General features: G+C 35.7%; 6 protein-coding genes across 11 annotated transcripts in view; 2 read left to right on the top strand and 4 right to left on the bottom strand.

The window, feature by feature from the left end:
• The window catches only part of LOC136033009 (JNK-interacting protein-like), a 32330-nt gene extending 191 nt beyond the window's left edge, over positions 1–32139 (bottom strand). Inside the window, exons 1-5 of one of the 2 annotated variants that reach the window (XM_065713540.1) lie at positions 31984–32139; positions 26621–26746; positions 16115–17372; positions 5382–5510; positions 1–2439 (exon numbers count right to left, since the gene is read on the bottom strand). The exon at positions 1–2439 is cut by the window's left edge and continues 191 nt beyond it. In XM_065713540.1, the coding sequence (XP_065569612.1) occupies positions 580–2439; positions 5382–5510; positions 16115–17356 (3231 nt within the window). In that variant the 5' untranslated portion in view covers positions 17357–17372; positions 26621–26746; positions 31984–32139 and the 3' untranslated portion in view covers positions 1–579. The remainder of the gene's footprint in view (positions 2440–5381; positions 5511–16114; positions 17373–26620; positions 26747–31983) is intronic. The other variant, XM_065713541.1, reaches the window with a different exon arrangement.
• Positions 32140–46660: 14521 nt separating this feature from the next.
• Positions 46661–89207, bottom strand: LOC136033008 (pre-rRNA-processing protein TSR1 homolog). Its single transcript, XM_065713539.1, has 5 exons — positions 89061–89207; positions 79300–79440; positions 58334–59318; positions 49694–50622; positions 46661–46951 (listed from the first exon to the last, which is right to left on the bottom strand). The coding sequence occupies exons 2-5, from the start codon at positions 79429–79431 to the stop codon at positions 46679–46681; spliced, it is 2319 nt and encodes a 772-aa protein (XP_065569611.1). The 5' UTR covers positions 79432–79440; positions 89061–89207; the 3' UTR covers positions 46661–46678.
• A 3959-nt stretch (positions 89208–93166) lies between these two features.
• Positions 93167–111728, top strand: LOC136033007 (glucoside xylosyltransferase 1-like). 2 transcript variants are annotated; one of them, XM_065713537.1, is made up of 7 exons: positions 93167–93370; positions 97984–98146; positions 100895–101026; positions 102224–102416; positions 104797–104946; positions 108641–108813; positions 111363–111728. In XM_065713537.1, the coding sequence occupies exons 1-7, from the start codon at positions 93207–93209 to the stop codon at positions 111480–111482; spliced, it is 1095 nt and encodes a 364-aa protein (XP_065569609.1). In that variant the 5' UTR covers positions 93167–93206; the 3' UTR covers positions 111483–111728. The 2 variants fall into 2 exon arrangements, with proteins under 2 accessions (XP_065569609.1, XP_065569610.1); XM_065713538.1 differs by lacking the exon at positions 100895–101026.
• Positions 111729–114926: 3198 nt separating this feature from the next.
• LOC136032580 (craniofacial development protein 2-like) lies at positions 114927–115775 on the top strand. Its single transcript, XM_065712850.1, has one exon. The coding sequence runs from the start codon at positions 114927–114929 to the stop codon at positions 115773–115775; it is 849 nt and encodes a 282-aa protein (XP_065568922.1).
• A 6195-nt stretch (positions 115776–121970) lies between these two features.
• LOC136033006 (nuclear inhibitor of protein phosphatase 1-like) lies at positions 121971–154495 on the bottom strand. Of its 2 annotated transcripts, XM_065713536.1 has the most exons (8): positions 154477–154495; positions 154297–154387; positions 137759–137819; positions 135954–136107; positions 133545–133768; positions 132073–132288; positions 130099–130309; positions 121971–122233 (listed from the first exon to the last, which is right to left on the bottom strand). In XM_065713536.1, the coding sequence occupies exons 2-8, from the start codon at positions 154323–154325 to the stop codon at positions 122088–122090; spliced, it is 1041 nt and encodes a 346-aa protein (XP_065569608.1). In that variant the 5' UTR covers positions 154326–154387; positions 154477–154495; the 3' UTR covers positions 121971–122087. The 2 variants fall into 2 exon arrangements, with proteins under 2 accessions (XP_065569608.1, XP_065569607.1); XM_065713535.1 differs by lacking the exon at positions 154477–154495 and having other exon boundaries at positions 154297–154476.
• A 5269-nt stretch (positions 154496–159764) lies between these two features.
• LOC136033005 (DNA polymerase subunit gamma-1-like) lies at positions 159765–278423 on the bottom strand. Of its 3 annotated transcripts, none has more exons than XM_065713534.1 (11): positions 278331–278423; positions 239967–241211; positions 233447–234243; positions 225201–225595; positions 223072–223308; positions 207098–207301; positions 185899–186030; positions 181987–182184; positions 171276–171410; positions 166462–166578; positions 159765–160026 (listed from the first exon to the last, which is right to left on the bottom strand). In XM_065713534.1, exons 2-11 carry the CDS (start codon positions 241193–241195, stop codon positions 159835–159837), a joined length of 3636 nt encoding a protein of 1211 aa, XP_065569606.1. In that variant the 5' UTR covers positions 241196–241211; positions 278331–278423; the 3' UTR covers positions 159765–159834. The 3 variants fall into 3 exon arrangements, with proteins under 3 accessions (XP_065569606.1, XP_065569604.1, XP_065569605.1); XM_065713532.1 differs by lacking the exon at positions 278331–278423 and adding an exon at positions 255770–255852; XM_065713533.1 differs by lacking the exon at positions 278331–278423 and adding an exon at positions 255718–255794.
• Between the last annotated feature and the right edge of the window lie 6540 nt (positions 278424–284963).

Raw genomic sequence — 284963 nt, 5'->3', positions numbered from 1 at the left:
AGTCTTTAATTTCAGTAGTTCTATTCAAAAATTTAAAGTAACTTGGGTTGGGTAATATTTCAAATTAGAAAATTGCAGTGACAACGAGAAGATAGTTGTACTTGTGGGTTGTGAAAACCCTAGGGAGCTAACCATACGTCAAGGCCAGGAAACAAAATTAATAGCATAAAAAGCAACATTATAGCAATAGCAATATCAAATTTATTACCCCTTTACATTATATGCGCCATTCACAAGCAAAATTGATTAGCTCCTGTTTTTATTTTGGTGTTAAGGTACTTCATTGACTCGTAACTTGAGTATATTTCCGCAATAAAAGAGTTTTACAAAATCAAGAAACAAAATTGGGTCTTGAATAACCTATAAATTTCCCTAGAAGTGATTTAAGAAAACCGCCCACGCATTTTCCATTAGATAATCGGTAAGACAAAATCAAGCCCTGTAGTATATATTCTCTGTAATTTGGATACTGTCTCTTCTACAGAATTGGAATTTGGCATGTGAACAGCCCACGTGGGGTCTCTATTAGCCGAGAAGCCTATAAACTAATAAAATACAAAATTAGTGACTAGCAATGGCTCAAGAATGAACCTGCCACACAATCAAATGGCTTAACTGATCAGAAGAGTATGGCTTAACTTTACCCTCAGTTATATCACATTCTTCACCTGAGCGGAAATCTATATAACCTTCTCCTCCAGAAATGACCAGGTTGGTTTGCGACGGCTGTGTTTCTTCTCCTTTAAGACTAGGAACCGAAACAAAAAATTTTACTGCGTTTCTATGTCCATGGAAGGACAATTGCGCATGTGCCATTGAACAGAAGGGAATGAAAGTTCCGGACAACCTCATTGGACCACCAGGAGGACGAGGAACAGCTGGAAGATGTACCCCTCTTTGGACAGAAGTAGATGGGAGGCCTTCTGAAATCGGAACCGATATAATTACACCATTTCCGGTTCCCATCCAAAGTCGATTAGCGGCAATAAGCAAGGATGTTATACGCACAAAACTGAAGCCTAATTTGCCTGCACCCCCTGGAACCACCTCTAACATTTTGCTGACATACGGCTCTATATCAATATCCTGTAAATGCTGATGTGTAATCGCATGAAAGAGTCTCAAAGATGAGTCTAGACGAATACTAATCCAGACACCATCTCCTAAACATGCCATCTGCCTTATCTGACTTTCTTTTCGTGGATGGGCCTCGAAAGATGTCTCTATATGCAAAGTGCAAGGATCAAGAACAAATATACGATTGCCAAAACTGCACCAAGCCTTACCATTAACAGCACACATAGCTCTAACTGAAACATTCAGGTTTTCTAAATCAACTATTTGATGTTCACTCAAGTCCCACTGACCATCAAACCCTCTTGAAAACACAGCAATAGTTCCGTTTGCTAAAGCTGCTAAAACTCTACCTCTTAAATGGAGTATAGCTAACACTGAGTCTTTTAACTGAATAGCATGACAAACTTTTTCCCACTGGGCAACTGCAGAATGCACAAATATTGCACCGGATTGAGTACCAAGCCACATTGTAGGCAGAGCACTGGTTAATGACATTGCACTCTCAACTGTGCTATGAAACTGGGCTTCTGGAAAATCTACTGTAGGAGCTTGGGCATCTTTTACATGAGTAATGGTACAAACAAGCTTATCATCAGTGCCCAGATGCGAGACACCAGAGTCACTTGAGCTGGAGGGACGTCGACTCGGCTCTTTTGGTTTGTCTTCTTGGATAGGATAATCAAGCTCACTAGCACCAGGAACACTGGCTATACTAAAAATTTGAGACAAACTCACTTGAAAAGAAGTCATTACTTCGGCAGGGCTGCAACCATTTACTATAGTAACCTTACTCACGGTTTCTGTGCTACTACATATCCATACAAGAGAATTTTGTTGCCACTTACTTTGGTCCACTTCACTGTCATAAAATATACTCCCACCAATAAGAGCACCCCCATCAGCAGTTTTACCACCACTTAGGTCAACACCAGCAGCACACCATACTTGAGTACCAGGTTCACTGTCTGCAAGAGGTCTACAGTAAATGGGCACTGGCACAGGCAAGTGGCTTGACTTTTCTGGATGCGAGGCAGGTTGGTTGTCAGCTGGTAGACTCCAGCCATAGGCTTGAACTCGGCCACCTTCTTGACGAGAAAGCCGAGTTTTCTCGATCTTGTCTATCTTTCGTGTTGGCGAATCTTTCGTTGCATCAGATGTAAGTTTACGCTTTGGTTCAAATCGAATAAGCTGATTCGAATTCACTCGGCTATTTATATGTCGCTCGTTTGTGGGATTAAACAAATTACTGAAAAACTTCCAAATCGAGATCTGCTTTCCTTTCTTATCTAGTTCAGCGTCTACTCTTGATGCTCGTACCATCTCGGACCACCGTACTGCTTCCTGGAGCTCCATAAATCGCTCCTATAAAACAAATCTGCATTAATACACATGTAAAGACATAGAGAGAAATAGAGTTTAATTTACATTGATCGAATTTACTCAATTTCCAGCAACAAAATCCTTTTTGCTTTTTTCAAAGACAAAATTGCAGTTTACACTCAGGAAATTGGCTCATCCAAACCATCTCCAAAAAGCAAAGCCAAAAGTAAAAACTGCCCAGGAAAAATCTTTTGTACACAAGAAATATGGCTGAACAATTTTGAACCCTCAACACCCAAATACTTAAATACTCTTTCTCCAAAAAATGTCGTTGTCGATTCCTCAGTTATTTTGTTCTTTTATTAGGGGGGGGGGTATTATTCGCTCTAAGAGTCGTAAACGTTCTACAAGATGGTAGACATTCAGAAAAGAAATGGGTATAGTTTTGGCAGGGATTTGTCCACCTGACAAACTTTTTGCTCTTAGCCTCCTGAAAAGTCTTAAGCTTTATGGACCCCCCCCCACCCCTATAAAACTATTCTAAGATCCTGACAGCCTTAATATACATTCCAAGATCAGTAATGTTAATTGCTTTTTAATATTATACTGTTCTGAGCGTTCTTGCATGTGACAGTTATGGCAAAATTCAGTAAAATGGTTCTCCATGCAGTCTATTAAAGCAGCATGGATTACTGTTACCCTGAAAATTACAGAATTTTATGCAAAAGCTACCACAGAGGCATCACATAGGAACACAGAGGTCCAAATCTTACAGGAGAAGGGCATTAGCTAATATTTTATAAAAAGACGGAAAAAACGCATTTATAAACCACAATTTATGGATTTTTTCCAGACAGCTCTTTGAACAAATTCCCCCTTGGGGAGGGGGGAGGGGTCCGAGCCCTGTCTGCAGGCATGACCAAAGCGCATATCGCATTTGTTGTCTATTTGAAAAATTTCTGAATGTGTTTTGTAAAATTTAAGTGATCCGAATAGTTCTATAATGACATTGCAATACTGTATTGTTGTCATATGAACACATTACGCTCGAGCTCATAGGACTAAAAATGTATCATTATTGGGCACTTAGGAAAAAAAAATTAAACAACTGATGATTCTGCATAATAATTATCTTTTAGAAGATAACCTGCATCTTTACCTCAGACGCTGCTAACATATACTCCCATCCAAAGAGTATGGGCAGCTTACAAAAGTGGAAATTGGCACTAGTGCAAAAAAAAAAAATCTCCAATGCCATCTAGCAGGTGGCATTTCCTGGCATTTTTCCAGCTTCACAATTGTTTTTTTTTAAGAAACTGAGATCAGCCACCTAGTGCGACAGTAATTTTGTCAATTTCTCTAATTTTACCTTATTATTACATTAAAAAACGCCTAGAAACGTCAAATGCTAGATGGCATTGTTTATTTTTTTGGCACAAGTGCCAGTTTCCCTCTTGTAAGTTGCCTACATTCTTTGCTCCTATCCTCAAAAGAAAAACAGGCAGTTAAACAGACTACACATAATTGAGTACAATCAAATAAGCAATTCTACTTGCAAAATTTCGCTTACATTGCTTAATAGCCTACAGACTAAGGTTTTCAACTCTACTTTGTTTCTGTCTGATTGATACGCACAATCAAGCACAAACACAGGAGGTGGTTCTTGACGGCCTTTTCCCAAAATATCACAATCACCTCATGATTCTCTGGATAGTAACAAAATAAAATCATGATTTAACTCTTCTTCATAAGTAAAAGAAAACTGACACAATAAAAAAGAATTTGAAACAAAAACTGATAAATTTTCCCATCAATACTGGTAACTAATAATGATTTAACTTCTTCCATTGCTATCAATAGGAGTTTCATTAAAAAAAAAAAAAAAAAAAAAAAAAAATCAGGCATATCACCCCAATACATAGGAAGCACAACGGTACCTTAATTTCAAATTAAGACCATAAAGTCGTGAAAAAGGTTATTCAGCAAGGAATGAGGTAATTTGCTCCTTAGTAGCCACAGTGACTCTTTCTTGAGAAGGTGAGAAGGCTTATAATGCTAGAACCAGAAGAAACATAGTGGCACACAGATAACAGAAAGTCGACAAGGAAGTTCGTGATATTTTTGTTCGGATACCCACTTTTCCAAGTATCCCATAGTCTTTGTATGATTCAATATAGAAGACTTGTGACAGGCATCTTTTTATATCATAGTCGATGTAATAGCGTTGAATTAGTAAAGATCAATGTGTGTCTTAGGCACAATTTTCCCTAGAGTCAACACATAATCAGATGACCGCTCTCTATGGATTTTAGTTTCGTTTAGTGATTCCTAATTAGATGACCGCACTCTATGGATTTTAATTCCTTTTAGTGATTCCTAATCATATACATAATCAGATGACCGCACTCTGTGGGGTTTTAATTTCGTTTAGTGGTTCCTAATCAGATACAGAATCAGATGACCGCACTCTGTGGGGTTTTAATTTCGTTTAGTGAATCCTAATCAGATGACCGCGCTCTGTGGGGTTTTGATTTCGTTTAGTGAATCCTTATCAAATACATAATCAGATGACCGCACTCTGTGGGGTTTTAATTTCGTTTAGTTATTCCCCAGTCTTATCATACAGAATAGAAAATGTAGGACCTCAGGGAAGGGTTGATTCGCTGACAAATTATGCGTTCAAGCGCAGATATAAGGGCTAAAACAGATTGGTGAGCTGTCAACCGCCTCTACTGTAGCTTTTAAACTTGCAGGACGGCGACACCATTCTAAACTGAGATAATTAATGTTCATTTTAAGCTCAGCCTCATTGTTCATTTTAATTCTGTTTGTTTTTAGTTTTATTCCTTCGCCCTAGTAATTTCTGTCCGTCTTAGGTTTTAAATCTTACATAAGTTAATATCTGCTCCGTTTGAGTTTTAAACTCACTCCATATTATTCACGGAAGAACTTTTCTTTATATTTAATTTCAAGCGTAAGCAAACCTTGTACTGATTTCTCTCCATTAGAACTCTTGCCATTTCAATTCGGGTGAATTTCTTACGCTGTGACATTGGTACATCTTCTTCATCATCTGACTTATTCCCTTTGTTTTTTTCCAGTTCTTCTTTGAGCTGAAATAAAAACAGATGACTATACTAGGGCAAATTGAAGATGCTTAGGCAGGATCATATGTCAATCGGAGCAATCTTATACAAATATCACGAGAGTAAATTGAAGGATATTTAAAGTGAAAGGATACATTAATACATTCGATTAGAACGATTCTTTAGGCGGAGAAAAGATTCAGTTATTTGTGTTTGTATTTGCTCATCACAAATATATTTAACGGCTTTTACTACGGGTATGAAGTTAGTCATATCGGCTTTGAAAGGAATTAAACAAAAAAAAACAAGTTTTTTTAAATGAAAGTAAGGAGCGACATTAAAACTTAAAACGAACAAAAATTACTCCGTATATGAAAGGGGCTTTTCCTCCTCAACGCCCCGCTTTTTACGCTAAAGTTTGACTCTTTTTCTTAACACTACATTTTAAAACAGTAAAAAACTTTAGCGTAAAGAGCGCGGCGTTGAGGAGGAAAAGCCCCTTTCATATACGGAGTAATTTTTGTTCGTTTTAAGTTTTAATGTCACTCCTTACTTTCATTTAAAAAAACTTGTTTTTTTTTGTTTAATTTCTGGATGTTTTTCAATTAATGCATTTCTTTATCTTGGCAGTCCACGCATAAATAATTATAACGAAATTTGCATATTAATTTTTTTTTGGCTAAATGGCATTTTCATAGTTTTGATCGGCAGATTTTGAAAAAAAAGGAGCGAGAGAGGAGGCCTAGTTGCCCTCCAATTTTTTGATTACTTAAAAAGGCAACTATAACTTTTAATTTTTTACGAACGTTTTCATAAGTAAAAAATATACGTAGCTTACGAATTAACTTACGTAGCGAACTTCTATATTCGTATGCTTTTATTGCGTATATGAGGGGGCTCAACCCTCGTCGATACCTCGCTCTTTACACTAAAGCTTAAATTTTGTCCCAATTCCTTAAGAATGACCCCTGAATCACAAAGGCCGTAGAATAAATAGTTGAAATTACTAAAAATACTTTAGCGTAAAGAGCGAGGTATTACGAGGAGGTAAACACCTCATATGCGTAATAATTTCTGTTCGTTTTAAGTTTTATTGCTGCTCCTCACTTTCAGTAGAAAAAAAACTTTTCATATTTATTTTTTCATTGTTTCTTTAAATAATGCTAGAAAATCCTGCGCCCCCTCAATTGAAAGTCTCTTCCCCAATGAAAAGTTCCTCCATTGAAAGATCCTCCCACGTAACCCCTCCCCTTCAACTCTCCTCCCAAACCAAAAAAATCCCCCTTAAAACCTCTGTACACTTCCCAGTAACCATTACTATATGTAAACACAGGTCAAAGTTTGTAACTTGCAGCCCCTCCCATGGCGACTGCGGGGGAGTAAGTCGTCCCCAAAGACATAGTTATTAAGCTATTCGACTATGGTGAATAAAATGGCTATCTCAGAATTTTGATCCGGTGACTTTTGGGAAAAAATGAGCGTGGGAGGGGGCCTAGGTGCCCTCCAATTTTTTTGGTCACTTAAAAAGGGCACTATAACTTTTAATTTCCGTTAAAATGAGCCCTTTCGTGACATTCTAGGACCACTGAGTCGATACGATCACCCCTGAGAAAAAAAAACAAACAAAAAAACAAATAAACACGCATCCGTGATTTGTCTTCTGGCAAAAAATGCTAAATTCCACATTTTTGTAGATAGGGGCTTGAAACTTCTAAACTAAGGTTCTCTGATACGCTGAATCTGATGGTGAGATTTTCGTTAAGATCGCATGACTTTTAGGGGGTATTTCCCCCTATTTTCTAAAATGAGGCAAATTTTCTCAGGCTCGTAACCTTTGACGGGTAAGACTAATCTTGATGAAACTTATATATTTAAAATCAGCATTAAAATGCAATTCTTTTGATCTAACTATTGGCATCAAAATTCCATTTTGATGCCTATTGAGGCATCAATCATTTTTTGTTACTATTGAGCCGGGTCACTCATTACTCATTACTCACTCATTACACTACATTACTCAAAATTCCATTTTGATGCCTATTGAGGCATCATCATTTTTTGTTACTATTGAGCCGGGTCACTCATTACTACAGTTCGTTACCACGAACTGTTTGTTATTATTTTTTTTAATATATCAGCGGTCAAACTCGTCTTGGTGATTCGGAATTTCTCTCTTTATTTTTATTTTTTTTAGGAGTTTCTTTAAAATTTAACAAAGTTAAGATTCAAACAAAGTTAGATCCAATAGCAAAAACAATTAAATTAAGTTGACTATTGAATGGCTTTAGTGTATAGTCAGATATATTTTTGATATAAAGAGACCTGAAATTTGGAAAGTTTAAGTGCTTACGCTAATTCATTAGAGAAGAATTTAATTAGGACGTCAATCAAGACTAAAGGCTGTACAGTTATCTGAAGGATATGCAAAATTTTGAAATGAGAGCAGGATAAAGATCCAGCAACGGGATTTTTCGACCAAAATTAATTAATGAACATTAAAAGCAGGTAAACTTGTTTTAATCTATGCAAAGGCTCAAATATTATTATTGGTTCTAGGACCCCCCCCGAAAAAAAAAACTCGCCCCCGCGTAAAACTTGCCCTTACATAACTAACCCACAGAAATCTTGACTGGAAATACCCTCATATACATACATCCTCTGAATGAGGAGACCCTTATATAGTCCTACATTAATGTATTTTTTTGCAAAAAAAAAAAATATATATAATAATTATCAACTACTATAACCGCCTCGTATTCAAACAGAACATGTTCGATATTTGTCCGCCGAAGGAGAGGCACAAGTTCAAAAGAACACCATTTAGCAGTTTAAGTCCCTGATTTTAAACATTAAGACATTGCACAGATTTTCATCTCTGCAAGACATTGCAATGAGGGATGTCATATAAAGGAGGGATAACCATATCTGATATTTTCATCTCTGCAAGACATTGCAATGAGGGATGTCATATAACGGAGGGATACCCATATTCTTTAACTGACCTCCCCTCTCCTAAAGAATGACAGTAACAAGCAAATCATATAAAATTCATGAAAATATATGTATGTCCGACATAAATCATATCATAAGTAGTTATGCATCTCTAGCAACACAATATGAATCTATATAAGTAGTCTAAAGACGTTAAGTTGGGCATGATTAAAAGAGCATATTTTCACATGATAAGCTTAGCTAAGTTTCTTTTAGTGTGATATCTGTTACAGAAGACCAAACATAGAACTTGTATGGATTCATCAGAGGCAATGCTATAACGTTACCTATAGTAAAGGCTACAAGGCTTAAACGTTTTATTAATTTTTTTTTCAGAGGCACTTCATATGGAAGGGGTGGACGTATAAACTTTGGACGGGATCAATCGATTGAAAGTCAGGAGTTCTAGTGCCCTTTTTAAGAGTCAAAAGTGATCGGAGGGCAGCTAGGCCCCCTCGCACGGCCCCTTTTCTCCAAATGGATCTGACCAAAATTTTTAAATAGCCATTTTGTTCAAAATAGTCCAAAGATCATATAAAATGCCTGCGGAGTTGACACAATTCCCGGAGCCCGGGGGTAAGGATTGTGAGTTATGCCCTGGGGGAATATAGAGTTCTCATGGAAGGAGTGGTCGCATAAACTTTGGAGGTGGCTCATTTGATTGGGAATTGAAAGTTCTAGTTCTTGTTTCAAGGGCCAAAAATGATCGACAGGCCCTCTTTTCCCCAAACGCATCCGATCGAAATTTTAACAATGCTCCCGGGGTTGACATGACCCCCCAGAGTCCTAAGGCAAGGGCTGTAAGTTAAGTCCCGAGGACATAGAGTGGAAAGTGTTCAAAGAGCAACTATTCCCATGTCCTCTTTTCCCAATACATCCGATCGAAATTTTGAACTAGCCATTTTGCTCAAAATAATCCAAGTATCACATAACAATCCCCCCAGGGTTGACACAGCCCCCCCCAGAGCCCAGGGAAAGGGTTGTAAGTTATGCCCGGGAAAATATTACGATTTTATGGAAGGGGTAGTCTTTGGAAAGAGGGAACTTTGGAAGAGGCTCATTTGATTGGACATTGGAAGTTCTAGTTCCCCTTTTAAGAGTCAAAAGTGACCAGGGGGAAAGTAGCCCCCACGCTCTTTTTTCCTCAAATGCATCCGATGAAAATTTTGAGATAGCCATTTTGTTCAAAATTGCCCAAAAACCATATAACAATGCCGTTGGGGTTGACATAGCCCCATAGAGTCTGGGGTTACGGGATGTAAGCTATAACCCGGGGTATATAAGGTTTTAACGGAAGAAGTGGTCGTTTAAACTTTGAAAGAGGCTCATTCGAATGGAAATTAAAAATTCTAGTTCCTTTTAATCCTTTCGGCCACGGCATCCTCCCCTAAGGACATGCTCCAGATGCCCAATTTTCGAAAACCCAAAAGATGGTGCGACTTTGTAGATTTCGCTCCCTACTCTCTGATGTTGAAGACATAAGCGGTACAGTTTTCATCAAAACTGGGTCAAACTTCAATTTGTTGTGGTTTTTTTTTTTTAAGTTGAATTCCAATTGTGTGCCAGGTATGTTTATTCCAGTTCTGAGAATTATTCTGTAAACAAGCACTGATTTTTGTTCTTTACGTCCAGAGCCATCATCTGGCACTTATTTTCGGCAACAAAATCTACTAACAGATGTCACTGATTTTTTCCAAGTCTGATGTTCTTGTGTGAAGACAGTGTGACTCGCGCTCCACTTTCAAGTTTTTGCAGTTTTTGGTCATGTTTTTTTATGGATTTTTCTTTGTGTACTGCTGGTTTCTTTGTTTGTTTTTTTTTTTTTAGCATTTTTTTTTCTTCTCTTAGTACATACTTCTTGTGACTATTTTTTCCAAGTTCATCTGGCAAATAGCCAACAAGGAGAGTCCGGTAAGCGGATAATGTCAGCGTGTTGGGCGAGATAGAAACCGTTTTGTCCGAGCTTTCTGACTTGCCAAATTCGGATGATGAAAAGAAAGATTGGACACCGTCAAACATGCAAAACCAGAGGGATGACGCAGAAACCTTATAAAAAAAACGTTTAGGAAGAAGATACTGCACTCAATGCCACGGCAGCATCATATCCAAAGATGCGTCGAATGTTTTGAAAAACCAAAACCATATGAAGAACCTGTGGGATATTTTAATTAGTATTTTGATTCGAACTTTTATGAACTTGTGGCAGAACAAGCTAACTTGTACTCTGTCCATGAAACAGGAACAAGTATTGGTACTACTGCTACGAAAATAAAGGAATTCACACTGCTTTGAGTTCCTTAAAGTGTCCCCAATTTTGTATGAACCTGAGCAGCTGGACACGCGTGCCGCTTATAGCCGACGCCTTAAATTTCAACCGATTTTGCTGACATCGGAACCTCTTTCATTTGGTCGACAAAGATGCCAAGGATCCTCAGAATCCAGATGAGTTGTAGAAGGTGCGACTTGTCAATGACCAAGTCCTGCAAAATACTGAGAGTACAACTTCTTCAGATTACATTTCAGTTGATGAGCAAATGTGTCCTTCCACGGGAGCTTTGGTCGTATTGTAGTATATACGTGGCAAACCGACCCCATGGGTATGAATATATTCATGCTCTGCAAAAGCAACCGTGTAATACTGACTTTCAATGTCTATTAGAGGAAGAAGAGCATCCTTACTGACGAAGAGAAGGAGTTTGAATTAGGCCCAGGCATGGTTCTAACCTTGACAAGTCGTGTTCACTTCTTTCCTTATACAAGACTTTTCTCTGATAATTTTTTACAAGCATACTTCTGCTACAAGAACTGGGAAAAAAAAGGGATTTTACAGTACAGGTACCATAAGAGCGAACAGGGTACATGGTGCAAAGCTCGACTCTGATACAGTCCTCAAGAAAAGAGGCAGGGGACCTTACTATGAAATGGGAAGTAGCAGCTTGTGTCTGGTGAAGTGGATGAACTGCGGGTCAATCATTATTGTCTCAAATATGATAAGACGTGGAGAAGTGAAAGAACTGAAGAAATGGTGCAAAAACAAGGTCGAAGTACCAGTAAGGCAACCGGAAGCTATTGCAGTATATAACCGGTTTATGGGCGGCGTCGATAAACTCAACCGAATGGTTTTGTATTATCGAGTCTTCATTCGGTCCAGGAAGTATCCACTGCGGTTCGTGTTCCACCTGATCGCCTTGGTGGTATTGAAAAGCTGGCTTGAATACACCGAATTTCAAAAGGCACAGAAGTCCAAAAACTCTGGATTCCCTGGCGTTCCGTCTAAAGGTGGGCGAGTCTCGGATTATTAGCAAAGAGGGAGGGATGCCACACGCTCGGTCCCCTTGACTAACAACGAGGAAGCGAAAATCAATGAAATCAATATCCCCCCCTGTTGCTACCTCCGCCACTCCAAAAAACGAGGAAGGCACAATTCAGAAGACCATACTCTGCCATATAAGGTGACTCTTTTGCCCATTGGTCTGAAAAAATAAACTTCAAAACAGGCGCAAAAATGCCCCATGCGTAGAGAAAACCCGCTTCAGCTACACCAAATGCAAGGTCCTGTTATGCCTGGAGGAAGTCAGAAACCGCTTTATAAAATTGCAGACTCCTAAATAAGAACGTAAAATGATATAAGAATGTGTTTAAATGAGATAAGAACGTAATAAGAATGCATTTGGTAATCATGGTTTCTAATTGTTTTTTTTTTTTTTTTTTTTTGTTGATATAGTATTTGAATACATAAACGTTGTCATTTGTCCTCAGCCAAGTACATTGAAGATCAGGCACAACAAAAAAAATGTAAAAATCTTGAAAAATACTGTATGACCCTGGTGTGTCAAAAGCCCTAAAAACGGTAGTTGCATAATTTTCATCCTCCCCAATAGAATTCGTGACTGAAAGGGTTGAGAGTCAAAAGTGATCAGAAGGCAACAAGTCCCCCACGTCCTCTTACTCCTTAAATGCATCTCATCGAAATTTTGAAATAGCCATTTTGTTCAAAATTGACCCAAAGACCATTTAACAAAGCCTTTGGGGTTGACACAACCCCGCAGAGCCAGGGGGCATGGGATGTAAGTTATAGCCCAGAGGTACATAAGGTGTTAAGGGAAGAGGTGGTCGTATAAACTTTGAAGGAGGTTCATTTGATTGGAAATTGTAAGTTCTATTTTCTTTTAAGAGTCAAAAGTGATCAGAGGGCGACTAATCCCCCAACGCCCTCTTTTCCCTAAATGCATCTGATCGAGATTTTGACAGTAATTTTGTTCAGAATAGTCCAAATGACCTACAACAATGCCTCTGGGGTTGATAAATCCCCCCAAAGCCCGGAGGCAAGAGTTATAAGTTATGCAAGCTGTCGATTGTTAACATATAAGGGTTTTATGGAAGGTGAGGTCGTATAGAATTTGGAGAAGACTCATTCAATTTCAAATAGAAAGTTCTTGTTCCATTTGTAAGAGTCAAGAGTGATCGGAGGGTAGCCAGCCTCCCCCCACACCCTTATATATATATATATATATATATATATATATATATATATATATATATATATATATATAACACATTAAAATGTGACAAAATGCGAAACATTTTAATGTCTTACATTAAAATGAGAAAATTAAAACTAAAAATGTTATTTTTAAAAAAGTCCTTTAGTAAGGATTTCCTGGAGTCCAGGACTAGAGTCCTGGTTGAACTTCCTTGAAGTAAGGACGAAGCAAGGATATATTTTTCTGGTGTTGTGCTGAAGACGACCCTTAGACATAGGGCCAAAATATTTACTGAATTGAATTCCACTATCTTGGAAAAATTTCCCTATTGTTTCAAGTTGTGTTTGTTTGATATGGAAAGGTAGTGTTGTCTTTGTCGCTATGAAATGAAAGAAAAAGCAAGGTTATTGAGAAGTCATTACCAGATGATGACAAAGTTATTATTTTTGAAAAAATTACGAAAAGCGAAGGATAAAAGGAAAAGAAATGTAAAAACAGGCAGAAAGGAAAATGTGATCTGTAATCATTTCACTACTGGTTTCTGCAAGTTTTGCAAGCAATGCAAGTCTTTACATATTTGTTGTCATTTTGTTTTGGGAATCTGTGTGTCTGATAAGTGTATTTTTGATCATGCTGACCTGTGTTCTTTTTATCTTATATTGATAAGTCGTGTAATTTTGCTCATGTATCATCAGGGGTGGATGGTAGGTTTAAAATCCAACCTTTTGTAGGTAGACACCGAAAGTATTCACGACCTCCTCATCCTCTAAATCGTGTTCAATCCGGCTGACAACCTTATCCGCCTGCATACCTGATGCAGAGCAGTATACCCTAGGAATCCATTCCTAGAAAAAAATCCTCCGCCCCTAGTACTTACGCGTGTCCAGTCAACCCAACCACCCAAAATCTCTTTATTCAATTTGGACCATTCTCCCCTCACTCACTTTCCTCCTATAAATATAAATATAAATCTACTTCCTTTCGACTCCGTTCCTCTCTATGCGTCCAAGAAGCTACGGACTGGTTCCGGATTCCACCCATTATTTGCCGAAATAAACCCAACCCCACCTCTCTCAGACACCCTCCACTGTACTTCCCTCTCCCAGTATCATCTTGCCGTCCCAACCCCCCACTTACAGAACAATCCCAATTTGACTTATTCCCGTATCACCAGGAAACCTTTCCCCCATCCCTTGCAGTTTATCCCCCCTGGCTACCCTACCAGTGTGACTGGTTTGAGAGTGCCTACACGAGAACATTATCTTGTAATAAATTGCCCTGTTAAAGCAATACTCTTAAAGTTCAACCATAGACCAGTTAATGCTTCACTGATTACCCGTGAATATTCAGATAAAAGATATGGTTTCCGTTCTTTAATAGAAGAAAATTTTACAAAAGAGGAAAATTTTACCCGCGGCTTTCTCAATTTACCCCCAACTTTTAAAAGTGAACCTCTTCCCCTCCCACGTCAAAACCGGTTTAACAGTCTTTCGGTATAGGGTGGTGAGTTTGAGCTTTACGACAAACCTTCCTACAATACCCCAAATGATAATATTTCACTTTTAATCCAAGCATTAATTTTAATACTTACACCTGCCAAAGTTGCCTCAGAATAAAGTTGTTTTTGAATAAATCTGCTGTTAAAGAGTTTGATAGAAAACGGTATCATTTCCTTGTTTTTCTTCTCATGAACGACGAAACTTTGAATTTTGAAAAGTTAGTTGAGTTAGAAGCACCAGCAAAATTGAACCATATTGATATAATTGCAGTTACTGAAGTCCAGGCACAAAATTCTGATCTCCTTATAATGACTGGTTTTCGGGAGTTTATAAAGCTACGCCCGGTTGACCGCCCACTGGGGAAAAAGGAGAAGTAGTAATGATTTCCACAAAGGATTGCCGATCTCCTACCCTTATCCATCTGCCAGGTCTAGGTGATCTCGGTGAAATCATTTGGATTTCCACTTAGCCCAAATGCCTACCTCGGCCTTACATTGATTTAATCACTTGCTCATTTAATCATTCACCCAAACAGAATACTTGTTCTCCCCGTAACTTTCATGACAGGCTACAAGCAAGTCTTGACTTAAACATGACAGGCCACAAGCAAGTCATACATGGTGAAGGGAAGGTTCCATATCATTGTCTACTAGGTAAGTTCAAGCTCACAAAGTTTGCCGAGAGAAGAAGCCTCTTGTGCCTTCGCTTTGGTACCAAGATCATGTCTGTTGCCAAATTACGTTCTATCGTCCTCGAACCCTGCCATCCCACCCGCAACAGATCGGACCATATAAAATCCCAAAAAGTCCCCAAACTGACTCCAATCCCCGCTAAACATGAAAGATATCGCAAAAGTTTTGTTCAGTTGTATTATAACATATATATATATGACATGATATATATTCTAGTGCTAATTTGTGACGTAAAATTTAATTTCGGCAACCATGCTGTGATAGAAATATTTAAAATAAAATTCTATTCTATTCTATTCATAAACTTTTCTTATCATTTCTGATTTCACAGTGATCCAAGGGCAGGTACTTAGTTGTGATGAGTGAGACCCCCCCCCCCCCACCCCCAGTTTGGCCAAAGAGTCTTTTGACCGCCTTTTATCATAGTTATATAAATATATCTCCCCTTCACTTGCATTCATGTGTACCAGTGGTTGTTCCTAAAACCTAAAAAAACCTCCAGGTTGTCAATAGATAAAATCACTTTTAGGATTTTAAATTTTTAACTTATGACCTTCTTATATTCGTAGAATCACAAGTATCTAAAGTGTTCTGACAATTATTTTCTTTCTCTCTGTTCATTTCTTTTTTTATTCAAAAGAACTACACCAAAGCCATATTGCCTGATATGGTTTAATTTTTGTTTAATTTACTTGCGGCAAATATAAATACGGATGAAATAGGAGGCCATTTCTTTTAAATGATTGTTCACTTGTGATGAACTCCAAAAGGTTTAGTTGTAAACTTTACTAGCTCTAACAAATCGAGAAAGACTGTCTCTTTAATGCCTTGAATGATAAAATGATAAAATAGCTCCAAATCTATCATGTACTTGTAAAAATGGAAGCAATGAGAGCCTTATGAGAAAGATGCAGGAACTTAAGTGTTTTTGTTTTAAATGTTTCGGCAACAATGAATCTACTGACCTTCTTTATCTCATCTTCTAATTCTTCAACTCGTGCTCTCATACGAGATTTAACCACCGTTAGAGATCGAATTTCATCCCGAAGAATTTCATGTTCACCATTCAACTCATCCAATTTGGCAATAAGGTCATCTTTGACTATGTTTAGTGCATTCTTTGTAGCCAAAAGCTCATTATTCTCCATTATCAAATTCTCTACTTCTTTACCCATGCCAAAGAACGTATCACTTGTAGAACTGGCATATTCACCAGGATGGACCCAATTTCCTGTGATTTCGCCATCATCATTATCCGCCATACTTTCATCATGAAAACTGATTTCTTGGTATAAAGTATTATTACTCCTCTTTTCATTCTTGGGAGCAGGTTTTTTATTTTTCTTGGGAGAATCTTCCACGGGGATCTCTTCAGAAAATTCAGGATCATCAACACTTGGAGTTCGAACCCAAATTTTCTTATCCTGCGCAAGTCTATCTTCACTGTCACATCCACTCGTGTTGTTCGTTTGAACTGACTTGAACTCTGTTTCGAGGGTAGAACCAGGGAAGCCAAGGCTTGGTGTTGTCATGCTTCCAAAATCTACCATTGGACTTGTCAAATTCTTTTGTGAAGAGTCCATAGAAGAAAAACCAAAGGATAATGGTCCCGATGACCTAATGAGACTGCTTGGCTTAGGACGCGGGACGCCAAAACTCAGCTGCTCAATTCTATCACTACCCATTAATATTCGGGTGCGTTCTAAGTGGTCCATATGTGTCTTGAAAAGCTCCGTATAACGATCGTGCAGTTTTGAATATTCTCTTTTGGTTTCATTATCTTTCTCTTCAAGACGTGTCACATGATCACTTAAATTTTTCACTTTCAACTCGAACATCCTCACAATCGATTCTAATGATTCAATTTTACCTGTGAGAACCTTTCTTTCTTCTTCAACAGCATCTTCAATAGCAAGCAGTTTGATTTCAGCCGCTTTTCTAAACTGTTTTTCCCTTTCGTACTGATTCATAAGTTGTTCATTATCTTCGCGAAGGAGCTCAAGCTCCACTTCGTGCTCTTGATTTTCAGTGTGTAAATATTCAAGGTTTTCTAAAAGGTTAACAACTAACGGCATCAAATTTTTGACAACACCTTCGTCATATTGATTGATAATCCTTTGGAATTCTTGGTATATGCTTCCAGCTATGACCTGGACCTTTTCCGACATCATTGTGTCCGACTCCTCACTAGAATATATTTTTTCCATCTTGATGGTGTTTTACCTGCAAGTAAGATAATCATGGTGAAATTAAATAACATTTTTGAGGAAAAACTTATTTAAGTTACAAATGCAAATGAAACTAGTATGCACAGTAGAATTTTTCTGAAGTAAATAACTTTGTATAAAGGCGAAAAAATAGAGTAAAAGTAGACCAAAGCAACATCCCTCACTGCCCAGTTTTCAATACAAAATTGGGCATATCGTACTTTATTTGAACCATATTCAAAAAAGATTTTCCAATCAATGTCACCAAAAGTTGACTTGTGACCTCTCTTACACATCTAACCTCCAGTTTCTAAAAGGTAGGCAATATGACAACTTGTTTGAACCAGATCCAAGTAAGAATTTCCATTGATATTACCTGACGCAAAAAATGGGCTCACGATCCCACCAACACCCCCCTCCAAAAAATTGTGTTTCAATAAAATAACGTTAAAATTGAAAAGTGAATCACAGGCCTATTGGGATCTAAAATTCAGCAAGAATAAAATAAACTAAAAATAGTTCATAACAAGAAAAATCTCTTGGCAAAAAGGCCACTCTAACTTGAAGCAAAAAAAAAACATGACAAAAAACAAATGATACTAAAAAAAAAAAAAAAAAGAATGAAAAGGACACATAGCGACCATATTTATTTCAAGACCAATATCCAAGACTCGTAAAGGTGCTCCGTAATAAAGGGGATGAAAATCCTTCAAAACCAATAAGTACTAGAAAGGGTCGGTGAATAAATTAGGATAATCGAGCATCATAAGCAGAGGAGACTGGGTCTACCGGGAGAAAATCAGGGAAAATATCCATTGAGCAGATACTTGTTTGACAATATTAGAAACAATTGTACCCCAGTTAATGTTATAGGAATATGACACCAGTAGTTAAACTTGGATGATATATCTTAATAATAGACAACTTGAGTAGCTTACAGCCCATGACCCGGGGGCTAAAAGGGGGTGTGTGTCAAACTCAAACCAGGGGGCATGGTTATTTGGCATTTGGACTATCTTGAACAAATTGGCTATCTCAAAATTTTGATCTGATGTGCTTGGGGAAAACGGGGGGACTAATCTGCGGGGGGGATTTCTGGGGGAGATAATTTTACGGAGAGAATCTTCAGGGTGGTGGAGGATACGCCTAGGCCCAGAATGAAGATTGCTTGGATTTGAAAACAAGTGCCTGCAAATGATACTTGCAATTAGCTGGACTGATGGTCCTTAATACCAAGATCAGGTGTCTCACAAAGTAACAACAAATAACCATAAATTCAGACTAAGAAGGTGGCGGCATCACGGCGACAGGACTGGAGTGAAACAAAGAAGACTTTAATAAGACGTGTGGTGCTGGATCCATCCTGGCCCCCAGAAGAGTGGTAAACCACAAATGGTTGTTCCCTAGAGAGTGAGGCAAGAGGTCTACGTTTATCCATCAACAAGAAACGAACTTTGGAACAGGATCATCTGACATGGGGGTCAGCAGTCAACAAAACAAAAGTTTTGCCATAAGTAACATCCCCTCGACACTGTCTATGCACGTTTTAAGTTTAAGCAAATAAGAACAAACAAAATGTGTTACCCTCGTCTCACGTGTCACGCATCAATACAGCCAACCTTCAAAATACTTAGCCTTCATTGAGGTCTACCTGCCCTGGCTAGATATCCTTCGAGTTTCTATCCTATCAGAGATGGAATAAACTTTAGTCTCCTGTCGGGCGTCACGATTCAATGCAGCCAAAATTATTTTGAAAGTTTTGTCAAATTATTTGAAAAATTTTGTTTCCTTTAAACGAAATACTGGCTCAAGTACTTTCTGTATTCCTTTTTCTAGTAGTTGAGACATACAACAGGGAGTCAGGAATAGGGGTTATTAGATTCAGTTTTGTAGCGTTATTAAATTCAAATTGCTGTAGTTAGAACTTACGTTGTTGTTGCATCATTAGGTAATTCTATAGATTTCATTTGAGAAAATCCAACGTGAAGCATACTCAAAGAACAAGTCACGTTTGAACGCAAACACAGTTGCAGATTTAGCCAGAGGCCAAGGCTCCCTCCCCCCCAAAAAAATTATCTTGCTTCCTGCAGTTGCCTTTCGATTTTGATGTATGCTTTGGTAATTCTTTTTATGTGACCCACGGAAGCAAAATGTGTCTTCTTTACCAGTCTTGGTTTATACACTTTCAAGATGTATCTCACAGGATTAGCTAGAAGTTATCAATCCTCTGTTTTCTCCGTGCATGAAACTACCATCTCCCTTGCCAATACTTCCTACATTCCACAATTAATCCTGAAAATAAGAATGTTTTGTTCTTTCATATTTCACCCACCTTAAACAGTCAGAAGAGAATTGGTGCAATGGCAAAACCACAAAAAAGCAATATATATACCAATTTTGCATTGAAATAGATTAGATATCTGAGGATCAAACTTGAAGAAAGTTTGCAAAACAAGATACACAAACAGCGTTTGTGTTATTTTGTATCTGATCCTGTTTAGCGAGTCGTATCAATTATTAAAACTTATCTACATGGTTAATCATTTTTTTTGTTGTTGATGCAGCATAGTAATAGCCTCACATATCTACTCTCTTTAAACAAGCAACTGTGTATTGTATGCATAAATGTTTTCTTGAAAAGTGTAAAAAAATTCGAGTGATGTCACATTTATATACACTTCAAGAGTAAAAACTATATTATTTCCCCCAGGAGTGATCTGATCGTATCGTTTTAGTATCTATGACATACGGAAAATTACAAAAGATGACAAATGGCTCCTAACAGCTAAAGAAAAAGGCATGGAACAAGAAACAGCAACAATCACATTGCAATGCAAACGAAACTATTGCACAATGAAATTCGCGGCTAAAAGACACAGTAAAATTTCAATGGAATTAAGGAACGTGCTAGTTTAGCGTGTGTGAGTCTGTGAAGGATAAACAGGAAGGGGAATTGGATTAAAGCCATAATTTCTTAATTCAGCTGCAATTACTGATTTGTCAACCTATAACTTGAAACTAAGAGGAAAACGAATATTATGCTAATGCGTAATTTAGATATTTCATACGACATAGGCATTGGATTTTCCCTTGCTGTGATGTGAATTAAATAACAACGCAATTAAAGCTAACGACTGGGAAAAGGTTTGGAAAGAAGTTTTTTTTGTATCTATGACGTCATATGAAATTACACCTCATTTTGAACGAATCAAAATAGCTAAATCAAAAGGCATGGACAAATGTCTGAGGTAATGATGCACGAAAATGAAGCGCAACGAGATCTGCGGAATGTCAAATACGAATCCCCAACGAAAATAATGAACCAAGAAATCTTCGGTTAGAAGAAAAGCAACAGTGAGAACCGCAACGAGTCCCAGGAGAAAACAAATCCTATAAATAAATGATTCTTTGATACATTAACTTGAAGAAGGAATTGAACTCACGCCGGAACTTCTTCATTCAATCTCAATTGCTGATTTAACACCTCAAGACTTAAAACTAAGGAATAACACGATGATTATGCCAACGCGTAATTAGCGAATCAAATATGCAAGCCTGACGTGTGCCAACTGCCGTGGCCCGGGCTCTCGGTACTGATTATGAATAGAGAAGGAGACGATGACAATAGTAGACTGGGCAACAAGTAATTTTTGAGCTTTTAGTAGCTTCCGGCATATGCCTCCCTCAAACTGAACGCGTCTGTATATGCGCGACATACAGGGCCCGGTGGTAGACTATAGGAGAGACACAAAAAAATTACTGCTGCACAATTGATGCAACCTTGTTTTCTTTTTAAATATTCAGCTTCATTAAGTTATCTAGCCCTGTCTACACGCAACTTCAGGGCCAATTGTAAAATACCAATCTCTGGTTTCCATATATCTGTCTAGCAAATTTTTTTTTGTAAAAGGTTTTTTGTGCCCAATTTGTTTCAACATACTATTTTCAATAAGTTCCCCTTGGCTGAGGGCATAAGGCTGTATATTTCAAACTGATTAAGGCCAACAAGTTTTTCTGCTCATTTCTAGACGCCTAAAATTCCTCCCCTCCCAGCAAAAATGTGTGATCCCCTTAGGCCAGGCAACAATCCTTAAAATTTTCCAGTGAAATGAAAAAAAAAAAATCAAACCTCAATATCATAAATCGGACAATTTAGGAAAGTAGGATGACTGGTTTCTATGATATCAACATTAATTAAGAATCTATGACTCCTCCAGTAGTTAGCAGATTCTTTTGATGGTAAAAAAAGGAGATATTTTCAGAGAGGCTAGTGAGACTTTTTTCCAAGCTGGTTGGTCCCCCCCCCTCACCCAACAAATTAACCAGTTTTTCAAAAATAGCGAACCCTCTTCTAAATTAAACATCTAATGTTTGGATGTAGCCCTGAGCCGAAAAGAAATATTAGCTGATTTTGAAGCAATTCTAAAATCTGATTAATAGAAATTTCCTGAATTTAATAAGATAGGGTGGCTTAAAAATTAATCTGGACAGATGAATAACCGGACAGAATGCATTCCCTCACTATCTCGGGAGCTGCATAAGCTAGAAGCCTCTGCTTTTTTTCTTCTCAAAATGTTCGGTATTTTTTCTTCTTCTTTTTTGACCGGAATAGATGTTTCCAGGCATCCAATGTAGCTTTACTAGTTATATGAAACCACAGACTCTATCAGTACACCAAAGTGGTGAAGCACTTTAAAATTTTGTGAGTTCAGCATTGAACGCCTGCGGGTAAGAATCCAACAGAAATTTTCAGATGTATATTATTTTTTAAGCCATTCTAGGTTATTTCACAATCAATCCTATCATCTAATATTAGCAGAAGCTATCACAGATTAGGCATTCCCCCTTTCTTACACCATTTCATCTAACACATAGCCAGATTCACTCTCTCTCTCAACTAACTACAAATCAACACGTTCATTAGTGTGTAGTCTCAAGCTATTTAGTTCAATCTAACCTTTCTTTCTGTTTCAGTTCGATACGACTTTGTCATTGTAATTCTAGTCCTTACCATATGAAAAAGATATTTGTTTGTTGGGAGACATTTTCAAAGACTGTTAACTGCCCCCCCCCCCCAAAGAAAAACAATAGAAAGAATACACGGAAAGGCTGCGATCAAAGAGGGCAACAGTCTTAAACACTTGTGCTACTGCTGAAAGTATTATGTGCAAGTACTGGGGACCAAGCTTTGCTCAGTGAAGTGAATTTTAGACATAAGAACGGTACCCGGCGTGTCCCCACCCCTGCAGAAAATCCCCCATAGAACCAAGCCCAAAGTAAAAAAATATCCTCGTCTGTAGAACAACCTTAATCCAAAAAATCCAGATGAAAAATTTTTGTTATCCTGGAAAGTAGTTGAGTTATGAGATTGCAAAATTTGGGGATGAATTAAGGGCCAAAATTATGCTCTGAAAGGGTCTTTCCAAGCTGATATCTCTATTCCGTCTCTATCTCTAACACTTAGAAAATTGCACAGAAGAGAGGTCTTAACTTCGGAAAAAAATTTGTCTGTCCCTATTTCTGTCTTGAATCTACTTTTCTTTTATTACAGGTTTTGAAAACCCAATTCCATCAATTTGAGTAGCATTTCAAGCAACCTTAGGATTTTCTTTTTCAAACTAAAGTGCATTTTTTTAGATTATTAAAAAACTTGATAAATCAGAATTTCGCAAAGTTATGAGACTCAAAACCATTTTTTTAAGCCTCATCTTTGCTGTAGATATATCTCATTTAGATAGTTTCACTTTTGTGCTGTAATGCTTTTCCAAAATCATCAATGAGTAGTACACTTTCCAGACTAACACAACTACTTTCTAAGATAAAAAAGCTCCACATCTAGAAATTTAATGAAAGAGCACTAAAATGCACCTTGAGGGGTACATCCATGTTTTAGTTATCAAATAAATCAAAACACCCCTAAATTTACTGCAGATCTGTCATTTGAGCAGAGTTGCCTGTTGCAACACTGCCTTCATTTTCATCGAAGGTGCTATTCCAACAAAAGCCAAACTTCCAGATTGCATACAATATAGCATGCCTACTTCTAATGCTTTTACGATTGTGTTTTATATTTTATGACAAACTGTTTTATTGTCCCGTACTTAATTAACAAGAGCACCTCTAGGAATTTTGCTATTATAATTTTTAACTGAGTGAGGACATCACAACTATCAGAATAATTAATAAAGGACATCTATAAACCACTGATCAACTTTTACATACATACAACTTTAAATATCACTGTGTAAGAAGGGGATATCATGGATGAAAAGTCATGTTGCGATTGTGTTTTGAAATACACTGTGGTAGAACTATTGCTGGGTCGGCTATTTTATAATTACGCATCAATGCTGAATTTCTGGTCCATTGGGGTAAATGAAGTAAATATTTTGCAAATTTTAAATATACTTAACAGAGTTTACGTTTCTCTGTTTGTGAAAAAAACTTCCAAAATGGCGCTGTGTATAGAAAATGTGGCAGTGCTGTTGAATTATACAGTTTAGCAAGGATTGTTTGGTTGAAACATTTTTTATTTTGGACAACTGAAGCATAAGATGCACCACATTTTTTTTCAAGGTGGTTAATCAGCAGCAAACAGGTTTGCTGCAGGGATAAGCCAATTAACCAGGATAAATAAGTTTTTCAACTGGCTTTCCTAAAGAACATTCCAGTTGGACTGACGGTCTGGGACCCGAATTACCCCAAATAGATAAACGAATATCAGATTTCTCAGAATAAAATTCCAGCCCCAGCTCATAATATTCACTGTCGAGTATGATGAAATTTTCTTCAATACGATGTAATGACCTGCTAAGGTTGAGGACACCATCCGCATTACAGACAAGTTTCAAGTTTTTAGCTGCCTCAATGCACGAGGATATGCATTTTGATTGAGAATTTACGACAATTTTGTTAAAAAGAGTAGGCGAAGTAATAGCACCTTGACGTGTACCTTTGTAAACAGAGACAAAACTATTCAGATCATTTGGTGGGCTACTGGGATGAGAAAGGCTATCTCGTGGAGCATGTATTAGATTAGATGAATTGGAAACCAGCAAATTAAACGGATTTGTAATTTTAATGCGTACTTTAGGCCGCGAATATAAATTTCTCAAGGTATGAGTAATAGAGGGGTGAACACCCCTTTTTGCTGCATGAATGAGCATGGCTCCTTGTACCAATGAGTCAAATGCACGCCTAACATCGTCTGCTGCTGGAACAAGACCATCTTGGTCCGTTCGAGAAGTTTATAGGTACCTTATGATATTGCTGGCGGCAGGTCTACATCATTTTTATACATTAGTGTTCATGTATAGGTACAATGTGAACCAGCTGCTGGATTGTTTTAACGGTTGGTTTTACAGCCGATGGAATATATATATATATATATATATATATATATATATATATATATATATATATATATATATATATATATATATATATATATATATAACCAAAATAAATACTAGGGGTAATGCTCCATCTATAGTGTCTGCCAGGCCCAAGTTTTATTTTATTATAAAGGGTATAAATTTATGGAATTATTTGGATAATGATATGAAGAAGATAGAAAATTTTAGTGATTTTAAAGGAAAATTGATCTGATTCAAATTAAGTTCTGATTGTTTGTTGGTTTCTGAGTTTGACCCCACAGTATGGACATGGCATGTAGTTACTGCCCCTGTAGTATTATTATCTTTTATTTATTTTTTTCATTCTTTTCTTTTCCCTCTTTTTTCTTTCTTTCTTATTATAGTGAATTTAAATGATGTTATATGTATGTGTTTTTTTTACCTGATTCATCCCACGTCAGCCGTTTGGTTTTGGGTGAATCATATTGATTTTTGTATGTAAATTGTTGTTAAAATTAAATAAATATATCAATACATATCAGTTCAGCCTCTATTAGGACATTAGCTACAACGCAAAGAGAATAAACACACCCTATTTTATTCTGAAAACCAAACTGGTATGGCGGAACACTACATTTCTCCTTAAATTCATCAACAAAAAGCAGCTCAAACAGTTTACAGAATGTAGTAGAGATTGTAATAGGCCTAAAGCTCAAACACTAAATGTTGGATCTGCCTTTCTTGGGGATGAGAGTGAGATCACAAATGCAAAAAGACGACAGCAATGTAGAAGTATCAAAAATCATTTGCATGAGTAATCCTAGGTGTGACATGAGCAAAGGGGTTCCATGGATAACATGAAATGCACTAATATCATCTACACTAAACGGAGCTTTCCGTTTGAGCTTGGAGACTACCGTTATTATGGCTTGCATTATAACAACATAGTGAGACTCTGGGTAAACGGATAGAAATTTATCAAGTTCAGATCCATATTTAGACTCTAAAGCTGGATCTGATGTGGTGAATTCATTCGAAAAATGTATTTTCCATTCAGACTCGGGGATATCAGAAGCTTTGGGAGTATTCGAGGATGTGGTGTTTTGGGGGAGCAAGGTAATTCCAAAGGGAATTGTGCGAAGCAGAAACTCTAAGCGAATATGAATCAACAATACCTGCACAGAGATGAGCTAGCTCACTTGCAAAAATTTTTTTTGTATAGAACCAAATATCATGCACTACTTGAAAGTTCATCAAGTAGAATCCATCTACTTGAAAGTTCTAACCATTAAAATAATTTCTATTATTCTATTTTGAATAAAATCATGCATTTTCAGTTAAAAATCAATGCCAAAAGGTAATAATTTACAATCATCCATCAGAACTGGTGCTAAGAGGATGCAGAAAGTGGGCAAAATGAATTTTGTTGGGCTACTCATTTGTTTGATATTTTCATATTTACAGCCTAAGTTTTGAAATGACTTTTGCTATGCTTAAATTATTATATTAGAATAAAATTCGGTTGTTCCCCCACCCCTTTTTCTAAGGTCCAAGCTTACCCACATTTCCTAAAGTAAAAATCCCAAATGTAATCTTCTTCTTCAAAAGCAGCCACTTTGCATCTTTTTTTCTTTTATAAAGCTATGCACTGGTGGTTTTGTATTTCACTGTGCTTAAAATGTTCTAATTTAGTGCCTAAAATTTGGAATTTTACTCCTTGCTGTTCTTAAATTATTGTGTTAGAAAACGAAACAAAATCTTCTTTTAAAAAAGCAAACTTGTCCTTTTCTATATTTCTTAAACCACAAAAAGCTACATACCAAGTTGCTTTGTATGTTTCATGGTCAAACTTGGGCGACACAATTTCTTAAGTACAAAATTCTCACACAAAAACTAAGTCATTTGTTACCTTTTTGTCAGGTGCAAACTGCCTTCTCATTAATCTAATTTTCTTCTTCAAAAGAAGGATACTTGTGCCTTTTTGAGTTTGGACCATAAAAAGTTACATAATAGGTCACTTCACATATTTAATATTCTGTAAAAAAGAAGGAAGGAGTGAAAAAATATGTTATTTGCTGACTTTTTTTAGAAGTATGAAATTCTTTTTGAAAACCTGATCTTCCTTTTGAAAAATAAATGTAATTATGCAAAATAAACCCTTGTCACCCTAATGGATACACTGATCATCTGAATATTCATTCAATCCATAAGCAGAAGGAGAATTTTCACATTTTGCAGATAGTGGCTTCACGGCTCTCACACAAGTTTAGCTTCAATTCATAACTTCCATCAAGACTGCCCTCCTTTTTGGGGGAATTTCATTCTTTTTCTAAAATTATGTAACTTTTTCATTTACTAATAGCAACAAACAACTTTAAAGTTAATACATATTATATACTTAAATCACCCAGATTACTAAATTTTATTCTTCCATATACTGTAATTTAAACCGCATCTTTCTATTTCCATTGACAAGGGTTTCACCTTACTCAAAGTTTGGTCTTATGAGTTATTTGATTCTTGGCTTTCTCAAACGTGAGGGAGGCTGTTACTCCTTCCTTCAACCCTATTTTTTTTTTTTTTATTCAATTTTGATAATTTTATCAATACTTCAAGAATGGAAATCATCCATAAAACATTTCTGCCCTATAAATATTTATCAGGAGGGGGGCTAAAATATCAAAAGTTATAATAGGGTCATATTTTTCCAGGTTTTTCAAGGCAAGTTCTTCAAGCAATTTTTCTCTATAGGAGTGTTCCTCATGAACAGTGACATGGAGGACAGGGGACAATGTCCCAGGAAAAAAAAGACCACAGAACAATACATTCAAATGGTAACTTTGGAAATGTTCCCATTTAAAGTTTAATGAAAACAAAGCTCCAGGTAGCACTTATTCATCCCCCTCCTGGAAAATATTCTGACAACACCCATGGTGCCTCTCTCTTTGGTCTAATAGAATGTATGTATTAGAAGGTTAAAAGCAGAAAATACCCCCCCCCCTTGCGAAAAATGTCTGTATACTTCCCAGTAACAAATACTATTTGCAACTACAAGCAAAGTTCACAACTTACAGCCCTTTCCCATTGGCTGTGAAGGTCAGTTGATCTCCAAAGACATAGTTATTGGACTTTTCAACTATGTCGAATAAAATAAATATCTCGAAATTGGGTATCTGAAAATAAATCAGTGTATTTGGGGATAAACTAGGGAATTCAGATCCAATACAGGTCCTTTGGATGGGAACAACCATTTCTTCTGAACAACAAATTACATGAATCAGCTGACTTGTATAGATATTCAGCATAGCCTGCTTTTCTGACATAGTTATTGATGGTGTTTGATGTAGTTATTTGTTATTGACATAGATATTACGGTTCTAGGCGTTTAACCCCCCCCCCCCTTCATGGAAAATACCCCCTGCAGAAAACAAGGCTATCAAATTTGAGAATTATATTTGAGTTTTGTTTTTTTAATTTCCATAGGGGGGAAGAATTTTGGTATTTGTACATTATGTGCCATTCACTGATGTTTACACTGTGTAAAACTTGAGAAAAAAATGGTTTCTTAATTAGTTTTTTTTTTTTTTTGCTTAGTGCAAGACAAGGCAAGTGAAAGAACATAAGAGAAATATATAATTTGGGCTGTATATTTGCACATAAGGGGGGGGAGAGTAAAGTATTTGAACAGTTTGAAGTCAGAAAACAATTCTTTGTTCATAATTTCTTCATAATATGTACATAACACATCTTGCATGCAGACCTGCTATACTTTACCCCCCCCCCCCCTAATGTACAAATCTATAGCCCAAATCAGTTTCTAAAGTAACAAAGAAACAGGTTTGCTCTTGATTTTTACACAGCATAAACTTGAGTGAGTGGAGCATAATGCACAAATTCCATTCCCATACAGAAATAAAAAAAGAAACTCAAACAAAATTCTCAAATTTGGAAAGCCTATTTTCCATTGGGGGAGGGGTATGTTCTGCAGGGTATATTTTCTGGGGGGAGCCAGCCACCAGTTATTACACTAACCGAAATGATAATTTAAAATTGCTAAGCATATCATCGCAGACTGATCAAAACAAACTAACATCTGTATTATCCTACTCAATATTTTAGTCACTTTCATCATGGAAAGAACCACAAAATTTGAATTTGCTGATATTGAAAAATGATCAGATATGTTGTCATTTCAGTGATTGTTTGAAAAGTGGTTTGTGTAGAAATCAGGAAAAGTCTAGACAAGAGGTTGACCCCAAGTTGTGAGCCTGCATAAAGTTGGTATCATTTTTTATATACTCTAGATTCTTACACAAAGACAGAAGTAGGTGAGCTTGAGGGGCTGGATTTATTTAAGATTCCCACCTAAAATTATGCTGCATCCAGAGCATGTTTGCAAATTGCCATGCCAAATTTTCAGTTAGACTTTTAATCTTATTGATTTGAAAAACTTCTTTCTGCAAAACAAATTTTTCAAAGAAAAGTAAAGAGTCAAACCAAAAATGGGAAATAAAGTCAAAAAAAGTATCTTCTAAGCATAAAACTACCAAAAATTAACATGAGTTGCGCTGAGAATCCCAAGCCCTCTCAAAACCAGAACATAATTTGGACTTTACTGAAAACAAAATGAATTTTAAATGTTTTCACTTTTTTGAGTCTAATAAATAAGAAAATTCTTGCTATGAACATAGCCTGACAATACATAGCCATTTGTTTTTTGTTTTGTTTTTCAGTAAAGTGTAAATTATGTTCTGTTCTTGAGAAGGCACAGGGACTGCCAGGCCTACTCATTAATATTTTTGGCTTATTTTAATTTCAACTCAGTTATTTTTTGTAATTTCTGTTCATTTTGGGTTTCATTTATTTATTGTTGGTGGTTTGTGGTAGTTTTACACTTGGAAGATAATTTGACTTTATTTCTGCTCATTTTTGGTTGAATAGAACTCTTTACTGTCCTCCAAAAGACTTGTTTTGTGGAAAAAGTTTTTTTTTAATTAATTTATGTTTGTTTTTTATTGACAAAGTCTTTTTTGTGGAAATTTGTTTCATATCTTTATACAGTTTTTCCTATATGAATGAATAGTTTGTCTTGCTATTTGTATGTTGGAGAAACTTTTCATCAATGTTTAATCCTGACATAATAGTATGGTTTAATTTAATTCTATACCTCCTCAAGTTGACCTGAAAAACAAAACATCATATTATTCCCAAAAACTTCTTTCTATACTCTTTGACAACTTGGATACACTTAAACTCTTTTGATTTATTTGAATTACAATAGCAGAAGTAGTAATAGTAGTAGTCCCAAAAGTTTCAACTTAATAAACCCAGTCATTCTTGATATATTGCTAAGGTGTCTTATTAGCAACCATAGACACAACACTGTTTGATTTAGTTTTATGGTATAATGGGTTGATTACATAATTGTGGGGGGTTGACACATCCAACATCCCTAGAGACATAGTTATTGGACTGCTCTACTATGCTGAACAAAATGTCTGTCTAGACAGTTTCACTGGATGTGCTTTTAAAATGAATGGGCTTCAGAAGAAAGCTGCTTGCCTTAGAAGCTCTTTTGACTCTTAGAAATGTCACTGTGAAATCTTCACAGTAACAAAACGTTTGTGGAGGCATAAACTATAGGCATGAGATCAGCTCTTACTAAAACTGCAATGCCACCAGATAGCTGTTCTCTTCCACTACTGATACAAAAAGTATATTTTAACCATTCAGTTTAAGCAAACCAAGTTCTTCTTTAGAAAGGAAATGCTCTTGTAAGCATATAATATCACAACTATGTGAGGATCCTTCTAGAAAAGGTTACTTCATTAGAACATTACCATTATTGTTCTAGGAAAGGATTTGTATAATAGAATCAGTCATTTATTAAGTAAAGCCTGACCCCATAGGATTCTTGCAGAGAGGGTTTTTAGCTTTTGGATGATTATTGGAACATTTTCAGATTTGGGAGGATTCTTATGCAGCTTTATGGCATGACTGAATAACTGGCAATGATAACATTGCATCAGCAGAAACTTAAACTTGCTAATAGGTAGGCACTCATAACAAAAAGATAAACTTTCACAAGATGCTTGATTGAGATGGACCTTTTTGACAAATTTGAGCTGAAAGCAGCACATTCTACATAGCTGCTTAGCTTCAGAGTAGTTTTGCAATAGCTGAATAATATTATCAGCTATAAGATTTTCAGGGGTTCCAGTAAACATTTCTAAAATATGATGGGCTTTTTATTTCCATTTGTCATTTTTATATCTTTAAAACCTTATAAATTGGGATTGAGCAAAGTTGTGAAGCTGAAAATAATTTTGTTGTACTTTATTCAAGCAGATGATCTATTTTGCAAGGTTTCACTTTTATAACACATATAGGCCTATTTTTAAAGGTCATCAAAGGTCAGGACCTTCTAAAGGGAGAGGGAGTAGAGGTAGGTACTTCAAAATACCTTCCCATGCCATACTTTAGCCTTTAGTCCCATCTCTGAAAGTTTCATTTTCCTAACCTAACCCCTTTCCATGATAGGCAAAAGTCACTAAACTAGAATTTTACCAAAACTTAGATTGGGTACTATTCAATTACAAGAGGGTTTACACTGGTATAAGCCATGGATCCTAGCTATAGGCTACATAATGAAACATGTTAAGAAAGCAATTCTTGCTTCATAATATGCACAATGGTCCTACTTAACATATTTGTAGGGGTAGAACCTTTTTCTTTACTTCTTTGACTGTTGTACAATTTTTTTAATTCTGAAAAATACACACTGATCTGATACCCTCTCTCAAAGAGTGACTACTCTGGCATAAATAAACATTGATTTGACTGCATTTTTCTGTTTTCAAATACTCTATATATATGATCAAATACCATCACTGCCAACTTAATCATTTCACACAAAAACCTGTCAATAAACAAATAGGCTAGTGATAAATTAGGTTAAAAGTGTTTGTTTATAAAAACTTCAAGACTTAGAGAATAGGCACAAATATTCAGAAATGTAGGAGAAAAACTGGAAATACAAGGAAAGGAGTGAAGGTAAGGGTTCTCCCCCTGCAAAATGTGTTAACTTGGATTATTCTGCATATTGTGAAGAAAATTATTTTCTTAACATGTTTCCTTATGTATGGCTGGGGTCCTAGGATTATACCCTAACTATAGCCTTGGCTATCTACAGTTTTAGGGCTGGGCATAGACTAGCCTTCATTATTATGACTGGGCTATTCAATTATGCTTTCATTAAAGAAAAATTTGTACCTGACTACCACTGTTTTCAATTAATTTTCGTTAGAGACCCGTCGTATTTTCAATGTTCTGCGCATCCAAGTTCGATCATTAGCCTCCATCCAAGAATTTTAGTGTAGGATAGTTTAATGTGCTTTGCCCTCTAATGCCAGCTGATTTTGGGCATTTTACGAAAACGGATCTTATATAACAGGGTTGCCGTCAGCCGTTCTACCTGAAAAAAAGATTGTTTATAACGTATACAACGAAATTGTTTCCACACCAGATATGTTTTCGGTTCACTCTTTACTAAGTTGCAACTTACTAAGTTTTTATGGGCTATTGTCCAACATTCTTCAGATCCCGCAAAATTTGACGGTCATTCGCTTCCTGGAGTTGTATCGGGATAAACAGGCAAACAATCTCTCAGTGAAGATTTTTTTGCAACAAAGATTGGTCAAGACAGATTGAGGATTCCACAGTGGTATGTTCAACTTTGATACCAACAATTTCCACACGTGAATCCAGACCACGCTCTACCAAAACGTTTCTAACACTTGTTTCCATGCATTCACATATCGGAGCTCAATCTTCAGTGGTCGAAGTATGTAGTATTAATGACCTCTGATCTTTTTGCTCTTTTCTTTTCTTCTTTTCTTGCCACCACACGTAAAGTGTAAAAAAAAATTCTGTATAATGCCAGACATTCTGTCCGTGTCGTCTTCCCCAAAACTACTGTACACATTCTCTCCGAAATTGTAACATTGAATTCACCAAGGGTTCACCCACTTTCCGCCACCTGGTGTGCATCTTGGAGTGCCTCGTGTGTCGCACAATTCCACCACGTGTGGCAAACTTCTGTCACCCCCTGGAACACTTTCGCCGCGCTAAACATATGTAACCTGGTGTACTTGATTTATAAAAGTCGGAGACCCCTCGAAATTTTTTACTATGGAATTGGTAATATTGGTAATGCTAGAGAAAGTCCGCTTATAGAGACTCGTTTGTTTGTGTACATTAATGCAGCAAAAGTGCAAAACTTATCGTTAAAAGCAAATATTTAGCGTGGCTGGCTCAGATGGTAGAATAATAGACTGTTTATGCGGAGATCAAGGGATCAAAACCGGCATTTGGCATTTCATTTTTGAATGTATTCTTGTTTGTTAAGTTTCTTTTTAGTTTAAAACAAGAGCTAAGAGCTCATATGGCACTTGTGACGAGGCGAGAAGAGCTAAGAGCCAAGAGATCATATGGTATGAGCTCTAACAAAATTCTATGAATCAATAGATTGATTTAAAAAGGAAAATAAGAGGCTTAATGCCGGTCAGGATTTAAAATAAGAGCTCTGAGTCACGATGTCCTTCTAAATATCAAAATTAATTAAGATCCGATCTCCCACTCGTAAGTTATAAATACCTAATTTTTTCTAATTTTTCCTCTCCCTTTAGCCCCCCAGATGGTCGAATCTGGGAAAATGACTTCATCAAGTCAAATTGTGCGGCTCCCTGACACGCCTATCAATTTTCATCGTCTTAGCACGTCCAGAAGCACCAAACTCACCAAATCACTGAACCCCTCCCCCCAACTCCCCTAAAGACAGCGAATCTAGTACGATTTTGTCAATCACGTATCAAGGGCATTTGTTTATTCTATCCACCAAGCTCCATCCCGATTCCTACACTCCATTTCCAAGGTTTCCCCCTCCAACTCCCCCCAATGTCAAACGATCTGGTCAGGATTTGAAATAAGAGCTCTGAGACATAAATTCTTTCTAAAAATCAAATTTCATTAAGATCCGATCATCTATTCGTAAGATAAAAATACCCCAATTTTCACGTTTACCAAGAATTCCGGTTTCCCCTTCCAACTCCCCCCAACGTCATAGGATCTGGTCGGGATTAAAATAAGAGCTCTGAGACACAATATCATTCCAAACATCAAATTTCATTAAGATCCCATCACCGACTCATAAGTTAAAAATACTTCATTTTTTCTATTTTTTCCTTAAATTTTATTTTTTAATTTAATCTGGTCCAGTCCCTGATACGCTTGCCAAATTTCATCGTCCTAGCTTACCTGGAATTGCCTAAAGTAGCAAAACCGGGACCGACAGACAGACAGACAGAGAGTCCGACAGACAGACCGACAGAATTTGCGATTGCTATATGTCACTTGGTTAATACCAAGTGCCATAAAAATCTGTATTGGGATATTTTTACGCGTTCAGATGGAGGCAGAATTTGATTGAAGGAGGTCTTTTTAAATGAGTTTTTTTCAAAGCTGCAGTTGAGATTTGTCTCAGGGCTAGGGGTGGAGTTGGATCTTTCGGGGACTTTCTTTTAGTATAGGATTACTGTGAATATTATGAACTCGCATCACACCATCTCTTTTTATTACTATGAGCAACTCGGCACAGGGAATTCTAAAGCAAATGTTACACTATATATATTTTACTAGAGGAAAAAACTAGAAAAATGTTTGGTATTTTTCGATTGCGTTTCTTTTTTTTGCACAAGGAAGATTTTTATCCTGGCCTCAAGACGAAAACAATTCATATTTGAAGGGTTCAAAGTCTCCGTATTTCTGAATTTTAAAATAGGAAGCATTGCGAATTTTGGAAAAAATAAGAATTTCCAATTATGAAAACTCTAATGGAATGTAGAAACGCAGATTAAACCAGTAAATCGTGGTTTAATCTGGTCGGTTTCATAAACTGAAAGTAGGGAGCAACATTGAAACTTAAAATGAACGGAAAGTGTTCTGTATTTGAGGGGACTGCGTCTTCCTCGTCCCTAGCTCTTTATTCTGAAGTTTGACTTTTTGTTACAATTTTTTGAGAAAGACTGCTCAAACACAAGGGCCGTCAAATTTGCATTAGAAGTATTCTTAAGGATTTTTAAAATTTTAGTATATAGGGCGGGGGTTGAGGAGGGGGCAGCCTCCCTCACATACCGAGTGAATTTCTGTTTGTTTGGGTTTTAGTGTTACTCCTTACTTTTACCAAGATTTCGTGCCATACAATATTTGCTTGTAAAATTATGATGCGAGAAAGCTATACTTCCTGCGAAAAGGCCATTGAATTATTGGAACTTGGGTCCCTCCACAACTGCCTTAAAAATATTTTTATTCAAATTTGGACAATACGTCCTAAGAAGGTTAAAACGCAGGTGTTTCCTCCCGCGAACGCACCCCTGAACGCACTCACCAGAACACAGAACAAGTTAGAACCAGTTAACTGCCACACAACGCAGTATCAACATTCTTTTATTCCCTTTTACACGGATATGTTTAATAGCATAAAGTAACTGTAGTTTGTGTTTGTGCAATTTCACGTAATATGTAAACACCTCAGTTGTAGTGCTTCTTGGTGCTATGTCAAGTGTGTTAATAAATATGTCTACGTCTATGTCTTTCAGTTGATTTTTTTTTTATTTAATACAAAGAAAACCGATATAAATTAAAAATAAAAAAAGAAAACGCATCTTCCTTACGATTCCATGCCTTAAGCACATGAACAAAAAGATACTACCCCCACATCCTGGCATATCGCGATTTAGACGATTCCAATTGACTAATCTATTTTTGTTATTTTGAAGAATTTGCAAACTCCTGGAATAAATATAGAACCACCTATATCGGTCATCTCTGTCAAGGAGTTTCTGCACTAATCAAATCCTCTAGGGCTTTTGCCAAACCTCAGAAAATAGGCAAAACAGGTTGAAAATATGGGACAATAATTTGGGACAAACTGAATGTTTTGTAAGGATCTGGGTCAGAAAGAGCCGTCTGTACAAATTTCTGTGTTAGAGTGTGTTTCCTGGGAGGAGAGGGGTATCCAAATCTAAATTGTATATTCTTTTAGGAACACAAGAGTCGGTAGTCTAACTGCAAAAAGTTGGGGGATTAGGGTGGGTATATTAAGCACTAACATTTTTTGGCGAGATAATAATTTTGTTTTCATGTAGAATGCTCTTTCTGACAGAAACAAGAACTTCAGCTTAGATACTCCTAGAATATATTTCATCTTATGTGTGTCATGACAAATTCCTTTCCATGATATACTTACCCTTCAGAATTAACGATGGATCTCCTTGTAACAGCTGGACAGTCAGAGTTATGAGCCGGATAAAAATTTCAGTTGGGGGGCTCAAAACCCGTAACCCTTTCTCCTGGATACGTCCTGTATGCAATGAATTTAGTTCATTCAGGTTTTTTGCAATGTGTTAATATTTGTGATTTGGTAAAATTTATAATATTTAGTTTACCTATTGTTGCTAAAGGGAGGGATATATTAACAGGATAAGCTTGTTTTGGTTTTACTTGGTTGTTTTACATTTGCTGTTTTTTTTTTCTTTCATAGGCATGTATTTTGGGGGTGATACCTGACGCGGGGATGCCATGGATATTCTGTGGTAGTCACAACACTGTGCTGGGTAGAGAATTTAGAGTGGCGAAACCCTATATAGGCCAGTGTATTCTCCTGATGAGCCCTTTTGTTGGGTGTTGCCTCTGAATTATTTGTCTATATTATTTTTTCTATTGTTTGGTAAATGACGACTTATACTTATTGACGACATGACTGCCTGTCCATGGATTATTCTTTATGGTTGATTTTGTGTGGCTATGCTGTTTGACCTATGTGATTGTATGGATGAGTAGGGTTAAGGCCTCATTCAAGTGCTGGTCTATATTAATCACTAATTTAGGAAAACAGTCTTCCTTTTCTCCTTCTGTCTCTCTTTTTTTTGTGTGTGTGTGTTTGTGCTGTTGCATTGGTGATTTCTCTTTTCATGATATACAACACGTCTCACCTGTTTCTCTCAATGTTTCAGATTCTGGAAAAAAAAATAAATAATTAACTACACCCTGTTTGACTGAAAGTTACTAATACCCAGCCAGTATACATACTCTTCAAAATAATTTGTTAAAGAGCCTCAAATCCCAAAAACTATAGTTTCACGCCATAAGTTGAAGGAGCTAATACAATTCATATAAACCTCAGTATGCTTTTAAACATCAACACTCCTCATTAAGACGGAGATACAGGAAGAGGACTTAATAGTCTCGACTGAAAAGCTAATAAATAAAAACTAAAGGAAAATTATAATTACGGTTAGCCAAGGATAGAATAACTGTCAATGTTGAACAATTAACAAGTAAGTTCATCATAAGCTCACCGCATTTGCTACATTGCAAGACTAAGAATCTAAAAAGAGTCAGGGAATTCCAATATCTGAGTAGCTGGATCGATTGTGATGGTGAAATAATAACCGAGATAAAACGCAGAATTGGTCAATCAACCGTAGTTATTATTAGAGTAAAACCCATTTGTGAAAGCGGAAAATATCCTCTGCGGCAAAGGCTGTGTCTCTAGTAGCAATGGGATATCCAGCCTCCTTTATAATAGTTAGTGCTGCAAATGAGCCAACAACTGGAAAAAAAAGAATCCTTGCTATCAAAAATATTAGCCTGAAAAAAAGTAGTAGAACTAGCCATCCTCTGATTACTGTTGTTCTAGGGAAAAGAAAGGGGGCATTTTTAAGATGTGTATTCCATATGAAAGAAGACCGCTTTCCTCGGATAGTCTACAGTTGGAAACCAGACGACAGAAGAAAACGAGGTGGTTCAAAGAACACTTTATGGCTAATTTTTTATCGAGAACTGAGGAAGACTGAGGCGTCATTAGTAATTGAATGCAAAGATTTCGTCACTGTAGCACCGCTTTGGGTAGATCCTGTGCGCCACTAATGGCTCTGAAAAAATAAGGATAAGGTTATTTTATTGCACAACAGTAATTTGTAGTTTGGCTCATAGAATGCAGATGATAATAATAGGAAGAGAATCGAAGCCGGATTCTCACTAGATGCTATCGCTTGTCACTGACCTGACTTTTTTTTTTACCAAGGCCAAAGGACAGAATATTTACTTTATTCTTCCAGTGTAAGTATTTAGCTTGACTCCAGGTTAGAGAGGAAATCATTTTGAGGAAAGCATGTGTAGTTCTAATGCAACATTAAATAAACCTTGATAAAATATGTGGAAGCTCATACCTAATATTTATTATGTGCACTTGTCAGTTTTTATGTGCCGACGGAGCATATGGTCAAAGTTGAAGGAACATATGGTAAGAGTGGGGATGTCGATTCCGCTATTGCCTTTCCCCCAACTATCTCAAAAATATGTAGCAGTTACATACGAAAGTTTATTAGAGCCAACAATTTCCTTGCTTTTGCTTATTATCTGAACTAGATTAATTAGGTGTTTCACGCCTCCCACAAAAAACAAAAACAAAAAACAATCAAGAAATTTTAAGGCAATGGCAGCAGTTTCGTTACAGCTTTCAGAGACTATGCTGCTGAAGTAAAGACAGAGATTGTAAAAGTTAAAATTCAATTATTAATCCGCTAAAATATTCTGATTATGGACTAGACAGTGATGAACAAGAAACATTTTTATTTGCTAGTGTATCTAAGATACTGCAGCCATACCTTACATCTGATTACCCAGAAAAAGAATGAGCAAGCATTTAGTATTCTATAATTTCAAAGACACTATTAATTGACAATTTCCAAATAGTAAAGTTTATGAAATGTAACAAATTATAGCACACAAAATTTTGACAAGTTTCTAGCAATCGCTGGAAGGGACTCAGCTTTACGAAATCCTGAACACGGGAACTTTCTCCATGGTTCAATAAAGTTTATTAAGGACATATCTGATACTACAAATTTCAGAAATTTCAGAGACTATGCTGCTGAAGTAAAGACAGAGATTGTAAAAGTTAAATTTCAATTATTAATCCGCTAAAATATTCTGATTATGGACTAGACAGTGATGAAATTTAGCCAGTGCCTGTGACGAACCAAAAATATTAAAGCGGCAGCTGATCGAAAAAATCTTACTCAAAGAGTATATATTTTTATTGGAGATCCATTATAACAAACCTTAGATTATTGACAAAGTGACAAAAATTACTGTCTTAGCAGTGTTTTACAAGGTTTTACAGTTATACAGCTATACAGTTAACATATACGGAGTTTACAGTGTTTTACATTTCTCAAAATCGTCTGATCAAAACTAAGAGAAAGCCCTTTAGCCAAAAAAAGAATTAATATACAAATTTCATTTTAATAATTTATATGCGGAGAGCCAAAAACCAAACAAGCATTAATTCAAAAACGTTCAGAAATTAATAAAAAAAACTAATTTTTTTTAGCTGAAAATAAGGAGCGACATTAAAACTTAAAACGAACAGAAATTACTCCGTATATGAAATGAGTTGTCCCCTCCGCAATCCCTCGCTTTTTACGCTAAACTTTGACTCTTTGCCACAATTCTACTTTTTAAAACAATTAAAAGCTCTAGCGTAAAGAGCGAGGGATTGCGGAGGGGACAATTCATTTCATATACGGAGTAATTTCTGTTCGTTTTAAGTTTTAATGTCGCTCCTTACTTTCAGCTAAAAAAATTAGTTTTTTTTATTTAAGTTTGGTGGATAAACTGAAAGGACTTCAGAATATTCACATATCCAAGCTTTCTCTCCCATTAATAGAGGTCCCCTTAAATGATTTGTATGAAAGTTGTTCCTATAAGATATCAATAACACTATAAGGAAAAGCATTCAATGGACTAGTTTTAGCTACTTCCTCTTACCCTGGGTTCGAATAGCAAAGGTTCAGTTCAGCCGTGCAAAGGCCAAAGGACAGAATAATAGATATTGTGAGCCTAGAAATAAAAAGAAACGACCACACTTGCCTTTAATGTTGAGCATACTGAAACTAAGAAGTCTTGTGAAAATAAGAAAAATAATTGTTTTGTTTATAAGCGACAAGGATACTACTATTAATCAAGAAGTGAAAATTCTCAAAGCTGAAGTTGTCAAATCTCTACTAGATAAGTGAAAGACTTGGGATCTTCAAAAAGGCTGACGAATGTCATGAATCTGTTTTGCATATATAATACCTTTTTGTCATTAACCGTAACTGAAGAGCCCCTCTTTTCCACAAGAGGAAGGAACTGGTTAGAAAATGAGAATTTCAGGATGCTTTTGACAGTAAAAGTAAAAAAAAAGATACCATATATTTAAAAAATTTGTGTTAGTATAGATGAAAGTTTACAGCTGTGTGAGTGTGGCAAAAATGAAGCTCCTCTTCACTTCTCCACTGAAGTAGCGGCACAATTAACATCTTTTTCTCTCTAAATGACGTGCAAGACATCACGTTTGCTTTGTCTTCCTTTTTTTACTCTGCACATATACCTTTAATCCATTTACAACAAAACGTACTAAAAATCATTTTTGAGTAAAATTTATTTGGAGTTCTTAGTACCGATGCTTAAATGACAGTTTTGATCAAGTACGTGGTGTTTATACTTATATACTTTATTGGATTACTTAATATAGCGGTTTTAGCCTCATAATCTGGAGTAAGGCAACATATACTACAGGAGTGTAAATATCATGAAAAGAGAAATCACCAATGCAACAGCACAAAAAAAATAGAGACAGAAGGAGAAAAGGAAGACTGTTTTCCTAAATTAGTGATTAATATAGACCAGCACTTGAATGAAGCCTTAACCCTACTCATCCATACAATCACATAGGTCAAACAGCATAGCCACACACAATCAACCATAAAGAATAATCCATGGACAGGCAGTCATGTCGTCAATAAGTATAAGTTGTCATTTACCAAACAATAGAAAAAATAATATAGACAAATAATTCAGAGGCAACACCCAACATAAGGGCTCATCAGGAGAATACACTGGCCTATATAGGGTTTCGCCACTCTAAATTCTCTACCCAGCACAGTGTTGTGGCTACCACAGAATATCCATGGCATCCCCGCGTCAGGTATCACCCCCAAAATATATGCCTATGAAAGAAAAAAAACAGCAAATGTAAAACAACCAAGTAAAACCAAAACAAGCTTATCCTGTTAATATATCCCTCCCTTTAGCAACAATAGGTAAACTAAATATTATAAATTTTACCAAATCACAAATATTAACACATTGCAAAAAACCTGAATGAACTAAACAATTATAGAATTCATCTTTACCATGTGGCTAATTTTTAAGAAAATCCGCTCAATTAGAAACACAATTCAAAATAAATGTCGCTGCGACAACATTTCTCGAACCTCCGAAATTAGTTGAAAATTTCTTTAAGTATTTCTAGATAATTCTTTTGATATTTATTTAAAAGTTCGTTATAATGAAAACTATTTTTTTTAAATTTCCAAGTTAATTTATTTGTAGAAAAACCTCTTAATATCAATTTTTGGCTTAAGATTTTACATCTATTTTTAAAATCAATATAATTACTACAAATCCTTGCATAACGAAGTAACTGTGAGAAAAACGCTGAATATGTGATATTTGAGTGTATATTACTTTCAGGGATTGGGGAACTAATCACTTCAAAATCAAAATCATCGGTTTTATTATACATTTTAAAACTTAATTTATTATTATCACAAATATTAATATTTAAATCTAAGAAATGATCTTCATGACCAGCGCCATGACTAGGCTCAAGAATAAGCTCTGGTGGATATATATTTTTAGAAATATCAATGAAATCCTTACAATTTAAGACCAAAATATCATCTAAATATCTTTTATTATTTGACAAAGCATATTTTAAATTAATTGGATTATTCTTATCCATCATATATTTATATTCTAGTTGACTTAAAAACAAGTCAGCTATAAACGGGCGGGCATTCCCCCCATGGGAATTCCCACAATTTGCTTGTACAAATCACCCCCAAATCTTATATAAGTATTGTATAAAACAAATTCCAATAACTCAAAAATCATATCCAAGCTGTAACATCTCAAGTTAACTGTAGTATTAAAGCAATTTGTCCATATAGCTTTTTTATTATAAATGTCTATTTTTAAGAACCTTTTACTAGATAAGAGGAAAGATTTCTTGATAACAGTTTTTAAATTATCAAACACTACATTAAGTGATAAATTAGTATACATTGTCGCAAAATCGAAAGACTCAATTCTTTTAGCTGAAACCATTGTTAAAGAATCTATCACCTGCAGTGAATTATTAACACTCCAATATGGATTAAAATTCAGTGTCAGTCTGAATTCAGTGTCAGATGACAGAAAAACTAAGGGGAGGATGAGGCAGATATGCCTCCTCCTTACCCGTGAATATAACCGCTACTGGTTACATTTTCCAAACACTGGAATCCTTCTCAGTCCCCGGGTGAAGGGCGGGAATTTATGAACTTTGCCCATTTTTTACATATTGTATTGGTTATTGGGAAGTAAACTGAAGTTTTCAGGGAGACTTTTCTGGTGGTAGGGGGTCGGGGGGGGGGGGGGGTTACGTGAGAGGATTTTTCATAGAGGAATTTATCATGGGGGAAGAGAGATTTCTATGAAGGGGGTGCTGGACATTCCAGCGCTATTTAAAAACAATGAGAAATTAAATAAAAAACAAGTTTTTTCAACTGAAAGTAAGAAGCAACATTCAAACTTTAAACAAAAAGAAATTATTACGTATAGGAGGGGGTTCATCCCCTCCTCAACACCTCGCTGTTTGCGCTAAAGTATTTTTAGTAATTTGAAAAGAGCTACTTATTCTAATTAAAAGGCCTTTGTGACTCAGGAGTCATTCTTAAAGAATTGGATCAAAACTCGGACTTTAGTATAAAGAGCAAGGCATTGACGAGGGGGCAAATCCCTCATATAAGTTACAAAATATACGAATATAGAATTTCGTTTTGTAAGTTAATTTGTAAATTATGTATATTTGTTACTAATAAAAACGATTGTAAATAAAAGTAAAGTTTTAGTGGCCTTTTTAAGTAAAAAAAAAATCAGAGGGCAACTAGGCTTCCTCGCCCCTTTTTTCTTAAAGTCGTCCTATTAAAACTTTTAGAAAGCCATTTAGCCCAAAAAAGTAAAATTAATATGCAAATTTCGTTTTACTTATTCGTGTCCGGTGAGCCAAAATCAAAACCTGCGTTAATTCAAAAACGTTCAGAGGTTAAATAAAAAAGCAAGCTTTTTCAACTCAAAGTAAGGAGAAACATTAAAACTCAAAGCGAACAGGGGGTTTGTGTCCTCCTCAATACCTTACTCTTTACTCTAAAGTATTTTTAGTAATTTCAAAAGAGCTCTTTATTCTAATTAAACGTCCTTTGTGATTCAGGGGGTCATTCTTAAAGAATAGGAACAAAATTCGAACTTTAATAAAGAGCGAGGTATTGACGAGGGGGCGAACCCCCTCATATACGTAATAAGAAGATACGAATGCAGAAGTTTGTTATGTAAGTAATGCATATTTATTACTGATAAAAACATTCATAAATAAAATTAAAAGTTCTAGTGGCCGTTTTAAGTAAAAAAAAAATTGGAGGGCAACTAGGCCCCCTCCCCCACCCATTTTGTCTCAAAATCGTCCGATCAATACTTTGAGAAAGACATTTAGCCAAACAAAGTAAAATTAATATGCAAATTTCGTTTTAATTATTCATCTACGGTGAGCCAAAATCAAAACCTGCATTAATTCAAAAACGATCGGAAATTAAATTTAAAAAAAAACAATTTTTTTCACTGAAAGTAAGGAGCGACATTAAAACTTAAAACGAACATAAATTATTCCGTATACGAAAGAGGCTGTCCCATCCTCAACGTCTCGATCTTTATGCTAAAGTTCGACTCTTTCTCGCCACACTACTTTTTAAAACAATAAAAACTTTAGTGTAAAGAGTAAGCCCCTTTCTATAATTTCTGTTTGTTTTAAGTTTTAATGTCGCTCTTTACTTTCAGTTAAAAAAAACTTTTTTTTTATTTGATAAGAGGATAGAAGGCCAAGACTCACTAGTTTTATATTTAATAAAAAAAAATAGTGACTTTAAAACATAAAACAAACGGAAGTTATTCCGTATATGAGGAGGACTGCCCCCTTCTTAACCTCTCCCCCCTCTCGGCGCTAAAACTTTATAGCTTTGTGCTATACTGACAGCATTTATTACTCGACCTACTACTACTAAAACTATTAACAACTCACTGCAGCACCAAGCCACATGAGGTCAACACATCAGATGTAGTTGATGGCGAATTGCTAGCGTTTTATTTAAAGATTGCCTAAGTTTCAACTGAAAATGTTAGTATGTTAAAGCAAACGCTTATCGATGGAATTCTTAATTCATTAGGTATTACAAACAATATTTTACGCTTGTCCAGTCACTCTAAAGGAATAGGAAGAAAACTTAGTCTTTAGCGCGAAGAGTAGGGGAAGTATTAATATAGATCTTCACTTAAATTTACTCTCATTGATTTCTGTCATATTTACCACTATACCAAGGGTTACCCTAAATATGAGGAGAGCTACCAACCTGATTCTTTAAATCATAGTCTTACTTTTTCAGAACAGTGCTTTGAAAATATGATCTCATTTAGCGTATTCAATTTTCAAAATAAGGCATAATTATTTAAAATATACCCTCGTCTCAGCCATAAGAGGGGTTTTTCGCCACTCCAGCAATCACTCCGTGTATTCTTTCCTATATTTATCCATATCAAAATATTCTTCCTAGTGAGGGGAGTAAAAGGTTAAATCCGTGATAATCTTAAATATTCATACAATTCATCTCAAACACTCCTCATTAGAAGTTTGAAAAAGACCGGCCTAAACACCATTTAGGGACTTCTATATCCCCCTCACCATAAGAGAATCCGTCAGCCAACACTCTGACAGATCAAGTACAACTATGAGACACTATGGAGTTTAATCTTACTGGATAAACCATCTATAGTAACGGTTTATCGTTATGGACTCGATTTATGTTTAGAGAACGAATGGAATACTGCATACCATTAGGGCAGTCGATACTGGGAGGCTAATTAAATACCATTTAAAAAGTTACGAGAGTTTTTCCTCATTATTATTTTAGCCCTGTTCGGACCAACACTCTAGAACGCGGTAAAACAAGAAACATCCCCGTTTAAATTTATACAGAAACAAAGTTTTTGGTAGCACCTCCCATACCCCGGGAATTTTCTGACGGCACTCATGATACTGCCCCACCTTACCCCCCCCCCCTTACTACCGGTAAGCATATGAATGCTATCAAATGTGTTATTCAGAAAAACAAAAAAACAAGCAATTGTTAACAAGAGGCGTCATTTCACCCCACATCACCGATATTACTAACATAGTCTAAAAATAGTCACGAGAAGAAGGGATCCTCCCTCTTTCCCGAAAACTGCTCCAAAGCTTACCTAAAGACTCATAGACTTGGAAAATTTAGGCATCAAAGTTCTCCTTTTGAGGCTACAGGCGCACTCCTCCTTCCCAGTTTCGTAATTATCCACCAGCCCTCCTCCACGATAGCTATTGCACAATTATACAATCAAGCCCCAAATGAGCCAAACCAGCTAAATGAATCCCTTCAAAAAAGCTACAAGAATTTTCCCGTTTATTTTGAATGAAATACGTTAATCTTTAGAAACAAATGTGCTGCCGCTTGGCATTATTGCATCTGAAACTGGGAAGCTCCATATGCTACTTTTAGAGAATTATAAACCAATCGCCTATCTCAGAATTTTTTATTCGGTAGCTTTTTGGTACTCTTTAGGCCAAAATCGTTGTTTTGCGTCACAAAATGCCCCTTTTCTGTGGTACAATCTTTCCTGCTGCTCAGAAAAGGCACTACAGCTATTAATTTACGCACCACGCGTCAAAGATTTTCTTGCACCTGTATGTTTCCCTCCAATCGGAGGCAACAATCAAAAATTGTTTTGGCCTATTTTCTTACGGCACGATTTAATACAACCCAATTTCCTTCGAAATTTTTTGACTTTATTGAAATCGCCTTCCCCTGGTCTATACGCCCCGAAGTTTAAAGTTGATCAAGGATGAAAAACATTTTGGGTGGATTTTCAGACACCACAAAACAGTAAACCAAATCTACTTTCAATTTTTTTAGGCATCACGAGTCCTTCGATCTGGGTTGATAAACAAATTTCAAGCACAAAAACTCCTTTAGAGAATTCCATGGGAGACACATTGCCCTTAACTTGGTCAATTATGTTGCCCTTAATCATAAAGATGAATATTATATAATTTTGATTTGCTTCGCAAGTTCTCTGCACAAGCCTGGATAATCAAGTGGGGAATCAGGCATTTGATGACAAAATATGGCATTCTCGACCTGGAACGTTTTTTTCTTATTTTTACCCAGCGCATTTTCAGGTAGGCTGTTAAAGAAGGCGAGGAAAGGTAGGCTTAGAATACCCAAGCGTCTTTGTAAAACCAACCTACCAAACATCGTCCTCTAAATTTTTGGACTACAGAGTAGATTAAAATTATCTTCTACTAGCAAGCAGAAGGCATCCATTACCAGGAAAGAGCAAAGAGCACGCTCCGTGTGACTAGTGGCAGCAACTTATGATTTTTTTGGGGGGAGTGAATGTATTGTCCATAATCTATCGAGGGAGGGGTGAAATTTTTTTCAATAGAAATATCAAAAAGGTCATTTTCAATGGAAATATCAAAAAAAGATTTTTTTTTAAATTAAGGGGGAGAGGGCAAAATACCCCCACCCCAGCAACTGGCACCACTCCGTAAGCCATGAAGGTCCATATAAGAGTAGTTCAGAGGCTACTCAATAGATACTTGTGTGCCTCCGAAGGCACCGTAGAAACTAGTGTCTAATATAAGGTAAGGATAGAGTCAAGTAATGCAACTTTATTAGTCATTCATTTCCATGTTTTCACAATTCAATAATGTGACGTTTGGGTCATATGTCCACTTTGGAAATACACGCTTATAAAGATTCAACAAAACAGTGTCCTGAGATTTGATTTGCTTGTTGAATATACATTTCATGTGACCATGTGTTCCGAGAGGCTCTCGAATGTGTCCTCGTAAGCCATACTTTGTATGTAACTCCAACGGTTTGAACCAAAGAATATCCTCTTTATTGTAGAACATAAATCTGACTACTGCATGCCTTTTCTTCACCTGAAATTAATAGAGAAGTTGTATCTAGGAACACAAGAGAGAAAACCTATGCTCATAGGTTAATTCATAGGAATCATAGGTTAATTTCAAAAATCTTGGGATGGTTCTTTATCTGCTTTTAAAGGACGTAATAAAAGGACACAAAAAATAAAAAGGAAATCAGCATAACCAAACGTTTTAGAGAAGAGGTTGAGTCTTAAAGTTTGAAACAAGTTTTTAGGCCCTGGTACCAAGACTTTTACGTAGGTTTTTTGTTGATTGTTTGCCCAGCAGTTTTCCCTAGAAGAACTTTATAGAGTTCAAGGAACAGTTTCGGAGAAGATAAGCAAGGAATTTTAATCGTATTAGTAGCATTCATCATTTGGATTTAATAATATTTCAGCATTCGACATTAAATTTTTGACCAACAGTTTCTCTTATCTACTTTCCAGCTTTGTTACAGCAGCTTAAAAAGGCGCCTTTAAAAAGCATTGCAACTGCTGTCTAATCACTAAAGTGCCCATATCAAAATAGGATATAACTTGCCGCATTTTGAACTATTTTTCTAGGCAGTTCTGGCTGGTATTACTGACGTAAATCCAGACACTTTAGAAAGTGAACTATTTCAATGAGCCTTCACTAGACCCAACGGGATAAGGAGATACATTCCCACCTGTAAGAGGTGCATTGAGGATGACTACTCAGGAAAAGTTTTGTGAGTCAAAAGCATAGAATCCAATTTTTGGATATGAAGATACATTTTTATGAAGAATCCCGCTTCTCTCCAAAGGAAAAATTTCTTGGTGCCTCCTAGTGTCCTGGAACTTTAGCACCCTCTGCTAGACCCGCATGTTGTATTTTGCTTCGTTTTTTTTCACAGACCTCATTATTCAAGAAACATGATGGATGTAATTTCTTTTCTTTCTTTTAATTACGTTGTACCTGAAGTAGCATTTGTATTTTGGTTGTATGTACCTGCAGTCTTGTATTACCTTTCAGCTCAGATAGTATGGGTAACTTGAGTGGAAACTGTTGCTAGTGCAGACAATAACTGTCAACATTTCGAATTTTTCTAATGACACTTTAATTTTTTAATGACACTTGACATTTGTAATCGCTTCCTTGTTGGGCATTGAGATCAAACACTAGTTACTACCCTAATTTTACCAATTACACTGATTAAATTAGTTATTCTCATTAATACACTGTGAAAATGTCGTCACCGAGCTTTAAATGGCTTCTATTTTTGTCGGCATGAAAGAAAGGTTGAGATGGTTAGGCCACATTCTGCGGAAGAAGGATGACAGATTGCTGAAGATCATACTTTTTGGCCAACCATCTGGTGCTAAACGGAAAGCAGGTTGCCCTCGTCTGGGGTGGGAGAATGTCATAAATAAAGATGTCAAGGAAATGAGAACTTCCTGGGAGGGTGAAAAGAGGGAGGCCTTGAATAGACTGGGTTGGAGGAGGAACGTGCATAGCTCTGTTGGCCTCAGACGGCTTGGCGCTGCAGTGAGTTATTATTATTAGTAGTAGTAATATGAACGCTTACGCTCCCAAGTGAAAAGCAGTTAACGGAATATTTTACTACGGAATTTTCACCACCCGTTCCTCTGCTAGAGGAAAATTTTCGGATCAATTAAATGAAGCTCTTTGTGAAAACTCTCGTCACCTAGGTTTCACTGTAACTACCTCAAATATCTGTTCTTATGAAGAAAATGAAAATGAAACTACCTTGCGGAGCTTGATAAGCAATGCCGTCTGCATCTATTGTTTGATACGTAACTTTTATTTTGCCATCTAGAGCTGCTTTATCAAATGTTTTCTAATTGTAGAGTATGAAAGATCCTGATAAGTTTCTGATCGGTTCCGGCTCAAATCTAGTTTTATTGTAGCACAACCCTTTGCTGTTATTGACAAACGTCGGTCTCAGTTTATGAATACTCTAGATCATGAAAATAGTTCATTGAGTGCTATTTATGTGAGATAGAAGTGTGTTTATATTTCTAGCGTATTTTATTCTTTTTTTTTTGTTATTACTCAATTTGACACCTTTTGTTTTTCTAGGGAGATAAAATAATTCATTTATTCATATTTGACGACCAAAGGAGCATTCTAGAAATAAAGCTTCCTCTCTTTGATATATATTATTTTATTCAATTATCTGTCAGTGTAATAATAAACTGACTAGTGAGGACTGATCGATCCTTGCTTTTACAAAAGTATGTTTTTTTTATACTAATATTGTTCAAGTCTCGAAAAAAAAAAATGTCACCTTATCAACATGTCGTACAAGAAATGATTTTTTTTTCTTTTTTTTAAGGTCAACATCTTTTCCTTTGACAAACATGCAACATATAACAGTTTTTGCTTGCATGAACTATCGATAAAAATAGGAAACTCAAGAATACAACCAATACGCTTGGTTTTTCGCTTAATGTTTCATGATTGCTTTCCAAATCTCTAGGATAGGACATTAGAAAACATCCAACGAATTCACAAAACGAACTTGTTATTAAATTTGTAATTAAATAGGGGAAATAAATCATAGCTATTTGACTTTTTTCAATATTACGAACAAATATTGTAAATAAAAAGGTGAATAGAACAATAAGTAATAGAAAAAATAAGAAGCAATAAATCGGAACAGCTTATACGTATTTTCGTCTTAGAATACAATTGCCAGGGTCAATTTGAAAAATATCCATATACGGAGCACAGCTAATACCAATGATTCGTGGTAAAGATGCAGTAATAGCTTACCTTAAATGGGTGACCGCTTAAAACTGTTCTCTTCACGATAATTCTATCAGGATTCGAATCTAGAACTGATCCAACAGCAACCAACTCGTCACCATCACTATCACGTTCGAAGACTAAGACCGATGACGGAGCAAATGTTATAGGAGCAAAACAAGTGGCAACAACATGCACTCCAGGTTTCAAAAATTTTTCAAATTTATGCTTATTTCCAAGCGAGTGTTGGCTGAATATAGGTCGAGCAATGAAACGACGGAAACCACATTGAAAGACTAGTTTATCTTTAGATTTAATGACCTTGTCTGAATCAGAGTCTACTCTTTTCACAACAACATTCAGAACTGACATCCTATGCTCATGTGGCAGTAAGCCGACAATCACAAGAGGATAGGTATCATAAACATGTGGCTTGATAAGGTCCCTTGGTACATCTTTAACACGGATTGTTACATAAGAGCCAGGTTTAACCCCTTCTCTTTGAAGTTTATAAATCCTCTTTCTTGTCCTGTTGAAGTTTTCAAACTGATAAATACGCCCATAATCGAAAGGAAGATCTTCCTTTGCATTCCAAGGACTGTCCTTAAACGAAGCAAGGCCGCGATATTTCTGAAACCGTAGGCGGGCAAGCGTTTCATGTGGAGTGTCTACTTCGTCTGGAAACATAGCATCTTCTCTTGCTTCTTTCAATCTTGCCCACTCATTTTTCTCGTCAGCAAAATTGACATGCTTGTCATAATCAAGAGTAGTAGGTACAGTGCTTTCTAGGTCGTCGTCATCTGAGACTTTACCAGATTCTGACATGGCTTCTATGTCAGAGTCTGAGTCTTCATCTGCTGAAGGAACGTCTGAATCGGTTTCCTCGTCCTCACTTATTATCTCGTTTTCTTCATCTGCCTCACTGATAAAATTGATATGTTCATTTCTATCCTCATCTGAAAAAAGAGATTATACTAGTTAAAAAACCCCAAAAGGACAAACTTCACAACACTAAACAGTCAAATGAAAACGAATCTAAGGATGAATAAAAGAGGTTGTTAAGATCCTTTCCGTCGCCAGTAATAACTTAGCTCGGATGCCATGGGTTCTTTTTTGGTATCTTGGTACAAAAATAAAGATAAAACAAATTTATTTTCAGAACGCATTGAAAAGAATATAAAGTAGGCTTTGAAGCTGAACCATTTTTTTGCGTCTATCCACATAAGAAATCATCATGGTGACCAACTGCTTATATTTTTACCGCAATGCTGCTATTTGTTGTATGTTTAGTTATGTTGTATCTTTAGAATTCCCATGCTAGGATTTTAAACACTTTTTGGCCAATTAAGTAGTAATCCAGTTTGAGCACCGTGATGAAAGAACAATCAATGGATGATGAGAAAAATAAGAATTTTAGATCTTCCACCTAGCCTGTTCTGAAAATTCCTTAGCTATTATTGAACATATCATTTATTTATTTTTAAGCTTATTTTAGTTTTCCAACAAAAATTATAAATCCATATTTTTTTTTTTACTTTGCTATGTAAAATCCTTTATTTGCCCCAAAAATGAAGACAGGTGGGGTTGTGTTAGTTATATTATGCGCCATTAAAAAAAGAAATGCTACCAAAAAGTAAACATTCCAGTTCTGATATAAATACATATATATATATATAAGTACAGTATAAATACATACACGTGTGTAAACAGGGAATATGCATATGTACACTCCCCCCCTCTCATAGAGAAGTTAAATCACAACAAGAGCTAAGAGCTCATATGGCACTTGTGACGAGGCGAGAAGAGCTAAGAGCCAAGAGATCATATGGTATGAGCTCTAACAACATTCTATGAATCAATATATTGATTTAAAAAGGAAAGAAAGGCTTAATGCCAGTCAGGATTTAAAATAAGAGCTCTGAGTCACGATGTCCTTCTAAATATCAAAATTCATTAAGATCCGATCACCCACTCGTAAGTTATAAATACCTAATTTTTTCTAATTTTTCCTCTCCCTTTAGCCCCCCAGATGGTCGAATCTGGGAAAACGACTATCAAGTCAAATTGTGCTGCTCCCTGACACGCCTATCAATTTTCATCGTCCTAGCACGTCCAGAAGCACCAAACTCGCCAAATCACTGAACCCCTCCCCCCGACTCCCCCAAAGAGAGCGAATCCAGTACGATTCTGTCAATAACGTATCAAGGACATTTGTTTATTCTATCCACCAAGCTTCATCCCGATTCCTACACTCCAAGTGTTTTTCCATGATTTCCCCCTCCAACTCCCCCCAATGTCAAACGATCTGGTCGGGATTTGAAATAAGAGCTCTGAGACATGAATTCTTTTTAAAAATCAAATTTCATTAAGATCCGATCATCTATTCGTAAGATAAAAATACCCCAATTTTCACGTTTTCCAAGAATTCCGGTTTTCCCCTCCAACTCCCCCCAACGTCACAGGATCTGGTCGGAATTTAAAATAAGAACTTTATAGCACATGATCCTTCTAAATATCAAATTTCATTAAGATCTGGTCACCCTTTCGTAAGTTACAAATACCTCCATTTTCAAAATTACCCCCCCCCCCCTCCCCAATTCCACCAAAGAGAGCAGATCCGGTCCGGTTATGTCAGTCACGTATCTTAGACAGGTTTTTATTCTTCCCATCCAGTTTCATCCTGATCTCACCGCTTTAAGTATTTTCTAAGATTCCCCCCCCCCCCCAATTACGCTTGATCCGGTTGATATTTGAAATAAGAGATGTGAGTTACGAGGTCCTTCTAAATATGAAGTTTAATGAAGATCCGATCACTCCTTCGTAAGTTAAAAATACGTCATTTTTTCTTATTTTTCAGAATTAGATCCTCCCCCAACTACCCCAAAGAGAGCGGATCCGTTCCGGTTATGTCAATCATGTATCTGGGACTCGTGATTATTTTTTCCTCCAAGTTTCATCCCGATCCCTCCACTCTAAGTGTTTTTCAAGTTTTAGGTTTCCCCTCCCAACTCCCCCCCACAATGTCACCAGATCTGGTTGGGTTTAAAATAAGAGCTCTGAGCCACGATATCCTTCTAAATATCAAATTTCATTGAGATCTGATCACCTGTTCGTAAGTTAAAAATACCTCATTTTTTCTAATTTTTCAGAAGTAACCCCCCCCCAACTATCCCAAAGAGAGCGGATCCGTTCTGTTTATGTCAATCATGTATCTAGCACTTGTGTTTATTTTTCCCACCAAGTTTCATCCCGACCCCTCCACTCTAATTGTTTTCCAAGTTTTACGTTTCCCCCTCCCAACTCCCCCCCAATGTCACCAGATCCGGTCGGGATTTAAAATAAGAGCTCTAAGACACGATATCCTACTAAACATCAAATTTCATTGAGATCCGATCACCCGTTCGTAAGTTAAAAATACCTCATTTTTTCTAATTTTTCAGAATTACCCCCCCCCCCCCAACTACCACAAAGAGAGCGGATCTGTTCCATTTATGTCAATCATGTATCTGGGACTTGTGCTTATTTTTCCCATCAAGTTTCATCCCGATCCCTCCACTCTAAGTGTTCCAAGATTTTAGGTTTCCCCCCTCCAACTCCCCCAATGTCATCAGATCCGGTCGGGATTTAAAATAAGAGCTCTGAGACGCAATATCATTCCAAACATAAAATTTCATTAAGATCGACTGGGAAAACGACTTTTTCTAATTTAAGCTGGTCCCGTCCCTGATACGTCCACCAAATTTCATCGTCCTAGCTTACCTGGAAGTGCCTAAAGTAGCAAAACCGGGACCGACAGACAGACAGACCGACAGACCGACAGAATTGGCGATTGCTATATGTCACTTGGTTAATACCAAGTGCCATAAAAAAGATTATAAGTACAACATGCTTTTTGACCAAACTTTCACTTACTTTCGAAATCACTGCCAGTTTCCAAACCCTTTTTTTACGGAAAAAAGTTGCAGCAATGGAAATGAAAATTGCACAAAACTCCTACAGCGGAGCCCTATATAAGAAACATGAGTGTCCTATTTATTATATCAATACACAGTATACATCACTTTTGGATCAAAGAAAGTTAGGACATTGAAAATTCATGACTTTCAAGTGAATATTTGTTTCATTGCTGGGCTATTATTCATCCTAAAAAGTTAGAAGAAAGTAAGCGAAAGCTACACAATGTCAGCTCCCCCTCCCCCAATTGGAGGAGCAGTGTTCCAAAATAATCAATCTTAATTATTAGGCAATAAATTTAGATGGTACCAGTTTCGAAAGTAAGTTTTTGGTTCCTGAACTGCATAATTTATTTGACTTTCACTAATTTTTTTCTTGAGGGGGGGGGTAACAAATCAACAGAATAGTGAATTATAAATAACATGAAAACTTAGTGAAAGTTTCTTCCTCAAGAAACAAGTTTGATCTTATGTATCTCCAATTACCTTTAGCAGAACTTCAAGATATGTAAATGCTGGCTGATGTTCGAGTTATGACTTGAATATCATGAGATTAAAATGCTTAGAAGTAGCTATTCTTGGATAAAATGTAAAACCTTAAAAGAGTTAATAAACAATGTCTAAATTAATTGGTCAATTGATCATTGAGTCAATTATATCAAGAATCACTAAACGAACCTTCTTCAGGTCACGAGACTTGAGGGGTGTTTTGATCAATAGAACAAGTTTTGTACGTGGGCGAAATTCGGAAACAGCTGCAATAACGTGGTCTTGTATAGAATGAGAAAGCACAAAAAAGACTCTTTATCAATGGTTAGGAAAGCATTTCATGAGCTGCGCAGAGAGATATGAAAACCATAACGCTAAATTTAGGAATAAATTGCCCCATATCATATAGTCGACCTGTCAAAAAATTTACAGAAAAAGACTCTAAAAATTGTGTCGACACTAAATGAGGCTTACCCTCATTAATCATTAAAAAACTGACGCATAACAAGATCTGCGAAAGATATACTTACCACCTTAAAATATTTTTTCCTTTATGAAATTTTGATAACAGAGTGGTATTTTTGAAATTTATTGGTGAGAAGTAGTTCATCAAGTTAGCAATTTTTTGAAGAAAGGAATTAAAAAATTAAACAGGGTTTCCAAACTAAACTGAATAAAATACCATTGTTCTGCTTTGCTCGAACACGCATAATGAATACATATTCGCCAAAGACTATCGGTAAGCGCTCTACCTGCCATACCTCAAAACGACAGCAGCGTACCGATAAACTTGAGTGCTTCAGGGTATAATACAAAGGCAAAAAAAATTTACTTTCAAAAAAGTAAATTAAGAACTGACTTTCAAAGCCAGTTCTTAGTATGTGGGAGATGAATAGGAAACAAAACGTCTTTCCTCATAAACAATACACAAAATGTTTTCGACTAAAATTACTATACGTATTCCATTTAACTCTCTAAAATTGTGCAAATGCCCTGGTCAAGATTTGGCAATTAATTCAATGTATTTGTCCAATCTAAGCATTTATAAATTTTGTCTTTTATGCTATTTAGTAACTTTGTTTCATAACAACAGTCGAAAGTTGCGCTATAATATTTGGCAAGTCTGTTTAATATTTGTAATATGTTTAATTGTAATTGTCTATAACATAAAGGTTTTTTTTTATTAGTTTTGTCATGTCTAATCTGAAAGTCGTTGTTGCAAGGCTGCACAAAGGAAGGACAAGCAACAAGTCACAATGCCCCTTGTACATGGACTGATTCTCTTCCGATTTATCCAACATTTTGTAACTTAAAGCGAATATTCTGGAAAAAGCAGTCCAAACCCCTGGATTGCTAAACAATAATCAAGGAGGCACACTCGTGCCTCTTTAAAGAGGCGAACCACGACAATGTTAAGCGATCTTCGGTTCCAGTGGTCGCAGAGGGATGGGGAGGGATGGATTTCGTAGCCCGAGCTCCAACTAAGAAACCTGCCAAATTTCATCCCCCTCCGACTTTTTCTTCATGGGGAAAATCTGGCCGAAAGTTTCAACCCACCAACCCCAGCCCCCCTTTAACGTTGTCCGATCGGGCTGAAATTCACAAGTTAAGGTTCCCTAGGGCCCAGGAGATCATCCGCGAAATTTCAGCTCGATCCGATAACTCCTTCCCTGTTTTCCAGAAACCACGCATAGCCACTTAATGTTCATATTCTTTTTTTCTGCCACGCCTACAGGTCACAGCCGACATCGGATCTGGGTGTATGAAGACTCATTCGACGCGGAATTTTCCGAGTAATTTTGCTTGAAAGTTTCGTCGGAAAATCTTAACCCCCCGATATTCTAGCTTAGAAAAACTCCATTTCCCTATAAGAGCCCATGTTAAGTTTTTTGTTGTTAAAAGTTACGAATTTCAACATCAAGTACATCAAAATGATCAGCTCGACATGGTGAGACTGACTGAAAGCTTAAAAAAATTCTGTCTTAATTCGTAAAATTTTTATTTAAGAAAAATGACAGAAACCCTTTTTTTGTTTTTCTGCCACGCCTACAGGTCACAGCCGACATCGGATCTGGGTGTACGAAGACTCATTCGACGCGGAATTCTCCGAGTAATTTTCCTGGAAAGTTTCGTCGGAAAATATTAATCCCCCGATTTTCTAGCTTAGAAAAACCCATTTCCCCATTGAAGGTAAAATTTTCTCTTGTAACAACATCACTTGTTTGAAAAATTCTTACAGTAACAGGTTTTTTGTTGTGGGGGGCTGCCGCCCCCCTAACCCCCCGCTCTTGGCTTCGGAAAGGCCCTCTTTTAATTAACAAAAAATTGAAATGAATGAATAATGGAATAACTTCGAAAAATGTTAAACACAAGAGGACAGGAGAACCATTGCGCCGAAACTAGTAATTAGTAACAATGAAGTCCCCCCACAACAAAAAAACTGTACAAAAGAGTCTTTAAAAGCGGGGGGGGGGGTTTGGGGGGCGGCAGCCCCCCTACTCCCTCTCCTAATTCCTGTACGTTTTAAGGTTCGACTTTGGGACGCAGCCTCTTTAACTCTTTAAGAAAACGAAGTTTTTTTTCATATTTTTCTAAAGATAAATAGTTATTTATCTGGTTTATTAGAGCTTTTAGTGTGATATTTAAACTAGCGCAGGGAATCGTAAATAGGGAATAAAAACCTTTCGCTTTGATCTAAATAGTGGGGGCTCTGGTATGAAGATGTGATGTTACAGTTTTATTCACAAGATTACATTCCAGTAAAGCAGGACTTAAACGAGTGGTGATGAACAGACTCTTCTTTGGCGATGGATCTCTTTCTACATCCACCCGATTTAATGTACTACCTGTTGCAAAATTACACTGCTTTGCAACATGCTCCACCAAGCCAAACCATATTGCTGCACAGAAAGCCTATTTAACCACGCCAAGTCCTGCACTGCACAACTCCATTGAGCACTACCTTGTGTGCTTAATTTTTAGAAGTGGTCTATTTGGTATATCTGTGACCATCACTATTTTGTATTAAATATAAATTGACTCGTAACTTTGTTACAGCAAAATAATATTTTATAACACCGTTAAGTCAGTTTCTGTTAATTATTTTTCATCCTGACAAGCCAACTACCATTATTACCTGCTGCTTCTCACATTCTTTATTACCACAGAATCTGTGATAATTTCTCTCACAACCTTTTTTTTATGGGTAGAGACAACAAAAAGAAAGCTTTAAGCTTATAGCAGAGGCCAATAAAGGGGAGGGGGACAGATATAGCGTTATCGAGTAAAAAGCGACTACATTAACTCAAAAACCTTCATATACTATGCAAATTTTCAAGGTAAGAATTCATTCTAGGTCAACCTTCCGTTTTTTACGCAGATACTTAAAGTTTAGGAGTTTGACAGAATAAAACTAAATATTCTAAATACTAAAAATAGTTAGTAATCCTGTAAATCCTGTAAAAATCCTGTAAATAGTTAGTATACAGGTCTATGCTTATTAAATTTCACATAATATGCTACAGGAGGGCATGATCAAACGAATTTTCTTCCTCAAGCATACATACTTGATATATTTTAAATTTTTCCACGAAAACGTTACCTTCTCTGTGCAAAAGCCGATGGCAAAAGTGATGGAAGAAAACACTATATCTATCCAGTACTAAAGGTTTTCTATCCTAGAGGTTAGAATTCATTCTAGATCAACCCTCATTTTTTTTTACGCAAATACTTTTAAGTTTGGGAGTTCGACAGAATAAAATAATATATCCTAAACACGAAATTCATGGAAATACCCAGTAGGCTATAGAGGTTTCTGCTTATTTAATCTTTCATAATATGCTACAGGATGGTTTCATCAAACGAATTTTCTTCCTCAAGCATACATACTTGACATATTTTAAATTTGTGCAAAAGCCCTTTTATCATTTGCATGCATATGTACTTAAAGTAATGGATGAAAACGCTATATCTATCCAGTCCTAAAGGTTTTCTAAACACAAAAAAAGAAACTAAATAAGATTCAGCTGAGATAAGTTGCTATCTCTGTGACATTATTAAAACATTTGGCATAGCAGATTCTATAGAAGTAGCAGCACATAGAGAGTAATAGACAAAAATGTGCATTGATTCTCTTATTTCGCCCAAAAACTTGCTAGCTATCAACCCAATTGAATATACCCCAACACATCTCTCTTTTAACTTCAAACATCCAAAATATTCTTACCCCCGTCCATTCCATCTTCAACAACTGGAATAGAAGACTGAAGACTCGCCTGCTTTTGAGGATCAGGAATAAGAATCTCTATTACTCTCTGGTCCTCCATCATTTCGTCTTTAGACTTCCGCTTGTTCAATGAATACGGGTCTTCAAATACTGTAATCTTTTCAAGTTGGAAATCCCCAATTCCAGGTAAATGAACAATTCCATTGACATCTAAAGGCTGGTAACGAACATAACCACTAACTTCTAAGGTTCCTACTGAAGAATCTTTCTCGACATTTTCATAAAAATCTACATTTTCAGCAAGAATATGAGAACGAACATCTCTCTGTTTAACTGAATTTTGCTTTTGAGAGCCTAGAATATGTAAAAACTTCGCTAAATCATTCTCCCTCTCAATGACTACGACATCATTATCAGAAGAAATTTTTGTATCTAATTTGTTTTTAAATTCTTTCTTGATATTTGCACGGAGTTTTTGTGGTACTTTTTCTAACCCGGTAATAACACCAGTTGGTGTAGGCAGTCCTTGAGCCATAATAGCATTCAAAACAATTTCAGCAGTATCATCCATGGCTGCTAAGTTCAATCGACTATTATAGACTTGATTCTGTTTATCTGCTGAATACAGAAAGACAATAGTGTCTGCAGCCTTGGCAGCATCTAGCTGTGCATATAAATTTGTTGATTGAGGAAATACGAACGAATAGCGTAGTTTCAATCTAGGGTATATAGCATGCAGAACGCTTTTTGAGCTGAAGCAGGCTGACCCTTCGTTATTTTCAACAAAACTCTTAATCTGGTGCGCAAACTCAAATTGATCTGAATCACCATCAACAGGAATAACAGCAATGAGAAATGGTGGTGCTCCATTTACTCCTAACAAGCTTTTCTTTTTGCTGGACAATCCTATTTTATGATTTCGAACCTGCATTGCTCGTCGCTTCTTTTCTTTTCTGCCGGAAAGTTTCAACTTTCTAGAAATGGTCTGCAAAATAAAATGCAGTCAGCATAAGAAATTGATATAACCATAAAGGCTGCTTTCCACATTTAGATACACTGAAGATGAAAATATGAACACAATACAGAAATTAATTCAATAGTTTCCAAGATCACACTGCCCTTCCATGACGAACTTGCACGTATACAGGGCTGAAGAGAGGGCAGGGAGCCGGTGCATCCCCAAATCCTAAATTTTTACCGATTTCTTAGTACTTCTTATTAAAGATTGATAAATACAATGTTTTATCATTGACCCCCTCCCTACCCTCCCCCCAAAAAGTCCCAAGGGCGCGCCTGATGTAGAATGAAAAATTAATACTTTTACAACGAAGGAGAACGAAGCAAGAATAAAACCAATTAATTGGGAACCATTTCCAAGGTCCATTTTCATAGACAAACAATAAATTAAGAATACATAAAAACTAACGAAAAAAAGAAGAGGACAGAGAATGAGAGAGAAAGTGAAGAAACAACTACAAAGAATGAATTGCCTCGAAACAAAATAAACTCAGTTACAGAATGGTGTTCCAAAGCTGTAAGAAATCCAGAACAGTTGTAAAAACAAAAATTATATTTATATATTATATCTTAACGCTAAAATTTTAGGGTAACCACATGGCTTATATTTTAGCTCTCTGGCAATGCGGGAAAATGAAATTAATGGGTATCAATAATAACTAAGGTTCTAAGCTAAAGCAAATTGAAATGAAAAAAACTAGCGGAAATAATAAACCTTTTACCCCCTTTTTTTAATTACAGGCTTCACAGCTCCATCAGAAGTGATGATATGGCAAGAGTCCCGCTTTTAACTTTAACTAAGCTTTTAACTTTTGGTGTATACTCTTTATTGGTGTAACTCTTGGACGCCACAGAAAAACGAGTTCCCGGGATTACTTCTGCTGGGAGGTCATTCCCTGTGGCGACGGATCGTCAGGCAAAACTCATCTTTAAGTATTCCTGGCGGGGTGTACCTTGCACAAGGTAGTTCTGACGAGCTTAATTTTGGCGAGTTGGTCGCAAAGGCTTTAATCTGTCCAAAACAAGTTTTGATAACTCCTCAGATGGCGGGCAACACATGTAATTGCAAGACACTAATATTGACGTCGCGTCAAAACGATACTGAGTCAACTACAGGGGTTTGGCATTAGAGTTACTAGAAATTGCTGCACGAACTGCTCGGTTTTGGAAACGTTGAAGAGGAGTGATGCGGCTAATTGGTGCACCAGCAAATAAATGACATGTATATTCACTGCCTTGTCTGATACAAGACGTGAATAGTTTCAAAATGGACTCGAGGAGGGAGGACTTTTGCATCTTATGGTGACTCCTAGCTTCTGAAAGCAGGAGAATCTCACTTTAATAATAATTTATTTTTGACCCCCTGTGATAAAGTGGAGTAACAAAAACAAAAGAAAAAAGAACGCATACAAAAAATAAAAAAACTTCCCTATGACAATATTAATTATAAAGAACAACAAATGCAAATCAGAATAATCGCACGAGAGGATGAAAAGGACCCAGCCGCATGCAAGCCTCTTCTTTTAACTTGGAGTCCAACTTAATATATGACGTCAATATATCAGTTCCATTAAACATTCGAGCAATCTTGCGGCTTCTATACCAATGAGGCAAATACAAAAGATATTTAAAATAACGGAAATACAAAGCTCTAATATCCTGCATATCACTAGTATTAGAAAATGGACGGCAAACCTGATAGAAAAAAAATGAAATGATCACAATATGTCGAATAGAGTTAAGCCAAGGCTTTGCGAGAATGTCGGCCACGGTTTGGGACATTTTTAGCATAGCCTGCATTAAGCTTATTCTTAATATCTGCAAGTGCACTAGCATGGATAGCTGAAACAGAAGAGTAGATACTAATCCCGAGACAACGCAATGCAGGAGCCAGCTTAACTGAAAAAGAACCACAACTCAAATCACTAATTGGGTTTTTAGCATTAAAAACTGAATATTCACATTTTTCAGCATTAATCATGAGGCCAATTTTTTCAAAAAGCCTAGAAACAAACTGAATAGACTTAGCTCGGGTGAATTTTGAACGGCTAATAAATAATAGATCATCTACATATGCAATATAAGATAAGTTAGTTAGGCCCGTAAAGCACGTCAGAAAAATACGAGAAAGCACAGGGTATAAGCAAGCATTAAAAAGGTATGGTGACACCCCCCCCCCCCCCGCCCAAGTCCAGACCGAGTAGGAATATTACCAAAAAAGGTCTCTCTTGACCCGAGTCGAACGTATGCATTTGAATACTAAAAACGAAGGACAGATATAACAGATGAATTGACTCCAAGTTGGAAAAGAGAATACCATAGTTGACTGTGACAAAATGAGTCAAAAGCTTTTGAAACATCTAACACACATAAATACACTTTAGATTCATCTTTTTATGCTTGAATTGACAAAGAAGTAAGAATTCGATGTGCAAATTGGCCTCCTATATGTTTTAAACCAAATTGATTCGAAACATAATCAACTTCTGGAAGAATTTCAGAAAGTAGGACATATTAAAAAACTTTGCTCAACGAACAGGCTGCCGTAGTAGGTCTATATGATGCGCAATTAGTCGGATCTTTCCCAGGTTTAAGAATCGAAGTGACATCCTGCACAAAAAAGAATCAGGCACCAAAGACATACACAAACACATTTGAAATAATAACTGCAAATGATGAATCATTTCTTTTGAATCAATATGAAGGTGAAAAACACTAATACCATAAATATCGACCGATTTAGATTTAAAATTCTTAACACAACGGATCACACGGTCAGCAGAAACAGGAGACACTTTGCTGAGGTGCCCAATCCGCGCACGATCCAACCAGAAAAGAACTCCAACAAGCGTAGTGTGTCTACTCTTACTTATTTCCTCTCCTTTGAAAATAAAAACAGAATGATCTTTCACATTCCGCGCCTCCAAAATTAAGAGCTCTTTTGCTTTAGATGCATTGAAACTGACAAGCCACTCATCTGCTCATACTTCAATTTTTTTTTTAAATCAGCCTGAAGATCCTTATGGGGATTGCTAGGATCTTCGTCTGCCGCGAGGGATATTTTTGTCATCAGGCCATGAGCAAAGTGGTGAAGTTTTTTCAGAAGGCTATCCCCCAGAACATTTACAAAAACAAGGAACAGAGTCGGCCCATAAAACTTCCTTGGGTATTCCGACTAAAGCCGGACATTATTTTGAAATGAAGCCGTCAAGGACAATATACTGAACGTTGATAAAGGAAGTCAGCAAGCGCCTCAAATGGCCTACTATTAACTCCGTAGGCCTTTAGTACGCACAGAAGGTCCTTGTGCCATACGCGATCAAAGACTTTTGGGATGTCAAAAGAGAAAAGGTGAATGTCATATCCCTGAGAAAAGAGCTCAACCCACTTTTGGTACTGTGCAATTAGACAGTCCAAGATAGACCATTTTCTACGAAAACCGTATTGTGTGTCAGCCAATAAGCGTTGTAACTCAGAGTACTGATAGAGTTTTGTATTATGACACCCTCAGACAATAGTCCTAGACAAGACAGGAAACTGATTGACTAATAAGATCCTACATTAGTAGGGTCAGCATCTGCCTTTGGGAGAGGGACTATATGAGTAACTTCTAAGGCTTTTGATAATGTTCCCACTGCAAAGCAAATTCGAAACATGGTGGCAAGAGGACTAGCGAGGTCACTAGCGAGGCACATCTTTTGAGGACGATACTGGATATTGTTTTTAAAAAAAAGTTTTTTTTTTAACTGAAAGTAAGAAGCGACATTAAAACTTAAAACGCAGAGAAATTATCCCGTATATGAGAGGGGCTGTCCCCTCCTCAACGCCCCCGTCTTTACGCTAAAGTTTTACTCTTTATCACAACTCCACTTTTTAAAACAATAAAAATCTTTATAACTAAAATTCAGGCCTTGAAGATTTGGTGACATCCAACTGACAGGGGATTCTAAAAACTTTGCTACTGGTTACATTTACGGTAGTGGTTTTTGCATCCATTCGTTGTCGAAACGGGGAGGAAGAGATTCCCACGTCATCAAGTTGAGAGACTTTTTCAAAAACTTTTGCAAGAGCAGTCGTATTTTTCTAGCCAGAACGAATCATAGCATGAAGTGATGGAATTGAGGTAGGTTTAGAGGAAGATATGGCGTCTTTGACAATCTTTCACAGTCGCTTTGCAAGGGCATCTTTTATCTTTTCTTCACACTTACGTTTGTAGTAAGCTCTAGTTTAGCTTCTGACTATAACAGATCCGATCCGACCTCTAATAAAAGCATCCCGATCCTAATCATGCTTCGTCGTTAGTCATTTATTATAGGCCTTCTTTCCGTCACTTTTTCTTCACCTTTCTTCAAGCAGCATTGAATGCGCAATTAGTCGGATCTTTCCCAGGTTTAAGAATCGAAGTGACATCCTGCACAAAAAAGAATCAGGCACCAAAGACATACACAAACACATTTGAAATAATAACTGCAAATGATGAATCATTTCTTTTGAATCAATATGAAGGTGAAAAACACTAATACCATAAATATCAACCGATTTAGATTTAAAATTCTTAACACAACGGATCACACGGTCAGCAGAAACAGGAGGCACTTTGCTGAGGTGCCCAATCCGCGCACGATCCAACCAGAAAAGAACTCCAACAAGCGTAGTGTGTCTACTCTTACTTATTTCCTCTCCTTTGAAAATAAAAACAGAATGATCTTTAACATTCCGCGCCTCCAAAATTAAGAGCTCTTTTGCTTTAGATGCATTGAAACTGACAAGCCACTCATCTGCTCATACATCAATTTTTTTTTTAAATCAGCCTGAAGATCCTTATGGGGATTGCTAGGATCTTCGTCTGCCGCGAGGGATATTTTTGTCATCAGGCCATGAGCAAAGTGGTGAAGTTTTTTCAGAAGGCTATCCCCCAGAACATTTACAAAAACAAGGAACAGAGTCGGCCCATAAAACTTCCTTGGGTATTCCGACTAAAGCCGGACATTATTTTGAAATGAAGCCGTCAAGGACAATATACTGAACGTTGATAAAGGAAGTCAGCAAGCGCCTCAAATGGCCTACTATTAACTCCGTAGGCCTTTAGTACGCACAGAAGGTCCTTGTGCCATACGCGATCAAAGACTTTTGGGATGTCAAAAGAGAAAAGGTGAATGTCATATCCCTGAGAAAAGAGCTCAACCCACTTTTGGTACTGTGCAATTAGACAGTCCAAGATAGACCATTTTCTACGAAAACCGTATTGTGTGTCAGCCAATAAGCGTTGTAACTCAGAGTACTGATAGAGTTTTGTGTTATGACACCCTCAGACAATAGTCCTAGACAAGACAGGAAACTGATTGACTAATAAGATCCTACATTAGTAGGGTCAGCATCTGCCTTTGGGAGAGGGACTATACGAGTAACTTCTAAGGCTTTTGATAATGTTCCCACTGCAAAGCAAATTCGAAACATGGTGGCAAGAGGACTAGCGAGGTCACTAGCGAGGCACATCTTTTGAGGACGATACTGGATATTGTTTTTAAAAAAAAGTTTTTTTTTAACTGAAAGTAAGAAGCGACATTAAAACTTAAAACGCAGAGAAATTATCCCGTATATGAGAGGGGCTGTCCCCTCCTCAACGCCCCCGTCTTTACGCTAAAGTTTTACTCTTTATCACAACTCCACTTTTTAAAACAATAAAAATCTTTATAGCTAAAATTCAGGCCTTGAAGATTTGGTGACATCCAACTGACAGGGGATTCTAAAAACTTTGCTACTGGTTACATTTACGGTAGTGATTTTTGCATCCATTCGTTGTCGAAACGGGGAGGAAGAGATTCCCACGTCATCAAGTTGAGAGACTTTTTCAAAAACTTTTGCAAGAGCAGTCGTATTTTTCTAGCCAGAACGAATCATAGCATGAAGTGATGGAATTGAGGTAGGTTTAGAGGAAGATATGGCGTCTTTGACAATTTTTCACAGTCGCTTTGCAAGGGCATCTTTTATCTTTTCTTCACACTTACGTTTGTAGTAAGCTCTAGTTTAGCTTCTGACTATAACAGATCCGATCCGACCTCTAATAAAAGCATCCCGATCCTAATCATGCTTCGTCGTTAGTCATTTATTATAGGCCTTCTTTCCGTCACTTTTTCTTCACCTTTCTTCAAGCAGCATTGAATGCGCAATTAGTCGGATCTTTCCCAGGTTTAAGAATCGAAGTGACATCCTGCACAAAAAAGAATCAGGCACCAAAGACATACACAAACACATTTGAAATAATAACTGCAAATGATGAATCATTTCTTTTGAATCAATATGAAGGTGAAAAACACTAATACCATAAATATCAACCGATTTAGATTTAAAATTCTTAACACAACGGATCACACGGTCAGCAGAAACAGGAGGCACTTTGCTGAGGTGCCCAATCCGCGCACGATCCAACCAGAAAAGAACTCCAACAAGCGTAGTGTGTCTACTCTTACTTATTTCCTCTCCTTTGAAAATAAAAACAGAATGATCTTTAACATTCCGCGCCTCCAAAATTAAGAGCTCTTTTGCTTTAGATGCATTGAAACTGACAAGCCACTCATCTGCTCATACATCAATTTTTTTTTTAAATCAGCCTGAAGATCCTTATGGGGATTGCTAGGATCTTCGTCTGCCGCGAGGGATATTTTTGTCATCAGGCCATGAGCAAAGTGGTGAAGTTTTTTCAGAAGGCTATCCCCCAGAACATTTACAAAAACAAGGAACAGAGTCGGCCCATAAAACTTCCTTGGGTATTCCGACTAAAGCCGGACATTGTTTTGAAATGAAGCCGTCAAGGACAATATACTGAACGTTGATAAAGGAAGTCAGCAAGCGCCTCAAATGGCCTACTATTAACTCCGTAGGCCTTTAGTACGCACAGAAGGTCCTTGTGCCATACGCGATCAAAGACTTTTGGGATGTCAAAAGAGAAAAGGTGAATGTCATATCCCTGAGAAAAGAGCTCAACCCACTTTTGGTACTGTGCAATTAGACAGTCCAAGATAGACCATTTTCTACGAAAACCGTATTGTGTGTCAGCCAATAAGCGTTGTAACTCAGAGTACTGATAGAGTTTTGTGTTATGACACCCTCAGACAATAGTCCTAGACAAGACAGGAAACTGATTGACTAATAAGATCCTACATTAGTAGGGTCAGCATCTGCCTTTGGGAGAGGGACTATACGAGTAACTTCTAAGGCTTTTGATAATGTTCCCACTGCAAAGCAAATTCGAAACATGGTGGCAAGAGGACTAGCGAGGTCACTAGCGAGGCACATCTTTTGAGGACGATACTGGATATTGTTTTTAAAAAAAAGTTTTTTTTTTAACTGAAAGTAAGAAGCGACATTAAAACTTAAAACGCAGAGAAATTATCCCGTATATGAGAGGGGCTGTCCCCTCCTCAACGCCCCCGTCTTTACGCTAAAGTTTTACTCTTTATCACAACTCCACTTTTTAAAACAATAAAAATCTTTATAGCTAAAATTCAGGCCTTGAAGATTTGGTGACATCCAAGTGACAGGGGATTCTAAAAACTTTGCTACTGGTTACATTTACGGTAGTGGTTTTTGCATCCATTCGTTGTCGAAACGGGGAGGAAGAGATTCCCACGTCATCAAGTTGAGAGACTTTTTCAAAAACTTTTGCAAGAGCAGTCGTATTTTTCTAGCCAGAACGAATCATAGCATGAAGTGATGGAATTGAGGTAGGTTTAGAGGAAGATATGGCGTCTTTGACAATTTTTCACAGTCGCTTTGCAAGGGCATCTTTTATCTTTTCTTCACACTTACGTTTGTAGTAAGCTCTAGTTTAGCTTCTGACTATAACAGATCCGATCCGACCTCTAATAAAAGCATCCCGATCCTAATCATGCTTCGTCGTTAGTCATTTATTATAGGCCTTCTTTCCGTCACTTTTTCTTCACCTTTCTTCAAGCAGCATTGAACCACAGCTTGTCTCGACAAGAGATTTGAATTGCATCTGATAATATAAGTTGCGCAATAGCTTCTGTGATCACTTTTTCATAAGTGACGCTGCTTTAATCGGGTTTTCTTTTGTAAATTTACTCCGTGGCTTTGCCGATAAATAATGTCGCAGTCCATCCCAGTTAGCTCGGTAATACTGAGCTAACTGGTATTACCTAACTCGGTAATACTGAGCTAACAGTATATAGCTAACTATATACTGAGCTAACTTTAAAGCTCGACCAGCTATAAAGCTGATCGAGCTTTACAGGTGGTGTTTTTTTCAGATTTCTGGTAGCTAAGACTGCCACATGGTCGCTCGCAGAGCAATAGCTTTCGACATTAAAAGAATTCAAATTATCAGCCAAGAAAAAATCAAGCCAGGATGATCCATGAGGGCCAATCCAAGTGCCGAATTCAACAAGCTGGTCTAGACCATAAGTAAGGCTTAGATCTAGCAGAGCTGTGCCTTCCGCATCCGTTGAATGGCTTTTCGACCAGTGATAATGATGGAAGTTAAAGTCCCCTTGGATAATTATCCCTGATTCTGAGAATTTTCTCTTCAGAAATTCCAAACAATCTTCCTGATGCTTGGTGATTTCATCTTTGGTGGGTTATACACTGTGTTAAAACAAAAGACTTATTTGGTAGCTTTACCTTCACCCAAAGGGCCTCTTTGTCGCTAGGAATCTAAAGTTGCATAAAGAGGATTTATTTTTTTGGATAAACAGCAATCTCCACCATAAATCAAGCTTCTTTGATTTTTTGGTTTCAGTCCTAGTACATTGTATCCAGGAATATTGACCTCACTGTAAAAGATGCTAGAGTTTAGACTGATCTCGGATACACACATGACATAAAAATACCTCATTCATCACATGCTGAAGATGATTCAACCTGAATCAGAGGCCAAGCACATTGCAGTGGGTCACAATAAAATTACTTTTGAGAATACTCTTGGGATGTGCACTTGGTCACTTACATGAAAAAAAGTCAAATCCAAGGCTGATTTTTGGTTTGAAAATTTGGGTAATTACCATTTGTACGGATAGTTAGTCGAGACAATGGACAGAAGAACTACTTTGACAGACTTTGCGTCATAGGATAAAGAACGATCACAGACCTCATGGATAGTGGTAATCCCAGAAAAGGGCAGGAGTCAACAACTTCTGGAATCTGCCACCCGTAAACTGTGTTGGCAAGGACACCTGTTTTTAGTTCTTTTCAAATATAAATCTGTATAAAACCATGTTCATATTTTTTTCCTTATTCTGTTCCTTTGCTTCCCTATTTCTTTATTCTGCATTAAAGACACGAAACTAAAAAGAAAAGTGTTTAAGAATACCTTCAAAGTAGTTCTTTGTATATTATTCTTTTTTCCCTGGCCACTTGGTATGGTAGGACTTTTTTTAGAAACTTGGGGAGGGCCTAATTCAGTTGGAAACTGAAAATTTTTGTTGACTTTTTAAAAAACCAAAAGCGATGGGAGACACCCTCCCATTCTCTTTTTGTTCTCGAGTACCCGGGTATCAAGTCCAAATTTTGAGATAACTCAGAATGCTCAAAAGACCAAAAAATATGTATATGAATTTTAAGACCACACTGGCAATCCATTACATACGACTAAGACGAAAAAGACAAAAACCTAACGAGCGTCACATTCATAATTGTCGTTTGAAAAAATAACTCTTCAAACCAAGACTGGAATATTCTAATGAATGGTAATGGTAAGAATGGTAGTGAATGGTAGGGCGTTTTTTCCAAGTTGAGAAAAGTTTGGAAGAACAAAAAATAAGTCTGCAAACCAAGACTAGAATATTCGAATGAATGGTAATGGTAAGGATGTTGATGAATGGTAATGACAGTGGTCAAGTATGGTTCCAAAACGTTGGTAATTCAGGAGGCAGAGGAAGATTTGTTAATTTTTTCAAGAGGAATTGTCTACAGATAATTTTGGGAACCCGTTTGACTCACCGTATGTCAAGTAACAAGCTGCACGGAAAATGTGGTTTTATCCCACTCTTTAAAGCTATAATGAAAGAAAGGCTGAGATTGCTAGAACAGGTTTTACAGATGAAGGATGACACATTTTCGAAGATTATTCTTCCTTGGCCATCCACATGGAGCCAAACGACAAACAGATCGTCCTTAAATGGGATGAAGAGAGGTCATAAGAAAGGATTAAGAGGTAATTAGAACTTATTGGGAAGGGGTAAAGAGTGAACAATTGAATAGGTTGGGGAACAGGAAGACCATGCAGAGCCATGTTGGCCACAGATAAATTAGTGCTACATTGAGTTGTTAACAGTAGTACTAGCAGTAACTATACTTTATTTAAAAAACAAATGCACTAAATAAGGTCTTTTTGTCAAAGCATTGTTATATAAAAATTAAACTTTCATTTAAAAAATTGGGTTTCAGGAGTAAGTATCGCTCCTTGCATTCAAGGCAATCCTGGTTATGGTAACAAGAACGAACAAAAATTAAATAAACAAGAGCTAAAAGCTCATATGGCACTTGTGACGAGACGAGAAGAGCTAAGAGCCAAGAGATCATATGGTATGAGCTCTAACAAAATTCTAAGAATCAATAGATTGATTTAAAAAGGAAAATAAGAGGCCTAATGCCGGTCAGGATTTGAAATAAGAGCTATGAGTCACGATGTCCTTCTAAATATCAAAATTCCTTAAGATCCGATCACCCACTCGTAAGTTATAAATACCTAATTTTTCCTCTCCCTTTAGCCCCCCAGATGGTCGAATCTGGGAAAACGACTTCATCAAGTCAAATTGTACAGCTCCTTGACACGCCTACCAATTTTCATCGTCCTAGCACGTCCAGAAGTACCAAACTCGCCAAATCACTGAACCCCTCCCCCCAACTCCTCCAAAGAGAGCGAATCCAGTACGATTCTGTCAATCACGTATCAAGGACATTTGTTTATTCTATCCACCAAGCTTCATCCCGATTCCATCACTCCAAGTGCTTTTTCCAAGATTTCCCCCTCCAACTCCCCCCAATGTCAAAGGATCTGGTCGACATTTGAAATAAGAGCTCTGAGACATTAATTCCTTCTAAAAATCAAATTTCATTAAGATCCGATCATCTATTCGTAAGATAAAAATACCCCAATTTTCACGTTTTCTAAGAATTCCGATTTCCCATGATTTTAGGTTCCCCCACCCCAAACTTCTCCCAATGTCAACCGATCCGGTCAGGATTTAAAATAAGAGCTTTGAGACACGATATCCTTCTAAATATCCAGCTTCATTGAGATCCGATCACCCGTTCGTAAGTTAAAAATACCTCATTTTTTCTAATTTTTCAGAATTAACCCCTCCCCCAACTACCCCAAAGAGAGCGGATCCGTCCCGGTTATGTCAATCATGTATCTAGGACTTGTGCTTATTTTTCCCACCAAGTTTCATTCCGATCCCTCCACTCTAAGCGTTTTCCAAGTTTTAGGTTTCCCCCTCCCATCTACCCCCCCAATGTCACCAGATCCGGTCGGGATTTAAAATAAAAGCTCTGAGACACGATATCCTTCTAAATATCAAATTTCATTGAGATCCGATCATCTATTCGTAAGATAAAAATACCCCAATTTTCACGTTTTCTAAGAATTCCGATTTCCCATGATTTTAGGTTCCCCCACCCCAAACTTCTCCCAATGTCAACCGATCCGGTCAGGATTTAAAATAAGAGCTTTGAGACACGATATCCTTCTAAATATCCAGTTTCATTGAGATCCGATCATCCGTTCGTAAGTTAAAAATACCTCATTTTTTCTAATTTTTCAGAATTAACCCCTCCCCCAACCACCCCAAAGAGAGCGGATCCGTTCCGGTTATGTCAATCATGTATCTAGGACTTGTGCTTATTTTTCCCACCAAGTTTCATTCCGATCCCTCCACTCTAAGCGTTTTCCAAGTTTTAGGTTTCCCCTCCAATCTACCCCCCCCCAATGTCACCAGATCCGGTCGGGATTTAAAATAAGAGCTCTGAGACACGATATCCTTCTAAATATCAAATTTCATTGAGATCCGATCACCCGTTCGTAAGCTAAAAATACCTCATTTTTTTATTTTTCAGAAATAACCCCCCCTCCCAACTACTCCAAAGAGAGTGGATCCGTTCCTTTTATGTCAATCATGTATCTAGGACTTGTGTTTATTTTTCCCACCAAGTTTCATCCCGATCCCTCCACTCTAAGTGTTTTCCAAGTTTTAGGTTTCCCCCTCCCAAATACCCGCTAATGTCACCAGATCCGGTCGGGATTTAAAATAAGAGCTCTAAGACACGATATCCTTCTGAATATCAAATTTCATTGAGATCCGATCACCCGTTCGTAAGTTAAAAATACCTCATTTTTTCTAATTTTTCAGAATTACCCCCCCCCCCAACTACCCCAAAGAGAGCGGATCCTTTCCGATTATGTCAATCATGTATATGGGACTTGTGCTTATTTTTCCCATCAAGTTTCATCCGGATCCCTCCACTCTGTTTCCAAGATTTTAGGTTTTCCCCCTCCAACTCCCCACAATGTCATCAGATCCGGTCGGGATTTAAAATAAGAGCTCTGAGACACAATATTATTCCAAACATGAAATTCCATTAAGATCCCATCACCCGCTCTTAAGTTAAAAATACTTCATTTTTTCTATTATTTCCAAATTAACCTGCCCCCACTCCCCCCAGATGGTCAAATCGGGAAATCGACTATTTCTAATTTAATCTGGTCTGGTCCCTGATACTCTTGCCAAATTTCATCGTCCTAGCTTACCTGGAAGTGCCTAAAGTAGCAAAACCGGGACCGACAGACAGACAGACCGACAGAATTGGCGATTGCTATATGTCACTTGGTTAATACCAAGTGCCATAAAAAGAAACAAAACTTTTGCCAATTAAAGTAAAAAGCGACATTAAATCTTCAAAGAACAGAAATTGTTCTACATTTGAATAACTTCAATGAAATCTAGCATTTTTATGCTTTTTTTTACAACTAGCTGTACCTTATGCCGAAAGGACATTACAGCATAATTGTATCACTGGGTTCCATAACTTCAGATCTATCTATTCATAGAGCCAGTATTATAATATTACTTATACTTTTCATAGGGAGAGATCTAAACTTGCTGTACAAATAGAAAACTTTTCCTATTTTTGTATTTTTGTGGCATGTTTTCTATATATTTCTCAATATAAAAAAAACAAGCGCTAAGAGCTCATATGGCACTTGTGACGAGGTCGGAAGAGCCAAGACCTCATATGTTATGAGCTCTAGCAAAATTCGAAGAATAAACAGATTGCTTTAAAAGGAAAATCAGAGGCTTAGTGCCGGTCAGGATTTAAAATAAGAGCTATGAGTCACGAGGTCCTTCTAAATATCAAAATTCATTAAGATCCAATCACCCACTCGTAAGTTATAAATACCTCAATTTTTCTGAAGATATACAAGTACCCTTAAGCAAATAACTTTTGTGGTAACTTATTGCATCATCATTGCAAAGTATATTTCCTGTAACCTTATCTATTTAAAAAAAGAGCTAAGAGGTCATATGGCACGAGGTCGGAAGAGCTAAGAGCCAAGAGCTCATATGGCATGAGCTCTAGCACAATTCTAAGAATCAATAGATTGATTTAAAAGGAAAATCAGAGGCTTAATGCCGGTTGGGATTTGAAATAAGAGCTCTGAGACACGAGGTCCTTCTAAATATCGAAATTCATTAAAATCCGATCACCCAGTCGTAAGTTAAAAATATCTCATTTTTTCTAATTTTTCCTCTCCTTCAGCCCCCAGATGGTCGAATCAGGGAAAACGACTTTATCAAGTCAATTTGTTCAGCTCCCTGACAGGCCTACCAATTTTCATCGCCCTAGCACGTCCAGAAGCACCAAACTCGCCAAAGCACTGAACCCCACCACCTAACTCCACCAAAGAGAGCGGATCCAGTCCGGTTAAGTCAATCACGTATCTACGACATTTATGAGCGTTTTTCAAGATTTCCAGTTTCCCCCTCTAACTCCCTCCTATGTCAACAGATCTGGTCGGGATTTGAAATAAGAGCTCTGAGACACGAGTTCCTTCTAAATATCAAATTACATTAAGGTCCGGTCACCCGTTCTGAAGTTAAAAATACCTCAATTTTTCTGATTTTTCCAAATTAACAACCCCCAGCTCCCTCAAAGAGAGCGGATCCGTACCAATTATTTCAATCTCATATCTATAACTTGTGCATATTCTTCCCATCAATTTTCATCCCGATCTCTCCACTCTAAGGGTTTACAGATTTCCGGTTTCCAAGATTTCCGTTTCCCTCCTCCAGCCCTCTATGTCCCTGGATCAAATTCGAATTGAAAATGGAGCATCTAAGACTAATTTTTAGAAGCATCTAATTTTTCCGAATTACTCCCCCCCAATCTCCACCAGAGAGAGCAGATCCGGTCCGGTTATGTCAGTCACCTATCATGGACTTGTACTTATTCTTTCCACCAAGTTTCATCCTGATCTCTCCGCTTTAAACGTTTTCCAAGATTTCCGATCCCCCCTTAATGACACTGTATCCGGTCGGGATTTAAAATAATGAGATCTGAGTTTCGAGGTCCGATATGAGTGATACGATACGATCACTCTTTCGTAAGTCAAAAATACCCCATTTTTTCTAATTTTTCAGAAATAACCCTCCCCTCCCCAACTCCCCTAAAGAGAGCAGATTCGTTCCGGATATGTCAATCCTGTATCTAGGATTTGTGCTTATTTTCCCCACCAAGTTTTAACTGTTTTAAAAAGTAGAATTGTGGCAACGAGTCAAACTTTAGCGTAAAGAGCGAGGGATTGCGGAGGGGACAACCCATTCCATATATGGAGTAATTTCTGTTTGTTTTAAGTTTTAATCTCGCTCCTTACTTTCAGTTAAAAAATAGTTGTTTTTTTTTATTTGATTTCTGAACGTTTTTGAATTAATGCATGTTTGATTTTGGCTCTCCGCGCATAAATTATTAAAATGAAATTTGTATATTAATTCTTTTTTTTTGCTAAATGGCTTTCTCTTAGTTTTGATCAGACGATTTTGAGAAATAAGGGGTGGGCAAGGAGGCCTAGTTGCCCTCCAATTTTTCGGTTACTTAAAAAGGCATCTAGAACTTTTAATTTTTAACGAAAGTTTTTATTAATAAAAAATATGCCTAACTTAAGAATTAACTTACGAAACAAACTTTTATATTCTTATATTTTTATTATGTATACGAGGGGGTTTGTACCCTCGTTAATACCTCGCTCTTTACACTAAATCGTAAGTTTTGTCCAAATTCTTTAAGAATGATCCCTGAATCAAAAAGGCCGTAGAATAAATAGTTGAAATTACTAAAAATACTTTAGCATAAAGAGCGAGGTAAAAAACTTTTCATGTTTGTTTTTTCATTGTTTTTATAGTAATTCTAGAGAATCCTGCGCCCTTTTCATTGAATTTTTCTTCCCCCATGAAATATTCCTCCAAGGGAAGATCCTCCCACATAGCCACCTCCCCTCAACCCCACCCCCAAACCGAAAAATCCCCCCTGAAAACGTCTGTACACCTCCCAATAACCATTACTATATGTAAACACTGGTCAAAGTTTGTAACTTGCAGCCCCTCCCCCCGGGATTGTGGGGGAGTAAGTCATTCCCAAAGACATAGTTATTATGGTTTTCGACTATGCGGAACAAAATGGCTATCTCAAAATTTTGATCCGTTGACTTTGGGAAAAAATGAGCGTGGGAGGGGGCCTAGGTGCCCTCCAATGTTTTTGGTCACTTAAAAAGGGCACTAGAACTTTTCATTTCCGTTAGAATGAGCCCTCTTGCGACACTCTAGGACCACTTGGTCGATACGATGACCCCTGGGGGAAAAAACAAACAAACAAACAAACAAACAAACACGCACCCGTGATTTGTCTTCTGGCAAAAATACGAAATTCTACATTTTTTAGACAGGAGCTTTCCTTGATCAAGTCCAGAGGTGGTCCCAAGAAAACTGTGTCCAATTTTCTCCTGAAAAATCTAAAATCATGATGATTACAAGGAAGAGAAATACAACATTGCCCAGACTGTACCTTAATAATGAGTTGTTAGAGATTGTGAGTGAATTTAAATGGCTTGGTTGCATCTTCGACAAGAACCTATCATTCAGACCACAAATACAATAACTCAAGATCTCATGCTTGAAGAGACTCAATATTATGCGAATGATATCAGCAACAAGATGGGGTCCAAAACCAGACTTTCTTTTGGAATTTTATATCAAATACATAAGATCAAAACTAGAGTATGCTTCATTGGTGTATGAGGCTGCCAGCCCGTCTGCATTGAGGCTATTGGACACAGTACAATATAGTGCCATAAGAGTTTCATTTGGAGCACGTAAAACAACACCTAAGCCATTCTTAGAATCAGAAAGTGGATTGGAAAGTTTGGAAGTGAGAAGAAATGTGCGTTCATTGAAATACTTGAAAAAGCTTTGGACATCAGATCACAACCACCCATTTAAATCTACGATACTTAAAAGAAAAAGACTATGGATTTCCTCAAAGAAACAGCATGGAATTATTAAAGCTTTGCATTTGGCAGAAAATTTGGGATTACAGGTAAATTTAAACCTGGCACTGGAAGTACCCAATATAAATATCACGCCAATATGGGCCATTCAAAAAGTTCCTTGCTTTTGTGATTTTGAAAAATGGGACGGATTGGATTATAATCAATCATTCACAATGGAGAAAAGAATGACCTACCCAGAAGCCATGGACGTCTTTACTGATGCTTCAAAAAGTGACAAGGTCGGAGCTGCGATTTGGATACCAATGTGGAATGTGAAAGAACTTTACCGTCTCCATGAAAAAATGTCAATTTTCGACGCTGAAGTGTTTGCTATACGACAAGCAGTATCGTATCTATATAAGAAATTACAAAGCGGGGATCAAGTTAGAATATGTACAGACTCTAAAAGTGCTGTTTCATGTTTAAATGAATTCAGTGATGGAGCGAATAAATCAAGAGAAGTGATTTCATGCTTTGTAGCCATGCAACAACTGCTTTCTAAAGGAATAAAGCTATCGCTTCATTGGATACCTGGCCACAAGAAAATCCAGGGTAATGAACAAGCTGATTTAGCAGCTAAAATGGCCGCCAGTGCAGACATACAAATAATGCAAACAACGACACCAACAATAGTATTCCAGATAGAAGACATAATACAGCAGATAAAACAGTTGAGCTTTGAAGAAAATAGAAATCTCTCTGGAAATCTTTTGATTACAAAGAAGACCAGAAGAAAATTCGAAAATAAGTTATATGAAAGTTTATCAAGAGAAGAAGGAAAAATTGCATTTCGACTTAGGTCACAACATGCAGCTACAAGATCATATCTTTCTCGTTTCTATGGAGAAGATCCGAATTGCATCTATTGTGGTCAGACAGAGACCTTAGCACACCTCATCATCCATTGTGTCCGTACAGAATGTTACAGGACAGACATTAGAAGGTTTATGAGAGAACATCGAATAAAACTATGTGAAGAATTACTCGGAGGAGCATTAACTGAAGAACAATCGGTTGAAAGTATAAATTTAGTTTGTGAATTTTTGAGATTGATTGATAGAAAAAGGACGTTATAAACTTTTCGCAGGGAATCGTAAAAATACAATTGTGGAAGTGCATGGACCCTAAGGTGTTAAAACACAGAGGGGGTCTTTCGGCGATTCACTTCACTTCACTCACGGAGCTTTAAATTTTTGCTATAGGGTTCTCTGATACCCCGAATGCGATGGTGTGATTTTCCTTAAGATTCTATGACTTTTAGGGGGTGTTTCTCCCTATTTTCCAAAATAAGGCAAATTTTCTCAGGCTCGTAACTTTTGATGACAAAGACTAAATTTAATGAAACTTATATATTAAGAATCAGCATGAAAATTCGATTCTTTTGATGTATCTTTTAGCATCAAAATTCCGTTTTTTAGAATTTCGTTTACTATTGAGCCGGGTCGCTCCTTACTAAAGTTCGTTATCACGAACTGTAGTTAAAAAATAAAAAGGAAAACCAAATTTCAAAAATAAAATTCTGTAAATGATTGGATCTCAATTTTAGCTATATAATTTTGACAAAATTATTGTTTAACATTGAAATATTAAAAATTTAGACCTGCAAGATATAACATACCCAAAACTTACACAAGACCATAAACCTTAAGCAAAAAAAACTTGAAAAAATTACAAACATCACTACAGTTACCATCAACTAAAAAAAAACTTCTTTTCAAAGTCTTCAAACTAAAAAGCAACAATAAAACCAAAAACGAGCAGAAATAAAGTTGCATAATAGGTTAATCTTAAAAAAAAGAAATTGCCAAAAATAAAAGTATTATATATGATGTACTTATTAAAAGAAGTTACTTTTTGTTTCCCATAAGTTTGATTATTGTTGTAATTATTGTTGATGTATGAAAAATAAAAATATGCTATTTCAACATGCATCATTTTTAGTGAGGCATAAGTGGCACTATCTTTTCCAGGGACTTGAGGGGGCAATGGCCTCGACCTCTATTTATGCTTCTTTTAGGTTTTCAAACCACTTTTTGCTTTTCTTTTCAAAAAAAAAAACTTCAACAAGTGCAAGTAAAGTGCAACATTAAGACACAATACTGCTGCAACTACTAACAACTCACTGCAGCACCAAGCCACCAGAGGCCAACAAAGCTAAACATGCTCCTTCTAATTTCCAATCTGTTCAATGCATCCCTCTTTATACCCTCCCAGAAAGTTCCAATTTCCCTTATTTTTGGCTTAAAACCTCCTTCCACCCCATTTGAGGACGACCTACTTTTTGCTTGGCCCTAGGTTGTTGGCTGACAAGGACAATATTTGACAATATGCCATCCTTCATCTGCAGAACATGTTCTAGCCATCTCAATCTTTCTTACATAATAGCCCTAGAAAGCAGGGTTGCACTACATTTTCCACAATGCTTACTGTTTGAGATATGGTCGTGACATGGGTAACCAAAACAGTCCATAGACCATTTTTGCAGAGGACAACTAACAAATCCCCCTCCAACTTGACCACTATCATCTCTGTAGCGTCCAATATTCTTATCTTAGCTTACAGACTTAACTTTCTATTCTTGCAAACTTTTTTCAATTGTGAAGAAATATCCTAGGTCTTGGCTATTCTGCTTCTAACATTGTCACTGCAGCCACCATCTTTACTAATAATACTACCTAGGTAAGTGAAGCTGTCAACTTAATTAATCTTCTTGTTACCCAACATCACCTGTTCAACTTCATTATTCCCAGTCTTAGAAAGTTACTCTTCTTAACACTAATCTCAAACCTATTCTTGCACACTGAGCTCCTAAAACCTCCAAAATCTCATTCATTTTGGAAACATCTTTATCTGGGATGCTCAAACATCAGCATTATCAGCATAATTTTGTCTAGTGATGCCTCAGGTTGGTACACCATTTCTTTGGGAGGAAGTTATTCATATATCATCGCTGTGGTTTTATGTTTTTTATAAAGTAATTGTAACAGCAATGTCATACAAATCAGCTAGTAAACATAAGAAACCAGTTAGTAAAATTCATTGCTTCTCCCCTAGCATTTTGGCTGGTAAAAACTCTCGTCAGTACCAGACCTAGTCCACCAAAATTGTTTACTCATAAATTGAAAGTATTTCAGTATTTACAGTAAAATATATTTTGCCAAGTGAATAACAATGAAAGACGAAATTATGTTGATTGAGCAGGAGTTTTACTTCTCCATTTGATTCTCTGCTCTCCCATAGCCAATGCTATGCCTCTTAAAATATATCAAAATGATCAACGTAAATGGGGATAGACAGCAACCCTATTTGACTCCTGATTCAATACAAAACAGGTTAATAAGCTCAGTTAGGACCAACAAAGTTAGAAATCAATATTTAAAAAATAACTTACTTTTGCCTCAACCTTTCCTTTTTGTATTTTGTGCAGTTCCCCTTTACTCTTGTGCTTCCCATGCTTGTGACCTTTATTGGTCTGCTTCAAAAGACCTGGCTTGTGTGAATGACCATCATTTTGGGTCTTCATGGTGCAAAACTATAGACAAAGATGAAAAAACTTTAGAAGTTTGAAGAACACAAATGAAGAACTGTATCACATTCTGAAATTCCATATTAAACAACAGAGTTAAGTCTAGAATACTGTATCCCTAAAGAAAATAGGCAACAATAAAACTAAGAGGTTACATAGAGAGGGTGGGTAGTAAGAACTTCCATGTATTAAGATTGGCCAGTTGCCACCATGGAAAAACCGAGATGGTATAGCAGCAATGCTGCTTGGCAGTTTTCATGGCCTAGTGAAACTTTTTGGCAGATTTGGCAGCTTTTGAAATTTTGCTACTGGCAGCTTGGATCTTTTTCCATACCTGACTGGTGTTATGGCTATTTCAACAACTTTACTGTAACACTGATCATGATCATTTAAAGATAATAGTTCTGCTGAATGTAAAATACAAGGTACTATATATTATTGGCCAAAAAGACCTGTAAAAATAAAACAGTCATCAGGTAAAAACTATTGGCATCTCCCTCATTAAATGTAGAGTGACACTTCTACTGGTTGCAGCAATGATGTGTAGTCAATTACAAACAGCTACAAAAAATATCTTTAACGGTGTTGGCAAAGAACTCAATCACAGGTAAACATAAAAGGTTGGAACCTACGGGGAAGGAAAGAGGAAAAATTCTAACCAAGTGAGTCAAAAACATACAAAGTCCTAATTAACATCAAATTTTGTTTATGGAAAATTCTACCTTAATATTGCTCCAATGTGATGGTATGTTTTTTGTTCAAACACATTTACTTTTGCCACAGAAAATTATAATGGAATGTGGATTCAAAATTTGAATATTAATTCAAATGATTTGGAAAACTGGATAATAATGAAAGAAAACATGATAATCTGCTTAATAGAAACAATAGCACATTATAAAGTAGAAATTTCGTTGTTTAGTGCTTTCTTTTAGTTCCTTTTATGTATTCTTAGTAATATATCTGGGGCCTTTAGGGGGAGGAGGGGGAGCCTTTTAAGAAAAGTAACCATGATATTTGGTAATAGCATATAAAAAGGGATTTAATAGTACTATTTTTATCTGTTGAGCATATTTCCATCAGAAGTGGCCAACCACTACATTTTCACTGAACCAAATAGTACCATTCATTTGTTATTGTTATGTTTTTTTCAGAAGAACAACTTAACCCTGCTGTTACCAAGATAGTTTGCACATAGTTGATGTTGTGTGGTGGTGCCAACTCTAAATTGCCGGAGAATGGTTCTCAAACCATACCTACCATGTGATCACCATTACCAAGTGGGCTTAAATTGCATTTCTCCAGCACTCTCTGGTCCTGATGGTTTGTGGCTTGACCTTAACACAACAACCAGATCTATCGCCATCATCAACTATGGAGTATCACAGTCCTTGTGACTAATTTGCTCCTAAGTGCAAATTAATTTAATATGGGGGAAAGCCCATGAAGTGTAGTGGAGGTGTCCCCAGAAATGCAATTAATAAAAATTTCATCCATGTTATAAAATATCTGTTATTTTAATGTTTGTGTAACATAAATTTCATATAGGCTATAGCCAAGGGATATGGCTATATTTGGCCCCACTAGTGGGCTAAAAGTTACATATTTGGAAAGAATGGTACAACAAAGTTCTAGCTGAAGGCTTTTTGCTATATAAAAATGTAGCTGAGTTATGCAAGGGAAACTTTCAAGAATGAATCAAAGATCTAAAATGTATCCTGGGAAGATGCTATCAAGCTACTATCACTTCTTTTTCCTTGTATCTAGAGCTTAGAAGATTACATATATGTTAGGTCTATATCTATCCAAGGCTTGGCAAAAAAACCTTAATCTTAGGTTTTCAGTCTTCATAGGCTCCAATTTTTGAAAAATGCAATTGAGATATGAGATATGCATTTATTAACAAAAGAAAACAAACACTATTCGCCATTTGCCGGCCAAGAAAGGCAATAAGCTTGTAAGGGCAAGCAAGGTTATCACCCTCAGCTAATTAAAACCACGTTCATATCATGCTACTCAATACAAAAAAAAACTCTGATGAAGGAAAGAAAGGAAAACTGATGAAGGAAGAAAGGAAAAAAAGAGAAAAAGGAAAAAGACAAGAAGAAGACAGAAAAAATGTACAGCAAACAAATCAGGGAAATGCCTTGAATAGAATGACAACCTGGAACGGGCCTTACCTCAAAATTACACACGACATAAAAGAAACTTTTTTACCCGTGACTTGAAAGCTGGAAGACTAGGCACATTTTTCACACCCTCGGGCAAAATATTCCAAACTTGGTGACCATAATTTTGAATCACAAAAGATGCCCAAATAGTACTCCTAAACTCATGAGTTAAGTTATCAGCTTTTCTTGTATTATGATCATGATGGTCTCTATTAAAAGTAAAAAGATTTTCAAAAGCAGAGGTGAGCAGGCGATTCAAATATTTATACGAGAAAATCGCGACTTGGTGAATCGCGGCAGGAACCTCGTCAGAATCATAAAATTCCGATAATAATTTTATAATAATTTTACAGCTCTATTCTGAAGTTTTTGTACTCTTTTGAAACATGTTACAAAATTACTTGCCCATATAGAGCATCCATAGCTAATATATGGACAAAATATAGAAAAATAAATCATTTTTAGAATCTTTTTTGGGACTAGATTTTTAATTCCTTGCATCACCCCAAGACCTCTGCTTAATTTTTCAGCTATAGCATTTGAATGGTTTTTCCACAACAGGTTTCCATCAATTAAAAGCCCCAAATATTTTGTTGTTGCTACTCTTTTTATCACATTTCTTCAAACCATGATTTGATCATTGCCAACACTTTACGAAAGTCTAGAGAATATCATGAAAAAAGTTTTAGAAAAGTTTAGGGTTAACAAATTTTGTTTAGAAAAAGTTAGAAATTCATAGACAGCATTATGAAATTAATTATACAAAACATCAAGCATAGGGGCAGCAAGAAAGAGCAAAGTGCCATCTGCAAACAGGATGACACCAGCATCCAACAGGTAATGCTTCATTCAATCAATAAAAATGATGAAAAAGGAGGGTTCCCAGGATTGACCCATGTGGGACCCAACACTCTATTTTCTTTTTCGAAGATAAAAATGATCCATTCTGTACTATCTGATATCAGTCATGTAGATATGATGAATACCACTCAAGGCTTGAGCCCTTTACCCCAATTGAGGCAATTCCAGTCATGTCAACATGATTTAATCTATATCAAGGCTTTTATTCTAAATTTTAGAAAATATATTTATAAATAATTAAAACCTTATATGTCAGTATTGAACAAACATGAGAGATTCAAAACACATTACTTGTCATTTGTTTGAGCAGTCAATCTATTTCTTATAGTTTGAGAAAGAGAGATAAATTCATTAAAACAACAAAAACGCAAAACAACAGAGGGAAAAAATATATAACAGATTCTTCAGATTTTAATTCATATCTCTGCCCCTACAGACCACAATGAGGTCTGTTTTAGGGCCAAATATCATTATAATTTTATTTTCAAATGCAAAATTTACTTTAAATACCAAAATTATGTTTCACTTATATTATACAAAAATTGTAAAAGGTCACTGCCCTTTGAAGAGGGAATATGTAGAGGTCAGCATTTATATCAGCATTATTGCTGTATTCCCACTGTCAAGAATTAAACATTATAAAATTATGGGTCCATCCTGTCCAATCCCCTACCCCCCCCCAATCCCCAAATCCCCCAAAGATAGTAGATCCGTTCCGGTTATTTCAATCATGTATCTAGGACTTATGATTATTTTTACCACCAAGTTTCATCCCAATCCCTCCACTCTAAGCGTTTTCCAAGATTTTATGTTCCCCCCCCCCAACTCCCTCCAATGTCACCAGATCCGGTCGGGATTTAAAATAAGACCTCTGAGACACAATATCCTTCCAAAAATCCAATTTCATTAAGATCTGAACACTCCTTTGTAAGTTAAAAATACCTCATTTTTTCTAATTTTTCAGAATTAACCCTCCCCTCCAACTCTCCCAAAGAGAGCAGATCCGTTCCGGTTATGTCAATCATGTATCTAGGACTTGTGCTTATTTTTCCCACCAAGTTTCATCCCAATCATTCAACTCTAAGCTTTTTCCAAGATTTTAGGTTTCCCCATCAATTCCCCCCTATGTCACCAGATCCAGTCGGGATATAAAATAAGAGCTCTGAGACACAATATACTTCCAAATTTCAAATTTCATTAAAATCTGATCACCCTTTTATAAGTTAAAAATACCTCATTTTTTCTAATTTTCAGAATTACCCCCCCCCCCCCCCAACTCCCCCAAACAGAGCAGATCCATTCCTGTTATGTTAATTACGTATCTAAGACCTCTGCTTATTTTTCCCACCAAGTTTCATCCCAATCCCTCCATTCTAAGCGTTTTCCAAGATTTTAGGTCCCCCCAACTCTCCCCCCCCCCTATGTCATTGGATCTGATCGGGATTTAAAATAAGAGCTCTGAGACACGATATCCTTCCAAATATAAAATTTCATTAAGATCCCATCACCCATTTGTTAAAATACTAAGTTAAAAATACTTCTTTTTTCTAATTTTCCAAATTAACCAACCCCCCACTCCCCCCCCCAGATAGTCAAATCGCGAAAAACGACTATTTCTAATTTAATCTGGTCTGATCCCTTATACGCCTGCCAAATTTATTCGTCCTAGCTTACCTGTAAGTGCCTAAAGTAGCAAAACCAGGACAGACAGAGAGACAGACTGACCAACAGAATTTACAATTGCTATATGTCACTTGGTTAATACCAAGTGCCATAAAAATACTTCCCTGTGTAATTCCTTGAGGTACACCAATAAACCTTACCTCTCACTCCCCTAATGGTCAAATATATACTCAAATTATATATTTGCAAAGGAATTTCCGTGTTCTAAATTTGCTCTTGTATAGCTGCTAAATCAATTTGAAGAAAAGAGTCACACACAGAAAGTTAATTGTATATACATAGTTCACAGTATATATTTGGAAAGTAGGGGGAGGGAGGGGGCAACTTTTAATGGTAGCCTAAACCTTAAAGAATAAGGAATAATTTTCCCTTTTCAAATAATTTAGCTATGAAGAAAGTGAATGTTTAGTAGCTTTTTAAGCTAATTCAAAATATAATAATTGCTTCAAAAGCAAATTTTTTTGGGCCCCTAAAAGGACACAAAACATCCCACAGTAACCAACCCATTAAGCAAGTGTTTTGAAAAATAAAACTATCTAGCAAGAAAAATTGTCATTTGCAGCTGATTCAAAGATGATAATTATTATTTTGATTAATCTGAGTGGTAAAATATTACAAAAGTAAAATTTTACTATCCAGTACACAAAACAAAACTACACCCTTGTCGAAAAACCCTGAAAAAGAAACTTACAGCCCCCCACTTTGACCAGCAAGAAGAATCACATTTTTGCATGAGTAGCACTCATATCCCTTTTTAATTTTTTGTTCTGCTTATTCCCCTTTGTTGCTAGTATGACACTGAAACATCACAGGAGACTATTTATGGGCTTATTGAAAAAAAAACCTTTTTGCATGCTAACCAGTGCTTTGCATAGAGTAGGTATTAATCTTCTGATTTTCTACCTTCAAACAAGAGTGCAGTGTCTGGTTGGAGGCAAATCATCCAAAATTTCCTGTGCTTTCAACCTAGATTTTTCCATGTGTCTATTTAAAGTTGAGTTGACTCTGGCTGATCTTATAGTTTTACACCATTGATTCCTGTTCTAAGCCAGATAACCAGTAATTCCAGGACTCAAGCCCCTGCACTAAGGATTTCAAGTCTAGCAAGCTAACCAATCCACTGGGGCAGCTAAAGCCTCATATTTAAAAGCAGATATTTATATACAATTAGTTTATAACTATTTTTCCAACCTTAAATCATAGTCCAAAAACTACAGGACAAGTTATTTGGTTACATTTGGGACCAATTAATGACTCAAATGAAATTTATCCCAGAAACAATTATTAGCCTATGTTTTGGAAGACCATAAAAGAGGCATCAAGTGATGTATTCACTTTGGTAAATATTTAATAGTCCAAATTTTTGACCTACAAATAAAATGAACATACTACTCAGTGCCTTTTATAATACTCCTTCTATTATTACTAACAACTCACCAGAATACCCAAGCCAACTGAGGCAAACACAGCTATGCATGCTCCTTCTCCATCCTTACTTATTCAAAGCCTCTCAGGAAGTTCCCATTTACCTTAAATCTTTCTTTATGATGTCTTCTCACCCAACAATGGATAACCAGCTTTCCATTTAGCCCTAGACAGCTGGCCAAAAAGGACAATATGGAGCAATCTGTAATCCTTTATCCAAAGAAGATATCCTACCCAACTCAAACTTTCTCTCATTATAGTCCTCAAAAGCAGCATTGAATCACAATTTTCATATAACCTACTGTTTGAAATACACTCAGTCAGCTGGGTACCCAGAACAATCTGTAGGCAATTTCTCTGGAAAACATCTAGCAAATCTTCATCCATTTTTGTATTACCAATGCTTCCAAACCATGTTGGACCACTGTCATCACTAAAGCTTCCAATATTCTAATCTTGGTTTGTAGACTTATCTTCCTATTCTTCCAAACTTTTTTCAACTTTGAAAAAAACCATTGGCCTTGGCTATTCTATTATTAACATCTTCACTGCTCCCACTATCTTAACTAATAATATTACCAAGGTAAATGAAACTGTCCAGCTCATCAATCTTTTTGTTACCCAATGCCACTTTTTCATAATCACTTATTTCAAGCCTTTGTGACTTAGTCTTCTTAACATTAATTTTCAGACCTATTCTAGCACCTTGAATTTGCAAAACTTCTAAAAGTTCATTCATTTTGCTAACACTTTCATCCAAGATGCTCAAATCATCAGCATAATCTAAGTCCATGAAAGATTTTCCTCCATGTTTGATTCTGTGCTCTCCCATTGCCTTTCCTGTGCCATCTACACAGAGTCCATCAAAATGATCCATATAAAAAGGGATAGAACACAACCATGCTTTACTCCTGATTCAATATGAGACCAGCTGCTAACCTCATTCCCTACCTTAAGTACAACAGTGTTATTCTTGTACATAGCACTAATTACTCTGAATGTGTTTGTCTGATATACCATACAAGGATAAGACCTTTGCTAAAGTTCTTCTTTTAACTAAACTAAATGCTTGCTCATAATCTATAATACTGAGAACCAAAGGTGTTTGATAACTCAGGCACTTCTCAATTATTAACCTAAGAATAAAAAATTTGGTCAATAAATCCTCTACCCTTTCCAAAACTGCACTGTTCTTATCTTATAATATTGTCTACAGTATCTGTCTTCTAAAAAGCACCATATTACTAATTAATGTGCTACCTACAGAGACCAGTCTAATGCCTTGATAATCACCACACTCACTTTTATCACCTTTCTTATACAGTGGTTCAATTAGGATTTTCTTAAAATTGTAAGGTACTTCCCCTTTTTCAAAAATGATATTCATATATTTCAGTAAATTATTTCTAACCTCAGAGCCATCAGATTTAAGACTCATTTACCATAGTATCAGCACCTAGGACTTAAGGTAACTTTATAGCAGTTCATATAACTGACTTACCAATAAAGTGAACACACCACTTGATACCTTTTTTTATGTTCTTTACAAATATAATAATCACTTCTACTGCAAATTCAAATTTAAGCACTTTTAATTCAAATTTAAAATTAAAGCACATCAAATTTAACATAAATTTAACCTTATTATTATAGTTTTAGCACTGAAAAAATATAGCATTTATTTTTTGAAAATGACCAAGAAATGCTTCAATTTGAATTTGCTGTAGAAGCAATTACTATATTTGTAAAGAACATAAAAAAGGCACTGAGTGGTATTTTTACTTTATTGGTAAGTCAGTTGTATAAACTGTCATAATTTTTTGAAAATTTGTCATTTTTAACAGCTCATAAAGTGCTTGAATTTAAATTTGCAGTAGAAGCAATTATTATGTTTGTAAAGAACATAAAAAAAGCAATCAAGTGGTATATTCACTTTTTTGGTAAGTCAGTTATATGAAATGTCATAATTTTACTGGACTTTATTTTTTTTTTTTTTTTAATCCATTTAGTACTAGGATATTGCTATTTCCTCCTCACAAAACAGCTCTTCTTTCCCATCACAGTGTCACAAATTTTTTATTTTCCTCAATATCTTTTCCCACAAATCTATCTTGGTTTAGCATATTCTCAAAATGTTTTGCCCATCTCTTTTGAACTCTTTCCTTATCACTAATTGTGGCCTCATTATAACTGGGACAAGTCTGGATTGACTAAGCCTACTCTCTCTCAATTTATTACACATACCAGTACAATGTTTGGTAAAATTCTAGTTAATTGACTTCCTGGTATCTTGGAAAGGGTTTAGGTTAGGAAAATGAAACTTTCAGGGATAGGTCTACAAGCTAAAGTATGTCCTGGGAATGTATTTGAAAGTACCCACCTCTACTCCATCTCTCTCTAGAGTGTCCTGAAATTGCCTACATGACAGGTCTATAGCCTACCTATTGAAATTTTGACAAAACAACATTTTACCTTAATTTTCAGTTGCTAGTTGCTTTCTCTCTGCCTTTAGTTCTGAAAATGCAATTCATGTTATTTGAGTAGAATTTCAAGCCATATTAATGTTTTTTTTTTCAAAATTTAGGAAATGTATTTGTATATCTTTAAAACTTTATAAAATGGAATTGAACTAAATTATGAAGCAGAAAACAATTTTGTTGTATTTTAAATAAGCAGAAGATCTATTTTGCAAGGTTTCACTTTTATAACACACATATTTTTTAAAGGTCATCAAAGGTCAGGGCCCTCTAGAGGGAGAAGGAGTGGAGGTGGGTACTTTAAAATACCTTCCTGGGGCATACTTTAGCCTGTAGACCTATCCCTGAAAATTTCATTTGCCTATTTTAAACCCTTTATGAGATAGCAAGAAGTCAATTAACTAGAATTTTACCCAATGTTTTACTATTATGCTGTCTAACTACATTTTCTAGATTCTTGGGAATTTAATCCATGGCCTCTACTACAAACCTATGCCCTCTCTAGGTCTATTTACTTTACATTCCCCTTGTTTTCATATGACCTATTGCTCAGATAATTCTTGTAGCCTACATGCCCCTTCTCCACTCTGTTAAACATATAGCTTTTTCACTAATATTCCTAGCTATGTTCCAAACATTTCCCTAAAACACCATGAGCAACTTAATAATAAATTGTTTTCCCAAAATTATTCTATCCATCTTTCACACTGTCAAATTTTAAACTCTCCAGTTTAGTATTCAACTTTTCCTGGAATTTTTCTCTGATGTTCTGATCCTGGAGCCTACACACATCATAACTTTCCAGGAGATAGTTACCCTTCCAGAATTTCAGCTTTACATTAACCCTAGACTAGATGGTCTAATGGTAAACCTAGACTAGATGGTGATCTAGTAGCCTAGCCTTTTACCATCAAGATCAGCACTCCTAGGCTAAACACCCCAGTATCTTCTATTGAACCAGGATGAAATTATCTCCCGGCTTTCATCTTCGTGATCTAGAATTACTTACCCTATAGGTTTTAAATGTGATCTAAAATTTGTTTTAAATGATGCTAAGTTTTTGAATTAGCCTACTTGCTCTTTTCAGTATTTTACTTAAAAGTAACAATTTAAGCGTGAAGTTAAAATCAATATCAGAAATATTCTTCATGAAAATTTTCATAATTATTTGAGATGTTTTGTCAAGAGCCTTTCAATAAGGTGTTACATGACAAAATTCAAAAAAAAATCTTTTGACTGCTATTGAGGTAGTTATAGCCCGATTTCGTTTCTTCATTTTTGAGGCAAAAGCTATCAAAAAATGAAGAACAAATATGAAGAACAGAGAAATGTGTTTAGAAATTGTATCAAAACAATTCAAATTCCACAGCAAGACGTCATTATTTCAGGGAGAACAAGCTACATTACCTAAAGCACTTGAAATTTCATTAACTGAGGTACAGGATACTCTGGTATCCTGATATGTTCTGACTCTAAAACTGTGTTATCTGCACTTAGCTCTTTTCAGGCAGATTGATATAAGTCAGGAGAAATCGCTGAATGCTACTCTAAATGGATAACACTGATGGATTCCTAGACAGTGGTCCTGCAGTGGGTTCCATCTTACGTGAGGATACTGGGAAACGAATTGGCAGACTGCAAAGCAAAAGCCGCAGCTTCATAAGGAACGTTTCGAGATTGTTCCATCCCTATAATAATCAGTCAGCTTGAACATATTTGTAAATCTGTATTGCAAGAAAGTTTTTAGAATATAAGAGACCAGATTGGTAACCCGTTCGTTACATGTAAGCTGCAGCGGAAGTTTGACAAATCAATATATAACAAGTTGAGCAGACGAGAAGGCCGGTTACTATTCAGACTTAGGTCAGGTCAATATGGCACTAATGATTATTGAGCAAGATTTAATGGTGAAGATGGCATATGTCTAAAATTCTCAGAAGATGAAACAGTGGAACATATGCTATTGGACTGTGAGCTATACCGGGAAAAGAGAAAAAATATAAACAATTTCTTTAGAGAAAGATTCGACACTGTCAGTTTATTCTTGATCCTTGGAGGGCTAAATAAAATAAATTATAACCTGGAAATAGTGAGAATAATGATACAGTTTTGATTGATATGGGAAAAGATTATAAGCTTTAAAATATATTGAAGTGAGGAAGTAATATGATCCAGTGGATTGGTTCCCAAGGTGTCTATCACAGAAGGGAACTAAAACCCATTGGATTGACTTGAATGTGTTTCGAAACCAGACTATAAAGTATTTTGGTGCATTTACAACGAAAGCAATCCTAGGTCAGGCTGAGTCCCCTAAGTGGGTCCATAGAAAGTTCTTGTTGACTTTTTATATAAAGAGTTGTAATTTGTGTAACATTCTCAGATTTTTTTTTTCAAGTTATAATGTATTGACTCGTATTTACGTTTTCTTTTATAAACGTTTTAAGTGTAGCAACTGTGTTAACTATTATTTTTACTGTATTGAATTTTTAATTTATTTATTTTTTCTGGTATTTTAGCCTTATTTAAATCTGAGTGTGTTTCTTTTCACAGATATTTTTTAACAATAATAGCAAAATAGAGATGTCATATACATACTAGTGCAAGTGATTTAAGCAAGAACACTCTGCACAACGTCCTAGTGCTATCCCGAGATAACTTAAGTGTTGACGACTTGGCCTCTGCCAAAAATTTATTTGTGTGTTTCTCAAAGTGACGTGGCCTTATAAGCCCAAGTTTTGAAAGAGGATTGCATGTATCTGAGCGGTTGATTTGCTCAACCGTTAACTAAACAGCAACAACACAAAGCTATCAAACAGCACATCATTTGAAATCTATGCTTCTTCTGAACATGTTTCTACCATTATTTACTACACCACAAATTAAAGAGCCACACAAATCCTCTTTTGCCTCCCATCCCTTCTTATCAAACCCTCCATGTCAAAACAAGAAAAATGAAGATTCGTAAAAAGATTTTTTATAGTAGGATGTATCTTAAATGGAGAAGTTTTCCTTCCCTAGAAATGTCCTAGCTCCATAAACCCTCTTATATCTGAATGTAAGTACCTCCCAAAGAAAAACATGGCAAATTCAAATTTGGTTCAAAACTATTGGATAAGACTTGGATGTTTAAAATCTTTATGCCAGGAGCTTTCAAAATAGGCGTCACATGACTATATTCAATTTTATTATACTTTTTACTGATATGGAGGCAGTCTAGATGTAGCCCAAATGAGAATTTTGATTTTTGTCAAGACTTGTCAAACAGCAAATCAACAAATGAGGTTTTTCATTTTTTGTCGAAACTTATCAGACAACACATATTTGAAAACTATTCTTCTTCTGAATATGTTTTCTAGCGTTATTTTCTACATCAATTTGAAAAGGGTGGCACAGATCCTCTTTCGCCCCCTCCATCTCCTCTTTCCTCTCAAACCCTCTATGTCAAAACAAGAAAAAATGAAATTCGTAAAAATATTCTTTATAGTAAGATATATCTTAAATAGAGAAATTTTCCTTGGTTAGGAATGCTCTAGCTCCACAAACCCTCCTACCTCTGAATGTAAGTACCTCCTAGAGAAAAACTTGGCAAATTCAAATTTGTTCCAAAAACTATGGGATAAGACCTTAATCTATAAAATTTTTATGTTAGGAGCTTTAAAATGAGGTGTCGTATGACTATATTCAATTTCGTTTTATTTTTTCCTGTTATGGAAGCATTCTAGAGGTGGCCCAAATGAGGTTTTTCATTTTCGCCAAAACTTATCAGATATCACATCATCTGAAGGCTATTCTCCTTCTGAACATGTTCCTAGTATTATTTTTTGCATCAAACCTAAAAGGGCCACACAAATTCTCTTCCCCCTCCCCATCTTCCCTTTGCTCTCAAACCCTCAATGACAAAACAAGAAAAATTAAAATTCACGAAAAGATTCGTTATAGTAAGATATATCTTGAATGGAGAAGTTTTTTTTTGCCTAGAAGTGTCCTAGCTCCATAAGCCATCCAACTTCTGAATGCAAGTACCTTCCAAAGAAAAACACGGCAAATACAAATTTGATTCAAAAACTATTGGATAAGACTTGGATATTTAAAATCTTTATGTCTGGAGCTTTCAAATGAAGTGGTTTGCTGAATTAATTGGACTTTGAACAAGGTGTTTTATCATTCTTCAACAATTTTGTAACAATGTTAGTTAACAGTTTTTGTTGGAACGGTGAAATGTAATTGTTAGTTAAATTGTTCGCTAATGGTATTTCCGGAGTCTTTTCGTTCTTTTCTTCCCACGGTCTAAGCAAAAATGTTAGCTACCACTGCTAGAATGTTTTTCTAACAAATCAAATCCTTCTTTGGAAGCTGTAAGCGTAATGGTCCGCTCAGACGCATGAGAAAACTGATGAGAAAAACCGATTGGTACCAGGGGACAAATGTTTACGATAGGTGAAGAAATTTTTTTGTATTTGTTTTTTACAAAGCCTTACTTGTGCTGGATAAAACTGATGGTTTTGGATAAAAGCCAACAAGTCTAAAATTTTCGTGTGGTTAGCAGTTGAAATGCTCTTCACTTATCAAAAATGCTTGCTCATTTTTACTGACCGATTGGGGAAAACCGATTGATTTTCCCATATAAAGGGGTAGATCGGTACAAAACTCGGCAAATTTTGTTGTTGAACTTAGGGAAAATATCACTGTTTTTTTCAAATTTTGACACTTTACTCCTAACTTTTCATGAGTTTAAATAAAATTAACTTCGTTTTTCATAAGCTTTTCTCATTAAGGATATTTTTTCCCAGCATTTTGCAACGAAAAATAAAATAGTGTGGTGGCTTTGGACAAAATATCCACAATTTTCGTTGCTAGTTAAACAAAAATTTCTATATGACTTCTTTGAATTATGCTATGGAGGGGCAAATTGGGTCACAACTCGGCAAAGAAATTTTTTTGCTACGCTTTGAGACAATTTCACTGTCTTCAAAGTTCAACAACAAAAATTTGCCCAGTTTTGACCCGATTTGCCCCTTCATATTCCAATGGCACCGACCCGTTTTTGAGCGTCCCCACATTCCTGAACGGACTGTAAATAAAAACAAAAACAAATAGATGCCGTGTATAATTTCGAACATCTTCCTCATTGGAAAATCGAGGGAACTCATGCTGAATGAAGCTTGCTTACCGATGTGTTCTTCTTGCAATTTTAACCATAATTTGTGGACTTTTCTTGGTCAGAAAAGTTTACAGAAACGGGATTGGAGAAATCCAGAATGAGCAAGAATCAAAGATTGATGATGTTGAAGCTCATCTTGCACCTGTTGGGTCTTACAGGTTACAGCTCCTTTCTACCATTGTTCATCTGCTAAATTTATGTAGGCCTAGCAGTTAATTTTGTAAGTTTAATCTGTGTAAAGGTCTAAAATAGCAGCTTTTCAGAAGGAATTATGCTAGAGTCAAAAGGAAGATACTTTGGATTGCTAATTTTATGTCCATTCTTGTGGTTTTGTTTGCATTTTTGACAATTAATCACCTGCCCCCCTCCAATGGTCTCAAATATCCCTAGTCTATGTAAAACAGCTAACATAATAATTGATGAAAGCTGATTTTTTAACAAATAGAAATGAGAAAAATCAAGGAAGTATGATTCATTGACACTTGCTGTATATTCAGGAGCATTGTTGGGAGGAAGAATACTGCTTCAGTAAAATTCTAGCTAATTGACTTCTTGCTATCTCAGAAAGGGTTTAGGCTAGGAAAATGAAATTTTCATGAATGAATCTACAGACTAAAGTATGTCCTTGGAAGGTATTTTGAAGCAACTACTTCCACTCCTTCTCCCTCTAGAGGCTCCTGACCTTTGATTTCCTTTAAAAATATGTGTGTTATAAAAGTGAAACCCTGCAAAATAGATCTTCTGCCTTATTGAAGTACAACAAAATTGTTTTCAGCTTCATAACTTTGCTCAATTCTATTTTATAAGGTTTTAAAGATATGCAAATACATTTCCTAAATTTTGGGAAAAAAACATTGATATGGCTTTAAATTCTACTCAAATAACAGGAATTACATTTTCAGAACTAAAGGCAGAGAAAAAGCAACTAGTAACTGAAAATTAAGGTAAAATGTTGTTTGTCAAAATTTCAATAGGTACAGACCTGTCATTTAGACAAATTTCAGGGCCCTCTAGAGGGAGAAGGAGTGGAGTTAGGTACTTCAAAATACCTTCCCAGGACATACTTTAGCCTGTAGACCCATCCCTGAAAGTTTTTTTCCTAACCTAAACCCTTTCTGAGATAGCAAGAAGTCAATTAACTAGAATTTTACCCCCCCCCCTCTTGCCCTCCCCTCAATTAAAATGCTAGAGATATTATGAAGTAAAAGATCTAAAGGTAAATTTAATAGCTTTGGTAAAACAAAGAGAGAAAAAAAATCTCAAGATACAAGAACAAAGCAAATAGGACTAGCCTATTACCAGCAGAAGGAAAATACAGACTAAATTATGTAGATATTTTGTTTGTATAAAACAAGGCATCTTTGTGATTCACAAAGAAATAAAATTAGGAAAAATCAAGTAAGGGTGATTCATTGACACTTGCTGTATATTCAGGAGCATTGTTGGAAGGAGGGAGTATTTGCTTCCACACCACTATAATGTGGCAGAAAAAATTATTATATATCTTATGCCCCTTGACTATCCAGATATAAACCCCTCTTGCCCTCCCCTCAATTAAAATGCTAGAGATTTGTCCCTTTGCATATTATGAAGTAAAAGATCTAAAGGCAAACTGACTAGCCTTGGTAAAACAAAGAGAGAGAAAAAAAAAATCTCAAGATGAAGAACAAAACAAATAGGACTACCCTATTACCAGTAGAAGGAAAAGACAAAATAAATTATGTAGATATTTTGCCTATATAAAACAAGTCATTGATGTAATTCACAAAGAAATAAAATTGGGATAAATCAAGTAAGTGTGATTCATTGACACTTTTTGCATAGTCTGTTATAAAGTAAAAGATCTAGAGTCAAACTGGCCAACCATGACAAAAGAAAGAGAAAAAAAAATCTCCAGATGAAGAACACAATAAATGGGACTATGGCCACTAGAAAGAAAAGACAAACTAAATAATGTGCATATGTGCCTGTATAAAACAAGGTATCTTCAGTCCTAATTGTAGATGAAACTAAATAAAATAATTAAAGATAAATCTAAAATAATCAATGAAGTCTAAAATTAGAAATTGCTGGGGACATGCAGCTCAGGTACCTGCACTTCCCCCAATCAGTAATAATATATTAATGTATAGACTGGAGGATAATAGTGCTTCCAGTAGCTAGTTTTTCTGATGAAGGAGTCAAATAGGTGAAAGGACTTGATGACAGTCCATATACATCTCTATATTTTTGGGACTGGAAAAATAATAACAAAAAAGGAAATAAGAAATAAACCAATACCTCTATATACAATTAAACTACTGGAATTGAGCACCACAGAATAATTCTATAAACAATTATGAGTTATGTAGGAGTTTGATTGTTTTTTATAAACCAAGCAGCTACAAAAGAAAAAGCAATATGTACAAGCAAGCAAGGAAGCAATTAATAAAGGCACACTATAAATAAGACACTAATACAAGCAAAGCAAGGTGAGTATTCTACATCTCCTCTTCTTTATAAGCTACTACTTCAAAGATCCAAGGGAATGACCGGTTTGACTAACCAACCAGAACAAGTGGTATATCTGGTATCCCTCAGCATCTTGGTAGAGACATCCTCTTTGCTCTGTGGAGGTACAGCTACAGGCCCTAGAGTTCTAAGGGTAAGAGGAGACATGAATGCTTGCTCTAGAGATGATGGTACCAAGAGTGCTTCTGGTGAAGGTGGGGTTCCAAATGGCAAGATGTTTCCAGCTCCAAATGATGGACCATTGAAGATGGGTCTTGGTGAGGGATGAAGAGTATTATCTGTTTTGGTCCCTAGAGGATCATCATTTGACTTATTTGGTGCCTGATGTATTGTCAGTTCCTCCTGTAAGTTGAGCCATTTTGAGTCTTCACCAGATATGAGCAGGGAGCATCTCTAAAAACTTTGATTAGCAATGCACTTTCCCACCTCTTTTCATCTCATATCCACCTCATACCTACATTGTTTCCATCATCTTATTTTTTTTTCTCTATAGTATTGAGTGGTCACCAAATTATCTTTATAACCATATTAAAAAATAGTTTCTGCTGTTAAAATGGTGAAAGTGATAACGTTTCTGTTAGTGACCACTGAAAACTTGTGGAAAGCTTTGATTGATCTATTCTGCACTAATGATTTAGGGGTCAAGAGTTTTGTAAGGATAAATGACTTTTCTCCCCTAGCCCAGAAGTCCTGTTTAATCCTGCCCACTGAATGTATGTTTTGGGAAGGAAAAAATTATACTATTGTTGACAAGTGCCAATTTAAGGTAAGTAAGTTAAAAGAGCCTGTGAAAGAATTATTTGAGTGATAGGTCACATGAAAATAAGAGTTATGTCAAGAAATTTGAGAAAGTATTAAAATAGGAATTAAGGATGTGCTTATTGTTGGCCACTGGCGAAATTGCTGAGAATCTGGAAGATGCAGCCATATGGCAGAATAGTAAATTTTGGACTGGTATGCTATTACATTGAAAAGGAATAGTCAGTTGAGGCTATGAGGTTAGCAGCTGGTTTCATATTAAATCAGGAGTTAAGCAAGGTTATGTTCTATTCCTGTTTATATGGATTATTTTGATGGACTTTTTCCTAAGGAGCACAGTAAAGGCAATTGGTGAAGGCAGAATCAATTGGGTAAGTAAAACTCTCCTAGACGTAGAGTATGCTGATACTTTAAGTGTTCCAGATGAAAATGTGCAATGAATTTCTAGAGGTTTTGCAAGTTCAAGGTGCAAGAATAGGTTAAAAAATAATGTCAAAAAGACTAAGTTGCCAAGACTAGGAATAAGTGAAGATGAAGAGGTGGTATGGGGTAACAAGAATATTGAGGTGGTATCCAAACCATGAGGTGAGTCCAAACTAGGTGGCATTATTAGTTAAGATTGTTGGTGCAGTGAAGATGTTAAAAGTAGAATAGCCAAGGCACAGGGCGTTTTTTAATAGTTGAAAAAAGTTTGGAAAAATAGGAAGATAAGCCACCAAACCAAGATTAGAATATTGGAAGCTACAGTGATGACAGTGATCAAGTATGGTTCTGAAGCAGGGGTGCTTCAAAAAATGGATGAAGATTTGCTTGATGTTTTCCAAAGAAATTACCTGTAGTTTATTTTGGGTACCCAACTGACTGACTGTATCTCAAACAGTGAGCTGTACAAAAAATGTGGTTCAATTCCACTTTATGATAAGAGAAAGGTTAAAATGGCTAACACGCTTTGCAGATGAAAGATGATGGGTTACAGAAGATTGTCCTTCTTGACCAACTGTCAAGGTCAAATGAAAAAGCAGGTTGGAACCAAATGGGATGGGAGGATGTTGTAAGGAAAGCTTTAAGGGAAATAAGAACTTCTTAAGAGAATGTAAAGAAGGAGGCTTTGTATTGAATGGGATGGAGGAGGAGCATGCCTAGCTGTGTTGACCTCAGGTGGCTTGGTGCTGAAGTGAGTTGTTAGTAGTAGTAGTAACGTGAAAAGAGTCTACTTGAAAATTCTTGCTGGGAATAATAGGGGGATAAATCTAGCTTTAATGTCGGAAACATGTATTTTGAAGTAATTTGCTGTTGTCCTTTGCTTCTCACTAGAAGTGAAAAGAAATCCCCCAATCCAGATGTCCTGTTTAGTTCTTGCCTACTAAATTTATGTTTTAGGAAGGAAAAAAAAAGAATGCACTTACAAATTCCAGTCGGAAAATATTAAGAGGAAGAACTAGTTCTAATGTTAGAAACAATTATATTTTGAAGTAATCTATTAATACATTTTGTTTTTCAGTGGAAATGAAACAAAGTTTGTCATTCACTTGGTACTGGTTGTTTGTGGAGATAGATTAAAACAAGCTATGATCTGTATAAAATCAGCTCTATTATTTGCAAGATCTCCATTGAAGGTGCATATATTTGCTGAAAATGAACTGAAAAAACCGCTTGAAGATCAGGTAATTTTAATTTGCTTACATAAACATAGAATTTTAACATACTTGCACACAGATGGAGAGTAGGGAGATATCTCAATGACTTTTGAACCCCAGGAGCATTTGATTCTGAAACATACTTATAGGCCATAGACCCCCATCCTACCCTCTATGAATGAACACTTTATATCCTCCTAAATATTGGGCCTAAGTATATTTATGTATTAATTTAAGAACAAGCCAGGTTTTTATGATGAAACTAAAGAGCAAAGTTGAAACTTCAACAAACAGAAATTACTGCTCTGTAGTTTATGCAACATATTATTGAAAATCTATTTCAAATAACCTGGCTCTGGATATTTTCTATGTTTTTAGAATGTTGAAAAACCAGCACTTTGCTGAAAACACAAAACCGATGCAACAAAACAGGATTAGGAGCAGAAAGGCTCTTAAATCTGTTTAATAGTGTTTTTTTATTTTTATTGGATTCAATCAGTCATTTATTTCATGTGAGGAATTTGTGACAGTAAGACAGCTAAGCTCTTCAAATATAAATGTACAAAAAAGTATGTTTATATAATGAAAACCTTTGAATTGAGCCTTTAAAGGCTCAAGGGACAGGGATACCTGGCCCCTCCCCCCTAAATTTTTTTTCCCCTGTAGAATTTGAAGAATACCCTTTTTTGAGCATTCATTGAAAAATGACCTTTGTTAGTATTTTCCATTGAAAAATGCCCCCTGTCCCTAGATATTGAAAATAAATTTTGAACCTTCTTCCTATATTTTCTTGAATCAAAGCAGCTAACCTAGAACTAGCCTAGATATTGGATCTAGCCTGGTTTGGTCAGTCAAATGATTTGTAAAATTATTAAGGGGGCTGGGAGGGAAAATATACAAGGTAGGCAATTGTAAGCCTTAGGCTCTGGGTTTTTGACCATGGAGATTATGATGGTACCCTTTTTATGCTTCCCAACCTTTCTACTTCAGAAAGGGTACCCAGTATGCTATTTTTGGGTGCCATATGTCATTTTATGAGGGTGTTATTGTGTCTAATTTATAAAAAGCAGATATATATATATATTAAGTTAGCTTTCAAATGGGCCCTTAAATGGCTCTTTATTTTGTTCCAGTACCCCACCATTGTTAAGAAAGGAAATGGAAGAAAAAATGGACACATCCCTGCTTTCCGTGCAAAAAGTGACTTTCCTTGTTGTTCAAGGTGAGGAGCTGTGATTTTCCTTTGTGGGTTTTTTGACAATGGTGGTTCCAATGTTGCATTTTTTATTTTGGTCTGACGTGATTTTTGAGTGTTTTCAGGCTCTTTATCGAAATTCCTTCCTATAAACTTGCTTTCAGCATAATACTTTACTATTAGATTCATTGAAATAATAGTTACCATCTTGAATCAGCTATAAAAGGCAATTTTTATCACTAGGCATTTTTTTCAGAAAATTTTTAGGCTTTTGGTTACTGTGGGCTTTGGTTTCTTCTTTAGTCAGTTTTTACTTACTGCTGCAACCATGATTTCAATCGATTGTAATGTTCTTAACCTGTTCATTGAAGTTAGGCAATGATTGTTTTTACTATTTAGCATTTTTTCTTCATTAATCGTGCTTTATCCTCTCCCTAGAATGGATGGATACTAGCGACTAGGATCAAGATATCATCTGCATTATTAAACATTTCCTGGTCTTTGTCAGATTGTTCAAAATGCACAGTTTTCTTTAAAGTAGGTCAACGAAATTATGAATGCTCCATAATATAATTCCTTGTGTATTGGCAGCATGAAACTAAAACTCTCTGGGTTTTACAAAACAAAGTATTTTTGGTATAATTTTTGATTATTTTTTTTACTTCATTCTTTCCTTTGGGATGTTGAAATGAACTTTTTAATTTATTTCTTGGGTTATTTTAAAGTCTTTTTTTATAATTAGTGTGGATTACACGTAGTTTGTTTGGATTGCAACTAGTAATATTTTTTTTGTTCTTGCTTTTAGCTTTTTTTGCAACCTATTTAAAAGGTAACAGTTATTTTTACATTGAATTTCTTGTGTATGCAACATTCTATCTTGTAAATTACTTCAGTCGGCCAAAGTACATTACCTGCTAGTGGTTTGATTTCATCTTGCATCAGAAAATTTATTGAATATTGATTTCAGATCAGTTCTTGTGAAAGTACACAATGCAATGAACTTCGTCTAAGGTCAATCTTGTCTGGCAAATTTATAATTTGCCAATTGAAACATACACTTTTTAGAACTAATTCCATTGTGAGTAATAGCTGAAGGGCCATAAAACATATCAGTACCGTCTGTAGGGACTGTAAAGTCCATTGCTTTTTCTTTTTTTTACCTTTTTTCTCTTTTTTCTTTTTTATTGTGAGTAATGTTGTGGGAAAAGTAACAAATCTGGTATTTTTTTTAGTAGTCGCCAAAACTCCAATAGCAATCCCAGTTTCCATTTTAGAAGAAATTGGCATTTTTAGTTTTATATGAAAATGTCAGTTTAAGATTGGCTTTTATAAATATATAACATTTGTCAACAAGGAAAAAAATTGTAAGAAAAGTTAAATGTTTGCAACTGTATTGCAGATTCAACCGAAAATTACTCTAACTCTGTCAAGCCAAAATGGATCTAGTATTTTTATTGTTTTGCATGTTTGGAGTATTTTGCGAATATAATGGAGCACTGAAACACTGATCTTAAAATACTCTAATCATTTGTTAAAAAAAGAAGAAATTTTGTTTTGACTTCACAGCTCTTCTTTTTAAGTTACATAGCTGGCGAGACTCATTTGATCAACATTGGACATTTGTGGTTCAGGCGCTAAGTTTTCCAGCTGAATCCGAAAATGAATGGAAAAAATTATTTAAACCTTGTGCAGCCCAAAGGTTGTTCCTTCCTGTAAGTAAATATTGAATTAAGCCCCTTTATTATGTTTATTCAGCTCATTGGTGGTCAATTAAAAGCTAAGAAACAGTCAGTTGAAGCGATGAGAACCGATTCAAGATTTTTTTTATTAATATTATTATTCATCGTTAAAAAAAAACACAACAAACGAAACTAATTGCTGTAAGATTAAAGTTATTTGAATTAAGTACGAATAATAACCTGGAGGCTGGATGTTTGAGATTTCATCTTTGTACTAATTTTACTGATAGTTCTTAGACAATGGGCACGATAACCTTATAATAAACGAAACTTCAGCTGATCTAGCGATATGTATCAGTCTCCCAATGTCATTGTACTAAAAAAAACGAAAAAAATAAAAAGTTAAAAAGCATATTAAATGGCCTTTCTGGTTTTTTTTTTTATACAGAAAAAACGCCCGGCTGCTAATTTTTATATTTTTCCTGTTTTTAATGAAAAACAAATTCGAATTATGAGTTTTTTTACGAGATTATCATTAAAGAGCTAAACTCTTAAAAAGGTTTAAAACTGATGTTGTAAAGATAAAATCTGATGGTAGAATGCTCTGTGTGCCAAATGACCGCCAAAGAATTTCGTAATTAATGTTGTCAAAATTTCTAGATTTAAAGAGCATGGCTCTTTATGTGCCATTGTGTACGTTTTGACATTTTTTATGCAGTACTGTAGAAAATTTCCTTCTAACACCAACGACCCTTTACGTGATTATAATATTTTCCCTTGAGAATTGTAGTTCAGTTTTACTTCTGTTTACGTTCTTAATTTGACTAATTCAACTTTTCTTTTTTGTTTATTTTTTAAGTAACTTCTTAGAGTCATGTAAAATTGCTCAAGATCTTCTCCTCTTAAAGACGAGTGACTGTGTGAAAAATAATATATACCTTTGTATCTGGTTGACAAACTTGTCCGTCTTCCAACTTCTATTACCCCAAATAATAAAAAAAAGATAAAAGTCAGTTTTGACCTAAATTAAACCTATTAATGATAATTTAATTCTATGTTATTAATACAAGGAGGCATAAAAATATATTCCTTTCTTTTTTATGAAAAAAATTACTTTATGGGATTTTTCAGTGATAGTTAAAATTTAAATTTTAAAAAGTGACATTCAACCTTACTACTAGTATTAGCCAAGATTAATAACTTTCTATGAAAATAATGCTTATTTTCCAGAGTGCAATGAATGACACTGATGCAGTTATATATGTTGATATCGATACTCTTTTTCTGTCACCAGTTGACATACTTTGGGATAAATTCAATTTCATGAATTCATCACAAATGGCAGCACTTGCACCCGAAAGTGAAGATTTTTCTACTGGGTGGTATAATCGTTTTGCTAGACATCCGTATTATGGCCCACTTGGTAAGAGGCATTAAAAACTTTTATCATACACGTTTTATAACATTGTGGCTAATCATTTTTAAACCAAGTTTCACTAAGTGTTTGGTTCTGGACTGTAGCTCCTTGCAAGATGGCTCCCGAGACTTTAGTCATATCTTCACCGACCTTCCCACCCCTCAAATCCCAGACACATCGTCACATATTATTTTGTGAATTTAAAGCAGTGGAGGGGAGGGGGTGTAATTATGTAAACCCTCTTTTGACCTTGCCTGACTTGGACTATGTTTTCATTCCTGAAACTACGTATAAGACAGTATTCTTTTCTATTTTAAAATTCGTATCTAAGTACCATTTTTGAAAGTCCATTGGCTAACAGGATAACTAGAACAAATTTTTTCGAGAAGTCCTTTATTACAATTAACTATTTAATTTTGTTGCTTGTAAAATCAGAAGTATTTGATTTTATTTCATCTATTGCTTATTCAAACAGATTGAATAATGCATTTAATGAGGTCACGGCCGGATAAAAGGCGATTGGATCGATTGGGCCCAATCGGGGACTGTGTTTGAAAGGGCTCGTGCTGCTATCAAAATGAGCAATTTTTTTTCTTGAAATTGTGAAATATTCTTAATAATTTCTGTTAGCGTTGCTTGTGGAGAGAGATCATTTTACAGACTGAACCAATAAAAAAACTATCTGATGTGAAAAATGAATCAGGATAGATTAAATAGTTTAGTAATTATGTTGATTGAAAGTAAAGACGCATAGAAATTAGATTTTCAAACAGTTTTAGAGGAATTTACAGAACAAAAACTTAGAAATATGTGAATTGATGCGTTGATATTCGGTAATGTAAATTTCAAAAGACCTTTTCAGCAATTTCATAATATCTAGAGGACAATAAAGTAAATGAGCTTTAGCTGAAGACGAGGACAAAAAGGACAAAAACGTAAGGTCAAAATTAAAAAACTGGACCATCAAATGAGACAAGATCAAGAGAACGACATGAGAAATGTAAATGCGTTATCGAAAATGAACAGCCTAGACAATCAAAAGTGACAAGACCGATCCGAGCACCTAAGGCTAAGGGCATTGAAAAACTATCCGAAGCAATAATCAATGAGAATGAAGAACAAAGAAATATGTATATCAAATAATTGCGAGAACGAAAATTGTAGCGAGTCAAAGACGAAATTGAAGAACAAAGAAATATGTGATTAAAAGATAAGTGACAGCGAGAATTACAACGACTCAAAAATGAAAGTGAAAACCAGAAAACTATGCAGTTACAAGATATGCAACACTGGGGACCAGAACGAATAAAAAAAAGAAAATATCCTGGAAAATAGAATTATTTTTTGCCTTCATTTTGTTAAAACTCAGAGTTTCACTCAGGTTAAGAAACATATTTTTCTTTTCTTACCGACTGTTTTTCCTTTTTTCAGTTTTTTACTTTCTTTCTAGAAAACTGTTTTTTTAGTTTCTTTGTTTCTATAGAGTTCACCTTTTTCTTTTCAAAAGCTTGACAGGGCCATGGAACCATATCGTTGACCGCCACAGAAAATAAATCATACAGAAGAGGAACACTGAGTTTTATATAACTATTTTTGAAACCTTTACTTGAACTCATGTTACATGAATACGAAAATTTTACATTTCACCGATAATGTTCACCGAACATTTCGGTGAAATTTTAGATACTTTTGGTTGTGACTTGGTGAATGTGTAGTACCATGGGCATTTACATGTTTTAGTATGATTGAATCTATCACAGGGACTTTTCATTTACAATTGATCAACAAAATTTATAAATTTAAGTAAGAGTAGTAATATTTTTTCTCAAGATCTTACAGAGAATCCCTGAGATCTAAATTATTTTTCAAGTTTGCTTGGCTAGTACTTTTAGTGCCTGAACTGGGAACATTTCAGTGTATTTCTTGTTTATTTTAATATGTGAAACGGCCCGTTTCCTTTTGAACGAGTGTTTTACTTTTCAATATATTTGTATGTTATTCGTGAAGGGTTTGTGCCAAACCATGGGGTTTGGCAAAAATTCGCGCCAAAGAAGCTTAATTCATGTAGAATCTATAGTTGACTATATAGCAGGATCGAACGCTTCATTCTAAGTAAACTATTTGGTGAAACGTTAATGATTTTTATGTAAAAGCATTCTCTTCTTTTATAAAAAAGAAATTGTTGAACGAATCATACAGAAGAGGAACACTGAGTTTTATATAACTATTTTTGAAACCTTTACTTGAACTCATGTTACATGAATACGAAAATTTTTTAAGACAGTGTTTGCAAGGGCTTTTTTTTTAAACATGAAAGGGAGAATTCCAATAAAACCCTTTGTTTTTCTTTAGTATTGTTTTTAGATTATTCTTACTTTTGGTTTAGGTTTGAATTCTGGCGTGATGCTGATGAACTTGACTAGATTCAGACGTTTTCAATGGGAGTTATACTTAGTTCCTACTTATCAACAATATAAGCTGAATATAACCTGGGGAGACCAAGATATTATCAACATAATTTTCCACTATCATGCGGGTAAGTTTTAAAAGTATCTTCATTATTATTTTCATGCATGAACTGTGTGGAATATATAAATGAACTGTGTGGAATATATAGGTATATATATATATATCAAGAAGAATAATATGTCAAGAAGACTAAGACGCTAAAAATAGAAATAAGTAAAAATCAATAGGTAATTTTGGGTAACGAGAAGATAAATCGAGTGGTCAGTTTAACATACCTAAGTAGTATTATTAGTGAAGATGAAAAAGTAAAATAGCCAATAGCTACGGTGTTTTTTAAGGAAACTTGTAAAACTAAAACAAGGGATACGATGTGTGTCCATATTTTCAAAAGGCCGAATATTATTGAAAATGTTTGAAAAATTTTGTCCAATATATACATAATAAGCCAAAATATGAATTCTTATAGGAAAAACCGAAAAGATTTAATATATTATATTCTTTGCCATTGAAAAATACATTGTCAATAAAAAACGATTAGAAAATAATTTTAAAAAGTTTTTCCAAAAGTGAGGTTTGAAGAAGAAAGTAAAGAGCTACATTAAACCCAAAATGAGCAGAAATAAAGTCAAATAATTTTCCAAGCGTAAAACTATCACATATCAGCATCAATAAATTAATTAACACAAAATACAATATACAATCCAGTTAAACTCAAACGAACTGAAGCTAAGACGGGTAGTGCTGCCCCCCTCCCTACTTAGTTTGTACTTTACTGAAAACAGATACATTTTAAATGTTTTTTATTTTAAATTTTAACAAATCAATAATTATTAAGACTTTCAAAGATGAATATCATTATATATGAATCAAACTGTCAGTCCATATTCGTTTGTTTTGTTGTTGTTGTTTTTTTTTTCAGTAACCTTTATGATGGTTATGATGGTGTTTTCTTATGTTATGAGAAATAGAAACATTCAGCTCGAAATTATAATTGTTTTCAGAAAAGTGCAATTTCTGGTGGTCTTTAGAAGACTTTGGGGGCGTCAGCACTACTCATCTTAGTTTCTCCTCATTTTGAGTTTGACTCAGTTATTTATTATAATTCCTGTTCGTTTTGGGTTTCATTTATTTAATGATGGTGATTTAATGCAGTTTTACGCTTTAGACACTATTTGAATTTATTTCTGCTCATTTTCGGTTTAAATTAGCTCTTTACTTTTCTTTGAGAAACTTCTTTTGATATATATATATATATATATATATATATATATATATATATATATATATATATATATATATATATATATATATATATATATATATATATATATATATATATATATATATATATATATATATATATATATATATATATATATATATACATATATAAATTTTGGGTGAAGATGCTTTGATTCAAGATTGTTTGCAATGTTTATTTTATTCAGTTTTGTCTTATTAATATTTTCTTGGCCCAATCTGGTTGTCCTGGAAGTTCCAAGCTGATGGAAGAAAATCGTGTTAGGGTCAGTTTTCAAGTAGCAGCAGTCGACACAATCATTTTGTTCAAACTGCTGTCTTCTTTAAGGTCTCCTTGGCTGTGTTTACATGCGATTGGTTGGGGGGAGGGTAATTATCTTTGCGTCACGAATCAATAGTTTCTTCCTTTGAAATTGATCGCATTTAATTGTTTGCAAAATCGATAGCTACATAAAACTTTCAATAAATAAATTGACAATATTTGAGTTCCCATTAAATTGCAAAGGACCAAAAGTGGTTTTAACGTGAACATGGTTTCTGAAGACAGCGACAATAGAGACTTGCTGGATAGGGTGAGAGAAAAAACTTGCCATGTGTCCCTGAAAATGAATATCAATAAAACTGAATATAAGGCAGTAAGACTGTTTCTGAGTATAACGTGTGAAATAAGCAAATGGGGCAAGTAATCCTCTTTAAATACATTGGTAGCGTCATTGAGAACTTTAGGCCAACAACAAGGGAGTGCTCAGAAAAACTGGTCAAGCGAAAACACCCCATGCGGTCTCTAGGTCTCATATCATGTAATATTGTATCAGTCCTACGCTATGCAACTGAGATTGGGGTTCTGAATCAGGGACTGGAAAGAAGAACCTTCGAATTCGACAACATTTGGTTTTGAACAATCCTGAATCTGCTGGCTACAGATAATTTCAAATCAAGCGCTGTGTGAGAAGATTAGCAGACCTCTCGTGACAAAAGACATAACAGTCCATCAGTGGAGGCTCTTAGGTCATTTTCTAAGAATATGTAACTACTGAGTCCAAAATGTTATGGTGCATAGATAACCACAGGGGTCTCATCGTATAGGTAGACTGAGATATACTCTCAGATTTACATACGACAACTATTTAAGGAGCTTCCACACCCCCTACCACCCTGCCTCAATTAAGGATGTTGCTACAACAGCAAATTGGATTTTCTGCCGTACATGTACCATTGGTGTATGTGGAGGCAAAGGCGACTAAAATTTAAGTTAAGGTCCAGAAGACATAAAGAGTGCGATTAGTGTCATTTACCAAAGGTGAAATTTTAGATACTTTTGGTTGTGACTTGGTGAATGTGTAGTACCATGGGCATTTACATGTTTTAGTATGGTTGAATCTATCACAGGGACTTTTCATTTACAATTGATCAACAAAATTTATAAATTTAAGTAAGAGTAGTAATATTTTTTCTCAAGATCTTACAGAGAATCCCTGAGATCTAAATTATTTTTCAAGTTTGCTTGGCTAGTACTTTTAGTGCCTGAACTGGGAACATTTCAGTGTATTTCTTGTTTATTTTAATATGTGAAACGGCCCGTTTCCTTTTGAACGAGTGTTTTACTTTTCAATATATTTGTATGTTATTTGTGAAGGGTTTGTGCCAAACCATAGGGTCTGGCACAAATTCGCGCCAAAGAAGCTTAATTCATGTAGAATCTATAGTTGACTATATAGCAGGATCGAACGCTTCATTCTAAGTAAACTATTTGGTGAAACGTTAATGATTTTTATGTAAAAGCATTCTCTTCTTTTATAAAAAAGAAATTGTTGAACGAAACTGCGGTACATCCGAACCAGTAGAAATTAAAGTGAAGAATCATATAAAACTTTAAAATAACAGATACTAATTCAGAGGAATAGATAAATCCTAAAACAAAAATAAATTTAAAATGAATTATTAAGCCTAAATTAAAGCGAAAAAAAGAGAGGCAAATCAGAGCCCGAATATCGGCCACCAAAACTCTCTGAAAACCCCTCCTAAGTCCCTAAAACCACACCTTTTATACAGAATGGCTTGAAAAAGTGTAGTTATACATGGGAGGCACATGGCTCTTTACTTTGGCCACACTAGTGCCTTGTCTCTGATGCATTGTAAAACGATGAGAATTCTATTCTATTTTGAGATTTTGGTACTATGGAAATGCGAAAAGGGACGAATGTTCACTTCGAAATAGAGGCTTAGTGGTTTATCTAGTTCTAACAGAGCCAACGCAGCACTAAGATCCTTCCTCCTTATATTTTCCTTTTTTTTTACTAATTTTACGCCAGCACATTTTTGGAATTTTGAATTTTTTTTTAATCCGAAAAGCCAGGTTTTTTTCTTTTGAAAATTGATGTCGATTGTTTTAACTTTTTAAAGGTTGAATATTTATGGAAATATTTTTTCCGCGCAGTTGAAGCACTAAAACACATTTTTAGGAAAAATCAGCTTAAAGTTAAATTTCTTTTCTTTTGCAGATAAAATTTTAGTGCTTCCATGCGAGTTCAATTATCGCCCTGATCACTGCATGTACATGAGTGTTTGCAGAACTGTAGAAAACAATGGTGTTTATGTTTTACATGGCAACCGTGGTGCTTTCATCAACGAGAAGCAACCAACCTTCAGAGCTTTTTACGATTCCTTTAATGAGGTAAATACTTTTAAATTTTGTTGTTAGTTCCACTTTTCCTCAAATACAATAATACTACTGCTGTTGATCTTAATACTCCCGATAGTAATGCCACCATTTGAGGCCAATAGCGCATAGGAGCTGTACATACTCCTCCTCTGTCCACTCTGCTTAGGGCTTCACTCTTTAATCCCTCGAATGAAGCTCCTACAACCTTCAAATGTTCCCTTGTGATCCTTTCCCAATGTTTTCGGGGATTTCCTGCTATTCGTTTGGCCCCAGGTGCCTTGAAAAACTCACAACTTTTGGTAGCTAATTTTTTTTGTTTTATTCGCAATAATTACCGAACCATCTTAACATTAACCGTCATTACAATCCTAGTAAAGTCCGTGACTTCAACTCGCAAAAAAATGCAAAAAAAAATATTATGTCCCAACAGAGAGCAGAGCTCGTAAGGCTGGGATAGTGCAAAAACATAGAAAAAACATCAACTTCTCATCATAATAATTCCAAAATTTAACACGGCAAAAAACAAATACAATAGAAAAAAAACACACAAAAGAGAAGTAACAAGGATAAGTAAATAAATAAATATTGGGCAGGAGGGGCGTGGGAGGTCATCCCAAGCACAGGAGCACAAAAACAAAACACACAAAGAAGAAGATCAAATAATTTAATTTTCCATCATCAATAGCGAATAATCAAAATCTTAGCAAACAATCTTTAATATTTGCTCTTTTAAATTTAGCTGAGATTTTTGGATGAATCAAGCAGAATTTTGTCATTCATCTCATAATTGTTTACAATGAAGGGCATTTGGTACCTAATCGAAAACCTTGACCTTTCAGAAATTACAGAAGGAATTCGGTACATCCCAGACCTCCGACAATCCGAACGAGGAAGTAAAATTAACAGAGATTTATCATAGAAATAATTTTTAGAATTTTGGACTTAAAAATGCCATATGTAATCATTTAATACTCGTGTATCTTTTAAATCGAACAAATTTAAGAAAAGGAATAACGTTTTAGTCTCCGAAACATTTTCAAGTTTTGAAGGTCGATTTAAAAAAAATTCCAAGTATTCTTATTGCCCTATTTTGTATTACCTGTAAAGGTTTTATATGCCTCCAAAAGGTATTAAGATATGCAACTGAACAGTAATTCAAATAAGAAGCAATTAGAGAATAGTAAATTATTTTTAATGTGGTACATGGAAAAATATTCTTCACACGATACATCGACTCAATATTTTGAGCAAGTTTTAATCTTAAATACTCAATATGATTATGAAGGGACAAAAGGGGATCAAGAAAAACTCCTAAATAACGATATGATTTGACCCTACAAATTTTTCATCACCAACCTGAAGCTCCTGCCTAGAAATCTCTCGAGTGGCACGTAGAACGACGGAAAATCATTCATAAACTCCCTCCTCTTGTATTTTCCCCTTGTGTTAATAAAACAACATATACGGATGATTCACCTCAGCTAAAAGTACTGAAAAAAACACTATTATGCAAGATTTGGTACCGCGAATATAAGAACACTTGCCTGTGGCAACTTAGGCTCGAATCTTTGATAAGCCAGATTTTTTTTTCTAAATAGATAAGTTTACAGGAAAGATACTTTGCCACCAAAAAAGAGGGTTGTTTTACGCTATCAAATCCACCATATATAAGAGCCCTTAATCAGAGGTTTTGCCCATATGAAAAAAACGCAAAATTTTTTAATGTTTTAGAGAAAGTTAGGCATGGATGCATATTAATTTGCTTGTTTTTTGTTATTGTCTTATTTTCCATGGGCGATCGTATGGAATTAGCTCAGTTCTGCTCCAAGTCAGGACTTTTTATTTTAAACTGAGTTTGAACTTTTCCCTTATGACTGTATCATGTCCTTCAGAGTGTACTCCAAGCTTCACTTTTATAGAATACGTCACCCAAAACATTTTTAAGTTGTATTTTGAAAAGTTTTACGAGCCTGTGCATTTGATTAGTTGTCGCTCTCACGTCTAAAGGTTGAGTCTGACATTTTCACAGTTGTTGGATAGTTGCCAAAATTGTTTGGCAAGCTATCTTTAGAAGAAGTATCAACAGAAAAATTTTCAGTCAAAAATCAGTCTCGCTATTCTACTTTGACCTGCTGATCCTCTCTTTGAAAACAGCTTAGCAAACCGTTTTCGAAATTATCTTATAAACTTGAGAGGTCTTTTGGCTCCTGAGGCGGCACTTCACGAAAATGTTGAGGGGGGGGGGCAAAATGTATTTTTCAATCTAACAGAGAGGAAAGGCAAAAAATTAGGAAGCATGGGCAAACATCCCCCCCCAACCGGCTCCACTGGGTCGGCTCGTATCTCTTCCTCTTTACATCGCTATATCTTTTTAGTGCACTCAATTTTTCAATAGATTTGCTTCGTTCACGATTTTAATTTGCCCCTCCTGCCTTCGAAAAAAGTCGAAGGCAGAGAAATAGATTCTTTTGAAAGAGAAATTTCGTTTTTAGCAAAACTTTCGAAGTCAAATGCCCCTATACATGCAAGTGAACAGGATATTGATTTATCACTCTTTTTAGTTCATCCCTGGTGAGAAACTTACATCACTGGTAGAGTTGGTGTCTGCCAAATTTGATGCAACTTCACCTTCCAATTGTGGCAAAATGAGGAAATTTTTACTCAAAAACCTAGAATACTAGGCTAGAAAAGGTTATCCTTTCATATAAGGAAAATTCAAATATTATTATTCTGTTATGTTTCGCGCACACTTTGTTGCCACTATTTATGGTTTCGTTATTACGTCATTCTTGATCTATTATATTTAAGTGTTAGCTATTGTCTATAATGTCAACTATTTTGTATTTATGATCATGGAAGATACATAGAGCCCTCTGACTATTTTACTCTTTTATATTTATTTTTCTAATAAAGCATGTAAAGGCATAGCGATTTTTAAACCTCAATTCCTAATAGTAGCTGCGTTCTTTTTTCTTTCTTTTTCAAATGACTCGTCTATCCCTCAGACATAGTTTATTTGATACACAGAAAATAATGTAAAAATTAGCATAGCTGTTATTTTCTAATCTGGAACTATTTCGTAAGGGATGTTTTTTTTTAGTCCAAACTTAACCCTTACAAGTAGCCCATGAAACTCATACGTATATCCCAAAAAGTTTACGAAAAAGCAAATAACCTATAATTTTACTATTTCAACCTGAAAATCATAGTGACTAACCTGGTTGAAGAAGCAGAGGAGTTCAAGAAACCTAACCAGTGAAATAATAGGAAAGAAGAAACTGAAAATTCTACCGAAAAGATCGGATGATTGTGGACGCGGCAGCGCACAACTACTAAAGAACGATGTTCGCCCCATAATTGCGTTTCGAAACAAATTTTAAATGCAAAATAACGATATTTGACAATGATTCAGGAATGTTAACTAGATAATTAAGAGCTCTTTTGGAAGGTAGTCTTTTTATCTTACTACTTTTCCTAGATTAATCTTGATAGCACTACATAATATACTTAACAAAAAGTGTATTTTTTGTGGTATTTCTGTGTTATCTATGTGGTAGCACTACCACATATACCCTGTGGTAGCACTGTGGATTGATGCTCTGCTTGTCAATACGGGACCCAGGGTTGAATTCCTGCTGACGTAAGTGTGGGCGAGAGGCCTGCTATCTGTCCCTGCAGAAAAAAGACCCAGCAACTTAAACTTTGACTCGACGCCCAGTGCGCCATCAGTGGCTCTGAAGGATTTTTATCCTTTATCATTACTTTGTATGATGTATGACAGTTCAAAATCATGCTTAAATGTCTGAGTGAATGTCTATAGGTAATTTTATGAACATTTGTAGACAGCAGCTTCATAAAACAGCATTTTTGAATGTAGAGATGAGGGCAAACGTAAAAAAACAAAACAAAGAAATTACCAAACAGAGCTTCTGAAATATCTACGGTCAAAAATGCGGCCAATATGTACGAAATGAAGATATTCAATTCATGAAAGTTATTGACATGGAAAGGTAGACAAAATCAATTTGCGTTACTGTATCGGTGGAGACTGCCGCATAACTATGGGAAATAGAGTTTTAGATACCTACGAGAAAAATGTTCCTGTTGAGACCGTTTTGTAACTAGGCTTCTAAAAAGGACTATTATCTGAATTTCGTAAAAGTGCTTTGAAAAATGATTATTGTCTGAATTAACTGGACCCTTGCACACTGGCTCTTTGGATAAGCTTATAACTCATTTGGATGAACTGTTAACTTGGATTATTGGGGGGTTCGTCTAAGAACTCCCTTGCCGGTAGGCAGCTTTGATATGGCTTTGTATAAATCTGGTGATCTTGCTTTTACTAATTTCGCAGGATATCCTCTATGATCAGTAGGAATTGTAGAATGAAGATTACGTTAGGCGATTTTAAATATTTAGTATATTGCTATGGGTCTCAAAAAAGGCAAGTGGTAGCTGAGATTAACGTAGTAATTTCGAATCAAAAAATGTTAAAAAAAACTTTATGAATTGAATTGAATGCCTGACATCTACCGTGAAAAATTTAGGAATATAGAACGATTAATTAATCCACTTGTATGGCTTCAAAACCTCCAGCCACTCAAAGTACAAGTTCTGTTAGTGAAAGTAATGAAGTAATATCACGACCAACATCGATGAAAATACAATTTGCTCGCGCGAAAGGTAATTTCAGAAAGGATATTTAAAAATAGGTGTAAACTCGTTTAGCTTCTACTAATATAACAAAATTCTCGGTTGGAAACTTCGTTTTGGAAGTCTATCAATCTATTTTTGTGGAATACACCCCGAAATCTATTGGAATATAAACACGATTGATGTCTATGTCCTGGAATCACTTCATAATAGAATGCTTTGGATCGAGCGTTGTTTGGACGATATCGACAAATATTCTAGGCTATATTTACTCTTGTTCAATGGTGTTAAATATATCCAAATTTAAACCTATAGCTATCATCTTGAATATAGGAAGATGGAACTCACCAAAATAACTGATGCTGACATAAGCAAAGTACACTGATTTATCTTAGTAGCTTCTACTTGCCAGATAAATCTGCCCCTGTGCTGATTACATTCGGTGACAAAGTGATCGCGAAAATTGTTTATGCAGCTAGGACGAAATGGCAAAAAGTGGTATCTTATTTTCGGAAAATCTAACCGCCAGCGACAGGATATTCTTAATACAGCTCATGAGAAACATGGCACAAGTGTCTTCGGTCTCATCAAGGGTGTTTTTTTTTGTCCTTCTTGCCAATGAGAACATTGGATGCAAACATTGGTCAATTTAACATGTGTTTTAGCCTTTGTTTATTTCTTTTTTTTCTCCTTCCTTTCTTCCTCCTGTCTATGTTTATGCCATTACATTTGAAAAGTTACAGTTACGAATTATATTATCATACAGATGCATAACTTGAATTGACAACCATTCTTCTAACGTTGATTACCTGTTTAAGTTATGCCATTCAGTGTCGTCAAACAGAAATAATGCAGACCATAATTCACAGTACTAGCTTTCTGACATTAACCATTTTCAACCGAATAAGTTTTTGGCGTCAAATATTGCGAATGATTTTGCATATGTATTTGTAAAACTACGAAGATATAACAATTATGTGGATGTTATCAGCGGGGATTTAAAGGTAGCGGGAAATTTAATTTTCTTGGATTGTGTTTTATTGGCCTTTTACTTTCTCTTTTTATTTTGTTATTTTTCAAAATGTGCCAACTGCTGGTCTCCCATCTTCAAGCTGTCTGAATGCCGATGTTGTGGGGATTCCAAGCTAGGTGGTAGCGCCTGATGGATCATAGTTCGTAAGTATTTTGAATTTGTTTGAGTATAGTTCTGTTGAAATCTCCTTCTCGGGTTAGTGAACACTTCCAAATCCAAAATAACCAAGTTGATGCTCTTAATATAGTTAATAATTTAGTAGGTCCTACTAATAATTTACCAGCAAATACTTATTCTTCAGTTATAAGTATGTATCGGATTTATGTCAGGTATCCAGACGAGATGGTAGCTTCTCTGTGCTTCAGCTCAATGCTCGTGATTTTTGGTTCACGCTCCAACAAACGAAGCTGATGAAGAGGAGAAAGATGCTTTCTATAACATGCTACACTCGGTCACGAAAGACGTTCCCAGGCATGATGTACTCTGCGTGGTTGGCGATCTAAATGCTAAAGTTGGTGCAGACCGCCAGTACTGCCCTGAAGTTCTGGGCCCACATGGCATGGGAGAGATAAATGAGAATGGCACACTGCTAATCGATTATGCACTAAGCAACGATTTGATAATAGGTGGTAGTATGTTCGACCATAAAACGATTCACAAGTACACATGGGTGTCCCCCGACGGCCAAACGAAGAATCAAATCGACCATTTCCTCATGTCAAGACGTTGGAGAAGTAGCCTATGTGACGTGAGGGGTTTTCGAGGAGCGGATGTTAATTCAGATCACATCCTGATGATAGCCGAAGTAAGAATCAAACTGAAAGCTCAGAAGCGGAAAACTAACACTGCAACACATAAACAATTTGACACCGATAAGCTGAAAGATCCTGACATCCGCAAAAACTTCTGCATATCTCTACATAACAGATTTGAAGCGTTAAATCTGCTCGACAAAACCAATGACTTTGATGTTGAGAATACATGGACCTCAGTCAAGAGTGTGTACCATGACGTTGCGAAGGCCAACCTTGGCTTCAAGAAAAGAAAGAAAGAAGAATGGATATCGGATGATACCTGGAAATACATCAGTAAACGCAAGGAGACCCGAACGCTTATCCTGAATACATCAAGCCCAGAGCAAAAAGCCCAATTACAGCTCCGCTACAAAGAAGAGGATAAAGCAGTGAAAAGAAGTGCCAGGAAAGACAAAAGAATTGCCATTGAGAGAAAAGCAGCGCTTGCAGGAGAAGCTGCAAAGAAAGGAGACTCAAAATGGTTTATCGACTAACAAACGAGATAGTTGGAAAGAAAACAAATCGTACATCCCTTGTAAAAGATGAAAATGGAGACGTTATTTCGGATCCACAGAAAGCTGACGAGAGATGGGCCTCACATTTCGAGAAAGTCTTAAATAGGCCCAGACCTGATGATCCAGAAACAGTACCGGATACGCAATTTTTACAAATTGACGTAAGTGCTGACCCACCCAGCACGGTAGAAGTGACGACAGCTGTGAAAAAGCTGAAAAATGGACGTGCACCTGGAGTCGATGGGATCACGGCAGAGATGCTGAAAGCGTCCCTTCGAGCCTGCATGTTCCTATGGACTGCTCTTCTAGTGGCCATCTGGAACAACGAAAAAGTCCCAAAAGATTGGACCAGAGGTATACTGGTCAAACTCTTCAAGAAAGGCGATGCACAAATTTGTGACAATTGGAGGGGCATCAATTTGATGTCTGTGTCTAGTAAAATACTAGCCTCAGTAATACTACAACGCCTAAGAGCAGCCCTGGACTCACATCTCAGGGAAGAGCAACATGGGTTCCGACCTGGTAGGTCTTGCTCTGATCTTATTTTCATTCTTAGACTGATGGTGGAAGAGTCCAGAGAATGGAACAAAAAGCTGTACCTGCTCTTCATTGATTTTGAAAAGGCGTTCGATTCTGTTAACCGAGACACTTTATGGAAGATTTTGAAATATTACGGAGTACCTGATAAACTAGTCAAAATGATAATCGCACTATATGAGGATAGTGAATGCTGTGTACGCACAGAAAATGGGGACACGCGTTTCTTCAAGATAATGTCTGGCGTCAAACAAGGGTGTGTCCTATCCCCGTTTCTGTTTGTCATTGTAATGGACTATATTCTACGGCAGTCTTCAGGCATTGGAGTGAAGATTAGCAGCCGACTGATCTCCGATCTGGACTTCGCAGATGACGTTGTTCTTCTTGAAGAAGCGAAACTGCGACTGCAGCTGCTACTCGACGCCATAGACGAAAAGGCCGAGAAAATGGGACTTGCAGTAAATGTCAGTAAAACAAAGAGTATGGCCACATCTGACTCCCCACTCATATTAAAATGCAAAAATAAAACTATTGAGCAGGTCAAGGAATTTAAATATCTTGGGAGTTGGATCGAATACGATGGTAAAATAGCCAACGAAATCAAGAGGAAAATTGGACAAGCGACATCGGCTTTTAGCAAGTTGAAACCAGTCTGGCGCAGTAGTAAATACTCTATGCGCTTGAAGCTCCGCCTCCTGAATAGCAATGTGATGTCCATCCTCCTCTATGCTAGTGAATGCTGGAAACTAAACACCCAGCTAGAGAAACGTATCCTAGCCTTTGAAAACATGTGCCTTAGGAGAATCCTGAACATATCGTGGCAGGAAAAGGTCACCAACATAGAAGTTCGCCGGCGAACCGGTCAGCCATTAGTTACTGACCTTCTGAAACGTAGGAGATGGACATACCTTGGCCACGTCCTCCGTATGCCAGAGGATCGACTCCCGAATACAGTATATGATTGGCGTCCCGAGGGGAGGCGAAAAAGAGGTCGACCAAGACACACCTTACGACGACAGTACGACCGAGACCTGAGAAATGCGGAGTTGTCTCTTCAACCACAGTGGGAGGACGTCATGGCTGCAGCTCAGCTCCGAGATGTCTGGCGAGGTTTCGTAGACGCCCTATGAGCCACCCCTGGCTCTCGAGGATCTAAGGTAATTTCCATCTGGAACGCTTGAATCGAAGCAGGAAGGGTAAAGGTGGCCTTGCTGACTGTGTTTCGGATTACCTTACGTGTTCTGTAAGACTTGACCTGTCAAAAATGAAGATGGAATTTTTGAACCTGTGTTAATCGAGATTAAAACCTGGACTTAAACTCTAATTACTGGTAATATGTACCGATTTCCTGGTGGGTCTGTTCCCTCTTTCCTTCATATTCTTGATGAGGTTTTGTAAAAAATCCAACATTATTCTTCTGAAACTGTCATTATGGGTGACTTCAACCTTGACTTGTGTGACCGGTGGTCATGTTTGTTGTTAGATTTTCTTTCAGCTATGGCATCGAATTATTTTCCTTTTTTACTATGTACGAGCTTTTACAGCTTTTAGTTTTCTTTCAGCTACGATATCTCAGACGATTTTCCTATTTTTTCCAGGTATGAATTTTCTGATTCCATGCCTAAGAACAGCCAAAGATTGGTTTTCCTTCTTTAAAAGTTAACAATCAGGATCTGCCACTTCTTAGGTCACAGTTGGCACAGCATTCGTAGAGTATCTGAAACTTAATCTAATTTTGATTGTCTAATTAACTCGTTGAAAAAAGCTCTCGGGCGCATTTGGTGCATTTAAGTCCAAGCTAGCATAAAAATGAATGGTTCCATAAAATCCTTGGATGACTGTTGAACTTCTTGAAAGATGGACGAGGAAAAATAATCTTAGGAAGACTTATAGGTCCTCTAAGCCATCTTGGCGTGAACCTCGACTTCAGCTTTTCAACGTCTGTAGGAAATTTTATGTAATTCCTTCTTCTCTACCTGATTTTAGGTCTATCCTTGGACCTACTTGTCTTAAATCAATGACTTTAGAGCTTGTCTCTGAAAGTGAAATTGCCAGAATTGTTAGGGGTTTAAAACGTCTTTGTTTACTTGCCTAGACACATTCCTTTTAAGGTGGTCAACTTCATCTTTCCTGCCCTAACAAGACTTGTCAATCTTTCTCTTGAAAATGTTGTATTCCTAAGTGCTGTAAAGCGTGCTTCTGTTATTATTTTTTTTAAAGTGGATCACGGAGTGGTCCTGCAATATAGTGTTCAGCAAGATTTTTGAAAGGGCTATACATTGTCGACTCCTAGATTGTCTCAATTTTAAACATCAATTGATTGCCTCAATTGTTCCTGATTTTCAGTTTGTTTTAGGGCACGGTACTAAACAATTTCGTGTGCAACTAACCGTCAATTTCGTTGTGCAACATTTTCGTTTATGTGATTTGTTGCTGTTTCTTCTTCCATACCTTTTTCTTTGGCTATTCAGAGTAATTTGTCAAATTGTGTAATTTTGTACGTGTCATAGGTACTCAATATTAATTCCTTCTTCCTGTTTATTAATCACAGACTTACACACACTAAACTAACACGTTACTTCATTACATTGTAATTTTACTTTGTCTTCTAACCGCAAATATCGTTGAGCAGCATTTCTTCTGCAAATCAATGTGATTTTTGCTGTTTCATGTTCCATACCTTTTTCTTTACATGTTCAAAGCAGTTTTTTATCTTGTGTAATTTTGCAAGCTTCGTTGATACTAAAAACGATACGACTGTCTCCGCATGGTTTAATTTACTTAAAAAAAGAAGCAAAATTTGCCTCAGTGGCTAGAAGCCTGGGTATTGCTTGGGGGAACAAGGGCGCTGCCCCTATTACTAGGTAAATTCTTAAAAACGAATTTTAAATAAAGTCTGGACAGAAGATAATAAATTTACCACCATTCAATAGAGGGATTATCCCTTCCCCTTTGGTCCTACTAAGATACGTCCGTGTTCTACTCAAGCTCAGCGCTTTGTTTGAGGTACATAAGTAACCGCTGTGCAGCCAGCCTCCCTTCTGTGCCCTTTTTTGCCACCCAACCCCCCATCCCCATGATAGTGCATCAACATTTTGAGACAGCCATTTTGTTCAAAAACGTTGAAAGGTCTATTAAACATACCTATAGGGTCGATATCATCCCCAAAGTCTTCGGGGCAATGGCCTAAATTATGTAATCTTCCACTGTCCATAGATGGGTTTTATTATAAAAGGTGGTTGTATTTGGTCTTGGTGGTCCGAAAAGCCAGGATTTCTTGAGAGATCGTTTGCTAGACTAAGGTTCCCAGAGCTATCAAATGGTATACTATGGGAACGACACGCGTACCTGATAGACAAAAGACACTATGCCCACCCTTGTTTTTATATTCAGATCAAAAGAAACCGTCAAGAAAAACACATGTTTGGCACAGATTGGTTCAAAGGATTCTCAGAAAATTTGGAAGAAGTTGGATCTATAAACACAACTTTCACAAAAAGGTTATACCATAAGTAACAAAGAAAAAGGCACAAGTATAAGGAAAAGACAAACTAAGGCCGAAGTTAAAAATGGACAAAAGAGTGATTGGTGGCGACTTAATCGGGAAAAACGCGTTTTAATGAGTTTTAGCTGAATTTTGTTTTCTGAAAATTAGCTATTTGGATAGAAAAAAGTCCAACTTTTAATCTTTAAAATTATACCAGAATTTTCAACACTTTTATATGCTTGCTTACTATTCTCGGGCGGATATGAAGATTTGTATCGTCTTATTTTGGGATGGGGGGAGCATTATTTCAAAAACACACAAAGAGGCACATTAGATATCAAATATAACGGAGATAATAAACTAATCTCCTTTTTAGCGGGGGGGGGGGCATGTTACAAAGTCGCTGCATACACGCCCGGCTGTGCTCCTTTAAATTTGTTTTTTTTTTTCAAAGACCAGAAGAAGTCAAAATTTCTAGTACCAATGTTCCGTGTTTCAGTAAGGGTTATAAACTAATTCAATTTATCTTGTATGAGTTTTTCGGACATTTCGACGTTTAAATTTCGCCCCTTACTTCAGTTTTTTAATCTATTGGTAAAGTTACCTTGATTTGTGTTTACATTGTAGACTTTTTGAGTTTCTTATACTTTTGTAAAATATGTCTACCATTTCATATTCCCAACTATGAGGAAAGTCATTTCGGGGCTATTGCAACGCTGCTTCCAAATAAGCAAAATTACAAATTTAAGATCTCCAGACCTTTGAAATCACACATAAACGCGAGACAATGTATATGTATATGCTACTTTTAAGCATCTATTTTCCAGCTGTTAGTGCGCAAACGTCAAAAGGAGTGTTAGATTAGCTGGAAGAGACGTGATTTTAAGGCAAAAAAAAAAAAAAAATGGAGCACAACTATATGCCAGTTTTATAGAAATTAATATTTTGTTGATAAAAAGTTTTTTATGCCCTCATATTAAAGTCTTCCTTCAAGTTACGGCCTTTCAAAATACATGCGCAACATGTACAATAAATTAAGAGGCCTATTTAAACAATTCCGTAAGGTCAACTCTGGATAAAATTCGAAAGAATTATCTCTGCCCTGGACATGATCTTTGAATCCAAGTATGACATGTAGGAAGAAAATGATGTGTGCCCGCCTCTGAAATCAAAGACAAAATAATTTAAATATTAAGAAGTGAGCTTATCAAACAATATCAAAAAGCTTAAATCAAATTTTTATATTAATTGCACTAGTTATAATTTTAACCTCTAGCATCCAATCCCTCTGCGTTTAAAACTAACATCCTAAGAAAATATCTTTTTATCTTACTATACTACGGCTTTTCTATACGCTAAGAAGGGTTATTGTTATTGATTTTTTAATTCACCAATTGTCTAGTTTGGATCACGATTATTTGGTATTTGCTTCATTATTTAAATAGGGAGAATGTTCTTAAAAGATTTTGGTTTGGACAGAGTCAATTTGGCTTACATAAAAAAAAATCGCTGTTCCTTAGTCATTTCCCTCCTTTAGACTTCGTTGCTTTTGTTCTGCCACAACAAAAATCCTGTTTATGCCCCAATAAAAATTGCCATGAAAAAATACACAAGAACATTTCCCCCCTAACAAATTGAACTGCTAAATAAGTGAATGCCCCTCCTCCTATTATCTTTTTTTCTTACCTTTTTCTGCGTAACGTTTATTTTATTAATTTTTGGACGCGCAATTTTCCTAGGCTACATTTAATAACTTCTCTTAATTTATGTATTGATCATTTTATCTGGACAAATTAGGTTATTAATTAGTTTTGCATTTTCTGTTAGTTGTTTTTGTTCATTTTACTTTTTTTGTTGTACATTAGAAACGAATTCGACTCTCTTAGACCGTGTTATAATATTTTTTTAAATACAAATTACCTTATCTTGGATTGTGTTAGTAGGCAAAATAGTTTCGTGTCTTTTATAGAGAACATCCTTGCGACTGTTCAAGTGATTGAATAGTTTAATAGCTTTGACACTAAAAACCCAGAAATAAGACACTGTTTTAACTAGGTTAAGAAAAGGTCAAACCGATGAGAATAGCTGCAGTTAAAACCAAAAATCAAAGACAAATCATTTAATATGAGCAAAACTAAAATGTTGATTAATTCTTCTTTTTAGGTTTACTTCATCAAAAACAATTTACAACAAATATAATTCGTGATAAAAAATTTTGTACAAAGTTATAACCGATGTATTAACACACTTCTAAAAATAAAATAAAATTAAACCAATAATCCGCTTCCTGGTTTTCTTCCTGGCCATGCCTCTTTGGCATACTTCTTTTTCTTCGGCTCAGCTGCAGGAGTACTTGCAGTTTCACTGGTTGCCAGTTTGACTCTGGTCTCTTCTTGGATTGGAACTGTCTCAACTGGAAAAACATTTAAGTTTACATTTTCAATTGAACCATAGTATTAGAACTCCTTAAAAATGTTAGCAAAGGCGTCCTTGGTAGAAAAATTAAATAAAAAAACAAGTTTTTAAACTGCAAGTAAGGAGCGATATTAAAACGTACAGAAATTATTCTGTTTAAGAAAGGGGTTGCCCCCTCCTCAACGCCCCGCTCTTTACGCTAAAGCTTGACTCACAACTCTCACAATTTCTCACAACTCTACTTTTAAAAACAATAAAAACCTTTAGCGCAAAGAGCGAGGTGTTGAGGAGGGGACAACCCCTTTCATATACGGAATAATTTCTCTCCGTTTTAAGTTTTAATGTCGCTCCTTACTTGCAGTTAAAAAAACTTTCTTTTTTTTATTTAATTTCTGAACGTTTTTAAATTAATGTATGTTTTTATTTTGGCTAACCGACCATGAATAATTAAAACGAAATTTGCTTCTTTTTTTTTGGCTAAATGGTTGTCTCATATTTTCGTTAAGATTCTATGACTTTTAGGGGATGTTTCCCCTTTTTTCTAAAATAAGGCAAATTTTCTCAGGCTCGTAACTTTTGATGTGTAAGACTAAACTTGATGGAACTTAATTATTTAAAATCAGCATAAAAATACGATTCTTTTGATGTAAATATTGGTATCAAAATTCCGTTTTTTATAGTTTCAGTTACTATTCAGCCGGGTCACTCCTTACCACAGATCGTTACCACGAACTATTTGAAAACAAAATTTGCATATTAATTTTTTTTTGGCTAAATGGCTTTCTCTTAGTTTTGATCGGACGATTTTGAGAAAAAAAGGGGGAGGAGGCCTAGTTGCCTCCAATTTTTTGGTTACTTAAAAAGGCAACTAGAACTTTTAATCTTTTACATGAAAACAAGCAAGAAAACAAATTAAATAAAAACAAGTCTTTTTTTGAAATAAAAGTTGGATTAGAATATTGGAAGCTACAATGATGACAATGGTCAAATATGGTTCTGAAGCATGGGCGCCCCGAAAAACGGACGAAGATTTGCTAGATGTTTTCCAGAGAAATTGCATACGGATTGTTTTGGGTGCCCGACTGACTGATCGTATTACAAACGTGCTTTACGAAAAGTGTGGTTCAATCCCGCTTTCTAGTTCTATAATGAAACAAAGGTTGAGACGGCTAGGGTATGGTCTGCGGATGAAGGATGACAGATTGCAGAACATCGTCCTTTTCAGCCAACCGTCTAGGGCTAAACAGAAAGCAGGTAGTCGTCGGTTGGGGCGAAAGGAAGTTTTAAGGAAATATTTAAGAGAAATTGAAAATTCCTGGGGGGAATAAAGAGGAAGGCTTTGAGTTGATTGAAATGGAGGATGAGCGTGCGTAGCTGTGTTGGTCTCGGGCGGCTTGGTCCTGTGGTGAGGCGTTAGTAGCAGTAGTAATTGTCGGCTAGAAATTTCCTGAGTGGAATAGTCAACGAATATAGAATTTTCTGGAGAAGGGAGATTTTACGCGCAAAAAAAAAAAAAACACGAGCAGAACTTTCCATGGAGAAATCTTCGTGTAGGGAGAGGGGAATGTTCCATGGTGGAGGGAGGCTAATTTCCCAGCATTATTTGAAAAACTATAAGAAACTAAATAAATAAGCAAACTTTACAACTGTAAGTAAGGAGAAACATTAAAACTTGGGTACTTAAGTGTTACCCCGATAACAAAAGAATTTTTCTCAATTGAATCAGCTAAAAACCGGTTTACCCTTCTGTATTGGGAGACAATTAGCTTAGGTTCACTGAAATAAAATACGTTGTAGGTATATTTTGATCAAATATGTAATATATAGTTGGTATTTGGTTATGTCTTGCTAGGTTAGGTGAAGTATTTAATATAATGCGTTCTAGGCCGCCTGCTTTACATTATTTTTTGTTGTAGTTTCCTTAATTTTGTTACTAAAGTATTCTATTTTCATCATGTTTTAGGATAATTCATTATTATTAACCTAACTTCATTAATTTAGTATTGTCGGGATAACACGTAAGTATACAAAGTTAAAACGAGCATAAATTATCTCGTGTATAAGGAGGTCTGCCCTTCCTTACCCCATCCCTACTTTTTATGCCTAAGTTTCATAGGGCTATACTGAATCTGAATGCATTTGTGAGTGCATTAAATGTAGTTAGGGGGTAATCAGAACCCCTGATGAAAAATAAAAATAAAATAAACATGTATCCATATCTGTCCTTGAATAAAAAAATATAATTTCTCGCCTTTTGTCGAAGGGGTTTGAAATCTATGCGAAAAAATTCCCTAATATATTAAATTTAATGGTGCAATTTTCATCCTGATCACTTCCCATTCTGCTTTCTCCCCTTTTTAAATAAAAAAAAAACAAGTTTTTTCAACTGCAGGTAAGAAGCGACATTAAAACTTAAAACGAACAGAAATTATCCCATATATGAAAGGGTTTTGACTCTTTCTCACAACTCTACTTTTTAAAACAACACCTCGCTCTTTACGCTAAAGTTTGACTCTTTCTGACAACTCTACTTTTTAAAATAATAAGAAACTTTAGCGTAAAGAGCGAGGCATTGAGGAGGGGAAAACCCCTTTCATATACGGAATAATTCCTATTCGTTTTAAGTTTTAATGTCGCTCCTTACTTGCAGTTAAAAAAAAACTTACTTTCTTTTTTAAATTTAAATTCTGAACGTTTTTGAATTAATACAAGTTTTGATTTTGGCTTATCACACATGAATAATTAAAACGAAATTTGCCTATTGAATTTTATTGGCTATATGGCTTTCTCATAGTTTTGATCGGACGGTTTTGGTAAAAAAGGAGTGGGGGAGGAGGCCTAGTTGCCCTCCAATTTTTGGTTGCTTAAAAGGGTAACTAGAACTGTTTTTTTTTTCAATGTTTTTATTAGTAATAAATATACGTAACTTACAAAATAATTTATGTAACGAACTTCTATATTCATATATTTTTATTGAGTATATGTGGGGGTTTGCCCCCTTTTTAGTACCCCGCTCTTTACATTAAAGCTTAAATTTTGTCCCAACTCTTTAAGAACGGCCCCAGAATCACAAAGGCCGTAGAACAAATTATTGAAATTACTGAAAGTACTTTAGCGTAAAGAGTACTTTAGCGTCCCAACAACCATTATTGCATGTAAACACTGGTCAAAGTTTGTAACTTGCAGCCCCTTCCTCGCGGACTGTTGGGGAGTAAGTCGTCCCCGAAGACATGATTATTATGATTTTCGACTATGCTGAACAAAATGGCTATCTCAAATTTTGATCCGTTGACTTTGGGAAAAAATAAGCGTGGGAGGGGGCCAAGGGGCCCTCCAATTTTTTTGGTCACTTAAAAAGGACGCTACAACTTTTAATTTCCGTTAGAATGAGCCCTTTCACGACATTCTAGGGCCACTGGGCCGATATCACCCCTAAAAAAAAACAAAAACAAATAAACACGCACCCGTGATCGGTCTTCTGACAAAAAATACGAAGTTCCACATTTTTGTAGATAGGAACTTGAAACATCTACAGTGTGGCTCTCTTATACGCTGAATACGATGGTGTTATTTTCGTTAAGATTCTATAACTTTTACGGGATGTTTCCTATTCTCCAAATAAGGCAAATTTTCTCAGGCTCGTATCTTTTGATAGGTAAACTAAATTTGACGAAACTTATATGTTTAAAATCAGCAAAAAATCTGATTCTTTTGATGTATCTATTAGTGTCAAAATTCCGTTTTTAGACTTTCGTTTACTATTGAGCCGGGTCGTTACCACGAACTGTTTGAAAAATCCGACGTTTATACATCTAGAATCAATATAAGTGATACACTGGAAAACTTTTTTTTGAGTTCAGAAACAGAATTTTGAAAATTTATCACATTTGTAATAATAAAGATCTTTTTCGACAGTACTCCTTGATACAATATATAGGAATAAATTGGGTACGTATATACGCATGAATAAATTAGACATGTAATATTGAGAGCCCTCAATGCAGCCTTCGTTATACTCTTAACCCTTTATTCTTATGAGTTTTTCCATAATTTTCAACCGGTTTAACTAATCCCTATCTTGACTATCTTTAGGATTCCTGTGATGTTTCTAGGTGCCAGCGTATGTGGGGGAGGGGTAGAAACAAAACACATAAAGAAGGGGATCGTAAAAAACTATCATAAGCATCGCAATAGCGATCCCTAAGTAAAGAGCAAAGTGGGCTCTATGCATAATTTTTTATTTTTACCAAGGCACTTCATATGGGCACTTCGGAAGCGGCTCTTTCGATCAGAAATTAAAAGTTCCAGTGCCCCTTTTTAGAGTCAAAAGTGATTGCAGGGCAACAATCACTCTCCCATGCACATTCTTCCTGAAAACATTCAATCAACATTTTGAGGTCGCCATTTTGTTCTGCATAGTTGAAAGGTCTATTCACTATGCCTCTGAAGATGAAATTCTCTGACACGCCCAACTAAGGCTGTAAGTTATGCAACTTGTTTATGTACAAAATTTATCGTTGGGAAAGGGAAACATTCTTAATTCCTTATCTCCAAAAAGGCTAGGGGTATCTATGTGAAGCTTTCAGGGAATGTTGAGGGGAGTGTTGAACTAAATCAAAACAAGCTATGTGCATGCAGGTTGTCAAAAGGTTTAGGGTATAATTTGGAACTTTCAGGGCATGACGAAGGAGATGTTCAATTGACTAAAAGGCAATACGTACACGTTACTGCAACCACTACTACTACTGCTTCTACTGCGACTACTACCAACAATGAGAACATTAAGGTAAATATTTCAGGGAATGTTGAGGGGGAAGTTGAACTAAACAAAAACACACTACGTGCAAGCAGGCTGTCAAAGGATGTATCAGCAATATCTTAAGAACGGCTTAGAATATTAAGTTGAAACTTACAGGATATGTCGAGGGGGATGTAAAACTAACCGAAAGCCACTGTGTGTATAATATAAACGAATACTACTTCTATTGCTTCTGCTGCAACCCATACTACTACTTCTACTACTCAGGCTAAAGGCACTAATGTGGGAATTCAAGGAATGTTAAAGAGAATATTGAACCAAATCAAAACATAAGATAGGCATGTAAGTTGTAAAAAGGGCGTTTCAGGAGCGGCTTAGGGTATTAAGTTGAAACTTTCAGGGCATCATCAGAAGGATGCTCAACTGACCAAAAGGTCATATGTGTACACTACACTACTACTCCTACTCAAAACCCTCCTACTACTACAACTACAGCTGCAACTGCTACAACTATTGCTAACAATACTACAACTACCATAGCTACATACTAAATAATCTCAGAAACAGCTTAAGGTATTAAGTTGAAACCTTCAGCGCATGATGAGAGGGATGCTCAACTGACCAAAAAGCAATAAATGTACACTAATAGTACTCCTGCTACTGATACTACTCTTATTACTACTACTACTACTATAACTGCAAATACTACTGGTGCTGTTACTACCCATACTACTACTGCTGCTGCTACTACTACTACTACTACTACTACTGCATGTAGGTTGTCAAACGAACATTTCACGAGCGGCTTAGGGCATTAAGTTAAAACTTTCAGGGCATGATCAGAGGAATGCTTAACTGACCAAAAGATCATATGTGTATACTACTACAAGAGCTACTACTATAACTACAAAAAATAGTAAATAATCTCAAAAACAGCTTAAGGTATTAAGTTGAAACTTTCAGCACATGATGAGAGGAATGCTCAACTGACCAAAAGCAATAAATGTATACTACTAATAGTACTCCTACCACTGCTACTACTCCTATTACTACTACTACTACAACTACAATTACTACTACTACTGTTGCCACCACTACAACTACTACCACTAGTTTTTACTACTACTTTACTACAACTACCAGCAGTAGTAATATTTGTTTTTCCACATTGTATACCTGGTAATGTTACGGAAAAAAAGGATTCGGCTTGTTGTAGATTTTGTGCGTTTTTTTTTTTAGATATAAGCGATATGGATTTAAATAACACCTAATTAAGCGACATAATATAAGTCCTATACCATCGTACATTATTTACAACATCAGAAATTATATCAGATTTTTTCAGTCAGAAATAGCATATATTTATTTATGATTTTAATTTTCAGAGGAAAGGGAACGAGACTATGAAAAAAAAAAACACTTTTACCAAATTCAAAGCATATTGTTGAGAGTCTTGTCATACGCGTTACACACCCCCTGCTTCTAAGCCTTCCTTCGCCATCAGACAACATCAATACTCGTGTATACAATATACTATTTTTGAAAATCAGTAACTTTTTAATTTTGGCTAGATAAATCAACGGTGAGTTGTGTTTGCTATCATTTTTCATTTATAAATTATTTGGATTATATTATGAAAATCTTACTAGTTTCCTAGTTCTTCATTATTCGTTTTTGTGACCCTTTTTTTTTATTAACAAGATTTTTCCAAATTAAGGCCATTAACGCAAATAGTGCTAAAGTTAAAGGAATTGCTTCCAGAGCCCGAAACCCTTAGTTTAACGAACACTCTTAATGATTCAAATATCACCAATATTTTACCTAATATTAACTACTTCATTTTCACACAGCTAGAGCATCACATGACTGCGGTTAATTCTTGGCCCGTTATTTTTCCTCGTATATATTAATAAATTGCGTAATGCTGTTGATGGTCGAACTGCCATGTGGACAAATTGGAAGTCAAATTTCAGCTGGGAAAATTCTAGGTATGTTTGCAGATGACACGCAATTACAGTTGCAGCAAAGACTGAGAATCCGCTAATGTCGACACCGAGAGAAGGAAGTTCAAATTTGGCTAGAGGCCAACAGATTTGTTATCAATCTCGGGAAGTCATCAGTTGTTATTTATGGTTGTTCCAAGAATTATTATCCGAGGATTCAGGGCTTAACTTTAGGCGAGGTTACTGTTTCTAGAAATGATGAGTTTAAGTACTTAAAAGTGTACGTAAACAAACTATTGTCTTTCAGAAAACATATTGAGGTTATCAGTGCTAAGATTTCCCGTAACGGTGATTGTTCGTATTCTTTATTTCTCTCTTGTACATCAGTATTTTTTGTATTGTTGTGCAATTTGGTCAAACACGTTTTTTCTCCACCTTCCTCCCCTTCTTGTCCTGCACAATTCACCTATGCTGATTTTGAGTCGTGTCCCTACCCGTGTTTCAGTCTGTTCACCAGTGTTCAGTCAAAAATTAGAGAGGTACCGGTGTTTAGTTTATTCTTTTACAATAACGTCAGACCAATGTATCAGATTATGAATAACAATCTAGGACCTTGCTTTAACATTATGTTTCAGCTAGGAAACCAGGTCCATAACAATTCAACTAGACAAGCTCAGAATGTCTGAACATTTTTTGTTCTGTCGACGATGTGATCCTACTTTTCTGTTAGGTATGTTAGACCTAAATGTTGGTTAGATGGTCCCGAAGATATTAAACATACCAAGGACATATCTGAGTTTGTGTTCCGAGTTAAAGGACTTTGTTTTAGTATCTATGGATAAAGGGATTACTCTCCAGTTATATAATATAAGTGTATATGAGTATTTTTGCATGTACTTAAGTCGTTAATTATTCATCGAGGTCTTTAGGGACGGAGTTGTTAATTGAAATCTTAGCGTTTGTTATGGTTTTTTCTCTCGTGTTATTATTGTTTTTGCGCTTTGTTGTTTTAATAATTTTCTCCCCCTTTTATAAATTTTCTCCCCCTTTTAGTTGATTAAAAAAATCCTTTCATGAAATATAAAATCGGTAAACAAGAAAAATCAGTCACTAGGAATAAAAACATTAGACAAGGCATCGGACAAGAATTGGTTAACTCACCAGTCTCCTCGAAGTGGACGTCAGGTGCCGCATTAGGTACCAAGTTAAGACCAAGTTTTGAGGAGAGTATATTTGACGAGAGGAAACCCATTTTGTCAGGAGGCAAGTCTCCATATAACACATCTCGGTTTTCCCTATCGTATCCAATTGAAAGATGTGAAGGATGTGCTGTGGTCAATGTGCCAGGTGGAAGGGTTTCTTGTTTCAGTTTCTGCAAGACAACAAATAAATAAATAAAGAGTTAACAGTCAAGTACGACTCCATGGTTTATAGCGGTTTTCAGTGATATACTTGGCAGTGTCATGTGCCAATAGTGTTACAGGTAGCATTCTAATCCTCTTAGTTCACTCTTGTGGAGCGAGAGTCCTGCCAGTTCAAAACGGAAGAGCAACGTAAAGTTTTCATCTCAATCTAAGTCATAGGCTTCTTAATTAGCTATGCAGTTTATTTATTAAATGTTTAAACATAGTTCTTATGATAATGCATGGGCTTAAAGCAGGAATTGTCGACGCTACTCGGCGAAAAAAAAACACAAAAAAACAGGGAAAATCAAAGGGCGGACTTCGCAATTTTTGTGAATGCAAGGAATTGTGCTCAAAATAACCCTCTTTGACTTAGTTGACTTATATCTCCTGCCAGGCGGTGCTCAGCATAGAGAGTATGGCGTCTACATTCTCCATCCACTTCGGTCCCTGGCAAGCGCTTATGCTTCGCCAACGTGAGGAACTTAGACAAGCTGTCAGACCGTCTTTTCTTTGATCGACCGCGGTTTCACTTAAAGCCGGCTGTGATAAGGTGGAAGTCACAAATGATCTTAGCGGGTAGGTGTGGAGGCATTTGAAACAAATAGCCAAGGTATCGCACGGTTCGTTCGGCTATTTGAATCAAAAACCAAGACTTTTTAGAGAGCTGAAATCATTTATCGTTGCTAACGAGGTCAGTTTAACAGAAGAAGAAGCAGCAGGAGCGAACGGGTCAGTCGCAATTTTTTCTTAATCCAGTTTATTCATAGTTCAAATTTCGCCACTTCTCGTAAATTCGGAGTGCTTCTAGCAGTTGTTACATGGAGTCTGCCACAATGACCAAGTCATCGACAAAGAACTCTCAACTGGCCCTTAATCCACCATGAAAATCCCTGAGTTTTCCTACAGTTTGGAAACATGTGGGTATTTGATAGAACTGAAATGTAAATATTATTGACGTTACGAGTGAGCTAGCATGCAAGAGATGCAGTTCTCAGCCCTTCTAGACTATTAAAGTTCTTTTGAAGTTAAAAAAATCTAAATTTCAGAAAAAAATCGCCGTTAAAAGACTACATAGTCTTTCTGTTATGACTTGGATTGATGCCTTAATGTATACCGTAAAGAAATTCATAGGTCTTTTTCGCTTTTTCACTTTTTTTTTGCAATGAAATATTAAAGGATATGTCAATATTCAAACATCTTGTAATATCTCACATGTTTTGGCAAAAGAAAAGGAAAAAAAAATCAAGAAAATTTATCATTTTTCGAAGGAATCTTCAACTTTAGCAGTTCTCAAATAACCATTCGGAATGAGTATGTTGCTGTACCATGTTTTCAATACCGAAATAGTATCATTTTAAAAATACTAATAAAACGACCATATAAAAGATAATTTTGCAGTATTGAAGACGCCTACATATATGAAATGTGACGCAAATGACTAAAGCCACATAATTATCGACAATTCTTTAGGTTTGCAGGTAAGTATTTGCGGCTTGAATTTTGAATATCATGGATTTCCAGTCACTGTCAAAATCAAACATGACCTAGAATTTATCGTACCTATGATGCAAAAATACATGCAGCAATTACCGTAAGCGGAGTTCAAAATTTAACATAGATCATTTAACATGGGCGCACTGCATTGGAAAACCAAGATTTTAGGAAATTGTCACTTGGAAAAATAAAATCAAAATGGTAATAAGTTAGAGATACCTAAGAGTGTTTTTACCTTTACTGGTGACACAACTGTTGTCTGGACTAGGTTTCTAAACCTGCCAATTGATGGGTCAATATCTTCAGGGTTAATGACATCTTCTTCTTCATTAAAGGACACACCAAACCGTTTTCGTTTCCGCCCTGTGCTGAGGCGCCGCGTTTCCTCGTCTACCGTTATTCCTAACATTGATATCCGTCTATTATGGGCAGTGTTAAACTCAGTTAAGTTCTAAAATGAAAAAAAAATTATGATCAGGAAAGAAAAATAAGAGTAAAAGAACAGAAAAGAGTTGGAAAAAAAAATGAGATGATAAAGAAAGAATACGGTGAGGAAGAGAGAGAACAAGATATTTGTCTATCAGGGTATTTACATAACTTCGAGGTAGGTCAGGGTTCCATGTTAATTAAAGAATTTTTTAACGAAAAGGGACGCTAGAAAGTATGTTACACATAAAAAAATCTGCTTCCAAAGCCTCCATCGCAAAAAACAAAAATTAAAACCCGTACGATAAACTCCTTACAAATTTCCGATGGTTCACCTTATTTTCGTACCGTCAGATTTTCCTTGTCTTTATTTCCCTTCTTCAGAAAAAAAGAAGAATTGTTGCCAAATTTTTATATTTATGTCTTATATCATTTCAGCATGGCTATCGAAAAACTAAAAGAACAAACATTAAATTAAACCAGGAGGTTTCGTATTGGTTGAATCCTACGGGAATAGTCTGTTGGCCGAGGCAACAGTAAAACATACTAGCAAGACCTCAAGCAAGACATCTAATATTCACTTCTTGTCTCCACCATAATCTTAGTTTCACTGTATAATGTTTGTATAATCTTCATATAGAACTTGAAATGTTGGGTTCAATTTCTTTTTTCTTGAATTTGTAACGAGATTTTTATGGTATTTTATTACTTCAGACTACTTGATGTTAAACACAGTTCAACTACTATCTCATTTGTCGGTGAAACACTTATTCTTCTGATACAATTAATAGCCTTCCTTGGAAGTTAGTCTTTTTGAGTTATTGCTAATGAAACACATTTTTGTTAGCATATTAAGAAGAATGTGACGTGGAGCAGGCACTTGAAAAAGCATAGGGCTTTCACTTTCAACAAAATATCATAGTTTTTACAGTCTCATGTATTTTACCCCAGCCCCCTCCTTCCCGTAACAAAAAGTTTCCTGAATGCTTTCTAACTATCGAAGATATACTACATCAACAGGATATTCCAATGTTTTCATACCAGTTTTTATTACATTGTCCTTCATTGTTATTTTCTTTTAGCGTCCTTCTTTGCAGCACACAGAATAATGTGTTTTAATATTGAGTAAGCGTACCTTACATAGATAGGTTACAGTAATGAAATCTGTTTCAGACAGTATCCATAATGATTCAAGCAGACTGCTTCAACGTTCAGCTGTTAAAAAAGCCTAAATACTGTCAAACAATCCAAATTGAGCAAGAAAATGACAATATAACTTACTTCTAGTTCTATTTCACTCTCAGGCAATCCAAGGAGCCCGCCATTTTTTTCGTTCAATTCTGTTTCTTGTTCAAGTTCTTCTAATATAGGTCGATTTGCAGTCTGTGGCCTTTCTCGAATAACATACATTCTTGTTGACGCTCCAAAATGAAATATGCTGTCTACTGGTAGCGGTGTCGGTTTATGTGACTCAATACGCATATTACCAATGAAAGTACCGTGAGCTGAGGATAAGACAAAATACACAATTAAGCAGCAAAGAAGGATGAAATGGTTACTAAAACCTTTTGCCAAATACTGTTTTTTCGGCTCATTTCCGTAAACAAAATGGGATGCGGCAATAAAGCCGAAAATTTGGACTGTACACTTACGTATAATTAATCCAAACAGTTTTCTAAGGTGACACAAGTATTTTACAGTTAGAAGCAGATAATCTTCAAGGGCGGTGAGTTAGGGCCAATGCTGCAAAATGGCAAAGGAAGGTACAATAGGTTTGGAAAAGGTTATTTTGTTCAATAAACGTCATATTTTAATATTAACATAGAAGGTTTTTGGAGTCACATGTGAGGGGGGAGAATGCCTTACTTCCCTCCACCCCCTTGTGGATACATATATAAATATACTAATTAATAATCAAAGTACCTGAGAATTATAGCTCTATATATCATAAACAGGGCACTATTTTCCTGCAATAGGTGGTCACAAGCAGAGAGACATGTGTTCCACTTTTAATGCTACAGGGACCCTGCACGTACATTTATGGTTTCTATAAAAGTTTCACAAAAGAATCATAAACCAATATAAATAAAAGATAAAAGCTATGTATCAACAGCCTTAACACTACAACTGCCATAATTCGTCACATTACAAAATGACAGCCAAATCAAGATACCTGCCCCGCGTAAACTTTGTCATTAATCAACCATATTCAGGCCTTCTACCATTGTGACTAGCCATGGAAGCAAAAGAGCTAGCATTCTACAACTAGTTTCATTAAAGCTGGTTCTTTTTTTCGTACTTTTGTGAATTAAGATTCGGTTCTTTAAATCAAAAAGCGATGTCAGGGTTTTGACATTTCTAAGTACCCTGAGCTAGTAAACTTCCCACTAAAATTAATTTTATTAGCCATGCAATGTTTTGACAATTACGGAAAATAAAAGCTTGTAGGAACCAATCAGGTGGTGTCACAAAACTTCCAAATCTGCATGATAAAATTAGCATAAATGTGTATAGTTTTTAGCTTATGGGATACAGCTTTCTGAGGGAAGGCTTTTTCCTTTATCCCTCTTTTTCATTAAAATTGGAATTCGCAGATACCAACTTTTAACTGAAAGAATTCAAGATGCATCTAGACTTAGCATCATGACTAAGCACCAAAATTTTGGGAGGTTTATTCATTTCTAACAAGAGGATTTGTTAAGGAGCATCGTCAATGAGGCCGTTTGTAGAACAGAACTAAATAATTGGCACTGATTTCATTATGCTTTCTTTCACTTTTTTGCTTTATCTTTGAGACAATTTTTATTCATTCCCTAAACTGAAATAAATAACACAGAATAACATAACACTACGAGCGTTTTGTCACTTACAATATCCTTTTGTCCGATTCCCTAGCCCAACTGATTAATAGTACTGATCGTATATCCAAAAAGCCTGAGAGGGTCCAAAACTGTAGTAAAACTTCCAGAATCTTTTTTAAGCTCTCTTTCAAAAAAAAGAAAGGAAAGCATAAGGCTATCAGTCAGCTGATTTTTGATACCTATGCCTGAACCTAACCGTAAGCATTCTTTGAAAATAACGCATTTACAATTTATAAAATATAATTTAATATAATGTGACTTAATACAAATAATTTATGTATAAATAATTATGTAATATGTAATAATTATAATAATTATAATAATAATAATTAAAGTAGTAATTATGTAATAATTTATGCAAAAATAAAAAAATACAGAAGATTCATCTCCTAGGGAGAGAGTCACTTTGATTAAATAGGGTTTAGTAAAAGCGAAATCATTGAAAATGTCTACAGAGTTATAAATTAATCTTACGTTTTCCTACTGGACAAATGAATTCCCAAAATAAGGACCGTTTTCTTCTTGGACAGTGACAATTTTTGTACCTGTATATTTTAGTCATATGCCCAATATTTGTACTTAGCAAAAAAAATATAAATAAACAGAAAAAAAAACGACTTGCAGTCAAAAGGTGTGCAATAATAAAACGTGCGACATCACCTTGAAGCTCAGACTTGGGGACTGAGCTCTCAATGTCGAGAAGGATGTATCTAATCTCAACATAAACCCCATTTAACAATAAGTTAAGTGTTACAGAAGCAACCTCATAAAACATCACTAAAAAGAAGAAATGATAATATTAATATATATTTTCACTGAAAAAACTTACTACTTCCCAGGTCTACCAAAAATGTCCTTTTTAAATGTTGGTGATAAACCAACGCAGCATGTACTCTTGAGCATGATGCATGGTCTATGCAAAAGTCATTCATTTGCGGATTTCTCCCGAACAGATAGCATTTCTTCTGGTCTATCATAAGTTTCTGTAAAATGAAATTGTTTGTTTAATTTTGGCCCCAATACCAATAAAAAAGAAAGAAGAAAACAGCAGTGTATGGTGTGTGGATTTTGAAAAATAACGATTAAAAGGGCCAAAGTCAAAAAAGAAAAATGTGTTTTGCATTCCAGTAAATTTAAAGACGTGGGGGTATGGACCCCAAACCAGGGACATAATTTTGGCAAGAATCAGCGGTTATAGCCTACAAAGGCTATAAAACAAACGAGATACATTCAAAAAAATGAGTAGTTTCCCAGCAATGGGTTATACAACAACCCCTCTCCCCACCCAAAGAAAAATATGGTAAGATACTTACACTGGAGCTTAACACTAATCTGAAGGAAATCACGCTTTGTTTCCTGTTAGCTAAGGCTCACAAGAAATATAAATTTGAAATTACTCTTATTCCGGAGTAAGGTATTTTCGCTACGTGCTACTCTTGTACAGGGAAATCCAGGGCAGATTATCAATAATATCTTTTATCAAAACGTAACAAAGGTACGCGGTAAACTTATTATACTATTTTCTTCCTATATTTAAGCCATGAATCCTTAGTACTAAATTTTTTACTACTACCTCTTTACAAAAAATACCATCAACAATGCTTAAAATTTCACAGAATAAAGAAATTGATGCATAAATGAAACGAAAGTCCTTCACACAACAAGTCTTTTATCTTTTAAAAAATGAAACTAAAGCTATAAAACATACCTGGAAGTTACGGTAATGCCAGATACAACAGCCTAAGTCACAGAGACTTTCCTTTAAATCAGATTTTCCTTTTATTTTTGTTTTACAAACTTAAAAACTAATTTGAAAACAAACAAGCAAACAAATACTGGTATCTGGCACATTTTATTCAACAACCGACAAACTTTCTTTATGCAAGAGTTGCATAAGATACATATATTTAAGCATCAGGATCTGAACTAACAGAATTGTCACAGGATATTTTTTTAATGAGGCCAGGAGGGGAGGGGTAATTATTGCGTCTGGCTAATTTCTTCCACTGCTCGTCGAACCTACCCTGGAGCTTCAATTCCTAGTTAGTTAATCCTGAAGTGAAAAAGCTTAAAGAATCGTAAAATTACTATGAAATAATAGCAAAACAGACAAAATTTCTTATTTCACCCAATAACTTGATGAATTAAATCTATTTACTGCCATTCGAAATATGCTGAATTTTGTTAAGGATTATGTTCTTAGCTTTCTACCTTTATGTAAAGCATAGCTAAGATTTGTCACTGACAGTATCACTAAGCATTAGATTCTTACAAGGTATCTAATATTTGATTCAAGAATAAAGATGATTGACCACAGTTGAGTTTAATTAATTAAATATCAGATCTCCTTCTTAGAGAAAAACGAGGGAGAGGGTTTACTTTCTCGAGGGCGGTCCATAGAATACATTTCTGGGTTAACGTTTCCAAAGTTTTCTGAAGAATTCATTAGAACAATCTTGGAGGGAATTCCCCTTAGCCTTTCCCCCTATGTACAAGGTATGGTCACTGAGGAATTTCTTAAAGGTTTGATGATAGAGTAATTCATTATACTGTTTTCTCTGGGGACTATGTAGCACAATACCGATACAAAAATCATGGTGAAACAAAAAAAAATGTGAAGAACGTGTATTTCACCTGGATTAATTTTTCGTCTTTTAGGACATCAAGATGCAATCCAGTAGCTGGTTTTCCTGCCCTGAAAAAAAAACAATAAAATAATTAAGACAAGAGATTAACTATTTCTAGATGAAAATATTCAGTAAAGTTGCATAAGCAAGGCTTCAAAATGCCCAGAAAAGCAAGAGATAGCTAGTATGTATTCTACATTATCGCCAATACTTACCATAAAAAAAAACTTCAACATGGTACAAAAGATTTCTATCCATTCAAAACAAAAATTCAATTGAAAAAAAACACACACAATAGAAATCCAGAGAGCTCTATAGCAAACGAATATTCTTGCATTATAGTATAGATTGAGAATAAAGACAATTTCCTACAAATTAAAAATCCCGTTTTTAATGACTTTTTAAATCCCAGTTTTAAAATATTCAATTATGCATGGTCAGTTTGGTTCAACTTTGTTTCTATCCTCAATGTGAGTACATCACAGAGCAGGGTAAAAGCCAGATGATAAATGATCTTAGGGCAAAGATTCAGGTTCATGACCAAGGAGAAGAATCCTGGGTTTTAACCAAAATTTCCTTGTAACTCTTTCTTCCTTTTTTTGTATGGGAAGAGCTGTTAAAAGAAATTATACACGGTCATATTGCACCTTACTGTAGAATGTTTCCTTTCATCCCAGAACACATATTTATGTATACAAATTTCCCTTGTGACTTTCTTCTTTTTGTATGGGGAGAGCAGTTAAAAGAAATTATATAGAGCCATCTAGCATATTACTGTAAAATGTTGTCTTTCATCCTGGAACATATATTTACAAAAAAAAACAACAACTTTAAAATAAGAATAAAACTTTAACTAAGTATTATTTATAATGACTCTTGTTTAAAGAAGCTCGGTCGAGCTTGTTTAAGCTGCCTTGTTATATTTTATTAGATGATACAAGAATTATTTTTAGCTGCCAGGCTCAACAATTAATGCACTTCAGATTTAACTTCATCATATAGCCCAATGCTAAGATTCTTCACTGTAATTTTTGTTATCTGTTTTGCGAAGGTCATTGTTTTGGTATTTTTTTTTCTTAATATGTAAGGAGAAAATGGTCTTTGCAATCCTCAAAGCAAGCTTAAGTCAACCAAGATTGTCTTTTAGTTCCAAGACTACCATAAATTGTCATTTAGAGTAATGTATGGATTTCTCCTTGTAAACCCCACAATGATGACGGGAATTCTCATTTGTTCGAAAATCAGTAAGTCAAGGACTTTCAAATCATACTTTCACTAAGCATCTCCAATGGTCTTGAAAGCATCGAAATAGACTGCAGACACTGTGGATCTTTCGAAGAGAACCAGAATTTTCGAAATATAATTTAAAACGTCAGTATTTAAGCAGAATCTTTATGTAAGCAAAGGATAAGGAGAAAAGTGACAGATGAGTAAAATGATATTGTGGATGAAGTAGCAACAAAGAGTTGGGAAATTTATAGTAAAAGACTGAAGTACAGCAACTTGCCAAAAATGGACAGTAACGGCAATGAATTTTATAACCATGTTCTTTACTTGAATCTCTGAGTTTTCTGTGAAATATGTGAATGAGTATTTGACGAAAGGATACTCACAGGAAGAGGTAAGTGTTAAATCATTAATACACAAAAAAAAAAGACTTAAAGAACTAGTAACCCACACCTCTCCTATACAATAACTATAGGATAGAGTCCATGAATCTAGCAGAAAGAGCTGGTGAGGTCACGAGAAAACTTCAAAGAGAATACCAGTTTGAGGCCGTGAAGGGAAAACGACACAGCACATTCTTAGTGTTTTGAGGGGTCTATTGATAAAAAGACACCAGGCATTACAAAAAAGTGTAAGAGTGGCCATATATTTCCTCAATAAGCATAAATGTTGCCAAGGTTGATAATGTTGACGTTTTGAAGCAATTTGACAACTATGATTAGTGCAGCTTCTAATATCCTACTCTTGGTTAGAAAACTTGTTTTCTTACTCTGTAAAACCTTTTCAACAGTGAAGAAACTTGCTGTGCCTTGGCTACTCTACTTTTACAAATTCATTTCATCCAAAATCCTCATAAAGCTATTTACTTGGTAACTCTTCTTCTTACCTAGAATAACCCTTTCATCCTCATTTATCTTTGATTAAGCAATTTAGTATTCTTCAAATTACTTTTCAAATCTATTTTTAGACCCTCAACCACCGAAACTATATCATGTCAATGTGTTTGTGACAGTGGATTTTAATAAGGACCAACTCTTTCTAATAGGAACAGAACCTGTAAAAGGCAGAAAATGCCCTCAAAAGGAAGAGTAATTCTGATGAAAATTAAATCATCAAAATTCAGCATATTTAATTGCCCAAGACAGTGCTTGATTTTCACCAAAGTTGGTATTTAACAATGTTTGAGGTGATGATTAAGAATCTGAAACTACCATTACAAATAAGAACTCCAAAATAATTGAGAAGCAACTCCTACCACAACTACTCTTATCATAGCTGCTATTAATTGTGTATTAAACGGCTTAGTCTTTAACCACAACTTAATTTCAAACATTAACACCATTAATGTATGCACAAACTATGTTAATTAGAAATCAAATATCCAATTGAAACTTAAAACTGTTCTAAACTATGATTATGCAGATGATTTGAATATCCTAGGTAAAGTAAAAATAAAAAAATCAAGAGAAAGTAAAGAGTAACACTAAACTTAAAACAAATAGACATTAATAAGATATATTTTCTGTATCAGCACTCAGTGCTTTGTAATATATTCATCAATTGAATTTTTAATTAAATAGTGTGTTGTTTCTTCGTTCAACTAACAAAAGAAAAAAAAAAAAAAAAAAAAAAAAAAAAAAAAAAAAAAAAAAAAAAAAAAAAAAAAAAAAAAAAAAAAAAAATCGAAAAGAAATCGAAAAAAAAACGAGGTGCAATTATAAGCCCAAGACAAAATTTGCAAGACAAGTATATTTGGATAGAATATTAAAAAGCGAATTAAGCAGCATATTTGTCTTTTAGATCAGCACAAACTAATTTAAAAAAACTTTTTCTGCAAAATAAGCTTTTCAAAGAAAAGTTCAGAGCTACAACTAGCCAAAAATGAGCATAAATCAAGCTAAATAATTTTGTAATCGTAAAACTACCACAAATAACCATCAATAAATAAATGAAACCCAAAACGAACAGAAATTACAATAGTCTAAACAGCTGAGTCAAAACCAAACCAACGGAAACTAAGATGAGTAGGGTTGATTCCCCCCATGCCTTCTGAAGACCAGAAATTAATTTGCACTTTACTGAAAACACTCCTTATTTCAAGCTGAATGTTTCTATTTCTCATAATATCGAAAGACAAACCATCATAACCAAAACTACTCAAAAATTCAACAAATGAATGTGGATTGACAGTTTAATATGCATACACTGACATTTATTCCTTAAGGTCATAATAATTTTGGATTTATCAAAGTTAAAAAAGTGCAAACATTTAAATGTATTTTGTTTTCAGTAAAGTGCAAACTATGTTCTATTCTATAAAAGCCATGGGGCGTATCAGCCCTACTTATCTTAGTTTCTGCTAGTTTTAATTATGACTTGGTATTTATTGTAATTTATGCTTCAATACAACACAAAAACGGATGAAAACGGATATTTACTAATATTATATTTGATAATTATATTGCTTTGGCAGTAGAGTATCTAAAGCTTTATCTTTTATTCAATTATTGTCATTTCTTTATTTAAGAGGTTTAGCACCTTTCAGATATTGTGAAGTTACTAGACTTATGTCTAAGCTAGATCCACCAGATCCCTATCTAGAGGGGAGCCATGCTAAGCCTAGGAGCAATATTGCCATATCTCCTCCTCAAATCACTAAGCCTGCAAATAATGATAACGACAAAACTGAAAAGGCCAGGACTAGACAGCCATCAAGACCATCTACATCTAGTGATGGCACAATGATTTCTGTGGGTTCACCTCAGTGGTGTGAACCAAACTGTCAAGTACCAGATGATGAGAACCATCTGGCATTGGATGACTTCCAAGTAGTTCAAAAACTCAAGAAAAAGAATAATAAAAAGAGAAAGGTTGACGGCCCCAATCTTTCGGTACCAACAGATGAGTCAACAGCCCCAACCCCTAGTTATGAATTATCCATTCCAATGTTTGCTGTTGTAATCTCACCCGTCCAGAAAAATACCAGTCTCAAACCCCTGAAATTTGAACCAAAAAAACATATTGACTTTTTGAGGATGAACATTTTCAAGAAGTTAAGAAAGGAATTTGATATATTCATTAACAGAAATGGAGAAGCTGAAGTATTTGCCAATGATGCAGCCTGTCTGACCTCTCTGCTGGACTTGACACATATTGGTAATATGGAAGTAACTTGTAAGCCAAAAGAAGAACTAATTCAAAAAGAAACTAGACTGGTCATTTATAATATACCCAGTTTATATACAGACAATGACATCCAAGAGGGTCTTACTGATAGTTCCCTTTTATCTTACCCTCTGAAGTCAATAACAAGACTAAAAAAAAGAAATGAAAACAATGAGTTAGTAGCAAGTAACTCTGTTCTTTGTGCATTTGAAGGAGAATATTCACCAGAAAAGTTATTCTTGTTTGGTGGAAGAGTTGCCTTTAGATTCTATGATGAAAACCTATACAATGCAAACACTGCTTGAAACTAGGGCACACACAAAAATTCTGTCCATTTGCCACTGCTGTTGTTTGTAAAAACTGTACATCAAGGGGTCACTCTGAAAGCAACTGCCATTACCCAACAAAATGTATTAACTGTGGAGGTTCACATCTTTCTGATGACAGAAATGTTTGTGCTAAATACAAACAAAGAAGTCAGACTGTAAAAATAGCACAGGAGAAAAGAATTCCAGTACCCATAATTGCTAATGCTATGAGGAAAGAACCTAGTCAGCCTCATATAAACTTTGTCAATACACCTTCCAGGAGACCAACTCCAGTCCAAGAGCTGAGAAGACAACCACAGCAGGCGTGGAAAAAAATTCCTGCAACCAACTTCTATGAGACCTACTCCCTATCAACTAGTGAGCAACCCATAAGTATAACTAGCCCTTCTTTCCCCAGACTTGACCACAAAGTAGGAAGAATTCCTGCAGGTGTATCCCCCTCTCAACCCAAAAGACCTACATTCTTATCTATTAGGGGTAATGGACCTCAAAGAAGCAACATCAAGCCTCCAACACCCAAAATCTTAGTTGGTAATCAACTAAGAAACTTGACAAAATTTATTATTACCCAGGAGCTTATTCGATTATCAAATTATGACACACAAATGAAAAATGAACTATGTGAGAAAACATTAGAAAAGCACTTTCCAGAGTCATTGCTGAAAGAAGTTACAGATGAATTTAAGGAACTAATTGCTATTCTTGCAGCCAAAAATATTCAAGTTCCCCAATGATTAGAAAACAACCTCTCCCCAACTAATTAACAATGTTAGTGATATAGATAAACTGATAGTGTTACAGTGGAACGCTTTTTCACTTAATAATACAAAAATGATGGAACTTTGCTCGTATATTAATAAAGAAAAAGTGGATGTAACTTGTCTCCAAGAAACACATTTAAATAATCTAAAAAAAGTGTCCATACCAGGATACAAATGCTATCGAAAAGATAGAGATTCTGGCAGAAAAGGAGGTGGAGTGCTCATTTTTATAGCTGATAAAATAGTTCACTATCCATTACCATTAAAGCAACATGACCATGAAATAGATGTGGTAGGAGTATCAATCACTTTAAGCTCAGGAGACACTTTAATAATTAAATCTATGTATAACCCAAAGGGGGATACTGATATATATAATATTTTATCAACAGAAGCAGAGGGTCACAACTCCATTATTTTTGGTGACCTAAACACTCATAGCACTCATTGGGAATATATTGAACAATCAAACCGAGCTGGGAAAAATGTTGAAAGATTACTGTTAGAAAATAACCATATAGCAGTTCTAACTCCATATAATTTGCCAACTTATTATACTATAAAAAATAAAAAAATTTCAACCATTGATATTCAACTAGGTCCTGCTGCTGCTGTTGACCAGGTTTCAATAAGTAGAGTAACAGATCTACAAAGTGACCACTGCGCTATTAAGACTACAATCTCTAATATGTCTCACCAAACTAAACCTGGAAAAAGGAAGTTTATCAACAAGAAAGGTAATTGGCCAATGTTCAAGCAAATCCTGCAAGAAGCCAATTATAATTTACTTGAAGATTTTTCCCGAATTGATGATAAAGTAAAAATACTTAACAAAATTATGATGGACGCTGCTCACAAAGCAATTCCCAAGACAAGCCCCAACATTTGGACTCCAACTGGCAATAAGAGAATTAAAAATTGGTGGAATGAACTATGCTCTACTGCAGTGGAAGCTAAGAACGTAGCAAAAAAGGCATGTCAAAGACATCCATCAATGAGCACTGCAATTGAATATAAACATAGCTCAGCAAAAGTAAAAAAAATATGTTTACAGGCCAAAAGAGAGGCATGGGAAAAATTTATGACTAACATAGATCACCAAACTGCAGTATCTAAGATTCACCAATACGTAAGCAAGATGAACGGCAAGAGAATGACACTTGATGATCGCAAATATGAAATAAAACACCAGGGTCAACTAATAACTTCTGATTTCCTAAAAGCTGATATTTTTGCAAACACATTCATGAAGAAACCTCTAGACACTGTTTTGCCAAATCCACCTGTATGTGTCCTCCCTTCTGTAGCACAACATAAGAAGTCGTTAATGTTACCCTTTTTTTTATCTGAGTTACAGACAGCTATTGAAAGATGCAACTTAAATTCAGCCCCAGGATATGATGAGATACACATCAAATGGTTGATTGAAACACCTGACATTTTTCGAGCTAAGCTCCTGGAAGTATGTAACAACGCATGGAGAGAAGGGAAATTTCCTACCCCCTGGAAAATTGCACTTATTTACCCAATCCTCAAACCTGGAAAACCACCAGAAGATCCTATATCTTACAGACCAATATCAGTTCTCCCCATAATGGGCAAAATATTTGAGCGAATGATTTTAAGGAGATTAGAATGGTTTGCAGAGGTAAATCAAATAATACCCCAATCTCAGACAGGTTTTAGAAAGAGTCATAGTGCAATGGACAACATAACTAGAATAGAAACAGATATGACAGATGCTTTACAGGAGGGCGAAGTTGGTATTGCTGTATTGTTTGATTGGACAGATGCATATGGGAATGTAAAACGTAAAAAGTTACAAGAAATTATGCATAATAAAAAATTTCCACCTCTGGCGATCTCAATTATAATGAATTTATTATGTGATTGTTCCTTTCAAGTACAGATTAATGAAATACTGTCTGTAAGAAAACAAGTTGAAGATGGTCTCCCACAAGGAACTGTCATAAGCCCTCTTTTATTTACACTATATATTTCTGAACTAAAACTTAGAAGGCAGTCAAAACATGGAGAATTTGCTGACGATCTCCTTGTGTGGAACAGACATAAGAACATAACTTTACTCCAAAACATCATTCAGGAAGATATATATGATGTGTGCCTGTTTTCTAAAGCTTTTGGACTGCCCATTTCTATACCAAAAACAAAAGCAATTGTGTTCCATAAACGACAAGTAACCCTTCCGAAACCCTTAAGGATAGAGGAGAGTGAGATAGTCTATGAGCCGTCAGTTCGGCTACTGGGCATGATTCTTGATTCTCGTTTAAAATGGCAACCATATTTAATGATGTTAAGAATGACAATTTTAAAACGGCTAACCATCCTCAAACGACTTGCAGGATCTAAATGGGGATCTTCACCCAAGTTGATTATTGACTTTTACAAAATGTATATTCAGTCTAAATTGGAATATGGCATACAATTTCTTACAAATATTCCGGTTACTTTTTTCAATACCCCTGAGAAACTCCAAAATTCAGCCATCAGAATTGCTTTGGGGCTCCACAAACATACTGCAGTGGTTAAGCTCAAAGAACTTTCTGGACTACCTGCTCTGAAAGACAGGGCTACTATGCAGAGAAACTGCTACTTCACAAAAATACAAACACATGGCAAAATCCATGCAGTTTTTCCCTCCACTTTTGGAAATCCTGCTAAGCCCCAACACCTACTATCTTCTTTTAGCCAGTATCTAAAAGATTACCCAAATTGGAAAAATGAACAGGCGGATAGTTACCCTTTTCCAAAATGTCCACCATGGGAAATGGTGGCTCTCGAATGTCATCTTCAGTTAGTTTCTAAAGACAAGTCACATTATTCAGATCAGTATGTCTGTCAACTGTTTGCTAATAAGATATCCTCACACTTTCCTAAACATATTCTAGCTTTCACAGATGGTTCAGTAAAAGGATCAAGAGCAGGAGCAGGGGTGTGTATTCCTCATGTTTCCTTGAATATATCAGCAACTCTTCCATCCCACACTTCAATTCTGTCAGCAGAGTTATTTGCTATACATAAAGCACTTGAAACTATGGCCAGACTAAACCTTTCGTCAAAGAAAGTGTTAATCCTTACAGATTCAAATTCTGCAATTCAATTAATAAGAAAAATAAATTATGAGGCTGTTGATTCAGATTTAAAATTAATAAGAGATGATCTACAAAGATTAAATAAATGTGGTGTTTTTGTTTCGTTCCAGCATATTCCTATTCATAAAGGACTGATTCATAACGTGACTGCTGATAGGCTAGCAAATGAAGCAGCAAATATTGACCCCCAACCAGAATCAAAATTGGGGAACCTACGAGATATTATGAAACGCCGTGGTCAAATAAAATGTCTACTATTTCGAAATTCCCCATTTCGTTTTAGAGAAGACACAGTGTGGTACTATAGACTGAAATCAGGATATCCTTTTCTGAATTCTGTCCGATTTCAATGGAATTTGTATCATTCTCCACTATGCAGGTGGTGTTTAACAACAGAGGAAACTCCCCAACACATATTTTTTGATTGCCAAATACTTGCACCCAAAACTAATAAGATTAAGATAATTTGTAAAAAACTAAAGATTGAAGAAATGTTTGACTCCATCATTAGTTTTCAACTACCTCCTAATACTGAAAGGCCGATCTAAAGGGTGATGATCCAAATTATGAAAAAGACAATGGAAAACGAGCTAATTTAGTAATGAAGATCTACTGTGCAGAAGAGAGCAAGAGTGAGTAGGAAGAGCTGTATTGGTACCGGCCGGCCTCTTGGCCTTAAACTGCTGGGCACAGGTAGCTCAAGTACTCGCACTTCCCACAAACCAAACAGAAGAGAAGAGAGGATGAAAAAGAAGGATTGCTAGTGCCATCTTGAAGTCAAAGGGGTGAAAGGACTGTATGCAGTCTGTATACCCTCATACAATTTATGGAATGGAATGGCTTGTTTTGGGTTTCATTTATTTATTTATGGTGATTTGTAAAACTTAGGAAGAGGCTCATTTAATTGAAAATTAAAAACTCTAGTTCCCCTTTTAAGAGTCAAAAGTGATAGGAGGGCAGCTAGCTGCCCCCAAGCCCTCTTTTCCCTAAATGCATCTGATCAAAACTTTGAGATAGCCATTTTGTTCAAAATAGCCTCAAGATCATATAAACAATACCTACAGTGTTGACACCCCCCCCCCCAGAGCCCAAGGGTAAAGGATGTAAGTTATAGGTCTATAAATTACAGATCTATAAGTTAAAGCTACTATAAGTCATGCTTGAATCTAAGACATGAAAAACTGTAGAAATATTTTATAAACAAATAAAAAATTTGGTAATAAAAACAAACAAAAAAATAATTAAAAACTTTCCATAAAAACGAGTTCTCAAAGAAAAGTTAACTAAAAAAAAAAACTTTCCAAAACAGAACTTTGTCAAAAAAAGGAACGAAATATATTAAACTTAACGCCAGCAGAAATAAGTTCCAAAAATAATAGACTACAATCCATCGATTTAACAGGTAACTAATATATTATAATTATATAGGATGTTTTAATCCTTAAATTTAAGAAGTGAAAAACTGTAGAAACAGTCAATTTATAAACCAATAAAAACTTTTGTAACAAAAACGACCAGAAATTAATTTAAAAAAAGATACATCTAAAGAATTTTTTTAGAGAAAAGTTGAGTTATATTGAACCCAAAATAAGCAGAAAGTAATTTCTATTATAATTCAAATTCAAACCTTGCAGAAATTACTATTAGAGAATAAAAGAAACCAAAACAAAGAGAAATTCAAGTTAATAATCATACCAAACATAAAGATAACAGGTGCAAATACAGACGAATAAATAAATCTTAAATAGATTCAATTTGTTTACAAATGAACTTCATACAGAAGGTATGGTTGTATAAACTTCAGAGGGGGCTCATTTGATTGGAAATCAGAAACTAGTGCTTTTTTTTAGAGTCAAAAGTGATTGGAGGGCAACTAGCCTCCATGCCCTCTTTCCCCAAATGCATCCAATCAAAATTTTGAGACAACAATTTTATTCAAAAATGTCCAAAGGCCAAATAACTATGCCTGAATGGTTGACAAAACTCCCTGAGCCATCAGCATAAGGACTGTAAGTTATGCAACCTGTCCATTGTTAACATACAGACTTCAGAGAAGGCTCATTTGATTTTAAATCAAAAGTTCTAGTTCCCTTTTTAAGAGTCAAGAGTGATTGGAGGGTAACCAGCCTCCCCCATGCCCTTTCCCCCAAATATTTCCAATCAAAATTCTAAGATGGCCATTTTGTACAAAATGGTCAAAATGTCAAATAGCTATGGTTCCAGGTTTGATAACGCCCTTGACCCTTAGGATATGGGCTATATATTATGCTAGTTGCCAAACGTTAACATATAAGGTTTTATGGAAGGGGTGGTCATCATATAAAATTCGAAGGGGGTTCACCTGATTGGAAATTGAAACTTCTAGTCCCCTTTTTAAGAGTTCAAAGTGACTGAGGGGGAACCACCTCCCCTTCACTCCCACTTTCCCCTGAATGCATCCGGTTAAAATTTTATGATAGCTGTTTTGTTCAAAATTATCCAAAGGCCAAACATTATGCTGCTGGGGTTGAAACAACCCATGGCGCCCAGGCAAGGTTTGTAAGTTATGCAAACTGCTTGTTGTTGCTTTTTTAAACTCTGATACTATTTTTGATACTTTAATGTTGAAAAAAAAAGAAATGATTTTGAAATGGGGAATGTTGAAAAACTTGAAACTTTGGCAATCAAAAACAAACAGAAATAAATTAAAAAAAGAAAACTTTTCAAGAAAGAAGTTTTACAAAGAAGAGTAGAGGCAATATTAAACTTGAGAGCAGCAGAAATAAAATCCTACAATAATTCAAACACAAAACGACCAGAAGTTATTATTAAAGAATAAATGAAACCCAAAACAAACAGAAATTAAATAATCAATCATAGCAAACAAACATACTCTAGGTACTAATATAAATGAATAATTGAATCTTAAAATGAGTAAAGCTTAAGTTGAACATGCAGATTAATATTAAAACAAACAAAAATTGCTACAAACAAGAGTTTGGCTACTGCCCCCTTCCCTAACAGTAAAAGTTTAAAGCCTACAGCATCACTGGTGCTTTACTGAAAGTATATGTATCTTGAACAGTCTTGGAAAGAACTATTAAAATTAAACTGAATATTTGATATATAATTATATTAATTGCTGAAAGCTCATCAGTTCAAGATTTTATGCCACTGTGATTTGTATTTTTATTTTCAATATTGTGATAAGTACAAAACAAATATTTGTAATACAATTTATTGTGTGTAAAGCACCAATGACACAATAGGCTCTATATTTTAATATTAGGGAAGTGGCCCAACTCTTGTTTATAGTGAAAACTATGTGAGTCTTGAAAAGAAATAATAAAATTAAAGTGAATATTTGATTTACAAAGGAATTAAATGCTGAAACCTCATTAGTTCAAGATCTTATTTCACTGTAACTTTTATTTTTAATGTAGTAAGAAGTACAAACGAAAATATTTGTGATATAATTTGTTTTCAGTAAAGTGCCAATGATGCAGTAGGTTTTTGACTTTTACAGTCAAGGAAGGGGGTAGTAGCGAAACTTTTGTTTGTAGTGGTTCTTGTTTGTTTTGAATTTGATTTGGATATTCAATTTAAATTTTCCTCATTTTAAGACTTATTTATTAATTTATATTTAAATATAAATATATTTATTTAATATTATTATATATTATTTAATATTAATATATATTATTTAATATTTATTAAATATAAATTTTATATTTATCGTCCTGGCCGAGTTGGTTGGTGCGCTGGATTCGGGATCCTTTGTCTGAGAGGACGCGGGTTCGAATCCCAGTGTACCCAATTTTTCAGTTGGGACGGGGGTCAGTGGCGTGACTCTGTAAGCTTAGCCAGAGTCGACCCAGCTCTAAATGGGTACCTGGAGAAATCTGGGGAAGGTAAACAGGAAGGGTGTGTGAAAGCACAGGATGGCTGGCCCCCAACCCCCCATTGCACTTCCTGGCTGAAGGGCCAAGAAACGGAGATCAGCACCGCCGGTAGGGACTGTAAAGTCTAATGCCGTATCCTTTACCTTTACCTTTATTAATTTATATTAATACCTAACCTAATGTATGTTTCTTTACTATGATTGTTTATTTAATTTCTGTTTTGGGGGGGGGTTTCCTTTAATCTTGAACAGTAATTTCTGGTCGTTTTGAGTTTGAATTATCATAGCAATTTATCTTTGGCTCTCTTGATTTACTATGCTCTTTAATTTTCCTTGAAAAAATTCTTTTCCAGAAAGTTATTTTGATTAATCACCTTAAAACCCTTAGGCTCAGTAGTAGCAGCAGAATCAGGAGTTGTGGCAGTACTAGTAGTGTCCACAGATTGTCTTCTGGTTAGTTAAACATACCCCTAAGCATGCCCTGAAAGTTTCAAGTTAATACCCTAAGATATTCCTAGGATATTATTCATACATCCCTTTAACAACCCATATGCACAAAGTGTGTTTTGATTTAGTTAAATATCTCTCTAAACTTGCTCTGAAAATTTTTACTTTATGTAATATTCCAATCCTAAGATATCCTGTCTATGCCCTTTTGGCAACCTGGATGTACTTAAACTATTTGGTTTAGTTTAGCAGTAGCAGTAGTACTAGTAGTAGCAGTAGTAGTTGTAGTGTGCACAGATTATCATTGGGCTTGTTCAACATCCCCCTCAACAAGAAGTAGAAGTTTCAACTAAATACTCTAAGCAGTTTCTGAGATATTACATTCATGCTGTTTTGATGGCCAGCACTGACTTAGTGTATTTTGACTTAGTTGAAAATTCCCTGAAGTTTCACCTTATTACCCTTAGCTTTAATAGTAGAAGTAGTAGTAGTAATTATAGTGGCAGCTGTATTTTTAGTATCAGCTGTAATAATAGTATGCAAATACTGCCTTTCAGTTGACTCAATATCCCCCTTGACATGCCTTGAAAGCTTCAACTTAATACCCTGGGCTATTCCTGGGATATTGCTGTTTGAAAACCTGCATGTACAAAGTGAGTTTTAATTTGGTTTGACACTCCCCTTAACATTCCCTGAATGTCCTTTGCCCTTTTGGACACTATGGGTCAGACATACCCTCTTTCCTGTTAACATATGTAAACAATGAGAGAGTTGCATAACTTACAGCCTTTGCCTCAAGGACTGTAGGGGGGAAGGGTTGTTGACATCCCCAGACGCATCTTCATTGGATGTTTCAACTATGATTAATAAAATGGCTATCTCAAAATTTTGATTTCATGTCTTTGAAAAAAAAGAATATGGGAGGGGAGCTGGTCGCCCTTCAATCATTTTTGACTGTTAAAATGGGCACTAGAGATTTCAATGTCAAATTGAAACTCCCTCTGAAGTTTCTACAACAACTTTTTCCATACAAGGTGCCTTGGTAAAAAAAAATATACATAAATAATCCATAGAGCCCATTTCACCTGTTACTTAGACAGTTTTATTGTGCTCCCTATGATTTAAAGTAGATTTCTAAACCCTTAAAAGTCTTATAAGTCAGGATTGAGCAAAAGGTAGGCCATGATGCACAAAACACTTCCCTTATGCCTCATTTGAGCACCACATCTATTGCTCATGGTTTAAGCTTTATAATACAAAGATTATGCAAGTTCACTAAATGTCAGTGGCCTTGGACAAGGGGATGTGCAGAAAATTTTTCAGAGGGGGGGGGGGGACAGACACAAGAATATCAGCAGTTGGCAAGGGACACATAAATGTATTTTAGGATACATTTTCTAAGTTTATTTTGAAATATATTTTAAAAAAATATCAAATAAAAAGAGTAACTATAGATGCAAAATGAAACAAAACTCAGCAGATTTTCAATGGCAGGGATTCCTGGCATGAGGGTGAATCCATTTAATCCATAATATATTTGATGATTACCAATTATTATGTAATTAAGCTAAATACATTATATACAAGACCAAGAGTAAAAGAAGATCAGACTCAAACCAAAATTAAAGAGAGATATATTATTTCCCAAGACAAAACAGTCTTAGACTGGTTTTTATATCAGTTTCCCAACAGGCTTTGCTGTAGGTGTATTCCTACATTTTGTCTAAATTTAAGTGCTTAAAATCTTAAGTTTTAAACTTAATTTTTGTAAAAATTATTCACTTTAAAAATACTGGGGTTCTTACCCTGTACTTCAACTTATTATATTTTCAATAATGCAAGTCTTTCTTCTTACTGATGGTTTAGGCTACTGTTAAATCAGTAAGAAAAAAAAGTGGTCGAACTGAGTTGGTTTAGGCTATAATGATGATCTAAGAATAGAAAACATACCACTCAATTTCTTTTTTATGCTCTTTTCAAATGTAATAATCTCTTTACTCATAAATTTAAGCCCATTATACACTGTCAAAGATGATACCTTTTTCTCTTATTTTTGGCTATATAAAAGGGTTAATAACATTAATTCTTACCTCATTATATGAAAAATAATTGTAGTTAACGTACTTTAACTGCAACTCCACTATAATATACCTCCCCTCCACATGTGCAAATATGTAACACAAATTCTATATTTTCTGATTCTCAACTGGGTCACAGTCAGTTTAATTTATGGTTAAACCAGTTTAGAAAAGAGTGATTCTAAGAGCAGTATCTAAAATCAGAGAAGAAGGTATCATCTTTGAGATGATTCCATAAATTGAATTTCTGAGTAAAGCAACAATTATATTCAGAAATGGTATGAAAAAGGCATTAAGTGGTATTTTCACTTTGTTTGTAGATAAGTAATATAAACTGCCTTAAATTTGCCAAAAACCCATGCTAGCCAACTGAAAAAACAATGCAAATACATATTTGTCCATTAAAGACAGAGGGTAGAGTACAGTGAAGCAAATCACAAACAGGATTGATAGCCTACAAGTATTTTTTAAGCTAGCCTAATGTTTGGCTGCACCTAACAAGTTGAGTCACCATCATCATTGACCATTCATAGGACTAATCCTTATTCCTGACAAGTGTGATTTAAGGCAATATATCAGACCATCAAAGAATATTGAAGGGTACATTTGGTGGTAAAATTCTAGTTAATTGACTTCTTGCTATCTCAGAAAGTGTTTAGGTTAGGAAAATGAAACTTTCAGGGACGAATCTACAGACTAAAGTATGTCCTGGGAAGGTATTTTGAAGCAACTACCTCCACTCCTTCTCCCTCTAGAGGGCCCTGACCTTTGATGACCTTTAAAAATATGGGTTTTATAAAAGTAAAACCTTGCAAAATAGATTGTCTGCTTAATTGAAGTACAAAAAAATTGTTTTCAGCTTCAACTTTGCTCAATTCCATTTTATAAGGTTTTAAAGACATGCAAACACATTTCCTAAATTTTAAAAAGAGTATTGATATGGCTAAAATTCTACTCAAATAACAGGAATTACATTCTCAGAACTAAAGGCAGAGAAAAAGCAACTAGTAACTGAAATTTAAGTTAAAACGTTGTTTTGTCAAAATTTCAATAGGTATAGACCTGTCATGTAGGCAGATTTCAGGGCCCTCTAGAGGGAGAGGAGTGGAGGTGGGTACTTTAAAATACCTTCCTGGGACATACTTTAGCCTGTAGACCAACCCCTGAAACTTTCATTTTCCTAGCCTAAACCCTTTCCGAGATAGCAAGAAGTCAATTAACTAGAATTTTACCCATTTGGTCCCATCAGGAGAGCCTCTAGTACATTTACGAAAGTAGCTGTAAGTATAGGCCTGGGTTATTTGGACCAAGCATTAAGAGAAACAAAGTTGAAGGTGAAGTTGTCTTATACCTAGAAAACTGAGAAAACTATAAGCCCATCCAAAACAGATGTGATACATAGAACTTGACCTGGAAAAGTAAATGACTGAAAAAGGGCTTTCTTTATAGTCTAATTTGACACCCTTCCAAAGGGACTGGACAACTTCGACCTTTGGAGAGAGCTTAAGTAATCTATTTAGGTAAAATTCACAATAAAATGCTAACCACGGGGGTATTTCATAGTGATTGGCCATTAGACTGTCCCAATTAAAAGTATCCTTCTGTAACTTCTTTCCCAAAGGAAAAGTATCCTTCTGCTACAAGGATAATTGTTGTTGTTGTTGTGAGAGGGATGATGGAGCATACAGAATTGACTCTCTTCACTCCAGTTCCACAAGGATAATTTACTAATTCTTCGTCTTCTTCTATTTGAATTTTGCCAAAAGTGAAATTAGTATTCCAGAACAACCACAAATTATTACAACTACTACTACTAACAGCTAACCACAGCGCCAAGACGCCTAAGACCATCACAGCTATGCACACTCCTCCTACATCCCAGCCTATCCAAGGCCTCGCTCTTTACACCCTCTCAGAACGTGTCTTAGCCATCTCGACCTTCCTCGCAACCCTGCTTAACTCCTGATTTGATACGAAACTAGCTACTAGCCTCATTTCCTACTTAAATCGCAGCATTGCATAACACTAATGACTTCAACGTATTTGTCTGGTATATCTTACAAGGATAAGACCTTTACTAAAACTTCTATCTGCTGAATCAAACGTTTGCTCATAATCTATAAAACGGAGGACTAAAGGTATTTTAAGACTCAGACACTTCCCAATTATTAATCTGAAAGTAAAATTTTGGTTGGCACATCCTTTACCCTCCTTAAAACCGCACTGTTCGTATTTCTAAACTTTGCCTGTAGCATCTCTAAGTCTAAGTAGTATCATATGACTAACTAATTTGCTACCTACAAAAACCAGGGAGATGCCTCTATAATTACCACATTCACTCTTATCACCTTTCTTATTCAGGGGTTTAATTAGGGTTGTCCTTAAATTGGTAGGTACTTCACCTTTTTCAAAATATTAATCTTATCTTATCTCCTAATGCATCAAAGAGTCTTCCATTTTATAGCATCTGATTTCTCATGGGACTCGCTGTGATTCTCAGTATTGCTTTGCTTCCCTTCTCCTTTGGGGCGTTTTCGATTCGATTTTCAATCTTATCCCCTTATAAGATTCCTGATGCCGAGTAGCATACCCCAAGAACCTGTCCCTCGAAACGCTCCTTCCCCCCATGAACTTAGGCGTGTCCAGTCAGCCAAACCTCTCAGGTCACCTTACTCATTACAAATCATTCCCAACCCCCTTGCTTACTCCCATTCATCTGTAAAATCCACACCCTTCTGACTCTGCTCTTCTCTTTGCATCCAAGAATTTATCAGCTTGTTCTTGCCTCCAACCGTTATTTGCCGATATAAATCTAACCCCTTCCCTCTCAGACACACTCCGTCCTACTTCTCTTTCCCAGCACCATCTTGCCTTACCACCCCCCTTTTTCCCTTATGTAAAAACTCTCCGATTTGACTTACTGCCGGATCACTATGAAACTCTTCCACCGTCCCATTTACTTTATTTTTCGTGGCTACATTACCAATGTGACTCTGGTTTGAGAGTTCTTACATGTGAAAATTATCCTGTCATAAATTGTCCACCCAAACAACTGCCCGCCCCATCTCTTAGCCCAAAATTTAAACCCTCAAGAATATCTGAAACTCGTCGACTTTAAGTTTATCAAATCGCTTAGATTTCATAGATTTTTAATCACTGACGCTGAAAGACTTAATTTCATCAAGCTTACTGAAGTCAAGGTGCTTTCAGAATTAGCTCAGATTGATGTCATAGCTTTTACAGAAGTACAGTCTCATGACCAAAGGTTTCTTCGTTTGTCAAATTATTCTAAGTATATTAAACTCTGTCCTTCAGATCAGCCACATGGAAAAAAAGAGGTAATGTTTTGTCTTGTACTAAATAAGACCTTTATCCCAAAATAATTCTAATCCCTAGTTTGTCTGACTATGATGAAATCCTTTGGCTAAGTATTAGGCCCAAAGTATTTCCCCGTCTCTACAATGTTATTGCAATAGCTGTCTTCAATTACTTGCCAAACTAAAATACTGATACAAAACATTCATTTATCCAGAAATTGCAGATCAATGGGGAATTTATTATTTATGTATCCAAATACTGGACTTGTTACAGTTGGTGGTGCTAACGACCTTAAGTGAATTCAATATACCTCTTTCTTAAAGTTAAACAAATAGTTAAAACACCAGCTACTAGTGGAAACACATCTCTAGTTATGTCACTCTAACTAATATGAGTAAATTTTTACAGTTCCTTCTCTGATTTGCCCCCATTGGGTGGGAGTTATCCCTTGCTGTGAAAAGAAAAATGCTTTCTGGCCCTGTATCTTTTGGAATGTGACAAAGTACTGAAGATTGGTCCGCTATTTACAATTTACACAATCTTCATAAGAAATTTGTTATTTTCCACAAAAAGCTAAATTACAAATATCTAATTTCTTTTCCCAGAAAATTAAGATTTAAAAAGTGTTTCGGTGACAAACCCTTTATTATTCAATCCATAAAAAGGCTAATTAGAAATTTTTTTCGAAATGGTAACTAGATGAAGTTAATAAACCGAGAAAAAATTTAAAGGGAAACAGGTGAATCTGCTCGATCCTACTCCAAAAATAAAGTCGAAGAATCGTTTACTAATAAACCAAAAAATTGGTGTTCCGAAGTAAAAAAAAGTTGTTGGGTAGGAGTCTAGACCCGCCTAATTTCAACCTATCTGAATCTACTGTAGTTATTGATAATAATCTTAAAAGGTTCCTCGCTTCCATCGCTCAGAGCCTTCCGGAATTATCCTATCAATTACCAACAGATTATCTCTCATCTCCTTTTCCCTCTATCTCATCCGAGACCGTGAGTAGAATTGGGAAACTAAGAAAAACAAACGTTTGCCCTTTAGATATGCCATTTCCTTTTATTAGTGCTTCCAAGGACTTCTCTTCAAAGCCCTTGTCTGTTCTTTTTAATGAAATTAATGAGTGTTGACAATTTCCGCAATGTGGAAATAGGGTTTTCTTAGCTCCCTTAAAAAAGAAAAGCTTGGTATTGAAGGTGTTTCACCTATTTTTATTACTCCTATATTCTCTAAACTATACGAAGGATTCCTCGCACATCGGCTAAAAGAAAAATTCCTACCTCTTATTTACCCGAGGAAATTCGGGAACGTCAAATTCACTTTTACCTCCCGTTAACTTGCTTCTCTTATTGACTTAATAGGGGGAATTCTCGAAAAGCCTAATTGTTACCTAAATTTAATTTCGATTGACCTTCAAAAAGCATTTCACCTTGTTAACCACAATATTTTACTTCAGATACTTGTCACTGAATTTAATATTAATTTCTTCCTGGCGAAATTGGTTGCCTCATTCTTATAAAATAGATCAGAGGTAGTCAAATATTAGAATCATTATTCCAGTCCCCTCCCTTTACACAATAGAGTACTCCAAGATACTCTTCTAGGTCCCCTATTTTTTCAGTTGTGACTAACAGCCTTGCTAAGGAATTTTCTGACGGATGGAAATTTGTGGATGACCTAACGTTTGTTGAAACCTGCTATAGAAATTTAATAAATAGCCCTATGAGCATCCTCAATGACATTGCACACGATCCGTCTAACTTATATATGAGAGTAAATCATCGCAAATCAATGATAATGCTAATACTTTTCCTCGAAACTACACCCCGTTTTGTTAACCCTATCCCCCAGAAATTTCTGTGCCATTTTTTAGATTAGGATACGCGGAGTCAAATTTTCTTTTAATTTAAAGTGGGATATCCAAGTTAAGCATCCGAGCTAGGATGCTTAAGATATAAGTTAAGATATAAGTTAATTGCTTACCAAATTCTGATCACCTCAGGTTGTTTCTAAGCCCCTTCATATATCGTCTTCCATTCACTACTTTACTTCCAGATATATATATATATATATATATATATATATATATATATATATATATATATATATATATATATATATATATATATATATAAAGATTTTCACCTTAAAAAAAAAAAAAAAAAAAAAAAAAAAAAAAAAAAAAAAAAAAAAAAAAAAGTAAAATATGTGTGTAGTTTAGCTTTTTAATTATTTCTGACTGACGTTACTCAAGTTTCGTATTTTGTTCACTTGTTTTGTTCTCCTTCCTTTTTTACATGCCCCTTAAAAATGTTTTAAATTATATATATTATCTATTTCTTTTTTAGCTTTATCATTTTTTTACTTTTCCGACTTAATTTGAACCTGCATTTTAATTACTTTGACTAAGGAATGATTTTTCATTCTGTTATTGTTGTTTCGGGATTGTTTGCCAGTTTTCCTGTTTTCTCTGTGATTTTTTTGCTTGTTTTTTTTTTTTTACTCCGAAATCTGAATTTGGCTCTTCAGGGCTTGTGATAAAGATTTTTCGAAATACATATCTTATCTAATCTTGAGTAACTTATTTCTAACCAAATCACCACATTTAACAAACTTAGTTACCATACTATCTGCACCTTGGACTTTATTATCTTTTAATCCTTTTAGTACTGTCACTAATTTTTCCTAACAAAAAAAATAAATGACACCTTCACATCCAAGGTGTCACAAACTTTTTCATTCTCCTCTATATCTTTTCCTGTAACTCTATCCCGTTTTAGCACTTTCTCAAAATGTTCTACGCATCTCTCTTTAACTCTTTCCTTTTCACTAGTTATGGCCTCGTTCCTAGCTTTAATTGGGACAGGTCCAGATTTACTACTCCTTGTTAATTTACTTATATGTCAGTACAATATCAATCGAATTGACTGTGTCTGAAGACCCCATCAAGCTTCACTAAGACTTTTACTTCTGTTCCCCAAAAAAATCGATTAAGTGTCAGTGCCCTATATTGGTAGATGTTCTGATGATGAAAGGAATTTCCATCGTCCAACACAGATTGAAATGGGTATGGTACCCCAGAAAGGATAACTAGGACACTTACGCTTATTTTTGAACTTTGGTTTAGATCATTTAATTCCTTTCCTTGGCTGATACCAAGACAGCACTTCAGAGACTTTCCCCTTCCCTACTTCTGAATGGTCAGATCTGATTCCTACCTCAAAAAACAATAACTGGGATTTCCCCTTAATTTTCGTTTAGTGATTTCTGTAAATCTGACCTCTTTGTATGTCCCAATGGCATGGATTTAGGAACCACTCACGCGCTGCAAAGGATAGATTTGCTTCTGGTTAACTATGAGTCCCATCTAGGACACTTACTATTACTTCCCCTATAGCATGATCGAGATCTGATAGCCTGTTGTGGTAGATATCGCAATGAAAACACTTGAGACCCTCTTTCCCCGAAGAAGTCTGAGTAGGTATGAGCCAGACCGCTTTCCCTCTATAGTAAGCTTTGCACTCTTACATATTTTATTTCTTCATTGGGCAATAATCATCAATTTTTTTCAGATAATAGATAGATAATTTTTTATTTGCAACAATTACATAAATAAATATGACAAACCAGTGCACATGTCTGGTGACTGAAAACGCACTTGCAAATTGCTAGGCATAAAAATAAAAAAAACGTAATGCTATGATGCTAAATTTATTAGCAAAAATTTTCTTCAAAATTATAAAATGTGAAACAGGTCGTTCACTATCGGTCTGTTTTTGACTTACAGATTGTCCCTCCAGTAAGCTCAATCGTTTTATAAACATCTAAAGATTCGCCGTAGGGAATTTGGTAGCCTTTGGCCAGTCCTAGAGGATTCGAAGGAGTTTTGCAGTCCATATTTACTTCTTTACGTAAGACTTTATCAACATCTACTGAACTGAAGAAAGCCACAGACTAAAAGAGATAAAACATATGCTGTTTATAAGTTTTTACAAGACTAAAATCAATAACCAATACTGTTCGAAATACCAAGTTCAAACCCACGGCGGAAGGGAGAGGGGCGATACAAGTTTGAACTTTCCCTCTACTCCTGACATCTAAAAATCAAGTAAAAGCATACCTTTTCCGGTAAGTTATCACCTAATATTACATAAAAATGACTGTGCAGCTAACCCAATACCGTCTTAACTCAACCCTTTTGAACCCCTAACGAAAATACTCGCTGCAGTCTGCTTATTAAATCAGACAATACTACACCGCACACGTATTTCAGAAGCAATATGAGCATGCATAAGAAACACACACGCGCAACATAAATACAAGAAAGACTGTTCATATTTGAGTTTGTAATGCTAGACGAGATAGGTTATACATAAAGAAGTTTGTCTTAAAAAAGGAATAAACTTTGTTTTAAATAGGCAGTCATGTCCTTAGTTACGCCATTTTCACACAAAACGATAGAAGTTAAATCTTAGTTTCAGTTACGGTGATGATAACAATTCTAAGCCCAGTTCTTGGAGATTGCGGATTAAAAGTTACGATTGTCGTATTACCATGTTCGGAGGATGCGGTACCTTATGCTCATTTTTAGATTCTAAGCCTTCCTTCTTGTCAGCAAAATGGCTCAAAGATAAAGGGTCGATTAGCAAACTCTCCAGGGAAAAGAGATTATGTTTTATTATATACTTTCTGCTTTCAACACAGTGTAAAAGGTAGAACTATGACCTAAATAACTAAATCTTGGTCGTTCGATCAGGAAAATCCCCTCTGCAGAAGTATAGATGTCAATAAAATTAATATATTGTACCTAAAAAATTTGTTTTCCACGAAAATTGATAATTTATTTTTAAGGTTAACTTGCCTAACCTAAATTTATACGAAAAAAGAAAAAAAAAATCCACGGTTGAAAAGCTATATGATTCTAAAAGCACATATTGTAATAAGCTTTATACGTAATTAGCATCGCTACCGAGTATATGACCCCACAAAGCTAGAAATAAATTCCTTATAGGTTTCATTAGTGAATTTTTACTATTTTTTCTTTATTTTGTAATACTTGGCAATTTCTATTTAATTTATTTAAAAAGTTTTCTTTCATTTTATATATTTACACAAAAGCGATTTTTTTTATTCAAATAAATGAAATAATAAAATCAGAATTTCCTCATCATACGGTTCGTGGTAACGAACTGTAAGTAAGGAACGACACGGCTCAATAGTAACCGAAACTCTAAAAAACGGAATTTTGATACGAGTAGATAAATCAAAGAATTTTGCTTTTATGCTGCTTTCAAATATATAAGTTTCGACAAGTTTAATCTTACCTATCAAAGGTTACAAGCCTGAGAAAACTTGCCTTTTTAAAAAAAAAAGGGGGGGGGGAACTCATCTCTAAAAATCGTAGAATCTTAATGAAAATCACATCATCAGATTGAGCATATCAGGTAACTCTACTGTAGAAGTTTCAAGCGTCTATCTGAAAAAATGTGAAAGTTTGAATTTTCTGCCATGAGAAAGACCACGGCTTATTTGTTTTCTTTTTTTTGTTTCTCCCATGGGTGATCGCATCGACCCAATGGTCCTAGAATATCGTGAGAGCGCTCACTTGAACGAAAATTAGGATTTCTAGTGCCCTTTTTAAGTGACCAAAAATTGGAGGGCAACTTGGACCCCTCCCAGGCCCCTTTTTTTCTCAAAATGGTTCGATCAAAATTTTTGAGATATTTGATTTGAGATGAGCCATTTTGTTCAACATAGTTTAAAGACCGAAAAGATTTGCGACTGGGGATATCATGACCTTCCCACAGCCCTTGGGGATAGGTCTGTAAGTTAAAATTTGCCTATTGTTTACGTTTAGTATTTGTTATTGAAAAGTATACATATATTTTTCGGGAGGGGGATTTTCCTCGGGTATGATTTTCCATGGGGAGGGAAGTTTCTAGGGGGTGAATTTTTTAGGGGACATTTTAAACTGGCGGAATTTGTCAGAATTACTATACGAAACTCTTTTTATGTCTTGTTTTCTCTTTTCTGTCTCAATTTTACTCGTGGCGATGTTATCGGTAATTGTCCGGGGTAAATTTTCACCAGGATTGAATTGTCTAGAGAATAAATCCTTAGGGAGGAGGGATTTTTCCGTGGAGGAGTAGCCAGATTTCCTGGCATTATTTAAAAAATGATCAGGAGTTAAATAAAAAAAACAGTTTCTTCAACTGAAAGTAAGGAATACCATTAAAACTGAAAACGAATGGAAATTATTACATATATGAGGGGGTTACTCCTACGCAACAACTCGCTCTTTACGCTAAAGTTTCAATTATGTCCCAATCTTTTAAGAAGGACTCCTGAAGAAATATGTTCTGAAGAAATAATTAGAACAATAAGAAGCCTTTTTTTAAAATTACTAAAACCTTTAGCGTAAAGAGTGAGTTGTTGTGGAGGAGTAAACCCCCTCCCTCATATGCGTAATAATTTCTGTTAGTTTTAAGTCTTAATTTTTTTCCTTACTTTCGGTTGAAAAAACCTGTTTTTTTTTCTAATGAGAAGTAAAGGGCGAATTTAAAACTTAAGACTAGCAGAAAAGCGTATAAAAGATTTCAAACCTAAAGCCAGCAAAAAGTCTCACAGATAAAAGACTTGAAAATCATAACGAGCAGGAAATGCTATGAGCAACGAAGCCAAATTTAGAACAGCCAGAAATAGCTACACATAAGTTCCTCCGATCAGCGAGCACCTAGTGAGTCATTTGTGCTTCAGTGATAACTACATACATTGATCAAATTGAACGTTCTTTTACGGCCTACGTGTTTTTCAATACACTAAAAATTATTAGATTGCAAAATCCTTAGACATAGTAAAAACAAATGAATTATCACCCATGTTTAATTTAAAGCACTTTTTACCACCTCTGTAAACCCCCAAAAAACACGAGTGTCATTTCTACTTGACGGAAAACTCAATAAAATTCTGACTTAAAGGTTTCTTTAGCGAATTAATTTTTTTTATATCTATGAAAGGAATGGATCTAAAAAAAAAAAAAAAAAAAAAAAAAAAAAAAAAAAACATAGTGCACATTAAACATCTAAAACTAAATTATTAGTTACATATACACTGATTTTGAAAGAAAAATCCCGAGGTTCAAGTGGCATCTATTTTTCAATGTTACAGTAAAAACAAAAATATTGAATGAATATTCTTTGATCACTCAAAAAGACATGGTATTTAATGAAATGGTTTGGGGGAAAGCAACATTACACTTAGGTGTCCGTTTGAAGTAGCTATTAATTGCGTTACTGGAGCAGCCTTTTGGTTTGGTCCCGCATTTTTTTTCGTATGTCACCAAATTTAGTCTATTGTGAGAAAGTAAGGGTCTAGCATTAGCGGTTTTTACAGAAAATTTGGATTCCTAGCTGGACATAGAATATGATAATACATCTTGAAAAGCTGCCTATGAATTTTTGTCTTCCACCAAAAAGGACAGTTTTACCAAGTCCTTGAGCCAGGACATACATTGCGTGAGCCGAAGTGTAATTGCTTTCGGGCGGAAAGCTCAGTTTAAGCAAAAATCAAATAAGAGCCAATTTATGATTTAAGTTAACCTCAAATCCAAAAGTACTTCAGATTTACAAGAATTCAGCAGCACAAATTGAAAATTTTCAACGAACAATAAATGAAAAAAAAAATACATATCAAAAAGGAGCCCACAGATCCAAAAGTGCTGCCATCTATTTTTGTCAGCCATTACTGTTGTGTTTTGGTGAATTTGTTATTTCATTTTCTGTTTTTAGGACTATGACAGAGGAATAATGTACCTTAATTTTCTTTATTACTAAAGATATTAAATAAAATATATCAGGTTAATAGGTTTTCACAAAAATAAGCCAAGTTCTGATTCGGTGTGAAAACTAGCTAAGTCATCGGAGACAAAAAGTTACCCATGGCTCCTCCAACAGCCAACTACCCCAATACATCTTCTACTACCAGCTTCTTTGCATAAGCTAGCTATATTAAACCTTCTTATAACTAGAATCCCTCAAGGATTGTCAATATCTACGACATTACGACATTAAGTTGAGTAATCCAAGGATTTTCAATCTCTATGCCTCAGGCATAAAGCGGACCCATGACCCCTCCTACAACCAACGTTTAAACAGAAAGGTAGGCGTGTTGCAGCTTTTTCCTATTGGAGTTGCGTAGCCCCAGAGTCTCTCTGAAATCCCCACCCAACTCGTCATTTTTAAAAGAAAGTTAGATATGTGGCACCTTGTTTGAACCAGAACCATGGAAGGATTTAGAGTCCGTAAAATTGAAGGCACAAAGTAGGCAAGAACCCCCAGCACCCTTCCCCTATCCCAACCAAATTCATTTGCAGAAAAGGATGCGTGGCACCTTGTTTGAACCAGAATCATGCAAATGTTTCGAAGAAATTAGCTAAGCTATTTAAATGGGACATCAAGAGATCAACTAAAATATCACCCCAAAACAAATATCTGGAAATTTCATTCACCTAGTTAAGTACTTTCTTCTCAAATATTGCCAAAATTTGTTTTCCAGAAAGCACCTCCCTACCCTTTGTAAGGTCTATCGATGTTGAACCCCAAAAAAATTAAAATTACAATTATTTCTGAAAAAAGTATATGGAATGGCATATTATGATTCTGGACTTCTGCAATGAAACATTAGCCTCAGATTAGAAATCAATAAGCTAGGAAATGCTATAGTACACACTTAGCTGCAAACATTTTTTTTTTTTTAAATGCATGTTCGCCATAGCATGAACTAGGACTGTTCTATAATATCAGCCACAGGCTTGTAATTAGTAGCATCAAAAATCCTTAAAAAATGAAATAAAAAGTATTGTAAAATATATTAATATAAAACAATGAACGCTAGATATTAAGATTGGTCATTGGCTTCGTATTTTTCCGATTAAGAAATACACAGAATATTTCGATCCTGTTGGCCTACCACACATAGCCACAGAGAACACGGGTCTACCTTTAGAGTTCGTTCTTCTACCTCGTTGAAAGATTAATGTACAAAATCAGTCATGGGCTGAAATTTAAGTCCACAGGGCTATCATTTTAGAAAAAAACTTTTCTTTTCGATCTGACACTGTCGAAATTTTCTGTTCAATCTCGCACAAGACGAAAATTATAAATGACCAAAATTATATAGAATTATAAATTTTAAATTTCAAGTATGCACTTAGAATTAATCCAGACTTAAAAATATTAAGGACATTTTAGAAGACTAACTAGCCATCATGAGAATTAAGGTGTGGTTGAACATGCATTGCCGTGATGACCCCCCTTTGAATGAAGCCAGGGGCGAATCCCCAGAATTTTTATTGTGGGGGGGCAAGAGGAGTCCATATCCAGATAGTCAAGGGGCATGGGACATCTCTCCACGTGATTTGAGGGTAACTGCACCCACTCGCTCCTCTGCCCAACGATTCCCCTGAATGGAGCTAAGAAAATAGTATTTAGGTACTATATCAGAAGTTTAAAAATGTGAGATCCAGTCTTTAGGTATAACAGCAACGATTTGATCTTAAATCTAGTGAAGATATACCAAGTTAATTATGCATTTAATCATCAAATAGCGCATAGCTGTTGGTAATTGTAAAAGAAAAAGGAAGAAGAGCAGTACAACAAAAACAGACCAAACTTAAGAAAGACAAAAGCCATTTTATAAGACTAGCTAGACATCAGGGATGTGTTAAAAAAAAATAGTAAAACCATATAAAACACTATAGTGCAGGGTTGTAACGCTAATGTGAAAAATCGATGCATTCTGATGGGGGCATTGAGAGAAAAACAGCAATAGTGGGAAGTCTCAATTGACCGGGTCACGGTAACCAACCGAAGCGTAAGCTAAGGTAAATCAAGCATTAGAGCGGCTAAAACGGGTAAATTTGAGAAATTCTTCCAAATTCTAATCAGCATACTCTAATAAGGTTTCGATAACACCTATTAATATTTTTAGAGAATCTGAAAAATTATTTTTTTTCTGACTAAATTGCTTGTACCTTGTGTGTGCAGCTAAAATGACACAATTTATCATGTTTGAAAACCTCACCGGTTTTAATTTTTCACGAAGGTAGAGAAGTGGCAACTGATTTTGTTTTATTGAGTGAACTGGTTACCCTATGACGGCTAGATTTCGCGTGAAATACAAACTTGGAATAAAGTAATTAGGGACTATAATTACATCTCCATTGGCCTTACTACTAGGGGGATTACCACCCTACCAGGAAAATGTTTGCACGTTTATATAATTTTTCTCTTGATACACGGCTTTCATAGAAAAGACTTAGTACTTCTTAGTTCCTTCATATTCTTGCTTGCACCAAAGGATTTTCTTTGATTCTCTTGTGCTCAAAATTACCTGGGGTAAGTTATTCATTCCCAGCTTATGAGCAAACATAGCCCGAGTCCAGAGATTCGTTATCTGTAATGCAAGTGCCGCCCTGTATCTGTCTTCACTGCAAACCAAGTATCGCACCTAAAAATAATTAAGACAGTTATAGAGTGTCTCTCGTTTCGTTTTGTTTTCTAGATTTATTCATCTTCAGAAAGCTAAAAATTATAGCTGACAAATAAAGGCTATACTTTGATATATTAGAAATGTGAAAAAACTATAAATACAAACAAGTCGTAAAAATCTACACTTTCGAGTTTTCTCGATATTATGAGATGTAAAAACATAGCTTGAAATAAGAATCGTTTTCAGTAAAGTGCAAATTGCGCTATGGCCTTTAGAAGGCACGGGTAGGGGACGTCATCCCTACTCCTCTTAGTTTCTACTCGTTTTGAGCTCCATTATTTATTAATGGTGATTTACGATAGTTTTACGCTTGAAAAATTATTTGATTTTATTTCTGCTCATCTCTGGTTTAGTGCTTTACTTTTCTTTGAAAAACTTCTTCGGCGGAAAAAGTTTCTGGAAAGTAATTCAAAACAAGACTCAATTACTCAAGAGCACGTGTTTAACTTTCAAATTACGAAAAACTGACTCGGCATAAACATTCCGTGATAACAACAGAACAGACGTACATATTTATAAACTTATGAGTAATTTTACGCCTAGGAAATTTTGTGGCTACATCGGTCATTGAAATAAACTTTTGTCATTAATTATACGCTTATATTAGAATATGTTTTAAAGGTAATCAGTTTTAAGATCACGTTACAAAAAACAAATTTTTCGGAGAAAAGTAAATAGCCATATTAAAACCTCAGTCAAGCTCAAAGTAAGAAGAACAATCAAATTAAACATAGAGATAACAAGAGCTGCAATAGATGGATAAACGAATTCTAAAACCAACTCAAGTTAGATTAAATAATTTAGTAAAAAAATAGAAAATAAAAGAAACAGGAGTAGGTCTATTGCCCAATAAAATTTTAAAGTCAAAGCATCATTTCTACTCAACTAAAAACGACTTGTATTTCTAGCTGTGTGTTTTTATTCATCCTTGCACCAAAAACAACGCTACAAAAAACAATTACTTTTAAATTTTTTATTGAAATAATAATTATTTTGAGCAGCGTGCTTTTTATTTAGCGAAACTTCTAAACAATCAAGATTACTGAAAATAACTAATGAAAATAGACCGATTTTTTAATATATAGAGATTTTAATTCATGGAAGACTTAACAATGTTCGATTCCTCAGTGTAAAAATTATAAAAGAGAACAGATGTGAAATATATTTTGTTTCTAGTAAAGCGTAAATGACACTCTAGCCTACAGAAGGTCTAGGACAGGGTAGCCCTACTTCTGTTTGTGGTAATTTCAGTTCATTTTGAACATGACTTGATGAATCATTTTAATATCTATCAGTAAAGTAACTTATCAGTAAAGTACTTACATTGTAAAGTAAACTATCCTCACAAGTCCCCACCTTTTCATCCAGGAGCAAACCACTCCAATCCCCACACAAAAAAAACTCAATAATGGCTAAAATCACTTTTCTATTTAGATTCTTTATTCAAATTAAAATAATTCATAACAAGATAATTTTTTATTCTCTCTTTGAAAGAAAAATTAAGGTCTTAATTTTTTCTAAAAATTAAGAAAGAACTAAGGTCCTCTTAGCTTAAAAACTTAAGGATAGAAGTTTGAAGCCGATCAGAACAAAAGATCCTAGCTGTTTTTTTGGTCGCACCTTTTTTTTTTGGGGGGGGAGGGATCTTGCTCTTGGAATCATTTTAAAATTAGACTCCCAATGGCACTAGTACTGTCGGCTGTAAGTTTAACTATACAGAGATAAAAAAATTTTTTTTTACCATTTCCCAGGCCCCCTAGCCCCCCTCTAACAATAAACTGTTCGATCCTTTCAATCCCGACAGTGAAAACAGAAAATTTGACCCAATCACAGGCTCAGTATCAAACTTCACAGGCTCAGGTTCAGTATCAGTTTTCCATTATAAAGAATACGCATAAATAATTATCGATATTGCATTGTTTACGGTCCTTGCGCCAGGGACATGGGGGTCATGTCGTCCCCGGTGGCATATTTAGTGGATCTTCTGACTATTTGGACAAAATACCTATCCAAAAACTGTGACCGGTGTCTCGTGAGTTATGAGGGAGTCAAGTATCAAAATGATACAGGAGGGGGCTGGTTGGCTTCCAGTCACTTTCAACTCTTAATTATTCTACTAAAACTTCAGTTTTTACTCTACTGAATCCTCTTAGAATTTCTAAGACCACTCCTTCCTGCGAAGTAGAAAGTAAAAAAAAATATATATTTAAGGCATATGGTTTTTTAATGAGCAGCACCAGTGCACTGTAAGTAATGTATCATCAACTAAATGACGACACTGATATTTTGACAAAAAATTGTTAGTGGTATGACTCGCTTTTACTAAGGAATAGGATCAACTGACTTTCACCTAAAAGTCCAAATAAACTAAGATAAGCCTTTTGAAGTTAAATAGACAGTGCAATAGAGTATAGTAAAGAGCCATATGCATGACACTACATAAAACAAGAGTTATGAGCTCATATGGCAATTGTGACGAGGTCGGAAGAGCCAAGAGCTCATATGGCATGAGCTCTAGCAAAATTCTAAGAATCAATAGATAGGTTTAAAAGGAAAATCAGAGGCTTAATGCCGATCGAGATTTAAAATAAGAGCTCTGAGACACAAGATCCTTCTAAATATCAAAATTCATTAAGATCCGATGACCCACTCGTAAGTTAAAAATGCTGCATTTTTTCTAACTTCTCCTCTGCTTTACAACCACCCACCAGATGGTCGAATCGCGGAGAACAACTTTTTCAAGTCAATTTATGCAGTTCCTTGACAAGCCTACCAATTTTCGTCGTCCTAGCACATCCAGAAGCACCAAACTCGCCAAAGGACTGGACCCCCCAAACTCCCCCAAAGAGAGCGGGTCCATTCCAGTTACGTCAATTATGTATCTACGACATTTGCTTATTCTACCCACCAAGTTTCATCCCGGTCTCCCCACTCTAAGCGTTTTCCAGGATTTCTGGTTTCCCCATCCAACTCCTCCCAGTGTCACCACATCTGGTCGGGGTTTAAAATAAGAGCTCTGAGACATGAGTTCCTTCTAAATATCAAATTTCATTAAGATCTGGTCATTCTTTCTTAAGTTAAAAATACCTCACTTTTTCTAATTTTTCCAAATTAACACACACCCCCAAACTCCCCCTAAAGAGAGCGGATCCGTTAAAATTATGTCAATCACGTACCCAAAACTTGTGTTTATTCTTCCCATCAAGTTTCGTCGCGATCTCTCCACTCTAAGTGTTTTTCAAGATTTCCGGTTTCCAAGATTTCTGTTTCCCCCCTCCAACCTCCTATGTCCTCGGATCCGATTCGAAACGAGAATGGAGCATCTGAGACATAAGACCTTTATATATTCCAAGATTTCCAGTTTCCCCAATGTCACCAGATCTGGCCATGATTTAAAATAAGAGCTCTGTAGCACAATATCCTTCTAAATATCAAATTTCATTAAGATCTGATCACCCGTTTGTAAGTTACAAATGCCTCATATTTCCAATTGTCCTAAATTACACCCCCCCCCAAACTCCCCCAAAGAGAGCGGACCCGTTCCGGTTATGTCAATCATGTATTTAGGATTTGTGTTTAATTTTACTACCAACTTTCATCCCGATCCCTCCACTCTAAGCCATTTCCAAGATTTCCGGTACCCTCCCCCAAACTCTCCCAAATGACACTGAGTCTGGTCGGGATTTAAAATAAGAGATCTGAGTTACGAGGTCCTTCTAAATATGAAATTTAATTAAGATCCTATCATTCCTTCGTAAGTTAAAAATACCTCATTTTTTCTAATTTTTCAGAATTAACCCTCCCCAACTCCCCAAATGAAAGCGGATCCGTTCCGGTTATATCAATCACTTATCTAGGACTTGTGCTTAGTTTTACCACCAAGTTTCATCTTGATCCCTCCGCTCTAAGCCATTTCCAATATTTCCACCACCACCCCCAACTCCCCCCAATGACACTGGATCTGGTCGGGATTTAAAATAAGAGATCTGAGTGACGAGGTCCTTATAAATATGAAATTTCAATAAGATCCGATAACTCCTTCGTATGTTAAAAATATCTGATTTTTCAAATTTTTCAGAATTAACCCTCTCCTCCTCCCCAACTCCCCCAAAGAGAGGGGATCCGCTCCGGTTATGTCAATCTCGTATCATCCCGATTCCTCCCCTCTAAGCGTTTTCCGAGATTTTAGGTCTCCCCCAGAACCCCCCCCCCAATGTCACCGGATCTGGTCGGGATTTAAAATAAGAGCTCAGAGACACGACATCCTTCTAAAGATCCAATTTAATTAAGGTCCGATCACCCGTTCGTAAGTTAAAAATAATTCACTATTTCAAATTTTTCCGAATTAGCCGTACCCCCACTCCCACCCCCAGATGGTCAAATCGGGAAAGGACTATTTCTAATTTAATCTGGTCTGGTTCCTGATACACCTGCCAAATTTCATTGTCCTAGCTTATCTGGAAGTGCCTCAACTAGCCAAACCGGGACAGACATACAGACAGACTGACAAACCGACCGACTGAATTTGTGATCGCTATATGCCACTTGGTTAATACTAAGCGCCATAAAAACTGAATGATATGAGCGCAAGTTTAAAGACACTTACTCTTCAAAAAAAGATACGTACCGTACCTAATCAATAATAAAAATATTACCTCATCATGTATGCTGATGCAAAATCGGCCAGAAATAGAAAACTTGTCAAATAAGTATCGCATTGAGACGAGCATTAAATGGAGATAGTCCACAGCTGAACTTTGAACGACCCAATTCACACGACTAGTCATGAACTGCAAATAAAACAAACTCAGCGATTTCTTTTAAGTGTGAACTGCGACGATTTGCAACCCCCCTATCATTACGCACGAATCATATTGGTACCCTTTATCCAGTGACACCCAAGATTTTTTTCTAGATCCGCCCCTGATATCAGACCCAATTTAGATAGCATCATGTTAGACTTGAAAATATCAGACACATTTTGATATTACCAAAGTCTTGATAATATCATAGAAGATTCTCATTATACCCTATGAGATTTTGATAATGTAGCAAAAGATATTTGATATTTTCAGGGTGATTTTGATAATATCACAGAGGAGTTTGGTAATACTTGATAATATTTTGATAATACCAGACACGATGTTGCTAGCATCATTCTAGATTTTGATAATAACTTGCAAGATTTAAGTAATACCGGAAAGGATTGTCATAATATCTCACAAGAATTTTAAAGCTCAAGAGAAGATATTGCAATATTTAAACATGATTTGGTAATATCATGCAAGGTTTTGATAATATTTGACAAGATTTTGATAATCTTGATAGTATGATGCAAAACTTTGGCAATACTTAGTAAGATTTTGATAGTCCTGATAATTACGGAAACGATTAGATAGCAATATGATTAATTTGGTAATAGTAGACACGATTTAGAAACTTTTGATATTACCAAAAAAAATATTTTTGTTAATATAAGGAAGAAGTTTCATAATAGCATGCATGATTTTCTTAATAACTTGCAAAATTTTAACAATAGTATATAAAGTTTCGATAATATCGTTGAGGATTTTCATTACACCATGTGGGATTTTGATAGTGTAATACAAGAGACTGATATTTTCTGGCATGATTTGATAATATTACGCAGGATTTTTGTAATGCTTGCTAACACTTTGATAGTACTAGGCAGGATTTTTCGAGCACCATTCTAGATTTCGATAATAACTTACAAGATATAAACAATACCGGAAAGGTTTGTCAGAATATCTAATAAGATTTTGAAAACGCAAGATAAGATTTTTAATACTTAAATAGGATTTGGTAATAGCATACAAGATTTTGATAATATCATGTAAGGTTTTGATAGGATTATGATAAACTTTGTTAATATGTAACATGATTTGATAGCACCATATTAGATCCTGGAAATAGTAGATCCGGTTTGATTGTCGGTGCTAATATTTTGTTAATGTCATTTAAGATTTCGATAATATCATATAAGATTTTACTAATAACTTGGAAGATTTTGATAATATCGAGTAAGGGTTTGATAATACAAAAGAGAATTTTCATTATATCCATCGAGATTTTGACAAAGTAGTGCAAAATGTTTGATAATATCTAACAGAATGTTAATGGTACCACACATCATTTTCATAATTCTTGATAAGATTTGGTAATCTTGATAATAGGAGATACAATTTCACTGTACTACGTCAAATTAAGTAACAACAGACAGAATTTTGATGACGTCATTCTCAGTTTTGAAATTATCAGAGACGTTTTGGTAGTACCAGAAAATATTTTATTAATGTCAAGTATTTATCAATGGTATTGATAATGTCATTATCGATACCGTTCAATAGATTACTTTGCACATAGTTCAGTATTAGCGAATAAACCAGTTCCTCAATAAATATTCAATAATAGATTTTACTCTGATATTATAGGTCAATGATCATGAAAATATCAATAAGAAAAACCACAAAAAATCCCAAGGATATTCTCACTCAAATAGCAAAACAATCAGATTTTTCAAATTATAATCCTCCAGGTAACTGAATTAATTATTATCAAAATACTGACTGTAGGTCAGGAAGAGACTATAATCCTTTAGCAATTATTAGCGATAATAGGTTTATTTCAAAAAGAAGTCTTTACAGCATGAACTCTGAATCAATACTGATCAGTGATATCTCATAAGACTTTGAAAAAAGCAGATATAATTTTGATAGCACTATGATAAGCATTGATAGATTTTGGTAGAGTCTACCAAACTTTGATATGATAGATATTGGTAATGGCAGACACGTTTTGATTGTAGGCGCAAATATTCTGTTAATATGATGTAAGATTTTGATAATATTATGCAAGATTTTGTTAATAGCTTGCAAGATTTCGATAATATTATGCAAGGTTTTAATAATAAAATAAAGAATTTTCATTATGTCCGTCGAGATTTTGATAAACGTAGTGCAGGATGTTTAATAATATGAGACAGGATGTTTATGGTACCACACATCATTTTGATAATATTATTGGCAAATTTTTTATGATCTTTGTAATGGGAGTTACGATTTAATTATACTACGGTAAATTTAGTAATAGCAGACATGATTTTGATGGCATCATTGTACATTTTGACAATATCAGACAGGTTTTGTTAGTACAAAACATTTTATTAATGCCAGGAAAGATTTAGATAATACCGTGCAAGATTTGTTAATAACTTGCATGATTTTGATAATGCCACTTCAGGTTTATATTGCAATTATTCTTGTAATAAATTTTGATAGTATAGTGCAAGATGTTTGATAATATCAGCCATAATTTTGATAATGCCATATATGATTTTGGTATTTTTTTTTACACGGATGACATCGATGGTCTTGATGCTGATCCAGCAACCCAAGCAATGTTAAATGAAATAGCACATTTCTCTCAGTACATTTCGTTACTGGGTATGAAGATCAATACAGTCAAAACTAAAGTCATGAATCTAAATATAGTCAGATTACCAGCTTGTGCTTTATGGACAAGAATTGGAAAAAGTCGATAGCTTTACCTATATTGGCTCAATAATAGACTCTCGTGGAAGCTATGATCTTTACGTACAGAACAGAATCAACAAAGCCCAAGCCATCTTCCCAAAACTCCGCCACCGTATGTGGAATCGGCGGGAAACAGCCTGAAGACAAAATTCTTTTCTATAAAGCGGTGGTTAGATCTGTTTTCTTCTCATCACTCGAAACATGACTATTGCAAGCGCTTCATCTCTATGATTTGGAAGTCTTTGACCACAGCTGTCTATGAAAAATCCTGAGGATTCGATACTACGACAGAATTTCAAATGTCGATGTGTGCCACCACTGCTGTAACAACGAACCCACCGCCGCGATTGTCAAACAGAGAAGACTGCGTTGACCTGGCCATGCCCTTAGAAGACCCAATGACCACATCATAAAGAGTGCTTTTAGCTACCCTGTTGCCAGATTGGTGCAGGCGACTTGAGTTCAATTGAAGAATTGGTTGGCAACTGCTAAAAACGACCTTAACCCCATTGGCGGATTTTGAAGGTTTGGCAGAAAGTGGGAGAGCTGCTGGCTCCAGTTTGCTGAAGAGCTGGCACAAGATCGCGACAAATGGGAGTTAACCATGCGTAGTTTTCTAGATGCCGGGTGAGTCTGGTCCCACTACAAGTACAAGTTCAATTAAGTATGATTTTGGTAATGCCTGGTAACATTTTGATAGTTACAGACACGATCTAGCTAGAACCATTCTAGATTTTGATAATAACTTGCAGGATTTAGGTAAAGCATGAAAGAATTCTCATAATATCTCACAAGAATTTGATAATGCAAGAAAATATTTTGTAATATTAGATTTGGTAATATCATGCAAGACTTTGATATTATCACGAAAGGTTTTGATAATATTTCACAAGAAATCAGAAGAATTTTGATAATGCCACACACGATTTTGATAGCATTTTGAAGGTTTCATTAATAGGCAGCACGATTGTGATAGCATCATATTAGATTTTGGTGTAAGCAGTCACGTTTTGATTGTCGCGGAAGATGTTTTATTAATAACTTGTGAAACCATGCAACATTTTGCAAATAACTGGCAGGATTCTGATAGTATCGTGTGTATTTGGTATTGGGATAGCGCACTCTCATTATATCAGTTGAGATTTCGATAATGTAGTGCGATATATTTCATAATATCAGACAAGTTTTGATAATATCACACAAGAGTTTCGCAATACTTGCACATATTTTTATAATCACGATTTTAGCAATCACGATTTTATTTCACGACATTAAATTTTGGCAATAGCAGAAAACGGATACTTTTGCATGAAAACGCCCAAAAATGCCATATGTGTAATAATGCTTGCCCGAGGTTATTTTTGTGGGAAAAGATTAAAAAAAACCTTGGATGTGATAATGAGCGCCAGAGGGCATTGTCGGGCTGGACATTGTGCAAGGCTAACCTCAATTGCCAGGAGTCATCAAAAGAAATTTTATTGTGGATTTTTCATTAAATTTAAACGATCGATTTTAGTGGAAACAGATTTTTTTGCCTTGAAGTCTCCAAAATTTCATATGTGTGACAATTTTTGCCAGGGGATGCCACAAGGAAGCCATTGAGTGTTGCAGACTGAGAGCTGCCAAGGAACATCGCAATCTATCAACGAAAAGGCAAATTTCCAACTTTCAAATAAAAACTATGGCTTTTTTTATTTTATAAAATTATTTTTATGGGAAAAAGGATGAAAAACCCTAAGGTGTGATAATTGGTGTCAGATGGTGTCATCGAGTTGGTACATTGTGACACGCTGACCCCAATTACCAGAAGTCATCAGAAGAAACACCATTTGGGATTTTCTTTAAGTTTAAAACCATCGATTCTAGTGTAAACGGATATTTTGCATGAAAATGACTGAAAAATGCCAAATGTGCAATAGTGCTTGCCAAAGGGTGCTGTCATTGAGAGTCATAGTCTGAGAGATGCCATGGAACATTGTAATCTAACAATGAAATGGTAAGTTTCCGCTGTTCAAATAAAAACAATGGTCATTTTTAGCTTCTAAAGTTGTTCTTGTGGGAAACGGTTGAAAAACCGTTAGGTGTTACAATTAGTACTACAGGGTATCGTCGGGAAGGTAAATTGTTCCATGCTGGCCTCAATTACCAGGAGTCATCAGAAGAATTCCTATTGGGAATTTTTATTTAAAACCTGTCAGAAATAACCAAATACAAACATTTTCATCAAGCCCTCCAAGGAAATCTCTTAACATGGTTTAAATTTACCTCTAATAACAGCCCCCACTCTGGAATTGCTTACTAGGGTGGGCTAGCCACATATTGCCACGGTGGCGGGAATATACATATCTTTGGCTCAAAGAATTTTGGCATTTTCATTAAAACCTCTCAGAAATAACCCAATGCAAAAACGTGTTCCTCGTTACTTCGTTTGCGTGTTTTATTTTTCAAAATGTGATTTTGGTAGTATCAAGATTAAGATTAAAGGAATGTAACAGACGGCTGCATCTAGTAAAGTAATAGAAACGAGGCATTTTCATTAAGACCTCTCAGAAATATCTCTTAATATGGCTTAAATTTACCTTTAATAACTAAAGTCCCCCCTGGAATAGGAAAGGACAGCTACATATTGTCATGGTAGCATATACATAGTCTTGGCTCAAAGATACGTGGCATTTCATTAAAACCTCTCAGAAACCACTAAATACAAAAATAGATCTATATTTTCTTCGTTTGCATGTTTCATTTTAAAAAAATGTAATTTTGTTAGTATCAAGATTTAAATTAATTGAATGTAACAGGCCGGTGCATCTAGAAGAGCAACAGAAATGAGGCATTTTCATTAAAACCTCTCCGAAATATCTTTTAATAAGGATTAATTTTACCTCTGTTAACGACCCCTCCCAATCTGAAATTACTTGCCGGGGTGGGCCAACCACATATTGTCAAGGTGGCGTGAATATACACAGTCTTGGCTCAAAGAAACATGGCAAAACATGCCAAATGTGATTTTGTTAAATTACTGGAATGTAACAAGATTTAAGATTTAAATTAATGGAATGTGACAGGCAGGTGCATTTAATAGAGCAAAAATCAACAGTAATGGGATTTGTGCATGCTCTCATATGGAAAGGCTTGGAAACATGGAATTCATACAATCGTTCAAGAAAGCGGGTGAAGGGAACTCTCCGTACATGGAACAGGCTATCAAATTTTTCATGGTCCAAGTGTCTAGCGCTCCATTCCTTTAAGGTAAAATCTCTTTCGATTCCTAAAGGGGAGAGAAATCTTTGGAATTCAAAGGTTCCCTGAGAAAAAGCGCCTGGAAAGAAAATTAAATCCAAAGAAAAAACGCATTGAAAGAAAAAAAATCTCCTACACAACTACGTAGCACCCACATGTGTATCGTCATTACATAACACCCTAAAGTGTGAGTCCTCCTCAGTTACAAGCGAAGATTCCCCAAGGGCACCGAAAAAACAAGTCAAACGAGAATACGTCATTCTGAGTTACAACAAGGGGTTCCCCATATGACTAGCAGGCCCCCCGTTGGAATTGATTGCTAGGGGGCTATTTGAAATTAAATACTAGAGCCCCGGTTTATTTGGATGCTACGGCCCCGTCAGATTTGACTGGTATGGCCCCCATTGGAATTGGTTGATAGGGCCCCCGTTGGAATCGACTGCTAGGGTCCCCCATTCAAATTGGATGCTAGGGTTCCCAGTGAAATTGGATATTAGAGTCCGGAGGTTAGGTTAGGGACCCGGTGAAACTGGAAGCTAGGGGCCCCGATGGAATAAGATGCTGGGGCCCTCAGTGAAATTGGGTGCTAGGGCTCCATTGCAATTGGTTGCTAGGGCCCCCGTTGGAATTGACTGCTAGGGGCCCCTCTCCCGGTGGAAAAGGATTCTAGTAGCCCGGTTGAATTGGTCACTAGGGGCACGGTGGAATTACTCGCTAGGGCCCCTGCCCTGATGAAGGTACCTCACTAGATTTCCCTGAAGGTTTTTTCCCTAAAAAACATCTTGAAAACGTCTTGGAAAACGTCTCGAAGAAACATACCTTAAATAATGTCTTGAAAAGCCTTAAAGGAAAATGTTTAAAAACGTCTTGAAATGCCTTGAAGCGTCTGGAACAACGTCTTGAAGAAAAACGTCTTAAAGGAACGCCTTGAAATGTCTTGAAAAGTCATGAAAATTTTCTTGAAGAAAAATGTCTCAAAATGTCTTGAACAAAAATGTGTTTAAAAGTCTTGAAATGTCTTAAAAAACAATCCCTATTACGTAACAACCTGCGTCTCTTAGAAAACTAGCCCCGAATACGTAATAGCCAAAGAAAGCATGATTTGGCGGGGTTTTGAAGGTTTTTTCTTGCTTCCTGCCCCTTGTGGGTTTTTTAAGTAATTAACAGAACAACCACCCCCATCTATTCGAAAATAAACCCAATTATGTTAACAAACTCCGGCGTCTCGAAAAAATTAATAACACCTGCGTCTTGAGGGGATCGCCGTCAAACTTGTATGTCATCTTAAAAAAATAAAGGAAGAAAGGAGTAGCGGCTATGGGTGTGCCTAAGAGCGGAGACGGGATACTGCTGTTACTGATTCTTTGACTGATTACAATTTCTTTATCTTTACTTCGATCTAGGACTCTCTAATAACTAGCGATATTTTCGATCATTTTTATACTTTTATTTGTTGTCTGATGAGTTGGTGGGCTGAAATGCCTGACAGAAGATCTATTAGATCCAGACAAAAAGAATTAGCTTTCCTTAGATCACAGTTGGTCAACATTTATCGGAATATGTTTGAATTCATGTTTGGTTGATTCGTTTTACGAGGCCATTGATGTGATGATTTTGACGCGTGTAAGAATTTATCTTTACATTTATGTATCACCCCTAGTCTTCAAGGAAGCAGAGAAGGAAAACAATCTTTTAAACGCTAAACATTTCAAAAGGCATTCAGCAAAGGGTTGCTCGTCTTTCGTGATGCCAAGGTGGGGGGGGGGGGGTCTTCGTCTTTGGCCAGATACCATCCATGTCTTTTTATGCTAAATTTTCTTAATTATTTTAATTAATTTTTGTAGTTTGGTAGTTACGGTTTGAAAAAATATTTATCACCCTTCCAAAAAAAGAAAAATTACAGGCAATTGAACTACTGTGGAGATTAATGACACATATTTTGTATGTTCGTTTATGTACTGAGTAATATAACTAACTTTGTGATTATCAGCCAACACGATATTGAATAATCTAAGATTTTATTATTGTGCATTGTTTAACCATAAAAATATCTCGTATTTCAATATTATATGAGAAACAATCGAAACATTACCGGATTTTCATCCCAGATAGTTTGCAATGTATAGTGATAGAATATTGTGTCTAACCATGGATAGCTACAATTTAATTAAATATTTAGTTGGTATTTTGGGTAGGTTAGGATAGAATATTTTTGTTTAGGTTACGTATTTAATATATACTATGCTTTACTCCCCTCCCCCTAAAGTGCAAATATATAGCCCAAATTTGTTTCTAAACTATTATATTTTCATCTTACTTAGGTATATTTCAATAGCATTAACCAAACTTCGCTTCTCGAGTGTTTCTCGTATAATACTTAAGTGCCAAATATTTTTCTATATAGAAAATCATGTAGCAATTTCTAAACAACATCTTTATCTCTTTACCCAATATTTTAGTAAAATTTACAATACAAAAAACTATTGTCATGGTCTCGAACATATTTGCGGCTATTCCGAAGAGGGCAGAGAAAATGCAAAGGATATAACGTTACACATTCAAGAGAGAAGTGGAGAATGCAGGTGATGAAGTGATTCATTCCTTTTTTAGTTGTTGAAGCGTCCAAATAATAAACATTAAATGTATTGCTTTAGTAGCTGATAAGGTCTAACAAGTTCAAACGAAATGTAACTAAATTGTAGCTTAGTTACGAAAGTTTCAACCCGGGTTCCAAAGGGTGTGTTATGTGAGATTTCCAAGATGTGAAAAGTGATAATTCTTTCGGAAGTTTATGTAATACTTGTTTCAAAATGCGGTGATTAAGACTTCTGGCGACTTTAAGAATGAAAGGCGAGGACGAGCATTATTTATGAGAAGTGCTATTGTATTCTCAATAATGATTCAACATTATAGATTTTTTTATATCACGATTTTGTGCTTTTCTATTTCAAAAAAACAAAAAAAAAACATAGTGCCCAAGTTTGTCAGCAGAATTATTACTTATCTGCTGAAGGAGCACTGTTATAGTTTTAAACTAAACGCAGTGGAAAAAACTTGGCCTATGTTGTGCTTTTAGTGAACGACTGTGAGAACTTCACACATATTTTTTTATATATTTTCAAAAACAATGTTTTGAATTTTCAGGTGTGATCTAGGATCAGAATAATTTTTTTATTTTTATTACTTTTCGGCTGCTAAATCCATTTTCTATTTAGCCGATAACTCACTAAGATAAAAATAAAAATTAGCAAAGAACTTATTTAGTTAAACTGGAAAAAATGTCATTCTTCCAATTTCCTTTTCCATGACTGTCATGTTTTGTTCAGGATCATTTACGTCAATACGTTAAAATTGATAACAATACATAAATATAATTGCATTTTCAGTATTTAACAAAAAAAATAAAAATAGAAAAAATTCGATCTACGCTGCATGGGCAACGTGAGATGTTGCGGCAACCTTTGTTCGGCTTTGCCGAGTAAAAGCACTTCGGTTTTGTTTCCTTGCTTTGATTAGACGCTGAAGTTGTTAATCTGTAAGGATCTTAAAATAAATACTAGGTGCACCAACTCGCAAAAGTTGCGAACCTCTCATTGACAAATATGATTATGAGCTAACAGCCGACTGTTGCTTAAAACTCCTCTATATGTCTCACAATTGGTATCGACCTAGTTTTGGTTTCAGTTTGTACCTTACTACTGAAGTTGTCAACTCCTTTAAACTTTCAAACTCGTATATCTCATGAAGGAATTTTTCTACCATAGAATGAATAATATATAATTTGATCAGCTCATCAAGAGCTATCTACTGCCGTCGAAAAAAATCTATCTGTCTTAGTTCCAAAGTTTACTTTTTTGCCATACGCCAAGTTTCTAACGTCATCATTTAGAAAGGAGCAAAGGATAACCTCTAATTTCTTTAGTAATGAGAGAACTTTTAAAGTTTAAGAGGCACATCTGGTAGCATTTCTGTATCGGCCTATTTATGGTTTTAGTGTGTACTTTACTATTGAAGTTGTCAACCCCTTCAAACTTTCAAACTGGTATATCTCATGAAGGAATTTTTGTACCAAAAAATGGATGACATATACTTTGATCAGCTCATCAAGAGCTATCGACTGCCGTCGAAAAAAATCTATCTGTCTTAGTTCAAAAGTTGACTTTTTTTGCTGTAGGCCAAGTTTCTAATGTCATTACTTAGAAAGAAGCAAAGGATAAACTCTAATTTCTTCAGCAATGAGAAAACTTTTAAAGTTTAAGAGGCACATCTGATGCCATTTCTCTACCGCAATCCAAGTGCGAAAAACCGAATGATTAACTCAGCTGAAATCACGAACAGAAATGGGTAGAAACACAAGCAAAAACCATCCTTTTTGGCCCCAGGCAACAGTTATACGAAGCTTTCCAAAATACAAAGTCATATTCATCAATATGGCCTAAGGTCCACACTTTCCCTTAAAACCGCAGAGGTTAGACCCTTAACACTTTCTAGAATTAAGCTGAAATCGGGGTGCTAGGGAAAAAAAACACGACAAAACCAAAGTATTGCTAGCCCAACACAATTCGAGCCTTACACTTTCTCCAACGTTACATGGGTCCAAAGCTCGGGTTATGCGACAGCCTAGCACTGGTGTTTTCGGTTCTGGTTCTCCAACAATTTCTTCCAGTTTATTAAACATATGGGACTCAGTTCCTCCATGCCAAGCTCTCTTCTCAACCATATCTTTTATCTTGCAAGATAATAAGTCGATATTCTCTATAGGCAGTGAGCCCTAAAAAGATTAAAGTACATAAATTGACGATTAAACCCAAATAATGCAGTTATTTTGACATCAAACAAAGTCTAAGTCTAACCCATACGCTAGAACTAGAGTCGGTTCTTCGGCACTCCGGTTGGTCCTCTTTGGATCTAAAGTCAGAGCAGCCCCTTACTAATTTTGACATTAAAAAATTTGAAGGCATCTAAAATCGAGGATGCCGATTGCTAATTCAAAGGGACAAACAGCATGGTCCTTCAAACATGTGTACAGGATACCAGCGCTTACTTACTAAAACTACTACGCAAGAAACTGCTCACGAAAGAACATCTCAGCTCACGAATAACCTTCGTGAAGAATCCAAAATATATCGTTATGATAATTAAACATTTACTTAAAATGGCACCAGAATGAGCAAGCTGTTTATACTGAATTAGATAGCCAGGTACTGGCGTCAGATCTAGCCAATGCAATCACTGTTAAGAGTGGATTTGTGAGCCAATTTCTCTGTCATTCAGAAAATCATTTTTGACATTAAACAAAGTAAGTTCCAAATACAGTCAGCTTCCGATTATCCGCGGTTCAATTATCCGTAATGTAGATTAACAGCGGCAATGTAAATTTAAAAAAAGTTATAATACAAAAATCGTAAAAAAATATCTGATAATACTATGATTTGTTCCGGTTTTTTCAATTGATTACTATAATGTGATTCCATTATTACCTGTTCCCGTTGTTTTGTTTTAAATACACGTTTGATAAGCGTAACTTTGTTTTTCTGTGTCCCTACAACCTTTTTTTTTCCCAATATCTGGATCGTCCGCTAAATTCGATTATCCACGGCACTCACATACCCCAATTCTGCGGATAATAAAGGCTACTATATCTAGAATTTCATAGTGATAGGTATTGCAGAAGGCCAGAGGGGAAGAGAGGAGGATCCAAACAATATTTTCGTAGAGCCACCTAGAGAGGTATTTAGTTAAGTTTACATAGGAGCCTGGTCGTTTGTCAAGCCCTATATCGTTTATACTAACAAATATTCAGTTTGTTTTCTTTACGAGTGCAGGCAGCTATTTAAATCTAACAGATTTATGTATTAGGAGTAAGAATAGACGACAAGGGGTACTAAGAGGGTGCACAGTTTCATCCTTTCACTCGCAAACATGAAAAACCCCATACATATTAAGTTCTTGGTTATGCAATGGCGAAAAAGTCCTTTCCTACAGTTGGAATAGACGAAGTAGAATTAGCGTATGAGGAAAGAGGAATTTATCCAAGCTCGTTATGAATAAGAATGAATAACAAGATACACTTTGAAGGTTCAATTAAGCTCGTTATGTTTAAGAATAAATAACAAGATACACTTTGAAGTTTGGATTAAGCTTGTTATGTATAAGAATAAATAACAAGATACATTTTGAAGCTTGAATTAAGAACGTTATGTATAAGAATAAATAACAAGATACACTTTAAAGTTTGAATTAAGATCGTTATGTATAAGAATAAATAACAAGATACACTTTGAAGCTTGAACTAAGCTCGTTATGTATAAGAATAAATAACAAGGTACACTATGTAGTTTGAATTAAGCTCGTTATGTATAAGAATAAATAACAAGATACACTTTAAAGTTTGAATTAAGATCGTTATGTATAAGAATAAATAACAAGATACACTTTGAAGCTTGAATTAAGCTCGTTATGTATAAGAATAAATAACAAGATACACTTTGAAGTTTGAATTAAGCTCGTTATGTATAAGAATAAATAACAAGGTACACTTTGTAGTTTGAATTAAGCTCGTTATGTATAAGAATAAATAACAAGATACACTTTAAAGTTTGAATTAAGATCGTTATGTATAAGAATAAATAACAAGATACACTTTGAAGCTTGAATTAAGCTCGTTATGTATAAGAATAAATAACAAGATACACTTTGAAGTTTGAATTAAGCTCGTTATGTATAAGAATAAATAACAAGGTACACTTTGTAGTTTGAATTAAGCTCGTTATGTATAAGAATAAATAACAAGATACACTTTAAAGTTTGAATTAAGATCGTTATGTATAAGAATAAATAACAAGATACACTTTGAAGCTTGAATTAAGCTCGTTATGTATAAGAATAAATAACAAGATACACTTTGAAGCTTGAACTAAGCTCGTTATGTATAAGAATAAATAACAAGGTACACTTTGTAGTTTGAATTAAGCTCGTTATGTATAAGAATAAATAACAAGATACACTTTAAAGTTTGAATTAAGATCGTTATGTATAAGAATAAATAACAAGATACACTTTGAAGCTTGAATTAAGCTCGTTATGTATAAGAATAAATAACAAGATACACTTTGAAGTTTGAATTAACCTCCCTATGTATAAGAATAAATAACAAGATACACTTTGAATTTTATGGAAGTTAGGGTAATTTTAAGCCGAATTTAACCAAGTTTTACTTAGTAGGGTCTCTCAAATAATTTTCTTATGGTTCTGTTATTTCTTGTCTTACTATGAAAAATAAATTAGATCTAATAGCGACAACGATTCCAAGAGAACGAAAAATTAGATTTTGAATTGACACAAAAAAAATTAAGCGTATTTAAATATATAGACTGTAATGAATCTTTCTGAGAAAAACCAACTCACACAACATAAATTGATTATTGTACACAAGTCTGTTAAATTAGCACCTAGCAGACACTGAAACTCCTACGACACGTACGGTGACTCCAAGGCACGCCAAGAAAGAGATTACCTACTTAAATTGCACCTTTATATGAAACAGGACAGAAAATAGTTTTTCCCTTTTTTGTCATAGAGAAAGGGACTTTTTTGTCCCTTTCTTTCTTGTCATGCAATATAATTGACTTTTCATTTTAAAATACATTTAGCAAGACAAGTTTCGATGAATCTAGCTGTTATCCTTCTTCTTACAGTAGTCTGATATATAGGTAGTCTAGATATGTAAAATGGATTTAAGGGAGATAAAGAAAGCTGGTTTGAAAATTGAGGGGTTGAGGAATGCCACCCAAGATCAAATTATGATAATTTTGAATGTTGCCTTTATTTCTCAAGAGTCAAGCTTAGGCTAGTCAGCAGGGGTGAGAGGGGTAAGCAGACTTCAAATTTTGGGTTTGGGAGAACCGGTCGTAAAGTGTCCAAATAATCTTACGCATTTTCCATTTTCAGCATAAAAGCAACCAAGTTGATGAATAAACGCTCATAAAGAATTTAAAGGCACATGAATAAAAATCAGTCTTCATTACAAAAATATAAAAGCATTTGAATATGTCCTTTTCTGGTTTTCGTTAAAAGTGCAAGGGTAGCTCATTGTTGGTTGACAAATACACAATCATTTCATTCATTTTTCTCACAATTATGAAAACATTAATATAGAGTACACTCTTAACAGCAAAAGAAAATACACAAACAGATTAAAACTTTTAGTAGACAGTAACGAAGACAGATTTTGATTTTATTTTAAGCATAGATAAAAAGGGTGCATAGTCTGCAAAATTAAAATATATTTAATTTACGAAACAATAAAATTATCCTTTTGTCAAAACACATTAACTGACGACACTGACTATTTGAATTTTCTTTCGTTTATATTTACAACTTCGAGCCCATAACATTAAAATATATAGACCCGACAAACTTTTTTTTTTACTTGAAAACTTTCTATTGTAGCAAAATATAATTAAATTGTAAAAATATTTAGTACCTCATTAATTCTTTTTCGTACGTCTGCTTTTACTTTTCGTAAGTCTTCCCAGGTTACAGGAATTGCAGGATCCATTCCAGCAGCTGTCAAAAGAAGCTTCCCATTTTCATTCAGAATTAGGATCCTAGTCCCCTACAAAAAGAAAAACTAAGATGGAGAATTAAAAAGCAAATAAACAAATTAAAAATGGTCAGTTCTAAGCTTTAGTGGAAAACAGACGATTTTTGACGTTCAGCAGAATTCATCAGCGCTATTGCGCTGCCTAAGTAAAGAGCGATGTGTGCACAATGTATTTTTTTTCCTTTTAGACCAGGGCACATTGTATCGAAGGAGTTGTCGTAGAAATATCTAAAAGAGCTCATCTGATTGGAAATTGGAAGGGCTTGTACCTTTTTCCATAGTCGTAATTGATTAGAGGGCAACTAACACCCCTCACACGCCCGCCATTTCCCCAAACAAATCCAATAGAAATTTTGAGATAGCCATTCTGTTTAACGTAGTTAAAAATCCGGAAACTATGACTTTGAGGATGACACCCCCCCCCCAAGGCGTCAGAGCAAGGGTTTTAAGTTACGCCCTGGGGGCTTATAGGATTTATATAGAAAGGATGATTGAATAAACTTTGAAAGAGGCTCATTTGATTACTAATAAGAAGTTTTAGTGCCCTTTTCGAGATTCACAGTGATGGGAGGGTGGACCCCCCCCCTGCACCTCGAATTTTCCCAAAATACATATGATAGAAATTTTGAGATGGTTATTTGTTATCGTAGAACCCCAAAAAAGGCTCAGTCGATTGGAAATTGCTGGGGCTAGTACCCTTAATAGTCGAAAATGATTGAAGGACAACTAGCCCCCCTTCCACATCCACAATTTTCCCAAAGACAACCAATCAAAATTTAAGATATCCATTTTGGATATCTCCAAAATAGAAATTATATCTTTGAGCATGAGCCCCCGCCCCCAAAGCGCTCAGGGCGAGGGTTGTAAGTTACGCCCTAGGGTCATTTAAGGTATATATATATATATATATATATATATATATATATATATATATATATATATATATATATATATATATATATATATATATATATATATATATATATAACGAAAAGAGAAATCATCAATGCAACAGCACAAACACATTAAAAAAAGAAAAAAAGAAAGAAAAAAAAGAAAAAAAGAAAGGAGATAGAAGGAGAAAGGGAAAACTGTTTTCCTAAATTAGTGATTAATACAGACTAGCACTTGAATGAGGCCTTAACCCTACTCATCCATACAACCACATAGGTCAAACAGCATAGCCATACACAATCAACCATAAAGAATAATCCATATATATATATATATATATATATATATATATATATATATATATATATATATATATATATATATATATATATAGAAAGGTTGATCGTAAAATTTCCGAAGGGGATTGGTAATCAGAAGTCCTAGTGCCCTTTTTGAGATTTTTGAGATTCAGAGGGATCAGAGGGCAGATATCCCCCAAGCCTCGTATTTTTCTGAAATACATTTGATAGAAATTTTGATATAGCCATTTGTTATCGTAGAAAATTCGAAAAGAAATCATTTGACTGGAAATTGAAAGGACTACTGCCCTTTTTAATAGTCGAAAGTAATTGAAGGGCAAGTAACCCTCCTTTCACATCCAGCATTTCCCCAAACACATCCAATCAAAATTTTGAGACATTCATTTTGTTTAACGTAGTTGAATGGTCCGGAAATTATGCATTCAAGGATGACAACCCTCCTACAGCCCTCAGTGAAAGGGCTATAAGTTATACCCTAGGGGTACATAAAGTTTATATAGAAAGTTTGATCGTATAAACTTGCTCATTAGATTGCTACTCAGAGGTTTTAGTGCCATTTCTGAGATTCAGAGTGATGGGAGGGTGTATACCCTCCTACTCGTATTTTCCCGACATGTATCTGATAGAAATTTTGAGATGATCATTTTTTGTCGTAGAAACTTCGAAAAAGGCTCATTTAATTGGAAACCCCACCCCAAATCTCGTATTTTTGCCAAATACATCAGATCGAAAATTTGAGATGGACATTTATTGTCAAAAAAACCCCAAATCTCGTATTTTTGCCAAATACATCTGATAGAAAATTTGAGATGGACATTTATTGTCAAAAAAACTTCGAAAACAGCTCACTGGATGAAAAATTCAAAGAGACAGTGCCTGTTTTAATAGTTGAAAGTGATTGGAGGGCAACTAACCCTCTCCCACGCCCACTATTTCTCCAAACACGTCTAAAAAAGTTTTGAGATTGGTTTTTGTTCTACGAAATTGAAAAGTCTGGATATAATGTTTTTGAGGATGACAAACCCCCATATCCCTCAGGGCAAGGGTTGTAAATTATGCCCTGGCGACAAATAAGGTATATATAGAAAGGATGATCGTATAACCTTTGGAAGAGGCAAATTGGATTGGTAATCAGAAGTACTAGTTCTCTTTTTAACATTCAGAGTGATCGGAGGGTGGATACCCCCTCCCATATCTCGAATTTTCGCGAAACGCTTCTGATTTCAATTTTGAGATGGCCATTTGTTGTCGTAGAAACTTCAAAAACAGCTTATTCGATTGGAAATTATAGGGACCAGTGCCCTTTTTAATAGCCAAAAATGATTGGAGGAAAACTAACCCCCTTCCTATGCCCACTATTTCCACAAACAAATCCAATAAAAATTTTGAGATAGCTATTTTGTCCAACGCAATTGAAAGATCTGGAAATTATGTATTTGAGGATGGAAACCTCCCACAACCCTCAGGGTTGTAAGTCATGCCCTGGGGACATACAAGGTATACATAGAAAGGGTGATTGTATGAACTTCGGAGGGGGCTCAATGGATTCGTCTCCAGGAGTTCTAATGCCCTTTTTAAGACTCAGAGTGACTGGAGGGTGGATATCCCTACAACCTCATTTTTGCCCGAAATATATCTAATAAAAATTTTGAGATGGCAGTAGAATCTTCGAAACAGTAATTTCATTTGAAAATTGAAAGAGCCAGTGCCGTTTTTAACAGTCAAAATTGGTTAGAGGATAACTTACTGCGGGTATATATATATATATATATATATATATATATATATATATATATATATATATATATATATATATATATATACATATATATATATATATATATATATATATATATATATATATATATATATATATATATATATATATATATATATGTATATATATATATCATGAAAAGAGAAATCACCAATGCAACAGCACAAAAAAAAAGAAAAAAAAAAAAAAAGAGAGACAGAGAGAAGATTTTCCAAGAAAAATCTTGGAAGACTGTTTTCCTAAATTAGTGATTAATATAGACCAGCACTTGAATGAGGCCTTAACCCTACTCATCCATACAATCACATAGGTCAAACAGCATAGCCACACACAATCAACCATAAAGAATAATCCATGGACAGGCAGTCATGTCGTCAATAAGTATAAGTCGTCATTTACCAAACAATAGAAAAAATAATATAGACAAATAATTCAGAGGCAACACCCAACATAAGGGCTCATCAGGAGAATACACTCGACTCTCTGTCTTGGGAAAAAAGTCCCAATTATTCTCTCTTTTGTTGTTGTATCCCGTCGTGTATCGGATAGAAATTTTTAGATGGTCATTTGTTATCGTAGACACTTCAAAAAAGGCTCATTCGATTAGAAATTCAAATGGCTAGTCCCTCTTTATTTGTCGAAAGTGATTGGAGTGCAACTAGCCCCTCCCCCAACTCCACACACCAGTTAATTCCCAAAACGCATCTAACAAATTTTGAGATAGCCATTTTGTTCAGTGTGGTTGAAGGCCTGGAAATTATGTCCTTGACCCTCACGCCTTATCAAAACCAGAACATAATTTAAACTCTACTGAAAAAAAGGCCATGGATTGTCAGTTTAGTATACAAATACTGATATATATTCCTCAAAATTTTAACAATTTTTGATCTATTAAAATTAAAAAAGTTAAAACATTTTAAATGTATTTGTTTATTTACATCATACAACAAATAACCGAGTCAAATCTAAAACGAGCAAAAATTAACATAGGTAAGGCTGACAACCCCCATGCCTTCTCAAGACCAGAACATAATTTGCACTTTATTGAAAACAAATTACATCTAAAATGTTTAAACTTTGTTTTTACTTGTTAAAAATGTTTTTACTAAATATATGAAGGGGGAAGTCCTCACCCTTTAACTCCATTTACAGCGTGAGTGTCTAGTGCCCTTTTTAAAGGCAACAAAAGATTGGAGGGCAAGCAGCCCTTCTCTCAAGCCCATTCATTTTTCAAAATGCATCTAGTCAAAATTTTGACACCTCAGAAGCATATCGAGAATGACTAGGGATATTAAGTTGAAACTTTCTGGGAAACTACTATCACTACGTCTGCTCTTACAATGTAAGTAAAATAAGAGTGTAAATGTGTCGAGGTTGTCAAAGAGCATAGAGTCTTTTGGGAATGATATTAGTAGTGGCGGGTCTCTGTGTCCAGAGTTTACATCCATATGTGGTCATAGGCATGCAATACTCCCAGATGAGTCTCGTTAGCATAACCATATTAGTACAAAATTAAAGCATGTACTCCTTAAGAAAAACCAGCTCAGAGAAACTTGAAAAATATTTTTCTAGTTGACACGATTTTTTCCTATAAAGACAGCTGGATAATAGGGTATTACTATCAGTTTTGAAAGAAAATTCAAGAATGAACAACATGCAATCTCAAGATAATGGTTCTAATGCACGTAGTTTCGAATTATATATGCCTTACCTATTAATTTATCCTTTAATTAATCTATATTTGCATTATACAAATTAAATCCGGGTTCACTATTCGACAACTAATTTTAAACTAATCCCATTTTTGAATTTACTTTTGTGTGCTTAGCTCTTATCAATCTATTCTATAAGAGGGGTGAAAATTTTGAACTCTGACAGCTAACAGTCCAGCACATTCTTGGAATTAAAACAGGTTTAAACTTTTGATGGTTGAATTAAAACCATCCAATATTAGGTTAACTTTAAAACAAAAACAAATATTGGGGGGAGGGGGAGGGCATATTCTCAAAAAAGAGATGTCACCACTCATACCCACGGAGGGCATTAAAATACTTGCCAACAGTCACCAGATATTGATGTTGACAACGAAAAATTCAACACTTCAGGAACTAATCGTGTTGGCAGTTCTGGAAGGCTCTGACGTTTTTTGGCGTGTTTTTCAAAGGTTCTGGCGTATTTTGTATTGTGAAAGGCTCTTAAGTTTTTTGGCGTTTTTTTCAAAGAGTCTGGCGTACTTTTGTTGTCGAAAAAGGCTCATTCAATTGGAAACTGAAAGGGCTAGTGCCCTTTTTCATTGTCGAAAATGATTGTTGATTTGAGGTTAGTTGATGATTGTTGAGTTAGTTGAGGGCAACTAACCCATCTGAAGCCCACCATTTCCGCTAACCCATCCAAGCAAAATTTTTAGATAGCCGTTTTCTTCAAGATAATTGAAAGGTCTGGAAATTATGTCTTTGAGGATGACAACCCCCCCCCCCCCAAGCTCTCAAGTTGCAAGATATGCCCTGGGGGCATATGAGGTATATAGAAAGGGTGATCGTATAAATTTCGGAGGGGGCTCACTGAATTGGTAATCAGAGGTTCTAATGCCCTTTTTAAGACTCAAAGTGATCAGAGGGTGGATACCCCCACCCCAAATCTCGTATTTTTGCCAAATACATCTGATAGAAAATTTGAGATGGACATTTATTGTCAAAAAAACTTCGAAAACAGCTCACTGGATGAAAAATTCAAAGAGACAGTGCCTGTTTTAATAGTTGAATGTGATTGGAGGGCAACTAACCCTCTCCCACGCCCACTATTTCTCCAAACACATCTAAAAAAAAGTTTTGAGATAGGTTTTTGTTCTACGAAATTGAAAAGTCTGGATATATTGTTTTTGGGGATGACAAACCCCCATATCCCTCAGGACAAGGGTTGTAAATTATGCCCTGGGGACAAATAAGGTATATTTAGAAAGGATGATCGTATAACCTTTGGAAGAGGCAAATTGGATTGGTAATCAGAAGTACTAGTTCTCTTTTTAACATTCAGAGTGATCGGAGGGTGGATACCCCCCTCCCATATCTCGTATTTTCCCGAAACGCTTCTGATTTCAATTTTGAGATGGCCATTTGTTGTCGTAGAAACTTCAAAAACAGTTTATTCGATTGGAAATTATAGGGGCCAGTGCCCTTTTTAATAGCCACAAATGATTGGAGGAAAACTAGCCCCCTCCCATGCCCACCATTTCCCCAATCAAATCCAATGAAAATTTTGAGATAGCTATTTTGTCCAACGCAATTGAAAGATCTGGAAATTATGTCTTTGAGGATGGAAACATTGGATTCGCCTTCAAGAGTTCTAATGCCCTTTTTAAGGCTCAGAGTGATTGGAGGGTGGATATCCCTACAACCTCATTTTTGCCCGAAATATATCTAATAGAAATTTTGAGATGGCCGTAGAATCTTCGAAACAGTAATTTCATTTGAAAATTGAAAGAGCCAGTGCCGTTTTTAATAGTCGAAATTGGTTAGAGGATAACTAAACCCCCTTCCTCACTCAGCATTTCCCTCAGCCCATCCAATCAAAATTTTGAGATAGCCATTTTGTTCAACGTAATTGTAAGCACCGAAAATTATGCCTTTCAAGATGACCCCCCAGCCCTCAGGGTGAAATATGTTATGATCTGCGGGTATATATATATATATATATATATATATATATATGTGGTCGTATAATCTTCGAAGAGGGCTCGTTGGATTGCTAATAAGAACTTCTAAAGCCCTTTGTAAGATTCAGAGGGATCAGAGGGTGGATACCCCCCCCCAAACATCGTATTTTCCCGTCGTGTATCTGATAGAAATTTTGAGATGGCCATTTGTTATCGTAGACACTTCAAAAAAGGCTCATTCGATTAGAAATTCAAATGGCTAGTCCCTCTTTATTTGTCAAAAGTGATTGAAGTGCAACGAGCCCCTCCCCCAAGTCCACACACCAGTCAATTCCCAAAACGCATCTAACAAATTTTGAGATAGCCATTTTGTTCACTGTGGTTGAAGGCCTGGAAATTATGTCCTTCACCCTAATACCTTCTCAAGACCAGAACATAATTTAAACTCTACTGAAAAAAAAGTCCGTGGATTGTCAGTTTAGTATACATATGCTGATATATATTCCTCAAAATTTTAACAATTTTTGATCTATTAAAATTAAAAAAGTTAAAACATTTTAAATGTATTTGTTTATTTACATCATACAACAAATAACCGAGTCAAATATAAAACGAGCAAAAATTAACATAGGTAAGGCTGACAACCCTCATGCCTTCTCAAGATCAGAACATAATTTGCACTTTATTGAAAACAAATTACATTTAAAATGTTTCAACTTTGTTTTTACTTGTTAAAAATGTTTTTACGAAATATATGAAGGGGGAAGTCCTCACCCTTTCACTCCATTTACAGCGTGAGTGTCTAGTGCCCTTTTTAAAGGCAACAAAAGATTGGAGGGCAAGCAGCCCTTCTCTCAAGCCCATTCATTTTTCAAAATGCATCTAGTCAAACTTTTGACACCTCAGAAGCATATCGAGAATGACTAGGGATATTAAGTTGAAACTTTCTGGGAAACTACTATCACTACGTCTGCTCTTACAATGTAAGTAAAATAAGAGTGTAAATGTGTCGAGGTTGTCAAAGAGCATGGATAGAGTCTTTTGGGAATGATATAGTAGTGGCGGGTCTCTGTGTCCAGAGTTTACATCCATATGTGGTCATAGGCATGCAATACTCCCAGATGAGTCTCGTTAGCATAACCATATTAGTACAAAATTAAAGCATGTACTCCTTAAGAAAAACCAGCTCAGAGAAACTTGAAAATTTTTTTTCTAGTTGACACGATTGTTTCCCTATAAAGACAGCTGGATAATAGGGTATTACTATCAGTTTTGAAAGAAAATTTCAAGAATGAACAACATGCGATCTCAAGATAATGGTTCTAATGCACACAGTTTCGACTTATATATGCCTTACCTATTAATTTATCCTTTAATTAATCTATATTTGCATCATACAAATTAAATCCAGGTTCACTATTCAACAACTAATTTTAAACTAATCCCATTTTTGAATTTACTTTTGTGTGCTTAGCTCTTATCAATCTATTCTATAAGAGGGGTGAAAATTTTGAACTCTGACAGCTAACAGTGCAGCACATTCTTGGAATCAAAACAGGTTTAAACTTTTGACGGTTGAATTAAAACCATCCAATATTAGGTTAACTTTAAAACAAAAACAAATATTGGGGGGAGGGGCAGGGCATATTCTCAAAAAAGATATGTCACCACTCATACCCACGGAGGGCATTAAAATACTTGCCAATAGTCACCAGATATTGATGTGAAAAACGAAAACTTCAACACTTCAGGAACTAATCGTGTTGGCAGTTCTGGGTTTCAAAGGCTCTTAAGTTTTTTGGCGTTTTTTTCAAAGAGTCTGGCGTAGTTTTGTTGTTACAGCTAGCAATTCATGACAATTTAGAAAGGGATTTACAGATATCCAGGAGAGAGGAACAAGTTTGTCATTTTTTCAGTGAAAATACTAAAAAGGAAGTTTCAATGGAAATATCCCTCCCCTCAAAAATATATTTTTAAAATATATAGAAGGGTCACAAATTAGGACTTGGGGAGGTACAAAACTGCCCAAACCCCATCCTAATTGACTCCACTGCTAAAAGTTGTTTAACTATTTGTTTTATTATCATAGTTTAATAGCACGGCTCCAAATAGCAAACTGCCACATACTGAGCGTAGCTAAAGAGTTTTAGATAATTTTGAAGAATTCAAAGGAGATTCAAGAGGTTGTAACATAGGCCATGGTTAAGACTTAGCATGGAATTCTTATTTCGCAACTGAATAGCTTAGAGATTAGATAATTTTCAAGAATTCAAAGGAGATTCAGGAGGCTGTAAGGCTCTGTTTGAAACTTAGCTTGGAATTTCTATTTCGAAGCCTGAGTAGCTTAACTAAAGACATTTAAATAACTTTCAAGTATTCAAACGAGATTCAAGACGCGAGAATTGGCAGGTTTTTTGAGGTGAAGTTTTCAGAGGGTTATGGAGGATGAAAGGAGAACTGGAAAATAAGAGTTGGGGAATATAGGGGGGCCTTAGCGGGGCTATATATATATAATTTTTTATTGCGTTTTGACATTATATGAATAAGAACACAAAGTCCAAATTAAAACCTATTATTGGGGAATATAAGAGATATTCTGGTCTTTAGAATCCCTAGTCGAATTTAATCCGATTGCTGTTTGGGGTAATTGCTCTTCTTTTTAGGTATAACTTGATTATTCATTGCAGTTTTTGTTTATTTTGGGTTCGATTTATTCACTGACAGTAATTTCTTCTAGATGTGAGTTCGAATCATTTTATAGCTATTGCTACTCGACCCTACTATTACTACTGCTACTGCTACTACTACTTTTTTATAATATTTTTAAATATTATTTTCTCCCTATGTATACTATTTTCTTTTCACTTTCATAGATGATGATGGTATTAAATCATAGATGAATATTAAAATATTTTTTATATATTCTAGGTCAATGAAGATTCAACATTAGCAAAAAAACCTAAGAAAATCAGAATAGTGGAACTGAAAAAAAACAAAAAACTTTAGATCCTATAGACATTGTGAGGGAAGATGGAGGTTAAATACTGCCCATGGGTATGTAAATCTTGCACTTATGGATCCTTTTGTGAACATGATCGAGAGTATCCCCACCCGAAGAAGCTGCATGCTACAAGATGACCCCAGCGAAATTCCACAGGCCATTGGCAAACATATTTAAATATTTCTGAATGACTCTGATGATGATTTTCATGAGATTGATCTAGATGAGAAATGTGCACTAATCACTCACCTCAATATAAAAAGGCACAATATAGTCCATTGAATATTGAAAGATCAAAAAAGTATAACAATAGTTGACAGATCATTTCACGCTCATGCTCCCACTAGTGTGTTGTCTATTAACACAAATGAACTTACTGACTCATTTCTCAACGATTCAGATAGTGTTTTTGAACAATTTGATTTGGAAGCGATGTGTCTTAATCACACTCTTCCAGATAAAAAAGAAGCAGCACGATGAACCAAATCCGCAAACATAAAGTCATCAATCTAAATATGAGAGTTATATCAAACAATTCGTGGTAACGAACTGTAGTAAGGAGCGACCCGGCTCAATAGTAACCGAAACTCTAAAAAATGGAATTTTGATACCAATAGTCAAACAGTTCGTGGTAACGAACTGTAGTAAGGAGCGATCCGGCTCAATAGTAACCAAAACTCTAAAAAATTGAATTTTGATATCAATAGCTACATCAAAAGAATCGCATTTTAATGCTGATTTTAAATATATAAGTTTCATCAAGTTTAGTCTTACCCATCAAAAGTTACGAGCCTGAGAAAATTTGCCTTATTTAGGAAAACAGGGGGAAACGCCCCCTAAAAGTCGTAGGATCTTAACGAAAATGACACCATCAGATTCAGCGTATCAGAGAACCCTACTGTAGAAGTTTCAAGCTCCTATCTACAAAATTGTGGAATTTTGAATTTTTTGCCAGAAGACAAATCACGGGTGCGTGTTTATTTGTTTGTTTTTTTGTTTTTTTTTTCCCAGGGGTCATCGTATCGACCAAGTGGTCCTAGAATGTCGCAAGAGGGCTCATTCTAACGGAAATGAAAAGTTCTAGTGCCCTTTTTAAGTGACCAAAAAAATTGGAGGGCACCTAGGCCCCCTCCCACGCTCATTTTTTCTCCAAAGTCAACAGATCAAAATTTTGAGATAGCCATTTTGTTCCGCATAGTCAAAAACCATAATAACTATGTCTTTGGGAATGACTTACTCCCCCAAAGTCCCTGGGGGTGGGGCTGCAACTTACAAACTTCGACCAGTGTTTACATATAATAATGGTTATTGGGAAGTGTACAGTCGGTTTCAGGGGATTTTTTTTGGTTTTGGGGGTGGGGTTGAGGGGAGGGGGCTATGTGGGAGGATCTTTCCATGGAGAAATGTGTCATGGGGGAACAGAAATTCAATGAAAAGGACGCAGGATTTTCTAAAATTACTATAAAAAAAAATGAAAAAATAAACATGGAAAATTTTTTTTTCAATTGAAAGTAAAGAGTAGCAATGAAACTTAAAACGAACAGAGATTATTACGCATGTGAGGGGTTCTAAAAATACTTTAGCATAAAGAGCGAGGTATTTAGGAGGAGATAAATACCTCGCTCTTTATGCAATAGTATTTTTAGTAATTTCAACTATTCATTCTACGGCCTTTCTGATTCAGGGGTCATTCTTAAAGAATTGGGACAAAACTTGCGATTTAGTGTAAAGAACGAGGTATTAACGAGGGTACAAACCCTCTCATATACATAATAAAAATTAAATAATATAAAAGTTTGTTACGTAAGATAATTCTTAAGTTACGTATATTTTTTACTAATAGAAAAATTCGTTAAAAATAAAAATTTATAGTTGCCTTTTTATGTAACCGAAAAATTGCATGGCAACTAGGCCTCCTTTCCCATCCCTTATTTCTCAAAATCGTCTGATCAAAACTAAGAGAAAGCAATTTAGCCAAAAAAGGAATTAATATGCAAATTTCATTTTAATAATTTATGTGTGGAGAGCCAAAATCAAACATGCATTAATTCAAAAACGTTCAGAAATTACATAAAAAAAAACTAGTTTTTTTAACTGAAAGTAAGGAGCGACATTAAAACTTAAAACGAACAGAAATTACTCCGTATATGAAATGGGTTGTCCCCTCCGCAATCCCTCGCTCTTTACGCTAAAGTTTGACTCTTTGCCACAATTCTGCTTTTTAATACAATTAAAAGCTTTAGCGTAAAGAGCGAGGGATTGCGGAGGGGACAACCCATTTCATATACGGAGTAATTTCTGTTCGTTTTAAGTTTTAATGTCGCTCCTTACTTTCAGTTAAAAAAACTAGTTTTTTTTTATGTAATTACATCAAAAGAACCGCATTTTAATGCTGATTTTAAATATAGAAATTTCATCAAGATTAGTCTTACTCATCAAAAGTTACGAGCCTGAAAAAATTTGCCTCATTTTAGAAAATAGGGGGAAACAACCCCCAAAGAGTCATAGAATCGTAACGAAAATCACACAATCAGATTCAGCGTATCAGAGAACCTTATTGTAGAAGTTTCAAGCACCTATCTACAAAAATGTGGAATTTCGCATTTTTTTTGCCAGAAGACAAATCACGGATGCGTGTTTATTTATTTATTTATTTATTTATTTTGTTAGTTTTTTTCTCCCAGGAGTGATCGTATCGACTCACTGGTCCTAAAATGTCGCAAAAGTGCTCATTCTAACGGAAATTAAAAGTTCTAGTTCCCTTAAGTGACCAAAAAAATTGGAGGGCACCTAGGCCCCCTCCCACGCTCCTTTTTCCCCAAAGTCACTGGATAAAAATTCTGAGATAGCCATTTTATTCACCATAGTCCAAAAGCTTAATAACTATGTCTTTGGGGACGACTTACTCTTTTGCAGTCCCCGTGGGAGGGGCTGCAAGTTATAAACTTTGACCTGTGTTTACATATAGTAATGGTTACTGTGAAGTGTACAGACGTTTTGAGGGGGATTTTTTTTTTGGGGGGGGGGTTACGTGGGAGGATCTTTCCATGGAGGAACTTCTCATGGGGGAAGAAACTTTCAATAGAGGGGACGCAGGATTTTCTAGCATTACTTAAAAAGATAATGAAAAAATAAATATTACAAGTTTTTTCTACTGAAAGTGAGGAGCAGCATTAAAACTTAAAACGAACAGAAATTATTACGCATATGAGGGGTTTACCTCCTCGTAATACCTCGCTCTTTACGCTGAAGTCTTTTTAGTAATTTTAACTATTTATTCTACGGCCTTTGTGATTCAGGGGTTATTCTTAAGGAATTGGGACAAAATTTAAGCTTTAGTGTAAAGAGCGAGGTATCGACGAGGGGTGAGACCCCTCATATACGCAATAAAAACATACGAATATAGAAGTTCGCTACGTAAGTTAATTCGTAAGTTACGTATTTTTTTACTTATGAAAACTTTCGTAAAAAATTAAAAGTTCTAGTTGCCTTTTTAAGTAATCAAAAGATTGGAGGGCAACTAGGCCTCCTCCCTCGCTCCTTTTTTCTCAAAATCTTCCGGTTAATTGAAATTAATTAATATGCAAATTTCGTTTTAATTATTTATGTGCGGAGAGCCAAGATCAAAACATGCATTAATTCAAAAACGTCCAGAAATTAAATTAAAAAAAACAAGTTTTTTTAAACGAAAGTAAGGAGCAACATTAAAACTTAGAACGAACAAAAATTACTCTGTATGTAAAAGGGGATTTTCCTCCTCAACGCCCCGCTCTTTACGCTAAAGTTTCTTACTGTTTTAAAAAGTAGAGTTAAGAGAAAGAGTCAAACTTTAGCGTAAAGAGTGATGCGTTGAGGAGGAAAAGCCCCTTTCATATACAGAGTAATTTCTGTTCGTTTTAAGTTTTAATGTTGCTCCTTACTTTCATTTAAAAAAAACTTGTTTTTTTATTTAATCAACAATCAAGACTCAATTGTTAGCCCTATCTCTAGTGAATTATCGCACAACTTCAATGCTGGAAGAAAACTTGAAAGAGACTTTCAAAAAATATAAAAACAATCACCAATTACTGTTTTTGGACCATTTACAAAAGTTTGCTTTGCTTAAATCAGCTTTTAAGGCTAAACTATTCTAATAATGTTAATAAATTTTGTATATTATTAAAAATGTATATATGTATATAAAAAACTGTTTTCAGCAACATGATTTCTTAATAACTTCAGAAATTAGTTTCTATCATTACAATTTCTCACAGCTATTGGGATTAAATTCCCAACTTTGGTACCAGTATGACTTAAACAAAATGCCGCTCGCACCGTTGGCCTAATTTCAAAAGAGAAATCAGAACTATGAGATGCTGGGTAATTGTGGAATTGTGAATTTGTCGAAATAATCTTGGGAAATTTAGTGAAAGTTGTCCAAAAATATATTTGTGGCAAATATTAGAAATGACAATAAAAATGACAATAAAATGATGTTAATGAACAGAGAAGAAACCCGAAGATCCATAAAGATGGCTAACTGAGGGTCTATCAGGGGCTCTATTTTGTAGAATTTGAAGAGGTTTAAACGTTGAAGGGAAAGTTGATGCCCATACAGAAACACAATAAAGAAAATATGAATTAACAAAAGAAAAGTATATTGTCTTTAAAATATCCCTTGGGAAAACATGGCGTAAACAAGAAAGAATGCCGATTTTTCGCGAGATTTTTGGAGACATTGTTTTCACATGTTCACAGAAAAGACAGATTTTTATCCAAAATAATTCCAAGATATTTAAATTGATCAATACGTTTTAATTCCCTATCATTCAGAAAAAGAGAAAACTGTTCTGTTTTCTGAGAACCAGATAAAAAAAAATAGCATATATTGACATTTCTTCTCATTTAACGAAAGTAAAGATGAATATTCATCTTTTAGATGATTTCTGTCGCACCAATCCCCTGAAGATAAAATTGTATTACTAAGATTATGAAAAAGTATGGATAAATCAGCACGGGATGCAAAAATAACAACATAATCTGCAAACATAACAGCTTTACAAAGTGGTAATACCTCGGGCAAACCACTTATAAATAGAAAGAATAAGGTCGGTCAAAGAACAGACCCCTGAGGGACCCCACAACTTGTCAAAAAACTTTCTGAACGGATACCATTAATCCTATCATGACATTCAAGTTTTCTACCTGTAAGATAAGTTTAAAAACAAGAGCTAAGAGCTCATATGACACTTGTGACGAGGCCGGAAGAGCCAAGAGTAAATATAGCATGAGCTCTAGCAAAATTCTAAGAATCAATAGATTGATTTAAAAGCAAAATCAGAGGCTTAATGCCAGTCGGGATTTGAAATAATAGCTCTGAGTCACGATGTCCTTCTAAATATCAAAATTCATTAAGATCCGATCACCCACTCGGTAAGTTATATATACCTCATTTTTTATAATTTTTCCTCTCCCTTCAGCCCCCCAGATGGTCAAATCGGAGAAAACGACTGTATCAAGTCAATTTGTGCAGCTCCTTGACACGCCTACCAATTTTCATCGTCCTTAAACGTCCAGAAGCACAAAACTCGCTAAAGCACTAAACCCCACCCCCTATCTCCCCCAAAGAGAGCGAATCCAGCACGGTTACGTCAATCACATATCTACAGCATTCGCTTATTCTACCCACAAAGTTCCACCCCGATTCTCAACTCCAACTCCCCCCAATGTCAACAGATCTGGTCGGGGTTTGAAATAAGAGCCCTGAGACATGCTTCTAAATATCAAATTTTATTAAGATCCGGTCACCCGTTCTGAAGTTAAAAATACCTCAATTTTTAAAAATTTTCTAGATTAGCACCCCTCCCCCAGCTCCTTCAAAGAAAACAGATCCATTCCAATTATGTCAATCACATATATAGAACTTGTGCTTATTCTTCCCATAAAGTTTCATCCCGATCTCTCCACTCTAAGCGTTTTTCCAAGATTTCTGTTTCCTTCCTCCAACCCGCTATGTCCCCATCCGAATCGAGTCGGAAATGGAGCATCTGAGACATGAGATCCTTCTAAATATCAAGTTTCATTAAGATCCGATCACCTATTCGTAAGATAAAGATACCCCAATTCCACGTTTTCCAAGAGTTTTTGTTTCCCCCTTCAAGTCCTCCCAATGTCACAGGATCTGGTCGGAATTTAAAATAAGAGGTCTAAAGCAAAAGATCTTTCTAAATATCAGATTTCATTAAGATCCGATCACGCGTTCGTAAGTTACAAATGCCTCATTTTCTAATTTTTTCTAATTAATCCCCCCCCCAACTCCACCAAAGAGAGTGGATCCGGTCCAGTTATGTCAGTCAGGTATCTTGGACTTGTTTTTATTCTTCTCACCCAGTTTCATCCTGATCTCTCCACTTTAAGTATTTTCCAAGATTTCCGCCCCCCCCCCCCCCGACTGCCCACCCCCCCATGAAGCTGGATCCTGTCGGGATTTAAAATAAGAGATCCGAGTTACGAGGTCCTTCTAAATATGAAGTTTAATTAAGATCCGATTACTCCTTCGTAAGTTAAAAATACGTCATTTTTTCTAATTTTAACTCTCCTCAGAATTAACTCTCCCCCCCATTCCCCCAAATAGAGCGGAGTCTTTATGATTATGTCAATCACGTTCCTAGGACCTCTGCTTATTTTTCCCACTAAGTTTCATCCCGATCCCTCCACTCTAAGCGTTTTCCAAGATTTAAGGTCCCTCCGTTTCCCCCAATGTCACCGGATCCGGCCGTGATTTAAAATAAGAGCTCTGAGACACGTTACCCTTCTAAATATCAAATTTCATTGAGATCCGATCACCCGTTCCTCAGTTAAAAATACCTCATTTTTTCTAATTCTATGGTCAACTGTGTCAAAGGCCTTGGCGACATCAAGAAATACCACCAACGCATACTGATCACTGTCGATTGAATCGTTTATCTCAAGCAGAAGTTGATGTATCGCCAATTCCATTGATTTTCCTTTAATGAAACCAAACTGTGAAGGATGAAAAACATTTTTACCGATTAAATAATGCCGTTGATGGTTAGCTATCTTTTCCAAAAGTTTACTAAACACTGATAAAAGTGATATACCTCTATAATTTGAAGGATCACTAGTAATTCCGCCTTTATGTAGTACAATAACATTAGCTTTCTTCAACAAATCGGGAAAAACTCCCTATACTGATGACAAATTATATATGTGTGCAAGTAATGGGGCAACATCAGTAGCTACCTACTTTACTGTTCGAGTAGAAAAACCAAATTCATTAGACGAAGAACATTTTTTATGCTTCATGATAATTTTTTTCACAGGTTGGGGCGTCGTTTCAGAAAAATCAAAAGGGTTTTCAGTTAGATGATCATTATCAAAAGAAATGGCAGGGTCATTTAACAATGGAGAGAAAAAATTCGATGTAAGCTTTTTTCCTACAGGACTAAAATAATCTCCCAAAACATTCAGCATTTCTTTACGGTCAGTTACTTTCCTTCTGTCAACTTCTAAGCAATCAACACTAGACCTAGATTTATGGCTAGGTCAAATTCTTTCATTAATCAACCGCCAAATTTTCTTCATATCTGACTTACACTGAATAAACTTATCCTTATAATATGTTCTCTTTGCACATCTAACAATCGAATTTAACTTATTCCTATATGCTCTATATTCTTCAAAAGAGGCATCACTTGGAATTTTTAAATACCTCTTATATTTTATATTCTTACTCTTAATTGAAATCAAAATTCCATCGGTAATCCAAGAATCAAATTTTTTTGAATATTTCCCACGTATAAACTTAGTTTTAGTACCCTCCTCCCAGAGCCGTGTCATGTCAGAAATAAATTTAGAAAATGCATCATTAACATCATTTGAATCATAAACTAGACTCCAATCGTTACTATTAATTAGTTCACGTAGTAGCTTGAAATCAATCCACTCGTATCGTTTATGTGAAGTATCATCTCTAGCATCCCAAGAACGTGTATTAACTCCCCCTAAATCCAGAAAAACACTCACCGAGGAATGGTCCGACACATCAGATAAGATTATAGAGGCTTTCAGTGTTTTAACAGAATGAACAGAAAAAATATATTATCGATCAATGCAGCTGTAGTATTTGTTACTCTAGTTGGGAGTGAAACGCTTGGAAGAAAACCAGCACAAAGCATAATATTCGAAAATTCCTTAGGAGTACTAAGATCTAAATTCAGCAAGTCCAAATTGAAATCCCCTGATATAATAACTGGGGTCCTTGAGTTGATTATACGCAATCTGTAAACCTTGAGCATTAACAGAAAGCACTGTGACCAAAGGGACCAAAGTTATATAGTATTTTTTTTTTCAAAAATAACACCATTTCTATACAATTAAGTTTTATTTGTTTATTTTCATTATTTTATTAAAAATAAATAGCCGATTTATATATTTCATTTCAATTATTATTCCCATTTTAAAATGTTGAAGGTTGGTCAGTTATAGGATCACCGGTTAATAACACTGGTATACCAACGTTTAAATGGTGTTTCGTCAGCTTGTTTGGTGGATATTTTTTGTATTAATTCTGATTATCATTCTTATCATACTAGGAATACGGATAAGCTAGTATATGAGAAGAGAGATACAGTGAGACCGGCTCATGTGTTTCTTCACTTAAGTATAACCCTCTGGAACAACCTCCTGGACAGCATTACGGAATCTGAATCAGTTTCTTCATTTAAATCAAAGGTCAAAAAGTTTTTGCTTGGTCGAAATAGAGGGTGAGAGCAGGTCAGTTGTGAGGGTTCAGTCTTTTTTTTTCTTTTTTTTTCCTTCTTCTTATTACTTTTCTTCATTTTTTTTTAGTGAATTAATTCAAATTTTATTGATTAAGTGAATTATAATTAATTAATTGAGTCACTTCACACAGGTTATTTGACCTTCTAGTAGTGGCTATGTTTGTTTAATTTGATTCGTTGTTTTGCCCCCTATCTTGAAAAAAAGCATGTTTTTTTTTCACAGCAAATTATACTCCCCAATTTGAAATTAGATTCCCCTGAAGAACCTTACAAAACCAGCTCAAATAAATCTAGTCTTGATATTTTCCAATATTTAGATAATTCCAAAAAACTAGCGCTCTACTAGACATTTAGCTTTCTTAAGTTCTCTAGTGAATTATAAATTGTATACTAAAAGTTATCGACATCACGGTTATGATGAATTATAGACTAGAATTATAAACTAGTCTCTGTTTTGTGCAGCCTAGTCATAGAATTTCCTGTCCTTTAGAGAGCACCATGTTTTATATGTTCGTGGTAACGAACTGTAAGTAAGGAGTGACTTGGCTCAATAGTAACCGAAACTCTAAAAAAAGGAATTTTAATATGAATATATATTGAAATCAAAGAACTAACTCATTTTGCTGATTCCAAATATATAAGATTCATCAAGTTTAGTGTTCCCCATCGAAAGTTACAAGCCTGAGAAAATTTACCTGATTTTTTAAATAGGGGAAATACCACCTAAAAATAAAGGAATCTTAATAAAAATCACGTCATCAGATTCAGCGTAAAAGATAACCCTACTGTAGAAGTTCCAAGCTCTTACCTGCAAAAATGTGGAATTTAGCTATTTTTGTCAAAAGACAGCTAATGGATGGGTGTTTGTTTGTTTTGTTTCCCAGGGGTGATTTTATCGAAATAATGGTTTTAGAAGATCGGGAAGGGGCGCCCTCGGACGGAAATTAAAATTTCTAGTGCCCTTTTTAAGTGATCAAAAAGATTGAAGGTCAACTGGGCGCCCTCTCACGCCCATTTTTCCCCGAAATTATCTGATCGAGATTTCGAGATAACCATTTTGTTCAGTATAGTTGAAAGATCAAATAACCATGTCTTTAGGCGTAAAATGACCTCCCATAGTCCGCTGGGAGAGACCTGTAAGTTATAAAATTCACCCATTGTTAACGAATAGTATTTGTTATTGGGAAGTATACAGCCATTTTTTTTTTGGGGGGGGGGAGGCTGTGTTTGGGGTAGATATTACTGAGAGTCTTCCTTGGGGAGGAAAATTTCTGGGGGGTGAATATTCCAGGAGAAATATTACACTGGGGGGATTTGACATGATTACTATACGAAATTCTTTTTAATTGTTTTACATTATCTTTGCTAAATTTTTCATGTAGAGATGTTCCAAGGGAATTACCCTGGGGCTTTCTTTCGCTGTTTTGGTTTCCAGAAAATAATTTCCACGGTGGGGGCATTTCTGGAGTGATCGAGAAACGGATTAGATTTTAAAGTCTTATTCAAATGAAATATTGATAAGAAGGATTTTTAAGGCTGAATCGTCCGCAAGCAATCCTAAAGGGAGGGGGATTCTCAGCAAGGATGGAACTGTCTGGAGGGAATTTGACAGTGGGGGGGTGGACTATCTTTTGGTTGGAATATCCGTGGATGAGTTTTCCGTAAGGGGGAGAGGTATATTTCATAGATTGTGAGCCAAATTTGCCGGCATTATTTGGAAAATGAACAGAAATTATTCCATATATATAAGAGTTGTCCCCTCCTCAATACCTGGCTCTTTACCTTAAAGTTCGACTGTTTATTCCATTTTTTTAAGATCATCTATTGAAAAAGGGGATTAATTAGAATAGGAAGCTTTAGTGTAAAGAGCAAGTTATTAAGGAGAATTACTATTGTTTGTTGTCTCTAAACTCACATGCTTTGAACGACATGACATCTGCCTACAGTACGTAAAAAAAATCTTTTACGCGTCCGTATGACTCTAAGCCCAGACTTAGTTTCCTGTTTTTGGCAAAGTTGAAAAAGGAATGCCAGAGTGAAGTACTTCTATCCCTGCCTGATTAAAACAAATTTTGGTTGGCAACTCATTCTTCTTATCTTAAAGGTAACTAGCTCGAAATGGGAAACAGTGTCGCTATTTTGAAGGTTCTTGGGTTTTAATGTGGACATTAGATGTCTCAGTCTACATTGTTTGTAGATTTAAGCTTAGGCACGTCAATATATCTCCACTGATTAGGCTTGACATGAGGAAACATGGGAATAAGGTTAATCTATGTGTTTCTTCAGTAAGTAGTTCAATGCGACACAATTTGATATTGCAACAAGGATAAGGATGCAAAACTAGCTTTAGCATTAAGTATTTGTTTTTCTATTCAGGTCCGTTCATACAAAGGATTCAACAATAGGCTATTTTTTGAATGTTTGGATGTTACTTCATAGTTACTATAAAACTGTTTGGATGTACTCTATACTGGATAGATGTTACTATATTCTGGATGTAAAACTGTTTGGATGTTACTATGTTACAATAAAATTGTTTGGATATTACTATATAGTTACTATAAAATTGTTTGGATGTTACTACATAGCTTTAAAACCAGGTTTAACCTACTCACTTGACATTTTGAAAACAACTGAGACAAGAAACATTACCTTGGTCTCTGTATAAATATGTTTAGCTTTTTCAAGTGCTTCTTCATCACTAAGCTTAGAATTGAATTGTTTAAGAAGAGATTTAGCAAAATTCTCGCCTGCTCCATAGATTCTTCCATAATTTAAAACCTTTGCCTGATCTCGTGTTGTTGAGGTCATCGCGGCAGTTCGACTGTGCATGTCCGTCCCGTCAGATTTCTTTCCCTGTAAAAGACTCACATTATACTTGATATGAGGAAAAAAAGGATAAAGATCCTCCTGAGCCATTGCTGGCACATAGGGCGTCGAGTCGACGTTTCAGTTGCTGAATGTCTTTTTCAGGGACAAGTAGTAAGCTTGTCGCCTAACCTTGCTGTAGTTGGGATCGAACCCGGGTGCTCCGTATTGCCAAGTAGAGCATGAATACACTGTGCTACAACAGGTTTGATATTGGGAAACAATGATATATACTACGATAAGCATTTACATTTTTCAGAGAGAAAAAGAAAATTACACAAGAAGCGTTATAAGAGAAAAGATATTTTGAAAATACTGAGTGTCCCCATACAATGCATACACACTTTAAATAATTATTTAAAAAGTCGTTAATAAAATTATTTTCAAAATAAAATGGAATCTAAACACAGTATTTATCGCTTAAGTCAGCACCAGTTTTGAATTTTCTTCTATTTTCGTGGAGTTATTATTAACGAGACAGAGCGACAAAGTCGCAATACTTGGCAAATAACGATAACAAATACTTCCAAAATAACACAAACAATTTTGCTCTGCATTTGAGTATATTCTCGCAGCGCATTTATTTAATATCAAACTAACAATTATATCAGGGATTTCACGCTCTATTTCAAAACTCTCGGAAAATTGTTACCACAGTAAACTTTTAAAATTAACATGAGCCTATACAATAGTTCGACAGTTATCATTCCTAAAGCAAAGTTAAGCGATGAATTTTTCTCGCAAGACAGTTTTTTTAAAGATGTATTTTTAAGCCTTTATTCAGCGTGGGCTGTGGTTCTCTCTTTACTAAGTTGTAGCAGTTGCTATACCCACGATTTACAAGTATTAATTGAGAAATCACTGATGGTGTGGAAGGTGAGCCCTAGAGTCCCTAAGGACCAGCCAGGGCTTCCAACATTGAAACAACAGACATACTTCGCAGATACATCTGTCAATCTTTTTATAGCTTTTTATTGTATACTTTACCATCCAATACAAATCAAATAACTTGTAATATCAAAAATCGTCTTAATTCATCCTCGTAAACAAAGTATACTTCTGTTGTCAAAACTACGAGTGCTGGAAGCTGAAAGGCTATTTTGCCTTTTAGGAAGCAAAAGTTTTAGGTTACATGGGGTATTTTTCAAAAAAAAATGTGTATGTGCGTATATATATATATATATAAATATATATATATATATATATATATATATATATATATATATAATATACTAGCTGTTGGGGTGGTGCTTCGCGCCACCCTAACACCTAGTTGGTGGGGGCGCTTCGCGCACCCCCCAGGCCCCTCCACGCGCGTAAGTCGTTGCGCGTCATATTAGTTACGCACCATTGTAGTTGTGTCCCTGTGTCCCACCTGTGAATATATATATATATATATATATATATATATATATATATATATATATATATATATATATATATATATATATATATATATATATATATATATATATATATATATATGTTTTTAACTACGTAAAACTTGCGAATATACAACATTCTTCGCTGTCCCATTGTCTGTACATATAGATAGATTGTCAGGTTTACCGACTCTTGAACATGCAACATATAATTGTCCATGGGAAAAACAATCCGTATTCAGATCTATACCTCATTATTCTAATGATTGCCCTTGAGCTTTGTTGATGGTGATTGCTAATCAAACATTCCCTATATCCCCATCGTCATTTATATATCCCCCCTGTGCCCCCCGGCGTCCCCGTTGTAGTTGTGTCCCTGTGTCCCAGTCGTCATTTATAGTCAACAAACATGACGTCAGTCGACACACAAACATGACGTCAGTCGACACACGTCCCAGTCGTTATTTGTGTCCCGGTGTCCCAGTCTGTAATTTCTCTTTGAGTGTCCCGGTCGTCATTTATATTCCCTGTGTCCTGGTCTGTATATACATTCGTTTTTGAATTGGTATATGATGAAATAATTTTTTTTGTTTTTTTTCCTTTTTTTCTTTTTAGTTTTTTTTTATTTTTATTTTTTATAGTTTTCTTTTTCTCCTTTATTTTTCAGTTTTTTTCCTTTTTTAGTTTTTTTTTTAGTTTTTTTTCCTTTTCAGTTTTTAGTTTTTTTTAGTTTTTTTATTAGTTTTTATTTTTTTTTTTTTAGTTTTTTTGTAGTTTTTACCTTTTTCTTAATTTTTTTTTAGTTTTTTTCTTCATTAGTTTTTAGTTTTTTACCTTTTTTTAGTTTTTTTTGGTTTTTTAGCTTTTTTAGTTTTTTTTAGTATTTTCTTTTTAGTATTTTTTTTGTAGTTTTTACCATTTTTAGATTTTTTTTTCTTCTTTCGTATTAATGCTAAAGCCAAGGTTCGAACCTGGAACCTCTCGGACCTAGAACCTGGAACATAACGCTTTACCAACTCAGCTACTTCGGCTTGAATACATTTACGCCACCCCAACATTTGTGTCCCACCTGTGAATAGAGATAGATATAATTATATGTTTCTAACTACGTAAAACATGCGAATATACAACATTCTTCGCTGTCCCATTGTCTGTGCATATAAATAGATTGTCAGGTTTACTGACTCTTGAACATGCAACATATAATTGTCCATGGGAAAAACAATCCGTATTCAGATCTATACCTAATTATTCTAATGATATGTCCCTGTGTCCCGGTCGTCATTTATATTCCCTGTGTCCCGGTCGTCATTTATGTCCCGGTGTCCCAGTTTGTAATTTCTCTTTGAGTGTCCCGGTCGTCATTTTATATTCCCTGTGTCCCGGTCGTCATTTGTGTCCCGGTGTCCCGGTCTGTGATTTCTATTCGAACAATCCCTGTGTCCCGGTCGTCATTTATATATCCCGCCTGTGCCCCCGGTGTCCTCATTGTAGTTGTGTCCCTGTGTCTCGGTCGTCATTTATATTCCCTGTGTCCCGGTCGTGATTTGTGTCCGGGTGTCCCAGTCTGTAATTTCTCTTTGAAGTTCCCGGTCGTCATTTATATTCCCTCTGTCTCGGTCGTCATTTGTGTCCCGGTCTGTAATTTCTCTTTGAGTGTTTTTTCTTTTTAGTTTTTTTTAGTTTTTTACCTTTTTTCTTTTTTCAGTTTTCTTTTTCTTCTTTATTTTTCAGCGTCACTATGAAGTACATATCGCCGAACCTTTGTTTTTTTAGCTTAAATCTGGTAGGCATTGATGACCTTATCCAAGTCAAAATCCCAAACCCAGTCATCATCACTATCATTTTCAGTTTTGATATGTTTTGACTCTCGCTGTCCATGTGGATTTTCATCTAACTGCGCGGTTTTGCGTTCTTTAGCCGCAAGCCTGTTTTCTTGCTGTTCTTGTGATTCCTCGGCACGCTTTCTTTTCTTACTTTCTCTATCAGCCGCAAGCCTGTTTTCTTGCTGTTCTTGTGATTCCTCGGCACGCTTTCTTTTCTTACTTTCTCTATCAGCAGCAAGTTTTTTGGCATAGACTCTTTGAGCAGCTTCCTCGGCTGTTGCCATTGTAGGTTCTTCAGTCATTTTACAATTAAACATTTTTCCGTGAACGAATGTCTTAAATACCTTTAATGACGTCATCGTCATAACAAACATGACGACAACTAACTTCATGACGTCAGTCGACACACAAACATGACGTCACTCGACACACACACACACACACACACAGACAACTTATTTATATATATATATATATATATATATATATATATATATATATATATATATATATATATATATATATATATATATATGTATATATATGTATATACATATATATATATATGTATATATATATATGTATATATATATATATATGTATATATATATATGTATATATACATATATATATATATATATATATATATATATATATATATATATATATATATATATATATATATATATATATACATATATATGTATATATATATGTATATATATATGTATATATACATATATATATATATATATATATATATATATATATATATATATATATATATATATATATATATACTAGCTGTTGGGGTGGCGCTTCGCCATGTATATCATGAAAAGAGAAATCACCAATGCAACAGCACAAACACAAAAAAAAAGAAGAGAGACAGAAGGAGAAAAGGAAGACTGTTTTCCTAAATTAGTGATTAATATAGACCAGCACTTGAATGAGGCCTTAACCCTACTCATCCATACAATCACATAGGTCAAACAGCATAGCCATACACAATCGACCATAAAGAATAATCCATGGACAGGCAGTCATGTCGTCAATAAGTATAAGTCGTCATTTACCAAACAATAGAAAAAATAATAAAGAAAAATAATTCAGAGGCAACAACCCAACACAAGGGCTCATCAGGAGAATACACTGGCCTATATAGGGTTTCGCCACTTTAAATTCTCTACCCAGCCAAGTGTTGTGGCTACCACAGAATATCCATGGCATCCCCGTGTCAGGTATCACCCCCAAAATACATGCCTATGAAAGAAAAGAAAAAAAACAGCAAATATAAAACAACCAAGTAACACCAAAACAAGCTTATCCTGTTAATATATCCCTTTTTTTAGCAACAATAGGTAAACTAAATATAATAAATTTTACCAAATCACAAATATTAACACATTGCAAAAAACCTGAATGAACTAAACAATTATAGAATTCATCTTTACCATGTGGCTAATTTAAAAAAAAAGCCGCTCAATTAGAAACACAATTCAAAATAAATGGCGCTGAAACAACATTTCTCGAACCTCCGAAATTAGTTGAAAACTTCTTTAAGTATTTCTAAATAATTCTTTTGATATTTATTTAAAAGTTCGTTATAATGAAAATTAATTTTTTAAATTGCCAAGTTAATTTATTTGCAGAAAAACCTCTTGATATCAATTTTTGGCTTAAGATTTTACATCAATTTTTAAAATCAATAATTACTACAAATCCTTGCATAACGAAGTAACTGTGAGAAAAACGCTGAATATGTGATATTTGAGTGTATATTACTTTCAGGGAATAGGAAACTAATCACTTCAAAATCAAAATCATCCGTTTTATTATACATTTTAAAACTTAATTTATTATTATCACAAATATTAATATTTAAATCTAAGAAATGATCTTCATGACCAGCGCCATGACTAGGTTCAAGAATAAGCTCTGATGGATATATATTTTTAGAAATATCAATGAAATCCTTCCAATTTAAGACCAAAATATCATCTAAATATCTTTTATTATTTGACAAAACAAGTTTTAAATTAATTGGATTATTCTTGTCCATCATATATTTATATTCCAGTTGACTTAAAAACAAGTCAGCTATAAATGGGCTGGCATTCCCCCCCCCCATGGGAATTCCCACAATTTGCTTGTACAAATCACCACCAAATCTTATATAAGTATTGTATAAAACAAATTCTAATAACTCAAAAATCATATCCAAGCTGTAACATCTCAAGTTAACTGTAGTATTAAAGCAATTTGTCCATATAGCTTTTTTATTATAAGTGTTTATTTTTAAGAACCTTTTACTAGATAAGAGGAAAGATTTCTTGATAACAGTTTTTAAATTATCAAACACTACATTAAGTGATAAATTAGTATACATTGTCGCAAAATCGAAAGACTCAATTCTTTTAGCTGAAACCATTATTAAAGAATCTATCACCTGCAGTGAATTATTAACACTCCAATATGGATTAAAATTCGAAAAATTTTAATACCAGAACAATAGGTTTTAAGTTTATTTACAATTTCCTTTAAAATTAAAGAGAGGTCAGTAGCAGCAATGCGGGTTGGACATTTAGCTGCTCCAGCAATAAACCGTGGTTTAGGGGGATTCTTATGAAATTTTACAGTCCAATATAGGAAAGGGAACTTTTTATCATTGTCATTTATTTTAATATTAAAATTTTTAAAAAGTATTTCTTCAGTCTTTTCAATTAAATCCTCATCCTCTATATTTACCTTTTCGTAAACATTAGTTGTGCATAACTCCCTTTTTAAGATATCACAATACAGCTTCTGACAAATTATGGCAAAATTATTATTAGCTTTATCCACTGGCACAATTACAAATTCATTCTTTAGATTAGCAATTGCTTGTTTAATCTTCGCATTATAAAATAATGATTTAGTGTTACTATTTTTAAGTTAGAATATATTTTATTTCTTATTCTACTAATAATTAAATTTTTCCAACTTTGAAAACTCTCTTTATTTTTATTCTCTTTCTTACACCACTTATCAATAAATAAATCAAAATCATTTTCCAAGCCATCAAGAACACTCGATGGTTTCAGATGATGAGAAAGACGGAAATTAGCCCCTTTATTCATTATAATTTGAAGATCATCTTGCTTTATTATTGACAAGTCCCCTGTTATAACATGTTTGTAAGTAGGATTTACAAATGGGCCAAGTTGCTTACAATTACAAACCGGTTTCCAATTTATATCACTATCTAATCTTTTTAGTATTAAATTATAATTAAAAATAATTTGCCCAATAGTTTTTGAAAATTTATAAGTTAAAACTGCACTATCATTATAATTCAAATTACTAGAAAGGGCCTGTTTCACATGCCGCTGATTTAAAATTTCTGGTAAATTACTATCTTCAATCTGCTTACAAGTAAAATTAATAGGTAAATATAATCTGTTATCCTTATTATTAATCTTATCGAACTTTTTCTTTTTTGAAATAAATTTCATTTTAGTTAGAATGCAAATTGTATCACATATTACTTTAAAATTATAATCAAGAGCTGTATTATTCTTAACAATCCAGAAAAGTTTGATTAAATTCCTCTTGGATAAATTATTTAGACATTTTATTTCAGAAATCATACCCCTAGATTCAAGTAGCTGGCATAGATCTATAGAAAGCATATGTACATCTAATTCATTTTTTCTATTATTTTTCCTATGTCCTCTCGATCGTTTTTTACGTTTAGTAGGACAAGTAAAAGAAGGATGGTCCATAAAACCATCAATACATTTAACAACAACATGAGACATGTCACCATATTTTGCTACACGATCATTTAGCCCAAAAGGATAAGCTGTACCAAGAGTATGGATCCAGAAATCCTCCTGTTTACGTAGTCTATTATTCTTCTCTTCTTTATTTAAATTTTCTAATTCTAAATTTTCTAAAATTGTGACAGTTATATCTGATATGGAACATTTACCATTATTACAATGTTGAACTAGATAGTTATTAGTTTTTTCATTATTAACTGTTGTCTTATGTCCAGACAATCTTTTATATATATTATTAGTTGTTTCCCCCACATATTGTAGGCAGCATTTATTACATTCTAATAGGTAAATTACATTGGTTGTTCTACAATTAACATTACCACGTAACTTGCATGCAAAATTTTTATTATACAATGTACTCTTAACAGAAGTCCGTGGGACAAAATGATCTTGGCAAAGAAAACAACGACTCTTACACTTACTAACTTTCAAAAAATTGTTCCGAGTTCCGAGGCTAATATTTGTGTTTTGTTGCATAAAAAGTTATTGAAAATAAATCCAAAACAAACCAACATCCAAATCAAAATCCAACAATCAAAGTCCAAAAAACATGCCAAGGTCAATAGGTCAATAAATACATAAACAAAAACATGAAAGAACATGAAATTTGCATAAGTGCCATCTCACCAATAATTAACAATATCAGGTTAAAAACCTGGACCAGGGTAAAGGTCTGTCGGGGAGAAAACTAAATATATAGTAGTGCTGTTATTGATCCGAAAAGCGGATGAAGTTTTGCTAGATGTCTTCCAGAGAAATTGCCTGCGGATTGTTCTGGGTACGCGACTAGCTGACTGCATTTCAAATAGTAAGCTGTGCGAAAAGTGTGGTTCAATCCCACTTTCTAGGGCTATAATGGGAGAAAGGTTGAGATGGTTCGGACACGTTCTGCGGATGAAGGATGATAGATTGCTAAAGGTTGTCCTTTTTGGCCAACCGTCAAGGGCTAAACGGAAAGCAGGTCATCCTTAGTGGGGGGGAGGATGTCATAAAGAAAGATTTAAAGGAAATGACAACTTCCTGGGAGATTGCAAAGAGGGAGGCTTTGAACAAACTGGGATGGAGGAAGAGCTTGCGTAGATATGTTGGCCTCACGCGGCTTGGTGCTGCGGTGAGTTGTTAGTAGTAATAGTTAATAACTATTTATAATAATATTATTTTACAATAATATTTTATAATAGCTATTAATAATTATAAATATTTATAATAATAATAGTAATAACTATTTTTAATGGTATAATTAAAGTATCTTAAGGAAAGATTCAAAGGAAATGGAAACTTCTTGGGAAGGTGTAAAGAGGGTGACTTTGAATAGATTGGGATGGAGGAAGAGCGTATATATATATATATATATATATATATATATATATATATATATATATATATATATATATATATATATATATATATATATATATATATATTTCTTTCTCTTAAAAAACATCCCATGTTTGAGTATCATCTCAAGTTATTTGATCAGAGTTGAACGGCAAAGTTTAAGATAAAAAGCTACGAAAAGATCTTCAGGTATGGCTGTTGATCCGTGGTTGGCAGCTCTGGCTAGCTACCGGGAAAATGTGGGTTTGCTTTTTCATGAAAATCATGGATTCATGGAAATTGTGGGCTTAATCTTAATTTTGTACTCGAATAAAACTCCAAAAAGTTTGCTTCCTTCATTTACTTTCATTATTAGCGTAGTTTTTCCTTCGGTTTCGTCATTTCATTTATTTGCATAGTCACAAGAAAAAACGAAGAACTACAATTCTTTTTATCATGCTTCATTTCCTTAAATTTTGCCAACTCTTTTTGTAGTCATTTGAGGTAGAATTCACCATAACACGGGTGATGCTTTGTTAGTGAAGGTCCTTAGCCGTAATTGCCCGTTGGAGTCAGCCATTAGCTTCGAATTAGCTTATCCACAGATTTGCGTTTACCATGACAATTTTTTCGTCTCAAGAGACATTTGCCTCTCCGAAGAGATTTACTTTCCAGCTTGTGTAGGCTCGGCAAGCTAGCTAAAATAGTCCGTTTGGTATCGGAAGAAACTCTGGTCAGTTGAATAGCTCGTGTGTCGCACAAAGAATTCTGATGTTAAGAGGTGTTGTTGCCAAAGGAGGCACTGTCTTCTGCTGGAACTCTTACAGATTAGGAAACGCTCTTTCCATGTCCACATTAAATAATTTCTTAAACCACACTGCTTTTCACTATGATGTTAAAACTTCAACGACTGACAGATATTTTGCTTTCCCTGACGTTACTTCAATGACACAAAAAAAGAATCAGCCAGCAGGAAACTTTCATTTTCAGGAAAAAGAAGATTCTTTAATCTCTGTAGCTTCCGCTCATTTCGGATTCAGTAGCAGGACACCCGATTGGCATAAGTGTGGCCATGAATGTAATCTCATTTTGCACATCTTTATAAAAAAAAAATTTCTCTTGTCTGAAGTATCGAAGCGCTTTAAAATTTACCCAAAATCTAAGGTTTGTGCAAGGAAATTTACCCAGAATCTTTGATGTACTATTACGCAAAACAAAATGTGACTGACTTATAAACTAAAGTGCACGGCGTCAACTTCTCTCAAATCTTACAGATGGTCACGTATTACAATAAGTAACTTCCGTAACTTCACAAGGCATATACGAGCTATTTTATCCGAACAGACCCATGTTAGACGCATCCTTTTTTTTTTACTTCGGCTAGACATTATGTCTTCATACAAGGTAACAAGTATAATGGTGAATTGTACACAGATTTTGGCAAAGCAAAGGAGGAACAGAAGAAGACGTTTTATCTGTGGAACTCTGAGCCTGCTTGATATTCCTTTGAAACTTGACTTAGTCAGAGATTTCAAGTGGGAGGGAGTATACTAGGCAAAAATTCCATGTAAACTTTGATATTAGTCACGCTTCTTAGGACACTACGGAACTTCAAGAGTCGGCAACGCCCATTATAGCCTCAAATAGGGTCAACAATCAAAACTGAATATGCTTATATATCTATGCCTTTACAAGCTGACTTGACTTACTTGACTTAAGTCTTCCGCCGGGCACTGCTCGGCGAGGAGAGTGACGTCTGCCTCCTCCATCTACTTTGGACCATGGCGAGTATTTGCTCTTCGCCCTGTCTGATGTTTTCCATCGTCAACAACTCGGAAAGGCTATCGGACCAACGTTTCTTCGGTCGGCCACGAGGTCACTTCCAACCTACTTTGATAGGGTCGAAGTCGTAGATCGTCTTTACGGGTAGATGTGGTGGCATTCAAAGCAGGTGCTCAAGCCATCCTATGGTTCGCTTGGCTACTTGAGCCGAAAACAAAGATTGCTTTGTGAGCTGCAGAAGCTTCTCATTGCTGACGAAGTCGGACCATAATAGGCCCTCGATCCTCCTCAGAGTCTTCGCATGAAATACATCGATTTTCTTGAGGGTTGCAGCTGATGCTTGCCATGTCTCAGCTCCCTAAAGCAACACAGAGCCGACTAGAGCGTTGAAGATCAGCAGTTTCGTTGTACGACTGATGTTTGGTTTTCGCCAGAGGTGACGATTTAGTCTGCCCATGACAGAAGACGCTTTAGATAATCTCACTTGCAACTCAGGGAGAAGCGAGCCATTTGAAAAAATTATGGAGCCCCGGTAGGTGAAGTCTTGAACAACCTCGATGCCAGTGGTGCTGTCAAGGCTAACTGGAGAGTTAACAATAAGAGAAGACGGGTCTATGGCCATAATTTTAGTTTTGTTCCAGTTTATATGCAGTCCTACTTTGGCAGCCTCTTCTCGTAGAATTCGGAGCGCTTCCAGCAGCTGCTCCATGGAGTCCGCCAGAATGGCCAAGTCATCGGCAAAAATCGACATCTGTGATGGCACGATCTCCAAATTTGAGCCCAAAGCTGAGACGTGAAATTATTTTTGTCATAATGTAATCTACGATGACATTGAAGAGCTCTGGGGCCACTGCACATCCTTGGCACGCCCCTGTCGTGATTTGAAAGAACGGGCTGCGCCGACTATTTACTTGTACACAGCTCTCCGTCCCATGGTGCAACGCCTTGAGAAGTCTGCAATATTTCTCGGGTAGGCCAGTCACTCTAGAATCCGCCAAAGAGCTTTTCGATCGACTGAGTCAAATGCAGCACGGAAGTCGACACAGGCAATAAATGCTTTCTGTCAGAACTCTGTGGTCTTCTCTACTATTTGTCGAATCGTGAAAATCTGCTCGATGGTTGAACGATGCGACATAAAACCAGCTTGCTCCGGTCACCAGAATTTTCGCATGATGTTCCGACATCGATCCAGCAGGACCTTTGAAAACAGTTTGCCAGGGACTGACAGTAGGGTTATTCCCCGGTAGTTGGAGCAGTCGCTTTTTGAGCCTTTTCTCTTCCATAAAGGGATGATGACACCCTTCTGCCAATCCTTGGGAATTATCTCCGTTTGCCAGATTGTAGAGAACAGGGTGTGGAGAAACAGGAGCATTGCCGGACCTCTATATTTTAGCAGCTCTGAGTTTAAGCCACAGATACCAGCAGCTTTATTATTCTTGAGCCTTTTTACTGCACGTCCGGTGTCTGAGGGGCTGAAAGGCTCATCTGGAGGAGCATCTGTTTCAGGTCTTTGACCGCAAGGTTGGCTCGGACTATCATTAGGAGGCGCAGACGGGCTAGTATTGTTGAGGATCGAACAGAAGTGGTCCCCACACCGCTCAAGACAAGAACCTTAATCAGAAAGAAGTGCCCATCCATGGACAGGACGGGACCCAAGGTGGAAGTTTTATTATCAGTGAGATCTCGGAGATGCTTGAATAGGCTGCCCATGTCTTTCTTTTTTGCAGGTATTTCAATTTCATCGGCTTCCCTTAAAACATACTGGGTTCTATCCCGTTGAATGAGTCTGTTTCGCACTCCATTGAGCATTTGATATGTGGTTAAGCCCCGAGAAGTCTTGCCTTCCGTCTTCGCTCTATGATTTGCAGTGTTTCATTAGTTAGCCACGATTTCTTTGGGTAACTCCTCTTGCCGAGCACTAGTCGTGCTGCTTCGCTGGTCCGCAATTTAAAATGCTTTCAGAGATCTTCGCTGCTATTTAGTGAGTCAAGGGGCCCGAAGCGATTCGATATCTCGATACTGTACTTCTGGCGAGTATCTGGTTCCTTTAGTTTCCCAATATCTGCAGCGACGGGTTTTCTTTCCGATCGTTGTGCATGGAGGCAAAGCCAGAGATCGGCGCACACAAGCCTTTGGTCAATGTTTCCGAGCTCTGCTGATCTGTGAGTTCTGTAGTTCTTCACCAATGATGTCCAGCGTTTGGAAATAATGACGTAGTCAATCATCTTCTTTGTACGATCGTCGTTACTATACCACGTGTACTGATGAATAGTTTTGCGTTGGGAGTAGGTGTGTGCAATGCAAAGGTCGTGAGATCGGCACAGTTCAAGTAGGCGGAGCTCATTGTCGTTAAGTGGGTCGGGGGACACGGGACCAACTGTGCCGCGCCATATACCCATATCATCACGCACTGTCGCATTCAAGTCGCCAAGGAGAACAGTTATATCAGTACCACGTGTACTGATGAATAGTTTTGCGTTGGGAGTAGGTGTGTGCAATGCAAAGGTCGTGAGATCGGCACAGTTCAAGTAGGTGGAGCTCATTATCGTTAAATGGGTCGGGGGACACGGGAACAACTGTGCCCTGCCATATACCCATATCATCGCGCACTGTCGCATGTCGCCAAGGAGAACAGTTATATCATTGCAGAAGCCTTGCACTGTCGCAAGGCTTCTGGACAAAGCAGAGTAGATATCCTCTTTAGTCACATCATCAGAATCGTTGGTCGGGGCATAGCATACGATGACAGTCGTCTTGCCATGCTTGTGTCCAAAGCGGGCCTTCATTAATCTGTCAGATACAGCTTTGTGTAAAAGTAAGACCTTTGTTGAAAGGGTATTTAGTGCAAGGCCAACGCCATTCCTTCTCGTGCTTCCTCCAGACCAGAGCAACGAGTCACTGTTACCTATTCGCTCTTCTCCGCTTCCGGTAAGACGGGTTTCTGTAAGACCTACAATTGACACTTTATTCTGGCGAAGTTCTTCCGAGTAGGTTCTTTGACGCAGGTGCATTCAGAGTCAAGACATTCCAGGTGGCTGTTCGTAGCTCCCTTCGGTCCATAAGGTTTAGTCTGTCAGTCTTTCTGACATTGCCAGCATGTCCATTGACGCGCGATGGTTGAGATCTTAAAAGGGAATCCGGGTCCGAGGCTATATTGTCACCTTTCGTAGCACTTAATTTTCTGGTGAAGGGTCGCTAGCCCAACCGAACCTAGGCCTGGAATCTGATTAGAGCTAGATTAAACCTAGGTACTGTGATTTCCGGGGTGGGCTCCACCAGCCACATGAGGTTGCAGCCGTCCTGATCAGAGTGTTTAGCAGACACGTGGTCAGCAGACAGAGTCTGCCTTATTCTGGTCGAACTCCATTCACCTCCAAAGCAGGATTTACAAGCTGGATTTGCTTTAATTTTTTCAGTCTTCAATCCCAGATAAATATCCCCTGAAAACTTAATAGACATGAATCACTAACTCAGTAACCATTTGACCCTAAGCTTCCCGTCTAATCAGAGATACATCGCAAATTCATTGTACATTACAGGCTCAAAAATCTAAAAGGATATCCTTTTGTCTTGTTCAAATTTCATTTAAAATAGACGGCAAGATAGAAGACGAAAAAACAAAACTTATAAACTATTCGTTTTTACAGATAGCGTGCTAGCCTGAAAAGAGAAAATGTGACTTCACTGAAGTTTCAGCCATTTTATGGCCGCAGAATTTCTTACGTTTCGCCAGAATAATGACCCAGTAGTAGATCAACGAAACCCTGTCCATGGAAACTTAAAGCTCATGCACGCTATTCATTTTTTTTTTTGCAGAATACCATCGTGGGAGGGTCCTAAATAGGAGGATAACAGCAACACAGAGTAATATCCAGATCTATGGACAAAGGCGTCTGGAAAGGGCTGTTTCGACCCTGTTGGGATATCCGAGAGACTGATGAACTTGCAGTCAACTCTATTCCCGTTTGAGGAGTGACGCCCCTCGAGGAAATTATAGACTAGTAAACGACACAGCATTCACGCTGGATTCTAATCAATGGATAATTCTTCTAGGCTTGGTCTGTTTTGGTGTGCGTTTTCGGACTGAAAAACTTCTTCCTAGCTAATGTATCTACTATGGATTGCCTCCCCGTAGTAGAATCATGAGGGCATGAATAAATGCATGGATAAATAATGAGTCGGATGTAATAGTGTTGAGATTGTCTCTGCAGGATCTTTCACATGATTTCACATCTTTTTCCAGCGCTTTTCTATATTTAGCGATGGGTTAAAATTTTCTTGCTCAGTCAGGACTCTTGTCTCGGTCTCAGAAATTGCTTGATTGGTCTTAAATTCTCGGTCATTATCTTGCAACGCCGTAAAACGGTTTATGAGTTCGTGAACAAAATGGGCCTAGGATTGCACAACGGATCCATTCATACTGGAGGTCCAAGGGACTTTATGCTGTCCGGTTCTAAGATAGCTTAAGCGCATTGTTGTAGACTTGAGAAGATGCGTTGATTCCCGTCCTGCATGAAATCCGGGACCATTGCTTTTCCTGAGGGAAAATAATTTCAATGATTTAAAGAATATGAAAATTGCATCTTGGAATACTACGACGCTAAAAAATAACTACCGTATTGACATTTAGACTGAAGAATTCAGACGATTCGACAAGGACTCATTAGGAGTTTTAGAAGCTTTTTATCCCAGGGATAGTAAGCATAAAATTAGGTGATACGAAATTTATTTACTCAGGCAGGGAGGATAGGGTACATAGACAAGGAGTCTCTTGACGAATGAGGAAGCTGCTAAGTCTTGTTTAGGCTGGGAAGGTGTTAATAATAGAATACTAATTGCTTGTTTTGTGACTAAAAAACGCAAGGTATTAGTTAAAGTAGTATTAGCCCCTGTAGAATTCACTGATGGATACAGTAGTGACTCAGATAAATTTTACTTACAGCTACCGGAAAATATAGACAATACACCGTGTAAAAATTTGGTGTTTTTATTAAGAGATTTTAACAGCCAGGTCAGTAGAAATGGAGATTCGATAGTTTCCTAGCCTATGTGAATTTCGTGTAGGGAAAGAAAAGAGTAATGGCTACAGGCTGCTGAAATTTTGTAGGTATAATAATCTAGATATAACCAAGACAGTATTTGGTAATAAAATGGCCCATAAGTTAACATGGTATTCACGTAATGGTAAGACAGCTAACCTTATTAATTGTGTTACAGTAAACCGACGACTATCAGGATCAATACAAGATACTAGGTATATAGGTAGGCTATACAAAGTATATATGAGTGCTGTTATTGAAGTTAAAAGTAAAGATCACCATCTAGTACTGTCTAGGGTTATTTTAAAGCTAAAATTTAGGAAGGGTAGTTACTTCCCGGGAAGTTATTACGTTGGTAGAGTCCAGTATGAGAATTTGAGAGAAACTTTCCAGAAAAATTGAATGCTATACTGGGGAGTTTTAAATTCTATGACACCTCTTTCCCAGGTCGACATGTGTATATATATGGCACTCAATGTAAGAGAACTTTAGAAAGTACTTCAGCATTAATTTACTATTGTTAATAGCTGAAAAATGCACAGCCCATAGACTGAACCTTATTCCACAAGTGCGTTCCTTTCAACATACCTGCAAAGTCATCCACCCAAATGCAGTTGCTCCATGCTCACCAGCAAAGTGAGCGTCGCCAATCACTGATGAAATCCAGAGTTCTTGCGAATCAACGTCAGCTCCCACGAAATGATAGCCTGGCGGTGCTTGAACCATAGATTTCATTTCTGAGCCTATCCTGTCTTTATAAGCATTAGATGCCGTCATCCATGTTGATTCAACTGCCCTTCGTGTCAAGGTTCCAGCAACAACTGTCTTGAGAAAAATTTGAATTCAATTGGTGTTTCAACTATAAGCACCTTTTTTGGTTAAAAATAAGAATAAGAAAAAGGAGAAAAAAACCCTCAACAGCAAAGAATCATATTGTGGTAAAGAATCAATAACGGTAGTTGGTATTTTGTTGAAGTGTGTAAATAATAAAAAATCAGTCTCATTTCTCTCGAATGTCGGTCAAAAAGGCAAATAATACATTTTTATATACAGATTAAAAAAACTACAAGACAAGTAAGACTAGTCGTCCTTCTTCTAGTACCAGAACTTCAAACCGTCACCACAGTCCTAAAGACTTAAACTTTTTAATTTCAAATTAGTTTATATCGAACATCAAGATATACAAGGGTTGTTTTTTTTCAACCTCCTATTTGCTAAAAAAAGGAAGACAGGTGAGTATCGGAAATTTATATTACTATCCTGTAAGCCTAAAGAAGTAAAAGCCTCAATCGTCAACGTGATTACATTAAGAAGTTTTCTATGTCACGTTGACGATTGAGAGGTTGTCATATCTTTGAACAAGCTTTGTAATACCCTCTCCTACAATGTTGCCACGAATGTTTTGATATGAACTGTAATGGTTTCTTTGAACTCTGTCCCTTCGTAAGCGCTGTCCCCCAAGCCACTTCATTAAGTTAGCAAAAATAACACATGATAAGCTTGGGCTCACTAAGGGGCTCTGTGCCAACTGCAATTAAGGTGTTTGATCTCAATAACAAACTTAGAAGTTGGTCTTTAGAGAATGCAGGCCCAATATGACTTATGCAGTCACAATATTTATCGTGATCAATTAAACAATAAGTTTCCCAAAAACTAAATTTTTCAAATGAAAGTAAAGATCCATATGAAAGCTACAGAAATTAAAATGAATAATCATATCGGGCATAAAGTTAACAGATATAGCTTTGAACGAATAGATAAATCCTAGAACAAAAAGAAATTAAAGTGCATACTCAATTCAATAGCCTATGATCTTTAAATGCATACACTACTATGAAAATGTAGCTTACAAAACAACAAAATTGCCCACCTAGATTTTGGAAAATTAATTTTTTCTATTAATCTGTAGCTTTTTAGAATCATATTGCTGTAGTTCCTCTTTATTATAATTACCATTCCTGAATCAGCAACAAATGGCAATTTTTTTCTAAACCCAGTTCTAAGTTTTCGGTTACTATGGGCTGTTGTTCGTTCTTTAGTAGGTTGCAGCTATTGCTCCAACCATGATCTCCAAACGTACAACATCTGTCTCTCTTGTAATTAGTCATTACATCATTTACTGCCCTATCGATTCAAAATACTGCCTTAATAAACGAAACAAACTGCTTCAGATTTTGTCAATCTTCAGTTTAGGCGTTATTCAGGCATTAATTTTGTGTGAATAAAATCGAATCAAATGTAAAATTTTGACAAAAGTGTAATTTCAAAACACCAATTATACTCTTTTCTGTAAAGCCCAAACAACAGCGATTTAGGTGAGAGGGATGCCCGACTCTTATTTAAGATTTCTCTTATTTTTCGCTCTTGATTAGCCTTCTGATATTGTGCTAATTAGCCGGTGTGTTATTGTTCATGTTGCAGCAAATAAAGACAAACTGATTAAAATTGGATCTTGTTTTCCTAAGAAGCCGTTAAATATAACCAAAAAGGAGAATAGCTTCACTGGATCCAATTAGGAGGATTATTTATAAACAGAATAATCAATTTATTTTTTCCAGTTGTTTTAAGTTTTCCATTGATAGGTGTCCACCAAAAGTCCCAAGATGTTGGTATGCATCGCCAATACCTTAAAATACCTTGGATCTTTCTTCGGGGTAGTGCCAACCCAGTGCATTATCCCTATTTTGTTAAGTAAACTAAGAACAAGAAAAACCTACCATTGGAAGAATGGCACCATACTGCTGCCCTCCATCGAATGTGTCTGCTTTTTGGACAAACCTTGGCAAATTTGTTTTATCCATAAATACTACAAGCTGATTCAGAATACGGTCACGATACATTTTCCAAAAGTTGACAGCTTTACTTGTTTTTAGAAGTTTCTGTGCTAAGCCTGAAACTTGACTTTTAAGAAGGCCATTTTCTATATAGCTAACATAGTCCTTAGCTAATGGATTTCCAACGTTACGGTCACCGCTGTCTTTATGGGGTAACTTGAAAAACCAGCATCCAGGTATCCCAACATCGTATGGGCCAATTCCTTCGTGATAATCAGGTTTGTCTACAGTGAGATTCTTCTTTTCCTTTGGAGCAAATATTGGCAGACTCATTGTTGCTAAGTAAGAGAAAAGGGATTTAAAACCACGTTTTTGCAAGGACTTATCCAATGGATTACTATGCAGAGCTTAAAATATAAATGGATGAATGATGCAAGAGCTGTAGCTCTTCCAGAGAGAGACTTTGGAAGATTACAGAATCTGTAAGGGTGAGCCGAAGAGGAGAAAACATCCGTTGCACTTAGGCAAATTTACAAGTCTATACGAAGTCTACACTCTATACGTCTATACAAAGTCTTTACGTCTATACGAAGTCTATACTCTATGCGTCTATACGAAGTCTATACGTCTATACGAAGTTTTCAGTATATACGAAGATAGACTACCACGAAATTTTTCCTTTTAATATCTGCCAGAAAAACTTTCCTCATAGGAAAAATTTTTGACAAGACATGTTAAAATTAGTGACAGGACGATACTAATTCCCTTCAAGGTACAGACGGCGATTCGCCCTTAGAGTCCTGGTTCCATAGCAATCTTCAATTTCTAGCCACCTTGAGTATGGTTAACTTTCATTATAATTTATTTACATTTTGTAGATGGCAAATTTTTCCATCTTTTAAAAAGAGTTAATATATGCCCACTTTAAGTGTCACTGTTATTTTTATACATAAACTACTTGATCTTTAAAACCCTGATTATTTTTAATTAATTTGTGTTTGTTTTTCTAACATCTATATCAGGGGATTTTTATGGCACTTGGTATTTACCAGGTGACATATAGCGATCGCAAATTCTGTCGGTTTGTCTGTCCCGGTTTCGCTAGTTTTATTATTATTTCTTAACCTGGCAAGTATGCACATATTGTCATGGAATTAACTTATTTAACCACAGTTGGAATACCCATTTTTGCTTCACTTAGATACTTTTATTTTTTAATGGAGCTTGAAAATACTATGAATCATTTTCCATAGCAACAAGTGGCAGAGATACAGAAATAAATTCATCCCATAAAACAGAAAAGCAAATTCACGGGAAAGAAAGAAATAAAGAAGAGAAAAATTACAAAAGAGATGAGGAGAGGGATAGGCAGAAGACAAAACGATTTTTCGCAATTTTTTTTTTTATTTGATTAACATGATATTTGTATTATCTTTCGTGCCTGATTCCATTGTTTTCCAAGCCCGATTTTTGTCGGAATAGAAATAAATACAGCTGCAAGCAGGAAGAGCACTAGATATGTTTTCTTTCGAGGCTATTTTTATCTTTCAAATTTTAATTTCATGCTTTGGGTGATTTTAGAACCTAGCCTCCAACCTTCCATAATTAAATAGAAAAACTCTGGGATGGGAAGTAACTGGGTAAAATATAGCCCATCTCACAGCTTGGTGTTTTTATCCAGAAAAAGCTGGCCAGATTAACTTTGAAATAGACAACAAGCTATTAGATTAAAATAAAATAATTTAATCTTTATCATTTAAGTTAATGCGAATCTTAGGCAAGTTAATTTTTTTTTTATAAAGATTGGAGAGGGAAATATAGGATTTGACTCCACCTTAAATGTTCTTACAATTTAAATATTTTTTGGCTAAAAGGTGCAATTTCAAACCCTTTGTACAGCGCACGGAACTAATCATCCTTAGTTTAAAAATCAAAAAAGTGAAAGGTTCAATTAAAAAATATGAAAAAAAAATCAAAAGTCTTTGGAAAGAAACTTCAAAATTGAGTCAAAATGAAAAGCGAGAAAAACAGAAAGGCTTTTATCCTCTATTAGCGAATAAGTTAGGTATCATTAATTCAAAAGTGAAAAAACAATAGTCACCCTTTCTGAGAGGAAGAAGGGACACATATAAAAGAAAATCTAAAATCTTTAAAATTCGGTAATTCGGTTAGTAGGCGGTAATCCCGCGAGACTTTTCCAAATACAAGTTATTTTTTAGCATCCGTAAGTTCGTGGATTACATAAACACCAGATGATAATGTAGCCCTCCCATTCACATAATTAAATAAAGATAAAAGAAATCTGAAAATCCATGCTACTGCAAAACAAAATACTAGAGAGGGTTCGCAACTCGTACGAGCTTTTTTATGCAGTAACAGCCAAAATTGACTTTGTAACTGAACATGAAATTAAAAATTTCCCATTATCAATCTTGCGTGTAATATCAAGCCTCCATGGCTTTCAACAAGTTTCCCGATCCTAAAAATTGACATAACTTTGACTAAAAATTGACTTCTAAGACTTTTTGACAAAAAATTGACTTCTTCAACGCATGTGACAGGTGTATTAGTAACACAGGTGGGTCAAAAAATAGACTTTGGAAATCCAGCCCAGAATGGTTACGTTCCAATTGATGTGCTCAAAAAGGTTACACTCCAACTGACCGACCCTGAATGGATACATTACTATTATATCGCGTATGAAACAAAAGCAACATTTATACTGTTAATTATAGCCATTATATAATGGTATTATAGCCTTTATATTAATGGATATTAATGGACTGGTTGTGCAGGACATATTAAATTAGGGTTCACGCGTCTTTTAATGTTTTGATGGAGCTTGGGTGATGACCGGGGCATTCAATAGAGTACAGACCATACTAAGGGAGCAGTATGCAGTACAAGCATTCTACAGCCATTGCAACTCACAAAGGCTGAATTTTGTCCTGATCCAAACAATCAAGGGATAATCACCAAATTTTTGGATTTCTTTGAGTGGTATTTTCACCTTACATGTTTTAAAGCCTAGCTTCTACGAGCAACGAGTAGTTTATAAGAGCTGAGAAAGAACATGGACCGGAGTCTCCCGAGTTAGAGAGGCTGGTAGACACTGGAGGGACTACTGGTATAAGTCTGTTTCCAAGATATATCACAAATGAAACCAATCACTCAAGTTCTTGATGTGCTTTCTGAGCAGCAAACCAGTTCTGGAGTTGCATCTGAGGCCAAGGGTTTGGGATCAAAATCTTACTCTTCCAATTCGGCTTCATGTGAGCAACAGAACCCAGAGTCTAAGTACTTGAAAGCTCGTCAAGTGATCTAAGCAAGTTCTAAAAACTTGCAGGAGAGTCGAACAGACCAATTCTGACTAGTGTGTGTAAGTGAAGCAAACGCAATAGTATCCTTTACAAGCCATGAAGTGTTTGCAGGGAAAGTGCATTATATCTGTTTGAAGATCTAGTTGGAAATGTATCTAATCTCATCTAGCTTATGAGAATACTGGCCGAAGAAAACACCTCTCAGCGACTAAGGCAAGACATTTCTCCTCGAAGTCTTCTGATTTACTTTGTTTACACAGAGGGACAGGGAGCGCTGACCTTACTGCTAAACATCAGACAAAGTTAGTCTTCTCTATTTTTCAATTGATCGATTCATCGTGATACTGACACACGCCTCACGAAAAACACGGATTTCCATGGAAGTTTTCTGGGCTAAATCAACAGTCACCGGATTTCCTTTCTAAAATAAAATGCAAATTTGTGTAGTTTCTACCCAACGTTTGATATCGACAATCTAGCCCTTTCCTCGCAAGGTGAGGCAGCAGAATTAATGGATGCTGATTCACCTGCCTAATAGTTTCAAAGCTCGGTCTGAACTTCCTAGGCTACTGATGGTCCTCTGCGAAATTATCAATGTTATTAATACGACTCTTATTCTTCCAGTCACTTCGGTGACGAACGAGAAACTTTATGCACCATGAAACCTCTAAAAATCACACTGACGTACAGCCTTTGGCAACGAAAGACTTAGCAATATACTTGTCATAGGCCGCAGAGAAGAGCAGGCCAATTTCCCCAATTAGGGTGAGGTTATTGATTACTTTGCTAAACTAGAAAAGAGGCGTCAGCCACTTGTTTAGTTTCTTTATCTTCTTATTAATTCACTGGTATTTTTGTACTAGTATGCGGAAGCAGAGTTTCTTGCTAATAAAAAAAAAAAAAAAAAAAAAAAAAAAAAAAAAAAAAAAAAAAAAAAAAAAAAAAAAAAAAAAAAAACTGAGTTTTATCTATGAATTGAGTACTAGTCTGACACTAAACAAAGATATAACCAGAATACCCCACCCCGCTGAAACTTTCCGTGAAATGAAGGGGCCTGTTGGTTTTGTCTTTCGAACTGTTCCCACCTCACTTTCCTTGAATACGATTCAGCAGAAGCCCCTTGCATTAATGTATTAAAAGTTAATTCATTTTCTTTCGATGCATTGAGAATGCGAAGGATTACTTAGTTGCATTTTAACAATAAAATTTTCAGTTCAAACGTTTTGTAAAGCGATCCAGGATTATAACACTTTTTACCAACTGGCTATATTTTTATACCCTAAAATACGTTAAACTTAAGAGCTCGTTAAACGTTGGCATGGGTCCTAGGAGGGGACCACTGTTAAAACTGGAGGTTCCAAGAACTTTCTACTGTCCGGCTCTAATCCGGCTTCAGCGCTTCATGTACACTGGAGAAGATGTGTTAGTCCCCGTCAAGCACTGGTCCTGGAATAATTATTTTTCCAGAGAATATAATAATTTCAATGATTTAAAGAGTATGAAAATTGCAACTAGAAACGTTACAACGTTAAAAAAAAACCTATTGTATCGACATTTTGACTGCCAAATTCAGACACTTCGAACTGGAGTTATTAGGAGTTTTAAAACCGTCTCCCAAAGATAGGAAACATCAAATTAGGGAAGCTGTTAATAATAAAGCGTTAGTCGATCATTTCGTCACTAAAAAGTACAGGGAATAAGTCATACTAGAATATGCCCATGTAAAACCGACTGATGGAGAGAAAAGTGACTCAAGTGGATTTTATTTACAGTTACAGGAACAAATAGACAGGGTGCCAGGTAGAAATATCATATTTTACTAGGAAATTGTAATGCCCTAATCGGTAGAAATGGAGATAGATGATCTCCTAGACTAGGTAAATTTAGACGAGGAAAATAAAACAGTAATCGTTTAAGAATGTTGCAATTTTGTAAGTATAACTACTGCTGCTACTAACAATTCCCCGCAGTACCAAGCCACCTGAGGCCAAGACAACTACACACGCTCTTTCTCCATACTAACCTTTCCAAAGCCTCCCTAAATACAACCCCCCAGGAAATTCACATTCCCTTTAAATCTTTCTTTACGACATCCTCCCATCCCAAACCCAGACGACCTGCTCTCTGTTTATCCCTAGACGGTTGGCCACAAAGAACAATCTACGACAATCTTTATCCATAGAACTTGCTCTAGTCATCTCAACCTTCCTCTTATTATAGCCATAGAAAGCGGGATTGAACGACACGTTTCGTACACAATACTGTTTGAAATACTGTCAGTCAGCTGGGTACCAAAACAATCCGTAGGCAATATCCCTGGAAAAAATCTAGCAAATCATTGTCTGTTTTTCGGAGCGCCCATGCTTCGGAACCATATTTGACCACTGTCATCACTGTAGCTGCCAATATTCTGATCTTGGTTCGCACACTTGTCTTCCTATTCTTCGAAACTTTTTTCAACTGTGAAAAAAACACATTGAGCCTTTGTTATTCTAGTTTTAACATTTTCACTGCTCCCACCAGCTTTACTAATAATACTACCAAGGTAAGTGAAGCTGTCCTCTTGATCAATCATTTCGTTATTCAGCGTCACCTTTTCATCTTTACAGATTCCTATCCTTGGCGACTTATTCTTCTTAATATTAATTTTCAAGCCTATTCGAGCACCCTGAATTTGCAACAAAACACTTGGTAGCCCTAGGGCTAACAACGACTCTGTCATTAGACTCCTATATACTCCATGAAAGGTCCATTTTAAATCCAAAAACGCAACAAATAGCCTGCCCTCTATTCTCCCAACTTATTTCCTAGTCATCCCCAATAAAATAAAAATCTGATCAATAGGACTATAACCTTTCCTTAACCCTGAATGCGAGTCTGATACAGTTCTATTTTGGTCAATACAACTATCTATCCTACGACATAATATCTTAACGATAACCTTACTAAGCATATTATCCAAGTTTATACCTCTATAATTCCCATAATCTATCTCTCTTTTTAAATAACGGCACTAGAACAGATGTAGCCCAGGACAAAGGTCATTTTGCATTATTCGATATACCAGCAAGTATCCCTGCTATTACAGGCAGGATCATTTTTTACTTATATATGGATCCTTTTAATGGTCTTTGTCCCAAAGAGCACATTAAAAGCATTGATAGTAAAATGAAGGAACTTTTAAAGATTTTGGCTCTGAAGAGCGGGCGATCGAGAAAACGGAAGAAGATTTGCTAGATGTTTTCCAGAAAAATCCCCTACGCATTGTTTTGGGTATCGAACAGACTGACTGTATCTCAAACAGTGACCTGTACAAAAATATGGTTCAATATTACTCTCTAGGGCTATAATGAGAAAGGTTGAGATGAGTAGGACATGTTCTGTGGTGAAGAATGACAGATTGCCAAAGATTGTTCTCGTCGGCCAATCTTCTAGGGCCAAATGAAAAGCAAGTCTTACCAAAATAGGGTGGGGGAATGTCTTAAAGAAATATTTAAGTAACATGGGTACTTCTTGGGAGGGTTTAAAGTGGCAGGCTTTAAATAGGTTGGGATGGAGGAGGAGGGGGCGTAGCTGCGTTGCCCTCAGGCGGCTCAGTACTGCATTGAGTTGTTAGTAGTAGTATAAGAGCATGGGGTTAAATATACAGGACTAAACATAATATACACGGAAATAGCTGTTTAGTTTGAGTTAAGATTTTGTTCTTGATTTCCATATAAGAATTCTTTTTTTCCATTTAACATGTTTAGGAACAGATTTGTCACTGCGTGACAGTATTACCTCTGATACTTGCTATTTTACAGGATCAAATATTAAAAATTGGTACTTTTATGTGGCAAGATCTCTTTTGTTATTGAAAGTGGGAAGAAGAATTTAGACCAAACAAACACGCATCTACTACCAACTATCTAAAAAAAGTAAAGTTTCTTGTTTTTGCATAAAAGATTTTGAGCCCTGAGTTACACAGTTCTTCGGCACGCTGCATAGAATAGTGCAAGATTTTTCAACATCACACTCAATTAAGTGGTATTTTCCCTTTTGCCAAAATTATTCAAAAGTTTCTTATCCTACTGATTTTTGAAGAGTAAATTTACCATAATGAGTTTCATATATTTAGGATCACTGTAAAAGAAACAAGCAATAAATTCTGTTTTATCAGACTAAACTTTATACTGTAATCAATATTAAATTGCAAGAAATATCCCAGATTTGACACTGCTCTTCGAAACAACATGGAAAAAAAACTAAGCTTTTGTTCAAATAAAATTTCGAAAAACATATAAAATTATTGGAATTTAGAGAGTAAAGATCATATCCATAAAGACGAACGATTTGAAAATTAAATGTGTAAGAAAATCAACTTATGCTCAATGAGAGGCTAACTGAAAGCCATATCACTGGATATATTTCAGGAAACCTGACTTTTTTTCCATTTTATAATTAAAACTTGACTTTGAACCATTTTAAGAATAGGAAAAACATCCTTGATCTCGGTTTTAGGACCAAATTTGATTTTTTGCCGGTCTCAATGAACAGTTTCAGTACTAGTGAAAATACAGTAAAATCCAAATATTTTGTCTAAACAACATGCTTAAATATGAAAAAGAACCAAAAATTCATAATAAAATATGCCAAACCTCATACTAGGACAGTTTGAGCCTTATGTGTCTGTTTAAATCACTTATTTTCCATTTTTTTTCTATTTTAATGCTTGTTATTTATTCGGAATACTAAATGATTCCTTTGATATCTTTTACCCAGGCTTCTTTTTTTTCTTCTCTCTTTTTCAAAACATGCGTTCTTTAATCTATTTATCAAGTTCTGGGTACTGAAAAAGACATGAATTAAGCAGTATAAAGTCAAAAACACCTTTTAGTTCTTCCCAAGTTGCTTTTGCTGTTTCTCCTTCGACGCGGCCAGCAGTGACGTTCTTTAACGCCGCCAACATTTCTTCAACTCTAAGATCATGACCGTGACCCAAAGGAACTTGGCCTGGAGGGAACATTTTAAGAGCAGCATCCAAAGGAAAACTTTCACCATTTTCACTTATACACTTCGAATTTTCTAATGGCCTTCCTGGGATTAGATACCCCCAGCCAAACTCCTTAACATAATGTAGAGGATAACCACACCATGTCAATTTTAATATCTTAGGAACCACTTGTAATGATGTGGACATATCGTATGGCCCATAAATAAAGCCTTCCTCTGTCTCACTTTTAGTACACAAATCTCGAAACCACTGAGGATATCCTGGTAGGAATGGAACCCGTTTATAAAGTTTCTCTTCGGCGTTCATTAAATCCCCATACCTTTCTGAAAGTATTCCTACACTCTCATAAACTTCATTGTTATATTCAAATGTAAAAGGACCATACGTATCTACTCTTTTATCAATAGCCTTTTTTCTCGGTTTTGTCTTTTTAACTTTCAATTCTTGGGTAGACCAATCCAAATTCCATAGCCAAGGATCCTCTTTATACTGGGAGTCATTCATATACTTCACAGCATCTTCGGCCTGTTGTGCCAAACCTCTACTAAGGATCGTTTCTGTCTCAAGGAATGATGCTTCAGCTGATTCTAAGTACCGATCCCAATTACTATTGACCGGTAAGATTGATGTTCCCATTTCGAGCATACCAGCAAAAGTAACAGGATGTGGAAACCTGAACAAAAAATCAAAAAATTGATGAACAAATGTGTCTATGGTCAATTATAATGTTTAGGTGCTACGGTATACATCAAACACAAAAAGCCTTAGCTATTTCTCTCAGGTGGTAACGACCTGTATTTTGGAATTTCAACTGTCTTTGAATTTTCACCTTAACTACAAATATTTGCAAATGCATGTTTATCATAAATGTTGATTTTTTATCGAAAATTATATCTAGTATTTGTATTGTTCATAATTTAAATTTACATTCCATGAAACAAATAAAAAAAAATGCTACACATTTAGGTGATACCTTAATGTACCGTATCACTTAAATTATGTTCCACAAAATAAAACTGTTTTCAAATAAATAGCCTTTGTGTAAAAGCCCCGAGGTTTTTGCTGAAATAATACTGTAAAATGCATCTCTTTGAACTTGTCGGTGCTATTCAGAAACACGAGACTTATGTAATATTAATTTCAGTGCCTAATATGTAGTCTCAATTCAAGTGAATTTGAGGGGGAGAGTCATAATATATTTTAATTCCAAAGAGGTTTGCACAGAGAGAGAAAGAGAGACACGCACAAACACATAGTCAGACACAGAAACAGCCAAACAGAGAGAAACGAGCGAAAGACACAAAAAACACACAGAGTCAGACACAAACGCACAAAGACAGACACAGAGACAGGTAAACAAACGGTAAGATACACAGGCACAGAGACGAGGAGACAAAAACACACAAACGCACAGAGTCAGACACATAAACACACAAGGACAGACACAGAGACAGGCAAGCATGAAGTCAGACACAAACACACAGAGAAAGATAGACAAAAACGCACACAAACACACAGAGTCAGACCTATTAACCCACAAAGGCAGACACAGAGACCGGTAAACAGACGGTCAGACAAAGGCAGAGAGAGAGAGAGAGAGAGAGAGAGAGAGAGAAAACTACACACAAACACATTGAGTCAGACACACAAAGACAGACGTAGACACAGAAAAACCGACTGTTAGACACTCAGGCACCGAGAGAGAGAGAGAGAGAGAGAAATACGCACAAACACACAGACAGACACAGAAACAGCCAAACAGACACACAGGAGCGAAAAACAGAAACAAACCCGAACAGACAAAGACAGACACAGAGACAGGTAAACAAACGGTAAGATACACAGGCATAGAGAGATAAAACACAAAAACGCAGAGTCAGACACACAAAGACAGACACTGAGACAGGCAAGTATAAAGACAGACACACATGCACATACACAAACACACAGGGTCAAACTTACTAACCCAAAAAGACAGACACAGAGACAGGCAAACAACCGGTCAGACACGCAGGCAGAGAGAGAGAGAAAACTACACACAAACACAAAGAGTCAGACACGCAAAGACAGACACAGAGACAGGTGGAAAAAACGGTAAGATACACAGGCAGAGAGAGAGAGAGAGAGAGAGAAAAAAAAACAAACAAACGCACAGTCAGACACAAAAACATACAAAGACAGACACAGAGACAGGCAAGCATAAAGTTAGACCAACTCAGAGAGAAATATAGATAAAAACACGCACAAACATACAGAGTCAGACTTACTGACCCACAAAGACAGACACGGAGACAGGCGAATAGACGTTTGGACACACACGCGCGAAGAGAGAGAGGGGGAGAGAGAGAAAAAACACATACAAACACATAGAGTCAGACATAAAAACAAACAAAGAACGACGCAGATATACACAAACATTCGCTGAGACACACAAGCACAGTGAGAGAGACAATCAAACTGATCTTGGTGCCCGGCAAACTCTTCGTCATGCTATTCCTCAAGCGGACAACAAACTACCTTCATCCCTGTTGCCCCCAGCAGGCTAGGTTCATACCGCGACGGTCCTCTACTAAAAAATGTATTCAATTAGACAGATAGTAGAGATAACTTTTGAAGATAAAGAAAGGTGTAAATTGACTCGATTTGCCTTCGGTACTTTCGACAGACAGTTATTGTGGCTGATCCTTCAATCTGCTGGTGTGCCCAGGATAATCATCAATGAATCCAAGGAACTCTACAATGATATTGAAAGTGTTGTCATTCTCAATGGTCAGCCCTCCTTACGTTTTCTAATTAGAAATGGTGTTCGGCAAGATTGAGCCATAACACCCAAATTCTTAAACTACGTCATAAGCCATGTTCAAAGCAAAACATTGCTGACGCAGCCATTTGGCACAGATTTTCTTGAAGAGTTCTGTTGAAAGTCGATTTCACTGAAAGTGAATCACTAGTATGCTCAAGTCTCTGTTTAAAAGTAAATTGGTCTAATACAAAAATAAGCTTGTGGACAAGGCATAATCCAGCCTCAGGATAACTGTAGTTAGGATAACAGTCCCAAGATAAGTGTTTACAGAGTGTTGAGATTGTCAAGCGGTTCACCTGCCTTGGTTCAATTGTCTACTCAAATAGAAACCTAGATACAGAGATATCAGCAAGGGCAGCAAAGACAAATGCCGTCTTCGGCCGTCTTCTGAGAACAATATTTCACAAATCCTAGATCAGCCACCTGACAAAAGCACGAATTTACTCTGCATCAGTAACTACCGTCATACTGTACTCGTCAGAGACTTGGCTAGTGGCTCAGACACAGACAATGAAGGCAGATGCTGTCCAGACGAAACCTATCAGCAGATTCGAACGCATTAGGTGGTTAAAAAGGGTACAGAAATTGGAGGTCCTCCTATCCATTGAATTGCTATCCTGTCTGAACAGCTCGAGATTTGCTCGCTCTGTTTGTACAGGCATCTATTTTGCCTGCTCGCTTAAACACCTGCCAGACTTATCTTCGGATTCAGTCCAACTGCAAACGGCTAGAAAAGTCATATAGAAAAACCTCACACAAGATGGCAAATCTCATCCACGGTCGACTCACTACCAGGAACACCGACCCCAAGGAAGCTCCAATCCTCAACCAGAACAGTAAACCCTGGAGAGGACAAACGGCACTGTCGTCTGATTCCCTCTACGCTGACGACGTTACTGAGAAAGACCTTTAAGTCAAGTCAAGTTTCAGTAATGGGCAAATGGCGTTCTGACCATTCAATCGCTTAAGGAGCAGTAGCCATACTCCTGTTTGTGGTAATCTCTGTTGTTTTAAAGTTTGATTTAATTGTTCATTTGAACTTCTGTTCATTTTAGGATACATCTACTCATCTATAGTAACACCTGTTTTCTTTATGTCTGATGTGGTTATTCATTTTGATTTTTCTTCATTATGGATTTGGATTATTGTGTGAATTTATTTCTTCTGGCCATAGGGTTACTTGACTTACTTAACTTAATGCTCCTGCCGAAATGCTTCCGGCGTCGAGAGTGATGCTACATGGTGCCTCCATTTGGACCGGTCTCTTGCAAGGATGTGGACATCCTCCTGAATATTTGCCATGACTAAGAAGGCACCTTTCGTGTCCTTCCATCTGGTTGGGGGACGACCTCTTGGGCGTTTCCCGCCGTGCAGCACGGGATCAAAGTTAAAAATCGTTCGTGCGGGAGTGTCGGGGGGCATGCGAAGGAGATGTCCGTACCAGCGTAGTGTTCGTTGGGCGAGTTGGACTGAGAAGGGCGTTTGACCAGTTAACGCCAGGAGGCTCTCGTTGCTAACAAAATCGTGCCAACGTAGTCCTTCAATGCAGCGAAGGTGTTTTGTTTGAGCTATATTTACGGTGCTAAGCACAGACCGAGTGGCTGGCCAAGTTTCGGCTCCGTAAAGAAGCACGGATCCCACCGAAGCATTGTATATGCGCATCTTGGTCCTACGGCTGATAGAGGGTTTCCTCCAAAGGGCGCTTAGTCTTCCCACTACTGCTGAGGCTTTGGCAATTCGGTGCATTAGATCTTTATGGATTGATCCGTCATTTGAGAGGATAGAGCAAAGGTATGTAAATTCCTCAACAATCTCAGCTGGTTTGTCACCGACCATTAGGACTGGCGGGGGACGCGGCTAATTACAGGGTTCAACAAACATCACTTTTGTCTTCTGCCAATTAATCGACAGCCCTATCTTTAAGGCTTCATCAGCAAGAATTTGTAGGGCTTCTGTGAGCTTCGACGGTGAATCGGAGACAAGAGCAAGGTTATCGGCATAGTCAGCGCCTGAAAGTACTCTATCACGGTAATGCAACCCAAACTGGAGGCGGTTTATGGTCCGAGTCATAATGTAGTCGATGACACAATTAAATAGTTCTGGGGCAGCAGCACAACCCTGACGGACTCCAGTATTGATTTCAAAAGATGAGCTGCGTCTGCCATTGACTTGCACGCAGCTCTCAGTCCCTTTGTGGAGCCGCTCGAAAAGGTTGCAGTACTTCGCTGGTAGTCCCGTTGTTTTCAATATGAGCCAGAGTGATTGCCGGTCGACAGAATCGAAAGCAGCCTTGAAATCCACAAAGGCAATAGATGCTTTTTGTTGAAATTCTCGAGTCTTTTCTATCAGCTGCCGCATTGTAAATATTTGCTCCACGGTGGACCTTCCTGGCATGAAGCCAGCCTGTTGGATTCTTCGTTGGCTTCTGAGGAAAGTGGTACAGCGGTCCAGGAGGGTCATAACGAAGAGCTTCCCGGGCACAGAGAGGAGTGTGATGCCACGATAGTTAGAGCAGATTCTGCGACTGCCTTTCCGTTTCCAGAGAGGCAGAATGATGCCCGCTCGCAGGTCTTTTGGAATCCATTCTGTACGAAATACTATGGAGAACAGTACTTGGAGCCAGAGAAGGGTCGCTGCCCCGCCATATTTCAGCAGTTCTGCAGGGATACCACAGACTCCTGGGGCTCGGTTATTTTTCATCCGTTTCAGAGAATTTAAGATTTCTGTAGAGGTGAAGGGGTGGTGCACACTTTCACACGGGGCCTCGGGGGTGTTGGATGCAACTTAGAGAAGGTCAGGGTAGGGTCGGCTAACATAGTCCAGGGTTAGAAGTGAAGAGAAGTGATCCTTCCAGGCGGACAGTTAGATGCGGTATTTTACTTTTCTTCGAAAAACTGTCTCCGTAAAACTTTTTCTTTTAATTAATTTCCGTTCCTTTCCAATTCAATTACCAATTACAACTATCGGCAAAGTCGTGTTTTCTATTTTTTCTTTAGGAATGAAATATTGAATTACAATTTAAATTTTGAACACAGCTTTAATATTCAGTCCAGATGTTAAAATATCAGTAGTTTTGCGCAACGAATTTTGACACAGCAATTTTAACACACGCATTTAACAACAGCAAATTTTAAGCTGTCCCACGGTATTACCCCGTGTTTTACACATAGCTGTTTTTTGTTTAATTTCAATTTCTTTTTTTCTTATATACTCTACTACTCCTTTTTTTGTATTTCATAGTAGATTAAAAATAAATGTTTATGATTATTACAGAACTCTTTTTTTTATGAATATTTTGATTATATTTTTATGACTTTTTTTATATGTTTTGATTATATTTTTATATTTTTATGATTATTATTACAAGATTTTCGAAGGACTACAAATTGAAAAAGAAAAAAAATGAGAAAAGGCGGCCATAAACATGGAAACATGAGATGTTATATCTTACGAATGCATCTTTTTGAAATCTGATCCCCAAGCTTGTAGAAAAATGTTACGACCTTCCACCCCCTCCCCTTCCATACAAGTACAAGATACACCAACATAAAAATACTAAACTGTAGAAGTAAAAATAAAAGCACACAAATTACCTTTCTAAGTACAGCGGTAATAGTTCCTTGAGCACTCTCAATGTTGCAAGACAATCATCAGCACAGTATGTAGCAAGAGCTTGGAAATTTTCACGAATATCAGCCATAGAGCCTTTTACAAAGAGGTCTCTGGCTTCTTTATTAAGTCTATTCCCGCAATATAGCTCATGAACATCACTTAAACCGTTTCTTGAGCTAACTAATAGCCAGTCAAGCACAGAATTGTCTTTGCCTTTCTTTACTTCCCCTCCGTTGGATGCGACCATCATCACATTTCGCTGATAACTCGTAACACCACCAACAGCTACATGTAAAGACATGGTATCTAAGAATCGAGTCTTCGTATTCTCTAGTAAATACTGCTCTCGTATTCGTGCTCTATCAAAACCCACGTTGTGTCCAATTATCAGTCGTTCTTTTTTTTCGATTTTTCCGTGCTGCGACTCGATTGGGATCATATCGTCAAGACTATAATGATTCTTAGATAAATTAGTTTGAGAGTTAACTAGATTTTCACTACACCATAAATATATGCTAGCTTCTGATAAAGCTACTGCCAATGTGGGAGCTTTTCCTTCACTGACACAAACTTCAACATCAAAAACATAAACATCTTCTTCTGGATAAATCACAGCCTTTGTGCTACCGTCATAATTGTATTTCGTCCATCCAGGTTTAAATTCCCACTTGTGAGGTAGATTTATCGGTTCAGTTTTAACGAAGTTCTTTAAAAGATGAATATAACTAGATACTTGTAACAAAGCTATCCGCTGAAAGTGACTGTCAATATCAGGACCTTCCATTTTTGGCAATTTTAACTTCACCTCTGGAAGAATATCTGAAAATCTGTTCCACAGATTGTGTGCCAATAAGTGATTTTTTACTTTTTCTAAAACTTGAGGATCATCATTCTCTTTCTTTTTATCAAGAAATATGGCTTTTCTCACATCCTCCGAGAGCATTTGGATTCCACATACATTGACATTTTTAGCTTGAGCCTGAACAGTTGTCTTAAAATGTTCATGTTCATCTTTGTTATTACTGCGACGATCGGTTTTTCGTTCATTATCATTTTGCTTGAGATCATTTGAAATCTTTTCACTTGCGATTGTTAAGGGACTTCTATAAGAAAGAACACACCGGGGTTCAAATGGTAAGTCCAACACATCCCTTCTAAGTGAAGCACAAACAGAAAAGTTATTAGTCAGAAACTTCATCAAATTCATCATTCATAGTTACAAATTTCTGAAATAAATAAAACATTTAATTATTAAACTTCAAATCCAACATTAATATTGGAATAAATGCATAATTTCCTTGAAATGAAAAGGAATAAACGAAAATTTCAGCTGTTTAAGGTGATAGTTTTACTGTTAAAACAAGAGTTAAGAGCTAAAATGGCACTTGTGACAAGGATGGAAGAGCCAAGAGCCAAGAGCTCATATGGTATAAGCTCTAGCAAAATCCTAAGAATCACTGGATTAATTTAGAAGGAAAATCAGAGGCTTAATACCGATCGGGATTCAAAATAAGAGCTCTGAGACACGAGGTCCTTCTAAATATCAAAATTAATTAAGATCCGATCATCCACTCATAAGTTAAAAATATCTTATTTTTTCTAATTTTTCCTCTCCCTTCAGCCCCCCAGATGGTCAAATCGGGGAAAACGACTCAATAAATTCAATTTGTGCAGGTCCCCTACAAGCCTACCAATTTTCATCGTCCTAGCAGGTTCAGAAACACCAAACTCGCCAAAGCACTGGACCCCCCCCCCTAACTCCCCTAAAGAGAGCGGATCCGGTCTGGTTATGTCAATCACGTATCTAAAACATTTGCTTATTCTACCCACCGAGTTTCATCCCGACCTCTCCACTCTAAACGTTTTTCAAGATTTCCGATTTCCCCCTCCAACTACCCCCAATATTACCAGATCTAGTCGGGATGTAAAATAAAAGCTCTGAGACATGAGTTCCTTCTAAATATCAAATTTCATTAAGATCCGATCACCCGTTCTTAAGTTAAAACTACCTCAATTTTTCCGAATTAACACCCCACCCCCACCCCCAAAGAAAGCGGATTCAGTCCGGTTATGTATCTCGGACTTGCGCTTATTCTTCCCACCAAGTTTCATCCCGATCTTTCCACTCTAAGTGTTTTCCAAGATTTCCTGTTTCCCCCTCCAACTCCCCCAATATCACCGGATACGGTTGGGATTTCAAATAAGAGCTCTGAGACAAAAGGTCCTTCTAAATATCAAATTTCACTACGACCCGATCACCCATTCTCAAGTTAAAAATACCTTATTTTTTTCAATTTTTCCTCTCCCTCCAGCCCCCCAGATGGTCGAAGCGAGGGAACGACTGTTATCAAGTCATTTTGTGCAAGTTCCTGACACGCCTACCAATTTTCATCGTCCTAGCACGTCCAAAAGCTCCGACCTCGCAAAAGTACTGGAAAAAGCATTATGTCATCACGTATCTAGAACTTAATTTTTTATTAACTTAATTTTCATCCCGATCTCTCCACTCTAAGCGTTTTCCAAGATTTCTGTTCCCCCCCCTCCCAAAAAAAACCTATATCCCTGGATTCAATTCGAATTGAAAATGGATCATCTGAGACGTAAGATTTTTCAATATATCAAGTTTCATTAAAATCCAATCACCAATCCGTAAGATAAAGATACCTCAATTTTCACGTTTTCCAAGATTTCCGGTTTTCCCCTCCAACTCCCCCAAATGTCACCGGGTCTGGTTGGGATTCAAAATAGGAGCTCTGAAGCAAAAGATCTTTCTAAATATCAAATTTCATTAAGATCTGATCACCTGTTCGTAAGTTAAAAATACCTTATTTTTCTAATTTTTCCGAATTACACCCCCCCACTCCCCCAAAGACAGCGAATCCAGTCCGGTTACGTCAGTTACATATCTTAGACTTGTGCTTATTCTTCCCACCAAGTTTCATCTTGATCTCTCCACTCTAAGCGTTTTCCAAGATTTTCGGTCTCCCCCCAACCCCTCCCAATGACACTAGATCCGGTCGAGATTTAAAATAAGACATCTGAGTTACGAGAACTTTCTAAATATGACATTTCATTAAGATACGATCACTCCTTCGTAAGTTAAAAATACGTTATTTTTTTAAATTTTTCAGAAATAACCCTCCACCAAACTCCCCCAAAGAGAGCGGATCCATTCCGGTATGTCAATCATGTATCTAGGACTTGTGATTATTTTTCCCACCAAGTTTTATCCCGATCCCTCCACTCTAAGCGTTCTCCAGGATTTTAGGTTTCCCCCTCCTACTCCACCGAGAATCCGAGTCGGTTGATGCGCTGGATTTTGGGTCCTTTGTCTGAAAGGACCGGGTTCGAATCCCAGTGTACCCAATTGTTCAGTTTGGGACGGGGGTCAGTGGCGTGACTCTGTAAGCTTAGCCAGAGTCGACCCAGCTCTAAATGGGTACCTGGAGAAATCTGGGGAAGGTAAACAGGAAGAGTGTGCGAAAGCACAGGATGGTTGGCCCCCAGCCCCCCATTGCATTTCCGGACTGAAGGACCAAGAAACGGAGATCAGCACCGCCGGTAGGGACTGTAAAGTCTAATGCCGTATCCTTTACCTTTTTTTTTTACTCCACCCAATGTCACCGGATAGGGTCGGGATTTAAAACAAGAGCTCTGAGATACGATATCCTTCTAAATGTCAAATTTCACTAAGATCCTATCACCCGTTCGCAAGTCAAAAATACCTCATTTTTCTAATTTTTCTGAATTAACCGTCCCCATAAAATGGCTATAAAAATGGCATGAAAATATGTCAAACTATGTACTTCTGAAGAAAAAACATTAATATATTCTTGTAAATCAGATTATATAGCTTCTAGCTTAAAAACCCAAAAATAGGCAGCTTAACACATTCCCTCTCCTCCTACAAAAAAATTCATAGGAATTTTTTCTGAAAGTGAGGAATCCCTTTGTAAATATATGCAATCATGTTTAGTAAAATTTATAAGTAACATTTGACCTCTGCTTTGAAAAAACAAAAAAGACAGGATGATTTAAGGCGCGGATTGTATCAATTGCTGTCTTAAAGGTGTGCTTTAGGGGTCACCAACTGTCGCGATCCTATACTTTCTGCTGAAAATACCCACTTTAAGGGAAATATGGCAAAATAGTACAAATTCACTGGGTTAGTTAAAACTCGGTTGCATAAGCCGTTCTCCTGTATGTTCGCTCAATGCCACTAAGCCTGGCGGCCTACAAATTTTACAACTCAAATCATTATTTGTTGAAGTTTGTGCTGCAGAAGGTATATAGTCAGGATAAAAAAAATTTTAGTCACAATAGATATAAATTCACTAAGTATTAATTGCAGTAAAACTACCGTTTTCTCTTAAACTGCTTTGTAAGGCCAGATGCAATAATAAATTCCATCGATCTATTTAAAGTAAAGCTGATCCCAGAATCCATTTTGAATTATCCAATACCAACTGAAGCTTGAGCCAAACACCTTGTGCAATTTCCAAGCCCAAAATAGTTGTTGCCTTGTTTGGTAGATTAGGTTAAATTAGTTTACATGACGTGTCATCTAACCTCGGCTTGGTACAGTCCCCAAACCTAACCTACTAGCACGTAAGAAAAAGGCTAAATCCTTACAAATGGTGTTAATTCGCATGAAACACCCCAAAGAACTACATTGTTTTTCCAGGTGTTAAAACAGATCGACTGCAGGTAGCCGGGGACGACACGTTGGATGCGGGTATGAGTCGGTCTGGATTTCCACGAGTTGGTCATAATTTCTATGGACTTGCTCTAGATTTCCACATATTGATCTCTTGATATCTTCGGATTGGCCTTGATTTTTAGACATTGAACTTGATTTCTTCAGTCTGGCCTTGATTTTTATAAATTCACTAGGAATTCTAGAGTCTGGTCATTAATTGTATGTATTGGTCTTGATTTTTAGATGTTGCCCTTGATTTGTTTGGATTGGTCTTGATTTTTTTAGGTTGACCATAATTTCTAGAGTTTCGTCTTGGTTTTACGGTTTGGTCTGGATTTTCATGCACAGATGATTTCTAAGGATTTTTCTGCATTTCAATATGTTGATCTTTTGCTTTCTACTATTTGGTCTTGACGTCTATGGTTTGGTCTGGATTTCTGGGGCTGGCACTGGTTTATATGAAATCGTGTGGTTTTCTATGCTTTGCTTATGATTTCCAAGAATTCGTCCAGATTTCTATGTATTGGTAATAATTTCTAGGGGTTATTCTGGATTTCTACATGTTTATCTCTTGATTTCTGGGGGTTGGTCTTGATTTCTATGATTTGGTTAGGATTTCTATGCATTGGTCTCTTGATTTCTACGGTTCGATCCGGATTTATATGGTTTGGTCAGGATTCCTACATAATAATTTCTCGATTTCTTTGGTTTGGTCTTGGTTTTTACGGTTTAGTCTGGATTCCTATGCACTGGTCATGATTTCTAAGGATTTTTCTGGATTTCAACATGTTGATCTCTTGATTTCAACGGCTTGGTCTTATTGTTTATGGTTTGGTCTGGGTTTCTAGGGGGCTGATCCCTAATTTTTATGAATTCGTGTGGATTTCTATGCATTACTTATGATTCTCAAGAATTCGCCCGGATTTCTATATAATGGTTATAATTTCTAAGGGATTTTTCTGGATTTCTACATATTGGTCTCTTGATTTCTGGGGGATCGGTCTTGATTGCTATGGTTTGGTCTAGATTTCCATCCACTGGTCTCTTGATTTCTATGGTCTGGTCTGGTCAGAATTTCTATAGTTTGGTCTGGATTTCTACATAATGATCTCTTGATTTCTTCGGATCAGTCATAATTTTAGAGGTTGAACTCGATTTCTACAGTCTTGACCTTGTTTTGGTTTGGAGTGGATTTCTAAGAACTGGTTATGACTTCTAAGCATTATTCTGGATTTCTACATAATGATCTCTTGATTTCTCCAGATTGGTCATAATTTTAGAGGTTGACCTTGATTTCTACACTTAAGTCTTGATTTTTTTTTTGCTTTGGAGTGGATTTCTAACCACTGGTCATGACTACTAAAGATTGTTCTGGATTTCTAGAGGTTGATCTCTTAACTTCTTCGGATTGGTTTTGATGTCTATGGTTTGGTCTGGGTTTCTAGGCTGCCTCCTGATTTTTACGAATTCGTATGGATTTCTATGCATTGCTTATGATTTCTGAGAATTCGTCGGAATTTCTATATATTGGTTATGATTTCTAGGGGATTTTTATTGATTTCTACATATTAACCTCTTGATTTGTGGGGGTTGGTATATATTTCTATGGTTGGGTCTGGATTTCCATGCATTGGTCTCTTGATTTCTATGGTCTGGTCTGGACTTTTATAGTTTGGTCTGGATTTCGACATAATGATCTCTTGATTTCCTTGGATTGGTCATAATTTTATAGGTTGACCTTGATTTCTACAGTTTAGCCTTGACTTTTATGGTTTGGAGTGGATTTCTAAGCACTGGTCATGATTTATATGGATTGTTCTGGATTTTACATATTGATCTCTTGATTTCTTTGGATTGGTCTTGAGGTCAATGGTTTGGTCTGGATTTCTAGAGATGACTGGTCTTGGGTTTTAGATTTGGCCTCGCTTTCTTCGGTTTGGTCTTGATTTTTATGAATTCGTTTGGATTTCTATGCATTGCTTATGATTTCTATGAATTCGTCTGGGTTTCCATGTTTTGGTTATAATTCCAATGGGCTGGTCTTGATTTCTTCGGATTGGTCTTGATTTTTATGCGTTCACCTGGATTTCTATGCATTGGTCTTGATTTTCTAAGGATTGTTCTAAGGAAGGAATCTTATACATATTGATATCCTGATTTCTGGGGCTGGTCTTGATTTCTATGGTTTAGTTTCTTGGTTTCTATAGTTTGCTCTGGATTTCCACATATTGATTTTTGATTTCTTTGAGTTGGTTATAATTTTTAGGGGTTGACCTGATTTCTACAGTGTAGTCTTGATTTTTATAGTTTGATGTGGATTTCTATCCACTGGTGATGGTTTCTAAGGATTGTTCTGGATTTCCACAGACTGACTTCTTGATTCCATCGTATTGACCTTGATTTCCATGATTTGGTATGGATTTGTAGGATTGGCCCTGGTTTTTATGAGTTTGTTTGGATTTCTATGCATTCGTTATGATTTCTATGAATTCCCCTGGACTTCTACATATTGACCTCCTCATTTCTTCAAATTGGTCTTGATTTTTAAAGGTTAGCCTTGATTTCTACAGTTTGGTCTTGATTTTTATAAATTCGTCTTGATTTCCAAGTATTGGTCATGATTCTCAGAGATAGACCATGATTTCTACAGTGTGGTCTCGATCTTTTGGATTTGTCTCGATTTTTATGAGTTTGTCTGGATTTTTATGCATTGAGTATGATTTCCACGAATCCCCCTGTATTTCTATGCATTGGTTATGATATCTATGTGATTTTTATGGACCGGTCTTGATTTCTACAGTTTTGTTGTGATTTTTATAAGTTCTCTTGAATTTTTATGTATTGGTCTTGATTTCTAAGTATTGTTCTGTATTTCTACATACTGATCTCTTGATTATTTCAGATTGGTCTTGATGTCTATGGTTTGGTCTGGATTTATATGCATTGGTCTCTTGATTTCTATGGTTTGGTCTGGATTTGTAGGATTTTATCTAGATTTCTACATATTGATCTCTTGATTTCCTCGGGTTGGTCATAATTTTTAGAGGTTGACCTTGATTTCCACAGTTTAGTATTGATTTTTGTGGTTTGGAATGGATTTCTATGCACTAGTCATGATTTCTAAGGATTGTTCTGGATTTCTAGATATTGGTCTCTTGATTCTTCGAATTGGTCTTGGATGGCTAAGGTCTGGTCTGGATATCTAGGGTTGGCCCTGGTTTTTATGAAGTCATTTGTATTTATTTGTATTGGTTATGATTTCTATGGGATGGGATTTTTCTGGGTTTGTATGGACTGGTCTTGATTTCTACAGTTTTGTCCTTATTTCTTTGGTTTGGTCTGGATCTCTAGGGTTGAACCCTGATTATTATGAATTTGTGTGGATTTCTATGTATTACTTATGGTTTCTACAGATTAGTCCGGATTTCTATGTATTGGTTATGACTTCGATTGACTGGTCTTCATTTCTAGAGTATGGACTTGATTTTTATGAGCTCAACTGAACTTCTATGTATTGGTCTTGATTTTTAATTATTGTTCCAGATTGGCACAGTTTGGTAGTAGCAAATAAAAGTCAATGCCAATACTAAATGTATGTTCTGGGCCGCTCATCAAATCAATTAAATTTACACCCTTTTCAGTCAAATTTGCATTATTTTAAACGAAAATTTCCAGCATTTTTACAACTTCCATCCCTGAATTCAAAATGAACACAGGTCCTTGGAAATCAAATTTGGCCTCATTTTATAATTTTTTTCGCAATTTAAACGCGGATTCTAGGCCTCACCTTGATCACCCCATCAACATATCCCATTTTCAATTGAATTCATACCCTTTTAAATTAAGATTTACAACATTTTTACAATTTCCCATCATGGGCTTTCAGACCAAAACAGGTCTCGTGACATAAGAATTTAATTAATTTGTGAAATAAGAGTTTAATTATATTCCATTATTCTTATATTACCGATAAAATGCAATAATTTAATATTTAGTGGATAGTTGGATATCAATATCTAAAAATTTATATTTTTTTCGATTATGATGATATCCATTTCTGTTTAGCTTAAACGTTTCTCCATTTATTAGTAAATAATATTATTTAAAAAAATTCCAAATCGTAAATAACTTATATAATTGCTTTTCTTTCTGAATATATAACACAATAAATGTTATATGGATTCGCAGGTACTTGATCTAATAAAAGTTTAGTTTCTATATCAACAGTTGGTCCATTTTATGCATGCTTTGAAACATCAAAACAGAACAAAGGATATACTGTTTTAAAATCATTGCAGCTTACAATTTTTCCACTGTCAACATTTTTATATTTATATCCTAACTGTAAAAATCGTTGATAAGAGTTGGAATAATCTTCACTACCATCACTGAAAAAACATTTAAAATCTTCTTATCATTTACATCTTATCTTCTTATCATTACATTTACATTTAATATCTGTTTACTTGCACTTCAATTCTATCAGTGTTCATACGGTCAAATACCATATTGTTTTGCATACGTTAATTATGTTAATTCTTTATCCGTTTTTTATCACTTTTAAATGTGTTACATGCTTTCTATCTTATTTCAAATGAGCTGCTCTATCTTAATCCAGCTTTTAATTGTTATGCCTTCTTTGTTAATCCAGCTTCTAATTGAGTTGCTATGAGCAAACTGAGATGTAGTACTGGTAACATCAATGATAAATGCATTACATCTACTTTAAAATTTTGAACTCCAGATATTATAACTATATTGGAAAAATCGTTTCTTTTTAATATAATCTGATGTGTAACACCACTAAAAACACGATTAATATCTTGAAAAAATCCAAATAATCATGATAAAAATAAATGCAAACTAACCACGTGACTTTTTTTTCTTTCCCTAAATCTTTTAAATTAACCGCAATTGAAGGCGTTATTTCGTTTTGTTGTAATGGTTCCACCATTTGCTGCAGAAGGTGCAAAAGTGTTTTCAAATTCATTTTCTGCTTTAAAGGAAACTTTTGGTTGGGTTTTATCTTTATACCAAAACATATTAGAAGCTGCACTTCAACTATAGTCATCAGAAAATTCGAATAGATTTTTAACAGTAGTTGTTATACCTACATAATCAACACTTTCAATAGATTTTCCATTGATAATTTGTTGAGCATTTCTGAACAAATTAAATCCATTATTTGTTAAAGTAGCTTCATCATTATTTTGCACATTTATTCCTTCCAATCGTGTTATTTTCACTTTTGCATAAAGGTAACTATCACTTGGAATAATCCAAGATTCCACATATTTTAAAATGAAATTATAATTTAATTACTGAGATACATTCACATTGTTCTCTCTAATTTATGTATGTTAATATTTGGTTGTAGAATTATCAACATTAGGCTTTTCAAATATTTCCCAATAAGGAGCAACAACTTGATTACCTACAATTTATACACAGAAAAAAATATAAAATAAACTTTAAAGATTTTCAAACAGTGGAGGCTGATCTTCGATTACCACGAGATTGTCAACAATATCATCACCGGGAATGCAGTTTAAAATCATTGCATCCAGTCCTCTGTTCAACAAGATGTTCATTTAAGTATCTCTTATTATTTTATCCAATCTTTCCTATATTCAATCACTCTTTTTTTTAAATAATTCCAGTCAAAGTTTAATCATAGTGTTATACATGGAACAAGCTTCATCTTTTATATTTTTATGGACGTCTTGAATAACTGAAAATTGACGTTTTTTTTAAAGAAACTACCAATATCACTACCACACTGTCTTGTAAACAATAATTGTTTTTACCAATCAACATTTATTATAAATAAATTCTATTAAATAGTTTCATTAATTTTTTTTCAAATCCAAATCATATTCAATATTCTCTCCATTCAGATCAATTAACCTACCTAATTGATCAGGTATGGTCATTTTTGGCGCATTGATGTATTATTTTTGATTGATAGGAAGATGTTACCTTTCTATAGGAATCTCACAGAGTAGCATTCCAGGCTCTGTTTTTGGAAGAAAACTCCCAATCAAATCAGAGGTTGTATTCCCATTCATGATTGAACTATCCGCTAGTAAGCAGTGAATATGTATTTTATCATCATTTCTTGTAATAATTTCTGTAATAATTTCTTGTAAATAAAACATAAACCACTATTAATCCGAAATTTATAAATGTCTTTCAAAATAGTAACAAATTTCATTGTTGCTAGATTGGATGATATACTAATTGAGCATTGATCTAAGGGTGAATTAAAATAATCAGTTAAGAAATGATTTAAACCCTCTTCATAATACAACCTATTGGGTATAACAACGTTAACCCATTCATGCTTTTTTTTTTCCCTGAATTCAAACGATTTGTTTTAAACTGATCACTAATGTTATACCATGAATACTACAGTGTACATTGAGTTAAAGCTATTTCATAGACAGAGTTTCAGTTTAACGTGATTGGATTAGTTGTATAAGACTATTCAATTTCACTTTTGTCATCACTAATAATAATCAAAACCATTTAATAGAAAAGCATTCTTCTTCACAAATGTAAAATTGTGTTATATTTGTCTAAATTCTCATAATAAGTAGCCTATCTTGCATGCACAATTCTAAGCCAAAGTAAAATGGGAAGGATTATAAAGGTAACAGCTTGGGAACACTTAATCAATACATAATTTAGGCTCTGAAATCAGTCCTGAAAACTCTATTCTCCTAATCCAATCTATTTTCCAAGGAAGCAAAAAGCCCCCCCCCCCCACATAGAATTTTCCCAGATTGTGGTTCTTGTTGCATGATTGGCAAAGCAATTATTTATTACAGTGTTTTCTTTAGAAGTTTTTGTGTTGCCTAGGGCTATATCTGGCCAACTAACTAAGAGGGAGGAGGGCTGGATTGCAATTTGTCATGATAACAGCCATTGTATTTGGAAAGATGTTAATACTTAAGACAATCACTTATATTATTCATAAAGCCATATTGCTCGATTTTATGGAAAATTTGTACATATTTACCTAAACAGTAGTGCAAAGTCTCATGGGTGTATATGGTAAAATACTAGACATTCTTGTTTTTGCTATCTTAGAAAGGGATTAGTTTAGCAAAATGAAACTTTCAGGGATGAATCTATAGTGGTAAATTTGTAGTTGGCTATATAATTTAGCTACAATGAAAGTGAAAATGTCATTTGATGTCTTTTTTTTATGGTCTTTCATAATTCAGTAATTGCTTCTGATGCTAATTGCATCTTGAGCCGTTAAAGGGGCCCCAAGGTATTTTATATGAAATATGAAAGAGCATAAAAAAGAATCCAATTATATTTTTACTTTCATCCTAGCTAAGTTATATAACCCATGCAACTTTACCATGAACTTTACCTCCCCCCCCCCTTCTGATGTGCAAAGATATACCCTGAATTGGAATATACCATGGATTGTTGACAGCAAAGTTTTAAATCATAAGTTTTAGTGTTAATTTTAGTCAACAGCATTCAAAAAATGTACACTTAAATTGAAATGATAGGATAACAATTTATATTTGAGTGATCTAATAAACGAGGTTTGAACTGTTATAAATAAGTATTTTTGGAATATACTGCTCTTGAACAACTTATTTATGATCTAGTGATATGTTTTTAACTCCTTTTCACTCCATGTGGTTACAAAAACCAAATACCTTTTGGGTTCCACTAAGGGCTCAAGATGCAATTAGCCCCCAAAAGTGATTATTGAATTATTAAAGAGCATAAAAAAAGGCATACAATGTTCATGATAGCAAAGTTATATACACAATTGCAAATTTACCTCTATACTACGTCCTGGGAAGGTATTTTAAAGTAGCTACCTCTCCCTTTAGAGGACAGTTACCAATTACCTTTTGAAATCTTTGTGTTATAAATGTGAAACCTTGCAAAATGAATCTCCTCAAATAAAGCACAAGAAAAGTGCTTTCAGCTTCACAGTTTTGCTCAGTCCCAGTTTATGAGGTTTTAAAAATTTGCAAATACTTAGGAAAAAAGTATTTATAAATAAATATTTAGAAAAAAAACAATTGATATGGCTTAAAATGTTATTGAAATAACAAAAATTACATTTTTAGAACAAAAAACACAGAAAAAAAAATGAAAATTGAGGCAAAATGTGGTTTTGTCAAAATTCTAAAAGATATAAATCTGTCAAATAAGCAATCTTTTAAGATTTAGAAATCAAGGTACAGATGTGTAAGCAGTCCATCATATAAGGAGACATGTTAAGAGCACAATTCTTACTTTGTAAAATGCACAATAATCCTACTTAATATATGTTGCAGTAGAAGAACCTTTATCTTCACTTCTTTCCTTGTTTTTCTAAGAAATTCATGAATTTCTTAGAGCCTATATATTAATAGAGCATATACTCCACCCCTTAATTTGCAAATATATATACCCAGAATTGCATTCTGAAACTAAATATAACCTTCATTTGCATCACAAATGAACTTTTCCCCCATCCCTATGTTGAGCAAGTATATTCTATACCCTGATTTGGATATATTTATTGGTGGGGGTAAAGTTCATCTGTGATGCAAATGATGTTATACTTAGATTCAGGATGCAATTCTGGATATATAATTGCAGATTACCTTAAATTGCAGCTTGGAACAATCTAAGGATTTTTCCTTGTAGAAACTCCAGAGTTGATAATACATGACACATAGTTGAATACATACACTTGACTAGTGGTTTGATGTTGCTGATTTGAGTGCTTTCCATTTATACTTCCATTCTTTTGCTGACCATTTGTTGTCAAGATGGTTCTTAAAGCTGTCTGTGGTTTGGGCAGCAATGGTAACTGGCAGTAATTTGTTCTAGAGGTTGGCAACACGGTTGGTAAGAAAATGGGTGTGTTGCCACTTTGAGGAGAAATGCCTGAATAACTGCAAGTTATGTCCCCTTGTACAGGAGTCCTGAGACACCAGAGGAAGAAGATCAGGAAGTGCTTTTGAATTAATAAGTTTATTAACCAGATTTACATCTTCTAGAATTTTAACATCTTTTTTGAAAAAGGGGGATGCAAGGACCATGCCTGTCTCAAGTCTTGGCCAAACAAGTCCTTTATACAAAAGGCTCGGAATTTTAGGAGAACAGGGGGATATTGTTTTTTTTATGAGCCCTAGTGATGAGCTAGCTGATTCTGCTGCCTTCTTTGCATGAGTGCTAAATTTAAGGTGATTGTCAACAATTACTCCTAGGTCACATTCTTCCAACACTGGAGAAAGGGATTGACTGTAAAGAGAATAAGTTGTGTTGATATTCTTGTGCCCAAAGTGTAAAACATGACATTTTGACACATTGAAAATGAGTAGCCAGGATTTTGCCCACATGTTAAGGAGATCAAGGTCTTTCTGAAGTTGGGAAGTATCCTCAAGAGTGCTAGCTGGACCAATTACCTTGGAATCATCAGCATATAGTGTCATCCTGCTTTTAAGTGCTAGAGGAGCATTGTTTATGAAAATATTGAACATGGTGGGACCAAAAACACTACCCTGTGGAACCCCACTGATAACATTTTGAGAGGAGGAGAGAATAGGATTGCCATCTGCATTAAACAGTCTTACATGCTAAACATGATTCCTCAAGAAATCCAGAATCTATTTAAGAATTTTTTTCCTCTAAACCAATAGATTGTAGCTTAAACTCAATTCTCCTATGACAAACTTTGTCAAATGCTTTTGAAAAATCAAGATGGATCATGTCAACAGGGATTCTCAAATATGCGTAACTTAAGAATTAACTTACATAACAAACTTTTATATTCTTATATTTTTATTATGTGTACAAGGGGGTTTGTACCCTTGTTAATACCTCGCTCTTTACACTAAATCTTAAGTTTTGTCCCAATTCTTTAAGAATGACCACTGAAGCAAAAAGTCTGTAGAAGTGCTCTTTATGCAGTGGACTTTATGCAGTACTCTAAGAGCACTTAGTGCTCTTTATGCAGTGGACTGTTTGTGCATCTATGCCAAAATCAGAAGAGGATTAACATAGAATCTTGACAATACTTTCCTAGAATATGTTTTTGGCCCTGGATTCATTACTTAAGGTAAAATTCTAGTTAATTGACTTCTTGCTATCTCAGAAAGGGTTTAGGTTAGGAAAATGAAACTTTTGGGGATGAATCTACAGACTAAAGTATGTCCCAAGAAGGTATTTTGAATTAACTACCTCCACTCCTTCTCCCTCTAGAGGGCCTTGACCTTTGATGACCTTTAAAAATATGTGTGTTATAAAAGTGAAACCTTGCAAAATAGATCTTCTGCTTAATTCAAGTACAACAAAATTGTTTTCAGCTTCATAACTTTGCTCAACTCCATTTTATAAGGTTTAAAAGATATGCAAATACATTTCCTAAATTTTGAAAAAAATGTTGATATGGTTCAAAATTCTACTCAAATAACAGGAATTGCATTTTCAGAACTAAAGGCAGAAAAAAAGCAACTAGTAACTTAAAATTAAGGTAGAATGTTGTTTTGTCAAAATTTCAATAGGTATAGACCTGTCATGTAGGCAAATCTCAGGACCCTCTGGAGGGAGAAGGAGTGGAGGTGGGTACTTTAAAATACCTTCCTGGGACATACTTTAGCCTGTAGACCCATCCCTGAAAGTTTCATTTTCCAAACCTAAACCCTTTCTGAGATAGCAAGAAGTCAATTAACTAGAATTTTATCATTAGCCTACTTAAAATTTCTTTTACCTCAAGTAACCCCTTTCTAAGATAGAAAAAGTAGTTCCTCTAGAATTTTACCCTATATAGTCATTAGGGGAAGAGGCAGTTGCAGTTGCAGCAATTAGCCTACCACATTTGGAAAGACTATTGAATTATAACTTTGATTTTTTTCCACATGTGTCACCTGATTCCTGAATTATAGGATTTTTACTTATAGGCTATTTATTTACAGAATCTTGACTTCAATTGAAGAGCATTCTAAGCTAAACCTGACAAGAGGTTTTTAAAACTGGAAAATTTAATATATAAATCCATTCTTTACAGTTTCATTCTCCAAAGCGAGACCTAAGATCAGTAAAAATTCATTCTTCTACCTTTTTTCAGTATTTTTTAAACTTGAATAATTTTGCCGGTTTACATGGAAATTTTAGGCCTTTTTTCGCGTCAACCAGCTGGTTTAACCAATGACAGCTTTGGTTTAACCAGCTTGTATGTTTAACGCAAAAACGGAAAAAAATTACATGGGTGTGTTCCAGGGACTTACTGTAGTAACCGAATGGTTACTATTTCCGTTCCTAGCGAGAAAATGGTTACTGCCCAACCCACTGGGAACGAGAATAGTTACTGCCGGCAGTAACCGCAGTAAGTGATTTTCTTACCGTGCTCAAAAGAATGGTTAGCGCAGTAAGTACATAATTCACCTTCTTCAATAAAAATCTCATTCAACAAAAAATAAATATGGACAAGAATGAAGTAATGGAATATGAAGTTATTTGCTTGGAAGAAGGTGGGACAATGATTTTGCAAAAGAAAGAGGGATCTGTGCCAGGTTAGTAAATCACCATATTTTGGGATCAACATTAAAGGACACCCTGAGTAGTAGGCTATCTATTAGCAAGTAGGTTAAATCAATGAAAAACTTATTATTTAATTTAAGTTTTCAATGTTTTCTGGCATATCCAGGCAAAATTATTACCTTAAATTGCCATTTGGAATCATTCTAAGGATTGACTTCTTCCAGGTAACATTGAGGCTCCATTAAATTGCCACATGGTAGCATTTTAAGCATTAACTCCTTTTAGGCTCTGTAAACAGGCCTAGGTGAAGTATTACAGATAAGTCGAGGATTTATGGGCTGCCAAATCATTATTCTGTGACTGTCTTTAATCCTATTGAAGAAGTAGGCTAGGGTAGACTATTCAGAGTCTATTCCAAAGGATGGTAATTTTATCCAGTAAAATTCTAGTTGATTGACTTCTTGCTATCACTGAAATGGGTTAGGTTAGGAAAATGAAACTTTCAGGGATGGGTCTACAGGCTAAAGTATGTCCTGGGAGGGTATTTCAAGGTACACATCTCTACTCATTCTTGCTCTAGAGGGCCTTGATCTTTGATGACCTTCAAAAATATTTATAGCAGAAGTTACATGTTTCCCATTGATTCTGCCAATCTATCCCTCAACCTTTAACTCCCTGTTAATTGAAGCAACTGTAAACAAAGCAAGAATGGGGGAAAAGGTAACAGGTGAAAGAATACATTGGAACTACATAATTTTGGCTATATATTTGCACATTAGGCAGGTTGGAGGTAAATTACAGTATAGAGATGCATGCTTTTCCCTTTGGTATGTAGGCTAAGTAGAAGGTCACTTGTACCTGATGCCATCCGTGTTGTTTTTAGTTGGATGGGAAACATCCAAAGAAAGTTTCCTCTGAAAAGGAAAGGTGAGAATGCCCAAAAGTGAGATTGAATTTGTCAAAGCTTGGAGGTTTGCCCCTTCAGTCTGTTTAAAGGAAAATGGATTCATAATTGAAGCTTTGTTCATTTCAATCTTAAGGGTGACCTATATTTGTGACAATTCATTAAATGGTTGCAAAGGGGTACTTTTGTTTATTCATTTGTCTTCTTTATTTTCTAACAGTTTTTTAATCTTTAAATTGATATCCATTTCTTACAAATTTTTATTGATACCAGAGGTTCATTTGCAAGTTTTCACCTACTTTGTAATCCCTGGTCTCACAATTACATTTAAATTTACTGAAGCTAGGAAACATAGAGCTACTATCTATTTAAAGAAAATCAATGGATATAAGTAGGTTTTATTGTATTTAAGCCCTAGGGCCATGGCAATTAAAGACAAATTAAAGAAGATTAACTTTAAAATACTGGACATTAAATAAGCATGATAGTCACAAAGAAAAACAAATAAAAAAATTATACTTCTGTGTTCAGTTGCCAACCTGAGCAACAGTCATAAATTTTTTTAATCTTGCAGAACATTCACCCCAATTATATTCACAAGCTGTCTCTCATGATCCACACTCTTAAGTCAGTAGGCCAGTAAAGGACCTGGTGGTCCTTTAGCCAGGTAGTGCAATAGGAAGCTAGGGACCAGCCAGCCTATGCTCTTGCATGCCCTTCCTTCCTTCCTATTGTCCCTAGATTTCCATCTGTACTCATTTAAAGTTAGGCCAATTCTAGCTGAGGTTAGTCATATCACCAACCCCTATCCAAAACAAAATAAACTGACCATGCCAGGAATTAAACCTGTACCCCTTGGACAAAGCATTCCAGCCCAAAGTGCCTGCCACTTAGCAAGGAACACAAATTTGACCAGAGAACAATAATTATTTTAAAAAAAGTAGAATATTGAAAAAAAAATTGCTATAGTTGTCCCACTACTATCCTGTAAATGCTATAGGCCCATTTTATTTAGACAAATCAATTTAAGACAGGTATCAACAAAACTCCATCAGGGATTGTATATGCTTAAGATACAATCAAGCTATTTGAATGCTTAGTTATGTGATATTCTTGTCTTCAAATAATAAAAAGAGAAAAAGTATATGATCTATTTATTTTTCACCAGCTCATTTGAGCAAAATCATTTGTGACAGCCAAATGCCCATGGTTGGCTTAGAACCTCTCTAAATGCTCTGAAACAGAAGGAATAAAGAATTATACTAATCAGCATTAAACTGTCCCTTAAATTTAAACACGTGCGTTTAATTCGAAAATGACGCTACTGCTACTCAGCTTACTGTGCCGTTCCCACTGGCTCTACCGCAGTTAGAAATGGGCAGTTACCGCGCAGTTACTGCAGTTACTGAAAAATCGTCAGCTGGAACACACCCATGGTTGAGCTCAAACAAAACTGGTTCGCGAAAACACTCTTTTTACTTGTCGGTTTGGGCAAAGAATTTCAAACATAAAACATCCGTAAAACATCCGTAAAGGAAGAAAAGAAGAAATCAATTGATGAAAAATTTATATTATTGATTTCATTTATTTTCTGAGTGAAAGGAAGTAAAGCTCTTGCTACTCCTTTTGTTTGAGAAGTATTATTTTGCCTTTTCATACAAATCTATTGCGTGGTTAGAGTTTCTGGAATTTCCCTTTCCTGAACCCAATGTTTCCTAACACTTCTAGCCCCCTCAGGGAAGGGGGCCAAACATCTAATTGGTTATCAGAAGCTGATATTCCTATTGTTGTATGTCCAATGATGATAGCCTGAATGAAACCATGATTACTGTCTCTGAGCCACCAATCTCTGAAACTGACAACCTGCTAAATGAGGATTTTCAGACAGTAGGCAGAAAACAGAAACGAAAAAAACCTTCTATGAGTCCTCCTGAAATAATGGGACTCTCAAACCCAAATCCAGCTGTGGAGATAAAGGACAAATCCATTATCCTATTTACTCCAACAGTAAAAGATCAATCTTTCTCTATCAAAAATATTACTAACATTAGAATGAATCTTTTCAAAACTTTTAGATGCAGCTTCACTGTGAATGTGAACAGAGATGGTTCACTAATGGTTATGTTTCTTGACAGAAATGAAGCCTACAAAGCCCTTAGCCTAAATAAAATTGGCAATATCCCTGTTACACCTGAATGGTGGAAACCAACCCTGAAAAATTCTCAGAAAATAGTATTGTACAACATACCATTGGAACTGTCAAATGACGACTTGAAAGATGGCCTTATGAACAATAAGGGGGAAATGCTGGAGGTTCTGGATGTTCATCGTATGGGCAAACTAGATTCTAAGGGAACAAGAAGTAGTAAGAGTGTTCTCTTTATCTTACCTGCTAGTTCCCAATTTGACTCAGTATTCCTTTTTGGTCAGCAAAAAGCTCATAAAATATACCAAGAAAAACCTCTTCAATGCTCAAAATGTTTTAAGCTTGGTCACTCATCTAAGTATTGTTCTTCTTCTGTGCCAGGGTGCCCTAATTGCCTTGGTAATCACTCCTTGTCTACAGAAAGTAGATGCACTGAAGTGCCTAAATGTACAAACTGTGATGGTAGACATCAATCAACAGATCACAATTCATGTCCTAAATATGTTCAACGAGCTAAAGTTTTAAAGATTGCTCTTCAAGAAAATGTTCCTTTCCCAATAGCTGCAATGGAGCTGGCCAAGCGGTCCAAAGTACCATCAGGTCCAAGAGTTAATGAGGCCAAAGAAGGGAATTTAGCCCTTCCTCAAAAACCCTGGCTACAGGTCCACAAGAACCACCCAAATCAGGCACTCATACCTCCTACTGAGACTTCTTACCCTCCATTGGCTAAGGAGCATCCCAAGGTGGCTGAAGCTAGTCCATCCCTCAACAATCCTAAAACTAAGCCTAAATCTTGGTCTGAAAGAGTGGCAGCTTTTCCTAATATTTCTACTCAAGCCATAACTATGCAAGATAGAGTTGGACCTCATATTACTAATTTAATTAAATATGTTGCATCAGTGGACCTAATATTACAATCAAATATGGCTAAAGATAAAAAAGCAAGTATTACAAAAGAAATTGCAGAATACTACTTTTCCAATTCTATTTTCAATGAAATAGGAACAGAATTATCATCCATTCTCACAAAATATCATGCAGGTCATCTATTCAACCCTTCCTATGTTAACTAAGCTACAGATCCTACAATGGAATTGCGTCTCTTTAAATTCAAATAAACTTGCTGATCTTATCCAATGTGCAAATGATAAGAGAATTGGAATTATTTGTCTACAAGAGACTAATCTTCATCAGTATAAGAAAATCAAAATGCCTGGGTACAAGTGCTACAGGAAGGATAGATCAACTAACAGAAAGGGAGGGGGTGTGGCAATTTTTGTTCATGTTTCAATCCAACACTCCCCTCAACCCTTAACTATCTACAGGGATGAAATAGATGTTGTAGGCATATTAATTACCTTAGCTAATGGTAACCATCTTGCCATAAAATCCTTTTATAATCCATGTGGGAGTAAGGACATCCAAAGTATCTTGGAAACAGAATTATCAGGTAATAATACCTTTATTTTTGGTGATTTTAATGCCCACAGTCCTCTCTGGGAACAATCAGCAGGTAGCAACAAAGCAGGAAGAGGAATAGAGTACATATTGTCCAATTTTCCTGACACCTTGATTTTCACTCCATTTGACTTTCAGACCAGGTATAATATTTCTTCTAACTCTTTCTCAACTATAGATTTGCTTCTAGGTCCTTCTTCATATTATGATTTAGTTCAGATGGTAAAGGTGTCGTCTCTTCAATCTGATCATTGTGCAATTCTTACATCATTTCAAGATTTATGCTACACTCCCAAACCCTACGTCCCTACATTTATCAACTCCAAAGGTAATTGGTCCCTTTTTCATGAGATATTAAATGAAGTAGATTTTTCCTTTGTTTCTCCTAATTATGATATTAATGCCATTGAGTCTAATTTGAGATCAATTCTGCTGGAGTCAGCTAAATCGGCAATTCCAATGACTAGGGTACGTTTTTACAATGGCTCCAAAAGACCCAAGAATTGGTGGAATGATGAGTGTAGGGTTGCAGTTCTGGCAAAAAAGAAAGGCTCGTAAAATGTTTCAAAAGCACCCATCTCAGTCAACAGCAATTTCTTATAAGCAGTCATGTGCTAAGGTGAAACTAGTTTGTGGGAGAGCTAAACAGGGTAGATGGCTGAATTTACGCTCAAGTATCAGTTTTAGAACCACAATTTCAAAAGCTAACAATTTCATTAGTCAACTAATTAGTGGAAAGCAGCCTATTGATGACCGTAGATATGATATCATTCAGGATGGATATCCAATTGTATCAGATAAAAAGAAGGCAGATCTGTTTACCAATGTTTTTAAAAACGATTGCTCAGATTTTCATCCCAGCCGACCTCCTTTTTGTAATCTCCCTCTTACCTGTTCTTATAAGGGTACTCTGATGAAACCTTTTTCCCAAGATGAATTTTGTGTAGCACTTAATTCTCTTAACATCAAGTCTTCCCCAGGTTATGATGGTATTTGTATGAAGTGGATTCTTGAGTCCCCAAAGGTGTTTCATACAGCCCTCTTAAGTCTTTATAATCTTATTTGGTCAAGTCAAAAGTTCCCAGATGCCTGGAAGATTGCTCAGGTATTCCCAGCTTTAAAACCTTCTTATTCATCTAATGATCTCAAGTCTTACCGTCCTATATCAGTATTACCTTCCTTTAGTAAAGTTCTGGAAAGGCTTGTCTTATCAAGAATTGAGTGGTTTTCTGAAGTCAACAATCTCTTTCCTAGTGAACAAACAGGTTTCAGAAAAGGACATAGCTCTTTAGATAACATTACCCGGCTAGAAATTGATGTTTGTAACTCCCTCAAAAAAAGACATGTCACAATGGCTGCTCTGTTTGACTGGTCGAATGCCTATGGAAATGTAGTCCACAATAAATTATTGGAAATCCTAATAAATCTTGACTTCCCGTATCCTTTTATAAGTTTTATAAAGTCTTTTCTAACTGATAGATATTTTTACGTTCAAGTAAATCAGTCTAGAAGTGAGCAATGCCCCATTACGAGAGGACTTCCTCAAGGTGCAATATTGAGTCCTCTTCTATTCAACTTGTATGTTTCTGAATTTCAAGTATCTCATGCATCATTTGGCCTTTATGCAGATGATTTGATCATTTGGAAGTCAGGAAGGGATATTAGCCTTCTTCAAAGCCTTATTTAACAGGATATAAGTCTAGTCCAGAGATTCTCTTTAGCATTTGGCTTCCCAATATCAATCAGTAAAACTAAAGCCATTATATTTACTAATGGTACTCTAGACCCTCCTAATCCACTGACAATTTTCTCAAGGGAGATCCCATATTGCAATTCAGTGAAGTTACTTGGTTTATTAATGGATTCTAAAATGCAGTGGCATGAACATATTAATTCTTTGAAATCTCTGATTATTCAGAGACTTTTTATTCTAAAAAGACTTGCTGGAAGTAAGTGGGGATGTCACCCAAAGATTATTTTGGATTTTTACAAATTATATATTCGTTCAAATATAGATTATGGGATTCAAATATTTTCAGCTCGTCCCCCATCCTCATTCAAAATCCTTGAATCTTTACAAAATTCTGCTATTCGAATAGCTTTGGGTGTGCATAAGCATACTCCTCTGTCAAAGTTAAGAACACTGTCGGGATTGGTGTCCCTAAGTGAAAGAGCATCTAGTCTAAGGATAAAGTATTTCTCGCAAATCCAGGCTTGCACATACCTTTGCTGAGAAGTCAGCCTGTCCCAATGCCCATTCATCATGGAATCAGTTTCAACTGGAGGTCCCAAACTGGAATCAACATTCGCTTCATGCATATCCCTTTACTGAGTCCCCCCCATGGGAAATGAGTCCTCCAAGCTGTCAAGTAGAACTTATCTCTATTAGTAAAGATTTGATTCCTAATTATGAGATCCAGACTATTTTGGCTGAACACATCTCAAAGGCTTACCCCAACTATAGAAAAATATATACTGATGGATCCGTCCAGAGGGAAAAAGCTGGAGCAGGAGCATGTATCCCATCCCTGAATTTGAATATTTATTCTCCTCTCCCATTGGGATCTTCTATCTTGTCTGCTGAATTATGTGCCATCCGCCTGGCCTTGGATGCTCTCATAAATTATAACATTGAATCTGAAAATATACTCTGTCTCTCCGACTCTAAATCAGCATTACTACTGATCCAAAATATTAATAGAATTGCTAATGACAAAGATTTATATAATATTAGAAGACAGCTTCTTAATCTAAGGATCAAGGAAAATGAAGTTTATTTTCAACATGTTCCTAGTCATAAAGGTATAAAATATAATGATATGGCTGATTCTCTAGCAGCAAAGGCTTCCATGTTATCTCCTAGTCCTTCCTCTGACCTCAATTCACGAGATATTATCAGGCAAAGATCCAAAGTTAATCACAGTACATTAATGTTATCTCCATTTCATACAAGATTAAATACAGTGCTATATTACCGGCTGAAATCAGGTGCCCTACTTCTAAATAGCTTGTTATTTAATTGGAAGCTACATCATTCCCCTTTATGCCGAATCTGCTTTTCAACAGAGGAAACAATCCAGCATATTTTATTTGATTGCCAGGCTCAGAGTGAGGAGACTGTTGCTCTTAAGCGTTTCTGCTCCTTGGCTAAGATTCCAAATACTTATACAGCTATCCTGGATTCTAACCTGCCATGGGAAATTGATCGTAAGATATTTAAGGCAGCAATTGATACCTTAAAGAAGAGAAATATTGTTTAATAAGGATTAAAGCTTGAAGAAGTCAATTTTTAATGGGAGGCGATTTATCCATAGTTTTTGATTGTGCAGAAGAGAGCGGGAATGAGTAGGAAGAGCTGTATTGGTACCGGCCGGCCTAGTGCCTTAAACTGCTGGGGACAGGTAGCTCAGGTGCTCGCACTTCCCACAATCAATAACAGTGTATTATTGTTCATAATCGTATATATCCATTGTTTGCAGACTGGAGGAGAATAGCGCTTCCATTAGCTAGTTTTTCTGAAGAAGAAGTCAAAGAGGTGAAAGGACTTGTTGTTAGTCCATGGGTGTGTTCCAGCTGATGGTTTTTCAGTAGCCGCAGTTACTGCGCGGTAACTGCCCATTTTTAACTGCAGTAGAGCCAGTGGGAACGGCACAGTAAGCTGACTAGCAGTAGCGTTATTTTCAAATTAAATACACGTGTTTAAATTTAAGGGACAGTTTAATACTGATTAGTATAATTTTTTAATTCCTTCTGTTTCAGAGCATTTAGAGAGGTTCTAAGTCAACCATGGGCATTTGGCTGTCACAAATGATTTTGCTCAAATGAGCTGGTGAAAAATAAATAGAACATTTAAATTTTCTCTTTTTTTATTATTTCAAGACTAGAATATGACAAAGCTAAGCATTCACATAGCTTGATTGTATCTTAAGCAAATACAATCCCTGATGGAGTTTTGTTGATACCTGTCTTAAATTGATTTGTCTAAATAAAATGGGCCTATAGCATTTACAGGATAGTAGTGGGACAACTATAGCAAGTTTTTTTTTTCAATATTCTATTCTTTTTTCAAATAATTATTGTTCTCTGGTCAAATTTGTGTTCCTTGCTAAGTGGTAGGCGCTCTGGGTTGGAATCCTTTGTCCAAGGGGTACAGGTTTAATTCCTGGCATTGCCAGTTTATTTGGTTTTGGATAGGGGTTTGTGATATGACTAACCTCAGCTAGAATTGGCCCAACTTTAAATGAGTACAGATGGAAATCTAGGGACAGTAAGGAGGAAGGACATGCAAGAGCATAGGCTGTCTGGTCCCTAGCTTCCTATTGCACTACCTGGCCAAAGGACCACCAGGTTCTTTACTGGCCTACTGACTTAGCCATAGAAACTTTCTTTCAAACCCATTAAATATAAGTAGAAATGAAGAATACCAGTATGATGGTCCTTCCATTTCCCTGAAATGTGGATGTATGGACAAGAGTGTGGATCATGAGAGATAGCTTGTGAATGTAATGGGGGTGAATGTTCTGCAAGATTTAAAAATTTATGACAGTTGCTCAGGTTGGCAACTGAACACAGAAGTATAATTTTGTCTTTTGTTTTTCTTTGTGACTATTATGCTTATTGAATGTCAAGTATTCTAAAGTTAATCTCCTTTATTTTGTTTTTAATTGCCATGGCCCTAGGGCTTAAATACAATAAAACCTACTTACATCCATTGATTTTCTTTAAATAGATAGGAGTTCTATGTTTCCTAGCTTCAGTAAATTTAAATGTAATTGTGAGACCAGGGATTACAAAGTAGGTGAAAACTTGCAAATGGACCACTGGTATCAATAAAAATTTGTAAGAAATGAATATCAATTTAAAGATTAAACAAAAACTGTTAGAAAACAAAGAAGACTAATGAATAAACAAAAGTCTCCCTTTACAACCATTTAATGAATTGTCACAAATATAGATCACCCTTAAGATTGAAATGAACAAAGCTTCAATTATGAATCCATTTTCCTTTAAACAGACTGAAGGGGCAAACCTCCAAGCTTTGACAAATTCAATCTCACTTTTGGGCAATCTCACCTTTCCTTTTCAAAGGAAACATTCTTTGGATGTTTCCAATCCAATTAAAAACAGCAGGGACAGCATCAGGTACAAGTGACCTTCTACTTAGCCTACATACCAAAGGGAAAAGCATGCATCTCTATACTGTAATTTACCTCCAACCTTCCTAATGTGCAAATATATAGCCAAAATTATGTAGTTCCAATGTCTTCTGTCACCTGTTACCTTTTCCCCCATTCTTGCTTTGTCACAGTTGCTTCAATTAAAAGGGAGTTAAAGGTTGAGGGATAGATTGGCAGAATCAATGGGTAACATATAACTTCAGCTATATATTTCTATATTAGGAGGGTTGGGGGTAGAGTAGAGCAGGACTGCATGTAAAATTGTGTAAGCTATAATTATTGTGCAATTATAAAAAATCGGTTTCTTAACATATTTTTCTCTAGGCCTATAGGTCCTTCCTTTGGTTTATGCCACATCAAACATTGTATTCCCAGAGAAAAATAAGTAGCAACAAGCTATATATATATACAAGCACATATTATTTATCAATGAGGACTCTAGTGCTTATTTGTGACCCCTCAGTAATATTGACAAGAAATGAGCAACAGACAAAATGAAATTTAAATGGCTATCAGAAAGTGGATACAGGCTAAAAGGGGGGGGGGGGGGTAAAAAACAGGGCTCTATAATTGAAGTTCAAAAATAGGTGGTGAGTTTTTAGTGGAATAAACACTCCCCTAGCAAATTTCAACTATAGGTCATGAAAGGAGATTAATGTGAAGCTTGATCATTCTTAAACAATAATATGCATATAAAGAAAGAGAGTATTGCCTAGAGGGTTGTATACTCAACCATGCAGCTTGCCAAGACAATTTTAAGCTCCCATTATAAACTATGCACTCATAGCAGCAAATAGCAGCTATATCAGGCTAAAGGACCAATTACTACAACTTATCTTGAGTTTTTGTGCAAGTCAAGATGGGATTTGTGTTTTATTCTAGTGAGAATAGAAAAAGCATAAAAGGCATTTCTGACTTAAATTCCATACTTTACTCATTGTCAGATCTTTTGCAACTGTTGAAGAAGCAGTTAAGCAAATTCAAGTTTTTTGGCTCCCTGGGTAGGCTAGTTTGCTTTATACAGCCATTTTAGCTAATATCTTACCTTATAATAGCAATTTTAAAAATCATTTTTTTTGCTCCTGTAGAATTAGAGCATATCTAAAATTTGAAGGATGTTTTTTACCAGACAGATAAAAAGTAAAATTCTAGTTGAGTTACTTCTTGCTATCTCAGAAAGAAGTTAGGTTAGGAAAATGAAACTTTCAGGGATGGGTCTACAGGCTAAAGTATATCCTGGGAAGGTATTTTAAAGTACCCACCTCCACTTCTTCTCCCTCTAGAGAGCCCTGAAATTTGACTCCATGACAGGTCTATACCTATCAAAATTTTGACAAACAACATTTTACCTGAATTTTCAGGTACCATTTGCTTTTTCTCTCCCTTTAGTTCTGAAAATTCAATTCCAGGTATTTGAGTAGAATTCTGAGCCATATCAACATTTTATTTCAAAATTTAGGAAATGTATTTGCATATCTTTAAAACCTTATAAATTGGGATTGAGCAAAGTTGTGAAGCTGAGAACAATTTTGTAGTACTTTATTTCAGCTGAAGATCTATTTTGTAAGGTTTCACTTTTATAACACACATAGCCTATTTTTGAAGGTCAGGGCCCTCTAGAGCAAGAATGAGTAGAGATGTGTACTTTGAAATACCTTCCCAGGACATACTTTAGCCTGTAGACCCATCCCTGAAAGTTTCATTTTCCTAACCTAACCCTTTTCAGTGATAGCAAGAAGTCAATCAATTAGAATTTTACTGGATAAAATTACCATCCTTTGGAATAGACTCTGAATAGTCTACCCTAGCCTACTTCTTCAATAGGATTAAAGACAGTCTTAGAATAATGATTTGGCAGCCCATAAATCCTCAACTTATCTGTAAAACTTCACCAAGGCCTGTTTACAGAGCCTAAAAGGAGTCAATGCTTAGAATGCTCCCATGTGGCAATTTAATGGAGCCTCACAATGTTACCTGGAAGAAGTCAATCCTTATAATGATTCCAAATGGCAATTTAAGGTAACAATTATGCCTGGGTATGCCAGAAAACATGGAAATCTTTAAATAATAAGTTTTTCATTGATTTAACCTACTTGCTAATATAGCCTACTACTCAGGGTGTCCTTTAATGTTGATCCCAAAATATGGTGATTTACTAACCTGGCTCAGATCCCTCTTTCTTTTGCAAAATCACTGTCCCACCTTCTTCCAAGCAAATAACTTGATATTCCATTACTTCATTCTTGTCCATATTTATTTTTTGTTGAATGAGATTTTTGTTGAAGAAGGTGAATTATGTACTTACTGCGCTAACCATTCTTTTGAGCACGGTAAGAAAATCACTTACTGCGGTTACTGCCGGCAGTAACTATTCTCGTTCCCAGCGGGTTGGGCAGTAACCATTTTCCCGCTAGGAACGGAAATAGTTACCATTCAGTTACTATAGTAAGTCGCTGGAACACACCCCATATACCTCCCTACAATTTTTGGAACTGGAACTGTTAAGAGTGTCATTCTATTATAATTAAATGATTTAGCACTGGCTTAATTTCCTCCGGATTGGACATATTTCACATTAGTTTGAGGTCAGAGAGAATTGAAAAATGATCTAGCATACTCTCTGGTATATTTGAAAAGATAGGAAGGGTCTGAATTAGTGGAATCTTTGGTTAAATTGTTCAGGTAATATATTGGAAAATGTTGTATTCATACTGTAAAAGCAAAATTATCTAATAAGAAAGTCCTAAATGATAAGACTTTAGCTTTGTTGAGCTACCCTAAACAGAGGATAAAATTCTAGTTTGACTTCTTTTTGTTTTGATTTGGAATTCTACTAGCCTACCAGGCTATAGATTAAATTTCCAGTCAAATTCCAGTTTAGCTACTTTTTGCTATCTTTGAATGGGGTTATGTTAGGTGAATGAAACTTTCAGTGATTAATCCATAGCTAAAAACATACTCTGAGAAGCTATTGCTAAGCTTATGTGATAACCCTCTTCTGTTTTTAAATCTGGGAATTTTGCATACTGGACTGGTCTGTAACTATTAAATTGAAATTGAGCAAAGTTATGACACTAAAAAAGCTTTTTTCTTGTCATTTAAGTAGAAGATTTATTTTGCAAGGGTTTCACTTTTATAACACAAGGGTTTCACAAGCATTTTTAAGGGTGTGGACCAAATATTGAGATTTCCAAATGTCATCATCACTAACCAGCAATTCTACAGGATTTAATCCTTATTTCATTAGACAATGTGATTTGAGGTAATTTAAGGCAAACATTTTTAAGAGAGAGAAAGAGTAGAGTTAGATGCTCCAAAATACTTTCCCATGATATAGTTTAGTCTCTAGACCCATCCCTAAAAGTTTCATTTTCCTAACCTAAACCTTTTTCAAGATAATACAAATTTATCTAAACTAGAATTTTACCAAACAGAAGTTTAACCTAATAATTTGTAATAACATATTGTTCAGGCTAGCCTTTGCAAACCCTACAAATTTTGACTCTTCACAATAAAGCACTATTACAGGCTTAGCCTAACAAAAGAAAATAGCAAACTGCTTAATCTTAATAAAAAAAAAATCCAAAGGGCGTTATATTTCTTCAATACAAAATATATATTAATTTTTGTTTTCAGTAGAATACTAGTTAAGTATAAACCAGCAAATGTTTAAGAATTTTTTGAGGGGGGACAGCTGCCTAAAATTAACAAAATATTTCTGATAAGCACAAAAATATAACAAATTAAGCTAAACTAGAAAATAGTTTTTTTCTCACTGAACAGTTACCATAACACATAATGTGTTGTAAGATTTTTGCAGTACTTGTGCATTATAGCCACCACATTCAAGTTCTATTGAGAAGTTTAGTTTGGCTAATGTTAATGACATAAAATAAAATATGATGAATATATAAAACTTTATCAACAAAATTATGAAAACTACAACAAAGAATCCTGGAATTTGTAAATCAGCATCATATCTAAATATACTGTATCTTACTTTGTGATAGATTGTTTTAACGCCCTACTGTACAGGGGTAAATATTTAAATTATGTATCATAGACAATTATCTGAAGAGTAATCTATTAAAAGTCTGCTGAGCTAACTAGGGAAGTTTTTTCTTTCTTTTTTACTTGCTTTAGCCTGTATCCAGTTCCTGATTGCCATATAAATTCCATATTCATAGTTAAATAACATAAGCCTTTGTATATAGACTATACCTTGTTGCTAATTTTTCTGGGCATAGAATGTTTGATTTGGTAAAGCCCTAGAGAAGGACCTGAAGAGAAAGAAACATAATAAAAAAAAATTCATGCTTCATAATTTTTAGAATAATAGCTGGTAACACATTTTATATTCAACTTTGCTCTACTTTACCCCTCAATCCTCCCAATATAAAAATGTATTGATGAAATTTTCTATTTTCCATTTGTTTTGTCAATCTGTCTCTCTAACTTCATCCCATGTAGCTGTAAATTAAACAAATGTGACAAACAATAACTAGAAAAACAGGTGACAGGAGGTTAAATGCATTGAAAATATGAAATTTGAGCCATAGTTCTGCACATTGGGAGGGGGATTGAGATAAAGCATAGCCTAACTTAACGATTTTATCTTGCTATGTAGGGTAATTGGAAGGTCACTTGTATATCATGCTGTCCTTTTCAGTTTTAGTTGGATAGAAAAAATCCAAAGAAAGTCCCCTTTGAAAAGATAGGAGCCACAAAGTGAGATTGTATTTGTCAAAGCTTGGAGGTTTGTCCCTTCTGTCTGTTTAAACAAAACAGAATCTTAATTGAAGCTTTGTTCATTTCTATCTTAAGGGTGCACAACAATTATGATATAAGGTACTTTTCTTTATTCAATTGTCTTCTTTATTGTCTAAAAGACTTTTTTTAATCTAGATGTTTCATAAATTGCTCATTTTTACCATTTGACCTACTTTGAAATCCCTGGTCTTAAAATTACATTTGACTTTGTTAAAGCTAGGAGACATAGACCTTGTGTTTGTTTAAAGAAAGTGAATAAACATTAGTAATTTGTATTGCACTAAAGCCCTAGGGCCATCACAATTCCAAACAAAAAAGAAACTTCACTTTAGAATATTCAACATTGTCTAACATAACAGAAACAAAGAAAAAAAATTACAAAATTTTACTTCTGCACTCTACTGTCAACATGAGAAATTGTCCAAAATTTTAAAATCTTGTAAGACATTCATCCCTCATCACATTCACCAGCCATCTCTCATCAAACCTACACTTCATTTCTCATCTCACTCAATCCTACAAATGCATCAAATGACCCACTCTCTCATTAGTGCTTCCATAGATATGGTAAGAGCCATCTTGCTTACATTTTATTATATCTAGAAGTTTTCTGTAGCTAAGTCAGTACTTACATATTTCATACACCTTTGTAAACAACCTTAAGATGGTAAAATAGGTTGAATTATCCAAATTTTTAGTTACCACAATATGTTTCAATCATTATTGTAATATAAAGGGCAGCCAATAGTAAAGGACCTGAATAAATATTTTAAGGTAATTAAAAAGGTTTATTACTCAAAAACTTGATAAAACTAAAAGGGACTTCTTAATGATTGATTACTTTAGAATATCTACATTATACACAACAATAAACCTTTGCTATAAAGGGAAAGTCAGTAAGGCCCAAAAACTATTCAATACTAATTGTGCTTTGAGACAGTTTGCTGAATGTCTAAATGATTTTAGATAGTAATGAAGATAAAATGTGGGCAAACTCAACACCAATATGCAAGTAAGTAAGTATGGCAGCACTGACACATCAAGGTCTAAACTGGCAGTGCTAATTTCCACTTTGTGACCCTTTGGCCAATAATTACAATTAAGGGCTGGGGGCCAGAAATCTTGTGCTTTTGTACACCCTCCCTGCTTACCTTTTGCATATTTCTCCATTTGCCTATTTAGAGCTGGTTTACATCTGTCTAACATTACTGACCCCCATTTAAAACAAATAAACAGGCAATACTAGGAATCAAACCTGTATCCCATGGACAAAGGATTTCTTACTAAGAGTGCTTTCCACTTAGCCAAGAACATTATTACGACCAGAGTAGAACAACTATTAAAAAAAAAAAAAAAATATTGAAAAAAAAAACCAAGATGGATTTACAGCCATTTTCACTAATATTCAATACACATTGTATTTTACTTAGACAAGTTATTGTAAGGCAGGTGTCAACAAAGCTCCAGCAGGGATTGCTTTACTTAAGATGCAAACTAGCATGGTGAATACTTAGCTGGTAAAAACCAAATACACTAGCAATGCCAGGAATTAAACCTGTACCCCTTGGACAAAGGATTCCCAAACCAGAGTGCCAACAACTTAGCAAGGAACACAAATGTGACCAGAGAACTATTATTTGAAAAAAGAAATATTGAAAAAAACTCAATTCATGGTTGTTGCCATTTTCTCTACTGTCCCTAAAGGTTAGGTTAAGACATTTTTTAGGTTAAGACAATTTTAAGACAGGTATCAACAAAACTCCATCAGGGATTGTATTTACTTAAGATACAACAAGCAATGTGATTGCATAGCTTTGTGATATTCTAGTCTTAAATAATGATAAAAAAGCAAATTTACATTTGCTATTTGTTTTCCAGACCATTTTAAGCAAAACCATTTGCAACAGCAATACACTCATGGTTAGATTAGTGTCTATCCAAAATGCTTTACAACAGAAGGGACACATTTCTTGCAAAGCAAATACTCAGCTTTAATGCTATTCTGTGTCATCTCTAAAAGATTAAACTGTATCAGGTGTATTTTGATATAAGATACTTCTAAGACTTTTAGCAAGGGGGCAGGCATTTCTTCACAATTTATACAATGTGTAAAAGAGCACCAGGGGGTGAGATTGAAAAAAAACTTTCAGGGATGGGTCTAAAGGCTAAAGTACGTTCTGGGAAGGTCTGCTTACATGGAGTACAAAGAAGCTGTTTCACAGCTTTCCTCAATCCACTTTATAAGGTTTTAAAGATATGCAGACATTTCCTAAATTTTGAAAAAAAAATATTGATATGGCTTAAAATGCTACTCAAATAAAAGGAATTGCATTTTAAGAGCTAAAGCCAGAGTAAAAGAAACTGATAATTAAAAGTTAAGGTAAATCTTGTTTGGTCAAAATTTCAATAGTATAGGTATAGACATTTTGAGTAAGCAATTATCTAAGACTTAGAAATCATCTTTTATATTTTTATGGACGTCTTGAATAACTGAAAATTGACGTTTTTTTTTAAAGAAACTACCAATATCACTACCACACCGTCTTGTAAACAATAATTGTTTTTACCAATCAACATTTATTATAAATAAATTCTATTAAATAGTTTCATTAATTTTTTTTCAAATCCAAATCATATTCAATATTCTCTCCATTCAGATCAATTAACCTACCTAATTGATCAGGTATGGTCATTTTTGGCGCATTGATGTATTATTTTTGATTGATAGGAAGATGTTACCTTTCTATAGGAATCTCACAGAGTAGCATTCCAGGCTCTGTTTTTGGAAGAAAACTCCCAATCAAATCAGAGGTTGTATTCCCATTCATGATTGAACTATCCGCTAGTAAGCAGTGAATATGTATTTTATCATCATTTCTTGTAATAATTTCTGTAATAATTTCTTGTAAATAAAACATAAACCACTATTAAACCGAAATTTATAAATGTCTTTCAAAATAGTAACAAATTTCATTGTTGCTAGATTGGATGATATACTAATTGAGCATTGATCTAAGGGTGAATTAAAATAATCAGTTAAGAAATGATTTACACCCTCTTCATCATACAACCCATTGGGTATAACAACGTTAACCCATTCATGCTTTTTTTTTTCCCTGAATTCAAACGATTTGTTTTAAACTGATCACTAATGTTATACCATGAATACTACAGTGTACATTGAGTTAAAGCTATTTTATAGACAAAGTTTCAGTTTAACGTGATTGGATTAGTTGTATAAGACTATTCAATTTCACTTTTGTCATCACTAATAATAATCAAAACCATTTAATAGAAAAGCATTTTTCTTCATAAATGTAAAATTGTGTTATATTTGTCTAAATTCTCATAATAAGTAGCCTATCTTGCATGCACAATTCTAAGCCAAAGTAAAATGGGAAGGATTATAAAGGTAACAGCTTGGGAACACTTAATCAATGCATAATTTAGGCTCTGAAATCAGTCCTGAAAACTCTATTCTCCTAATCCAACCTATTTTCCAAGGAAGCAAAAAGCCCCCCCCCCCCACATAGAATTTTCCCAGATTGTGGTTCTTGTTGCATGATTGGCAAAGCAATTATTTATTACAGTGTTTTCTTTAGAAGTTTTTGTGTTGCCTAGGGCTATATCTGGCCAACTAACTAAGAGGGAGGAGGGCTGGATTGCAATTTGTCATGATAACAGCCATTGTATTTGGAAAGATGTTAATACTTAAGACAATCACTTATATTATTCATAAAGCCATATTGCTCAATTTTATGGAAAATTTGTACATATTTACCTAAACAGTAGTGCAAAGTCTCATGGGTGTATATGGTAAAATACTAGACATTCTTGTTTTTGCTATCTTAGAAAGGGATTAGTTTAGCAAAATAAAACTTTCAGGGATGAATCTATAGTGGTAAATTTGCAGTTGGCTATATAATTTAGCTACAATGAAAGTGAAAATGTCATTTGATGTCTTTTTTTATGGTCTTTCATAATTCAGTAATTGCTTCTGATGCTAATTGCATCTTGAGCCGTTAAAGGGGCCCCAAGGTATTTTATATGAAATATGAAAGAGCATAAAAAAGAATCCAATTATATTTTTACTTTCATCCTAGCTAAGTTATATAACCCATGCAACTTTACCATGAACTTTACCTTCCCCCCCATCTGATGTGCAAAGATATACCCTGAATTGGAATATACCATGGATTGTTGACAGCAAAGTTTAAAATCATAAGTTTTAGTGTTAATTTTAGTCAACAGTATTCAAAAAATGTACACTTAAATTGAAATGATAGGATAACAATTTATATTTGAGTGATCTAATAAACGAGGTTTGAACTGTTATAAATAAGTATTTTTGGAATATACTGCTCTTGAACAACTTATTTATGATCTAGTGATATGTTTTTAACTCCTTTTCACTCCATGTGGTTACAAAAACCAAATACCTTTTGGGTTCCACTAAGGGCTCAAGATGCAATTAGCCCCCAAAAGTGATTATTGAATTATTAAAGAGCATAAAAAAAGGCATACAATGTTCATGATAGCAAAGTTATATACACAATTGCAAATTTACCTCTATACTATGTCCTGGGAAGGTATTTTAAAGTAGCTACCTTCAGTTCTTCTCCCTTTAGAGGACACTTACCAATTACCTTTTGAAATCTTTGTGTTATAAATGTGAAACCTTGCAAAATGAATCTCCTCAAATAAAGCACAAGAAAAGTGCTTTCAGCTTCACAGTTTTGCTCAGTCCCAGTTTATGAGGTTTTAAAAATTTGCAAATACTTAGGAAAAAGTATTTATAAATAAATATTTAGAAAAAAAACAATTGATATGGCTTAAAATGTTATTGAAATAACAAAAATTACATTTTTAGAACAAAAAACACAGAAAAAAAAATGAAAATTGAGGCAAAATGTGGTTTTGTCAAAATTCTAAAAGATATAAATCTGTCAAATAAGCAATCTTTTAAGATTTAGAAATCAAGGTACAGATGTGTAAGCAGTCCATCATATAAGGAAACATGTTAAGAGCACAATTCTTACTTTGTAAAATGCACAATAATCCTACTTAATATATGTTGCAGTAGAAGAACCTTTATCTTCACTTCTTTCCTTGTTTTTCTAAGAAATTCATGAATTTCTTAGAGCCTATATATTAATAGAGCATATACTCCACCCCTTAATTTGCAAATATATATACCCAGAATTGCATTCTGAAACTAAATATAACCTTCATTTGCATCACAAATGAACTTTTCCCCCATCACTATGTTGAGCAAGTATATTCTATACCCTGATTTGGATATATTTATTGGTGGGGGTAAAGTTCATCTGTGATGCAAATGATGTTATACTTAGATTCAGGATGCAATTCTGGATATATAATTGCAGATTACCTTAAATTGCAGCTTGGAACAATCTAAGGATTTTTCCTTGTAGAAACTCCAGAGTTGATAATACATGACACATAGTTGAATACATACACTTGACTAGTGGTTTGATGTTGCTGATTTGAGTGCTTTCCATTTATACTTCCATTCTTTTGCTGACCATTTGTTGTCAAGATGGTTCTTAAAGCTGTCTGTGGTTTGGGCAGCAATGGTAACTGGCAGTAATTTGTTCTAGAGGTTGGCAACACGGTTGGTAAGAAAATGGGTGTGTTGCCACTTTGAGGAGAAATGCCTGAATAACTGCAAGTTATGTCCCCTTGTACAGGAGTCCTGAGACACCAGAGGAAGAAGATCAGGAAGTGCCTTTGAATTAATAAGTTTATTAACCAGATTTACATCTTCTAGAATTTTAACATCTTTTTTGAAAAAGGGGGATGCAAGGACCATGCCTGTCTCAAGCCTTGGCCAAACAAGTCCTTTATACAAAAGGCTCGGAATTTTAGGAGAACAGGGGGATATTGTTTTTTTTATGAGCCCTAGTGATGAGCTAGCTGATTCTGCTGCCTTCTTTGCATGAGTGCTAAATTTAAGGTGATTGTCAACAATTACTCCTAGGTCACATTCTTCCAACACTGGATAAAGGGATTGACTGTAAAGAGAATAAGTTGTGCTGATATTCTTGTGCCCAAAGTGTAAAACATGACATTTTGACACATTGAAAATGAGTAGCCAGGATTTTGCCCACATGTTAAGGAGATCAAGGTCTTTCTGAAGTTGGGAAGTATCCTCAAGAGTGCTAGCTGGACCAATTACCTTGGAATCATCAGCATATAGTGTCATCCTGCTTTTTAAGTGCTAGAGGAGCATCGTTTATGAAAATATTGAACATGGTGGGACCAAAAACACTACCCTGTAGAACCCCACTGATAACATTTTGAGAGGAGGAGAGAATAGGATTGCCATCTGCATTAAACAGTCTTACATGCTAAACATGATTCCTCAAGAAATCCAGAATCTATTTAAGAATTGTTTTCCTTTAAACCAATAGATTGTAGCTTAAGCTCAATTCTCCTATGACAAACTTTGTCAAATGCTTTTGAAAAATCAAGATGGATCATGTCAACAGGGATTCTCAAATATGCGTAACTTAAGAATTAACTTACATAACAAACTTTTATATTCTTATATTTTTATTATGTGTACATGGGGGTTTGTACCCTTGTTAATACCTTGCTCTTTACACTAAATCTTAAGTTTTGTCCCAATTCTTTAAGAATAACCACTGAAGCAAAAAGTCTGTAGAAGTGCTCTTTATGCGGTGGACTTTATGCAGTACTCTAAGAGCACTTAGTGCTCTTTATGTAGTGGACTGTTTGTGCATCTATGCCAAAATCAGAAGAGGATTAACATAGAATCTTGACAATACTTTCCTAGAATATGTTTTTGGCCCTGGATTCATTACTTAAGGTAAAATTCTAGTTAATTGACTTCTTGCTATCTCAGAAAGGGTTTAGGTTAGGAAAATGAAACTTTTGGGGATGAATCTACAGACTAAAGTATGTCCCAGGAAGGTATTTTGAATTAACTACCTCCACTCCTTCTCCCTCTAGAGGGCCCTGACCTTTGATGACCTTTAAAAATATGTGTGTTATAAAAGTGAAACCTTGCAAAATAGATCTTCTGCTTAATTCAAGTACAACAAAATTGTTTTCAGCTTCATAACTTTGCTCAACTCCATTTTATAAGGTTTAAAAGATATGCAAATACATTTCCTAAATTTTGAAAAAAATGTTGATATGGTTCAAAATTCTACTCAAATAACAGGAATTGCATTTTCAGAACTAAAGGCAGAAAAAAAGCAACTAGTAACTTAAAATTAAGGTAGAATGTTGTTTTGTCAAAATTTCAATAGGTATAGACCTGTCATGTAGGCAAATCTCAGGACCCTCTGGAGGGAGAAGGAGTGGAGGTGGGTACTTTAAAATACCTTCCTAGGACCCATCCCTGAAAGTTTCATTTTCCAAACCTAAACCCTTTCTGAGATAGCAAGAAGTCAATTAACTAGAATTTTATCATTACTTAAAATTTCTTTTACCTCAAGTAACCCCTTTCTAAGATAGAAAAAGTAGTTCCTCTAGAATTTTACCCTATATAAATCCTATATAACTTTTCGTTGACAAAATGGCACGTGCCCCCAATACCTCAGATTCAAAAGAGCTAGTATAAAAAAGCACTGAGTAAAACAAGGCAATATGTGATGTAGCTTTTTCCCAAGGTAGCTAATTGCTTTCACTTACCTAGCGAGTGAATTTTTTTTACCAATTCGGTCATTTATTTAGTTTTGTGCGAGTAGCATTACTTTTTGCTCATCGTATATATAGTTACTTTATTGTTTTTAGTTGTTTCGTTCTCATTTTCGTTTAAAAAGTTTGAACGTGCTTCGTTCTGACTTTCTCTTATTGAACTGAAAACGGGAGGCGGTTGTCCTCCCAGAGTATTTGTATTGTTCGTTGAGTATTTTTTTACCAAAAAAAAAAAAACATTCTCGATCTTCACTGAGTATTGATCTAACATTCATCAAGGCAAGACCTCGCTTGTGACTGTGAGAGTTTAATAGCTGCATCCTGATTTTTCAAATCTTTGTGCTGTTTTTTACGGGGCCCCTTACATTTTTATATGAAGAAAGGGGCCCATGCCTGTAAGTCCCTTTTATGTGTCATTTTGCTAATTTGATTTACGGAGGCGAATTTTTAGTGCATAATTAAGGATGTCTGTCGCAAAGAAGTATTTTGACGAGCGTATGGATGACTTAAAGTGAATGCTCAAGGATCTTCGTAAAGAGAATTCAGCTTTGAAACAAGAGAATGGTGATTTCAAATGCAATTAAAGCGGTTTAAGATCAGTGTTTGAGTATGGAATTGTACGTAAAACGCAAACTCTGCTGATCCACAGAATTCCTAATAGGGATAATAAAAATATTGAAGAGACAATCCACAACTTTTTATCAGGAATGTCGAAAGATATCAAAGTCGAAGGATATCAACTTCACGACAATGTACAAAAGCAAGACCAAGTGCCTTACCCGCTCGAACTCTCGCCCCGCTTTGGACCCTATTTTTTTTCTGTTCTGAATCTCAGGCATAAAGATAGTATCATGACTTGTGTTGGTAGCATAAAAGGCACAGGAAAGAGCATCAGTAATAACATACCATCTGAACTTACAAAACTTCGGAAAGAACTTTTGAGTACGGCTTAGAAGCTTTGAAATGCTAAAGTAACCGTTGAGAAAGTATCTCAAACTAAAGTGATTCAACAGGGTACTAAACTATGGCTAGAAACAAAAAAAAAAACTTCCAGCTCAAACTGGATTAAGTTCAGGTATGCATGCCACGATCCTCTCGCCTTGGTTTCATCCATAGTTTTTAGTGATGGTGCTTCTGGCGTTTGACATGAACTACGGAGTATTTTCGCCTCTGTAAAGTGAGGGGATGCAATTTTACTGCTCTTTTTTGCAATGTCGGTATCTGTGTGTGTATTTTTTAGTTATTATGTTGTTTTTCCTTTTTTTTATTTACTAAATTATTTACTCCTTACTTACTATACTATTACTTACTTATTATAATATTTGAAAAGTCTGTGCTAAAGTGTCTGCTGAGTTTCTTGGACGCGAAGAAGTTTTTCATCAGCACAAGTTTGGCTTTCGGGAGAAGTGTTCAACAGAAGACGCAATTAATATGCTTTTTCATTTTATACGACGGTCTCTAGACTCTGACCTTATCCCTGCGGCAATATTCCTTAATGTGATGAAAGCTTTCGACATCCTTACACACGAGATCCTGCTTTGTAAGTTGTCGCATCATGGTGTTCGTGGAGAAGCTCTGTCCTGGTTTTCTTCATTCCTAACCGGCCAATCAATTACAGTTGAAGCTTCTTATGATCATGTTCCAGTTGAATACGGAGGGCCACAAGGCTCAGTTCTTTGGCCATCCCATATGTCAACGACCTCTATCGACTATTTAGTAGCCCACGATCTAATTTCTGTTCTCAATTGTGCCAAAAAGGAGAAGCTGAGGTTGCAGCCTCGGCTACGCCTGGTCAGCATGAAGAGCTTTTTGCATTCGCCAATGACAGCACACTGGGAGCTACAGCACCTGATGAATCATCATCAAGCTACAATTGATGACAGAAAACATATATCAAGGGTTTGAAACAAATTTATTAGCTTTGAATGTAATAATATTGTTTCTTCTTATATTCTCCCGCATAAGCAAAAGCTGCCCTACAGTGACAGAGCTTCAAACATCCAGAGGATCCATATCCCGCCCAGCTGACGGGTTTATTCGATTCCTTTGGGTACCTCTAGATAAAATTCTATCTTTCAAGCGGCATATTGAGTCGATGAGGTTAAAGGTTTATTGAGGCCTTGGAATTATTCAGAAGTTGAAGCAAGTCTTTCCTTTCTCTATCCTTCGTCTATCATAATTCTCTCTTATTTACCCTTATTTATGTTACTGCTCGTCAGTGGTGATGTCTAAATTTCCATCTTTACCTTCACCTTTACATAATCTCCAACAGAAATCAGCAAAAGTCCTGCAGTCTACCACCCATATTTCTGTTGAACTTCTGAAGATAAAAGATATTGATACGCTACAACTCTCTTTGATTGCATTAAAATATTTCCGTGGAGACCTTCCATCAAGTTTTCCCGGGCTACTTGAGCTTGTTAGAAATGTCAGTCCTTATGAAACAAGTAACCAGGATGATGTACTGGTGCCATCCACCACTGCAGTGCGCTCGGACTTTGGTTTGATAGTTGCTGTATAGCGTGCCTGGAACTCTATTCCTGTTGAGATTTGACGGTCCTGTACCCTAGGCTCCTTCAAGAAATAGTGAACGAAATTTTTATTTTAAAAAAATCATATTAAATTAAAAGAAATTATAATATTGATCTGTTATTGATTATGGCACTTGGTATTAACCAAGTGACATATAGCAATCGCAAATTCTGTCGATCTGTCTGTCTGTCTGTCTGTCGGTCCCGGTTTTGCTACTTTAGGCACTTCCAGGTAAGCTAGGACGATGAAATTTGGCAAGCGTATCAGGGACCGGACCAGATATCGTTTTCCAGATTTGACCATCTGGGGGGGGGGAGTGGGGGGCCAGTTAATTCGGAAAAAATAGAAAAAATGAAGTATTTTCAACTTATGAGCGGGTGATGGGATCTTAATGAAATTTGATGTTTGGAATGATATTGTGCCTCAGAGCTCTTATTTTAAATCCCGACCAGATCTGATGACATTGGGGGAGTTGGAGGGGGGAACCTAAAATCTTGGAAAACACTTAGAGTGGAGGGATCGGGATGAAACTTGGTGGGAAAAATAAAAACAAGTTCTGGATACATGATTGACATAAACGGAACGGATCCGCTCTCTTTGGGGTAGTTGGGGGGTTTATTTCTGAAAAATTAGAAAAAATGGGGTATTTTTAACTTACGAACGGGTGATCAGATCTCAATAAAATTTGATATTTAGAAGGATATCGTGTCTCAGAGCTCTTATTTTGAATCCCGACTCGATCTGGTGACATTGGGGGGGAGTTGGGAGGGGGAAACCTAAAACTTGGAAAACACTTAGAGTGGAGGGATCGGGATGAAACTTGGTGGGAAAAATAAGCACAAGTCCTAGATACATGATTGACATAACCGGAACGGATCCGCTCTCTTTGGGGTAGTTGGGGGAGGGGTTAATTCTGAAAAATTAGAAAAAATGAGGTATTTTTAACTTACAAACGGGTGATCGGATCTCAATGAAATTTGATATTTAGAAGGATATCGTGTCTCAAAGCTCTTATTTTAAATCCTAACCAGATCTGGTGACATTGGGGGAAGTTTGGCGTGGGGGAACCTAAAATCATGGAAAACGCTTAGATTGGAGGGATCGGGATGAAATTTGGTGGGAAAAATAAGCAGAAGTCTTACATACGTGATTTACATAATTAGAACGGATCCGCTCTATTGGGGGGGGGGTTGTTAATTCTGAAAAATAAGAAAAAATTACGTATTTTTAACTTACGAAGGAGTGATCGGATCTTCATGAAACTTCATATTTAGAAGGACCTCGTAACTCAGATCTCTTATTTTAAATCTCAACCGGATCAAGCGTAATTGGGGGGCAGTTTAAGAAAATACTTAAAGCGGTGAGATCAGGATGAAACTGGATGGGAAGAATAGAAACCTGTCTAAGATATGTGACTGACATAACCGGACCGGATCTGCTCTCTTTGGTGGAATTGGGGGGGGGGGTAATTTTGAAAATTGAGGTATTTGTAACTTACGAAAAGGTGACCAGATCTTAATGAAATTTGATATTTAGAAGGATCTTGTGCTTTAAAGTTCTAATTTTAAATTCCGACCAGATCCTGTGACATTGGGGGGAGTTGGAGGGGGAAACCGGAATTCTTGGAAAACGTGAAAATTGGGGTATTTTTATCTTATGAATAGATGATCGGATCTTAATGAAATTTGATTTTTAGAAGGAATCCATGTCTCAGAGCTCTTATTTCAAATGCCGACCAGATCCTTTGACATTGGGGGGAGTTGGAGGGGGAACTCTTGGAAAAACACTTGGAGTGGAGGAATCGGGATGAAGCTTGGTGGATAGAATAAACAAATGTCCTTGATACGTGATTGACAGAATCGTACTAGATTCGCTCTCTTTGGAGGAGTTGGGGGGAGGGGTTCAGTGATTTGGCGATTTTGGTGCTTCTGGACGTACTAGGACGATGAAAATTGGTAGGCGTCTCAGGGAGCTGCGCAATTTGACTTGATAAAGTCGTTTCCCCAGATTCGACCATCTGGGGGGCTAAAGGGAGAGGAAAAAGTTAGAAAAAATTAGGTATTCATAACTTACGAGTGGGTGATCGGATCTTAATGAATTTTGATATTTAGAAGGACATCGTGACTCAGAGCTCTTATTTTAAATCCTGATCGGCATTAAGCCTCTTATTTTCCTTTTTAAATCAATCTATTGATTCATAGAATTTTATTAGAGCTCATACCATATGATCTCTTGGCTCTTAGCTCTTCATGCCTCGTCACAAGTGCCATATGAGCTCTTAGCTCTTGTTTTGATTAGTTATTTAGACTTAATTATTAAGAAAGAAATTAATTGTTTAGAATGGATGGTGTGAGTATTAGCTCCTCAATGTTTATTTGCTTTTTTTTTAATATTTTTTTAAACTAGGTGGTGCGGAGACCAGTTATTCTTGGATAGGCATTGGTGAGTAGAATCCAAATATATGTATTTAATATTTGTGAATGTACTTACTATTTATTTATATCTGTGTTTTTTCCTGAATAGCGGGCCTTTGAGCCCTTAAGGATATCTTTGTTTATAAAAAGGAAGTATTAGAAGGAGTATAAAAAATAATAAATAAAATTATGAAAAAATAATAAAAGGAGTAATAAAAGGAAGTATAAATGGAAGTAATAAAAGGAACTAAGAACTTGAACTCCTTTAATCTATTTTTTATGCACATCAGAGAGTATGAATGGTGTTCTTTGAATGAAAAGAAAAAAGATTATAATTTGTGTAATTTGGTCACTTTGGGAACCACCTGTGGTGCCTCCTGCTTTGATTAAAGAACCACCAACAAAACGAAAGTGTAATTTTGCTGTATTTTCGGTCGATTCTAAGAGTCTTACTCCGAACTCTCGACAGCTTTTAATGATAGCTAGTTACTGCCCTGTGAGAATCCACTAATGGATCCTTTGTACCTGAGCCGGTCAGCCGACGCTGAGGCTGAGGCTCGCAAAATGAATTTTAAGGCATCGCATCGCCTTAAAGAAAGGGACTGTTGATCCGATGAGTCATGGAAACAAGACTATTTCGGTCTACAATTTCAAGTAGTCCCAGCTATCATACTGAGAAACACAATTCAGATTAATGAACCAGCATTTTTTTATCCTACGTGTACATACCGCTCGACAACGTAGAGCCTTGGATTGGCGTTACGACTTGTCTCCTCATATCTGGTAAATCTTCTCATTTCTTTCGCTTAAACTCTGGTTATTTTGACTGATGGAGACATTTTTTAAAATTTCATACATCCTCTCTATGATAAACAAATACTTATCAATAAAAGAATGATGCGAGTTGGCAAATCAGTCAACCAGTTTAAAACCTCTTGAATAACCAAAGACAATAATTTTTTTTTTAAATAAACAACTTGCTTAATGAAGAAAGAAGAAAGAGAAACAACATTATAATTTCTATACTTAACTATAAATAAAATAATTAATTCGAAAAAGCAAACTCACAAAATCTCTGTTCACTTCGTAAAGATATAAATCTACAGAAGGTGGGGCGAGGGTATGTTTACACTAAATAAACATAAAAAGAAGAAAAGAATGTCGAAGCCTCACTTCTCCTCTTTGTGAACCAATCTAACAATAGTCGTAAAACAAAAATTAACCAAGGCGATAAGTTTTTTTTTGTAGTTTAAGAACGGCTGGAAGAATAACAAGACAAATACGCAAAAGAGATTAGAATAATGGAGTCCACAGTCATGATAGTGGTCAAATATGGCTCTGAAACATCGGTGCAAGAAAAGACTGATAAGTTTTACTAAGTATTTTCCAAAGGCATTGTCTAACCACGGTCTTAGGTAGGCTACTCAGTTACCTTACAATAAACACTAAGCTATAAAAAAAATATGCATCAAAGGCTGGGCTTTTCGGGCTCTAATGAAGGAAACGGTAAGATGCCTAGGTCACGTTTTAAAGATGAATATAGCAGATTACCATATCTTGTTCTTGTTGGCCATCCATCTTCAGCCAAACAAAGAGAAGGTCATGCCCAAAAAAGGTGGGAACACATTATAAGAAAGGATAAAACGGAAGGATTGAGCTACATTGGAAGGAGAAACAGTGC

This window comes from Artemia franciscana, chromosome 11, assembly GCF_032884065.1.
Source record: "Artemia franciscana chromosome 11, ASM3288406v1, whole genome shotgun sequence".
NCBI lineage: Eukaryota > Metazoa > Arthropoda > Branchiopoda > Anostraca > Artemiidae > Artemia > Artemia franciscana.
Note: the sequence above shows the minus strand (reverse complement) of the source record. Positions and strands in the feature narration are given on the sequence as shown.

Excerpts from the sequence above, each read along its gene's own strand:
- LOC136033008 (XM_065713539.1), bottom strand. The coding sequence starts at position 79,431 with ATGAAGACCCAAAATGATGGTCATTCACACAAGCCAGGTCTTTTGAAG. Across the intron at positions 59,319-79,299 it reads AAGGAAAGGTTGAGGCAAAA|ACCATTTCTAGAAAGTTGAA; the intron begins GTAAGTTATTTT and ends TTTATTTTGCAG. Across the intron at positions 46,952-49,693 it reads TAAGCGGTCACCCATTTAAG|GTGAAGAAAAGGCATGCAGT; the intron begins GTAAGCTATTAC and ends TATTAATTTCAG.
- LOC136033007 (XM_065713537.1), top strand. The coding sequence starts at position 93,207 with ATGAAGCTTGCTTACCGATGTGTTCTTCTTGCAATTTTAACCATAATT. Across the intron at positions 93,371-97,983 it reads GCACCTGTTGGGTCTTACAG|TGGAAATGAAACAAAGTTTG; the intron begins GTTACAGCTCCT and ends TTTGTTTTTCAG. Across the intron at positions 98,147-100,894 it reads AAAAACCGCTTGAAGATCAG|TTACATAGCTGGCGAGACTC; the intron begins GTAATTTTAATT and ends CTTCTTTTTAAG.
- LOC136032580 (XM_065712850.1), top strand. The coding sequence starts at position 114,927 with ATGCTACACTCGGTCACGAAAGACGTTCCCAGGCATGATGTACTCTGC.
- LOC136033006 (XM_065713536.1), bottom strand. The coding sequence starts at position 154,325 with ATGGCCAATCACTATGAAATACCCCCGTG. Across the intron at positions 136,108-137,758 it reads AAGACGAAAAATTAATCCAG|AAACTTATGATAGACCAGAA; the intron begins GTGAAATACACG and ends TTCATTTTACAG. Across the intron at positions 132,289-133,544 it reads AGAGTGAAATAGAACTAGAA|AACTTAACTGAGTTTAACAC; the intron begins GTAAGTTATATT and ends TTTTCATTTTAG.
- LOC136033005 (XM_065713534.1), bottom strand. The coding sequence starts at position 241,195 with ATGATGAATTTGATGAAGTTTCTGACTAATAACTTTTCTGTTTGTGCT. Across the intron at positions 225,596-233,446 it reads AACTTGGGAAGAACTAAAAG|CAACAATGAGTCTGCCAATA; the intron begins GTGTTTTTGACT and ends TCTCTTACTTAG. Across the intron at positions 166,579-171,275 it reads GCATCAGCATACATGATGAG|GTGCGATACTTGGTTTGCAG; the intron begins GTAATATTTTTA and ends AATTATTTTTAG.